The 288,358-nt window shown below is 37.6% G+C and overlaps 2 protein-coding genes and 1 pseudogene across 12 annotated transcripts; 1 reads left to right on the forward strand and 2 right to left on the reverse strand.

Moving 5' to 3' along the window:
* Positions 1-24,379: 24,379 nt before the first annotated feature.
* On the forward strand, positions 24,380-126,892 carry FANCL (FA complementation group L). 6 transcript variants are annotated; one of them, XM_088841433.1, is made up of 15 exons: positions 24,409-24,544; positions 40,259-40,311; positions 42,608-42,666; positions 44,986-45,046; positions 52,295-52,351; positions 61,399-61,499; positions 83,804-83,897; positions 88,829-88,897; positions 120,732-120,882; positions 123,322-123,405; positions 123,848-123,893; positions 123,974-124,055; positions 124,916-125,032; positions 126,328-126,399; positions 126,756-126,892. In XM_088841433.1, the coding sequence occupies exons 5-15, from the start codon at positions 52,298-52,300 to the stop codon at positions 126,789-126,791; spliced, it is 906 nt and encodes a 301-aa protein (XP_088697559.1). In that variant the 5' UTR covers positions 24,409-24,544; positions 40,259-40,311; positions 42,608-42,666; positions 44,986-45,046; positions 52,295-52,297; the 3' UTR covers positions 126,792-126,892. The 6 variants fall into 6 exon arrangements, with proteins under 6 accessions (XP_088697555.1, XP_088697558.1, XP_088697557.1 ...); XM_088841430.1 differs by lacking the exon at positions 40,259-40,311 and having other exon boundaries at positions 24,384-24,544; XM_088841429.1 differs by lacking the exons at positions 40,259-40,311; positions 126,756-126,892 and having other exon boundaries at positions 24,380-24,544; positions 126,328-126,633.
* Positions 62,656-235,067, reverse strand: VRK2 (VRK serine/threonine kinase 2). Of its 6 annotated transcripts, XM_055400029.2 has the most exons (14): positions 234,148-235,067; positions 232,517-232,558; positions 219,911-220,051; positions 191,548-191,597; positions 190,800-190,869; positions 188,444-188,531; positions 187,106-187,211; positions 185,785-185,877; positions 155,700-155,832; positions 146,690-146,810; positions 144,028-144,086; positions 139,702-139,868; positions 133,723-133,884; positions 126,860-127,204 (listed from the first exon to the last, which is right to left on the reverse strand). In XM_055400029.2, the coding sequence occupies exons 3-14, from the start codon at positions 220,044-220,046 to the stop codon at positions 126,860-126,862; spliced, it is 1,530 nt and encodes a 509-aa protein (XP_055256004.2). In that variant the 5' UTR covers positions 220,047-220,051; positions 232,517-232,558; positions 234,148-235,067. The 6 variants fall into 6 exon arrangements, with proteins under 6 accessions (XP_088697553.1, XP_055256004.2, XP_055256003.2 ...); XM_088841427.1 differs by lacking the exons at positions 126,860-127,204; positions 232,517-232,558; positions 234,148-235,067 and adding exons at positions 62,656-62,840; positions 222,067-222,279; XM_055400028.2 differs by lacking the exons at positions 232,517-232,558; positions 234,148-235,067 and adding an exon at positions 222,067-222,267 and having other exon boundaries at positions 219,911-220,072.
* A 48,290-nt stretch (positions 235,068-283,357) lies between these two features.
* On the reverse strand, positions 283,358-283,991 carry LOC129539428 (large ribosomal subunit protein uL11 pseudogene; annotated as a pseudogene).
* Positions 283,992-288,358: the final 4,367 nt, after the last annotated feature.

The following is a 288,358-nucleotide window of genomic DNA, read 5'->3' on the forward strand; positions in this document are numbered from 1 at the left end:
CGGGGTCCTTGGCTAAGAGGAGACTCTGCCTTGGGCCCGCTGGTGTAATAAACTGCACTCCACTATCTGCATTGTCCTTCTGAGTGAGTTTGTTTCCCGGAATGCATGGCGACAACATTTCCTCTGGCTCTGAGTTGCAGAGGCTATATTCTGGCAAGTGTAGCCAAGAAGTCACAAGCTCCCTTCTTCCACCCAGCCCCAACTCATAGGGTGGAGGTTGTACCCTAGGCTCAGCATGGCCCAGAATACTGGGGCTTCCGATCACCTTCACCCCAACTTGCTTCTGGTATGGCAGTCCCATGCTGGGAACCAGAAAATGGGGGGAAAAATGATATACAAATGGTGAATTAAGCACATGAAAAGATGCTCAATATCATTCAGTTCAGTTCAGTTCAGTCGCTCAGTTGTGTCCAACTCTCCGCGACCCAATGAATCACAGCACGCCAGGCCTCCCTGTCCATCACCAACTCCCGGAGTACACTCAAACTCATGTCCACAGAGTCGGTGATGCCATCCAGCCATCTCATTCTCCGTCGTCCCCTTCTCCTCCCGCCCCCAACCTTTCCCAGCATCAGAGTCTTTTCCAGTGAGTCAACTCGTCGCATGAGGTGGCCAAAGTATTGCAGTTTCAGCTTTAGCATCAGTCCTTCCAATGAACACCCAGGATCGATCTCCTTTAGAATGGACTGGTTGGATCTCCTTGCAGTACAAGGGATTCTCAAGAGTCTTCTCCAGCACCACAGTTCAAAAGCATCGATTCTTCGGCAATCAGCTTTCTTCACAGTCCAACTCTCACATCCATACATGACCACGGGAAAAACCATAGCCTTGACTAGATGGACCTTGGTTGGCAAAGTAATGTCTCTGCTTCTTAATATACTATCAAGGTTCATCATGGCTGCAATCACTATCTGCAGTGATTTTGGAGCCCCCCAAAATAAAGTCTGACACTGTTTCCACTGTTTTTCCATCTATTTCCCACGAAGTGATGGGACCAGATGCCACGATCTTTGTTTTCTGAATGTTGAGCTTCAAGCCAACCTTTTCACTCTCCTCTTTCACTTTCATCAAGAGGCTTTTGAGTTCCTCTTCACTTTCTGCCATAAGGGTAGTGTCATCTGCATATCTGAGGTGATTGCTATTTCTCCCAGCAATCTTGATTCCAGCTTGTGCTTCTTCCAGCCCAGCGTTCCTCATGATGTACTCTGCATATAAGTTAAATAAGCAAGGTGACAATATACAACCTTGACGTACACCTTTTCCTATTTGGAACCAGTCTGTTGTTCACTATCATTAGCCATAGGGAAAATGAAAATAAACCATAATGAGATATCATTTCACACCCACTAGGAGGACTATAGTGAAATAGGAATATAATAACACGTGTTGGACAGAATGTGGAGAAACTGGAACTCATACACTGCTAGTGAGAATGTAAAATGGTGTATTTTACAAAAGAGGCTGGTAATTTTTTCAAAGGCTGAGAATCTCTAGAGGCTGGTAATTTTTTCAAAGGCTGAGAATCTCTAGAATTATCATATGACTCAGCAATTCCACTTGTCTATACACCAACTCGATGTACATGAGTTTGAGTGAGCTCTGGGAGTTGGTGATGGACAGGGAGGCCTGGCGTGCTGTGATTCATGGGGTCGCGAAGAGTCGGACATGACTGAGCGACTGAACTGAACTGATACACCTGAGAGCAATGAGAACATATATCTATATATAATGTGATACATGAATCAGTCCCTCCAATGAACACCCAGGATTGATCTCCTCTAGAATGGACTGGTTGGATCTCCTTGCAGTCCAAGGGACTCTCAAGAGTCTTCTCCAGCACCACAGTTCAAAAGCATTAATTCTTTTTCTTACTACGTATAGGCTCACTGAAATCATTCTTTTGATATGCACCTCAGCTATCCGGGGCTGATTTCCTGTTTTTCACTTTCTGAATTTCCTCAGGGCTCACCAGCTCACCATCTGTGGGTGGCTGCAATTGCTGATGACTGTGACATTATTTGTTTACTGATATGTCAGGAGAGACCTAGGTTTGATCCCTGGGTTTGGAAGATCCCCTGGAGGAGGGTATGGCAACCCACCCTAGTATTCTTGCCTGGAGAATCCCCATGGACAGAGGAGCCTTGCTGGCTACAGCCCATAGGCTTGCGGAGTCGGACATGACTGAGCAGCTAAGCACAACACACAGCATTCCATTTCTCATGTTATGAATTATAATCGGTATTATAGCCTCTTCCCATACTAGATAGTAAATCCTTGAGAGGTGGAGTCATGTCTCATTCATTATCTTCTTCATTTATCAGAAAGGCCTAGTTTGAGTGTGAAGAGTATACTTTTGGTATTAGGACAACCTCAGTTTTGTAGGCTTGAGAAAATTATTTCAGCTCCCAGAGTATCAGTTTCCTCAGCGGCATAATGGAAATGATAGAACTAACATTGTAAAGTTTTCACAGGGGTCCACCGAGATAACACATAAAAAGCATTTACTTCAGTGCCTGGCACATAGTGGGTTCTTAATAAATGTTATGTTTCATTTATAGCAGATGCTTGAGACACATATTTTGAAAGTTTTGACAAAAGAAGGTAAAATAATGTATGCATAGGCAATGGGATTTTGGGGATAAGAGCTTGGGAAAATCTGAATATGTTGATGGTGTTGAATTTTACACTGCCAGGAAGGCAAGTTGGGAAATATAACAAAAAAATTCTGAGAAGCAGTTTTATAGCAATTATGAATAAGAATGTTTTAGAGAAGTGGTAATATATGCAATGAAGCAAACTAGAAAACATGAATTATAACTGCTGTCTGGAATCAAGAAGTCATTTCTCTCCAGTTCTCAGTTTATAAAGTTATAATATGTGGATAGTAATCCTTGTCCCAGCTACCTCACAGAATTACGGGGAAGCCCCATTGAGAGAGCAGATATGAATAGGTTTTGAAAACAATGCAAATGAAAGCAGTCTCCTTTATTAAATTATTAGTTCTTTACAATAGTAGCAGCAATCCTGCATACATAATTATTTAGATATTAATTGATAATGGTCACAGGTTGGGTTCCCCACGAAGCAGATGCTGAAGGGAAAATTTCTTAGGAGGAAGTTTATTAGAGTTGGCAGGGGGTCAGCACTTACAGGGAATGGAAGGAAGGAGGTCTGGGTGGAGGGAAATAGGCTTGTGTGCTCAGTCATGTCCAACTCTTTGTGACCCCAGGGACAATAGTCCACCAGGCTCCTCTGCCCATGGGTTTCACCAGGCAATAATATTGGAGTGGGTTGCCATTTTCTCCTGCAGAGGAAACCAGAGACTGAACCCGCATTTCCCGTGTCTCCTGCATTGCAGGTGGATTCTTTATCACTTGAGTCACCTGGGAAATCAGCTGGAGGGAGAAGTGGGAATGTAATTCAGGCACAGAGTCCTCAGCTGATGACAGGAGGAGCTCTGAAGCTGACCTAGCTCTTCAGAGTGTCTCTCACTGTGGAAAAAGAGAGAAGCCTTCTGTACCCCTGCATTAGCAACATGGGAACAAGTTACGACCTTGGGCCAGTCAGCTCACTTTTCAGCAGAGGGCAATTTGCAGAAAGGGCTGACAGCTAAGAGCTGTCCAACCTTCTCAATTGGCTCAGGAACATCAGCTGGTCCTACAGGAAATTTTGACTAGCACGACACATCATCCACAATGACAAAGTAGGGAGTTTGTAGTCAGTGAATGCTATGCTGCACTGTTCTTAGTTCAGTTGTATATGACTCTTTGTGACCCCATAGACTGTAGCCCGCCAGGCTCCTCTGTCCATGGGGATTCTTCAGGCAAGAATACTGGAGTGGGTTGCCATGCCCTCTTCCAGGGGATCTTCCCAACCCAGGGATTGGACCCAGGTTTCCCACATTGCAGGCGGATTCTTTACCATCTTAGTCACCAGGGAAGCCCAAGAATACCGGAGTGGGTAGCCTATTCCTTCTCCAGCAGATTTTCCTGAGCCAGGAACTGAACTGCAGTCTCCTGCATTGCAGGCAGACTCTACCAGCTGAGCTACCAGGGAAGCCTAGTCAATGAATACAATCTACCAAAAGATTTCCAGTTTGGATAAATAATGCCAGTTATGTTATTTGTGCCTTGCCTATTTAAATTGAGAACACACACACACTTTTCTTTTTGCCTCAATGACAAAGAAAAATCAGCTCTGTCCATAATTGACAGTTTCTAATAGAAATAGTTTTGGTAATCAGGATTATTAAGAAGATAAGAATTCAAAATGTCTAAATATTATATCATTTTAGTTAGTAAAAAAAAAAGAATTTCTTTTTATGGAATAAGTTCATTAGGAAGGTTTGGGGACAAGGAAATTATTGATTACATCAAAGATATATTTTACTACCATTAAGTTACGTTGATGTTAAAACACTGTATACAAAATCATCTTTATAACCATTAGAACAGCAGAACAATTCTGATTTCAAAATGTTTTGATAAAGAACCAAATATATCAAGACACATGCAAAATTGTCTGACTACATCATGAGAAAAATTGTTACTTTTGACACAAAAGTCTTTTACCAGATTTCTTGAAGAGTGAGTGAAAATATGCTAACATTTTTGTTCATTGGAGTCACATTACAATTGCTATTTGAGAGATTTTAAAAGTTGGTTTAAAATTTATTTTTTCCTCAAAGCTTAGGAGCTTATTCTTGAAAAACTTTTCACTTTTTAATGACTTTTTCCCTTCTGATATTTTTAAATGTCTGGAACCATTGCCTTTAGAAGTAAGAAAAAAATGTAAGAACATATTAATGTACAATAAATTATTACTGAAATTTAGGATGAATTTGTTACTCATCTGTAGTGCTAGCTATTCTTAAAGATATTTTATTTTTCCTCAGTAAGAAGAAGCTGATAAAATGTTTTCAAACAGAAGTTTAGCAGAAAAAATATTTAATAAATAGATAAAATGGTTTATGGTTATTTATTCCAGGATAGGTATTTCAGATTTGTTAAATGTGTTTAGTGTAGATTCTTACTCTACATAATATCACCTGGACTTTATCATAGAAGTTCAGTGAAGAATAATAGTGGAGTCTCAGAGAAGTGGTCTTAATATTTTCAACTCCAGTATTACCCAGATTAAATTTTTTAATTGCACATATTTCTGACATCTAAAATTTTTCATTATAAGTTTAAATAGGTCCTAAGATATAATTTTGGTATGTTATAAATGTTGGACTTTTTACAATATAGCTCTTACTGCACTCTTTTAAATGATGAAATCTAAATACCATAGTGATTTGTTCTCTACTGTATTAGAATAACGTGTGCTACATGCTAGTGTAACAAATGAACCCCACAATTTCAGTGCCTTAACTATAACATGGTTTATTTCTCTGCCATATGAAGTCAGTTGGAAGACATTTCAGACACAGCTTCTTTCTACCTCATGCCTCCATCATTCCTGAGGGCTTCAGAATCCTTTGATTCAAGCCAGTGGACAGGAAAATAGAATGTTGAATCAAGCATAGAAGGTTCCATTGACTACAACTCAGTCACTTGGCCACATCAAATAGCAAAAGGAACTGGAAATGTTTAGTTACAGGCCCAGGAGAAAGAGGAAATGGGTTTGGAGAGTCCTCATTGTTCTCCAATATAGTTTGCTCTTCTGATCACCAAATATCCTTCCTCTTCTCAAGCAAAAGGCATATTCATCACCTCCCCCAAGGGGACACCCAACGTTTCATCTGTCACTGCATTCATCTCAAATTCCAGGATCTCTCAGTGGTATATGACTTCTCTATTAGAATCTGGATTTAGATTTCTCAGTCACTGCCACTACCCCTTGCCACTTTAAAACACGCACACAAACACACATACACAATACAGTGGTGAAGCAGGGATGGGGTAAATATATTAAGTTTACTCATTTGGCAAAGGGAATAGAAGATAATAGAAGATAACTGTGTTCATAGCATTTAGGAAATCTTCCAAGTTAGGTAGTGTAAGAAGCCCCTACTCTGGCAGCAGGAAAAATTTCTGGGTTTTGACTGGGTTTTGATTCTGCTCATCAAGTCCAGTGATTTCTGTGGCTTCTGCCTCTACACAGATTCATTTTTATCCATTTTTCATCCATAGTCACATTTGACATGGGCATAGCTTCATTTAGATGGCTGAAGGACTACAGGCTTTAGCTCAATATATTCTGTACAGCATATAAAGTTGTATTGACTGAAATGAGGTTAGTTGAAATTTAACTAACTAAAGATATTTAAGACTATTCTGGCAGAGGAGTTATCTGTGGGGCTTTACGATTGTTGGATGAATTTCTTTGCTTTCAATTTTTATATTCTTCTGAGTTTACATCTAGTTTTCAGAGTATCAGGACAGCTGAGGAAGAGAGAATGATTTCAGTTGTAATTTCCACCAAATCATGCACAGTAAGGTAACAGAAGATACTTTTCAAAATACTGAACAAATTTTAAATACAGAAAATACTTCTACACTATTACAATTTATAAGAAATGTACCAGTACAAAGCTGTAAGTGTACTTATGTTAATCTATAAGTCTAGTGAATAATAACCTAAAGAGTTCTACAAACTTGTATGATTTCATCTTTTGTCAGTCAGGTTTTCGTATGAAGTCCCAGCTTTAAAACTTCACCAACCTCAACATGTGACACCTTTTCCTTTGTGCCTTTTTGCTTTCACAATGTCCTTTCTTTTGTACCTTTTTAGGCTATAAAGAAAAATCACATTAAAATGAATCTTCTTCAGATGGACTGTTTGAAGATTTTAACTATTTTAGAAGAAACAATTTTATATACTTGAGAGGATTTTGAAGTTTATTTTTAAAGTTCTGCTAATTTTCTATAGTTACTTAAATTTTTTTGTCATTTTGAAATAGTGATATATATATATATATATAGTTATTATATATATAATTACCCTGAATTTTGGAATGATACTATATAATCATTTCTGAATGATAATGGGGAGATTATCTACATCTGCACTGATAAGGTTTATGTGCATAATTTGAACATGATCATCTTAAGGATTTGGGGAATTCTTAATTCATCAAACAAAATAATCATTATGTAAAGATGTTTTGCTATAACTCTTTGTTGCAGCTCAGTCTAGACTGAACATGAACTTCACCACCTGCTGCAATAATTGGTTCATAACTTTTCATCATTTCCTGAAAGCATTTATTGTCCACCTGAAAATATGCAAAATTATCTTCCTAACTGTTGACAAAATAGTAAAAACATCCAATTTCAGTATTCCACTTTAGATTTCAGAAACATATTCTTAATTAGGCAGATAATTCACAATATGAATAAGATTTTTAAAGTTTTTTTCAGGTTTATTATTCAGCTAATCTATATTTGACTGTGTGTGTAGGTTTTATTTTTGAACCCATTCATTTCTTACAAATCCACTTTCAGAATTGCAAAGGACCTTAGAGATAATTATGTGATTTATACAAAAGCAAGCTTTTGAAGTTTCTTGACTCTTTTTTTATTATACTATGTTTCCTTCAACTTGATAGATAACTATACCTGACAACATTTACATTTATAAAAATATTTGCTAATACCTTCTTTTAAAAAATTTATGGTACTGTTAAGTAACTAATTTCACAAAGAAAAATGAAAAATCTTTTATTTTTAAAATATCAACTAATTATGCAAGTTCCTTCTTTTTCTCTTGACACTGATTTGCTCTTTGATATACTGGGATTTCATATACACTTTTTATGTACCAATATTCTCTACACGGGTTTACCTGGTGGCTAGGTGGTAAAGAATCCGATTGTCAATGCAGGAGACATAGGTTTGATCCCTGGGTCAGGAATATCCCCTGCAAAAGGAAATGGCAATCCACGCCAGTATTCTTGTTGGGTAAATTCCACAGACAGAGGACAGAGCTACAGACCATGGGGTCACAAAAGAGACAGACATGACTTAGTGACTAAACAACAACAAACAATTGTATACACATACAAACATATCTATGCAATTTTAATGACTTTTAGACATTCTATTGTTTTATATAACTTAACCATTTCCAACTTACTGGACATTAGGTCATCTCCTAGTTCTATAAATTTTTAAAAGTTATTTTCTTAGGATATACTCCCATAAGTGGTACTTCTTCAAAAGAAAATAATTTTATGTTTCGTGCTGCTGCTGCTGCTGCTAAGTCACTTCAGTCGTGTCCGACTCTGTGTGACCCCATAGTCGGCAGCCAACCAGGCTCCCCCGTCCCTGGGATTCTCCAGGCAAGAACACTGGAGTGGGTTGCCATTTCCTTCTCCGATGTGGGAAAATGAAAAGTTAAAGGGAGGTCGCTCAGTCATGTCCGACCCTTAGCGACCCCACGGACTCTACATATAAGTAATTTCCTATTTAGAAACAGTTTGCAAATTATACCTACTATCAGAAATGTATCATTCTAGGTACTCTTGCCTAGAAAATCCCATGGATGGAGGAGTTTGGTAGGCTGCAGTCCTTGGGGTCGCTAAGGGTCGGACTTGACTGAGCAACTTCACTTTCACTTTTCACTTTCACACATTGGAGAAGGAAATGGCAACCCACTCCAGTGTTCTTGCCTGGAGAATCCCAGGGACGGGGGAGCCTGGTGGGCTTCCGTCTATGGGGTCACACAGAGTCGGACACAACTGAAGTGACTTAGCAGCAGCAGCAGCAGGCTTCCCCATAGATCTGCTAACATTGATGATTTTGAATATTAAGATTTTGAAGAATAAAGTATTACTATTTTTTTATTAAGACAGTTGAAATGATTTTATTTTGAAATGACTTGTGTGTAAAATCACTTCTGAATTTTAGAGATTTTAATTTAGTTTTGTTATTTCTCAGAATTATGTAAAATTAGCTATTTTCACATTACAGATAATTCAGTTTACATTATTTGCTTTATCTGCTAATAAAGCAAGCAACATTAAACAGAGACCAAATCACTATTTTAGTAAATCCTATTCTATCAACGAAGAGTCTTTAAAGGAATAGCATGAACCACGCCATATAATATACTTTCATAGTTTTTTATTCCACGTGTCAGTTCAGTTCAGTCGCTCAGTCGTGTCCGACTCTCCGCGACCCCATGAATCACAGCACGCCAGGCCTCCCTGTCTATCACCAACTCCCACAGTTCACTCAAACTCATGTCCACAGAGTCGGTGATGCCATCCAGCCATCTCATTCTCGGTCGTCCCCTTCTCCTCCCGCCCCCAACCTTTCCCAACATCAGACTCTTTTCCAGTGAGTCAACTCGTTGCATGAGGTGGCCAAAGTATTGCAGTTTCAGCTTTAGCATCAGTCCTTCCAATGAACACCCAGGATCGATCTCCTTTAGAATGGACTGGTTGGATCTCCTTGCAGTCCAAGGGACTCTCAAGAGTCTTCTCCAACACCACAGTTCAAAAGCATCAATTCGTCGGCGATCAGCTTTCTTCACAGTCCAACTCTCACATCCATACATGACCATGGGAAAAACCATAGCCTTGACTAGACGGACCTTGGTTGGCAAAGTAATGTCTCGGCTCTTTAATATACTATCAAGGTTGGTCATAACTTTCCTTCCAAGGAGAAGGCGTCTTTTAATTTCATGGCTGCAATCAGCATCTGCAGTGATTTTGGAGCCCCAAAAAATAAAGTCTGACACTGTTTCCATTGTTTCCCCATCTATTTCCCATGAAGTGATGGGATCAGATGCCATGATCTTAGTTTTCTGAATGTTGAGCTTCAAGCCAACCTTTTCACTCTCCTCTTTCACTTTCCTCAAGAGGCTTTTGAATTCCTCTTCACTTTCTGCCATAAGGGTAGTGTCATCTGCATATCTGAGGTGATTGCTATTTCTCCCAGCAATCTTGATTCCAGCTTGTGCTTCTTCCAGCCCAGCGATCCTCATGATGTACTCTGCATATAAGTTAATAAGCAAGGTGACAATAAACAGCCTTGACGTACTCCTTTTCCTATTTGGAACCAGTCTGTTGTTCCATGTACAGTTCTGACTGTTGCTTCCTGACCTGCATACAGGTTTCTCAAGAGGCAGGTCAGGTGGTCTGGTATTCTTATCTCTTTCAGAATTTTCCACAGTTTTCTGTGATCCACACAGTCAAAGGCTTTGGCATAGTCAATGAAGCAGAAATAGATATTTTTCTGGAACTCTCTTGCTTTCTCCATGATCCAGCGGATGTTGGCAATTTGATCTCTGGTGCCTCTGCCTTTTCTAAAACCTGCTTGAACATCTGGGAGTTCACGGTTCACATATTGCTGAAGCCTGGCTTGGAGGATTTTGAGCATGACTTTACTAGCGTGTGAGATGAGTGCAATTGTGCGGTAGTTTGAGCATTCTTTGGCATTGTCTTTCTTTGGGATTGGAATGAAGACTGACCTTTTCCAGTCCTGTGGCCACTGCTGAGTTTTCCAAATCTGCTGGCATATTGAGTGCAGCACTTTCACAGCATCATCTTTCAGGATTTGAAATAGCTCCACTGGAATTCCATCACCTACACTAGCTTTGTTCGTAGTGATGCTTTCTAAGGCCCACTTGACTTCACATTCCAAGATGTCTGGCTCTAGGTCAGGGATCACATTATTGTGACTATCTTGGTCGTGAAGATCTTTTTTGTACAGTTCTTCCGTGTATTCTTGCCACCTCTTCTTAATATCTTCTGCTTCTGTTAGGTCCATACCATTTCTGTCCTTTATCGAGCCCATCAAATCCCTTATGATTATACAGTGGAAGTGAGAAATAGATTAAAGTACTAGGTCTGATAGATAGAGTGCCTGATGAACTCTGGACGGAGGCTCGTGACATTGTACAGGAGACTGGAAAAGAAATGCAAAAAAGCAAAATGGCTGTCTGAGGAGGCCTTACAAATAGCTGTGAAAAGAAGAGAAGCGAAAAGCAAAGGAGAAAAGGAAAGATATAAGCATCTGAATGCAGAGTTCCAAAGAATAGCAAGGAGAGATAAGAAAGCCTTCCTCAGTGATCAATGCAAAGAAATAGAGGAAAACAACAGAATAGGAAAAACAAGAGATCTCTTCAAGAAAATTAGAGATTCCAAGGGAACATTCTATGTATAGCATATTTCATTACTGTATAGTTCACACATAAATTTACAAAATATGAACTTCTGTATTGCTTAACTGATATTCAGTTAGTAAATAAAATATAAATTAATTTTAGTATTCTTTTGAAAATTCAACTTGTAAAATTTTAAAAAATACAGGAAAACATACTATTAGATCTTTGGAAATGCACTTATTTATAATAGACCTTCAGGCTAAAAGTTTGTTGTATGAAGTATGCATTTCATTAAAAATTAGAAGCCAGTAAATTTCAAATCAGGCTTCCCAAGCAGTGGTAGTGGTAAAGAACCTGCCTGCCGATGCAGGAGAACTGAAAGATTCAGGTTTGATCCCTGGGTTGGGAAGATCCCCAGGAGAAGGGCATGGCAACATACTCCAGTGTTCTTGCTTGGAGAATCCCCATAGACAGAGGAGCCTACCGGGCTATAGTCCATAGGGTTGGAAAAAGTCGGACATGACTGAAAGCTTTTTAGCACACACAAACGCACACAAAGTTCAAATCATTTTTGTGTTGGAGGAAGAGGGTTCACAGTGTTGCAAAAATGGGAAATGGCTCATCTCAACTATTCTCTCTTTTATTCTAACAGAATTCTAGGCAATGTGTTAGCTGAAAAACTGTACTTCCCAGAGCTTTTGCATATGGGATGGCCAGTCTGACATAAGATTGTTCAAACAGGCCTCTGGGAAAGCTATCATGGCCCTTCCATCTAATGATGTCAAGAGTTCTAGCAGTGATTTTGGGGCCATGAGAGAAAAGCCAAGAAAATTTGAGCTCCCTCACATTGATATCAGACCCAACTTGGGACTAATCTTTCAGCTTTAAAATATATGTTTCTATACATTTCCCTTATTATAATTAAAATTATCTCTGTATTAAGCACGCAGCATGCCAGGCCTCCCTGTCCATCACCAACTCCCAGAGTCTACCCAAACACATGTCCATTGAGTCGGTGATGCCACACAACCATCTCATCCTCTGTCATCCCCTTCTCCTCCTGCCCTCAATATTTCCCAGCATCAAGGTCTTTTCAAATGAGTCAGCACTTCGCATCAGTAGCCAAAGTATTAGAGTTTCACCTTCAACATCAGTCCTTCCAATGAATATTCAGGACTGATTTCTTTTAGAGTGGACTGGTTGGATCTCCTTGCAGTCCAAGAGACTCTCAAGAGTCTTCTCCAACACCACAGTTCAAAAGCATCAATTCTTCGGCACTCAGCTTTCTTTATAGTCCAACTGTCACATCCTCACATGACCACTGGAAAAACCAAGCCTTGACTAGATGGACCTTTGTTGACAAAGTAATATCTCTGCTTTTTAATATGCTGTCTAGGTTGGTCATAACTTTCCTTCCAAGAAGTAAGCGTCTTTTAATTTCATGGCTGCAATCACCATCTGCAGTGATTTTGGAGCCCAGAAAAATAAACTAAGGCACTGTTTCCACTGTTTTCCCATCTATTTGCCATGAAGTGATGGGACCAGATGCCATGATCTTAGTTTTCTGAATGTTGAGCTTTAAGCCAGCTTTTTCACTCTCCTCTTTCACTTTCATCAAGAGGCTTTTTAGTTGCTCTTCACTTTCTGCCATAAGGGTGGTGTCATCTGCATATCTGAGGTTATTGATATTTCTCCCGGCAATCTTGATTCCAATTATGCTTCTTCCAGCCCAGCGTTTCTCATGATGTACTCAGCACAAAAGTTAAATAAGCAGACTGATAATATACAGCCTTGATGTACTCCTTTTTCTATTTGGAACCAGTCTGTTGTTCCATGTCCAGTTCTAACTGTTGCTTCCTGATCTGCATACAGGTTTCTCAAGAGGCAGGTCAGGTTGTCTGGGATTACCATCTCTTACAGAATTTTTCACAGTTTATTTTGGTCCACACAGTCAAAGGCTTTGGCATAATCAATAAAGCAGAAATAGATGTTCTTCTGGAACTCTCTTGCTTTTTCTATGATCCAGTGGATGTTGGCAATTTAATCTCTGGTTCCTCTGCCTTTTCTAAATTCAGCTTGAACATTTGGAAGTTCTCGGTTCATGTAGTCTTGAAGCTTAGCTTGGTGAATTTTGAGTATTACTTTGCTAGCGTGTGAGATGAGTACAATTGTGTAGTAGTCTGAACATTCTTTGTCATTGCCTTTCTTTGGTATTGGAATGAAAATTGACCTTTTCCAGTCCTGTGGCTACTGCTGAGTTTTCCAAATTTGCTGGTATTGAATGCAGCACTTTCGCAGCATCATCTTTTGGGATTTGAAATAGCTCAACTGGAATTTTATGACTTCCACTAGCTTTGTTCATAGTGATGCTTCCTAAGGTTCACTGACTTCGCCTTCTAGTATGTCTGGCTCTAGGTGAGTGATCACACCATCATGGTTTTCTGGGTCATGAAGACATTTTTTGAAGAGTTTTTTGTGTATTCTTGCCACCTCTTCTTAATTATATTCTGCTTCTGTTAGTTTCATACCATTTCTGTTCTTTATTGTGTCCATCTTCGCATGAAATATTCCATTGGTATCTCTAATTTTATCAAGAATATCTCTAGTCTGTCCCATTCTATTTTTCCCCTCTATTTCTTTGCACTGATCCCTTAGGAAGGCTTTCTTATCTCTCCTTGCTGTTCTTTGGAACTCTGCATTCAGATGGATATATGTTTCCTTTTCTCCTTTGCCTTTCTCTTCTTTTCTCAAAAACCGTAATTGAGAACTGCATCACCAAGAGTCAGACACAACTGAGTGACTGAACAACAATAAAAAGATCACAACTGTTCCCTCAAGTGCGTGTCTGCTAAGTCACTTCAGTTGTGTCTGAATCTGTGTGACTCCGTGGAGTATATCGTGCCAGGCTCCTCCATCCAAGGGGATTCTCAAGGGAAGAATATTGGAGAGCTTTGCCATTCTCCACGGGATCTTCCCAACCCAGGGATCAAATTCGAGGCGATGTTTCCTGCATTGGCAGAAGGATTCTTTACCACTCGCACCACCTGGGAAGCCCATCCCCTCTCACCTCCTTTTATTTCTCAGCTTCAGTTTTAGAGAATAAAAGGGAGGACTTTGTGGATCGTCTCTTTGTGTGCACTTTTCTCTTGCTTTCCTTTGGTTTTTCATTGAGTATATTTTCATAATCTGTTGGATATTTGTTTATTTTCTTTAGGAAAATGTCAGTTCAGGTCTCTGTCCATTTTCTAATTGGGTTGTTTGTTTTTGTTGTCTTGATGTTGAGTTGTATATGTTCTTTTTGTATTTTGGTTGTTAAACCTTAATTGACATATTGTTTGCAAATATCTCCTCCCATTGACTAGGTGGCCTAATAAGGTTGTTGATAGTTTCCCTCGCTGTGTAAAAGCTTTTTAGTTTGATGTAGTCCCATTTGTTTATTTTTGGTTTTGTTTCCCTTGCCTGAGGAGACATATAAAACAAATGTTGCTAAGACCAATGTCAAATAATTTACTGTCTACATTTCCTTCTAGTTTTATAGCTTTAGCTTTCACATGTAAGACTTTAATCCATTTTGAATTTATTTCTGTGCATGGTGTGAGAGAGTAGCACAGTTTGATACTTTCTCCTGAAGTCGTCTAGTTTTTCCAACAGCATTTTTGAAGAGGGCTGTCTTTTCTCCATTGCATTTTCTTGCCTCCTTTGTCATAGATTAATTGACCATATGTGTATGAGTTTATTTCAGGTTCTCTATTCTATTCCATTCATCTATGTGTCTGTTTTCGTGCTGGCACTATACTGTTTTGATTACTGTAGCCTTGTAGTATATTTAAAAATCAGGGTGCATTATACCTCCAGATTTGTTATTCTTCCTCAACATTGTTTTGGCTATTCAGGGTCTTTTATATTTCCATACAAATTTTAGAATTATTTGTTTCAGTTCTATGAGAAATGCCATTGGTATATTTGATAGAGATTGCATTGAATCTGTAGATTGCCACAATCCCAGAGGTCTCTTAAATTATCCTCATGTAAAAAAATTCTTTTTCCTTTTTTCTGTTCAGCTGGGGCAATTTCCACTACCCTATTTTCTAGTTCAGTGATTGTCAAATCCATTCCTTTGTATCATCCAATCTACTGTTGAGTCCTTCTAGTGTATTATTTATTTGTTATTGTGTTTCTCTGCTGTTTAGTTCTTCTTATATTTTTGAATTTTTTGCTAATCTTTTCTCTGAGTTCATCCATTCTTGATTTATGATTATAAAGATCAATGTTCATCCATTAAGCATATTTATAATGATTCCCTTGGTGTATTGCTTAGCCTCATTTAGTTCTTCTGAAGTATTATGTTTCTTTGTTTTAAACACATTCCTGTCTCTCCTCATTTTACCTGATTTTCTGTGTTTATTTCTCCTGGTCTTAGAGAAAAGGACTCATGTTGGAGAGTTTTTATGGGGCCCAAAAGCTCACTCCGTTCTGTTTACTAGAGGTATCCCCTATGCTCCAGAGGTGACCCTTTATATGGGCTATGTGGCCCCTTCTCTTGTGGTGGGACCAACTACTGTGGGCACAATGGTAAGCAGTGCCAACCTTAAGCCTATCTGGCTGCCAACACACTGCCTTATATGGTAGCTGCTTGCTTGCTGGTGGGCAGGGCTAGATCTCTACATAGCTGACATCTTGAACCAGGGGGTCTGAGGACTGACAGTGACTCACTGGTGGATGCATAAGCTTCTGGCACTAACAGGCTAGAGGAAGGACTCCAAAATGGTGCTTGCCAGCATCAGCATCCTTGTGGTAGAACATACTCCCCCAAATGCTCTCACCAGCATCACTGTCCCCAGGGCAAAACCAGTTGCCGCTTGCCTCTCTGAAAGCCTCTCCAAGATCAGCAAATGTGTCTGATAGGATCCTTTCAAATTACTGCCTTTGTGCAGAAACTTGGAGCCTGTGAGATTTTGTGTCCACCCTTTAAGAGCAGTCTCTATTTTTCTACAGTCCTCTGGCACTTCCCTATGCATGCCCTGTTGGCTTTCAATGGCAGATGTTTTGGGGTTTCATGTTTTCAGGTCAGGTCTCCTGGGCTGGGGAGCTCAATGTGAGGCTTGGACCACTTGTTCCTTGTAGAGAACTCTGCAGTTGTGATTATCTTCCCATCTATGAGTGATATCTATCTACCCAGGGTGTGTGTGTATTAACGCATAAGTATGTCCCTTTACCTGTCTCATTGTGGTTCCTTCTTTATATGTTTAGCTGTGGAAACTCTTTTCTGCTAGTTTTCAGGTTGTTCTTGTAGGAAATTGCTCTGTAAATACTTGTCATTTTTGTGTCCCCATGGCAGGATGTAAGCTCAGGGTCTTTCTACTTCATCATCTTCGCCACCAACCTAGAGGGCTCTTAATGGCTGTTCTACACCATTCTTCCTTAATGTTGGCATTTCCCAAAATTCTAACCATCCTTATTCAATACTCTCAAGCAAACTCTCCCATATGATTCTCACTAGCATCAATGGTTGGCAGTATACTTCTATATTGATAGGAACTGGGAGAAGAAACACGTGGGACAAAGCTGAAAATCTGGGCAATAAAATAGTGATAGACTCTACCTAGAATGGTAAAAGTACTTAAAGTTCAGTTCAGTTCAGTCGCTCAGTTGCGTCCGACTCTTTGTGACCCCACAAACTGCAGTATTCCAGGCCTCCCTGTCCATCACCAACTTCCGGAGTCCACCCAAACCCATGTCCGTTGTGTCGGTGATGCCATCCAACCATCTCATCCTCTGTCGTCCCCTTCTCCTCCTGCCTTCAATCTTTCCCAGCATCACAGTCAGAGTCAGCTCTCCGGATCAGGTGGCCAAAGTATTGGAGTTTCAGTTTCAACATCAGTCCCTCCAATGAACACCCCGGACTGATCTCCTTTAGGATGGACTGGTTGGATCTCCTTGCAGTCCAGGGGACTCTCAAGAGTCTTCTCCAGCACCTCAGTTCAAAAGCATCAATTCTTCAGCACTCAGCTTTCTTTATAGTCCAACTCTAACATCCATACATGACCACTGGAAAAACCATCGCCTTGAGTAGATGGACCTTTGTTGGCAAAGTAATGTCTCTGCTTTTTAATACGCTGTCTAGGTTGGTCATAACTTTCCTTCCAAGGAGTAAGCGTCTTTTAATTTGATGGCTGCAGTCAGCATCTGCAGTGATTTTGGAGCCCCCCAAAATGAAGTCAGCCACTATTTCCACTGTTTCCCCATCTATTTGCCACGAAGTGATGGGACCAGATGCCATGATCTTAGTTTTCTGAATGTTGAACTTTAAGCCAACTTTTTCACTCTCCTCTTTCACTTTCATCAAGAGGCTTTTGAGTTCTTCTTCACTTTCTGCCATAAGGGTGGTGTCACCTGCATATCTGAGGTTATTGATATTTCTCCCTGCAATCTTGATTCTAGCTTGAGCTTCCTCCAGCCCAGGGTTTCTCATGATGTACTCTGCTGCTGCTAAGTCACTTCAGTCGTGTCCGACTCTGTGTGATCCCATAGACGGAAGCCCGCCAGGCTCCCCCATCCCTGGGATTCTCCAGGCAAGAACACTGGAGTGGGTTGCCATTTCCTTTTCCAATGTGTGAAAGTGAAAAGTGAAAGTGAAGTCGCTCGGTCGTGTCTGACCCTTAGGGACCCCACGGACTGCAGCCTACCAGGCTCCTCCATCCATGGGATTTTCTAGGCAAGAGTACTGGAGTGGCTTGCCATTGCCTTCTCTGCATGATGTACTCTACATATAAGTTAAATAAGCAGGGTGACAATATACAGCCTTGATGTACTCCTTTACCTATTTGGAACCAGTCTGTTGTTCCATGTCCAGTTCTAACTATTGCTTTCTGACCTGCATACAGGTTTCTCTAGAGGCAGGTCAGGTCGTCTGGTATTCCCATCTCTTTCAGAAATTTCCAGAGTGTGTTGTGGTCCACACAGTCAAAGGCTTTGGCATAGTCAGTAAAGCAGAAATAGATGTTTTTCTGGAACTCTCTTGCTTTCTCCATGATCCGGCGGATGTTGGCAATTTGATCTCTGGTGCCTCTGCCTTTTCTAAAACCTGCTTGAACATCTGGGAGTTCACGGTTCACATATTGCTGAAGCCTGGCTTGGAGAATTTTGAGCATGACTTTACTAGCATGTGAGATGAGTGCAATTGTGCGGTAGTTTGAGCATTCTTTGGCATTGCCTTTCTTTGGGATTGGAATGAATACTGACATTTTCCAGTCCTGTGGCCACTGCTGAGTTTTCCAAATTTGCTGGCATATCGAGTGCAGCACTTTCACAGCATCATCTTTCAGGATTTGAAATAGCTCAACTGGAATTCCATCATCTCCACTAGCTTTGTTCGTAGTGATGCTTTCTAAGGCCCACTTGACTTTACATTCCAAGATGTCTGGCTCTAGGTCAGTGATCAAGTTATCGTGACTATCTTGGTTGTGAAGATCTTTTTGGTACAGTTCTTCTGTGTATTCTTGCCACCTCTTCTTAATATCTTCTGCTTCTAGAATGCTCAATTTGAGTACCATGAATGGGTAGTTGAAATTGGGAACCTTTTCCTTAAGGACTAAGATGATATCTCACAATAAATTTTGTGAAAATTTCTAAATCTGTGGTTGTTTATAAGGATTCAGAGGCAAGGAAGAAACAGTGTGGCTATTAACTGCACAGTTCACCAAATCGATGGTATAAGGAGTGAGCGTAATAAAGATGGCTTGTCTTGGACAAGGTATTTCTGTTCATGGAAGACACAACTGATATTTAGGAAGTTTCCAGAAGTTTATAAGTCCAGAAAGTCCTTTGTGATACGTGATAACAGGAAACCAAATATATTTAGGTATTAACAAATATATAATAATAAATAAATAAAATCAATGCAAAGAAACAGAGGAAAACAACAGAATGGGCAAGACTAGAGATCATTCCAAGAAAATTAGAGATACCAAGGGAACATTTCATGCAAAGATGGGCTCGATAAAGGACAGAAATGGTAGGGACCTAACAGAAGCAGAAGCTATTAAGAAGAGGTGGCAAGAATACACAGAAGAACTGTACAAAAAACATCTTCATGACCCAGATAATCACCATGGTGTGATCACTCACCTAGAGCCAGATATCCTGGAATGTGAAGTCAAGTGAGCTTTAGGAAGCATCACTACGAACAAAGCTAGTGGAGGTGATGGAATTCCAGTTGAGCTATTTCATATCCTGAAGGATGATGCTGTGAAAGTGCTGCACTCAATATGTCAGCAAATTTGGAAAACTCAGCAGTGGCTACAGGCCTGGAAAAGGTCCGTTTTCATTCCAATCACAAAGAAAGGTAATGCCAAAGAATGCTCAAACTACCGCACAATTGCACTCATCTCACATGTTAGTAAAGTAATGCTCAAAATTCTCCAAGCCAGGCTTCAGCAATACATGAACCGTGAACTTCCAGATGTTGAAGCTGGTTTTAGAAAAGGCAGAGGAACCAGAGATCAAATTACCAACATCCGCTGGGTCATGGTAAAAGCAAGAGAGTTCCAGAAAAATATCTATTTCTGCTTTATTGACTGTGCTAAAGCCTTTGACTGTGTAGATCACAAGAAACTGTGGAAATTTCTGAAAGAGATGGGAATACCAGACGACCTGACCTGCCTCTAGAGAAACCTGTACGCAGGTCAGGAAACAACATTTAGAACTGGACATGGAACAACAGACTGGTTCCAAATAGGAAAAGGAGTACATCAAGGCTGTATATGGTCACCCTGCTTATTTAACTTATATGCAGAGTACATCATGAGGAACGCTGGGCTGGAGGAAGCACAAGCTGGAATCAAGATTGCCTAGACAAATATCAATAACCTCAGATATGCAGATGACACCACCCTTATGACAGAAAGTGAAGAGGAACTAAAAAGCCTCTTGATCAAAGTGAAAGAGGAGAGTGAAAAAGTTGGCTTAAAGCTCAACATTCAGAAAACTAAGATCATGGCATCTGGTCCCATCACTTCATGGCAAATAGATGGGGAAACAGTGGAAATAGTGGCTGACTTCATTTTGGGGGGCTCCAAAATCACTGCAGATGGTGATTGCAGCCATGAAATTAAAAGACGTTTACTCCTTGGAAGGAAATTTATGACCAACCTAGACAGTATATTAAAAAGCAGAGATATTACTTTGCCAACAAAGGTCCGTCTAGTCAAGACTATGGTTTTTCTAGTGGTCATGTATGTATGTGAGAGTTGAACTGTGAAGAAAGCTGAGCACTGAAGAATTGATGCTTTTGAACTGTGGTATTGCAGAAGACTCTTGAGAGTCCCTTGGACTGCAAGGAGATCCAACCAGTCCATCCTAAAGGAGATCAATCCTGGTTGTTCACTGGAAGAACTGATGCTGAGCCTGAAACTCCAATACTTTGGCCACCTCATGCGAAGAGTTGACTCACTGGAAAAGACCCTGATGCTGGGAGGGATTGGGGGCAGTAAGAGAAGGGGACGACAGAGGATGAGATGGCTGGATGGCATCACCGACTCGATGCACATGAGTTTGGGTACCTCCGGGAATTGTTGATGGAAAGGGAGGCCTGGCGTGTTGCGATTCATGGGGTCGCAAAGATTCAGACACGACTGAACTAAACGAATAAATAAAATAATAACTTATGACAGTACATTTTCTGGACTTCATTTTTGTAATCTGTGAAATGAGGGTGCTGTAGTATGAACTCTCCAAGGCTGCTTTAGTGGAAAAACTTTAACTCCTAAGGAACCTGTTGGACAAAATGTTCTTAGGTATTTTTTCACATATGAGGATTGTAGATAGAAAATGTTATGATATTATTCAGAAGAAATTTAGAATGTTTGTAAATCCACTATCAAACTATCAAAATTAAATTCCTAAAACCCCACAGCTAGCATGAGTCATTAACAACTTTAGATAACTTCTTCTGAGTTTCATGATGGGCAGTGCATCTGTGCTGATTTAATGGAAATTTTATTGAATCTAAAATTTAGAACACTGGAATTTAATCTTCATTATACAAGTCACTAAGTTACTACATTAAGCAACTTATTTAATATCTCTGAATCTGTTGACTCACATACAAAACAGACATTGTGAAAAATACATATCTAAACAACACTACCATAAAATCTAAATAAAATATGAAAGTACTTTTACACATGCTTGTTTTAGTATAATTTATATAAATCAGATAAAGTCTGTAATAGTGCTATGTAGCACCATTATGATTATTATGATACAATAAATGGAAACCAAGTTAAATATCTTGTGCAAAGTTCTTTATTTTTCTGAATTCTCATAATAGTTATTCGTAATCTGCCTATAGGACTCCTGCTGCTGCTGCTAAGTTGCTTTAGTCATGTCCGACTGTGCGACCCCATAGATGGTAGCCCACCAGGCTTCCCCGTCCCTGGGATTCTCCAGGCAAGAACACTGGAGTGGGTTGCCATTTCCTGCTCCAATGCATGAAAGTGAAGTCGCTCAATCATGTCTGACTCCTAGCGACCCCATGGACTGCAGCCTACCAGGCTCCTCCATCCATGGGATTTTCCAGGCAAGAGTACTGGAGTGGGTTGCCATTTCCTTCTGCAGTCTATAGGAGTACTGGATATTAATTAACATTTTAGTAAATAGTTAATGAACACCAACAATGTACCAAGAAATATACCAAGTGGTTAGAGAAAGCAATAATTTTCATCAATTAAGGAAAGGTTTCCAAAAAAAGGTAGCAGTTGAGAAATCCTTAAAAGGAAGGGGAGAAGTTCCATGGGGAACGTGGTGGTGGGGGTGGTGAAATTTGAAATACTGGAAACAGCAAATTAAAAAAAAAATTATTTATTTACTTATTTGGCTGCTCTGGGTCTTAGTTGCAGCATGTGGGGTCTAGCTCCCTGACCAGAAATCCGGATCGACCTTAACCCTAACCTTGCATTGGGAGGGAGGAGTCTCAGCCACTGAACCACCAGGGAAATCCCTGGTAACAGCAAGTGTTTTAACTCATAAGTTATAAGTCCTTGAAGGCAGTGACTATATGTGCTAATAATCTTTGTGTTGGTCCTACTGTTTTCACGACCTTCACTTTATGCCCCTCACAAAACTTGTAGCCTGTCATCTTTAATAAATGAATTGCATAACTGAGTGGAGGCATGCCATGCCTCTGGGGAGATTCTCTAACTTTAGCCTGTGCAACATAGTACCTCGAGGGCTTGTTGTAACAGATGATTGGGCATCACTCTCAGAGTTTGGGATTCCCTAGGTCTGAGACAGAAGGGTGAGAATTTGCCTTTCTGTAAAGGTGAAGAGGAACTCAAAAGCCTCTTGATGAAAGTGAAAGAGAAGAGTGAAAAGGTTGGCTTGAAGCTCAACATTCAGAAAACAAAGATCATGGCATGGCTTTGAAGCTCAATATTCAGAAAACAAAGATCATGGCATCTGATCCCATCACTTCATAGGAAATAGATGGAAAAACAGTGGAAACAGTGTCAGACTTTATTTTTTTGGGCTCCAAAATCACAGCAGATGCTGATTGCAGCCATGAAATTAAAAGCTGCTTACTCCTTGGAAGGAAAGTTATGACTAACCTTGATAGTATATTAAAAAGCAGAGACATTACTTTGCCAACAAAGGTCCGTCTAGTCAAGGCTATGGCTTTTCCCGTGGTCATGTATGGATGTGAGAGTTGGACTGTGAAGAAAGCTGATCGCCGAAGAATTGATGCTTTTGAACTGTGGTGTTGGAGAAGACTCTTGAGAGTCCCTTGGACTGCAAGGAGATCCAACCAGTCCATTCTAAATGAGATCAATCCTGGGTGTTCATTGGAAGGACTGATGCTAAAGCTGAAACTGCAATACTTTGGCCACCTCATGCAACGAGTTGACTCACTGGAAAAGACTCTGACGCTGGGAAAGGTTGGGGGTGGGAGGAGAAGGGGATGACAGAGAATGAGATGGCTGGATGGCATCACCGACTCTGTGGACATGAGTTAGAGTGAACTCCGGGAGTTGGTGATGGACAGGGAGGCCTGGCATGCTGTGATTCATGGGGTTGCGGAGAGTCGGACACGACTGAGCAACTGAACTGAACTGAACTGAAAGGTGATATAAAATTTCCCAGGTTACGCTAATGGATCCAGGATCTTTGGAAAGCCACTGCTTTAGAGTAATTAATATTTACATTGGTAACATTCTTGTTTTCCTCTAAGCATCCAGAAAACTTATAATTCTTGTCAAACTAAGAATCTTTTAAAAGTCTCACCCAATTTTGAGGGCAATCAAAACGTTTGGGTGTGAATCTTACTCATTTGTGCACAACTTGTAGCCTATTACAGTGACGTTTAGCAAATACAAGAGTTCAAAAATACAATATTGAATAGTGAATTGACTGAATATTGATTGAATTGATTGCAATATTGAATACTGCATTGAATACTGATTGAAATGAAATAACTGTGCAGTAAATATTAAGTTCCTTATTTAATCACCCCTTAGTAAAAAAAAAAAAAAAAGGAATGGATAATTACGATTCCTGAGTTAGAAATATGTATACCAGTATCCTTGCTTGGAGAATCCCACGGATAGAGAAGTCTGGCTGGCCACAGTCCATTCAGTTCAGTTGCTCAGTCGTGTCCGACTTTTTGCGACCCCATGAATCACAGCACGCCAGGCCTCCCTGTCCATTACCAACTCCCGGAGTTCACCCAAACCCATGTCCATTGAGTCGGCGATGCCATCCAGCCATCTCATTCTCTGTCGTCCCCGTCTCCTCCCGCCCCCAATCCCTCCCAGCATCAGAGTCTTTTCCAGTGAGTAAACTCGTCGCATGAGGTGGCCAAAGTATTGCAGTTTCAGCTTTAGCATCAGTCCTCAGGGGCACATAATCTTTGTGATGGTCCTATTTAAGTGACATGACTTAAGTGACTTAGCACTGCACATAGAAAGGGTTGTTAAAGTTAAATTCGGTTCCTCAAGTCCATTAGCAATTTTCCCTCCTGCTTTGCCTTAGATATTCGCAAGTGCAACGCACCGGAAGCCTGGTGTTGACTTGAGTCTGGATTAATATAAACATCCAACACGGTTCTTGGGACAATCAAAGCTAGTATGATCAGGTTCGGTCAGGTTCAGATAACAATCTTCCCTCCTGCCTCGCGCTGGGGCCAATGCTACCTCCTGCTGAGTCGAATCTACTCTGGCTGGAGCTGAGCTCCAGGCATCCCGACTACCGCCGGACCTTCATTTTTGCCCACTGAACACTCGAGACTTCCCGCCAAACGCGCGGGCGTACGTGTCTCGGCGCCCCAGTGGCAGGCAGGACTGCGCATGCGCGGGACCAGCGGCCGCCAGTACCCCGACGTTGCCTCGGACCGCGAGCTATGGCGGAGACGGAAGCGACCCTGCTGCGCCAGTTTCCGCTCTTTCTGCCCCAGAACCAGGCGAAAACCGTGTATGAAGGCTTCATTTCGGCTCAGGTATTCGCCCGGCTTATGCTCTTTCGCTCTGAGAGCTTTCCTTTGGCGGCGCAGCCCGGGCCCTGGAAGTCTGTGACGTAAAGGGTTAGGAGAATTGGACTTGCGGTTTTTTAGAAGGGTGGCCCGCGAGGGCTCCTCGGAGAGGAGAAGTTTGAAAATTGTGGGATGTCGCTGGAAACCCGTTCCTCGCCGCCGTTTGCACGCCTGGGCCGGGGTGGCCGCCTCCAGGAGACGCCGGGAGGGCCGCGCGCGCGACGAGAGTGGGGCGGGGCGGCGGGGGAAGCCGGCTGCGGGCCCCGCCCCTCGGCCCCGCCCCTCTCGGCCTGGCCCCTGAGTTAGCGTCGGTCGCACGTTTCAAGTCTTGAGAAAATTGGTCAGTGTTTGCTTGCCGCGATTCTTAACGTTCCCCTAGCCCCGCAAAGGTTGGAGGCCATTCAGAGGGGTGTCTACGCTCGTTCATTACATTGGTATTTCCTGCAGAAAGAACATTTTTGAGGAGAACCTCATCTTGGCTCTCTTGCCAAATCCAGTGTACCAGAGCACATCCAGTTACGGTATTTTGTAGGAACTCATGACAACCGAAATTATCTTTGCCGATTCTAGGTGGCCTCTCTTGTGGAGTTTATTACACATAGTAAACGTGTAGGGCTTTGAAGTTTACAAAGCGCTTTCCAACTACAATATCTCGCCTAATCCTCAGCCTTTTGAAGCAGAAAAAAAATTTTTCGTTTTATTGTTGAGTAAATCACGGCATAGGGAACTGGGGGGGATTAAGTTACTTGTCCTTGATCGGAACAGACTCTCTTAAACTCAGTATATCTAATTCCACTCGTAGGTTTTCCTCTACCAAGGTGCCTTAGGTTAGAATGCTGAGTATAGACTTTGCTTTCTGGACAAATTCGCCCTCTCCGCAACTAGCGCACATATTTTTTGAGGATAGGGGCCATGTTCTAGCAATTACCACATGTTTTGAAGTTTCCTCGAAACACAAGAATATCGAGTGAATTATTGAAATTCACATGCTAAATGAAAATTTTACCTATTCCTAAGATTATTAGGTGTAGAATTAATCCTAACTACACGGATTAAGAAAAGATTATAGACCACACACTTGAACTTCATTTGTTTTGAAATTCATTGTGGCCATTACAGAAAGTAGATTTCATTCAGTTCAGTTCAGTTCAGTCGCTCAGTCGTGTCCGACTGTCCGCGACCCCATGGTTTCATTACAAAAGGTTAAATTTCGTTGTTACTTCTGGAATAAGGTTAATCCACCTTTTCCTTCCCCAGTTGAAAGTATTGGTCTTGAATTACCGAGTTGAAAACTTTCACGACATTTAGAAAAGTTGAAGAGATGTTGCTTGAATCTGCTGAAGCTTCTTAGAAAACATGTAGCCATCAGTAGTCAGATTAGATGAAATTTTATTAGGATCCTTGCTTATGGCTACAATTTTCATTTTACTTGGTTTTAAGCAGCTTGTTGGAATCCTAACCTGAAGATCTTATTTAACATTGTTTTGTTTTGGTGGAGCTCGTTTTTTCTAAAAATGTTTGTCTTGTATATAATTTCAAATTTACAGAAAAATAGCAAGGATGTAGGAAAAATTTGTGTATACATTTGAGGAGATTCAAAATTTTCTATTTGCCTCATTTGATTTATTCTGAGTCTCTGTATGTGGGTGGATGTGTACACACATTATTTCCCTAAACAGTTTGAGATTAAGTTGCAGACACAGTGCTCATTTATTCCTGAATACTTGGTGTGTTTTTCAGGATAACAAGGACACACCCATAACATAGCCTCTTCAGGAACTTTAATCATCATATAATACCATTATCTAATCTGAAGTCCAAATTCAGATTTTGTTACTGTTGCCAGTTAATGTTTTTATACCCCTTCCCAGCCCCTAACCATCTGATGTAAAATGTCGCGTTACATTTAGTTGTACTGTCTCTTTAATCTGGAGTAGTTCCTTAGTCTTCCTTTGTTTTTCATGAACTTGACATTTTTGGGGTACAGGCTGGTCATTAGGTAGAATGTCCCTCAATTTAGATTTGACTTTTTCCTCATCATTAAATTCAGGTTATGCAGTTCTGACACATATGCCACAGAAAGAATATCATGTCCTTTTTAGGGCATGGGATGTCAGCAGGTCTCATTATTGATGATGTTATCTCTGATCACAGGTTTAAGGTGGCATTGGCCAGATTTTCCTCTTGTAGTTATTAAGGACTTAGAGGAAGCTACTTTGAGACATCAAACTCTTTTCCCTCCCCGCCACCTCCATTGTAGCAGCCATTGACTCTTGTTCTAGTCAGTTAATTGATGTTTCCCAATGATGATTTTCTTTCTTCTGTATTTATTATTTGGCATTCTTTGATAGAGTGACTTTCCCTTTACCATTTATTTATATCAGGCTTATGGATTTTAAAAGTAACTTATCTAATGGATTATCCTTTCTTTCCTATTTGATGTTTAAATTATCCCAGATTTGGCCAGTGAGAGAATAGTTTTCTTGATGTGTTTTTAACGATTTGCATTTTCCCCTCATTACTGTTTTAAAGGTATCCTGTAGATGCTGACATGTATGTTTTATATTTTAGAACTTAATTTTAATTTGTGATTCCCATGCACCCGGGAGTAATTTAATAGATCTAAAATTTTTGTCATTGAATGTCTTTTTTCATTTTAATTTGCTATTTCTGGTTTTATTGCACTGTGAATAAACAGTGATGTTTGTAAAAATAAAATTTTATTTATTTGTGGGTGATCTGTTTGTGATTAAAAGGTGTTTTCTCTGTTATCAGATTCTTTATCTCCCCTTGAGTAAGCTTTGGTAGTTTGTTTCCTTTGAGGATTTTCATCTAGATTTTTGAATTTATTGATTTAAAAGTTTATGTTATTCTCTTATTATCCTTTTAATGGCTTTGGGATCTGTCATGATGCTCCCTATTTTGGTTGCCTTTTGCTGTATATGACTGTTCCACACCTTAGTGCCTTAAAACAACAGACATTAAATTATCTCATCTTTTCTGTGGATTAGGAATTTGGATGTGACTCAGCTGGATGATCTTGGATCAGTGTTTCCCCTGAGATTGCAGTGAAGATGTTGGCCAGGATGTCTGTTATCTAAAGACTTGACTAGAGCTAGAAAATTTTGCTGCCAAGGTTGCTTATTCACACAGCTATAGATTAGAGGCCTCAGTTCCTCACCATGTGGACCTCTCATGGTGGTTTGCTTGACTGTCATCACAGCAGGGCAGCTGTCTTCCCCCTGAGTGACTGATAAAACAGAGAAATTAAGCAGAAAGCTGCACCGTGCTTTTTCTCTCCTAGCCTCTAAAGTTACACATTTACTTCTATTTTATTCTGTTTGTTAGAAGCAAGGTCTCAAATCCGATCCATACTCAAAAGGAGATGAGGCATCAGTGCTTTAAGGTAGAAGTGGCAAGGAAATTATGAATAAATTGTATAGATAGCTCTCATGTCCATTCCGATTGGTATTTTCTATGTCTCTCTCTTCTTTTTCCTGTTGGATTTGGATATAGACCTACAAGTCTTACTGATCTCTACAGAGAACCTACTTGGATTTTTGATTTTTCTCTGGTATTTTCTGTTTCTGTTTCATTGATTCCTGATCTTAAATTTCCTAATTTGTTTAGGTGGAAGATTAGGTCTTTGATAATGAGACCTTTTTCTTTTATAGTGTAGATACAATATTATTTATATGATGTGAATTCTGTTAAATTTTTTGGATCTCACTTTATGATGTTGAATATGGTTTATTTTGGTAATGTTCTGTGTATACTTGAAAAAAGAATGTATATCATGCTGCTGTTGGGTAGCTGCTGCTGCTGCTGCATTGCTTCAGGTGTGTCCCACTCTGTGCAACCCCATGGACTGCAGCCTACCAGGCTCCTGCCCTTATGGGATTTTCCAGGCAAGAGGGCTGGAGTGGGTTTGCCATTGCCTTCTCCGGCTGTTGGGTAGAGTGTTCTATAAATGTCAGGTCAGATTTGTTCATAATGCTATTTAAGTTTTGTGTATTTTTACTGAGTTTCTGTAGTTGTTCAATTAAAGAAAGGGGGTATTGAAATTTCCAACTGCATTCAGTTTGTTCAGTTGCTCAGTCTTGTCCGACTCTTTGCAACCCCATGAAGCGCAGCACTCCAGGCCTCCCTGTCCATCAGCAACTCCTGGAGTTTACCCAAATTCATGTCCATTGAGTTGGTGATGCCATCCAACCATCTCATCCTCTGCCATCCCATTCTCCTCCTGCCCTCAACCTTTCCCAGCATCAGTCTTTTCAGATTACTCAGCTTTTCACATTAGGTGGCCAAAGGAGTTTCAGCTTCAACGTCAGTCCTTCCAATGAGCATCCAGGACTGATCTCCTTTAGGATGGACTGGTTGGATCTCCTTGCAGTACAAGGGACTCTCAAGAGTCTTCTCCAACACCGCAGTTCAAAAGCATCAATTCTTTGGCACTCAGCTTTCTTTATAGTGCAACTCTCAAATCCATACATGACAAGATGGACCTTTGTTGACAAAGTGATGGCTCTGCTTTTTAATATGCTGTCTAGGTTGGTCATGACTTTCCTTCCAAGGAGTAAGCGTCTTTTAATTTCATGGCTGCAATCACCATCTGCAGTGATTTTGGAGTGCCCAAAAATAAAGTCAGCCACTGTTTCCACTGTTTCCCCATATATTTGCCATGAAGTGTTGTGACTGGATGCCATGATCTCAGTTTTGTGAACTTTAAGCCAACTTTTTCACTCTCTCCTTAAGGGTGGTATCATCTGCATATCTGAGGTTATGGATTTCTCCTGGCAATCTTGATTCCAGCTTGTGCCTCCTCCAGCCCAGCATTTCTCAAGATGTACTCTGCATATAAGTTAAATAAGCAGAATGACAATATATGGCCTTGACTTACTCCTTTTCCTGTTTGGAAACAGTCCGTTGTTCCATGTCCAGTTCTAACTATTGCTACCTGACCTGCATACAGGTTTCTCAAGAGGCAGGTCGGGTGGTCTGGTCTTCCCATCTCTTGAAGAATTTTCCACAGTTTCTTGTGATCCACACAGTCTAAGGCTTTGGCACAGTCAATAAAGCAGAAATAGATGTTTTTTTGGAACTCTCTTGCTTTTTCGATGATCCAGTGGATGTTGGCAGTTTGATCTCTGGTTTTGCCTTTACTAAAACCAGCTTCAACATCTGGAAGTTCACGGATCACATAATGCTGAAGCCTGGCTTGAAATATTTTAAACATTACTTTACTAGTGTATGAGGTGAGTACTATTGGGCGGTAGTGTGAGCATTCTTTGGCACTGCCTGCTACATTAGTCCAGCTCTATCTGCAGGGGTACATTCCAAGGCCCTAGTGGATGCCTGAAACTGGATAGTACCAAACCCTATTTGTACTGTTTTTTACAATATATGCATACCTCTGATAAGGTGAAAAAAAGAGAAGCAAAAAGCAAAGGAGAAAAGGAAAGATATAAGCATCTGAATGCAGAGTTCCAAAGAATAGCAAGGAGAGAAAAGAAACCATTCCTCAGTGATCAATGCAAAGAAATAGAGGAAAACAACAGAACAGGAAAAACAAGAGATCTCTTCAAGAAAATTAGAGATTCCAAGGGAACATTTCATGCAAAGATGGGCTCGATAAAGGACAGAAATGGTATGGACCTAACAGAAGCAGAAGATATTAAGAAGAGGTGGCAAGAATACACAGAAGAACTGTACAAAAAAGATCTTCACGACCAAGATAGTCACGATAACGTGATCCCTGACCTAGAGCCAGACATCTTGGAATGTGAAGTCAAGTGGGCCTTAGAAAGCGTCACTACGAACAAAGCTAGTGGAGGTGATGGAATTCCAGTTGAGCTATTTCAAGTCTTGAAAGATGATGCTGTGAAAGTGCTACACTCAATATGCCAGCAAATTTGGAAAACTCGGCAGTGGCCACAGGACTGGAAAAGGTCAGTCTTCATTCCAATCCCAAAGAAAGGCAATGCCAAAGAATGCTCAAACTACCACACAATTGCACTCATCTCACACGCTAGTAAAGTCATGCTCAAAATCCTCCAAGCCAGGCTTCAGCAATATGTGAACCGTGAACTCCCAGATGTTCAAGCAGGTTTTAGAAAAGGCAGAGGAACCAGAGATCAAATTGCCAACATCCCCTGGATCATGGAGAAAGCAAGAGAGTTCCAGAAAAACATCTATTTCTGCTTCATTGACTATGCCAAAGCCTTTGACTGTGTGGATCACAATAAACTGTGGAAAATTCTGAAAGAGATGGGAAGACCAGACCACCTGACCTGCCTCTTGAGAAACTTGTATGCAGGTCAGGAAGCAACAGTCAGAACTGTACATGGAACAACAGACTGGTTCCAAATAGGAAAAGGAGTACGTCAAGGCTGTTTATTGTCACCTTGCTTATTTAACTTATATGCAGAGTACATCATGAGGAACGCTGGGCTGGAAGAAGCACAAGCTGGAATCAAGATTGCTGGGAGAAATATCAATCACCTCAGATATGCAGATGATACTACCCTTATGGCAGAAAGTGAAGAGGAACTCAAAAGCCTCTTGATGAAAGTGAAAGAGGAGAGTGAAAAGGTTGGCTTGAAGCTCAACATTTAGAAAACAAAGATCACGGCATCTGGTCCCATCACTTCATGGGAAATAGATGGAAAAACAGTGGAAACAGTGTCAGACTTTATTTTTTTGGGCTCCAAAATCACTGTGGATGCTGATTGCAATGAAATTAAAAGATGCTTACTCCTTGGAAGAAAAGTTATGACCAGCCTTGATAGTACATTAAAAAGCAGAGACATTACTTTGCCAACCAAGGTCCGTCTAGTCAAGGCTATGGTTTTTCCCATGGTCATGTATGGATGTGAGAGTTGGACTGTGAAGAAAGCTGATCGCCGAAGAATTGATGCTTTTGAACTGTGGTGTTGGAGAAGACTCTTGAGAGTCCCTTGGACTGCAAGGAGATCCAACCAGTCCATTCTAAAGGAGATCGATCCTGGGTGTTCATTGGAAGGACTGATGCTAAAGCTGAAACTGCAATACTTTGGCTACCTCATGCGATGAGTTGACTCACTGGAAAAGACTCTGATGCTGGGAAAGGTTGGGGGCGGGAGGAGAAGGGGACGACCGAGAATGAGATGGCTGGATGGCATCACCGACTCGATGGACATGAGTTTGAGTGAACTCCAGGAGTTGGTGATGGACAGGGAGGCCTGGCGTGCTGTGATTCATGGGGTCGCGGAGAGTCGGACACGACTGAGCAACTGAACTGAACTGAACTGATAGAGTTCAACTTATAAATTAGACACAGTTAGAGAATATAAAAATTACCATCTTCCTTACTCTTACATTTAAGGGTCAATGTTAAGTAAAATGTGGCTTCCCTGGTAGCTCAACTTGTAAACAATCTGCCTGAAACGCAGAAGACCCCAGTTTGATTCTTGAATGGGAATGATCCCTGGAGAAGGGATAGACTACTCACTCCTGTATTCTTGCTCTTCCCTAGTGGCTCAGATGGCAAAGAATCCATCTGCCATGCGGAAGACCTGGGTTCAGTCCCTGAGTTGGAAAGATCCCCTGGAGGAGGGCATGGCAACCCACTCCAGTGTTCTTGCCTGGAAAATCCCTACGTACAGAGGAGCCTGGCAGGCTACAGTCCATGGGATCACAACGGGTCAGACACAACTAAGCACAGCACAGCAGCATTAAGTAAAATAAGGATTATTTGAAAACAAAAACTGAGATATTAGGACAGTCGATCTTATAATTGAGACAGCTATTAAGTGACTAACAGGCTGATACCCTGGACAGAGTGTGATTCACATCCTGGATGGGATGCAGTGTGGCAGCACAAGATTCTGTCACACTACTCAGAATAGTACACAATTAAAAACTTATGTTTATTTCTGAAATTTTTTATTTAATATTTTCAGTGGGTCACAGGTAATTGAAACTAGAGAAAGTAAAACTGGATAAAGAGGGACTGCGTTATATTTGTTTTTTTCTATTGCTGCTTTCATTTTTGTCATTTTTTTCTTCATGTACTTTGAAGTTCTTTAGGTACATAAACTTTTAGGATTGTAAGTACTCTTTCTGAACTGACTCCTTTATGATTCTGAAATTATCCTTTTTATCCTTGGTATTAATGTTTGGAATCTTGGAATCTATATTTTTGGATTCTGATAGTATATTTTTTTGGGTTATTGTGGCATGGACTCTTTTTTCATTAGTGTGACATGGACTCTCATTTCATTCTTTTTTCATTTATTCTTATTTTTCTCTTTATGTTTAATTTAACGTGTATTTATTTTGGGCCATGCTTTTTTATCCAATCTGATAATCATTGTTTTTTATTTGGGGTTGTGTAACCCTTTTCATCTAATATGATTGTTGATATGGTTGTGTGTAAACCTAATATCTAGCTGTTTACTTTTTATTTGTTTTGTTATTTTTTTAATATTTTTCCTAATTTCTGCATTTTACTTTAGTTGAGTTCTTTTTCTATAATGTATCTCTTCTGTCAGCTTTTTCCGTGTTTTTTTTTTTCCCTTAAATAGTTGCTATATTACTTTTGTGTCTCCTTTTTAATGTTTGCTCTAGGGTTTACAATATGCATCTTTAACTTACCGTAGTCTACTTTCAAGTATATCTCTTCCCTTATAGTTTAAGAATCTTACAGTGGTTTACTTGTATCTTTCATCTCCTGGTTTTTGTGCTGTTGTGATATATTTTATTTCTGTTTATCTTATAACCTTGCCAATACACTGTTAATTTTCTTTTAAGCAACCAATTAGCTGTTTTAAATTAATAGACTTATTTTTTAAGAACAGTTTAGATTTATAGAAAAATTGAGCAAGTGGTAAAAGGAGTTCTTATGTACCATCTCCTTCCCCACACAGTTTGTCCAGTTATTAACATCTCCCATTAGTATGATATAATTGCTACAATTAATGAGCCGATATTGGTACATTATTATTAACTCATGAGAAGGAAATGGTAGCCCACTCTACTGTTCTTGCCTAGAGAATTCCATGGACAGAGGAACCTGGTGAGCTGCAGTCAGTGGGGTCTCAGAGAGTCAGACATGACTGAGCACGCATGCATTATTAACTTGGGTCCATTTGTTGTTGTTTAGGTCGCCAAGTCATGTCTGTCTCTTTGTGACCCCTTGCACTGCAGCATGTCAGGCTTTCCTGTCCTAACTCAGGTCCAGACTGTATTCATATTTTCTTTGTTTTTACTTAATATTTTTCTGTTCTGGATTTTGATCCAAGATGCCATGTTATTTTTTCTCTTTAGGCTTCTCTTCAGTTCAGTTCAGTTCATTCGCTCAGTCATGTCTGACTCTTTGCGACCCTATGGACTGCAGCAAGCCAGGCTTCCCTGTCCATCACCAACTCCCAGAGCTTGCTCAAACTCACGTCCAATGAGTCGGTGATGCCATCCCACCATCTCATCCTCTGTCATCCCCTTCTCCTCCTGCCTTCAATCTTTCCCAGCATCAGGGTCTCTTCCAGTGAGTCAGTTTTTCACATCAGGTGCCCGAAGGATTGGAGTTGCAGCTTCAACATCAGTCCTTCCAATGAATATTCAGGACTGATTTCCTTTGGGATGGACTGGTTGGATCTCCTTGCAGTCCAAGAGACTCTCAAGAGTCTTCTCCAACACCACAGTTCAAAAGCAGCGATTCTTCAGCACTCAGCTTTCTTTATAGTCCAACTCTCACATTCATACATGACTACTGGAAAAACCATAGCCTTGACTAGATTGACCTTTGTTGGCAAAGTAACGTCTCTTCTTTTTAAGATGCTGTCTAGGTTTGTCATAGCTTTTCTTCCAAGGAGCAAGTGTCTTTTAATTTCAGGGCTGTAGTCACCAAGTGCAGTGATTTTGGAGCCCCCCAAAATAAAGTCTCTCACTGTTTCCTTTGTTTCCCCATTTATTTGCCATGAAGGCTTCTGTGAGCTGTGATAATTTCTTAGACCTTCCTTGTCTTTGATGATTCTGACTCCTTTATGATTTTGAAATGACCGTTTTAATTGTGGAATTCTAGTCAAGCTCTAGTAGGATTTGCCTTGTTTTTTAGTGATTAGGCTTTATGGGTTTTTGAGAGAAACATCGCAAAGTTTAGATACCATTTCATCACATCATATTAAGGGTACCTATTATCAACATGATTTACGATTGTTGAAGTTGACCTTGATCACTTGGCTGAAGTTGTGTTTGTAGGCTTCCCTACTGGGAAGTCGCTTTTTTTCCCCACCCTTTTCCATACTGTATTCTTTGGAAGGAAGTCACTATGAGCAGCATTATTAAGAAGTGGGGAATTATCCTGCCTACCTTTTCAAGTGGAGTATCTATATACAGTTGACCCTTGAATAATGCAAGGCTTAAGGGTGCTAAACCTTGTGGACTTGAAAATCCATGTATAACTTTATAGTCTGCTTTTTCTGTCCATGGTTCTGCATCTGTGAAATCAGCCAAGTGCAAATTGTATAGTACTGCAGTGTGTAGTTATTGTAAAAAGAAAAATCTATGTATAAGTGGGCCTGAACAATTCAAACTCATGTTGTTCAAAAGTCAGTTGTAATTTATCTGGAATTCTTCTGTATGGGAGATTAATTTCTCCATTTCTTAATTCCAATTCTCCATTTCTTAATTTATATCAGTATGGACATACAGATATTTTATATTTTGAATTATATTCTAGCACTATATTATTTGTTGTTTAACTTATTCCAGCTTTGGCACAATTAATTATGCTCAGAAAACAAAGATCATGGCATCTGGTCCCATCACTTCATGGGAAATAGATGGGGAAACAGTGGAAACAGTGTCAGACTTTATTTTTTGGGGCTCAAAAATCACTCCAGATGCTGATTGCAGCCAGGAAATAAAAAGACGCTTACTCCTTGGAAGGAAAGTTATGACCAACCTAGATAGCATATTAAAAATCAGAGATATTACTTTGCCAACAAAGGTCGATCTAGTCAAGGCTGTGGTTTTTCCCGTGGTCATGTATGGATGTGAGAGTTGGACTGTGAAGAAAGCTGATCACCGAAGAATTGATGCTTTTGAACTGTGGTGTTGGAGAAGACTCTTGAGAGTCCCATGGACTACAAGGAAATCCAACCAGTCCATTCTAGAGGAGATCAATCCTGGGTGTTCGTTGGTAGGCCTGATGCTAAAGCTGAAACTGCAATACTTTGGCTACCTCATGCGATGAGTTGACTCACTGGAAAAGACTCTGATGCTGGGAGGGGTTGGGGGCAGGAGGAGAAGGGGACGACAGAGAATGAGATGGCTGGATGGCATCACTGACTCTGTGGACATGAGTTTGAGTGTACTCCGGGAGTTGGTGATGGACAGGGAGGCCTGGTGTGCTGTGATTCATGGGGTCGCAGAGAGTCGGACACGACTGAGCGACTGAACTGAAAGAGATTTTTAAAAATAAGAAAAAGGTCTTTTATATTTATCTGTATATTTACCATTCTAATACTCTTTGTTGTGTATCCAGGTTTCCATCTTGTTTACTTGGTCGTTATTGTTGTTTAGTCACTCAGTCACGTCCAAGTCTTTGCTACCCGTGGACTCATTTACTTTCTTTCTAAACTTCTTCCTTTAACATTTTTTGTAGTGCATGTCTGCTAGTGATGAATTCTTCAGCTATTTTATGTCTCAAAAGTTGTTTGGCCTTTTGAAAGTTACTTTCACTGGATATAAAGCTCTAGGTTGACTTTTTGTTTTAGTGCTTTAGCAGTTTTGTTTCATTGTCTTGTTTTATTATGTATGAGAAAGCTCTACTTTTTATCTTTGATTCTCTGTAAATATATTGTTTTTCTTTGGCTGTTAATATTTTTCTCATTTGTTTCTGTCAATTTGATTGTGATATTCCTTGGTACAGTTTTTTTCATGTTTTTCCTTCATAGGGTTTATTGTGCTTTTTGGATCTGTATTTTCCTTTACTTTGGAAAAGCTTCAGCCATTATTTCTTCAAAAAGTTTTTTGTTCCTTCCTGCTTCCTATGTTGGGGACTCCAAACACATGCGTATTAAGCCACTTTAAGTTGTTCCATAATTCACTGATTTTTTTTTTTCTTTTTTCCAGTCAATTTCTCTGCTTTCTTTGGATGTTCTACTTCTGTCTTTTCAGGTACACAAATATATTTTTTCCAGGGTTTAATCTGCTGTTAATAACTGCATTGTAGCATATTTTTCATCTCAGACATTTTATTTTTCATCTCTTCAACTTGGGTCTTTTTGTTTTTTTGTGTCTATTTAGCATACTGATGCTTTCCTCTACCTTCTTGAACATACATAATACAGTTATAACTGCTTAAGTATGGGAGGGGAAGCTCTATCATCTGCCATTTTTATATTTGTTTCTGTTGATTTTTCTCTTTTTAATCTTATTTGCTTGTTTCTTTGCATACCTGGTATATTTTGATTGGTTGACATACATTGTGCATTCCACTGGTTGTATGAAATTTTTGTTCTCTTGAATATATTTGATTTCAAAGAACCAGCTCATTTGAAAAGACCTTGATGCTGGGAAAGATTGAGAGCAGGAGGAGACAGGGGCAACAAGTAGAGATGGTTGGATGGCATCACCTACTCAATGGACATGAGTTTGAGCAAATTTTGGAAGATAGTGAAAAGCACGGAAGCCTGGCAGGGAAGTTCTTGGGGTGGCAAGGAGTTGGACACAACTTAGTGACTGAGTTACAACCAGTAAATTACTTGGAAACAGCAAATCTTTCCAAGGTTTGCTTTTAAGCTTTGTTAAGACTCTGATGCTGGGAAAGGTTGGGGACGGGAGGAGAAGGGGACGACGGAGAATGAGATGACTGGATGGCATCACCGACTCTGTGGACATGAGTTTGAGTGTACTCCGGGAGTTGGTGATGGACAGGGAGGCCTGGCGTGCTGTGATTCATGGGGTCGCGGAGAGTCGGACACGACTGAGCGACTGAACTGAACTGAACTAAGCTGAAACAGAAAAGACTTGAGCCTAGAGATTTGGTTGTACCACTGAGACAACACTCATGTGAGTACTGTTTAATAGCTCTTATAGTGCAAGGTTTTCCACTCTGGTTGGTTAGAACATGATTTCTTTTAGCCTTGTGTGAGTGCCTTGAGATATTGTCTTATCTCCCCATCTTTAGGTAGTCTTCTCACATCCTGTGGCAATCAGTACTCAGCTGAAGAAACCTTTTTAGGAATTCTCTGAAGTTCTGTAGAATTTTTCTCTGTGTATTTCTCTCCTCTTTTGTACTGTATCTTGTAAATTCTACATGCCTTGGCCTCCCCTTACTCATGCCTGTCTTCTCAAATAATAGAAAATGTTAGGCTCTATTTGGTTCTTCGTCCTTGCCCCGCGGCCTAAAAATTCTCCAGGCTGGCTAATTACAGAGACTTTTCTCCTTTGTTTCCCTTCTTTCAGGGGTCATTGTCCTGTGCTGCCTGTTGTTTGATGTCTTAAAATCATTGTTTGAAATATTTTGTCCAATCTTGTAGTTAACACGGGAAGGTAAATCCTTCCCTGTTGTTCCATTATATAAACTAAAGGACATTCCCTTTCAGCTTCCTAAAGGTATACTGAATTATATATTATTCAGTGAGCATTTTCACTCAGATTATTAAAAGTTTGTTCCACTGTGGCCTTTTAAAGTCTTGTTTTAAGATGTCTGGTACCAGTGTTATTCTATTTCCCATATGTTATTTGATCTTACTGGTTTTTTTTTTTTGCTTGTGTTCCACTTCAGTTGCTTATCTGAGATGGTCTTTAATTTTTTCTCATTTGGTCATTTCTTACCTTTTTGTCTTTTATGAAATTTTTATTCTTCTTTGAACAGCTCTTAATTTATCCTTCCATTTTAATATTATTTTGCCTTTTTTTCCCTTCAGTTTCTATTGTGAGGTTTTAAAATTTCTGAATCTGGGTGCAAATGCTCACCAAATAATGTTTAATTCAGTATTGTAATTTGTTTATGCCTTGTGATTTTTGTTTATGTTGAGGGACTGTCATCACCTGAAATGTCTCAGTTCTTATTTTTTTAAAATGTATTTATTTATTTTATTTGGAGGACAATTACTTTACAGTATTGTGGTGGTTTTTGCCATACATCAGTGTGAACCAGCCATAGGTATACATAATGTCCCCTCCATCCTGTATCCCCCTCCCACCTCTCTCTCCACATTTTGTTTTTGTCTCATAGTAGCTTAGCAGGTCATAGTAATATGCAGGTCAAGAAGCAACAGTTAGAACTGGACATGGAACAACAGACTGGTTCCAAATAGGAAAAGGAGTACGTCAAGGCTGTATATTGTCACCCTGCTTATTTAACTTATATGCATGCAGTGTACATCATGTGAAATGCTGGACTGGATGAGGCACAACCTGGAATCAAAGATTGCTGGGAGAAATATCAATAACCTCAGATATGCAGATGACACCACCCTTATGGCAGAAAGTGAAGAGGAACTAAAAAGCCTCTTGAGGAAAGTGAAAGAGAACAAAAAAGTTGGCTTCAAACTCAACATTCACAAAACTAAGACCATGGCATCCGGTCTCATCACCTCATGGCAAATAGATGGGGAAACAATGGAAACAGTGACTGACTTTATTTTTTGGGGCTCCAAAATCACTGCAGATGGTGACTGCATCCATGAAATTAAAAAACACTTGCTCCTTGGAAGAAAAGCTATGACAAACCTAGACAGCATCTTAAAAAGTAGAGGCATTACTTGCCAACAAAGGTCCATCTAGTCAAAGCTATGGTTTTTCTAGTAGTCATGTATGGATGTGAGAGTTGGACTGTAAACTTCGTCTGAGTGCCGAAGAATTGGTGCTTTGAAACTGTGGTGTTGGAGGACTCTTGAGAGTCTCTTGAACTACAAGGAGATCCAACCAGTCCAACCTAGAGGAAATCAGTCCTAAATTTTCATTGGAAGGCCTGTTGCTGAAGCTGAAACTCCAATCCTTTGGCTACCTGATGCAGAGAACTGACTCATTGGAAAAGACCCTGATGCTGGGAAAGATTGAAGGCAGAAGGGGATGACAGAGGATGAGATGTTTGGATGGCATCACCGAGTCAATGGACATGAGTTTGAGCAAGCTCCGGGAATTGGTGATGGGGTCGCAGAGTCGGATATGACTGAGCTACTGAACTGAACTGAGCTTAGCATTGATGGAGACATTATTTTTGTGTTTGTCAACCATTGGCTGTAGTAATTTGTTAAATTCCTCAAGAGTACCCTCTTTTGATCTATATAGCAAGGAAATCCTAAAAAGGAATCTATGTATATGTATGGCTGATTGATTTTTCTGTATAGCAGAAACTGATACAGCAGTGTAAAACAACTATACTATAATTTTAAAAAGTACTGTCTTCTGTCTGCAAAATGCAGTTTACTTTATGGATGTTTTTTTTTGGTAGTGTTGGAGGAAGAATCCAGCGTTTTTAATGTTATGTAAGAGCCTCAGTTTCCCATAGTTGGTACTTTTTCCTCCTAACACCATTTCCAAAGGATAGTCCTTTTACCATCTTCTACTTTTACAATTCTTATCCAAGATGAGATCCTTGACTTTTATGTTGCTAATTCTTTATTTTTCACATATAATCTAATCCCCTCTTCTGTTTTTTTTTTTATTTTTATTTACTGAATCCCCCAGCTCTCTCAAAGGACTTGATGTAGGAGACCCAGGATGGAAGGCACTGAAAAGTGGTTTGTATTTTTCTTCTTACAGGCAGTTTTGAACATTATGCTATTCTCTTTCTTCTGCCTCTGCCTAAGATTGGATTTTTGTGGTTCTATTTGCTCTTAATTTTGATGTACATATTTTTTGGGAATGGTATGTAGAGAGATTCAGATTTAGGCAACTATCGATACTTTTGTTTGCTGTAAATTTGAAAATTTTTCATGAGAGCAGTTAACATTTTTTTCCCTATGATTTAACTAAAACAAGATAATTTTAGACATTTTCTTAAATCAAAGTATTATGGCATGTGACATGGCATTTGACTTTTAAAATGGTTGGATTTTGCAAATAAGGGACTTTGGAATTTTATTATTTTACATAACAGATGAGTAGTTTTACTATTTTTCATGTAAATTTTGAGTTCCAGATTGTTCTTACACCTATGTGTGGGATGTCTATAAAGTTAGGTTAAGGTTACTACATAATACTTTTTAGTGGTTTAATGAAAGAGTGAATTATTGTTACTTGACCTTTTGAAAAGGTCAGTAGTACATTTTGTTTCATTTTTTTAAAGGACATTTAAATGTAATGAAAGTCAGAACTGCAATATTACCATGAAAGTAAAGGTTATGGGGTACATTTAATTGTGTTCCTCTATTTTTGAAACTGCTTTGAGGGAGATTCTGATAAAATTCTCGTGGTAATTGTTTTTCAAGAATTTTATTACTCTTTTTCATTTTATACTGTTGGAGTAAAAGATTATATTTCTGTTTGTCTTTTTCTGCTTACCTTTGCTTAGATTTCATGTGTATTATGCTATTTAAGGTACAAAGTTTAAGCTGCTTATCCATTCACTTTCTCAAGAAAGTAAAACAGTATATTTCTCAGAGAACTGTCCTTCTTTCCTTAGAAAGACTTTTGAGTAAACTTTAGTCTTTTCAGATTATAGTTAATGAATACTTAAAATAATAGTGTTTCAAGGATTTTATTTATTAAAGGTCTGCAAGTGTGGGGGGAACTATATATACTCTGATTTATGAAAATATTTCTCAGATGTATGTATATTAAGATTATTTAAATATATTTTCACTTTATTAAAATTTGGAAAACTACAAATATGGGGTATGTCATGATTTTTTCTTCTCTATTCAAATAAGTTGGAAGGAATTTCTTTTTTCTTGAATTTATTTCCTAAGAAATAACATTTAAATTTCTCCTTTGTGTCTGCATAACAATTTGTTAGTATTTCTTATATATGTGAATGACTTTTTCTTTAAAAACAAAATCCTGTCTCAGTGTTTTGATTATCTATTAATCACAAAAGTTTCTGACATATTTTTGAATTATTTTCCCTCAAATACACTATTTTGTTGCTTATATTTTAACAAGTATTTAATAAAGTTCATCAGTTCAGTTCAGTTCAGTTCAGTCGCTCAGTCGTGTCCGACTCTCCGCGACCCCATGAATCACAGCACGCCAGGCCTCCCTGTCCATCACCAACTCCCGGAGTACACTCAAACTCATGTCCACAGAGTCGGTGATGCCATCCAGCCATCTCATTCTCCGTCGTCCCCTTCTCCTCCCGCCCCCAACCTTTCCCAGCATCAGAGTCTTTTCCAGTGAGTCAACTCGTCTCATGAGGTGGCCAAAGTATTGGAGTTTCAGCTTTAGCATCAGTCCCTCCAATGAACATCCAGGATTGATCTCCTTTAGAATGGACTGGTTGGATCTCCTTGCAGTATAAGGGACTCTCAAGAGTCTTCTCCAACACCACAGTTCAAAAGCATCGATTCTTCGGCGATCAGCTTTCTTCACAGTCCAACTCTCACATCCATACATGACCACGGGAAAAACCATTGCCTTGACTACACGGACCTTGGTCGGCAAAGTAATGTCTCTGCTTTTTAATATACTATCAAGGTTGGTCATAACTTTCCTTCCAAGGAGCAAGCGTCTTTTAATTTCATGGCTGCAATCAGCATCTGCAGTGATTTTGGAGCCCAAAAAAACAAAGTCTGACACTGTTTCCACTGTTTTTCCATCTATTTCCCATGAAGTGATGGGACCAGATGCCATGATCTTTGTTTTCTGAATGTTGAGCTTCAAGCCAACCTTTTCACTCTCCTCTTTCACTTTCATCAAGAGGCTTTTGAGTTCCTCTTCACTTTCTGCCATAAGGGTAGTGTCATCTGCATATCTGAGGTTATTGATATTTCTCCCAGCAATCTTGATACCTTTTAGGAAATACAGGAAATTGTTGCCTTTTTTATGTGGTTCTGATTTTCTCTTAATTTGAGTGAACCTTTTTAATATTTTCCACAGGGAAGAGATTTTCACCTTAAACTTTTGCTGCCCCAAGACTTACAGCTGAGGAATGCAAGGTAATGTAGTGTTTTGTTATATATTCTACAGGTATCTTGGTGGGATGGGCAGTCACGTCTGTATAAGCTGATTCTGTTAGAGTTCTGCTTATTAATTAGTTGACCAGAAGCATTTCTGATTTTTGCAAATCAGTGTGCTTTTTAAATGATATTCTGTGGTGTTGAAGTGCTCTTCAACAGCAACACAGTCTAATTTACTTTTTATTTAAAGCAGTAAAGAACAAGTGAAAATATTTGGAGAATAGAAAATTATTAGAAAACTTTGTTTCCAGCTTTTGACTGATATTAATTATGTGTATGTTCAGGCATGGGGAGCCCCAAAACATCAGTTCTGCCCTGATAGAAATTAGGTGTCAGCATGGGCTATAAGTATTGACAGCCCGTCAAGGAATATCAAGAGATGAGAATAGAAATTTAGGTAGTGAGTAAAATCTAATTTTTGTTCCAAAATTTTTCTGAGGATAGAAAGGGAAGAAGAATCCAGTTACGAGTAGAACTGACAGGATTTTGTGACTGATCAGAAGTGGGAGACAAGAGGAGTGGGGGATTCTTTGCAAATTCCTAACTCAGATCACTAAGCTAGAGAAGAGGTCACTGATGGAAGAAGTTGAAGGGGAATTGTTTGAAGGCATATCGGATGTGAAGTATGAAGAGGAGATTTTAGTAGGTAGTATTGTTTTGGTGGGGAACTTAAGCATGAAGCTTGGAGTGGAGATGTGTGTAGAAGTCACAGTAGGCATGGGATTTGGGGCCATGAATGTGGATAGGTTTTCTTGCATGGATAAGAGTGAGAAGAGAAAGCCAGTGACATAATCTTGAGGGCATAACAACATTTAAAGGTGTGGTAAATAAAGAAGACCTTGAAAGAAGACAAAGGATTGACCAGATTTAACAGGAAAACCTGGACAGTAGTTTCTGAAACCAAAGAAAGAGCAGCTTAAAAGTCAGAGTGATTAACAGTGCTTAGTGTTGCAAAGGGGTCAGGTTAGATTGCACGTATCATGTAGTGGTTGAAGTCGGATTGTATTGGGGTTTTTGGAGTGGGTAGAAAGGAAATGTAAACAATATAAACTACTTTGAAGAACAGGAGTGGCTAGAGAAGGGTGTGCAATCAAGGAAGAGTTATAATTACTTGTTTTCTTAAAAATAAGATTTGCTTAAACAAGTTACAGAGGAAAAAACGCTAGCGGAAAGTAAGGATACCACAGTAAAGGAGTTATTAGTGAATTGATGTGACTGAGTTGGTGGCAGGAGGTGGAAAGTACATTTGAAGAGGGGGTTTCCCATGGGCAGTCGAATGAGCTACTTTGCCCCTGTGATAGGAGATAGCAGAGAGGATGCGGGTTAGCAGACCAGAAAAGGAGACTAAAGATGGTTTGAAAAAACCATGGTTGGGAAAACTCAGACTTTCTACTTCTAGGTAAGTAAAAGCATTTCTAGAAGTGTTACCTAATAGTGTTAAGAGTGCAGCTGAGGGTGAACCAGTAGATAGATGAACATTAATTTATCACTGCTGCTGCTGCTGCTGCTAAGTCACTTCAGTCGTGTTCAACTCTGTGTGACCCCATAGACGGAAGCCCACCAGGCTCCCCCGTCCCTGAGATTCTCCAGGCAAGAACAATGGAGTGGGTTGCCATTTCCTTCTCCAATGCATGAAAGTGAAAAGTGAAAGTGAAGTAGCTCAGTTGTGTCCGACTCTTAGCGACCCCATGGACCACAGCCTACCAGGCTCCTCCATCCGTGGGACTTTCCAGGCAAGAGTACTGGAGTGGGTTGCCATTGCCTTCTCCAAATTTATCACTTATTACACAGTTAAAAGTATGTATGTCCTTAATCTGGAATTTAAGGAAGACTAGATTGTTATAATGGACACAGGAGCCTAGTGGGCTATAGTCCACAAAGTCTCGAAAATTCAGACACAACTAAGCCAGCACAAACACAAATTGTTACAATGCATTTGGTTTCTCAAATACAAGTTCTGTATATTATGATCAAAACTGTTGGTTTTATTTAACCTACCTTGGAAAATAATCCAATTCAAGAAAACATTGCTTTGGATATGTTAAAATTTTTAAAAATGTACTGTTTGTTTGTGTGTCATTTACTGATTGCAGTCATTTATATTTTGAAATAAAGTTAGTACCAACAGTTTGAAGACATGATTTTCAACAGTATTAGTGGTAAGAATTTTATTAACTTGTCAGAATTATGTTTATGTCATTCTTTTCCATGTATGTACATATTAGAGTTGGCATACAAATGTTTTTTCCTTTTAATTCTAAACAATGAACGAACCATTTTGTTCCATTAAAATTTTAGATTACTGTGTAGTTGGCAGCTGAGAACAGTACTTAATGGATATCATCACGTAGTACAACAGGTAAGTCCTTGTTTTAAAAGATTTGTTTTAAGTGAGGGTAGTTAATCTGATCACATGGACCACAGCCTTGTCTAACCCAATGAAACTATGAGCCATGCTGTTTAGGGCCACCCAAGATGGATGGGTCATGGTGGAGAGTTCTGACAAAATGTGGTCCACTGGCGAAGGGAATGGCAAACCATTTCAGTATTCCTGCCTTGAGAACCCAATGAACAGTATGAAAAGGCAAAAAGATAGGACACTGAAAGACGAACTCCACAGGTCGGTAAGTGCCCAATATGCTTTTGGAGGTCAGTGGAGAAATAACTCCAGAAAGAATGAAGAGACGAAGTCAAAGCTAAAACACCACTCAGTTGTGGATGTGACTGGTGATGGAAGTAAAGTCTTATGCTGTAAAGAGCAATATCGATAGGAACCTGGAATGTTAGGTCCATGAATCAAGGCAAATTGGCAATGGTCAAACAGGAGATGGCAAGAGTGAATGTCGACACTTTAGGAATCAGTGAGCTAAAATGGACTGGAATGGGTGAATTTAACTCAGATCATTATATCTACTACTGTGAGCAAGAGTCCCTTAGAAGAAATGGAGTAGCCATCATAGTCAGCAAGAATCTGAAATGTAGTACTTGGATGCAATCTCAAAAAAGACAGAATGATCTCTGTTCGTTTCCAAGGCAAAGCGTTCAATGTGATAATCCAAGTCTATGCCCTGACCAGTAACGCTGAAGAAGCTGAAGTTGAGCAGTTCTATGAAGACCTGCAAGATCTTCTAGAACTAACACCCAAAAAAGATGTCCTTTTCATTATAGGGGACTGGAATGCAAAATTAGGAAGTCAAGAGATACCTGGAGGAACAGGCAAATTTGGTTTTGGAGTACAGAATAAAGCAGGGCAAAGGCTAGTAGAGTTTTGCCAAGAGAACACACTGGTCATAGCAAACACCTTCTTCCAACAACACAAGAGAAGACTCTACACATATATGTTACCAGATGGTCAATACCAAAAACAGACTGATTAAATACTTTGCAGCCAAAGATGGAGAAGCCTTATACAGTCAGCAAAAACAAGACCGGAAGCTGTGGCTCAGATTATGAATTCCTTATTGCCAAATTCAGGCTTAAATTCAAGAAAGTAGGGAAAGCTCAAATCCCCAACAGTTATACAGTGGAAGTGAGAAATAGATTGAAGGGTTTAGATCTGAAAGACAGAGTGGCTGAAAAGCTATGGTGAAGGTTCGGGACATTGTACAGGAGGCAGAGATCAAGACCATCCTCACGAGAAAGAATTGAAAAAAGGCAAAATGGTTGTTTGAGGAGGCCTTACAAATAGCTGTGAAAAGAAGAGAAGCAAAAAGCAAAGGAGAAAAGGAAAGATATAAGCATCTGAATGCAGAGTTCCAAAGAATAGCAAGGAGAGATAAGAAAGCCTTCTTCAGCAATCAATGCAAAGAAATAGAGGAAAACAATAAAATGGGGAAGATTTGAGATCTCTTCAAGAAAATTAGAGATACCAAGGGAACATTTCATGCAACGATGGGCATGATAAAGGACAGAAATGGTATGGACCTAACAAGTGGAAGATATTAACAAGAGGTGGCAAGAATACACAAAAGAACTATACAGAAAAGATCTTCATGACCCAGATAACCACGATGATGGGATCACTCATCTAGAGCCACACATCCTGGAATATGAAGTTAAGTAGGCCTTAGGAAGTATCACTATGAACAAAACTAGTGGAGGTGATGGAATTCCAGGTGAGCTATTTCAAATCCATCCAAATATGATGCTGTGAAAGGGCTGCACTCAGTACACCAGCAAATTTAGAAAATTCAGCAGTGCCCACAGGACTGGAAAAGGTCAGTTTTCATTCTAATCCCAAAGAAAGGCAATGCCAATGAATGTTCAAACTGCCTCACAGTTGGCCCTCATCTCAAGCACTAGCAAAGTAATGCTCAAAATTCTCCAAGCCAGCCTTTAGCAGAACATGAATTTCCAGATATTCAAGCTGGATTTAGAAAAGGCAGAGGGACCAGAGGTCAAATTGCCAACATCTGCTGGATCATCAAAAAAGCAAGAGAGTTCCTGAAAAACATCTACTTCTGCTTTTTGACTATGCCAAAGCCTTTGATTGTGTGGATCACTTTAATCAAGAGGGTCTTTAGTTCTTCTTTACTTTTTGCAATAAGGGTGGTGTCATCTGCATATGACACCAGGACTTCCCTGGTGGCTCAGAGGTTAAAGCGTCTGCATGGAATGCGGGAGACTGGGTTCGATCCCTGGGTCAGGAAGATCCCCTGCAGAAGGAAATGGCAACCCACTCCAGTACTCTTGCCTGGAGAATACCATGGAGGGAGGAGCCTGGTGGGCTACAGTCCATGGGGTTGCAAAGAGTCAGACGGGACTTCACTTTCACTTTCATCTGCATATCTGAGGTTATTGAAATTTCTCCTGGCAATCTTGATTCCAGCTTTTGCTTCATTTAGTCCAGCCTCTCTCATGATGTACTTTGCATATAAGTTAAATAAACAGGGTGACAGTATACAGCCTTGACATACTCTTTTCCCTATTTGTAACCAGTCTGTTGTTCCATGTCCAGTTCTAACTGTTGCTTCTTGACCTGCATACAGATTTCTCAAGAAGCAGGTAAGGCTGGTATTCCCATCCCTTTCAGAAGTTTCCACAGTTTGTTGCGATCCACACAGTCAAAAGCTTTGGCATAGTCAATAAAGCAGAAGTAGATGTTTTTCTGGAACTCTTTTTCTTTCTCTATGAACCAATGCATGTTGGCAATTTTGATTTCTGGTTCTTCTGCCTTTTCAAAATCCAGCTTGAACATCTGGATGTTCATGGTTCATGTACTGTTAAAGCCTGGCTTGGCAAATTTTCAACATTATTTTGCTAGCGTGTGAGATGAGGGCAATTGTGAGGTAGTTTGAACATTCTTTGGCATTGCCTTTCTTTGGGATTGGAATGAAGACTGACTTTTTCCAGTCCTGTGGCCACTGCTGGGTTTTTCAAATTTGCTTGTGTATTGAGTGCAGCATTTTCACAGCATCATCTTTTAGGATTTGAAATAGCTCACCTGGAATTCCATCACTTCCACTAGCTTTGTTCATAGTGATGCTTCTTAAGGCCCGCTTGACTTCGCATTCCAGGATGTCTGGCTCTAGGTGAGTGATCCCACCATCATGGTTATCTGGGTCATGAAGATCTTTTTTGTGTAGTTCTTCTGTGTATTTTTGCCACCTCTTCTTAATATCTTCTGCTTCTGTAAGGTCCATACCATTTCTGTCCTTTATTGTGCCCATCTTTGCATGAAATATTCCCTTGGTATCTCTAATTTTCTTTTTTTTTGAGATTTAAACAACATAATTTTCTCACAGTTCTGGAGTCTAGAATTCCAAGATCAAGGTATCAGAAGGGTTGGTTTCTTCTGAGGCCTCACTCCTTGCCTCACAGACAGCAGCCTTCTCTCTCCCTACCTTCACATGTCTGTCCTCTGTGCATGTCTGTGTCCAAACTCCTTAAAAGGACACCAGTCATATAAGATTAGGGCCTACACTAATGACCTCATTTTTTATTTTCTTATTTATAAAATTTGATGTATATTTTTATTTATTTTTTTAATATAAATTTATGTTAGTTGGAGGCTAATTACAATATTGTGTTGGTTTTGCCATACATTGACATGAATACGCCCTGGGTGTACATGTGTTCCCCATCCTGAACCCCACTCCCACCTCCCTCCCCATCCCATCCTTCTGGGTCATCCCAGTGCACCAGCCCTGAGCATCCTGTATTATGCATCGAACCTGGACTGGCGATTCATTTCACATATGATAATATACATGTTTCAATGCCATTCTCCCAAATCATCCCACTCTTACCCTCTCCCACAGAGTCCAAATGACTCTAATATTCTTGAAGAGATCTCAAGTCTTCCCCATTTTATTGTTTTCCTCTATTTCTTCTCATTGATCACTGAGGAAGGCTTTCTGATGTCTCATTGCTATTCTTTGGAACTCTGTATTCAAATGGGTATATATTTCCTTTTCTTCTTTGCCTTTCTCTTCTCTTCTTTTCTCGGCTATTTTTAAGGCCTTGTCAGACAACCATTTTGCCAAGTGATGTTAGGAAGTTACTAAATATGCTCTTTTTAAAACCTATTTTGCAAAGTGTTATAACACACTGGTTTAGTAGTTGCTGAATTTTGTAGGTTTTTCCTCTATCAAGCATTTTAAGGATCCATATTTTATGCAAGATATTTTCTGTCTAAAATCCTCAGCACATTTCCAGGTAGCATTTGTGTTGAAACTATTTCCATGCTTGGAACTTCAGGGCCTTCAAATGCATTCACTGTCTCCTCCTGAATAGTGGTGGTACCAAAAGTATCCCAGGACCCATTTAGGAGTTGTAGAATATCTGTGGCAAAAATGTGATTGTAGTTCAAGATTAACAACAGAAAAGGTGGGGTGGAAATCACTTAGGATAAGGCATGCGTATGTAATGAGAGTAGATGTAAAGGCAGCATAGGTGAAATATTGGCCAGATTTTAGTTACTTTTTATTTTTTAAAAAAATTTATAAGTTTATACTTTTGATACCCTTCACCCACTTTATCCATATCCCCACCCAAATTCAGTTGTTCGTAATGTTTAGGTTCCTCTACTTGAAAATTCTTTTAAAGATTAAAGAAACAAGCAAATCAATTACTGAAGCAACTGAAAATAATGAAATACCTCTTGTAGAAAAGTAGATGTAAGTACAGCTGCCTTTCTTTTAGTGGTTTATTAATTTGTGTGTTTTTCCTGATCTTCTGTTTTCTTTATATTAAAGCAGGTTATTATCTATGGTGAATGACAATGACAGTTACTCTCACTTAAAGCAGTATTGAACCACAAAGAAATATAGGAAATTGTTTGATTTGTAGAAAGTAGACTGTCATTGCTGGCAATATAATTACAGCATATTTTTAAGGGGATGTTTAAGTGATTTCTCTTTGTGTTTTCTCCACCATCCCCTCCCCTTTCACTGAGACTATATTGTATGCTAAAGTTTAAGAAATGAATCTAATGAGATAGCTAAATAGCTTGAAGAAAACCTCTTAATGAAGACTTAAGATTCATAAGTTTTTCTCCACCAATTCACCAAGAGAGTTCCTAGAAAAAGTCCCAATTATGTATCTCCCCACCTGCCCTCCAATACTGTAGAATCCAGTATTAGTTTTAGTCTTTGTTTTACTCCAAAGTCCAGGTGAACGTTATTGTTCTTTCCTGGTATCATTTTTATATGAGTCACCTGCATATCTGAGGTTATTGATATTTCTCCCGGCCGTCTTGATTCCAGCTTGTGCTTCTTCCAGCCCAGCGTTCCTATGATGTACTCTGCATATAAGTTAAATAAGCAGGGTGACAATATACAACCCTGACATACTCCTTTTCCTATTTATTTTTTTGGGCTCCAAAATCACTGTGGATGCTGATTGCAGCCATGAAATTGAAAGACGCTTACTCCTTGGAAGGAAAGTTATGACCAACCTAGATAGTATGTTGAAAAACAGAGACATTACTTTGCCAACCAAGGTCCGTCTAGTCAAGGCTATGGTTTTTCCAGTGGTCCTGTATGGATGTGAGAGTTGGACTGTGAAGAAAGCTGATCGCCGAACAATTGATGCTTTTGAACTGGGGTGCTGGAGAAAACTCTTGAGAGTCCCTTGGACTGCAAGGAGATCCAACCAGTCCATTCTAAAGGAGATCAATCCTGGGTGTTCATTGGAAGGACTGATGCTAAAGCTGAAACTGCAATACTTTGGCCACCTCATGCGACGAGCTGACTCACTGGAAAAGACTCTGATGCTGGGAAGGATTGGGGGCGGGAGGAGAAGGGGACAACAGAGAATGAGATGGCTGGATGGCATCACCGACTCGATGGACATGAGTTTGAGTGAACTCCGGGAGTTGGTGATGGACAGGGAGGCCTGGCGTGCTGTGATTCATGGGGTCACAAAGAGTCAGACACGACTGAGCGACTGAACTGAACTGAACCGAACTGAAATATGAGTCAGGGTGGGAGGTGTGGTCAGCATTCTTTTCTGTGAAGGGCCAGATAGTAAATTTTACAGGTTTTGTGGACCCTAAGATCCCAGTCATGACTACATAGCTCTGCCCTTGTAGCACAGAGCAGCTTTGATAAGAGGTAAATGAATAGGCGTGGCTGCATTTCATTACAACTCTAGAAAAACAGATATTGGGCTGTATGTAGCCTCTGAGCTGTAGTTTGCACACTTTTGGTATAATTTATTACTCGTCACTAATCAACTACAGGGGAAATATATAGAGGAAGGGAAAGTCAAAAATTTGTTCTGCAAACATGTGCCCTACAAAGCTACATTAAGGTATGAATCATATGCCTCATGTATTGTTGAATACTTTAGATTATTGTTTTTCTCTAAAAATATGAAATTTATATATCAGCTTCAGAACTGTGTGGTGGTAGTGCAGTGCATTAGAAAAAGTGGCAAAAATAACATTATTTTGATTTCAAGCAGAGAAATGATATAGAGACTTATCTAATAAAGGAATTTTAAATTAGAGTATTTTCACTTTTATTTTATAATAATTTTCTTTTAATAATCAAAGATTTCTAGGAAATGGAGCCCTGACACTTTAATGTTGTACTTCAGAAGTTATTTCCTTTTTGTTGTATTATTGTAACTGTTTTACCTTATTGAAAGATTGACTCCTTTTGAATTAATACAGGTTAGTTGTGAAAGGACAAAATTAACAATTATAGGCAGTCTTTAAGGTCAAAGAAAAAATTAAAATAGACAGTATTACTGATTAGTTAATTCATTGTTCTAACTAGATTTAATTGTATAGATTTGCCTGATTTTTATATATTATACTCCTTTTGACATTCCATTCATATTTTTAATAGTGCTGTGGTTTGCTAGATTTTTTAAACTTGACAGTATTCAGTGCTGAAGAAATAAAGTAATGTGTGAGACTTTAAGTGCCATGCTTACATAATTCAGCATGTCTCACCAAATTAGATTTGAGGGCTTTAATTACTCTTTCAGAATGAAATTGATAGAAATAATAGTGTTGATGACCAATAATTCAGTTCTTATACTTTTAAGATAGCTAATTTTTTTTTTATTTAGATGGACTTTTAAAAAAATTTCCATTTCCAGTGCATGGAGTATTCATTGTACACATGAAATTAATTAAAAATATGTTTTGGTCTAGAGAATGCAGCAGTCTCCTGATCTAGTGAGTTTTATGATGGAGTTGAAGATGGTTTTGGTAAGAATTTGTTTTCTAACAGTGTCGTTATACTCTGTAAATCTGGTGTGTTTTTGTAATTCCTTTAAAAACTAACATTAGAATTTAAAACTTCTCAACTCTCAGTCATTTAGTGTTTTATTTTACTAGTGCATAAATGTGGATACTTTTCTGGAACTGCAAGAGGAATAGAACTGTGTGTAAGAACCAGTTTGATGGGTACACTTGACACTAGACTTGGACAGGTGGTGAAGAAATAAAGTGTTCTTCTGGTCTGTTAGGGAATGTAACATCAAGAGAGATTAAAAAATCACTCTTAAAGCTACAGTAAAATGTATAAATAATTTCATATACAATTACAGATTTCTGAAAAATTTGTTAAGCTTCATTACATATATGCAGTTATATACAATTGATTTTTCAGTTAACTCTGCATAAATTGGCTTCCCAGGTGGCGCTAGTGGGAAAGAACCTGTCTGCCAATGCAGGAGACATAAGAGCCATTAGTTAGATCTCTGGGTTGGGAAAATCCCCTGGTGGAAGGCATGGCAACCCACTCCAGTGTTCTTGCCTGGAGAATTCCCATGGACAGAGGAACCTGGCAGGCTATAGTCCATGGGATCGCAAAGAGTTGGACATGATTGAAACGACTTAGCATGCATGGATACATAAGATACTTGATTAGCAAAAGAAGGAAGACTACAGTAAATACCCATGGACCCATGAACAAACTTCAAAGTTTTGCCTAAGATATTTCTTTGCCTATCTACTCTTTTAGGAGAAGGAGACTGGAGCATTTTAAAAGGTTTCCTACATTCTGAATTTGGTTTATTAGATATTCATACTGTCTTTTAACATATTCTACCTTTTTTTTTTTTGTAATCTGGCAGTTAAATCTAGAGGTCTGAATGGAGTTGCATTCATTTGTACTGATAAGAATACTTTATGCTCTGTACTTCTTACTCTGCATAGGAGGTACATCGTGTCTGGTAGTTCCTCATTTAATAGAGTTAAGATTAATCAATATGTTTAGATACATCCAATATAAAGTTTCTGATCAGCCTATCACCTGCTGATTTTAGCTTCCAATGATGGTCATTAACTACATCCACTGTTTTGTTCGCGGTCGCAAATGGTGATTTTTAAAAATCCATCGTCTACATTTATTAGCTGAAAATTTTACAGAAAAGAAGTTCCCCTCATCATTTATTTGGTAAATTTGAGATCTCACCCATACTGGAATGAGGGCAAGTGCTTGATTTTTTTCCTTTTAATCAATTTTAAGAATAATGAGTTGGTGCCTAGATATTCAAAGGGAACTAATGATTTTTTTAGCATTATGAACCCATGTATTTTGAAATATTTGATTAACTTTAGTCCATTGTGATTATTATTCTTTTTAATGCTTAAATTGTACCAGTTTTGGTCAATATAAGTCCTTTCATGTTGGCTCCTGAGTTCTTTTAACACAATCTAAGCTTTGCTTTGTGTCACCAGTTGCCCCAGTTTCATTCACTTATCCTGTTTTACCAAAGAGATATGGTTTCTTTGTAGAAAATGGTATTTGGATGCCGCAGTCTTGAAACTGGCATGTTCATTGCTATTTGTTGTTCAGGCGCTAAGTCATGTCAGACTCTTTGTGACCCCATGGACTGCAGCACTCCAGGCTTCCCTGTTCCTCACTATCTGCCAGAGTTTGTTCAAACTCAGGTCCATTGAGTCGGTGATGCCATCCAACCATCTTATACTCTGTCACCCTCTTCTCCCCCTGCCCGTAATCTTTCCCAACATCAGGGTATTCTCCAATGAGTCTGCTCCTTGCATCACCTGGCCAAAATATCAGCGCTTCAGCATCAGCCCTTCCAGTGAATATTCAGGGTTGATTTCCTTTAGGATTGACTGGTTTGATCTCCTTACTGTTTAAGGGACTCTCAAAAGTCTTCTCCAGCACCACAATTTGAAAGCATCAATTCTTCAGCACTCAGGACTTCCTTCTTTATAGTCCACCTCTTACATCCGTGCATGATTACTGGAGAAACCATAGCTTTGAGTATTCAGACCTTTGCTATTACCTGTGTTCATTTCAATATTTTCATTTCACTTCTGGCATAGGGGTTTTACTTCTTTGACTTGTATGCTTGTATCTCTTTTCTCTTAAATCTGAGTTTTCTAGTATTTCTTTTTTATTGAAGTACTGTTGATTTACAGTGTTGTGCCAGTTTGATGTACAGCAGAGTGACTCAGTTATGCACGTATATACATTCTTTTTATATTCTTTTCCATTATGGTTAATCACAGGATATTGTATATAGTTCCCTGTGCTGTATAGTAGGACCTTGTTTATCCATTCTAAATGTAATAGTTTGTATCTACCAAACCCAAACTCCCAGGCCATCTCTCTCCCTCCTCTCCTACTCCTTGGCAAGGACAAATCTGTTCCCTATGTCTATGAGTCTGTTTCTGTTTTGTAGATGGGTTTATTTTTGCCAGATTTTAGATTCCACGTACAAATGATATCATACAGTATTTGTCTGTCTCTTTCTTAGACTTCACTTACTGTGATAATCTCTATTTGCAGCCATGTTGCTGCAAATGGCATTATTTTATTTTTTTTAAATAGTTGAGTAGTACTCCTATTTTATACATGTACCACATCTTCTTTATCCATTCATCTGTTGATGGACATTTAGGTTGTTTCTATGTTTTGGCTGTTGTGAACAGTGCTGCTATGAAAATAGGGTGCTTGTGTCTTTTTGAGTTAATTTTGTTTGGTTAAATTCCCAGGAGTAGGATTGCTGGATCATGTGGTAATTCTATGTCTAGCTTTTGTTTTTCTTTTCGAGTATTAACATAGTTATAATTTTATGTTTACTTATGCATTTCTCAGATCTATAAAATATTTCTTGTATTTGTTTTATAAAATTACAGTGCCACTATATTTCTACTAACAACTGAAAGCATTTTGGTTTCTTTGTAGTTCTGTTTTCTCTTTATTGTTAGCAGCAGCTGCCACATATTGAGGACTTAATTTACTTGCTAGATTTGTTTTGAATCTTTTTGTTAATATTTATGACAAAGGCTTTGGTGAAAAGTTTGGGATCAAATGAAAGTATTTAAAAAGTCACTTTCTAAAGTTTAAATTTTGACTTATAAATTGTAAACTCTAATTAATAAGGTTTATCAAAGTTCATTATAAATTTTGTCAAAGGCTAAACATGATAACCTTAAAAAGGTAAGTTGAAGTAGTGAAACATTTTGGTTTACATCTCCTTGACACTGGGCAAAAGTTGAAAAAGTTTCTTTTGACTTTTTATCATAATTTCGATAAGCTATACGAATAGGACTAAGAGAACCAGAGTAAAACTATGTGGCCCATTAGGCTTTACTGTGAAGCTGACTTTAAGCTCTCATGGTCATTTAATTTTGAAGAAATACTCATTAGTTTAAAATAGTGTGATTGATCAGTAGTCTGTTTAGTACATTTGTTATTGCTTTCCTAAATGCGATCCTGTAACTCTCTAAAATTGTGGACAGGATTGGTAATACTATTGTACATTTATGGCAGTCTCCCTAAAGATGTAAGAATTATTAGTTTATTTATTGGGCTGTATTATTAGTAATAGGGTTAACTTAATATAATCCCTGGTGAAAATATTGAGAATGTTGCCCAAATGAAATCAGTAGCTGTTGAAGTTATTTCAGGACATTTTGTTAAAATTTCTCATGGAGTTTCCTAGTATTAACTAGGCGTGTAGTAGGAGTTTGATACAATATTTATTAAATGAACAATTACATTTTAAAAGAACTCAACAGGAGAAGGCAATGGCAAGCCACTCCAGTACTATTGCCTAGAAAATCCCATGGATGGAGGAACCTGGTAGGCTGCAGTCCGTGGGATCGCTAGGGGTCGGACACGACTGAGCGACTTCACTTTCACTTTCACACATTGGAGAAGGAAATGGCAACCCACTCCAGTGTTCTTGCCTGGAGAATCCCAGGGACGGGGGAGCCTGGTGGGCTTCTGTCTATGGGGTCACACAGAGTCGGACACGACTGAAGTGACTTAGCAGCAGCAGCAACAGGTGTATTATTTTATTCCGTTTTTAGAGCTGAGTCACTGAGTGCCTAAGGCCTCAAAACTTGGAATTGTTTAAAGTTAGGATCTAAACTCCTGGTTTGTAAAGCCTGTGTTCTTTCTTCGAAGTACCTTTGCTTCATTCTTGACAAAGAACACTTTGCTTCTCTGTCTATGCCCTTTTCTCTGTTATGGTTCTAGAATAGGAATAACTTGGCTGACCCAAAGTAGAAGGCAGAGTTAGCAAATGTCATAAATCTAGGATTAAAGTACTCTTTTATCCAAGTACATTATTATCCAAGTTTGTTTTTATCTTCAGTATATATGAATAACAGTAATTAATATTTTTGAATTGAAAAAAATTTCCAAAAAAATACTGTGTACTCTTAATGTTTGTAAGTACAGGAACTATACTGACTCCTGTTAGTAGCATTTGTAACAGGAGAATCTTAATGCTAATAATTTTTGTGGCCCATCAGGCTATTTATATACAGCACTAAGTAGTTTATGAAAAGGCAGTATATTTTTGTCTTCTAGGAGCTTCCTTTCTAATTCAAATTGACATTCTAGGCTTTACTAACCAGCTTTCAGGGTTTGGTTTGTTTGTTTTTATCCTAAAGCAGGTTTCAGTTCAGTTCAGTTCAGTCGCTCAGTCGTGTCCGACTCTCCGCGACCCATGAATCACAGCATACCAGGCCTCCCTGTCCATCACCAACTCCCACAGTTCACTCAAACTCATGTCCACAGAGTCAGTGATGCCATCCAGCCATCTCATTCTCGGTCGTCCCCTTCTCCTCCCGCCCCCAACCTTTCCCAGCATCAGAGTCTTTTCCAGTGAGTCAACTCGTCGCGTGAGGTGGCCAAAGTATTGCAGCTTCAGCTTCAGGATCAGTCCTTCCAATGAACACCCAGGATTGATCTCCTTTAGAATGGACTGGTTGGATCTCCTTGCAGTCCAAGGGAGTCTCAAGAGTCTTCTCCAGCACCCCAGTTCAAAAGCATCAATTCTTCGGCGATCAGCTTTCTTCACAGTCCAACTCTCACATCCATACATACCCACGGGAAAAACCATAGCCTTGACTAGATGGACCTTGGTTGGCAAAGTAATGTCTCTCCTTTTTAATATACTATCTAGGTTGGTCATAACTTTGCTTCCAAGGAGTAAGCGTCTTTTAATTTCATGGCTGCAGTCAGCATCTGCAGTGATTTTGGAGCCCAAAAAAATAAAGTCTGACACTGTTTCCACTGTTTTTCCATCTATTTCCCATGAAGTGATGGGACCAGATGCCATGATCTTTGTTTTCTGAATGTTGAGCTTCAAGCCAACCTTTTCACTCTCCTCTTTCACTTTCATCAAGAGGCTTTTGAGTTCCTCTTCACTTTCTGCCATAAGGGTAGTGTCATCTGCATATCTGAGGTTATTGATATTTCTCCCGGCAGTCTTGATTCCAGCTTGTGCTTCTTCCAGCCCAGCATTCCTCATGATGTACTCTGCATATAAGTTAAATAAGCAAGGTGACAATATACAACCTTGACGTACACCTTTTCCTATTTGGAACCAGTCTGTTGTTCCATGTCCAGTTCTGACTGTTGCTTCCTGACCTGCATACAGGTTTCTCAAGAGGCAGGTCAGGTGGTCTGGGATTCCCATCTCTTTCAGAATTTTCCACAGTTTATTGTGATCCACACAGTCAAAGGCTTTGGCATAGTCAATGAAGCAGAAATACATGTTTTTCTGGAACTCTCTTGCTTTCTCCATGATCCAGCGGATGTTGGCAATTTGATCTCTGGTGCTTCTGCCTTTTCTAAAACCTGCTTGAACATCTGGAAGTTCACGGTTCACATACTGCTGAAGCCTGGCTTGGAGAATTTTGAGCATGACTTTACTAGCGTGTGAGATGAGTGTAGTTGTGCGGTAGTTTGAGCATTCTTTGGCATTGTCTTTCTTTGGGATTGGAATGAAGACTGACCTCTTCCAGTCCTGTGGCCACTGCTGAGTTTTCCAAATCTGCTGGCATATTGAGTGCAGCACTTTCACAGCGTCATCTTTCAAGACTTGAAATAGCTCAACTGGAATTCCATCACCTCCACTAGCTTTGTTCGTAGTGATGCTTTCTAAGGCCCACTTGACTTCACATTCCAAGATTTCTGGCTCTAAAGCAGGTTTAGAAATGTATTTAAGTAGTTTCAGTTAGCAGTCCTGATTTTTGAAATGCTGCCATTATAACTACTACTGTGGGCAGGAATCCCTTAGAAGAAATAGAGTAGCCATCATGGTCAACAAAAGAGTCCGAAATGCAGTACTTGGATGCAATCTCAAAAATGACAGAATGATTTCTGTTCATTTCCAAGGCAAACCATTCAATATTACAGTAATCCAGGCCTATGCCCCAACCAGTAACGCTGAAGAAGCCGAAGTTGAACGGTTCTATGAAGACCTACAAGACCTTTTAGAACTAACACCCAAAAAAGATGTCCTTTTCATTATAGGGGACTGCTTCACTGACTATGCCAAAGCCTTTGACTGTGTGGATCACAATAAACTGTGGAAAATTCTGAAAGAGATGGGAATCCCAGACCACCTGACCTGCCTCTTGAGAAACCTGTATGCAGGTCAGGAAGCAACAGTCAGAACTGGACATGGAACAACAGACTGGTTCCAAATAGGAAAAGGAGTACGTCAAGGCTGTATATTGTCACCTTGCTTATTTAACTTATATGCAGAGTACATCATGAGGAATGCTGGGCTGGAAGAAGCACAAGCTGGAATCAAGACTGCCGGGAGAAATATCAATAACCTCAGATATGCAGATGACACTACCCTTATGGCAGAAAGTGAAGAGGAACTCAAAAGCCTCTTGATGAAAGTGAAAGAGGAGAGTGAAAAGTTTGGCTTGAAGCTCAACATTCAGAAAACAAAGATCGTGGCATCTGGTCCCATCACTTCATGGGAAATAGATGGAAAAACAGTGGAAACAGTGTCAGACTTTATTTTTTGGGGCTCCAAAATCACTGCAGATAGTGATTGCAGCCATGAAATTAAAAGACGCTTACTCCTTGGAAGGAAAGTTATGATGAACCTTGATAGTATATTAAGAAGCAGAGACATTACTTTGCCAACCAAGGTCCATCTAGTCAAGGCTATGGTTTTTCCCGTGGTCATGTATGGATGTGAGAGTTGGACTGTGAAGAAAGCTGATCGCCGAAGAATCGATGCTTTTGAACTGTGGTGCTGGAGAAGACTCTTGAGAATCCCTTGTACTGCAAGGAGATCCAACCAGTCCATTCTAAAGGAGATCGATCGTGGGTATTCATTGGAAGGACTGATGCTAAAGCTGAAACTGCAATACTTTGGCCACCTCATGCGACGAGTTGACTCACTGGAAAAGACTCTGATGCTGGGGAAGGTTGGGGGCGGGAGGAGAAGGGGACGACCGAGAATGAGATGGCTGGATGGCATCACCGACTCTGTGGACATGAGTTTGAGTGAACTGTGGGAGTTGGTGATAGACAGGGAGGCCTGGCGTGCTGTGATTCATGGGGTCGCAAAGAGTTGGACACGACTGAGCGACTGAACTGTTTTGTAAAAATCTGGTCTTTTCTAGTGTTAATTTAATAGCCTTCTATCCTAGTTAATAAACATATTTAAGTGAATAAAAATGTATAATTTTTATTAGGGTTACTAGAAATTTTTATAATTTTATACTTGTTCTTATGTTGTTTTGTTATTATCTCTTTTTTTTACAATTTTTATTTCTTTAATTTTTATAAAGTGCTTAGTCATGTCTAACTGTTTGCAACCCCATGTACTGTAGCCAGCCAGGCTTGTCTGTACATGGGATTTCCCAGGCAAAAATACTGGAGTGAGTTGTCATTTCCTTCTCCAGGGGATCTTCCAGACCCAGGGATTGAACTCTGGGTCTCCTGTGTCTCCTGCATTGGTAGGTGGATTCTTATCACTGAGCCATCTGGGAAGCCCACTTTTTATAATACCTGAGCTTTCCTGGTGGCTCAGATGGTAAAGCGTCTGCCTGCAATGTGGGAGACCCGGGTTCGATCCCTGGGTTGGGAAGATCTCCTGGAGAAGGAAACGTCAACCCACTCCAGTACTCTTGCCTGGAGAATCCCACGGATGGAGGAGCCTGGTAGGCTACAGTCTGTGGGGTCGCAAAGAGTCAGACATGACTAAGCAACTTCACTTTCACTTTCTTTGATAATCCAAACCGTATGAACCTCTGTGTAATTCATATGTACATTTATATTTTACTTTCCAAATAAGATATTGTCCAGGTTAACACCTTTGAAGTAATTGGTAGTTTTCAGCCTCAGCAACTCTAGTGATGCTTGTATTGCTTGTAAAAAAGGTAAATTTTAGTTTTCTTTGGGGGAACATAAATCATCTTAAAGATGTAATAGGTAGGTTTAGTGGGGAAAGAACCTGTGATCTAACCAGATAGATGGCAAAATGCTTCACTGGTCTGGGAGTAATACAGCATGGAAGTCAGTAAAGGAAATTAACAGGTTAACTATTTATTGTGATAAAGAAGGATTTTTGTTTGTAAGAATGTGATTCATAATTCTGTACAAATATATCAGTCTAGGCCATGTACATAGAATTCAGGCTTTTTTTTAAAGGTACATGTTTCTTTCTATCAAACATATCCACAGGGGTAGAAAAATAGTAAAGCCTTGAGGATGAGGATTTTGCTTTATTTTTTGGTGATCCTTTTTCATCTGTGATAGACATGATAGTCTAAGAATATTAGACTTGAATTTGTGTGGTATTATAATTGACATTTTTACAGGACCTTTGGTGCAGTTCTTTACCCCTTTCTTGGTCTTTTTTTTTTTTTAATAAAGAGGGAAATGAACTGGATTTTCTATAAAAATAATGGACATGTTAATGAGGTACAAGAGTTGTGTTTTGTAATCAGGTATTAATAATTCATTGTGTAGCATTCCACAGCTGATTCAAGTTTTTTCTTTTAAACAGGAAGTTGCTTTAAAGAATAAAAATGAACCATATGTACTACCTCCTCCTCCCACATTCTACTCAAGCCTTATTGGAGAGATAAGAACTCTTGGTTGGGATAAGTATGTCAATTTTAAAATACGCTTTAGAAATGCCTATTTCTTAACACATTTCAATTTGATATATTTGCAGCTTTAGCAGTTTATGTTTTTAATCAAAACATTTAATTGTAGTCAGAGTATCTGATCCTTTTTATGACTATGAATTAAAGGTGTGTCAGCATAAAAAATTGACTTACAAGGTAAAATAATAAATATAATTTGGAAAAAATAACCTCTTTATATACACAGTAAGTTAAGAAGTTATCAATGTTACTTTGTTACTTTAGTTGTAGTGAGGTATAATTGACAAATAAAATTTTAACATATATAAAGTGCACTGTGTGGTGATTTGATATACCTGTTCATTGTGAAAGGATTACCACAGTTGCACTAATTAGCATATCCCTCACCTCATATGGGCTTCCCTTGTGGCTCAGTAAAGAATCTGCCTGCATTGCTGGAGACCTGGGTTCCATCCCTGGGTTGAAAAGATCCCCTGGAGAAGGGAAAGGCTACCCCTTCCAGTATTCTGGGCTGGAGAATTCCATGGACAGAGGAGCCTGGTGGCATACAGTCTATGGAGTCACAAAGAGTCAGACACGACTGAGTGACTTTCACTCACTCACCTTGTATATTTACTTTTTTGCTGACATTTTTGGGTCAGTTTCTTGTTGCTATTGTATGGGAGGAGAATTTTAGGAACTTCTGACTGCCATTGACTGACATCACCCGATTTACGTAGTTTTATATCTACTGTCTTGCTGCATGTTTTCTGTTTGTCTCATATATGTTGTGTTTTTCTCTTCATCTGCCTTTATTTGAAGTAATCACAATTTTTATTATATTTTTCTATTAACTTGTTAGGTACATACTTTTTTATTCTTTTAGAGGTTACCTTAGAGATACAGTGGACACATAGCAAAATGTATATTGTTGTCTTTACCAGTTTTCTTATGTTGTGAGGATCTGAAACTCCATCGCAGTTTCTCCCCCTGTTGTTGTTATTGTTATAATGCATTTTAATTCTATAGTTAAATTTGACAAACATTATCATTGTTTTTAAAGTCAGTGTTTTTATACATACACACACAATTATTTCTCCCAGTGTTCTTTATTCCTTTCTTACTGCATTTTTATCCTGTCTGGAATAATTTTCCTCCTGACTAAAGAAATGCTTTTAATATTTTTTTATTGAGGTATACTTGACCATATACCAGTTTCAGGTGTACAACATAATGGACTTCTTGAAAGGTGGTTCAGTGGTAAAGAATCTGCCTACCAGTGCAGGGAGACATGAATTCAATCTCTAGGTCAGGAAGATCCCTTGTAGTAGGAAGTGGCAATCTCCTCCAGTATTCTTGCCTGGAAAATTGAATGGACAGAGGAAACTGGTGGGCTAGAGTCCATGTGGTTGTAAAAGGCAGACGTAACAGAGTGACTGAACTCATTCACATGTACAGCATGATGTTCAGTATGTGTATGTATTATGAAATGATTGCCACAAGAAGTCTAGGTAACATCTGTAAGCATACATGCATTTTTTTTTCTTATGATGATAACTTGGAAGATTTACTTTTAGCAGCTTTGAAATATACAATACAGTTGACCCTTGACCATCAGGGGTTCTTATATGCAGATTTTTTTTTAGTGAATGTTACTGCAGTACTATCTGATCTGCTATTGGTTTAATGCATGGATGTGGAACTGCAGCAATGGAGGGCCTACTGTAAAGTTATAGGTAGATTTTCAACTGTGTTGAAGGTTGGTGCATCTAACCCCCATGTTGTTCAAGGGTCATCTGTTTGATATAAGCTATAGTCACTATATAAGCTGTAATGTATATAAGCTATACAATTACACTCTGATTAATTATTTTGTAACTGGAAGTTTGTACCTGATGACCTCTTTTCACTCATTTCACTCACCTTCCACAGCCATCTCTGGCAACCCCCAGTCTTTTCTCTGTATCTATGAATTTAGTATTTTAGGATACTTTTTAAATGCCACATATAAGTGACATCATGTCTTTTTCTGTTTGTATTATTTTATTTAGTGTAATGCCCATTAGAGGTCATCCATATTGTTGCAAATGGTTCAGTTCAGTTCAGTCGCTCAGTCATGTCCGACTCTCCGCGACCCCATGAGTCACAGCACGCCAGGCCTCCCTGTCCATCACCAACTCCCGGAGTTCACTCAAACTCATGTCCACAGAGTCGGTGATGCCATCCAGCCATCTCATTCTCCGTCGTCCCCTTCTCCCGCCCCCAACCTTTCCCAGCATCAGACTCTTTTCCAGTGAGTCAACTCGTCGCATGAGGTGGCCAAAGTATTGCAGCTTCAGCTTTAGCATCAGTCCCTCCAATGAACATCCAGGATTGATCTCCTCTAGAATGGACTGGTTGGATCTCCTTGCAGTATAAGGGACTCTCAAGAGTCTTCTCCAACACCACAGTTCAAAAGCACCTATTCTTCGGCGATCAGCTTTCTTCACAGTCCAACTCTCACATCCATACATGACCACAGGAAAAACCATAGCCTTGACTAGATGGACGTTGGTTGGCAAAGTAATGTCTCTGCTTTTTAATATACTATCAAGGTTGGTCATAACTTTTCTTCCAAGGAGCAAGCGTCTTTTAATTTCATGGCTGCAATCAGCATCTGCAGTGATTTTGGAGCCCAAAAAAGTAAAGTCTGATACTGTTTCCACTGTTTTTCCATCTATTTCCCATGAAGTGATGGGACCAGATGCCATAATCTTTGTTTTCTGAATGTTGAGCTTCAAGCCAACCTTTTCACTCTCCTCTTTCACTTTCATCAAGAGGCTTTTGAGTTCTTCTTCACTTTCTGCCATAAGGGTAGTGTCATCTGCATATCTGAGGTTATTGATATTTCTCCCAGCAATCTTGATTCCAGCTTGTGCTTGCAGGATGTCCTTTTTTATGGTTGAAAAATATTCCATGGTGTGTGTATATATATACACACACAGACCACATTTTATTTATCCATTCATCTGTCAGTGGGCACTTGGGTTGTTTCCTTGTTGGCTGTTGTAAATAATGCTGCATTGATGGGTGTGCAGGTATCTCTTTGACATTGTGATTTGTTTCAGACATATACTCAGAAATGGAATTGCTGAATCATATTGAAGTTCTGTTTTTAATTTTAGAGTGCATATAAATTTATAATTGCTGCATCTTCCTTGTGATTTTCCCTCATCATTACATTTTTCTTTATGTATCTAGTAACGTTTCTTGCCTTAATGTCTACTTTGTTAGGTATTAGTATAACTCTACTAGATTTTAATGCTCTATTGAAATTCTCTTATTATTTCTCTATATTTTCATAGTTTAAAAATTTTTCTACCTACTCCCGTAATCTAGATCCCCTTGAGTCTGTTTTTAATTTATTTATTTTTTTGTGATTTTCTGTCAATATAGTCCTGGATCTTGGCATTCCTGGTACTGTTATTAATTTTTGTTAATAGACTTTTTTTTTTTTTAAGAGTAGTTTTAGGGTCATCACAAAATTAGGAGGGTATGGAGATTTTCCATATACTTTCTTCCCCCAAATAAACCCTTAGATTCCCCCATTATCAGCATCCCCTGTCAGAGTAGTCCGTTGGTTACAGTGGATGAACCCACACTGACTTATTGTTATCACCCCCAAACCATAGTTTATGTTAGCATATACTCTTAGTCATATACTTTCTCTCTTTTAGGACAAATGTATAAAAACATGTATCTGCTACTATTATATGGTACAGAGTAATTTCACTGCCTCGGAAATAAATACCTTATATTCTACCTACTCATCCCTTCTTCTGCTCTGACCTCTGGCAACTACTGCTCTGTTCACTCTCTCCAAAAATTTTGCCTTTTCCAAAATATCATGTGGTTGGAATCATACGTTATGAAGTCTTTTCATGTTGACTTATTTCACTGGTAATATGTATTTAAATTTCTTCTCAATCTTTTCATAGCTCATTTGTTTTTAGCACTGAATAATATTTCATTGTCTGGGTGAACCAGTTTATCCATTCACAAGCTGAAGGACATCTTGCTTGCTTCCACATTTTGGCAGTTATGAATAAAGCTGCTGACAGCTATGTGCAGGTTTTCCATGTGGATGTTATTTTTTAACTCTGTTAGGTAAATACCGAGGCCTAGACTTTTTTTTTAAGAGCAAAAAGTAAAGGTTTTTCTTTATTGTCACAATTGAATCAGTACAAAGTTGAATACTGTATAACAACAACAAAAAATGTAAAATGTTGTCTCCCTGTTTCTGCTTAGTTCAGTTCAGTTTAGTTCAGTCGCTCAGTCATGTCCGACTCTTTGCAACCCCATGAATCACAGCACGCCAGGCCTCCCTGTCCATCACCAACTCCCGGAGTTCACTCAAACTCATGTCCATCGAGTCGGTGATGCCATCCAGCCATCTCATTCTCGGTCGTCCCCTTCTCCTCCCGCCCCCAATCCTTCCCAGCATCAGAGTCTTTTCCAGTGAGTCAACTCGTTGCTTGAGGTAGCCAAAGTATTGGAGTTTAACATGATTGAAAAGTAAAAGTGTTAGTCGCTCAGTCGTGTCAACTCTTTGTGACCCCATGAACTGTAGACTGCCAGGCTCTTCTGTCCATGGGATTCTCCAGGCAAGAATACTGGAGTGGGTTGCCGTTTCCTTCTCCAGGGGATCTTTCCAACCCAGGGATCGAACCCAGATCTCTGGCATTGCAGGCACATTCTTTACCATCTGAGCCACCAGAGAAGCAGTAACATGATTGCTTTTTCTTAAAAAAAACAAAAGCAAGAAGGGGAGAAATGAGGAAGCTGTCTTAATTTCTGTGCAATCTAGCTAATGCCCCTTTTTCCTTTTTTCACTATCCTGCTGGCTGTTCTTCAGTGTTTTGCCCTTGGCCATTCAGGCTTCATTGCTATGCCTGATAATCTTTTGTTGAGTGTTGGAAATTGTGTATTAAAAAACTTAGAGGCTCTGGATGATATTTTCTTCTACAAAGGATTTATTCATTTATTTTTTGCTCGGAAAATAAAGTGGGGGCAAGTTGCCATAGAGACTGAAATGATTCAGGATGGGTTGTAGTTTTTGCAGGGTTCTCATTGTCCCCCCTCCACCCCCAGGCTATAACCCTCCAGAGCCTTCAAGCAAGAGCCAAGTGTGTTCATTTGAATTTCTCCCTTGGTAGATCCTAAACTCTAATCTTTGTAAGGCTAGTTTACCTCTCCATTAGAGTCTGGGCTCCATTTTGAGCAGTGCTTCATATGCATCTTGTTTACTTTGCTTTTATAGTTAGCCCTCCAGGGATTCCCACTGAGAGCATAGGTATGTTCACTGGGACTTTTTCCCACTGGTGGGTTCTAAATTGTAATTAATTTCTCTTCAGTATTATGAGATTTCTAAATATTACACTTGGTTTTTCATTGGCTTTCTGGTTGTCTTTTTATCCTCTTATACCTTGCAATTTACGAAAAGTTTTGATGAAAAATTATCAGAATATTAGGCTCCAGTGTCTGACCCTACCTTTTCATCAGATTCTGGACCTTTAAGTCTTTTATTTTTATTCCTCTATTCTCATGAGCTTGCCAGAAATGCTGCTGAGTTGGTTTTTGTTTTTTTGTTTCTGTTTGTTTGGCTACTTACTAATAACTCTCTGCTTGCCCCATTTCCTCAGATCCTCCTTTTCTTCCCCTGGGGGAATTGCTAGATACCCTGAGGGAAAAATGCCTGAAGCCTTGTCTTACTTCTTCTCTGTTCCCCCTTCTTCAGGACCTTGGTCTGTCAAGTCCTGGTTGCCTTAGCAATTTTTTGACACCTTGAAACTCTCTTTTTCTTTTCCTTGTCATGAGGCTGCTTTAGTTATTCTCATTGGACGTATTGGTCTAAGGTACTCCATTTTTTAGCCAGAAATGGATGTTATGTATAATTTTAAATGTACCATTATGGTGAGATTGAGAACTGGTTAGTGCATATTTGTGAAATTAACCTTATCTGATAAGGTGTCATTCCTGAATAGGATTTGGGATAGATGAAACCTTTTTTAGAGACAGAGAAGACAAGTAATGAATTGAGGTGTGCGTTTAATAGTCCTGCTGAAGTTACGAAGATTTTTCTTCAGGCATTGATGTCATGAAAGTGAAAGTTGCTCAGGCATGTCCTACTGTTCGCAGCCCTGTGGACTGTAGACCACCAGGCTTCTCTGTCCATGGAGTTCTCCTGGCAAAAATATTGGAGTGGGTAGCCATTCCCTTCTCCAGGGTATCTTTTTGACCCACGGATCGAACCCAGGTCTCCTGCATTGCCAGCAGATTCTTTAACATCTGAGCCATCGATGTCATGGACCTGATTATTCTTTGGATCTGAAGTGATAGAAGAGAAAACTTACTTTGACTTATTTTCTGATGCTTAAATATTAAGATTTTAGTGTTTAGAAGATAGGGATGTAGAAGGGCCTTGGAAAGGGAAGAAGCAATGTTCTTGTTTTATTTCTGTTATTTTGATAGTTTGAGGCAATTTCTAAGTAGATGTGACATTATTGGGAGAACTCCAATAATGAGGATTAGTTGAAGCATTGAGTATGCAAATACCAGATTTTTGAATAATTTATTTTCTTCCACCTATTATTTATTGAATGCCTGTAATATAAGGCAGTGAAGATACATCAGTTCAGTTCAGTTCAGTCGCTCAGTCGTGTCCGACTCTCCGCGACCCCATGAATCACAGCACGCCAGGCCTCCCTGTCCATCACCAACTCCCGGAGTACACTCAAACTCATGTCCACAGAGTCGGTGATGCCATCCAGCCATCTCATTCTCCGTCGTCCCCTTCTCCTCCCGCCCCCAACCTTTCCCAGCATCAGAGTCTTTTCCAGTGAGTCAACTCGTCTCATGAGGTGGCCAAAGTATTGGAGTTTCAGCTTTAGCATCAGTCCCTCCAATGAACATCCAGGATTGATCTCCTTTAGAATGGACTGGTTGGATCTCCTTGCAGTATAAGGGACTCTCAAGAGTCTTCTCCAACACCACAGTTCAAAAGCATCAATTCGTCGGCGATCAGCTTTCTTCACAGTCCAACTCTCACATCCATACATGACCACGGGAAAAACCATTGCCTTGACTAGACGGACCTTGGTCGGCAAAGTAATGTCTCTGCTTTTTAATATACTATCAAGGTTGGTCATAACTTTCCTTCCAAGGAGCAAGCGTCTTTTAATTTCATGGCTGCAATCAGCATCTGCAGTGATTTTGGAGCCCAAAAAAACAAAGTCTGACACTGTTTCCACTGTTTTTCCATCTATTTCCCATGAAGTGATGGGACCAGATGCCATGATCTTTGTTTTCTGAATGTTGTGCTTCAAGCCAACCTTTTCACTCTCCTCTTTCACTTTCATCAAGAGGCTTTTGAGTTCCTCTTCACTTTCTGCCATAAGGGTAGTGTCATCTGCATATCTGAGGTTATTGATATTTCTCCCAGCAATCTTGATTCCAGCTTGAAGATACATACGTAAGACTTAAGATTCCTCATGGAACTTACATCTACTAGAAGAATCAGATTTAAGTAGATGATTCCAGTAGTACTTAATTCTAACTCAGGTAGATATTATGGAATATACTTAAAGGATTTTTTGAGAGTTGTGAGCAACAAAGTTAGAAGTAGTGCAAGTATATAAAATATTTTATGGAATAAGTGTTTTTATAGATACATAGAAAGTACCGACTTTTGCTTTGCTTTATACACATTCCTCTGATATGGGAGAAAAAAAGAAACAGGTCTCTAACTCAGATAATAGATGAAAGCCAAGGTAAGGATATGAATGCTCTACTGTAGCATTCATCACAGTATTAATGTTTGTCTTCCCTTTAGACTAAGGTTATTATATATAGGAAATTCTAATTATAAATTCCTGCTAGCTACTTTATCAGTTCAGTTCAATCACTCAGTTGTGTCCCACTCTTTGTGACCCCATGAATCACAGCACGCCAGGCCTCCCTGTCCATCACCAACTCCCGGAGTTTATTCAGACTCATGTCCATCGAGTCGGTGATGCCATCCAGCCATCTCATTCTCTGTTGTCCCCTTCTCCTCCTGCCCCCAATCCTTCCCAGCATCAGAGTCTTTTCCAGTGAGTCAACTCTTCGCATGAGGTGGCCAAAGTATTGGAGTTTCAGCTTCAGCATCAGTCCTTCCAATGAACATCCAGGATTGATCTCCTTTAGAATGGACTGGTTGGATCTCCTTGCAGTCCAAGGGACTCTCAAGAGTCTTCTCCAGCACCACAGTTCAAAAGCGTCAATTCTTCGGCGATCAACTTTCTTCACAGTCCAACTCTCACATCCATACATGACTACTGGAAAAACCATAGCCTTGACTAGACGTACCTTGATTGGCAAAGTAATGTCTTTGCTTTTTAATATGCTATCTAGGTTAGTCATAACTTTCCTTCCAAGGAGTAAGCGTCTTTTAATTTCATGGCTGCAGTCACCATCTGCAGTGATTTTGGAGCCCAGAAAATAAAGTCTGACACTGTTTCCACTGTTTCCCCATCTATTTCCCATGAAGTGATGGGACCAGATGCCATGATCTTAGTTTTCTGAATGTTGAACTTCAAGCCAACTTTTTCACTCTCCTCTTTCACTTTCATCAAGAGGCTTTTTAGTTCCTCTTCACTTTCTGCCATGAGGGTGGTGTCATCTGCATATCTGAGGTTATTGATATTTCTCCTGGCAATCCTATTTAATTCTCTGAAAAAGTTTCAAGATGTGTATTTTTTCCTCAACTTTGCTTATAAGATGCGTGTACATGGCCAAGGCTGGCTACATAACGGTGCTCTGGTATTTGGCTTGACGATGCTTCTTGGAGTTGTACTCTGGAGATGGCTGTGGTATGGAGCCTTTAGTAAAGCTCCCTCAAGTAATTGGACATAGATTTTATTAGTTTCAGCCTCAAAGTGTGACTCTCCTTATGGAAAAAATTGGCCATGTGAAAAAATGATAGTTTTCAAATCTGTTGCTTAGATTTATGAAAAATCATAGTTTAATTATAGTAATTAGGATGCATGATTGAATTAGAATGTACCTGCTGCTACCTAATCATTTGTTTCATAGTCTTTACAAATAATGTGTTAGCAGAAGAGAAGTTGTCTGCATGGATTGTGAGAAGCCATATAGTAAGGTTTTGTCAGTATTTATCCACCACTGTCTGGCAAAGCAGGAACATCTTTCAATTATATTTTTGTGACTTAATTCTTAAATCAGGCCTAGTACACTTGAGACACTGATGCTACTGCATTTCAGGACCCATGGAGTTAAAAATGAGACCTGAACTACTGTCTTCATGCTAGATTTGTTACCTTTTGAGGCCCTGCCTGAGCAGCTGGCTAACTTCTTAATTTAAAATATTTGAAAAAAATAACATATATAGTGATTTGCATGACAAATGGATGTAAATGGATTTTCAGACTCTCATTATTCCTCGACCATGTCAATACAGTCTATATTTTACTTACACTGTAAATAATAATCTTGTAGATTTGTTAGTGGAATAGTGAAATCCAATCATAAAAAGAAGGATTTTTTTTAAGGTAAGGAAAACTTAGCTGTATTTTTAAATTACATACTTGACATATCAACTCTATAGGATCCGGTCTTGTGAAAACAAAAAAGTTAGAAAAAAGGAAATATTTAAAATATGATTGAAATCTTTCCTTTCTTCTCTATATTTGTATACCTTTTTAAAAAATAGAAACAGTGAGAATTAGTAGCTAGTCTTAAGTTTGATCGCCATTATAATTTATATGCTGCAGCTTTTGTAAGAACACACTAAAAACACAAGTTGTCCTAGGGTAAGATGAAGTTGTGTATAACTTTGGGTTTCATAACTGGCTCAAAAAAGTGAGTGATACAAAAATGTGTCTTGATAGCTTTCTGTTAACTTTTGCTTGTGTTGTGTTACAGAATAGCTCATTAAAACAGTAATAATTAAGCAGAACCCTTAGGGTTTAACAGGATTTTCTGCTTGGTATTAAGGATGTCCTGATGTTGAAAGCATTGTTTGCTTTTCATTATGTTGGTGCAAAAATAATTGCGGTTTTGCACTGTTGAAGTTTTACATTTGATATTAAAATACATTTAATGTGGTTATGTTATACATCATTTTAATTCACATTTCTCACTTTACGATTTTTTTGCTAATGACAACTTGCTGTTTGTTTTAGACTATGGAAATGATGTTAGACAAAAAGCAAATTCGAGCAATTTTCTTGAGTTCAAAATGGGTCATAAAGCAGAGGAAACAACTCACAACATCAAAAATGCATTTGGCCCAGAAAATGCCAACTGAACATATGGTGCAGTGGTGGTTCAAAAAGTTTTGCAGAGGAGACAAGAGCCTTGAAGATGAGTGTAGTGGCAGGCCATCTGAAGTTCACAGCAACCAGTTGAGAGCATCACTGAAGCTGATCCTCTTACAACTACGTGAGAAGTTGCTGAAGAACTCAACATCAACCATTCTACAGTCATTAAGCATTTGAAGAAAATTGGAAAGGTGAGAAAACTAGATAAGTGGGTGCATCATGAGCTGACCGCAGATTTAAAAAAATCGTCATTTTGAAGTGCAGTCTTCTCTTATTCTGGGCATCAACAATGAACCGTTTCTCCATCAGATTGTGACATGTGACAAAAAGTGGATTTTATATTATAACCAATAATATTACATTATATTATTTTATATTATAACCAGCAGCTCCACGGTTGGAGGGTTGGACTGAGAAGAAGCTCCAAAGCACTTCCCACGGCCAAACTTGCACCCAAAAAAGGTCATGGTCTGTGTTTGATGGTTGTTTGGTGGTCTGCTGACAGTCTGATTTAGTACAGGTTTCTGAATCCTAGTGAAACCATTGTATCTGAGAAGTATGCTCAGCAAATCAATGAGAACTATTGAAAACTTCAATGCTTGCACCTGGCGTTGATTAACAGAGAGGACCCAGTTTTTCAGCAAGTTGCACAACCAATGCTTCAAAAGTTGAATTAATTGGGTTACGAGGTTTTGCCTTATTCTCCATATTCACCAGAACTCTTGTGAACCAACCATTACTTCAAGCAACTTTTTGCAGGGAAAACGCTTCTACAACAAGCAGGAGGCAGAAAATGCTTTCCAAGAGTTGATTGAATTCTGGGGCATGGAATTTTGCACTACAGGAATAAACAAAGTTATTTCTCCTTGACAGAAATGTGTTGATTGTAATGATTCCCTATTTTGATTAATAACAATGTGTTTGAGCCTAGTTAAAATTATTTAAAATTCGCTGTCTAAAACTGCAGTTAAGTTTGCACCAACATAATAGAATGGTTGATCTATATCTCACTTTACTTAGGATAGTCCTAACTAATTCATTTTATCTTGGCCGATTTTAGTCTCAAATGTGTCCCATTACAGTTCAGTTCAGTTGCTCAGTTGTGTCCGATGCTACGAGCCTGTGGACTGCAGCATGACAGGCCTCCCTGTCCAAAACCAACTCCCAGAGTTTACTCAGACTCATTTTCGTTGAGTTGGTGATGTCATCCAACCATCTCATCCTCTGTCATCCCCTTCTCCTCCCGCCTTCAATCATTCCCAGTATCAGGGTCTTTTCCAGTGAGTCAGTTCTTCGCATCAGGTGGCCAAAGGATTGCAGTTTCAGCTTCAGTTTCAGTCCTTCCAAAGAATATTCAGGACTGATTCCTTTTAGGATGGACTGGTTGGATCTCCTTGAAGTCCAAGGGACTCTCAAGAGTCTTCTCCAACACCACATTTCAAAAGCATCAATTCTTCAGCGCTCAGCTTTCTTTATAGTGCAGCTGTCATATCCATATATGACTACTGGGAAAACCATGGCTTTGACTAGATGGAACTTTGTTGCAAAGTAATGTCTCTGCTTTTTAATATGCTGTCTAGGTTGGACATAACTTTTCTTCCAAGGAGCAAGTATCTTTTAATTTCATGGCTGCAATCACCATCTGCAGTGATTTTGGAGTCCAAAAAAATAAAGTCTGTCAGTGTTTCCACTGTTTCCCCATCTATTTGCCATGAGGTGATGGGATCAGATGCCATGATCTTAGTTTTCTAAATGTTGAGCTTTAAGCCAATTTTTTCACTCTCCTCTTTCACTTTCATCAAGATGCTCTTAGTTCTTCTTCATTTTCTGCCATGAGTGTGGTGTCATCTTCATTTCTGAGGTTATTGATATTTCTCCTGGCAATCTTGATTCCAGCTTATGCTTCATCCAGTGCAGCGTTTCTCATGATGTACTCTGCATATAAGTTAAATAAGCAGGGTGACAATATACAGCCTTGACTTACTCCTTTCCCTATTTGGAACCAGTCTGTTGTTTTGTGTCCAGTTCTAACTGTTGCTTCTTGATCTGCATACAGATTTCTCAAGAGGCAGGTAGGGTGGTCTGGTCTTCCCATCTCTTGAAGAGTTTTCCAGTTTATTGTGATCCACACAGTCAAAGGCTTTGGTATAGTCAATAAAGCAGAAATAGATGTTTTTCTGGAACTCTCTTGCTTTTTCAGTGATCCAGCAGATGTTGGCAATTTGATCTTCGGTTCCTCTGCGTTTTCTAAATCCACATTGAACATCTGGAAGTTCACGGTTCACGTACTGTTGAAGCCTGGTTTGGAGAATTTTGAGCATTACTTTGGTAGCTTGTGAGATGAGTGCAATTGTGCAGTAGTTGAATATTCTTTGGCATTGCCTTTCTTTGGGATTGGAATGAAAACTGACCTTTTCGAGTCCTGTGGCCACTGCTGAGTTTTTCAGATTTGCTGACATATTGAGTGCAGCCCTTTTACAATATCATCTTTTAGGATTTGAAATAGCTCAACTGGAATTCCATCACCTCCACTAGCTTCGTTCATAGTGATGCTTCCTATGGCTCACTTGACTTCACATTTCAGGATGCCTGGCTCTAGGTGAGTGATCACACCATCGTGGTTATCTGCATCATGAAGATCTTTTTATACAGTTCTGTGTATTCTTGCCACCTCTTCTTAATATCTTCTGCTTCTGTTAGGTCCATTCCATTTTTGTCCTTTATCATGCCCATCTTTGCATGAAATGTTTTCTTGATATCTCTGATTTTCTTGAAGAGATCTCTAATCTTCCCTATTCTATTGTTTCCTTCTATTTCTTTGCATTTTTCATTGAGGAAGGCTTTCTTACCTCTCCTTGATATTCTTTGGAAGTCTGCATTCAAATGGGTATATCTTTCCTTATCTCCTTTGCCTTTCACTTCTGTTCTTTTCACAGCTATTTTTAAGGCCTCCTCAGACAACCATTTTGACTTTTTGCATTTCTTTTTCTTAGGGATGGTGTTGATCTCTGCCTCCTGTATAGTGTCACAAACCTCCATTCATAGTTTTTCAGGTACTCTGTCTATCAGATCTAATCCCTTGAATCTGTTTCTTACTTCTGCTGTATAATCGTAAGGGATTTGATTTAGGTCATACCTGAATGGTCTAGTGGTTTTCCCTACTTTCTTCAATTTCAGTATGAATTTGGCAATAAGGAGTTCATGATCTGAGCCACCGTCAGCTTCAGGTCTTGTTTTTGCTGACTGTATAGGGCTTCTACATCTTTGGCTGCAAAAAAATATAATCAGTCTGTTTTTGGTATTGACCATCTGATGATGTCCATAAGTAGAGTCTTCTCTTGTGTTGTTGGAAGAAGGTATTTGCTATGACCAGTGTGTTCTCTTGGCAGAACTCTATTAGACTTTGCCCTGCTTCATTCTGTACTCCAAGGCCAAATTTGCCTGTTATTCCAGGTATCTCTTGACTTCCTACTTCTGCATTCCAGTCCCCTATAATGAAAGGGACATCTTTTTGGGGGTGTTAATTCTAGAAGGTCTTGTAGGTCTTCATAGAACTGCTCAACTTCAGCTTCTTTAGCATTACTGGTTGGGACATAGATTACTGTGATATTGAATGATTTGCCTTGGAAATGAACAGAGATCATTCTGTCTTTTTTGAGATTGAATCCAAGTACTGCATTTCAGACTCGTTTGTTCACTATGATGGCTACTCCATTTCCTCTAAGGGATTCTTGCCCACAGTAGATACAGTGGTCATCTGAGTTAAATTCACCCATTCCAGTCCATTTTAGTTCTCTTGATTCCTAAGATGTCGACGTTCACTCTTCTCCTGTTTGACCACTTCCAATTTGCCTTGATTCATGGACCTAACAGTCCAGATTCCTATGCAGTATTGCTCTTTATGGCATCGGACTTTACCTCACAGGACTTTTGAAACAGACTCTTGGAGGGCACAAACAGAACCTTGAGCCCACCAGGAGAAAGTAGCAGTGACCCCACAAGACTGACTCAGACTTGCTCGTGTGTGTTCAGGAGTCTCTGTTGGAGGTGTGGGTTGGCAGTGGCCTGCTGCAGGGTTGGGGTCAGTGAGTGTAGCAGTGTGTGCATGGGACTTTCTGAAGGAGGTTACCATTATTTTCATTACTTTCACCATAGTTTGCCCTCAGGTCAAATAACAGGGAGGGAACACAGCCCTGCGCATGGACAGAGAATTGAATTAAAGATTTACTGAGCATGGCTCCACCCATCAGAACAAGAGCCAGTTTCCCCCTCAGTCAGTCTCTCCCATCAGCTGCTTATCCTTCTCCATCAAAGGGCAGACAGACTGAAAACCATAATCACAGAAAACTAAGCAATCTGATCACAGGGACCACAGCCTTGTCTAACTCAATGAAACTATGAGCCATGCCATGTACGGCCATCTAAGATGGATGGGTCGTGGTGGAGAGTTCTAACAAAACATGGTCCACTGGAGAAGGGTATGGCAATCTACTTCGGTATTCTTGCCTTAAGAACCCCATGATCGGTATGAAAAGGCAAATGTGTCCCAGTTTGAAAAAAATGCAGTCATTTTGTTTATAGGTCACCTTATGTTTTAAGTGAAGTGAAGTGAAGACACTCAGTTGTGTCCGACTCTTTGCAACTCCATGAACTGTAGCCCACCAGGCTCCTCCACCCATGGGATTCTCCAGGTAAGAATACTGGAGTGGGTTGCCATTTCCTTTTCCAGGGGATCTTCCTGAGCCAGGGATCGAACCCAGGTCTCCTGCATTGCAGGCAGATGCTTTAACCTCTGAGCCACCAGGGAACCTTATGTTTAGCTATGGTTTTTCTGACAGGTTCCCTGATTGCTCAGTTGGTAAAGAAGCCGCCTGCAATTCAGGAAACCCCAGTTCTATTCCTGGGTGGGGAAGATCCTCTGGAAAAAGGATAGGCTACCCACTCCAGTATTCTTTTGCTTCCCTCGTGGCTCAGCTGGTAAAGAATCTGCCTGCAATGCCAGAGACTTGGGTTCAATCCCTGGGTTGGGAAGATCCCCTGAAGAAGGGAAAGGCTACCCACTCCAGTATTCTGGTCTTGAGTATTCCATGGACCGTTTAGTCCATGGGGTCACAAAGAGTTGGACATGACTGAGCGACTTTCACTTTCATGGTTTTCCTAGTAGTCATGTACTGGTGTGAGAATTGGGCCATAAAGAAGGCTGAATGGTGAAGAATTGATGCTTTTGAATTGTGGTGCTGGAGAAGACTCTTGAGAGTCCCTTTGACAGCAGGGTGATCAAACCAGTCAATCCTAAAGGAATTAAACCCTGAATATTCATTGGAATGACTTGATGCTAAAGCTGAAGCTCCAATACTTTGGCCAACTGTTGTGAGAAGCCTACTGATTGGAAAAGACGCTGATGCTGGGAATGATGGAAGGCAGGAGGAGAAGCGGGTGATAGAGGATGAGATGGTTGGATGGCATCATCAACATCACGGATATGAGTTTGACCAAGCCACAGGAGATAGTGAAGGACAGGGAATCCTGACATGCTACATTCCATGTGGTCGCAAAGAGGTGGACACGAGTTAGCAACTGAACAACAATGATGTTTGTTATAGTAATCACATGACTGTAGAAATTTAATGATTCAGACAGGAGGTATGATCTGATGTTTTTGTCCCTTCTGGACAATATTATTTATCATTTAGACTGGGTAGAATTAAAGTATTTGGCCTTTGAAATTTGTTTTGGTAAAGGGTTAAATTTTACTAAATTTGTTGTAATGCTGAAATATTGTCAATATATATTGAATTATATTTTTAGTTAATTCCAGTGTTTTTGCAGTAGACTTAATTCATTGATGGTGATATTTTCTGTAATTATCAGTGCATTTAAAACATTTTTATAACATATTGGAAGAAATGAACATACTTGTTAAGACTAAATTAATTACAGTAATTAGACAAGGACTTTAATTCTGGCTTATCAGCTGTGTGATCTTGGGCAAGTAACAACCTCTCAGAATCACAAAATTTTCATTTTTTAAATGAAACCAATGATATTTAAAAGGAATGTAAGTTATGTGACTCAAATAATTCCTTCTGTAAAGTAAGTTTAAATTTCTTGAGATTATAGTTCACCAAAAAGATCCAACTACATATGAGTTTTACAACATATATTAGTGTCATGATTTAATGATCACAATAATTTCGTTGCATAACGCAAAAGAATATAGATGTTAAAAGTATGACTTTCTGAATTACCTTTATAGAGTGCTTTTACCTCATACATATATCCAAATCACTGAGTGCAAATTATTTGATACTGAAAAATTGTCTTTCTAAATTGGTAATATGTTTAGTGTATCTAAACATAATTTGCTTTAATTGTGTAAGACTTACATGTGAATCAGTAAATATGAACCAGTCTGACAGCAACTTGTTTATGTTATTTGATACATAGAACATTGACAATCCATGGGTAAATATTAATAAAACATATATTCCTTGTTTTAAAAAGTTACTTGATTGGAAGGCAAAACTTCCATGAAAAGGAGCTGTATGATAGTTTTGAGAAAGGTGAAGTGTTTTTGCACTACAGATAATTTAGGAAGGTTCTTAGAGGAGGTGAACATTGGGAAAGTTTGGAAGTAATATTCAGTTCAGTTCAGTTCAGTTCAGTTCAGTCGCTCAGTCGTGTCCGACTCTCTGCGACCCCATGAATCACAGCACGCCAGGCCTCCCTGTCCATCACCAACTCCTGGAGTTCACTCAAACTCATGTCCACAGAGTCGGTGATGCCATCCAGCCATCTCATTCTCGGTCGTCCCCTTCTCCTCCCGCCCCCAACCTTTCCCAGCATCAGACTCTTTTCCAGTGAGTCAACTCGTCGCATGAGGTGGCCAAAGTATTGCAGTTTCAGCTTTAGCATCAGTCCTTCCAATGAACACCCAGGATCGATCTCCCTTAGTATGGACTGGTTGGATCTCCTTGTGGTACAAGGGACTCTCAAGAGTCTTCTCCAACACTACAGTTCAAAAGCATCAATTCTTCGGTGATCAGCTTTCTTCACAGTCCAACTCTCACATCCATACATGACCACGGGAAAAACCATAGCCTTGACTAGACGGACCTTTGTTGGCAAAGTAATGTCTCTGCTTTTTAATATACTAAAAGGGTGGGAATGGAGGAGAGAAGGTAGAGGTGATAGAAATGTGCAATTCATTTTTGGACTTCAAAGTGCATTGGTTGGTTTTGTAAGAGGATTAATATCAGGGTCAGACTGAAAGGTCTTAACTATTGAACTAAGGATTCTTTATGTGCCAGGCAATGGGAACTCACTGAATATTTTTGAGTAAATGGTTCATATGTTAATAAGATACTTGGAAAGATTATTTAGCAGAAGGCAGGATAGAGGTATGGGGCTTCCCAGGTGATGCAGTGGTAAAGAATCTGCCTGCCAATGCAGGAGATGTGGGTTTGATCCCTGGGTTGGGAAGATTCCCTGGAGAAGGCAATGGCAGCCCACTCCAGTATCCTTGTCTGGAAAATTCCATAGACAGAGAAGCCTGGCATGCTACAATCTGTGGGGGTCTCAAAGAGTCAGACGCAACTGAGTGAGCACACACACACAGAAAATATAGGAAGTTAAAATGTCAATTAGGGAAGTGATTTTTTGAAAAAGTTAAGATTAAGAATGGAAACAAACTGTGATGCTTTTATTAAAACATGCAAGTCTTCAGTCTCCCTTTTGGTGTTATTACTACATAAATGCACCTAGATATTTAAAGAAACTATAAAACTTAAGCTTTTGGTCAAAATAAATACCAAGTATTTCAAGAGATATAAAGCACATTCTTTTTGTTTTTCTGTATTAATAACATTGACCTATTAACCAGAACAACAAAAACCTCTCTAAAGTTTAAGTATCTCTTTCAAATGTTTAAAAAACTTAGCTCTTTAAGTTTAGTACCATTTACCTATTGTAAGCAGTAACTTATAAAGAAATGCAGCAAATGATAAATGGAAATTAAAGTGCAAAAAGTATAGTGTTTTATTTCTTCAGATTTTATGTTTTTGTTTTTATTTTTTCTTAGTCAATTTTAGAGTATGTCTAGCTAAGTAGTAGATACCTAGACTCCTTCTAAATATAAATTTTAAATATGATTTTATAGCTTCTTAAAAAAATGAGTTTTCCAATAAAGTTCCCCAAATGTATTATTTAAATGAGTAGAAATTATTTCATATTGTTTAAATTAAGCTATCTAATTTAACAGTAAAATAGAATATTTAAAATAACTTTTTTAAAGAAAAACTGATTTTAATTTTATTTGTAAGAGCTTATTACTGCTTTTTCCCCTTTAACATCTATTCTGTAGGCCAAACATTAAGATATTCTTTTCTGTTGTGAATAGAGATATATATTATGCTAGTTAAGGCACAGGCTGAGTTGCTGTTCACAAAGAACTCCAAATCCTCAGAGTTTGACACAAAACAAGTCTTATCCGACTCTGCAACCCCAGAGACTGCAACCGGGCCTCCCTCTTCCTCACCATCTCCCAGTTTGCCCAAGTTCATGTCCATCCAACCATCTCATCCTCTGTCACCCTCTTCTCCTTCTGCCTTCAATCTTTCCCAGCATCAGGGTCTTTTCCAATGAGTTGGCTAATATTGATATTTATATTAGCTATGTTTTAAGTGCTCCGTAGCTACAGGTGTTTAATGGCTAGTCTCTGGACAGTGCAGATACCGTCATCACAGAAAGTTCTGCTAGTTAAAGCTGCGTTAAGAGGTTGTTCTTAAAAAATTCCATTTTTTGTATGTTAGCAGAGAGAAGATATAAATACATACACTCTTCTCAGCATCTTGAATCTGGGGTGTTGATGTCTTCAGAGAGTCAAAATCTACATGGACTTTGATGGGTCATGTTAGCCTAAGTTCTACTCTATGGGAAGAGAGAATGGGAGGGGTGGTGGGAGGTACAGACACTATTTGGTTACAAATGATCTGAAAGGTGTACATACCACTTCTGCTTGTAGTACATTGGCCAAAATTTAATGATACGCTGATACCCAAGGGCAGCTGGAAAGGTTACTAGCTGGATGGCGTGTACCCAGCCAAAGCTTGGTTTAGCTGGAAGTGCTGTGGAGGCAGGGATCCTATTACCAAACGAAAGAAGCTGAGAACAAATACTAGAGGACACTTGGCAATCTAGGTCACATGTACTTAATATGATGATCACATTTAGTTTTCTCCATCTTCCTCAAAGTAGAATCAATGTGGGTAAAGTGTTTCATTTTAAATGACCTTGCTGAGATTAACCTGGAATTATTATTTTTTAAAGTTTGAATTAAGTTTTACAGTTCAATGGAATTAACCTTATAATCCTTTTGATTCAGGGCAATACTTTGAGCATGAACCTGTTTTTCTCTAATGTATTATTTCTACATCTTAAACTTTGTGGCAAGATAATCTTTTGTTCCTGTGATTGCAAACAAAAGACTAGAACTTTATTTCTGTCTTATTTAATAGATGTTCTATAATTTTGAACATGTTGATGCCAAGCAGCAATGAAGAATATGAAAAGTACTAGTTGGTGATTTCGTTTTTCCTTCTATCTCCATGTTCCTTCTTGCTTTCTCTATGTTATATATTCATCGTGCTTCTAAACGATTTAGGGTTTATAATGAAAAGCAACGGGCTTTTTCCACATCACTTCCCATCCCTGGTCTTATTCTTTGAGACAAACACTCTGAAATGTTCATAAGTAACTTCTGTATTTTTAAAAAATGTCTATATTCATCATTACTTGATTTATCAGAATTACATACTGATTAATTACTGTAATAAAAATAAACAGTTCATATACTACCTTCTCTCTCCTTTCATCACTATTCTTTTATTCTTCTATTAGCTTTACTATTTCTTAAACTTCTTACATGTCTGCTTAAAGATGGTATGTCTTACTCTCAAATTAGCAATTACAAACTTTAATGTTTCTAATCTTCCCTCCTATCTTTCCCCTTTCTACTTCTCAGTTTTTGTCGTCTCTCTTTTAAATTGCAATGATCAAATATATTTACATTCATTTCTGTAACTATAAATTAAGTCTGCTAGCTTTGTCTTTTGCTGAGTTCTAAAAATTGTAATTAGTAAGCAGTTTAATTTTTATGACTACATAAATATTTTTCACTGAAAAGCTAATGGTAGAGCAATTACCATTTTTAACATATTTTTATTGTTTATAATTTAGTTTAAAATTTCCTCTTCCCATTTTGGTTTCTTGTATTTTTAAAAAATTTCCTTAATTTTTTCCCACATATGAGCAATACCCTCTATTCTGTAGACGTTCTTTTTCAGCCAGCTAGGTCCCTTCTAGAGTATTATTTTTCTGTCTTCTGATCTATTTTGTCAGTCAGTGCACTTCTGACCACTTTACATTTTTATAAATTTTGTTGAAAATTTGCTTTGGTTGGTGCTATTTGTAACTGTGGGTTTATGTATGTCTCTTTGAAATGCCATTTTTTGTATATGAGTAGAGAAGATACAAATACATACGTTCTTCTCAACATCTTGAATCTGGAGTGTTGATGTCTTCAAAGAGTCAGATGCCCGTGTATCGAATCCTTACAGTCATATTTTAAAACATGCGATAAAGTCCTATGTTCTAAATTTTGGAGGGGAGGGGAATTTGTGATGTTTACAGATAAAGCTGAAAGAAAATAATGATTATCTATATAAATTCATTGATACTTTTATGTAAGTAGACATTTCTAGAATAATTTTAGCTTTATTTGTTTTCTAAGACCTAGAGTTTTCGTAGATTATGATAAATTTTTTTTCTGTTGATAAGGATTGTTCTGTTTTACTTTTTATTCTGTTATTCAAGATTTGTATTTTCAGTTTGAGATCTTTTCATTACAGATAGTATTCCACAGCTTTATTGCGCAGAATTTCTTGAAATTGACCTATTTTACTATTATATCTGGCCAGTGACTTAACAGCACAGAGTGTTTAAAAAAAAAATGATTCTTGGGTTAGGAGGCTAATGTTAGTGTTGAACTCTAATAGGTTTTGTTATCAGTCTGGGTGATAAGTTGTGCAATACTCTTAGGCTACTTTTTATCTTTACAAGAGAATGGTATTGTAAAAACGTCAAAAAAAAATCCACGTGCCCAGTTCAACAGTAAATATACTGCTAAATTTGATCCTTTTTGGCAGTAGCTTATGCTACTCAAGGGACTGTATTTTTACAGAATGACTTATTTCAAAGGGTATCGGTTTCCATTTGATAAAATTCATGCATTTAGAGCAACTTAAAGCCAAAACAATTGTGCTTGTGCTATATGTTTAAAATATTAGTCATCTTGAATACATGCCCAGGTTAAATGTCAGAAACTATATATTTCACAACAAGAAAATTTATTGTTGGGAGGCCAGGCGGTACCTGTGCTTATACAGCACTTTCCTGAGAGAATCAATTTGAGTATATGAACTAATATTAGCCAGGTGTTTGTACAGTAACATTATTGATAATAAAGGAGAAGTTCATCGAGGAGAAAAACAAATAAAAGAAGCATAAAAGTCTCATACTGTATAAAACTACAGAAATGGATCAAAGAGTTTGACAGGAAGTTTAATGTGTACATAAGTAGAGTCTGACAGGAACATGCTGTGTGTGCCAAAGGTTCCAGTGATGGAAAACCGAAACATAGTGCTCACTGACCACAGCATGAGCCTTGACACACGTTGTAAATAATCCGGAGATCTATGACTGCATTAGGCACCGGGCTGGTGTATTAACGGCTGTAAATCTATAGCAGCATAATGGGATGGCATGCAGAAATTCCTCTGATTAATTTTTGTAATGGATTAACAGGAATATAGCAAATATTTTCAATTCCTACCATCCCCCAACCTCTTCCTCCCCCCAGCCTCACCCTCCCCATTGTGATCTTTTTTTATTCCCTTCTACTCTCCAGGCTTGTGTATGTGGATCCTTGCTTTAGTACCATCAAGTTAAAAGCAGATGTTTCTGGTAGAGAGCATCTAATCACTGTCAAGTTGAAGGCGAAGGTATGTGCTTCGTTAGATTGTTATTCTGACCAGGAAATACCTTGTGAAGTGAATTCTGAAAATGTTTTCAATGTAAACAAGTGCTAGTTGCTTCTAAAATATATATATGTATATGACCCCTAAAGAAATTATTTTGGAATGCCTCTGATTTATCCATTAAGTTTCCCAAAGCCTAGATATAATTTCATGTCACTGTTTTAGTTCAGGTTTGATCCAATAAGGCTTGGCAGCTTAAACGTACCATAATGTTATATTTGTAACATCCTATGTAGAAAAGAGTTGGAAGTTTCTGCTATTCCAAGTTCTGCTGAAGAAGTCGTTTGTCTTCAACTTTTATTTTTTTATGAATTACCTTTGTTCTTATTTCTGACTTCCCACCACAGCCCAAACACAGACTCATATGTATGGATACTTCTTATTTTCTTGGCTGAAATTTTTTTACTTCTGGTTTTAAAAATTTTGCAGAGGTTATATACCTCTGTTTATAGAGCCCTTACAGGCTAGTGATCTATAACTACTAATTTTATTGGCATAATGCATAGCTATTTTGTCATTTTTAAATTATACACTGTGAATTTTGAGAAATAAGTAGAACAAGCAAGTTCAGGATATTAATCATATACTTAGTAATCACTGAGAAACATTAGAATTTGAGAAAACCAGGTCATCTAACTTTTTTTTTGTTCTTACAAGTCATCAATCAACTCTATTTCAGAAGATTATAGTGATGAAAAGATCAATTGTGTTTGTCCTTTTTAAAAATGTGTCTGGCATTTAAGCTTTTCATGAGAGAATTAATATATAAAGCTGTGCTGGGGTGACACAGAAAAGTTGATATCTTATAGTGCCTCTATATCAGACAGATTGAGAAATGACTCATTCTTTTTTTTACACAGTGAATGTTTATAGTTTTAAGATTCATATGTGATAGGTTTTGAGAAAATATTAGTGGGATATACATATTAATTGTAAAATAAGTTACATGAATATTTTTAGTAAGTGAAAGTAAAAACACTTATTTTCCTTTTTAATTAAAATAAAAAAAAATTTAAATCAAGGAGAAATCTGCCTTTATCCTTCCAAAGGTCACATACTGCCAGTGGCAAGGTTCTGTCAGTTTCTTCAGAGTTTTGTTTATATTTTGTTCATTGATAAAAGTTGCTGCTATGCAGACCAAAAATGAAGAATTTAAAATACATCCTATCCTGATTCTATTTTTTCTGATAGCCTCATTTCTTGCCATCTTTTCTACTAACTGAGAGATGATGGTTTAAATCTACATTGCCTGTAACTACATCTATAAGATTTTATTATTAATTCTAATTAATGATATTTTTGATAGTATTCAGAGGATGTGTAGCCACTAGACTGGTCCATCCTCTCTGCTTTTTCTTAAAATTTTTCAAAGTAGATAAAGGTGGCCCTTTTAATATTCCTCTGGAGAATATTTTCAGGTGTGAATTTTTGCAGCACCAAAAGCTATAAAGCACTGTTATGGATGCCCTGGCGAGAAAGAAGAGAAAGCTTTGAGTTTTTAAGAAATTAGGAAGAAAAAATCTGCATTAAAAAAAATACAGAAACTGAATCTTATGTTGGTATGACTTATTAGTCTTAAATTGTCCATTTAGTTCAGTTTACATAGAGACCAAAGTTGTCTTTCAGGTGTGGTAATTTCTTTCTTAAGAATATTTGAGATTGTCAGTTAAAAACAGTGAAAACTAAAACTTACATGTTTAAGGGTCCTTAATACAATGCAAAATCTTAATCCAAACTGAATTTTATAGGGTCAGGCTTTTTTTTTTTTTGACAAACCTTGCAACATAATTATTTTTGTAAATACACAAACCTGTTTCTTTTATCTGATACTTTTTGATATCTAGTAATGTGTTTGTTTTTATTCTTGAATACAACTCTATCAGTTCTGCCCCTCTGCCTCACCGTCTCCAAAAACCCACAAAGAAAATAATATGAATTCTGTCCAGACTTCCTCTATGAAAAGTGGACATATAATCAAAAAGGAATACCATAAGGAAATCAGTTGAATTTTGGCATTTTTATAAGTGTATTTTTAATGCAGTATTAACAGTTCATCCTAAACCATAAGATGAAATATTTGTCTTTTCTTTAAAAAAGAGGTAGCCCAGAGCTTCCTTAGCTTTGGTCAAGATCAGAACTACTTGAAAAACAAATCATAGATGTTTCTGAAACTGGGCACTCTGATGACTATTTTTATAATCTGCTGCAATTTGTATGCATTATTCTGCCAAGGAGTCCAGTCATGAATTGAGTTGGGTTAAATTTTTCCGTAGGAATATATGCTATAGAGTCTAATAAATATTGTTTGTTATGAAAGTATACACTCAATATAATTATATTCCCTTACAGTTATTAATTTGATTGAATTGTTTCAAGTGAGACTTGAAAAACTATATTAATTACCATACCTATTTTTCAGTTTATTTCTTTATGTGGCGCTTTAGTTATTATTGTCAACTAGATTTCTAATGTAAAACTTTGACAATCTCTAGTGGCTTGAAAAACACTGAATTTGATAGTCATTTTACAGTATTGTACTTAGTTATATATATAATAGTTAGTATTACTCAATGGACATGAGTTTGAGTAAGCTCTGGGAGATGGTGAAGGACAGGGAATCCTGGTGTGTTGTGGTCCATGGGGTTGGAAAGAGTCACACATGACTGAGCGACTGGTAACAACAATACAGACAACTCCAAAAATGAGTGTCTAGGGATTCCCTTTAATCATCCAGAATTATATAAACTGTGCCTTTTAGGTTTGATACAGTTATATAATATTTATTATATAAACAGAATTGATCTTGAATGTGAATATAATACAGTATTTATACATTGACTCAGTAAAGCCAGCTATTTATAGATCAGTCTAATTTATTGTATACATATTTGTATGATTGCATGCTGCTGCTGCTAAGTCGCTTCAGTCATGTCCGACTCTGTGTGATCCCACAGACGGCAATCTACCAGGCTCTTCCGTCCTTGGGATTCTCCAGGCAAGAATGCTGGAGTGGGTTGCCATTTCCTTCTTCAAATGTACCTAAATATATATCTGAATGTTATCTCAGATATGTGGAATCATATTTATTTTAACCTGCTTTTTGTTTAACTCCTTGTGGATCCCTTTTTTGTTTAATTCCTTGTGGCTGTCTTTATCAGTACATACGTGCCATTTAGTACCCTGAGCCCTGTTCAAATGTAGGATCATAATTCTCTTTTAACATAATGTGCCATTTATACTTAATGATTTCCAAAGTTACAGGTACTTTACTGGGTTTATCTACTCTGTATACAGTAAACATTAAATTCTTAACCTTGATTGATGATTATTTAGAGAGTTGATATTGTTCATTGTCAGCCAAATAGACAAAAAGCAGCAACTCAAGGTAAACTAAATGTTCCATTTTTGACCCAAGGAGGTTTAAAGTTTGCACTTTTTTTTTTTTTTTTTGCAGAAAATTCACATTTTAGAGGGAAAAGAGATTTTACAATGCTTTTGGTTGTGTTCTATCATTTTTACATATAAAACAGCCAGAGAAGTTAAATGACTTGTCCAAGGTCAGGAGTTAATTAGCAGAACCATAAACCAAAGAAAGCTAAGATCTCTGCCTGCATTTACTTTGAGATGATCACATGACTGGTAAAAACTGCATGCAAATTGTTTTTCTAGTGATTGCAGCAGTTATAATCGGAAGAACATCATCTAATAGTTTGAATTGTCTGAAGTTGGGCTTCTTCTGTAATCTCAGCCAGATCTTCCTTTCTTCCATACAAACAAGCATGGTTATGTTTGTACGGTTTCCTTGTATTTACTGTGATATCAGTTGTACATAGCCAGATTCCATTAGTCAGAGTGTACAATGACAAGTTTATTTTTAGCCAGCGTGTCATAATTAAATGTTAATTCTTTTTGAAGCATTGATTTCAAATGGGCTGATGTTTGTAACAAATACTGTTGTGATAATTTTTTGTGCCCTTTTGCTATGCAGAGAAGTAGTTAAAAATAAAAGGTTGAAAAAAGTGAAAATCTAAAACTTAGGTTATTTTGTCAAATGAGAGAAAGGAGTTTTCCTGAAATGAGTTTTCTTTTTAGTAAATTTAGCTTTTTAAAGAAAAGAATTGAGCATTTTAAAAATTACATGTGACTTTTAAGAATCCAAACTGAATCTTAGAGAAATCATGTAATAGAATTCTCTAATAACAAAACTGATTTTAAGGAAGCTATCTTTTGTCTTTGTTAACTTAGAATTGTGATTAGTCCTTTGGCTGTCACTGCTTGTATAAAACTATTGAGGGATTAAGTTTCTGTTTATCAACCATGAAAAAATTTTTCTTAAAACTAATATTTTGTTTTTCCTTAATACACTAGAAGACATTTCATTGTTTCTTTTTATTTGTCTTCTCGCTAAAATTAAATGCTTTGTTGTGGAAAATAGTTTAATTGATAACTATATTTGTTCATTTTGTGCATTTCTTGATTCTTTTAACAAGTATTGCCTCTTTAAATAGTGACTGAGGCTGTTTGAGGTTAAATTTTAGACTGAAAGGAAATGAAATATCAACCATTTTGATTTGTCATATAAAGATAAAGAAACTGAGATTCAGTGTGGTTTGCCCCTCAGATCACATTAGCTGCTGCCCAGAAACTGACTTAATTCATTACTCTGTATTCAAAACTGATTGGTTTGGCATCCCCAAATCACTACACTTTGTACCTCTTGAGCTTGTTGACTGTTTATCAGCTCTTAACACCTTTATAATAGTAGAAGCAAAATATATATAATACCTTTGCATTTATAGAAATACTTTTCCTAATATATTCAGTTTTTCTAAAATATTTTATGTGAAATTGTCACAGTGAAACAAAAATGACCCTAATTTTATGCTTTTTTATAGTACCCTGCAGAAGCACCAGATTGTGTTGTGGATTTTCCTGTTCCATTTTCTGTTTCCTGGACACCACAGGTAAATTCTTAAATTTATTTTAAGTAGCTAAAAAGCATTTTAAGTGGCCATTATAAAGTGGTTTTTTCAGTTTTCTTTAAACGTTTATTTATAAACAGGATTTTGAGACTGTTGCTTTCATATTTCCTAGCAGTTGATGTCCATTCTCCCTGCCTTCTGACTCTCTCCCCGCCTCCTTCCCCATCCTCCAAATAGACACACACAGACACCCCATTCAGCCTTTAGATCTTTATGCTTCATTTTAAATAAACATGAAAAAGCTCTGTTGACAGAAATTGTCCTTTAATTTTAAATCCTGCGGAGCTCTTTTATAAAGCAGTGAGCAGTAGGTTAAAAATTGGGTGAAATTTTTCAGACATAATATCAGAGAATCTTTTTCAGAGGAGAATGAGTTATGGCTGAAAATACAAATCCTGCCATTTCTATTCAGTTTTTATTGTTTTAAAGTGTTTGTCCTTAGTTTGTCCTTGAACTTATACTATATTCTTTTTGCATATGCTTTGGGATATTCTTACTTTGATTCTTTCTCCTGCTCCTGTCAGTTTAATTTCTCAATACATTGGTGATATCTAACAAGTTAATGTATTTAGGAGTGTAGTTGTACCATTATGTAGATAAAATATGGTATGATTATCAATAGTTCTGTCATCAACATTGACATGTGTGACTTTTAAAGATCTGGCAGGATGGTAGTTAGGTTCAAAGAGAAATCTAATGACAGGTAATCTAATGTCTCACCAAGTAAATCGATACCAAAATGAAGAGAATCTTTGTATTCTTATGCAAAATGAAAAAAATTCCTAGTGATATTTAACAAATACTCTCTGAGTAGAGGCTACCCTTATTTTTGTTATGAAATTTTGGTAGGTTCAAGTGAAAATTTATGCTTACATTTAAATTCTAATATATAAAGTAATTGTCTTGTTAGTTTTTAAAAAAAAAAGCCTAATAGCATTTACATTGTTTTATGAGGTTTCAAATATTAAATTATACCATCTACATTTAAAATATATTTTTGTCATTTTCTTCTTTAAAAACAAAACAGCCTCCCTCTTTCCAATGGAAATCAAGAAAATACAGCAAAATATAGGTGATGAAAAACACTGATTTGCTTTTGGTATTGTGATATGTGTTATAAATGCATAAGAAATACTATCTGTGTTTTTTTTTAAAGAATTGGAATTGTACATAAATTGCATAGTTTTTGAAAAATATGACTATCCATTTTCAGCTTGCCTTTATAAATGTTATGTATTATGTGAGATCATGAGATAACATTGTACCTAGATTGTATTACTCTTTCCATTTGTTATCTCTAGATTATAATTTGATATTTATCAAAATCCCAAGGTTGTGAAGAATATGTTTTTGATGAATTTCCTAGTTTTTTTTTTAACATGTTTAATCATGCAAGTTTTCCCCAGACTTTAATCTGTGAAGAAGTTTGCATCTCCACAAAAGGACTGTTTAGCAGTTACCTTATCCTGCCATTTAAAAAATTAGTTTGTGACTCTAACACTACAAAATCTTAAGAGCAATTTCTTCTAAATTTTGTTTATAATATTAATTCAAGTCCAGATTTAGATTTAATTATGTCGTATCTCAGGTTTTATATTTTGTATTAGTTCTAAGAACACAGAATTAATTAGTAGTAACTGGAATTGCATCTTTTTTTAAATTAAAAGAACATATTAAAATTCTTAGTATAGTACAGATAAAAATTTAGACATCATTTTAACCACAACTCAAATTTGACATGTTTAATATTGTTATCACATTTGTTTCAGATATCTTTTTGTCTCTCTTTTAGGAATAAAATGTTCTGGGACTTAAAATTTTACTTCTCTTTTTCTTCTCTACTTTCCTTTCTTTCCTTCTGTCCCTTTCTAGAGGAAAATCTTTTGCCTGGAATTCATGTGTATGCTATCCATGCATACTCTTTTGCTACATTTGTTTATGCCATATTCTCTAGTATTTTCAGTCTTTTTTAAACAACATTGTTTCTGAGATTTACCTGTGATCTTGTGCCTGTATAGTACATTTTAAATGCTTTATATCATTTCATTATATGAATCCACCAGTTAGTTTATTCAGTGTCCTAATGATGTGATTGGTCACAATTTCTTGCTAAACAGTGCTGCTATAAACATCTTTCTACGTTTCCTTTTATACATGGGAGACTTTAGTATGGTTTATGCTTTGAAGTGAAAATGCTGGATTGTAAGGAGTGTACCTCTTTGAGATTACTAAGCATTGCCAAGTTATCTTCCCAAATTGGTTGTATAGCTTTATACTCCTACCCAGCAATGCATAGTAATTTCTACTTTCCCACATCCTTTCTAAGCCAGTCTGATTTTATTCTCATCTTAATTGCTATCAAGAACTGATACTCTTTATTGTTGTGTTTATAATCTTTGCCTACTTAAATTTTTGTCTTTTATTATAAGCATTTCTTACATACTTTGGATACTAATTATGTATTCGTTATATGGGATATGTGTGTTATCCTTGTGGCATGCTTTTTAACTTTGATATATATTGTCAATCAGAAGTTTAATATTCAGTGTGGTTACATTTATCAATCTCTTCATTGTGATTTCTGCTTTATGTGTCTTGAATGAGAAAAATTTTTGTATCTTGTTTTAAAAAGATATTCCTTGAAAGTTTATTGTAAAAGTTATATTTTTTTCATATTTAAATATGAGAGGAATTATATTTACACTTGCCTTTTTTATATATGCTTATAGAATTTGGATGCATCTTCATTTGTGAAGGTCTGGGGTGATTTTATTTTTCTTTTCCATATACTACTAAAATTATGCATTGTTAGAGTTTAGCTGTACATTGTTAAGCATTTTGCTGCTATTTCCAGATGAACTGGAGTGTTTTAGACATGATAAAAGTGTTGGCAATGTTAGTTTATGTTTTGAAAGTATGAAACAATATCAAACTTCTTTGCTGTGTGTGATTCTTTTTCATTGACCTATTGGAAACAATTCTGCTTGTGAAAGTTACTATCTTTTTACTTTTTTAAAACAATTTTAAACAGTTGTGGTTCTTAAAGAATTGTAGTATTGTAGTCTAACAGCAAACTTACATTTAAAAGATTGTAAACAGGTGCCAGATAATTGATTTTTTAAAATTCCCTGTCTCCTTTTTGTACATTTCCTGTTTGGATTCAGTGTTTCTGGACTTTAAACTTAGAAGATCTTTATTTTCCTTTCTTTCTGTAAAATAATAGGCATGACTTTGTGGCATCCATATTAAAAATGGGTAATTTTCCTTATGGTCCCTGTCTTCCTGCTGGGTTGATAATGTTTTGATGTATTTTTCTTTTGCTCTGATGAGAGGTCTGCTGCTGCTGCTCTGACATATTCATTTGGATGAATAATTATAACTTGCACAATGTCAAGCTGAAGATGGTAGGGTTTTGTGCGTCATGACAAGCCTAGTAGCCAGTGCAGGTGTCTCACAGCATGATCAGCAACAGCCAGTGTATTCTGGCTCCGAGGAGGCATTTAGAGTGGTAAGAAATGAGCACCAAGGGCAAGGCTGCTGCTTCTACTGCTGCCGTGCTATGTGCCAAAGAAACACAAAGTGCTGCTCAAAGACCAGTGACTGCACACCTCTTTTCACATGTTTACTTTGTTTACCCAGTCAGTTTTCTTTTATAGATGTCAGTGGAGGAATGTAAGAGCATGTCATGATTTTTATCTTTTTCTACTTCCCAACATCACAAACGCTCTAAAATGTATCTAATCTGCTGCCCTTTGGACTTGTATGTCTAGATCCTATATATGAATAATGTTGACTGATGCGACCATAGGATGCTCTAATGTAAGATTTTACATGCACTGACATTATTGATTCTGTGAAAACAAAATTACCTTTCTCCAGGTCGCTGATCAACCCAAAATAGATGCTAAAGTTGTACCTTTACCTGTAAATATGCCATTAAGTGTAGGCTTCAGTGGAGTAGCCTCGTCATGCTGACTGGAATTTTCAGAGATTGGATATGATATAGTAAACAGTGGTCATTATATTTTTTTATCATGTAAATATCATATTCTTGGGAGTAATGCCGTGAATGTAAGAAGAGCAAAACTAGTGATAAAGCCTGTGGCTGATAATCTGATGGTGAATGAAGAAATTGTAATTCAAGGAAAACAGTCCTATTTTATAGCAGGGAGCATGATCCATTAGTTAGAGCAACAGACTAGCAGTTGGGTATCCTTGGTTCTGTTTACAGTTCAGCCATTGACTTAATTGTATAATCTCAAACAAATCACAAGGCTGTTCTTTGCCTCAGTTCGTATGTATATGGAAATAGTGAACTTTTTCTCTAAGAGATCTTAAGAAAATAAATTTGGTTTAAAACAAATAGAATAGTAGATGGAGAAAATGCTCAGTATCATACTGTATGGATCCTAAGGATATTCTGCTTTTTTGATCTACTGGGTTATCTTTATTTCCATTTTTTCTCTGCTGTCCTTGTTGGAGAACTCATAGAACTGGATTTTTGTTCAATCTTTAATTGGTTAATTAAATATACTTTTGCTTTCTTGGACATCTTGTTGTTGCTACAGTGGTATGGATAAAAAGACATCAGAGGAATCAAAACAAAGAAACTTAGTTCATTATTGAGACTATGTGATATGATTGACCTGTGTGATATGGTATCGTATTGAACTCAGTAACTTACTAACTGCTTCTCTTTCTTTTTTTAAAATAACATGTATTTTAAAAGTACCCCTGCATTGATTCTTAAAAAAAAGAAAATACAAGCAAGCAAAATTTTAAAAATGTGAAATCACCTTTAATGCCTTCATTTATAGAGTTGGGATGTCACTGGTTACTCTGAACCTGTGCTTATCACTTAACAAAATATTTCATTTTTTTTGAAATATTATTGATAATGCTATGCATTTATTATTCCAGATAATCTTTAGGATAATTTAGTTTTTAGTTATAATTGGGTTTACATTTATTCATCCAATTAAGAACTAATATATTCACAGTCTAGGAACTGGTTATCTCTACATTTATTCAGGTCCCCCAGTTAAGTAGCTATAGTTTCTTAATCCACATCTTGTACATTTTTGTTGAGTTTATTCCTAATTATAATATAGCTTTTGTTGCTATTGTCGTTTTGGTCTTTTTTTTTAAATCGTGTTTTCTAGTTTATAATGTGGGCAAGCTACTGATTTTTTTTTAAAGTGTATACTCTGATAAAAGTTGTATATGAACATAGTTTAAAGCGTTAAGATTTACAAGGGTTTTTTGTTGTTGTTGCTGTTGTTTGTTTTCTTTTCAGACAAAACAGCATGACCTAGCGTCCTTCCCACCTTTTTCTCCCTCTCCAGGGTCAGCACTTTTAACTGTTAGCTGATCCTTTTGGTGTTATAATGTAATTTATATTATTACATGCTCTTGTAATTGTACTACCTTTTGTTTGTTGGTTTGGTTTGGCCATTACCTGTTAACTTCCCACTGTAGATAATGAGGAATTTGCTATTTCATTTTGCTACTTCTGCCTTTCCCCCACTCCAAACACATATGAATACTTCCTGTGTTCTTTTTCTTCTCAGATAATTATCTTGTAATTTTGATTATCAATATTCTGTTTACATTGTTATGGTGAGCATATACGTATACTTTGCAGAGATAAACCATGCAGTTAATTAGTATTCAATATTATTTTTCCTTTGTTTCCTCAGTTTTTGTTACCACCTAGAGTTAGCAATTGTCTATTTCATTTTCTTAGTTTTCTGTGTATTTAAAACTCATTCAATCCACAATTTTCCATCAGTTGTTTAAATCTACTCTTAATAATCTACATGGGGCTTCCTATTAGCTTTACTTTCTGGTAAATTTCATCAATGTTTTCTGGTAACCTTCCTGTTGAGTTTTTTTTTTTTTTAATACTGTCATGTTAATTTCTAAGAGTTTACTTCATTGATACATCTTCTTTGTCCCCAGAGATACTAATAATATATATCTTTTTTCCCATCTGAATAGTTTCTGTTTCCTTCAGATGCTTTTTCTTATCATCTTTGGTTATCTGCTCATGATTAAAAGTCAGCTATTATAAACTATTTGAAGGCTCTGAGTACATGACTGGGGGCTTGTCAATTGTGAACCTCACTGTAGAGTCACCTGAGTAGATCTCAGAATAGATTACTCCAGATGTCAATATTTTAGGTCTTTTTGATCGATTGGTCAGATTTGTTGAAGACTCTTTTATTTAGCCTTCTGCCTGCAAATTACTGAGCAAACTGAAAATGCTGCCTTATGGCAAGAGTGGACCAACACTGCTGGGCAAGAAACAGCAGTCTGGATTAGTATCAGTTAACCCTCTTTCAACATACATTTATATTATGTTGTATAATTGTATATATAAATACACCCACATCCATATATGACAAGTAATGGTATCTCTTTGTATGTTGAACTACATATATTCTAAAGACAATATTTCCATTTATATGCAACAGTCAGGAAGTATTCTGGTGTTCAAAAATGAAATAGAGATGATTAATGCGAAACAACCATCAGTCTCACCAGGCTCTCTGGTTGTGGTAGATGACTATAGATACACTGTAACATAAGAAATGTTGAGAAATACTGTTTGGTCTTACAGTTTGCTGGTTAATGCATTACTAATACTTGGACTGTAGTTTGGAGGAAACCAATAAAATATTCTTAAATAGCAAGTGTCTTAAGTAAAAGAAAATATATAAGTATCAGTCTCCAAATGGCTTCTTAATATTGTGATTTATATTTTAAAATGCTTTTGGATAAAAAGGATTGTCTTAGCTTATCAGCAAAGCAATTTTATTTCAACACAAACACAATTTATTAACATTCTCTACCTCATGTTTTGTCACTGTCAGGGACTCTAGCAAATAAATATACTATGTCTATTTTTACTTTGCTTTTTTTAATCCAAGGGCTATTTTAAAATATGTGAATATTGGTATATATGTGTGCGTGTGTGTTTTAAGCCATCCATTTGGAAAAACAGATACCTGTATTGAAAATAAAGTTCCAGTAGACAGAAGACAGAAATGATAATTCAAATATGAAAGATGCTAATTCAGGTATGATCTGCTGGAATCATTGATTAATACTCTCAGCTATATATACTTACTTTCATCCTCTTTTTGTGCTAAAAAAAATAAGTTGAATATGAGAAGCCAAACGTAACTCAGCAGATGGATATAATAAGCAAACCAGAATTTTGGAGTTGGTAGATAGCAGAGGCAATGGAACAGTACTTTTTTTTTTTAAGTGATGTTCCTGCTAGCATGTCGTTCCCTGGCTCTGGCTGTGAAGGTACCATTGATAGCCAGCAACACACACATTTTATTAGTCTTGACCTTCTCTGAAAGCAAAGACTTTTGAGAACATTTATTTTATTTTGTTGTTTTTAGTGTGAATAATAACAATTAGATATAGTCAACGTTTTGATGAGGGTAGAGTAGAACCCTTTTGTGGTATGTCCTACCTAGAACAAAAAGCTAGACTAGTTTGCTTTTTTTCTAGTTGGCTTAATTTTTTATTATGTAGAACTTTATTTTAATACAAAGTAAAGGAAGTTAAAAACAGTTAACATGGAATATTAGAAATGTATTTGAACCAAATACTAAGGGTCTTAAGTAGCATTGTACAAGATGTGGTTTTTCTCAGAGTTAACAATCTGAGAGATACAAATGGATAAACAGCCACAGGGGTTTGTTCGTCAGTCAGGCTTAGGCTGCCATGGTATCTTAGGCCTATCCTGGCATTCTTAGCATCTTTATTACTTTTTAACATTGTGATAAAATACACACAATTTACCATCTTAACCATTTTTAAAGGTGCAGTTCAGTGGTATTAAATACATTCATCAAGTTGTTGGTTACCTTTACTGCCATTCATCTCCAGAACTCTTTTCAAATCTTGTAAAACTGAAACACTATTCACATTAAACAGTAACTCCCCTTCTCGCCTTCGTCTAGCAGCCATTCTAGTTTCTGACTCTATAGTTTGACTATGCTAAGTACCTTAACATAAGTGGAATCATGCAGCATTTGTCTTTTTTGTATGTTCAAGGTTCATACAAGTTGTAGCATACGTCAGAATTTCCTTCCTTTTTAAGATTGAAAATATGCCATTACATGTATATACCACATTTTGTTTATCCTTTCCTCCATTGATGGACTTAAATTGCTTTCACATTTTAGTTCATGGGAATAATGCTGCAAGTGAACATGGATGTGCATATGTAGCTCTATGAGTTCCCACTTTATTATTAATTGGTAATTTTGTCTTTAATTTTTTGAGAAACTGCTATACTTCTTTCCAGAGCTCCTGTACCATACATTCCTACAACAGTGTACAAGAGTTTCAGTTTCTCCACGTTCTCCCAAACACTTATTTTTTCTTAATGAGTGTGAGTGAAGTGATCTTACTACAGTTTTGACTTGCATTTCCCTAAGAGATATTGAGTGTCTTTTCATGTACTTATTGGCCATTTCTATATCTTCTTTGGATAAATGTCTTAGTCAGTCCTTTGCCCAATTTTAAAATAGGTTGTTTTTGTTGTTGAGTTTTAAGAGTTCTCTATATATTGTAGATAGTTATCCTTTATCACATACATGATTTGCAAATGTTTTCTACCATTCTGTGGGTTGCCTTTTTACTCTGTTGCTGTTGTCTTCTGATGCACAACATTTTAAAATTTTCACCAAGTCTAACTTTTCCTGTTGTTGCCAGTGCCCTTGGTGCTATATTGAAGAAATCATTGCCTGATCCAGTGTCATAGAGCTTCAGGCCTGTGTTTTTTCTGAGAGTTTTCTACTTAAATAGCTCTTATATCTATGTCTTTGATCCATTTTAAGTTACTTTTTGTATATGGTACTAGATAAGGGGCCAACTTAATTATTTTGCGTATTGATATCCAGTTTTCCTAGCTCCATTAGTTGAAAAGATTGTTCTTTTCTCATTGAATGGTCTTGACACTTTGTCAGAAATGATTTGATCATGTGTATATTTTTAGGCTCTCTATTCTGTTCCATTTGTATTTTATCTGTCTGTAATTTGATTCCTATAGCTTTATAGGAAGTTTTGAAATCAGAAAATGTGATTTCCACTTTGTCCTTTCCACTTTTTTCCTCCATGTTTGTTATTCTTTTTCAAGATTGTATGGCTATACAGGGTCTCTTAAGATTCTATGAGTTTTAAGATGGGGTTCTCTCTTTGTGCCCCCCAAAAAATGTCATTGGGATTTTGATAAGGATTGCATTGTCTTCCAGTTCATGAATGTGGGTTGAGATTCCTTTTATTGATGTCTTCTGTTAATTTTTTTCAGGAGTGATATAACTATTTGTGTTTTCATTTTATGTCCTTAACCTTCTTGGTAAAGTTAATTACTAAGGTTTTTTGTTTTGTTTTGTTTTTTGATGATATTGTAAATGGAATTGTTTTCTTAATTTCTTTTTTGGGTTGTTTATTGTTGCTGTTTAGAAATGTAACTAGTGGTCAAAGAGGTATCCTGGTCCTTTGCTGAATTAATTTCTTAGTTCTAACAATTTTGGGGGGGGGTATTTAGGATTTTTTACCTGTAAGTTTATATCATCTACAAGCAGGGATAATTTTCTTCTTCCTTTCTTATTTGGATGCTTTAATTTCTTTTTCTTGCCTAATTGATCTAGCTAGAACTTCCAGTACTGTGTTGAATAGAATTGATGAAAGTAGGTATCCTTGCTTTGTTCTTGATCTCAGAGGAAAAGTTTTCAGTCTTTGAGCATTGAGTATGATGTTTGCTGTTCTTTTTTACAATATGGCTTTTATTTTGTTGCAGTAATTTTCTTTGATCTTTGTTGAGTTTTTATCATGAGAAGGTGTTAAATATTGTCAAATGTTTTTTCTGGGTCAGTTCAGATGATTAAATGGATTTTTTTCCATTCCATTAGTATAGTGTTTTACATTTTATTGATTTGCATATTTTGAGCCATTTTTGTATTCCAGGAGTAGATCCCACCTGATCTCTGTAATATTTTTATAATGCTGCTACATTTGGTATTTTGTTGAGGATTTTTCTTTTATCAGTATTCAGAAGGGATCATGGTTTTTGGTTTTCTGGGGGCTTTAGTATCAGAGTAAAGATAGCCTCTTTATACTTACCTAAAAATTAGGTAGGAAGTATTTTACCCTTATCAGTGTTTTGGAGAAGTCTGAGAAGTATTAGTGGTTGTGGTTGTTCAGTCAATAAGTCATGTCCAACTCTTTGCGACCCCAGGGACTGCAGCACTCAAGGCTTCCCAGTCTTTCACTATCTTCCAGAGTTTGCTCAAATTATGTCCATTGAGTCGGCGATGCCACCTAACCATCTCATCCTCTGTCACCCTATTCTCCCCCTGCTCTCAATCTTTCCCAGGACCATGGTCTTTTCCAGTGAGTCAGTTCTTTGCATCAGGTGGCCAAAAGTATTGGAGCTTCAGCTTCAGCATCAGTCCTTCCAATGAATATTCAGGGTTGATTTCCTTTAGGATTGACTGGTTAGATCTCCTTACTGTTCAAGGGAGTCTCAAGAGTCTTCTCTAGCATATTTTGAAAGCATAAGTTCTCTGGCACTCAGCCTTATGGTCCAACTCTCACATCTGTACACGACTACTAGGAAAACTGTAGATTTGACTATATGAACCTTTGTCAGACAAGTGATGTCTTTGCTTTTTAATATGCAGTCTAGGTTTGTCATACCTTTCCTTCCAGAGAGCACACGTCTTCTGTAGTCACTGTCCACAGTGATTTTGGAGCCCAAGAAAATGAAATTTGTCATTGAGTCCACTTTTTCCCCCTTCTATCTGCCATGAAGTGATAGGACTGGATGCCATGATCTTAGTTTTTTGAATGTTGAGTTTTAAGCCAGCTTTTTCACTCTCCTCTTTTCACCCTCATCAAGAGAAGAGGCTCTTTAGTTCCTCTTTGCTTTCTGCCATTAGAGTGGTATCATCTGCATATCTGAGGTTGATGATATTTTGTTAAGTTCTTTAAAATGTTTGGTATAATTAATCAATGACAATATCAAGTCCGGGACTTCTCTGTTGATATCTTTTGAATACTGATTCAATCTCCTTACTCCTCATTATTCTATTCAGATTCTCTATTTATTTGTGGTTTAGTCTTGGAAAGTTTTGGGTTTCTAGGAATTCATTCATCAAGGCTATGCAATTTGTTGGTATATAATTTTTCATGAAATTTTTTCATAAAATTTCATGAAATTTTTCTGTCTTATAATTCTTGTTTTTGTAGAATGGCAGTAATATCCCCACTCATATTTGATTCTAATAATTTGAATTCTCTTTTTTATTAGTCAATTTATCGAAAAATTTGTCCACTTGTTGAACTTTTAAAAGAATCAACCTTTGGTTTCATTGATTTTTTTTATGTTGTCTTTTTGTGCTCTATTTTACTTTTCTCTAATCCTTCTTTCTTTCTGTTAGCTTTGAGTTTAGTTTGTTTGTTTAGTTGCAAAGTTAGGTTGTTGATGGTGAACTTTTTCTTGTTTTTCAGTGTATCAGTTCAGTTCAGTTCAGTCGCGTCCAACTCTTTGCGACCCTATGAATCACAGTATGCCAGGCCTCCCTGTCCATCACCAACTCCCGGAGTCCACTCAAACTCATGTCCATCGAGTCGATGATGCCATCCAGCCATCTCATTCTCTGTCGTCCCCTTCTCCTCCCGCCCCCAATCCCTCCCAGCATCAGAGTCTTTTCCAGTGAGTCAACTCATCGCATGAGGTGGCCAAGTATTGGAGTTTCAGCTTTAGCATCAGTCCTTCCAATGAACACCCAGGATTGATCTCCTTTAGAATGGACTGGTTGGATCTCCTTGCAGTCCAAGGGACTCTCAAGAGTCTTCTCCAATATCATAGTTCAAAAGTATCAATTCTTCAGCGATCAGCTTTCTTCACAGTCCATTAACTATAAATATCCTCTTTACTAGTACTTTTGCTACATTCTGTAAGTTTCAAATGCTGTGATTTTTTTTCTAATCGGCTTCCCTTGGTGGCTCAGTGGTAAAGAATCTGCCAGCCAATTCAGGAGACGTGGGTTCGATCCCTGGGTTGGGACAGTCTCCTCCAGAAGTAAATAGCAACCCACTCCAGTATTCTTGCCTGGGAAATTCCACAGACAGAGAAGCCTGGTGGGCTACAGTCCATAGGTCTAAACAACAGCAACAATCAATTTTCTGATTACACTGTGATTTCTTATTTGATCCATTGATTAAGAGTATGTTAATTTCCATAAATTTGTGGGTTTTCCAGTTTTCTGATTTATAACTACATTCAGTTGTGTTTGGAAAAAATACTTTATATGGTGTCTGTCTTTTCATATGTATTTATATGTATTTTGTAGCCTGGAACATGATATGTTCTGGAAAATATTCCATGTGCATTTGGGATATATGTACTTTTGTTACTGTGTGGAGTATTCAATATATGTCTGTTAGATCTTTTTGGTTGGTTGTGTTGTTCAAGTACTCTGTTTCCTTATTTATCTTTCTGGTTGTTCTGTTATTGAGAGTAGATATGGATGTCTCCCAAATATTATTGTACAACTATTACTCTTCAGTTCTGTTAATTTTTGTTTCATGTTTTGATGGCTGTTATGAGCTGCATGAAAATTTGTAATTCTTATAAATTTGTGCTGTATAGAACCTTTTATTAATACATAATGTTCTTCTTTGTTTCTTATAATCTATTTTGATTTTGATTTAAAGTCTGTTTTGTCTTATATTAGTATAGCTACTCCTGTTCTCTTTTAGTGATTGTTTACATGGAATATCTTTTTTCATTCTTTCAGTTTCAGCTCATTTGTGTCTGTGGATCTAAAGTGAGAATGTTATCGATAGCATGTAGTTGTGTACCCACCGTGCCAATATGTCTTTTGATTAGAGAGTTCAGTCCATTTACATTTATAGTTTAATAATGATAAGGAGACACTTAAATCTGTCATTTTGCTTTAGAGTTCAATTGATGTTTTTGGAGGTTACACATTTAAATTCCTTTTGTCATATATTGTCCTGGATATTCTATAGTTATTTCCTCTATGGTTACTGTTAGGATTACATTTAACATCCTGAAGTTATAATCCTCTGATTTATACCAGCTTAACTCCAGTACTCTTGCCTAGAAAATCCCATGACGGAGAAGCCTGGTAGGCTGCAGTCCATGGGGTCGCCAAGAGTCAGACACGACTGAAGTGACTTAGCAGCAGCAGCAGCAGCAACTTCAATAATACACAAACTTTAGTCCTTCACAGCTCTATACCAACCCTTATCAGTTGTCAAAAATTACATATTTACATAATGTGTGTTGAAAACCATAAACTAATCTTTTAAATGCATTTGTCTCTTAAATTATGTAGGAAATGAAATGTGAATTTACAAACCAAAGTTCCTGTTACATTAGCTTTGAGTAGAATAATTCTTAGTTTTAAAACATATGTTAAACTCTTAAATCATGTACCAAAAAGGAGTGGAGTTAAAAATCATTTTTATAATAATACTAGCTTTTATTATTTGCCTCATGTATTTACCTTTACTGAGATCTTTAAATCTTCATAGGGCTTCATGTTACTGTCTAGTGTCCTTTCATTTCAACTTAAAATACTTTTTTTTTTTTAACATTTCTTGAAGGACAGGTCTAATGGTAGCAGGCTCCTTTTGTGTATCTGGGAATGACTTCATTTCTCACTTCATTGATGGATAATTTTGCCAGCTTTAGGAGTTTTGATCATCAAATTTCTGATGAGAAATCTGATAGTTTTTGAGAATCCCTTGTATGTGATGAGTCACATCTCAATCTCTTTGAAGACTCTCTGTCTTTTGAAAGCTTGATTTTAATGTGTCTTTTGTGGATCTCTTGGAGTTCATTGAGCTTCTTTGATGTATATATTTATGTATTTCACCAAATTTGGAGATTTTTTAGTCATTATTTCTTCAAATATTCTTTCTGCCATTTTCTCTTCTGGGATCCCACAATCCATATATTGGCTAACTCAGTAGTGTCGTACAGTTTCCTTAAACTCTGTGCACTTTTCTTCAATTTTTTTTCTTCCTACTTCTCAGACATAGTAACTTCTGTTGTCCTGTCTTTATGCTCACAGATTTTTTTTTCCTGTTCAAACTCATCTTTGGAGTCTCTTAGTGAACTTTTCATTTTAGTTATTGTTATTTTATGTTTTTTGAAGGTTTTCTTTTACTGTATTTTTTATACATTGTTATCTTGACTTTCTCTACATCTTACTTTAAAGTGTATGTATCGGTTGTTTCAAATTTTTTGTCCTAGTAGAGCTACTCTCAGGTCTATTTTTGGAACCTGTTTTTTTTTTTTTTTTCTGTTAATTTATGTTTTTCCTTTGAGTCAGGGCTACACTTTGTTACACTTTGTTTTGTTTTTGATGCCCTGTGGTTTTGTTGTTGTTGAAAACTGGAAATTTTAATCATATAATGTGGTAACTATAGAAATTGGATTGTCCCCTCTCCCAACAGAGGAAAGATCAAATTCTCTCCTGTTTTTTGTCAATTTTTTTTTTTTTTGTGCGTGTGTGTTCTTGATTGTTGTAGGCCATCTTCTTGTCCAGGATCAGCCTGAGGTGTAAACTTTGGGTCTTTCTGGGTTTTTTTGAGCCTGTATCTTTCCCTGGGCATGCAGAGTGACTTCCTAAATTTTCCTGTAATGGGAGTTCTTGTCCAGAATCAGCCTGAGGTGTAAACTTTGTGTCTTTCTGTTTTTTTTTCGAGCCTGTATCTTTCCCTGGGCATGCAGAGTGACTTCCTAAATTTTCCTGTAATGGGAGTTGCCTTTTTTTTCTTTCAATTGTGTTGCAATACCGTTGACATATTGACTGGGTAAATGTGAGCTGAACAGCATATTGATTTGACATATATGCATCATGAAATGAAGAGCAGAATAAGTTTAGTGACTGTCCATCTCATATAGATTAAAAAAAAGGCAAAAATTATTTTTTCTTATGATGAGAACTTTTAGGATTTACTTTTAACAAGTTTCATATACAAGTGTTAATTATATCAATCATGTATATTACATCTCTAGTATTTACTATAACTGAAATTGAAAGTTTGTACCTTTTGACCACTTTCATCTGATTCTTGTACCCTCCACCCCCTCCTCTCTAGTAACCACAAATATGATCTCTTTTTCTGAGTTTGTTGTTTGAAGTATAATTGACCTACAACACTTTTTTAATTTCTAGTGCACAATATACAGTGATTCAGTATTTCTATACATTTCAAAAACATCACCATTGTAAATCTGGTTTGTCATCTGTCAACATACAAAGATACTACAATATTATTGACTATATTCCCCACATTGTACATTTCACCCCCATGACTCATTTATTTTGTAACTGGAAGTTTATAGGTCTTAATTTTCCTCACCTATTTCACTCATCCCAGTTAAGTTGCTTTTGAATGTTATAGTCTCTAATACCTGACACTCAGAAGGGGAAAAAGAATAATGAAGAAGGGGGAAGGGGCAGTGGCTCATAGTACTCTGCAAGTCACTTTTGCAGGAGATGGAGGGATTTATAACAGTTGAAGAAGTGCAACAGTGATATCCAACTGCTTCTTTGTCTTTTCCTCTGAGATGAGAAGTGGCAGTCAGTCATCAGAGCACAGACACGTGATATTTGAAAGACACATCCTATTCTCTTACCCTGACTCATATAAACTGTGTGCAAGGTGCTTATGTAGTGTGTGCTGAGCTTCCTGTCAGGGAGCAGGGTGATGGGTAGCCCCTGTGAAGCTGAGCTGAAATTGACCAGAGTTGCAAGCCTTCAATGGACTTACGAGTTCCAGAATAGTTTCTGTCAGTGCATTTGTTGTCTAGGTGGGGAGACAGACTCCTATTTTGCTTTCTACTTTGTAATCTACCCAGAATCCTCATCTAATTAGCTTTATTATTATTATTTTTTTGATGTTCTACAATATAGGATAGCTTCGGACCACATTGGAAGTGCCTATATATTTTCAACATACCCCTGAGAGAATTTATTTGCTTCTCCTTCCCTGTCTCCCTTATCTTTTTTATAAGCAGAGTTGCTACATTCTGTAATGGCTACACATGGAATGAGTATGTTTCATTTGATTTTGGGCATATATACTCTCCACATGTCTTAAGAATAGTAGCAAATCTTTTAAATCATCGTGGTCAGTTACAGAAAAAGTAAACTATAAGAAGCGTTGATGTATACCTTATGGATTGTATGCCAGAGAACAGTATTTGATTAAATAGATTTAGTTATACCTACAGAAAGAGTTGAGAACATCAGTGAAGCTTGCAAATAAGAGCAAATGAACTGATATTTAAGAGATTTATCATCTCTTTAAAGATATCTGATTGGGAATATTGCAATTAATATTAAAATTAAATTTCTCTAAAAGTTTAATCTCCTGATATTTCCTTATTCTGTTGAAGCTTTTTGAATCCCTCAGAGATAAAGACAAAAATGATTATTAGAGGATTTATCTGCATGTATTATAGGAAAGTATAAAAAAATCAGAATGGAAAGCAACTGTTGGAAGTACCAGAAAATTATGCTATTAATTTAAGTGTCATCAGAGCACAAAAGATCACATTCCGGGACTGTGAGAAAATTATTAAAATACTGGAAATAATAGTACTTAAGATGAAGATATTACACTCTAAGATCTGGTTAAGTGACTGACATTATTATATCACTTCAGGTATTATAAAAGTAACAAAATGCTTTTAAAGATAATAAGCGTTACATTTTGAGATTGGCAGTGTTCACACTTTTCTGCTTAAGTGCTTTCCTAGTTTAACATAATTTAATAACAGTTATGGGGGAATAGCTAACATCTTAGTTCCCATATATATCCTTTCTCCTTCCTTGTTCAATCTATACATATACAAGTGATAAAACTTTATTCTCTAAATGGTGGGTTAACGAACAGTTACTCTTCTGCCTTTGTCCTTGGTGTTAGAAATTTGGCTATTTTGTAAATTATTTAGCTCCTAAATGTTGAGAAATACACTACAAATCTGTTGCAAACAAGGTACTGCTATATAGAGCCATTACTGTCCAGAAATCAGATGAGTGTTTTTTTAAAACAGCCTGGTGTGTGCATGCTGAATCAAATAGTCACGTCTAACTCTTTGAGACCCTATGGACTGGGTCCGTCAGGTTCCTCTGTCCATGAGATTTTCCAGGCAAGAATACTGGAGTGGATTGCCATTTCCTTCTCCATTTAAAGTTTTTTTGAGGTATAATTGATATACAATAAGCTGAATGTATTTAAAGTGTATGATCTGGTGAGCATTGAGAAATGTTTCCACGGATGAAGTCAACCCCACAATAAAGATAATAAACATTTCCACAGCAACCAAGTTTCCCCTTCCCCTTTTTAATCTCTCCGTTTTGTCCCTCTTGTCCCTCCTCCTGATCCTGAGGCAACTACTGCTCTCTTCTCTGGAGTTTTATGTAATTCTATGTACTTTTCTATGTTAGGTTTCTTTCCTCAGCATAATTAGAGATTTATCAGTGTCATAGCATGTACTAATAATTCATTCTTTTTATGCTGAGTAGTACTCCTTTGTATGAATGTAATCACATATTGTTTGTTTACCTGTGATGGACCTGTGGGTTGTTTGCAAGATGTGGCTGTTATGAATAAGGTCCTCTGAACATTATATGAATATCATTATATGAATATATGCTTTCATTTCCTTTCAGAAAATAGCTAGAGTTAGAATGGCTAGATCATATAGGAGATGTACAAGTTTTTTTTCCTTCTTGAAAAATACTGTTAAGAGAGCAAAAAGACAAGCTATAGACTAGGAGAAAATATTTGCAAGATATATAGATAATGCACATGTGCTTAGAATATACAAAGATCTCTGAAAGCCCAGTAATAAGACAACAGCCCCAAATAGGCAGGATACACACACACACACACACATATACATGTTATTTCAAATGATCTCTTTTATGACTATTAAAGCTTTATATAAATCAATTTTAAGAGGAAAATTTATTCAAAATAGGCTCTTGGAGAATTGACCATATGTCACTTCCCTTTTTGGCACATGGCTAAGACTTAGATACTCCATGCTCCCTACTTCACTTCCTTTGCATCCACTTTTTACTTAACCTCATTGGTTCAGTTCATTTCATGATTGTGTATGAAATGATTGACAAAGCACCTCACTTCAGCTCTACCAATGCTCTTTGCCCAGAGCTCTTGTAATGCTGGGACCAGTGATGCTTGTGTATGTATGCAGATCTGGAATGTGAGAGAATTTGTAACCCCAATTAGAGCAACACAACCAGTCAGGAATGGAAGCCAGTGAATAAATGCTCCTGAATTGTTTCTTGGGTGGCACTTCTGAGGAACTTTCTCCATAACTTCTCACAGAGCCACCACTGACTGCAGTGACCATCTTGAAAGCACGTCCTTACTTTAGCTTTCTCTCTTCTCTCATACTCTTTCCAGTCCCTACTCCCGCAGTCCCTAATACTACTTCTAATAACCTATCTGTACTGCCAGCCCTTGCTACAGGCCTTGCTTCTTGGGGGAGATCCAAGGTAAAATTATCATTGCATATATCACTTAATGTTATATGTACAAATAAAGATGATGTAGGACAGTGGTCCCAGTATACCAGGTAAACTTATGGCCCACAAATTTACCTTCCTGAACAAACCCTGATGTTTGCCTTTTGTGTATTTGATTTGTTCTTCAAGGTTGAACAAAACCTTTGCAACTCTGTGACCTTCTAAGCAATATAACTTGACAGTTCTTTTTATTAAAAACTCAATTTATTTTAATTCAAAGATTATACTAATCTCTCAAATGATTTCCTTACCCCTACAGAACTTTTTCTTTACAATTGTTATCAGCTTCCTTTGACTTGTCACCAGCTTCCTTTGACTTGTCACCACTATTTGAAAAATTGTATACACCTTCTGTAGAATAATGGGTCACAGCCACTAACTTCTTAGCTTATACTTGTTAACCAGTTTCTTTGTCAGACATAAAAAAGAGATCATTAATGTTTCAGTAATCAGGACTAGCATGTTTTGAAGAGTTTAGACTTTAGCATATAAGCGACTCATTAGTAAGTGGTGCCAGTGGAAACCAGAGCACCAATTCCTTTCACTGAATATGTTTTCATCTCCTTCCTTATTTGTTGGCTGTATGTCATGAGAAAAGGTGATACCCTTTAGGATTTCCTATGTAATCTAGTTTTCTGATGGTTTATTTACTAAACATAAAACAAGAATAACCAGTTTTACCTTCCTCTGCTTAATTGTTGGGGCACTTGATTCATCACACTTCCCTGTGATGAAAATTGGCAAGCATTTCCAAAATTGACTGTTTCAGTAATATAAATAACTAGTCAGGAAATAGAATATGCCTTTTAATTTTTTTAGTAAGGCCATAATTTGGTGACATTTGCCCAGAATGGTTCATGATCTAAAGGTTTAAATGCCAAATCTGTCATACCCAAGAAACTGTTCAGAATTGTGTTTATTCAGAAATTTTCAATGCATCAACACAGGGATCTCGCATACAGATCTTCTCATTGAGAGGCCTGTATATACAATGGTCCAGGTATCCTGATTTCAGTGCAGAGGATTTCATTAAATGCCTTAGGTGAACCCAATGTGAAATTGATCTCTTAATATCTTTATGCCTGCTCTTTTCAAATCATGTCAAGATGTCTTTTTTCTTTGAGATTAATACATTCTTTTTAATATTCTGATCTTTGCTTTTCACACAAGAAGATTGGTCTCCATTTCAGAGACTCTCTTCCCTGTTAAACCTAGCTCTTGAGCTCCCAATGCATAGAATGTTACAGATGTAGTTTTCCAATGTCTGGTGGTTAGTCTGTGTCTTTTTTTTTTTTTTGCCTGTCACTGCCCTACCCCACGTAAAAATAGAATGAAAAATACATAGATAAAATAATATGGTTGGTGTGCCATTGAAATGGTGTGCTACAAATTTTTGGAGTAGGTAGAGAATATATAATGTGCTCTTGTCATCTTGTTTGATATTTTTAAAATTTCTCAGGACTTCTATTTTAATTTGAAAAATGCTTTAAGAACAAGAGGTTGTTTAGCATAACATCCTCTCCCCACCACAGCACAGCTTACGTGAGAAGCTTCTACATTGTAATCTTGGTTACTGGGGTACTTTTCTCCTCTGTAACAGTTTATTGCTTTTGGGACACTAAGCCTTTTCTGTTTAATTGTTTATTTTGCTAATTTCTTTTGTCTTCCGCCTACAGCTTTTCCCCTCTATTTATTTTAATCATGTGTATGTGCAAAAACAATTGACATTTTCCTTTAATTAATGAAACTAATCAGCTGCAGTGTTCCACATGTAATTTTTGGTTGTTCATGATATTTATTACTTTTATATTTCTTCTAGAAATTTATGATTTTATAAGTTATTTCAAAATTCAAAAGTTTTAGAAGACTGAAATCTTGTTCCTGTATTTTAGAAAATAATAGCAATTGTATAATGCATCTTTGACTTCTCTCCTTAAATATGTGAGGACAGAAAACGTAATCCAAATATTTTCATCCTGGTATAACAGTTCTTTTGATTAAAGAGGAAATATTTGTTTTATACTGAATCATAAATTATAATGTACATAATTTGGAAATAAATGGGAATATTTATAGTAACTGGCATCTTGAAAGAAAATATATGTACTTTTGAGTGGACAGAATCACCTACTTTATGAATTTTCAAAGTTATATTTGAATTCTTGACTTTAGATCTGAAAGTCACCTTCAGTTCAGTTCAGTTGCTCAGTAGTGTCCGACTCTTTGCGACCCCATGAATCACAGCACGCCAGGCTTCCCTGTCCATCACCAACTCCTGGAGTTCACTCAAACTCATGTCCATCGAGTCGATGATGCCATCCAGCCATCTCATTCTCTGTCATCCCCGTCTCCTCCCACCCCCTGTCCCTCCCAGCATCAGACCTTAGAAGTTATCTATGCTGTAGATTCTATGGCATATTCACATTTATAGATGTAATATTAAGGCTTCAAGAGGCTGAGTATGTCTTGATCAGATACTTTGTTACCCTACAAGATTAGAATGGTGATATCTTTGTGAACTGGGTTATTTTATCTTTGTATTGGAGATCCTAGCATAGTCCTGATGCATGGTTGAAATATTAGTTTCATTAAATTTAGTATATTTTTCACTATACACATCATGAAATGAAAGAATAGCTGACAGACCTTTTATTTCTGTTTCTACCTGTGCTCTTTTGTGATTATACAAATAATATATATTATTGTGGGAAGTCTGGACAAGTACAAAGAAAATAAAAATTGTTGTTAAAAGGGTCATTTTAAAAACCATACTACTTAGTGACAAATGAAGCCTTGAATCAAAGTCATTGGTGTTGAATCATAACAAAGCCACTCTTGATTATTCTAGAATGGATTAAGGGCATATACCATGGTCCCATAGAACCTTCAGAATGCTCACATCTTCAGTGGCGTTCTGTAACAAAGCAGTGACTAGTAATGGGAGGACTGTAAGAAAGAAGCCATACCATGGAATTGAGCTACCTAGTTATTGAAAGAAAAGCTACTTTGGGAAGCAAACCCACCCCCATCCCTCAATCCAGTATACCTGGTTTTTTGCACCATCTCTTAAATCTGAGGCTTTGCTCATCTCTGAAACTTTGCACTTCATCATACCTGAAACTTTGCACTTGGAAATAATGTCTAAACTTATGAGGTGAAGTATTTTTTAAATGATTATGTGAAGTTTTTCTCTGGGAAATTTTATCCCCTATTCTTTAATATGTATGTATGTATTTTGAAAGTTGATTTTCAGTAAGTAACCTTTTATATTAAGGGTGTTAATCCTTTGTCTAATGTGGTGCATATCTTTCTGATTTGATAGGTTGTGAATTTCTCTAGGTCAGGGACCATGTGTACAAGACAGTTTACAATGCAAGTAGTATGCATTTTACAATTTACCCTCTACATGAGGGTAGATCTCATGTTTTTTGTTAAGAAAACCCCAAAAGGACCTAAGAAAACTTTGGAAAGTGTTGGCTGGATCTATTATCTTGATTGTGGTGATGGTATTATGGATATATGCATATGCCCAAACTCATCAACTTGCACACACTGAATATGTGCAGTTCTTTGTATGACAAGTATACCTTAGTAAAACTATTAAAAATCCCAACATACTGTCTAGCAAATGGTTTATTATATTTGCATCTAATGGTTAATGACTTTTATTGTAAGCAAAGAAATTACAGTATTAGATTTACGGGTACGAAAGTCAATTACGGTAGGAGGGCTATGTCTAAAGGAAGAAAATTAAGTTAGAAGGTTGTTTTAGTAATCTACTTAAAACTATGCTTAGAGAGAAGGAACAAGATGGCGGAGGAATAGGATGGCGAGACCACTCTCTCCCCCACAAATTCATCAAAAGAACATTTGAATGCGGAGTAAAGTCCACAAAACAACTTCTGGATGCTGGCAGAGGACATCAGGCACCCAGAAAAGCAGCCCATTGTCTTAGAAAGGAGGTAGGAAAAAATATAAAAGATAAAAAGAGAGACAAAAGAGGTAAGGACGGAGCTCCATCCCGGGAAGGGAGGCATTAAAAAGAGAGACGTTTCCAAACACCAGGAAACACTCTCACTGGCTAGTCTGTGGCGAGCCTTGGAATCTGAGGGCCACATAACTGGGAGGAAAAAGAAAGAAATAATTAAAACACACAGATTACCCGCCAAACGGTAACTCCCAGTGGAGAAGCAGCACAGAGGACTGCATACGCCATTAACAAGCGGGGGCTGGGCAGGGAGGAGCCAGCTGAACTGCTTAGAGAGAGGACTGGGCTTGAATGCCATGAGAACAATCTGAGAGAACTGGGGATAGCAAAGCAGACTGGGATAGCTTCCCCAAGAAAATGCGGAAAGCTGTAACCTAAGACTCCGCCAGCCCCGCTCACAGAACAAAGGGCTGTTCCATCCCCCATCCCCCACCGAGACAGGCAGGGAGGTCAGCCAGAGCCGGAGAGGGCAACCACGGCCTAAGAAAGGCATCCAATACAAACTGCAGGCAGGCTTGTTGCTGATCAAGACTTCTTGGGCACGGGCTGGTTGATATCTGCCTGAGAAGGTGCGCCGGTTGTACACCTAGAAAACCGAGTGGCAGGGACTGGGGAGGCGATAGTTGCAGCGACCACGCTCGCCAAACACCTGGTCACCTGAGCTGCTTGGACTGGGGAAGGCACAAAACGCAGGCCCAACCAAGTCTGTGCCTTTGTGGAGTACCCGAGAAAATGAACTTGAGCCGCTCAGACCAGGGAAGTGCATAAAACCCAGCACCAGCCTCGGACAGTTTCCGGCAGAGCAACCTAGAGCCTGTGCAGTGTAGACTGGGACAGCACACGCGCTCTGAGCGGGGGCAAACCCAGTGTGGCCAAGACACAGCGAGCACTCCCAAAAGATGCCAGAGATATTTGTCTGCAGTGTTCCTCACTTCCGCGAACAGGACTGAACAACTGAGCCTTAAAAAGTGTCCACCCGCCCCCTAGTATCAGGGCGGAAATTAGACACTGAAGAGACCAGCAAACAGAAGGTAAAACAGAGGGAACCACCTTGGAAATGACAGATAGAGACGTCTAGAGACTACTCCAAGAATAAGACCAAACACCAGAGGTAAGAGGCTTAAGCCCGAATCCTGAGAACACCAGAGAACTCCTGACTTCAGGGAACATTAATCGATAGGAGCTCATGAAACGCCTCCATACCTACACTAAAACCAAGCACTACCCAAGGGTCAACAAGTTCCAGAGCAAGACGTACCACGCAAATTCTCCAGCAACACAGGAAAATAGCCCTGAGCTTCAATATACAGGCTGCCCAAAGTCACTCCAAACCCACTGACATCTCATAACTCATTACTGGACACTTCATTGCTCTCCAGAGAGGAGAAATCCAGCTCCACCCACCAGAACACTGACACAAGCTTCCCTAACCAGGGAACCTTGACAAGTCACCCGTCCAACCCCACACACAGCGAGGAAACTACATAATAAAGAGAACTCCACAAACTGCCAGAAGAGGGAAAGACCACCCCAAGCAAAGCAATATAAGCAAGATGAAGAGGCAGAGAAATACCCAGCAAGTAAAGGAACAAGATAAATGCCCACCAACACAAACAAAAGAAGAAGATATAGGGAATCTACCTGATAAAGAATTTTGAATTTTGATGGTGAAAATGATTCAAAATCTTGAAAGCAAAATGGAGTTACAGATAAATAACCTGGAGAAAAGGATTGAGAAGATGGAAGAAAAGTTTAATAAGGACTTAGAGGAAATAAAAAAGAGTCAATATACAATGAATAATGCAATAGATGAGATCAGAAACACTCTGGAGGGAACAAACAGTAGAATAACAGAGGCAGAAGACAGGATAAGCGAGCTAGAAGATAGAATTGTAGAAATAAATGAAACAGGAAAAAAGAAAAATTAATTAAAAGAAATGAGGACAATATTAGAGACCTCTGGGACAATGTTAAACGCTCCAACATTTGAATCATAGGAGTCCTAGAAGAAGAAGACAGAAAGACCATGAGAGAATACTTGAGGAGATAATAGTTGAAAATTTCCCTAAAATGAGGAAAGAAATAATCACCCAAGTCCAAGAAACCCAGAGAGTCCCCAACAGGATAAACCCAAGGCGAAATACTCCAAGACACATATTAATCAAATTAACAAAGATCAAACACAAAGAACAAATAAAAGCAGCAAGGGAAAAACAGCAAATAACACACAAGGGGATTCCCATAAGGATAACAGCTGATCTTTCAACAGAAACTTCAGGCCAGGAGGGAATGGCAAGACATACTTAAAGTGATGAAAGAAAATAACCTACAGCCCAGATTACTGTACCCAGCAAGGATCTCATTCAGATATCAAGGAGAAATCAAAAGCTTTACAGACAAGCAAAAGCTGAGAGAATTCAGCATCACCAAACCAGCTCTCCAACAAATGCTAAAGGATCTTCTCTAGACAGGAAATACAGAAAGGGTGTATAAACTCGAACCCAAAGCAATAAAGAAAATGGCAATGGGATCATACTTATCAATAATTACCTTAAACGTAAATGGGTTGAATGCCCCAACCAAAAGACAAAGGCTGGCTGAATGGATACAAAAACAAGACCCCCATATATGTTGTCTACAAGAGACCCACCTCAAAACGAGGGACACATACAGACTAAAAGTGAAGGGCTGGAAAAGATACTCCATGCAAATAGAGACCAAAAGCAAGCAGGAGTAGCAATACTCATATCAGATAAAATAGACTTGAAAACAAAGGCTGTGAAAAGAGACAAAGAAGGAAACTACATAATGATCAAAGGATCAATCCAAGAAGAAGATATAACAATTATAAATATTTACGCACCCAACACAGGAGCACCGCAATATGTAAGACAGTTACTAACAAGTATGAAAGGGGAAATTAACAACAATGCAGTAATAGTGAGAGATTTTAATACCCCGCTTACATCTATGGATAGATCAACTAAACAGAAAATTAACAAGGAAACACAAACTTTAAATGATACAATAGACCAGTTAGACCTAATAGATATCTATAGGACATTTCACCCCAAAACAATGAATTTCATCTTTTTCTCAAGCACACACAAAACCTTTTCCAGGATAGATCACATCCTGGGCCATAAATCTAGCCTTGGTAAATTCAAAAAAGTTGAAATCAGCATCTTTTCTGACCACAATGCAGTAAGATTAGATCTCAATTACGGGAGAAAAATCATTAAAAATGCCAACCTATGGAGACTGAACAACACGCTGCTGAATAATGAACAAATCATAGAAGAAATCAAAAGAGAAATCAAAATATGCATAGAAATGAATGAAAGTGAAAACACAACAACCCAAAACCTCTGGGACACTGTTAAAGCAGTGCTAAGTGGGAAGTTCATAGCAATACAGGCACACCTCAAGAAACAAGAAAAAAGTCAACTAAATAACCTAACTCTACATCTAAAGAAACTAGAAAAGGAAGAAATGAAAAACCCCAGGGTCAGTAGAAGGAAAGAAATCGTAAAAATTAGGGCAGAGATAAATGCAAAAGAAACAAAAGAGACCATAGCAAAAATCAATAAAGCCAAAAGCTGGTTCTTTGAGAAGGTAAATAAAATTGACAAACCACTAGCCAGACTCATCAAGAAACAAAGGGAGAAGACCCAAATCAATAAAATTCGAAATGAAAATGGAGAGATCACAACCGAAAACACAGAAATACAAACGATTATTAGAGAATACTACCAGCAAGTATATCACAATAAAATGAATAACATGGAAGAAATGGACCAATTCCTAGAAAACTACAACTTTCCAAAACAACCAGGAAGAAATAGAAAATCTGAACAGACCCATCACAAGCACGGAACTAGAGGCTGTAATCAGAAATCTTCCAGCAAACAAAAGCCCTGGTCCAGACGGCTTCACAGCTGAATTCTACCAAAAATTAAGAGAAGAGCTAACACCTATTCTACTCAAACTCTTCCAGAAAATTGCTGAGGAAGGGAAACTTCCAAACTCATTCTGTGAGGCCACCATCACCCTAATCCCAAAACCTGGTAAAGATCCCACAAAAAAAGAAAACTACAGGCCAATATCACTGATGAACATAGATGCAAAAATCCTTAACAAAACTCTAGCAATCAGAATCCAACAACACATTAAGAAGATCATATATCATGACCAAGTGGGCTTTATCCCAGGAATGCAAGGATTCTTCAAATATCCGCAAATCAGTCAACGTAATACACCACATTCAGTTCAGTCGCTCAGTTGTGTCCGACTCTCCGCGACCCCATGAATCACAGCACGCCAGTCCTCCCTGTCCATCACCAACTCCCAGAGTTCACTCAAACTCATGTCCACAGAGTCAGTGATGCCATCCAGCCATCTCATTCTCGGTCATCCCCTTCTCCTCCCGCCCCCAACCTTTCCTAGCATCAAAGTCTTTTCCAGTGAGTCAACTTGTCGCATGAGGTGGCCAAAGTATTGGAGTTTCAGCTTTAGCATCAGTCCTTCCAATGAACACCCACACCACATTAACAAACTGAAAAATAAAAATCATATGATTATCTCAATAGATGCAGAGAAAGCCTTTGACAAAATTCAACTTTCATTTATGATAAAAACCCTCAAGAAACTGGGAATAGAAGGGACATATCTCAACATAATAAAACCTATATATGACAAACCCACAGCAAACATTATCCTCAACGCTGAAAAACTGAAAGCATTTCCCCTAAAGTCAGGAACAAGACAAGGGTGCCCACTCTCACCACTACTATTCAACCTAGTTCTGGAAGTTTTGGCTACAGCAATCAGAGCAGAAAAAGACATAAAAGGAATCCAAGTTCGAAAAGAAGAAGTAAAACTTTCACTGTTCGCTGATGACATGATCCTCTACACAGAAAACCCTAAAGACTCTACCAGAAAACTGCTAGAGCTAATCAATGAATACAGTAAAGTTGCAGGATATAAAATCAACACACAGAAATCACTCGCATTCCTATACACTAATAATGAGAAAATAGAAAGAGAAATTAAAGAAACTATTCCATTCACTCTTGCAACGAAAAGAATTAAATACCTAGGAATATATCTACCTAAGGAAACAAAAGACTTGTACACAGAAAACTATAAAACACTAGTGAAAGTAATCAAAGAGGACACTAATAGATGGAGAAATATACCGTGTTCATGGATTGGAAGAATAAATATTGTAAAAATGAGTATACTACCCAAAGTAATTTATACATTCAATGCAATCCCTATCAAGCTACCAATGATATTTTTCAGAGAACTAGAACAAATAATCTCACAATTTGTATGGAAATACAAAAAACCTCGAATAGCCAAAGCAATCTTGAGGAAGAAAAATGGAACTGGGGGAATTAACCTGCTGGACTTCAGGCTCTACTACAAAGCCACAGTCATCAAGACAGTATGGTACTGGCATAAAGACAGAAATATAGGTCAATGGAACAAAATAGAAAGCCCAGAGATAAATCCACGCACCTATGCACACCTTATCTTTGAGAAAGGAGGCAAGAATATAAAATGGAGAAAAGACAGTCTCTTTAACAAGTGGTGCTGGGAAAACTGGTCAGCCACTTGTAAAAGAATGAAACTAGAACACTTCCTAACACCATACACCAAAATAAACTCAAAATGGATTAGAGAGCTAAATGTAAGACCAGAAACTATAAAGCTCCTAGAGGAGAACGTAGGCAAAACATTCTCTGACATAAATCACAGCAGAATCCTCTAAGACCCACCTCCCAGAATATTGGAAATAAAAGCAAAAATAAACAAATGGGACCTAATTAAAATCAAAAGCTTCTGCACAGCAAAGGAAACTATAAGCAAGGTGAAAAGACATCCTTCAGAATGGGAGAAAATAATAGCAAATGAAGCAACTGATAAAGGATTAATCTCCAAAATATACAAGTAGCTCCTGCAGCTCAATGCCAGAAAAATAAATGACCCAATTAAAAAATGGGCCTAAGAACTAAACAGACATTTCTCCAAAGAAGACATACAGATGGCTAACAAACACATGAAAAAATGCTCAACATCCCTCATAATCAGAGAAATGCAAATCAAAACCACAATGAGATACCATTTCACACCAGTCAGAATGGCTGCTATCCAAAAGTCTACATGCAATAAATGCTGGAGAGGGTGTGGAGAGAAGGGAACCCTCTTATACTGTTGGTGGGAATGCAAACTAGTACAGCCACTATGGAGAACAGTGTGGAGATTCCTCAAAAAACTGGAAATAGAAGTGCCATATGATCCAGCAATCGCACTCCTGGGCATACACACCAAGGAAACCAGAATTGAAAGATACACATGTACTCCAGTGTTCATCGCAGCACTGTTTATAATAGCCAGGACATGGAAGCAACCTAGATGTCCATCTGCAGACGAATGGATAAGAAAGCTTTGGTACATATACACGATGGAGTATTACTCAGCCATTAAAAAGAATGCATTTGAACCAGTTCTAATGAGGTGGATGAAACTAGAGCCTATTATACAGAGTGAAGTAAGCCAGAAAGAAAAACACCAATACAGTATACTAACGCATATATATGGAATTTAGAAAGATGGAAATGATAACCCTGTATACGAGACAGCAAAAGAGACACAGATGTATAGAACAGTCTTTGGGACTCTGTGGGAGAGGGTGAGAGTGGGATGGTTTGGGAGAATGGCATTGAAACATGTATATTATCATATGTGAAACGAATCGCCAGTTCAGGGTCGATGCATGTTACAGGAATATCGGGGCTGGTATGCGTGGATGACCCAGAGGGAGGATAAGGGGAGGAGGGAGGTGGGAAGGGGGTTCGGGAGGGGGAACTCATGTACACCCGGGGCGGATTCATGTCTATATATGGCAAAACCAACCAATATAATATTGTAAAATAATTAACCTCCACTAAAATAAAAAACTTAAAAAAAAACCCCAAAACTATGCTTAGATTCCTGGCTTAGGCAGTAGGACAAGTAGTAGTCCCTTCACTAAGAAAAAAAAGGAAAAAAAAAAACAAGAAGGGAATTCTTCTTTGAGAAGATGATGACCATCTGAGTATGGTGTGCGAGTTAGACAGCCATATAGATATCATCAATATAGAAATGGCTAAACAGTTTTGGATTCTCTATCTGGGCTAAACAAGTTTGTGAAGGATCATAGAGAATGTGGTTATTGAAGCTTGGAGTAGTAAATATACCCACAGAAAATATTTCAATTTATTTTATATAAACGTATCTATTTATGCATATTGAACAATATTATTAACTGTAAGTCATGATAAAGAACTGTGGTTTTAGTCACTGATAACATAAAACATAATTTCAAGCTACTTGTAAATAATGGTGATCCTAATAAATAGAATGACAAAGGTCATCAGTAGTTATATTTTAATGTCAAATAGTTTAGTTCAGTTTAAACAAATATTTCTTGAATAGTTCTTAGAATTTGTGTTGCTTTTATTCCATGGTAGTATCATAAGGACAAAAACATCACTTAGAGAAGAACTGACTTAAACTGTTTTTTGTAAATCAGGAAATCATAGTACCAGGTTTGTAGAATACAAAAATCAATTGCAATGTAAACAGTGGGCTTTAGGGAAATATAACTAGAGAGGAAAAAATCCAGTTGGAATGTTGACTTACATGGTTTTAAGAGAGGGACTAATATGTTCAGGGATATATTTTAAATAAGGTACCCTGCAGGAAGGTAGATGAAGTCAAGGATGGCAAATGTAGATATGGAAATAAGAATAATGGATTATTTTGATAGTATATAATACTAGGATAATTACCAAGAAATGTTAAATATGGACTTAGGTCTCATGTTAGCTTTTGAATTTATTAGCTGATAAGACCGGAAATCTACAAGGGTCAAAACTGGTTTCTTAGTTGGGTATATAAAGAATGATGGTGTATTCAGTGAAAGATGAAATAAAGGACATCTCATAGTTTAAAAAACAAAAAAACTTGGGAGTCTAGTTTCTGATTTCTGGATTCTGGCATCTAAACTTGTAGATAAGTATGGTATACTAGAAGAGAATAGACATCCTACCCTCAAATTCCTAAAAGGTTAGTTTTGGACATTAAGTTCTAGTTCCTACTTTTTCTGTATATAGAAGTTTAGAAGCGTTGAAACTACTTGTGTGAATCTGAGCTGTGAATCCATCTACATGTAAAACCCTGCTGAAGTGAAATGAAATGGATTTTTCTTAAGTACATAAGTACAAAATACATTTTTAAAGAAGTGAGTTATTTCTTTTCATCTTACTCAGGGTATATCATATTCTTAAATTATTGGCTTGTATCAGTTATTTTGGATGAGTACATTTGCAGTATTTTTGGTGACTTTTTTTTTTCCTTACTTGAAACAATAAATAAAATCCCTAATTCTTTTTTAATGGTTTTAGTTTTGATTGCTTTTTATATAAAATATTGAGTAAATAGTTGTATCTTTTAATCATACATTATTTTATGAGAAACTCTTGACTTTGAATCAGGTAATTATGAATTGATTTTTAAAGTCAGTGACAGCTTTAATTCTTGTCATGTAGTGAAAATGTATTTAATTCCCATAATGGATTAATGCCTGAAATACTGAATTCAGAGACTGGCTAAAAATTTAACATCAAAAGAAATCTTGTAATTTCTGTTTGAATTCTTTAAAAATGAGGAAAGCCTTTTCATAATCTATGTCTAATTAAAGTCTGCAAAGTTACTTATTAATAGTGTATAAAAGTAATACAATCAGGTTACAAATAGCACTGTAAATACAGGGCTTGATAACTAGGTAAAATTTTTCATATTAAAAATTGTATAGACTGCTGAATATATTATACATTAATAGTTTAAATATACCTTATATTAATAATTACTTTTCCATATAGTACAAAATTAATCCTACTAAAAATAAATATGGTTTTAAAAAAGTTCACTTGGTAAGTGCACAGTTCAGTGACAGTAAAAGAAGAATTCTGTTAATACTAATAGTGGTGAAGAGATACGAAGCAGGGAGAGTTAACTATTGTTTACTAGAGCCTAGTTTTAGCTGAAATGAAACAGAGCTTAAAACTTGTATATTGAGTTGTAAGTGGAAGATTATCTGCTATTGATAGTCATGCAACTTATTCAGCTTTCACTTGTCTTTTCACAGAGCTCCTTAATAAGCATTTATAGTCAGTTTTTGGCAGCACTGGAATCATTGAAGACATTCTGGGATGTTATGGATGAAATTGATGAGAAGACTTGGGTACTTGAGCCAGAAAAACCTACACGGAGTGCTACAGCACGCAGAATTGTATTAGGTAGGGTAAAAGAGGATTAAGGAGGTGTTGTTTTTTTTTTTTAATTTTTTTAAAGGTGTTTGAGTGTATTTTGTATTACTTTGGAAAAGGAATCTAAGATGACATTGGATTTTAGATGAGACTTTTTTGTGTGAGGGATGAACTGTGATTTATTAGTACATATTTAAATGTAAATATTTTAAGTAGAAAGGACAAGTACTGAGGTGTTTCATTATAAAAGGTGATGATCTAATCCATGGATGTAGCATTCAGAGATAGTGTTTAATTAGCTTTTAATTAGCATGGAAATTGTGGAGTAGATTTTTAAAAAAATTTTTCCCATTACTTGGGAAAAAGCTGTTAGAAATAATGAAGTCTTCATTTGTGAAACTAGACAAGATTAGTATGAACAAGTCTGGGAGTATTTTCTAACAGAAATATAGAGAAGGATAAAAGAACCTGAAGTGGGCCATGCATGCCATTGAAGAGTAAAAAGAAAGCTTTACAAAATAATAATTTAATATATTTTAAGTATTATAGTACTTAGTTTTAAGTACTATGTATTATTATATTAATTATATTAACATTAAATTATAATATTAAGTATTACAGTAAATTTTCTTTACTATAAACATATGAAATTAATAAGATAAGGAATAACCATAAATATCATCCTGGCAATATTACCATATTCTATTTACTATGACATTAGTTTTCTATATTATCATTATGAGCAAGCAATACACGAAATCAGTTTTAAAGTTCAACCTTTCAAGATTTTAGATGTTTTAAAACTATATTTGAGATCACAGTAAATAAACTATAGTTTCATGAAGGATATTTTGATGTGAATCATATCCAAATTGCTGAGCAGTTTGCATAGTTTCTACCCAGGCATAATAGATTATCTAGGTGGGGAAAGGGACACGTTACTACGAGAAGGAAAAGAAGTGCAGCAGTTCTACAAATAGTACTGTTATTTACTGAGTTTGAAAAAGTCTTAACAGTATTTAATTTAGAATAATTAAGCAAGTTACAGTATATTTGTGAACAAGTTGATATTAAAGTGAAAATATTTACTCCAAAGAAGTATAGGATTAATGGCCCCATTATATAACTATTTCTCCAGGTTATGATTAAATACACTTTTTACTTTATTTCTCATGGTTCAGCATAAACAACCTTAGTTTTATTCACTTTCTGTATATATTTACGTTTTAGCGCCTTTTTTTATCCTTCAGGCATTGGTTTGCCTTTCTAGGACCAAGTTTTCAGCAAATTAATCAAAAGATTTGATAGTATGACCATTGTTGTTAAGTGAAAATAGTTTCTGCAGCCATTAGCAGATGATATAGATAAAGGCTAATGTGAGATTTGTGTTCGTGGTAAAAAATGCATTATGATAAGTTAACTTTGTTATTTTGTTTTTCTTATTGAATTACTGTACTCATTTTTTGTTTTACTTGATTATCTCTTTTTGCCAGATCTGTAATAATTGTATTTATATTGTTGCCAACCTTAGCCAAAGGATTATGCTATAGTGTATAGAATTTATCAAGACATTTTTACCGTAAAAATGAAATCCAAATTAACCTTAAACAATTGCACTATATGTATCTTCAATAAAAGCAATAAAATTTCTGAAATTTGTATTACAGTATAGTTAAAATTTATCAAAGAATGTAGTATCAAGTAGAAGTTGCGTACTTCTTAGTTTTCATGAACTGTTAGTTGTTTTTGATATTAAATGAACAGTTTCCAAACATTTAATATGAATTGAACCCTTTGTTAGCCTACATAGGAAATCTTCACATGGAGAAACAATGTTTGTATAAAATTCAAATCTTAAATATTTATTTTTACCATTTATTGTATTTTTAGTCTTTTATGTTCTTCTTTTCAAGAAAGTTATAGAAGTCATTTAGAGTATTTTTCAGTTTGTAACTTGTAATTTTTTATACTAAAGATCTTTATCACTCCATAGGAAACTTTAATGGAATTCTGACCAGAATTCAGATGACTCAGTGGTAAAGAATCTGCCTGCCAATGCAGGAGATGTGGGTTCATTCCCTGGGTTGGAAAGATCCACTGGAGGAGGAAATGGCAACCACCCCACTGTTCTTGCCTGGAAAATCCCATGGAGAGAGGAACCTGGCAAGACTTCCAGGGAGGGTTGCAAAAAGTCAGACACAACTGAGCGACTAGGCGCGCACACACAGCTTACGAATTGGCACTGTCTTTTGAAACTTAAGATCCCAAATCTTTAGTCATGATCAAAGTTTTAAAATTACTTCACTTCTTTTAAATTATGAATTAGTAATGTATTTACTTTTGTAAAAAACTATATAAAACAATCTTTCCTTGGATATACAATGAATTAAATACCCAGACAAATTACTCCTTTATATTTTTTTAATGAACCGTTATACTTCTAAAAGCTTTAATATTCTTTGATTCTAGGGAATAACGTTTCAATAAATATAGAGGTAGACCCTAGGCATCCCACTATGCTTCCTGAGTGCTGTTTTCTTGGAGCTGACCATGGTATGAGATTTCAGGTTTAAATATTTTTAACAGAATCATAAAATCCTTGTCCACTACTGTAATTAAATATTCTAATGTATTAATATACTAATGGTAAATATCTTAAATGAAAATGTCTCATCGTGAACTCTGTACTTCTGTTTCTTTAATATATATATGATTTAGATTTTCTAATCAGATAGGAAATGAAATCCTGTAATTAACAAATACTATGTATATTTCAAATTTTGTAACTGCATGATGGTAGGTGTTAACTAAACTTTGGTAATCATTTTGCAAAATGCACATACCAAATCATTATGCTGTATACCTCAATATATAATACAGTGTTACCAGTTATAGCCCAATAAAGAGACAAATTCTGTGCCAAATGTGACTTTAAAAATGAAAGCAGCAAACCATAAATTGACATTTTCTTTTTCTTTTTTAAAAATATGTGAAGTGGTAAAACCCCTGGGAATTAGGCTGAGCAGAAACATACATTTGTGGTAGGTATCTCTGCAATACAATTTTTAATTTTTTCTATGATTAAACAAATTTAATAACAATTTTTTTTTCATACTTTCAGGAATCCAGAAAACAGTCTGTTACAAAATTTGAAAGATGTTTTAGAAATTGACTTTCCAGCTCGTGCTATCCTGGAAAAATCTGTAAGTTTTATCAGTGCTTTGATATTCCAAATGGTATTGCATAATGAAAATTCAATGCTCTTTTAGGCACCAGAGAAAAATGAGGCTGAGAGGGAAGGAACTGGAAGAATATTACAACAGATTTCTGAACTGCAAGCAACAGTTGCATCAAAGAACTTATTAACCTTTGATTGGTGTTATAAGTGTACTTTTTTCATGGTCTTCAAGCAGTGAAATGATTAATGACATCTTTATGATTAAAAATAGGGGGAAAGTTCCAGTATAGCTAATGAGATGTTTGGATTTTCTATACTGTCTACTTATGGATTACTGAAATAAAGTTCTCATTAGTTTGAAAGAAGTCTTTGTGAAAGATGGCAGTAAAGTTTTTCAAAACTGAATAGATACTACTACACTGCAAAAATAATAGAATTGATTTATGACGAATGTGGACTACTAAATTGGTGGGATGTTTTTGTCTTTTTCCTTTAGTTACAGACTTTTGAAGTTTAGTATAATCACAAACTGATGTCAATTCCTGTTTTTGCATTCTATCGTGGCATTATATTGATATACAAACCAGAAAAATTACTTAAGCCCAAACATCTAGTGAGCCAGAAGTAGAACCTGTTTTTTAGTATATCTGTGTTTATTATTTACTGGATGAAAAAGGAAGCCTTCTCTTGCAAATAGCTTTTCTAAGATGTTAAACAGTGATGTGACTGTTTTCTATAACATAGCAATATAGTTACCTTTATAAAAATGTTATAAAAATTTAACATTATCTAACACCGTATTCATTCTTTTTTTTACTTCACCTTGTGTATTCTTATTTCTTTTTTTCCTCCCACCCATCCCCAAATATATCTTTTCTTTTGAAGGATTTTTCTATGGATTGTGGGATTTGTTATGCCTATCAACTTGATGGTGCCATTCCTGATCAAGTGTGTGATAATTCACAGTGTGGCCAGTCTTTCCATTATAAATGCTTATATGAGGTAAAAATAAAAATATCAGCAAGACTTAACAGCACAGGAAATACACACGTGAAATCTAAAATAAAATCTGTTTAGTCAATAGTGATCACCTTTTTTGCCATTAGCTCCTTTACCATTCATTCCAAATGCCCTGTTTCATTTCTTCATGGTTACTGATGAACTTAGAAATGTTCTAAAGTATCCAAGAAGGGGGGACATGTATCTAGATTATATTCATGGGCTTTTTACTGATGTATAACAAATTAAAGATTCTGATGGAACATTGGAATCTTTGTGTAAATATCTCATGTAACCACAATGTAGACTCAACCAATTAGGACTAATGGTGGCAATAAAGTGAAAGGGAGCTAGTACTACAGAGTACCTGTTACTTTTCAGGCTATGTTTAAGTATAGAATAAATGTAATAATCCTGCTTTTGATATTAAGAATGCATTTTGTGATCTGAATATCTCACAACACTTAGTGACACTTTACTTACTATTTATTAAATGTGAAGTCTGCTTTCATTCCTGTCTGCAGTCACTTGCTCTCTAGCACTTATCTTAGGACACAGCGGACATATAATTAACTATGTGTGCATCTGTCTACAAAAACAACCTGTCATTGTATAGTGCTTCCACTGTTCAAAGACTTCCTTAAAATCACCTCATGATTTTTGTGATTAGTTTAGTGGCTGGTGCTATCTGCAGTTTAACAGTGGAGAATTTAGGTAGGGATGTCAATTTACCTTATATAAAATCATAAAATATGAGGTCTAATTATAGAGATGTTCTTAACGGAACATATGCTTTCTTTTGTAATAATGAAAATTCATTTAATTTTTAAAAATGGGTTGCCTCCTGCTTGTAATTAATGGGTTGAGAATTAACCCCACTACTGGTGATTAAGATCAGAATTAATACCTAAATTTTAAAAGCCTATGGTATCTTTTATAGCAGGAGTTCTTAATTTGTGATTCATAGATTTAGGTTAGGTCTGTGAACTCCATGGATTTGAACACACTATTTTTGTGTACAGCTGCTAGGGTAGAGAACGTGCATACATTTTATCAGATTCTTAAAGGGGCCTGTAATTTGATTATAAATCAGTGGTACAGACGTTAAAATTCCCCTTCCATTTTAGTAGTTTGGTACTGACTCAGAAAATGTTCCTCTCACTCTTGCAAAAGAAAATTAAGAAGGCAAATCTTCTGACATAAAAATATAATGTACTCAAAAGGAATGAAATGATATTTGGAGTACGTGTAATCATGTTGACATTCCTCCTCTTTTCTTCTCTGTTCAAAATTTTCAGTGGTTGAGAGGACTGCTGACTAGTAGACAGAGTTTTAACATCATATTTGGTGAATGTCCATACTGTAGTAAGGTAAGCAAATTGTTTGTCACATTTCCTAAAACTGCACCTAGCTTTCAGTGATGTGTTTTAGAAGATTTATTTATGTAGTCTAGTATAGAAGACTTATATATATAGTACATATAGTATATAATTTTATAGTATATCAGTATATATAAAACTTTTAGAAACATTTGTCAATTTAAAAAAATTTTCTAAAGATAAATTTGCCTCTATTAATATTTTAATTTACAGATTTCTCTTTTGATCAAAAATACAACCCCTTTTCTAGTTTTCCTAGATGATCTGAATCTTAAGTATTTTATCTTATTTATTCCTACCTATCATTATACCATTTCTAATATAAAGCATTCCTCTCTTTCTATAAGCCAATTACCTTGAAAATGTCTGGGAGAAAAGCCTGAAATAAGAATACAGCATTCCTGTGAAGAGCTAGAAACTTAAATTATCAAAAGGATTTTATTTGATAACTTCAGAGAAAATATAAAGCAAGACATACTAATATCAAAAGAAAAATAATGGTGAAGCCATAATAACATAGATCTGCTTTTATCTCTTCACTGAATGTAAACTGGGACACTGTAAACCAAAATCCTGTAGGACTGTCTAATTCGGTGACCTCCATACCAGTTGTAGAAGTGTTTGTGTACCAAGATGGAGAGCTTGACTTGCTGAACATATCTGGATTGGTAAAATCTTGATGGGGTTCATAAAATGAATTTGGGAATTGTATACAGCTGGGTTCGTGTGGAGAACTTTTTACATCATTTTGAAATTCTTGAGACTCACAATATTTTTGTCTTCTTCTTGTGCTTTCCTATGAGAAAATACATATTTATTATGTGTTAGGTTTGAGTTATCAAAGTATTTTAGTGTACTCTTTAAGAATGCTAAATAAAATGTGTTACTACATAAGATCAAGCTTTTGTGTGCTTTTTTATTTTTCCTGAGAAGTTATTTTTAGGTTCTGGATTTTAAGTATTTATAAAGCATCAAACAATCAATCTGGTTAATTTGATTGGATCTTTTAAACCAAGAAGTATGCTATTTCTTAAATAATATATAATCTAAAAATAGGATAGATAGCGTATGAAAATAATGATTTTTTTGGGCAAGAAAAAAACCAGGCTTAATCTTACGGGGATAAGAACAGTCATAATTAGAAGGCTTTCCGGTCAGTAATAATGAAAGATGCTAGAAGCACTGGAGCAAGATGGTATATTGTGCACCCACATAGAGTGCTATCAGCCAGTGGCCTGTCCACTGTAGCTTTTCCTGCCCAAGCCCAATATCTTCCCATAACAGACCTCAAGAAGACAGCTGGTAAAAATTTATTTGTTCAGAAATTGACCTGAGAAAAGATGCTCACCCTAATCTCCTATGCAAAAAGGAATCAGTCTATATAAGTTAGTTTTACCATGCCCAAAGAGATGTCTTGAAGGCTCTTTGGTTTTTCCATTAAGAAATTACTGAGATAACTATAAACTACTGCCTGAGAGCGAAGAAAGTCACATGGATGAAAGTTTCCTAAAGTTTTGTCAGCTTAATTCACTAAAAAGGCAAAATGAGTTAATAGTTACTCCAGTAGGCCAATAAAGCATAGTTCTTTCACAAAGAAATATACTATCAAATCATATTTCTAAAGGTAAGAGCCACAGGTAAGCTAACTTAAACTGTATTTACATACAAGTTAACTTCCATGTAGAAATGAATGATCTAGTTAGTCCCCATCTAGGTAAAAACAGAAGTTGACTGTTGAAATTTCAAGACAGTCCTCTCCTGTGTGACCTATATACCTTGTCTCTCCTTAAGCAACAACAGATGATGTCAAATGGGAAAGCATTCATACAAGGATTTAACCCTCAGCTGTCTTCCCGAGAGCTCTGATTGGGAAAGACAGTCTATGGTAGGACTGGAAAAGTGGCTCACTGACTGCCTGTTTATGAGTAAAGTTTTATTGGTACATAGCCCTACTGACTACCCCTACCTTGCATTAAGCAAGGGATAGCAAACAGGCAGCATCTCACATCCTCCTTACTAGAAAACATTGCTTTTAGTAATTAACTGAGAACAACTAGACATAAATGGCAAAAGGCAAAAAAACTGGAAGAAACTCACATGTTCTTCAACACTACATCCATACCTCAGAATACCACCTAGCAATAAAAAAAGAGTGAACTATCAATAGATGGAAAATTTGGATGGATCTCACAGACGTTATGGGGAAAGAAATAAAGCCAATCTGAAGTTACATGGTGTATAATTTGGTTTATACTGACATACGCAAAATGACAGCATTACAGTGATGCAGAACAGACCAGTCCTTTTCAGGGTTTCGGACTGGGGAGACCACATCACTGTAAAGCAACATGAATTCAGTTATCATTACCACAATACTGAAGATGTTAAAAGTATAAAAGAATATTATGAACTACACAGTGCTGACAGATTTGACAAGTTAAATGAAAAGGACAAATTCCTTGAAAGATCAGTTACCAAAACTGACATAAGAAAAAGAAAGTCTAATAATCACTATATTTGTGACAGAAAGTAAATTCATAATTTAAAATTTTACAACAAAACTATAGACCTAGATAGTTTTCTGGCTAAACTCTCATTTATGAAAGACAAATCTTATTGAAACATTTTCTGAAAATAGATACTTCCCTCTAATGTAACTTGCACAGTGACTGGAAAACAAAACCACACAAGGATACTGAAACAAAAAATTATAGACCACTATCTCTCATCAATGGAAATATAAAAATCTATAATGGAAAAACAGCAAATTGAATTCAGTATGACAACACATCATAACTAAGTGGAGTTTATTATACTAGTAAAGATGAAAAATTATATGATCTGAACACATCCCAGAAAACAATACCCATTCCTGACTAAAATTTATTCTTCAGTAAACTATAAATACAATGAAATCTCCTCAGCCTGATGATAAAAGGCATTTAGGAAAAATCTACAGCTAACATGATACTTACTGGTGAAAGAATGAATGCTTTCCCCCTAAAATGAATATAAAATGGATGACCATCATTACTACATTGAATAGTCAATATAGTATTATAAGTCCCAGCAGGTGTAATAAGACATGAAAGAAATGAAAGACATGTACATTAGGAAGAAAACTTTCAGAAAACATGATTGACTATGTAAAAAATCCTAAGGATACAAAATAACTACTAGAACTAATGAAGTGAATTGCAGGAAGATCTCAAGACACAAGGGCATTAAAATTTTATTTCTCTATACCAGCAACAAATAACTGGAATGTGAAGTTTTTGAAAAAATGACATTGACAATAGGATTAAAAACCAAAATACTGAGACATCATTTTAACGGAAGCAGTGTAGGCTATCTACACTAAAAAATATCGTTTAAATAAACAAATGGAGAGAAGTGTCAAGTTCTTGCATTGGGAGAATTCAATGTTGTTGGGATTTCAGTTTCCCTTAGACTGATCTTTAGATTCAGTGTAGTCCCAATTAAAATCCCACTGTGCTGTTTAGTGTAAATTGACAAGATGATTCTTACGGAGAGAACCCAGATCTAAAATGGCCATGGCATCTTTGAAGAAAAGAGAGGGGTTGAAGGACTACCTGATTTCAGAACTAAGGATAAACAAATAAATTGATGGAAAAGAGAGTCTAGAAATAGACCCATGTTTATATAGTCAACTGACTTCTGAAAAGGGCTCCAAAGAAATTTAATTAGAAAAATCTTCTTAAGTATGGTACTCTGGGACTTCCCTGGTGGCCCACTTGCTAAGATTCTGTGCTTCCAAAGCAGGAAGCCTGGGTTCGATCCTTGGTCAGGGAACTAGATCCCACACGCCACAGCTAAGACCCCGTGCAGTCAAATAAATAAATATTAAAGAAACGGTGCTGGGACAACTGGCTTACAACATTGAAAAAATGAACGTCAACCTCTATATCACACCATACCCAATTGATCTGAGATGGCTCATAGACCCAAATATGAAAACTAAAACTATAGGCCTTCTAAAAGATATCAAAATAACTTTGTGATCTTCAAGTAGGCAAATTGATACACTGAATTTCAAATAAAAACAAATAGTTTCTGTTCATAAAAGACTAAATAGGCAGGATGCACACACGGAGAACATTTCTGCAATACAGATATTGAACAGGGGACGTGGAATATGTAGAGAATTCCTACAACTTGATGGGGCGGGAAGTGGGAGGGGGGGTTCAAGATGGGGAACACATGTACACCCGGGGCAGATTCATGTCAATGTATGGCAAAACCAATACAATAATGTAATTAGCCTCCAATTAAAATAATTTAAAAAAAATACCAAAAAATTAAAAATTAAAAAAAAAAACAATTATCCAAATAAAAGATAAAAACACTTGAAAGGGCTCTTCACAAAAGAAGATATATGAGTGGATAGTCAGCACAGGAAAAGGTGCTCACCATGATTAGTTATCAGGTAAATGATAATTGGAATCACTATGAAATACTAATACACACAATGCTATAATGGCTAGAAAGACAAACACCAAATAGTGGGGAGGGAGGGTGTGGAATGGCTGGAATTTGCATACATTATTGTTGGGAGTATAAAATGGCAAGTATCTGTTAGCTTTTTATAATGTTGAACATACATCTCCTGTTACCCAGCAATTCTACTTCTCAGGACAAACAGAACATATCCATAGAAGGACTTGTGTCATAACTGCAGACAGTGACTGTGGCCATGAAATTAAGATGCTCCTTGGAAAGAAAACTATGATAAACTCAGACAGCATATTAAAAAGCAGAGACATCACTTTGCTGACAAAAGTCCATATAGTTAAGCTGTGGTTCTCTCAGTAGTCATGTATGGATGTGAGAGTTGGACCATAAAGAAGGCTGAGTGCCAAAGAATTGATGGTTTTGAACTGTGGTGCTGGAGAAGACTTGAGAATCCCTCAGACAGCAAGGAGATCAAAGCAGTTAGTCCTAAAAGAAATCAATCCTGAATATTCTTTGGAAGGACTAATGCTGAAGCTGAAACTCTAGTACTTTGGCCACCTGACGTGAAGAGCTGACTCACTGGAAAAGACCCTGATGCTGGGAAAGATCAGGAAGAGGGCAGGAGAAAGGGGCCACAGAGGATGCGATGGTTAGATAGCATCGCTGACTCAATAACATGAATTTGAGCAAACTCCGGGAGATAGTGAAGGACAGAGGAGCCTGGGGTGCTGCAGTCCATGGAGTCAGTGTCTGATACTACTTAGCAACCGAACAACAACAAGGGTCAGGGGAAGCCCAGGTGTCCACTAATAGGAGAATGTATATACAAATTATGATGTATTATAATAGGAGAATGTATATACAAATTATGATGTATTATAATGATGTATTATAATAGGAGAATGTATATACAAATTATGATGCAGTAATACTGCACTGTATACAATGCAGTATTACTCAACACGAAAAAATTACTGGTGGGTACAATAATATGGAGAAATTTCAAGAAAGCATGCTGAGTGAACGAAGCTAGAAAAGAGGGCATGCCATATGACTACATGTATGTGAGGGGCTTCCCTGGTTGCTCAGATGGTAAAGAATCTGCCTGCAATGCAGGAGACCAAGATTTAAACTAAATTTAGTGACAAAAATCAGAATATAAGAAGTTGTCTCTGAGGGAAGGGGACTGACAGAAAAGGAACAAAGAACTTTCAGGAGTGATAAAATGTATACACACCTATTGTATTACCACCCCCAATTAAATCCATTTCTCTTCTTGGAATGTGGGCATCAGTACTTTTATATCCCTCTCTACTACATACTGAAGTGATACCAGTGCCCATTAAGGGTTGAAAAAGAGCATTCAAGAATCTCTTAAGTTTTTTCACTGAGTAATATTTGTCTTTAATTTTATAAATGGGAACTATAAAACTATAAAATTTTATAGATAGTAACTTCTGTTCATTTGAAGTAGATTATTATCAGTTTAAAAAGAAAACAGAAAACAAATGATGCTACCAGTGTTTTATAACAGAATAAATGCAAAAGACTCCTATTAGTACTAACACCCTGATGCAGGGAGGGATTGGGGCAGGAGGAGAAGGGGACGACAAAGGATGAGATAGTTGGATAGCATCACCAACTCGATGGACATGAGTTTGAGTGAACTCCAGGAGTTGGTGATAGACAGGGAGGCCTGGCGTGCTGCGATTCACGGGGTCGCAAAGAGTCAGACATGGCTGAGTGACTGAACTGAGTACTAAAAATGCATCTCTGTCTCTCTCTAGATAAACTTGTATGCTTGCTGGTTACATGAGAAATGCCTACCTAGTATGCTTCTAATTTTTGCCTTGGCTGCCAAGAAGTTCAGAGGCAAATTCAGTGCTCACTTTAGCAATTAACATCCCAGTTGGCTGATTAACCAATTCGTTTTTCTTTCTTTGGGTGGGGGAGAATCAGAAGGAGGGGGCATTAAATTATTTTGTTTCATATGGTAAACTACCTTAAGTCATTTGGAGAAAATGATGTTATTTAAATAATAAAATGTTGGCTGTTCTGAAAAAATGTTTTGACTGCAGATATAAATACCTTGTATGCCTCCTGTCAAAAAAGGTTAAATTAGGAAAGATTTGCTGTTGCTTGAATGAGTCATCTGCTAGAGGTGAGTCACTAGCCAAAGAAATGATTGGATGATATAAAAAATATGTCATTTAAAAATACAGCTGGACTTCTCTGGTGGTCCAGTGGTTAAGAATCTGCCTGCCAGTGCAGGGGTTCAATCCCTGGTCCAGTAAGATTCCACATGCCGTGAGGAAACTGAGCCTGTGAACAACAATGAGAGAAGCCACCACAATGAGAAGCCCATAGCTCATCAGAGCTAGAGAGCACTCCCTACTCACTGCACTAGAAAAAGCCTGCACACAGCAAGGACGGCCCAGTGCAGCCAAAAATAAGTAAAGAAAGAATAGTAAACCAACCACAGTGACAGGGACACTCTCACATCTGCTGATGAGCTGGACATTGGAGGGGTCTATGTAAAAGTGTGGAATACGGTGAGCCCCTGGGGGATCACAGACAGCATAACAAATTCCAGTGCATTTCATTACATTCTCAGGCTGAAGAAAGAATCAGGTGTGCAGGCAAAGGTGCTCACTGTCATTCTGCTTCTGTGGTAACTGGTGTTGGCTGCTTTGGTTTTATCTGCCGGATAGGATATTTTCTGTCCTTTCTTATTTAGCGTAACTGTACAACCTTGGTCCTCAGGAGAAAATAGAAGTCTTTATTCCCAAAGGGCATATTCTAATGTAACCTTAAGGAAGACAACAAGAAAACACCTCTTACCCGCACTGTTTCACTGTTAAACAATCCAACCAGCTTCTCCTCCTCTTGCACTTTTCTCCTTGGTGTATGGGACTCAGCACTTCTCTCACTGTGGCCTTTTTTTTCTATTAACGTATTCTGCACCTGATACACTTGTTTTGCTGCAGCCTTTCGTGAATCAACCTGTTGACACACAGGAAGTGAATACACATACACAGTGAAAACTTTTGACATTTGTAAAGAAAACTGCATTCATGTCCAGATTCTTGAAAACTCTATACTTGCCAATCTTTGAAAAAAGGAAGAAATAAAGAGGAAACCAACAAATGGAAGTTACAGAAAAACAGAGTAGTTGGCAAGATCCAGGCCTATTCCCATCAATAGGACAAGACCAATTAAAATTAGTGTCACTGTTGTGCACTCTTTAGAAATTATCTCTACAGATAACTTGCTTATTGAAAATGGCATTTTTTACAGAAAACTGTCATATTTTAAAACTGCACATGAATTCATTATTAACCTTTGCTGGGAGTGGATCCAGTACATCTTTTCAGTTTAAATTCTTATTAATTAGAATCTTAGTTTCCTATCATTGAAGAGAGCCTAATTAATGTGAACATATAAAAGGAGCTTATGATATTGCTTACTTTTTTATACAGGTAATTTAGCCTTTGAACAGATGAAGAACAGTCCATGTCATCTAATTCTGTGTACCAGTATCAGAGGTTAAATTCTATAACAAGCTTGCTGTCTCTAAGGTTTCTTTTTCACACCATGCTGTTATCTGGGGGGATGACTGACTCTCAATAACCTTGAAGGAGACACGGAAATAGAAGGGCAGCTCCCACAATACAGTTGGAAGATTGAAAGCCACAGTGAAGATCCTTATGTGAAGTATTTGTTCAGCAGCTTTATGTTTACAGCAGCTGAAAGTGCCATCACCTTTTTTTCATGGGTTAAATAGGGGGCAGAAGATAGGAACAGTACAAGGGGAAATAATGGAGTAGCCAGTGCCAAACTAGAGAATGAATTACATTGGCTGGGCAAGCAGAGCCTTAATTTGTAGTCTCTCAATTTTTACCTTCTATTGCCAAATGTGTTCACTCTTTCCCTTTAAAATATGCTGGTGTTTTGTGGCTAGGTTTACGCTGTCACAGCACCATTCTTCATTCACCCCTCCTCTAGGATCCCAGGTTCTCAAAGGGTAGCAAAGCCACTGCTTCTCAGTAACCTGAAAACTGGAATTGCTGTCTGATCACTCAGGGGTTCTTTATTTCTATCACTCAACTCTCTCCAACTCCTAGGAAAATTCATATGTAACCACCTTCTGAGGCAGTTTCCCATTGAAGTCTTGGTAATAAACGCCCATCATACCACGAGAGTGAAACAAAGGGTTTCCTGAGGCCGCTCTACACAGTTCTATCCTAATAAAATGCTGACTTGCCAATCATCATGAAATGTGTTCTGTGACATAAAGGATTAGTTGAGATATTAATTGATTTCGGTGCCTCTTGTATGCCAGGCACTTTAGATATGACAGTTTTGGGCCCAGGAGCCTCTGATGCAAAAACAAAATTTGTTCTAATATATTCAGTCCTCCGTGAGGCCTCCTGGAAGAGACAGTGCCTTCCTGGATCTGCTGTCAGTTGGCTGGATGGTTAAGTTGTGCTGCTGTGAGCACTTCTAGCTGATAAACAAAATGATACCCAGTTTATGGAAAATTTCTATTTCCAGGGAAACTTTTAAAATCGTAAGAGCAAAGTGGGATCACGAAGTTAAATCCTTAATTGTGAACACAGTAAAACTTTTTCTCAAAGATATAAAACTAAGTATAGAAAACACTCTGGATATCACACATAATCAAATAGAAGGACACTATTCAAATGAGTGTCACTTTCCAGAAGTGGCTATTCAAATAAGGTAATTTTTATTTAATTTTCCACTGACACTTCACTTTGTTTTACAAAATAAGGAATACTTTTATACTCCCAAAATTCAATAAGCAAAAATATGCTTATAATTAAGAATTTATATGCTACTTTTTTTCACACAGAAAATAAATATGAAGACAAGTTTAACAGAATTATTTTGGGACATAAAGTTCAACAAAGAAATCTGTAGACTTTTAAGGTCAATACAAAGATTACTACTACCCATAATAATTTATTCACCCCTGCATTTGCTATGCAAACCTCAGATTTAGAGTGAAAGAAGGAACAAACTTTTTCTTGCCTGAAATGTAGGATAGCTTGAATATTTTAAACTATGACCTACAGCTACTCCCTGCCTCCATAAGCATTCTTACTGAATATGGTTTTCTTTAGTGAATTCTGGACATGACATCCCAATGGATGGCATAAACAGACTGAGGTGGCCCTGATGATAGATTCTTCTAATTCAACTCTAGTCTCTTCACAACTACCAGAAAGTAATTTCAGCTATGCCTACTGTCACTTTGAGGCAAATACCCCCAAAGATTTGCTTTTCAGGACAAAATATCAATATGTCCACCACCTTAACAAAAGTTTATTTCCAGTTATTTCCACTAATAGTATTTGAGGATTTCAAGAAGGCAGCTCAATTTACAGGGAACAGTTTATGATGCCTAGTATTAGAAAAATCCTTTCCTCCCTCTTTTTTTTTTTCCAAAAAGATGCTATAAGTTTCTAAGATTCTAATGGTGATATGCTATTTTCCAATACCTAACCAAAACAATTTTGTTACTACTACTAAATTTAAAGGTACAACTGGGACCTCCCTGATTGTCCATTGGTTAAGAGTTCCCCCTTCCAATGCAGGGAATGTGGGTCTGATCCTTGGTCAGGGAACAAAGATCCCACGTGCCTTCAGGGGAACTAAGCCCGCATGCTGCAACTACTGAGCCTGTGCACCTCAACTAGAGAGCCTGCGTGCCGCAGAGTCCACACACTGTGGAGCCCACACAACACAGCTTGAGAGCAACCCCGCAGCCCTACTGAAGAGCCCGCAAAGATTCCTCGTGCCACAAACAAGAACTGACAACGCCAAAAAGAAATCTTAAAAAAAAAAAAGGCACAAAACAAGCTGAGGGAAATAACACTTAAAAAATATTCATAACTTTCGTTTGAAGACTGAATTAGAAACATTTTATCTAATTATATATGTTTCCTGGTCTACTGACTTCTTTTTTTCAAGAACCTTTGTCCAAAAAGCACAAGTCTGGAGTTCATTATATACTCTGTTAAATAATTAGGTCCATATATAGAGTAACCAGAAATGTTATTAGTTGCTAATAAGGGAATTCTGTCTAAAGAGAGAGAAATTCTGGGTCATGTGATTGATATTCATTCTGGACTTAAAAATGATTTTTGTTATGGAAGCAATGAACTGTGGAAACTATCCTGTACTTGATCATTCAGGAGAACTGAGTTCAGGACAGCTTATATTATCATACTGTGTTTTTGATCATCTTCAAGTCTGGGTTTTGCAGCATTTCAAAATCTGAAAACTTAATTTAAAAATAAGATACTTAAGGGGCGGTCACATAAGGTGAATCTATTTACTATAATTATTAAATATATTCAGTTCACTTCAGTTGCTCAGTCGTGTCCGACTCTTCGAACCGCAGCACGCCAGGCCTCCCTGTCCATCACCAACTCACCAACTCCCGGAATCCAACCAAACCCATGTCCATAGTGATGCCATCTAACCATCTCACCCTCTGTTGTCCCCTTCTCCTCCTGCCCTCAGTCTTTCCCAGCATCAGGGTCTTTTCAATTAAGTCAGCTCTTCACATAAGGTGGTCAAAGTATTGGAGTTTCAGCTTCAACATTAGCCCTTCCAATGAACGCCCAGGAATGATCTCCTTAAGGATGGACTGGTTGGATCTCCTTGCAGTCCAAGGGACTCTCAAGAGTCTTCCCCAGCACTACAGTTCAAAAGCATCAATTCTTTGGTGCTCAGCTTTCTTTATAGTCCAACTCTCACATCCATACATGACCACTGGAAAAACCATAGCCTTGACTAGACGACCTTTGTGGACAAAGTAATGTCTCTGCTTTTTAATATGCTGTCTAGGTTGGTCATAACTTTCCTTCCAAGGAGCAAGCGTCTTTTAATTTCATGGCTGCAATCAGCATCCGCAGTGACTCTGGAGCTCAGAAAAATAAAGTCAGCCACTGTTTCCACTGTTCTCAAAATACTAGAGAAATAAAGTCAATGTTCAATAAATATTGATCTGCTATGAAGTATATCCCGATTCATCTCAATGTCTATATACTGAGGCTGATCCAACAGAAATTAACTGAAGTCTTAAGTATGCATATTATTCTTAATGTTTTCTTTTTACTCATAATCAAAGTGCTCTAATCAAAAGGGAAATACAATATTTTTGATTGAGGCTCATTGGAAAAAAATGTTTTATGTTCTATCTCTGCATATAAAAAATGGTTTCACAGCAAACCATTGAGTTTGATGAAACTGAAAATTCTGGTGGATAATAATTAGAATTTTATATCAGAGGGTATAGCTATCAGTTTTTTAAATGGCTTCTTTTATATTTCAATTAAGTTTATGAAACTAAAAAACTACAAAAAAGGAAAAAGTCTACTTAAATTAGTGTAGATTAAGTGGTGACCATTATTGCAAGGGAAATGCTATGTCAAGGAAATGGCTCTTTGTTTTGTTGCAAAAGTGATAAAAACACAGAAGTCAATAAAACTGTTAAAATAAGTCTCAGTAATTACCAAGATCAAAATCCAGTGGCTTTTTATTAAACATGAACTTTTGTTCTGCCTTCTGCAATACGTAAATAGTGCTGACAATTGGTTTGTGAGGCACTTGCTACAATAAAATGTAATTGTATCATGAGAGAAAGGTGACAATCAGGAGATCATGAAAAAATTACATATTCTCACTGGTAGTTAATTAGCCATGCAAAACCTCCTCAAACAGATATTCTCTTCTATTAGGAATGATTACTATGCAGGCCTACAGATGTCAATACCACAGTCATTCAAATACTTCTTTCCCTACTAATTGAAGGTTGTAAAGCTCTGGTGCCAAGGTTTTGCTTCCAAAGAGCTAATTTATGACTAGAAGGATATTTTATGTCTTCAGTTGCAGCAGCTACAAAATTCAGCAAATCAGAACCATCTGTGCACTGATACTTGACTCACCATTCATCGAGCAGCCTATCAGTCACATTAGTTTGCATCTTGCATTCTTGGCTTGTGAACACTTATGATGATCCAAAGTTCAGAAGAAATATTAAAAATGAATGGCATCCTGACCCTACCCCAATGTACATGCATCAGGAAACAAAGCCCTCCCCATTTTTTTTTTTGCACATAAGCAGTGTCACGGCAGGGCTGAACACCTAGCTGCCTGTCCAGTAATGTTGATAGCAGTCTCAGGTTTCCCTCATCCTCTTAAAAAATGTTTCAAGTTTTAATTGTTTTGTGTTCTTTCCAGTTCTAATTCTTTTTTTAATTTTTAGTGTTGCTGTGAGGGAGTCAGTTGGAAGATAAAGTGGAAGGCAAAACTTTAAAAAATAACTTCTTTCAAAAATTGTTTTTACAGATTGAAATGTCAGCACATAAATAACCTGGTAAAATCTAAGAATATTATTACCACCAAATTATGGCCGAACAAGTAAGCAAAAGCAGAGGGATGACTAAAGAAAATCTGGAGGAAAATAGGAAAAAAAAAAAAAAAGATTTTTCATGAATAAAGTTGGATTAGCCTTTAATATCTTACTCTAGTCCTATCTCTATGATATTAGTGACTGCTTTATTTATTTAATAATACACAACAGGGCACACAGGTTCTACTATTTTTCTCTAAAAGACAAGTCAAAGGGACCTTCAACAAAATTTCTTGGAGCTCAGTTAGGGGATACAGGAATTAGAAATTGTAAGTAAGAAATAGGACTGTCAGATTCATTCTGACACCTAAAACAACTTCATTTGGTAGGTAAGCTTCACAGAAGGTCATCATTGGATTGCAGGAACTGTTACTTACCTTTTGATTGTTTGGAGCATGCATATTCAAGCCCTCTCCTTTAGTGCAAAACTCCAGTGGTCCCAAAGGTATTCCATTTGGGTTCAGAATTTTCTTGAGCTTTTCATAGTCTGGCTTTTCATCATATGCTAAGTTATGAGCACATACCAAATACTGGGCTATTTCACCTGTGAAGTATTAAGTTTTTTTAATGTCATTCATAATAGGCAAAAGTTATCAAGACTTCAAATCTCAACTGTTTTTCTCTTACACAAGAATGTGCATGTGCATACATACATCCTCCATGAAGAAACTAAGAATGAACAACTGAATGTAAAGTACTTTTTAAATGATATCCAAACGTGACTGACATATAGTGACCTATAGATTTGACAAGATGGAGAAACAGGTGGGCTTTTATTTACATGTCTTTGTTGATAAAGCCTGTAATTCACTCATCAAAGGAAGCCATTTAAAAATTATAGTTAGTGATTTGAATTTATGGGGTGCAACTACTAAGAATTATATGAATAATAGACTAGCCATGCTTCACACTTTTTTCTAAAGTTTTCAAAATTCAGTTAAAAATAAGTTGTTTTGAAGTTTTAAAAAATTCAGTTACAAATACTATACACCTCCTTAAAGGAAAAAAAAAATCACTGAAAATTTTAATTCAGGATTTAATTTTGAGATTACAACAGTATATTTAGAAATGACCTTGAATTCTATGGTTTTAGCCATGACTGACTTTAGAATTTGCTGATATCAGGTCTCCTATACCAATCTAGACCAGTGCAATCACAGCATAATCTTTCTGATTTAGAGCACAAGGATGAGAAGTTGCCATCTTTTATTTCTTCTCTTCCCCAGAATGGTGTAGTAATCTCCCCACAAGAAAAAAAGTTGCAAACTACAAACTTTTAAATACATTCAGCATGAACAGAATCTATAACCAAAATGATGAATACAGCCACTGTAAAACAAATGTAGTTTGCATTTTTGCTTCAGGTGGAGGTTCAATCTGAGATACAAGTAAGTGATAATACCATACACTATTTAAAAACTGGCATGTTTTCATTCATTCAAAGATGTTTATACGTCATAAACTAGTTTTTACAAGTCTTTCCTCTTCAAAAACTTATTACTAACCCAGACACAAGGAGCTCTTACTTTCTCACTAAGTTGTTTATATCCTATGGTGGGGAAGTCGGGGAAGCTTCGTGAGTTGGAAGAAGTAACTTCCTAAAATTTTGCTCCCCTCCAGGTCTACCTCCTTTCAAGTAGGAAACTACAGAGACACTGGGTATCACTCCCTACAGGGAAAAATTCGAAAAGGAACAGTCATCATCTCTCCCCGCAAGGAATGTCAGAGAGTGACCATTTTACACTGTATCGTCCACAGCTATTTTCTAGGAGCATAAGGCTACCATGGCTAAACTGAAAACTCTTGACTCCACAGTTTGGTTTTTTTGGCAGTCTGGAAACTGTGGCAATTCTGCAACCTCCTTTTCTCCTCTTGAATGTATAAAATGTCAAAATTCTGTTACCTACCATTTGCTCAACCAGGTATCTCTAACTAGCAAGTGCTACAGCTTCATCAGTTATATCTCATGTTTCCAGAAGCCCTTTAGGGGCGTCCGATTCTCGAAGAGATGAACAAAACAAAAAAAGATTAAATTATATTCACTACCATTTTAATATAAATATTAATGTAAATATTCTGCTGTTCTTTGTTCAAGTTTGGTAAGCCTGGTTTGGTATGCTGTGCTTAGTCACTCAGTTGTGTCTGACTCTTTGAGACCCCATGGACTATAGATCCCATGGCCAGGCTCCTCTGACCATGGGGATTCTTCAGGAAAGAATACTGGTGTGGGCTGCCATGCCCTCCTCCAGGGAATCTTCCTGACACAGGAATTGAACCAGGGTTTCCTGCATTGCAGGCGGATTCTTTACCAGCTGAGCTACCAGGGAAGCCCTACAATTCTATTACCCAGAATATCCCAAATGGATAAGAGAGCTGAATATGTGAATATGCTGGGCATAGTTTTCACAAATCACTGTTAGAAGACAACGGAAGACTCCTGGTGCTCTACCAGTTGACTGCAGCTGTGCTGGAAAGCCTTCGTGGGCCTGGGCTTTAAAAAAATGAGGTACCATGAGGGAGGAGTGGAAGAAAAAGAGAAGAGCCACCTCTGTTACGAATTTATTATGATAAGCCTGATGCTCAGACAATTGTGATATAGTACTGGTTTTAAATGTTAGCCTTTCAAGATCTAGATTTATTATATTAAGTACACCTTTTAATTTACTAGCGTATTTCCAGAGCTATAAAACAAAATGCTTTGAGTAGTAGGAAATTATGATATTCTTGAATCATCTGCTTTTTAAGCTAGTGAAATATTAAGTATCATTACTGACTATCATTTCAAGAGACAGAAACTTTTGAAACTATTATTATTACACTGAGTGGGACATGCATGCTGCAAACTTCTCAGCTGTTTTATATCATAAAATGTCTTAGCAACAAACCTTTTGTAAATCAGATTAATTCTCATGCTAGTAATACCCACTCTCCTAAGCACAAACAACTTGAGACTTTGAGTTAATCATAAAGTTTCAACATTTTGTGCTTTAAAAATAGAAATCTGCATTTTATAAAATAACAGTATACACTCAAACAAATGGTTTGTACTGAAAAAGAGGAGCCTGGCACTCCTCCTACCATTTCTCATCACTCAAATCTCATTTCTAGCAACAGCAGTGTCCCAGGATACACACTGGTCCATAGGCATTTACTGTGTATTATCCAGGGCACCTGGGCTTTCTTTTCTAATCCTAAACTCAACAGTTTACTTTTTAGGCAGGAGGGACAATAAAAGACAGATACAGAATTTAAATGTTTGTGTTGTTTCTTAACATTTCATCTCTCATTTTGCTGTCTTATTGAGTAAAGTGAAAGCTGTATGATTTGGTAAAAATGCCAATAAGAATATTAGCCAAAAATAACTCAGTTATTAAGTGCAGTTACATAAACAAAAAGCTTTCATCTTGCAGCCCATCCCCACCAATGAGAATACTACTGTCCCATTTGCCTTGCTCCAACAGAAGGAAAAGGACTACAGAGAGTGAAGCAGCAGCAAGACTCACATGGGACAGACTTACGGGACTTGGGAAATGGAAGTGGGAAAGCACGACTGGTTTGTTTGTTTCCTATGGAAATGAAAATTCTGGTTTCTGGTCAAAGAAGGGCTGTAAGTATAAGTTTAAAATGATTTAACTGTACTTTCAAACTCTCATGTGGAAACTGATACTATTTGACCTTCTCTAGACAGTCAGTGTACATATTTGCTTTCATAAGTCAGCTAAAAGCTAACTGAAATTGCCCGATACAAATAGAGATCAAGATTCACTCTGCTTATCGTCTCGGAAAGAAAGCAAACCGGACGGCAGAAGCAGGCTCTGTTCTGTGAGGCAATCTAACTCGGCTGTTAAATTGGGGCTGAACAATGTGTCATGCAGCACTTGGGTAATTCTGAATCGCCTTGCTATTTTTACTGACAGTGCTACCAATTAAAGAATTCCAAAACGGTCTATACCAACATGAAAGAGAAACCCGTTTGATGAAATATACTCTGAATCCCCAGGTCATATGCCTTACCAAACCAAAAAAAAATTTTTTTCAGGTTGCTGGCTCAGACCATGCTGCTGCTGCTAAGTCGCTTCAGTCGTGTCCAACTCTCTGCGACCCCATAGACGGCAGCCCACTAAGCTCCCCCGTCCCTGAGATTCTCCAGGCAAGAACACTGGAGTGGGTTGCCATTTCCTTCTCCAATGCATGAAAGTGAAAAGTGAAAGTGAAGTCGCTCAGCTGTGTCCGACTCTTAGCGACCCCATGGACTGCAGCCTACCAGGCTCCTCCGTCCATGGGATTTTCCAGGCAAGAGTACTGGAGTGGGTTGGCTCAGACTATAATCCAGGTCTAAACAGCATTCAAATGTTTAATGGTTTGCTTTTTTAAATTATTAATTGAAAGCAGTCTTTCCTTAGATCAACTTTATCTTCAGACAAACAAAACCAGAAAGTCTACTCTAGAAATACCAGATATAGTAGACCATTGAACTTGTGCACAATTCCCCAAACATACATCTGAAAGAAAGCAGTGCCATTAGCAAAGGTGAGAACACTCCCTGAGCAAGTTCTTGCAGCATTCTTGTGTCCTAATGAAAAGAGGATCTAAAAGTTCTCTTCTCTAGCAACCTATTTGGAACCCTGGGGGGTTTCTTCCCACCACTGTGGGAAGGGGATTGGGTGCAGAAAAAGTGATGAGCGACACATGCAGTAACTTACGGCAGCTGCTTCTGGAAGGAGCCCATTGAAGCACCGACTCAGGGAGCTCATCCAACAGACTGAAACAAAGGAGAGTGAGGCACAGTGAATTTGTTTGCAATCCTGTGACATGTTGTTTTGATCAGAAAACAAAACCTGTTGATGGGTCACTAAAAGTGTGACTTTCCATACTTTTTTTTCCTACCCACATGTAAAGGATAAGAGGGTAAGAGGACAAGGGAGATCCTTCAAATCTCACTGATCAATTTTATATCAATCACCTAGAAACTAAACATAGAAATACAGTATAAAGGCTTTAATACAAGGTCTGTATATGCAAATGTAGAAGTAGGGATATATGGTTTTTCTGTAAAAAACCTCAAGAAAAAGATATGTGGAAAAATTTTACCTGGATTTTCAAGATATTTTTCCTCAGGTATTTACCACTGGGAAAGGGTAAATTATTTCCTTTTTATGTACATTGTTCTTCACTGGGCAGTTGTTCTATGCTATGCTATCCCTGGTGGCTCAGACAGTAAAGAATCCATCCGCAATGCAGGAGACCTGGGTTCAATCTCTGGGTTGGGAAGACCCCCTGGAGGAGGGCACAGCAACCCACTCCAGTATTCTTGCTGGGAGAATCCCCATGGACAGAGAAGCCTGGCAGGCTACAATCTTTGCGGGGTCACAAAGAGTTGAACACAGAACTGAGCAATGAAGCACAAGATTAAACAGATTAACAAGAAATAGCCCCCCCCAAATCCATTATTCCAAGACTTTTCAGTGTTTTAGACTGAACAAGCACAAATCTCTTAAGTTGCTTCAGCCACAAATATATAAACACTCAACTAAAATTACTGATATGAATGATTCACAAACTCAGGCACAGGCACAATTACAACAGTAAATGTACTGATCTAATATCACCTGATGTCAGGAACATAAAGGATGTAAGGGAGATACAGTAATATGGTTGAATATGCAAGCCTGCCCTTATTGGGAAATTCAGTGGTATGCCTTCTCAGCAAGTTGAATAAATTATGATTATGTACTATATAAGAAGTTTGAACATATTTATATCGTAATTGAATATGTATCTTATTAGCCATCCATGGGGTCGCAAAGAATCGGACACTTCTGAGCGACTTCACTTTCACTTTTCACTTTCATGCACTGGAGAAGGAAATGGCAACCCACTCCAGTGTTCTTGCCTGGAGAATCCCAGAGATGGGGGAGCCTGGTGGGCTGCCGTCTCTGGGGTCACACAGAGTCGGACACAACTGACGCGACTTAGCAGCAGCAGCATTATGTTTTATTATTTATATGATACCCTATTACCTTCAAATATATATATGCAGGCATATTCATTAAAGAGATCTACAATGAACACATCTATACATGCGTATTGATTATGACCAAAACAAATATCTGTAAGTCTGTGAATATCTGTAAGTCTCGTGAAAAGAAAAACATATATATCATCACTAGAATTAATATGCTTTTTAAATAAAGCATTTTATTTAAATTAGATAAACTGAGGTGGGAAATTGGAAACCAAGACTGCTCACATGTGCCCATTACTGTGCTTTGACCTGACTCATATACTGAAGAGCATTAGTTACCTGAGGGTTAGATGGACACATCAGTCACTGCAGTAAATAACTCATGAGATCGTTCTAATGCTGACATACAAATGTGTTAGTTGGTGTAAGGGACTAGAATGATCAAGACTGAAGTGGAGAGATATATCTTACAATATATGTCAGTATTTACAAATGTAATCTGTACTACTCTCTATCTGCAGGTTAGCTTCCCTCTCTGTTAAGAACTGATGTCACACTGAATTTGAAAGACTTATTTCTATGGATTAGTTACCCCTTCTGTAAACTTCTGTTGTGACTTATTTAAAATACAGCAGCTTTTTCCAATTGTGATATTATATCTGTATATAACTACTGTTGAGAATATCTTGGTACATAATGAAAAATTGACTATGCTGTGTTATAAGCAATTGACTTTTTCTTAGGCCTGATCAGTGAGAAAAACAGTAAAATAGTAACCCACTCTGCTCTTAGTCTAACCTAATTCTCATGCTAATAGAGTTCAGGTGATACAAATTGAATGTGGAATATTAAAAATGTTTATGTGGCAAAATGATCTCTTGGATAAACATCCCATATACAAATTTTGTTTGTTTCTTCCTTAAGAAACAGAACATCCTCCCTCCCAAAACACAGGATTAAAAAGAAGTATGTTCCTCTCACTTGAAAAAATAAGTCTTGTTTATCCCACTTCACACTGTTGCTTTGCACAGTTAATATCAATCACACCAAGCTACCAAGCTCACACTAACTCCATGTACTTGTACAATGATAATTTAAAAATACTCTTCCTTGAAAATACCACCACCTAGAATCTAAGCTTTGGAAAACACCCTGTGAAGTAATAAATATTTCACTTTATATTTTGCATTACAACTCAATACATGTGATTTCATAGGTGTTAGCTTAACGGAGTGTATGTCTGTAAGCTGTTTGGTTTTTTAAAAATATTTTTCAAATTTAAGAAATTTGCTTTGGCTATCATGTTAGTTGAATGGCAGTCTTTTCTGGGATATTAACTTGCTTTAGTGTATCCTTTCAGCCCTGGTGCTGTATATGATGGAATACTTGAAAATATGTACTTTGTTTTCGCAGCCTGGACAGCTACAGGGTCCTGCAGGCTCCATTCCCAGGGCAGTCTCCCACACAACCACCGCAGCAGGCAGTAGCCGAGGATCTCAAGGTCACTTCGTCTGGACAGGGCTACAGGAATAAGCATTAAGAGAGAAAGATGAGGGATAAGCAAGTTTTGAGAAACAGGGAAATCACTGGATGAACTACCACTGATGAAATATGAAAAAGCCAAATGGGCGCGGTGTTCTGTTTGCTCAGCTGGAGAAAAGCTTAACCGCCCAGGCACTTGGCCCGGCCACAGACAGGCAGTGACTTGTTGCTGTTGAAAGTAAGGGTCAGTTTCCTCACCTCCTCCAACTTCATCCTTCCTTAGTCTGGCCTGTCACATGAACTTGATCTCCATGGCCTCTGACATGATCCAGACAACCCATAACCTGGCACCAACACTTTCTCAAAGAGCCAAGCAGTAAAACAAAGAAATAAATGTCTGCAGCTAAATTGCTAACATATGTTCCAGCAAGTCCATGGGGTCTGCATTGGTCATGCAGAGACCCTTCGAGTGCAGACTAAACATTGATGGCCTTTCCTGTTCCACTCATACTAGTAGCCTTTGAAATTGGAAGAATATGACAAAACTGCCATCTAGTGTGCAGTATTAAAACACAGGTCTTAAGACTTTTCAATTAAATGACAGTACAGGAAAAATATGCCTTCTGTTTTGTGGGTACATGGATCTAGAATTTTACGAAAATTATTTTAGATATAAGCAGTGCTATGGTGAAATTCTGATCAAACATCCTGAAAAAAAAAAAGGTAAAGCAATAGAGTGCATGAAGGGTGAAGGTGGAGGTAGTGGGAAGTAGATTTTAAAGCAAAATAGAGGCTTTCAGAATTTAACATAAGATGGCTTTTCATTAAAAAATACAGTAAAAGAATACTCTGAGGTCACTATAAATATCATTTATGTAAAATTACTAAATGACAGACTAATTTCATGATAATTTTATGTATTTTTTTAAGTAGCTGATTTCAAAAGGACAATGAAATCTAGTAAAGTATCAAAATGTAAAAACTATTACTGAAATAATAATCAAAAAATTAACAAAGTCCCACAAAATAAACTCATTTTTATAACCATTCCAAATTGTTATAAAACAATAGGTTGGCTTAGATTTCTACCATGACTTGAATGTTCACCTGTGTAGTGATATAAAATCTCCTAAGTGTAATTCATGGCTGCTAAACCTGCTGTAAACAGGTATCCTGTTTTATTATCTTTCATTAAATATACTCTGAAAAGTCACTCAGTAAACTCAGTTTTTAATTTTAAACGTCGTCTACTAAGAACAATGATGCTAGCACACCATAACTACTTTTGGTCACCATACATAAGTTATTATAAAAGCAGAAGACAAGATTAGCTCTCACACATACTCTATCTTAACTGCTATTAGAGTACTGGATTATTAAAGGCCCTTCAATCGAGTAGAATGCGGCAGTCCCATGGGTATCATTTCCTTTCTGCACAGCTTCAACAATGTCCTAATGCAAGACTTGGCTCCCCTATTAAAATAAAAACACAATCTCTACCATGCTGTTTTGTAGTGATTTCTTCAGTAATAAATCTCCCATTAATAATGGAATGGTTCCATTTGTACAGATGTGTTCACAAGTCCCTTTTCCATTATGGCAATTCCTGATTACTACCACTTAAAAAAATTCACATCCTCTAATTTTCAAAAAATTATATTCTGGCACCTGTTTGGACAATATAGGCTACACACAAGAGACCCTCTGAAGAAAAACAACCAGAATTAAAATAGAATGAACATTTCCAGCCACTTCCCCCAACCCTCCAACTGAGGGATTAATTGATATGAAGCTGTAAGTAATGACAAGTCATTTAGATTCCTGAAGCCAATCTTTCATAAACTGGTCTTCATTTAAAATAGCCCTTTGAGAATTAACTTTTCTAGTATAGTTCAGTCTTACCTAATTAAACTATGGCATCACATTTTTCAAACTTTTATTTACTTTTACTACATATATACATTAATAACTATGGTTAGGTAAATGTTTCACCACTGTTTCCACTAAGTTCTACAGACATACATGTAATGTTAAAGAAAAAATTCTACAGTAACTCTTTCCCACCATTGAACCGTGAGATGAAAGGATTAAAAATGTTTCCAAGCACACACCTCTCCCTGAAACTCCCTCTCAGGGAAACAAACTGCAAAGTGTGATGTGTTCATTTGAGAATCTAAACTCCAAGACTGTACCAACGCCTATGTCATCTCTCCATCTACTACATACAGAAGAGCAATTTTAACACTGGTTAAATTAATTAAAATATTTTGGTTGACAATATTAGCATCTATGAGTGGGTATGTAATTAACACAGTAAATTAATCATATATCTAAATTTAATGTAGATGTACTTTAAACAAAAGATAGATAAAATATAATATCTGTTGAATCTAGGAATCGAACATTTGGACATTTACTGTATTATTCTGTTATTTCCTGTATATCTGACAATAAAATGCTGAACATTAAAAAATAAGAGTTGATCACAGCTGAAGAAGACAATATCTAACTATGAAAATATTTTTTAATTTGAAAGCTGAAACATATGTTATGGATTATTTTATTTCTGTATAATTTGTATTTCTGTATAATTTATTATAATACATAAAGTTTATCAGGTGCATTTGATAGTTAATATAATCATTAATAGCATATTTTCATATATATTTCCTATATGTAAAGTCATACTTTTACTTATGGTATTGCTGCTTGGAAATATAGGAAAATTTAGTTATTAATATTTTTCTTCTACATTCTCATGTCACTTTCTAAATATAATTTAGCATCCAATTTTTACTTTGCTTTTGAATATGGTGGTGTTCTCAGTTGCTCAACATTTCTAAATGATTATTGCCAAGAGAAACCCCCCCAAAAAAATGCACAGGTGGAGTGGGACTTGAATTCTATTTCCCTAGAAAGCAGATACCAGAAACAGCTGACACTAGAATACATAATTAAAATAAAAACAATCCATGTGATTTATGAAGCTGCTCCTGTGCCAGACACTCTAACTGCTTTTATCTTATTTAATCATCATAGCAATAACATGAGGTAAGTATCACTAACCCTGTTGACATATAAGAAAATAGAGTCTCAGAGAGGTTAAACAACTTGCTCAGTATCACAGAGCAAAAATTCACAGAGCTCTACACTGAAATCCAAAGCGTTCAGAATCCAAAGCCAACACTCAAATCTGCCAGTTATTTTGCCTCCCTTGTTAGTTTTAACACCATTTAGACAACATTATATATACTGCTTCTACAGTTAGGGAAGTATTTGAAGCAGGCATTTTAACTTAAAACACCAAAAGATATACTGACCAAAGACAGGTGTACTGGCAAGGAAGAAATAAGCAGCAGATCCTGAGGTCTAAGCTGCAGTACTAACAAAATTTTTCATGCAACCAACCTTTCATGAAACTATTTGTTTAAAACTACTTCATTCTGATGAAAAAGACTATCTAATTAAAACATTAATTTATAAAGTGTTAAATGGTTCTTCCAAGCTGGAACAGAAACAACAAAGAAATCACACTGGAGAACTGGTCCTTACTATAAAGATAAACTGCAGTAAAATTATCTGGGTGAGATTCACCAAATGGAATGAAAGAATTGAGAGAAAAAGAAAAATATCAGTGTTAATCCCCAAATAGATCTGATTATTTGCCTAACATGTTTTCTGTATAGAAAAGTTTCTTTCTTATATAGAGTAACATTATAAAGTGGGAGGAAAACCAAGTTTTTGTAGGAAATAATAAAATGAACTTGAAAACATCTGCCTTAAGCAAACAGGGTTTAATTGCTCAAAATACTAGTTTATATATTCAGAAATGACAATAGGAAAGCAGAAAACATCTGAGTAAGATGCTCACCTGAGAAGTGAATCGTGACTAACTGCAGAACAAATTTAAAGGTTACTCTTGTTTTTCTAACTAGTAACCTATGTTATTTTTTATTTATTTTTTAACCTATGTTATTTAGTAGTTTTTCCAATTCAGATATATAAAGAGCTAGGGAACTTTAAGGTGGCTCTAATTTACTGCAATTAGGATATTAGGAAAGTAGAATGCAATGTGTCACATTTCAAATAAATAAAATCAGGTCTCTCATTTCTTCAGTACCTTGTAAATCCTAAGCCTTATTAGTTTTTGATGAAACACTACTATGTGATCTTAGGAGAAGTTATTCAACAGAGCAAAGGTATCTTACATTTGGCCAATGTGTATTCTTAACCCAACCAAACAGTTTAAGATCTATGCCAAGACTTTGAAAGTCTTGTCTAAATGTTAAAATTGGGTTATGTCACATAGAGGGAATAGTGCCTTCATTAAAATCTATTTATACATCAACCAAGGACTATTTATAGCAGTGAAATTTACTTAAAAATCAACAGTATGTTTTTCTGACTACTAGTAGATTCAATAGTAACTTGAAGGTTTACCTTAATATCTTATAATTGAAAAATGGGTTCCCTTTTTTGAATTATTGTTTAGAAAGTTAAATATTGTGTAAACCATGTCATTTCCCCAAGTCTGGTAGCATAAAAACACATTCGCAGTTTATCTCACATATATTTTGTAAGTTGGAGTGCTATATTAGAGTGAAATGCAGCCATGCAGGAAATAACACAAGACTTGGATTTCATAAACTGTAGCAATTGGCAAAAAAATTTAAAAGTATGCAATATAGTTCTTTCCTTGATACTGAATATATCATATAAATAAATGGACATTTAAAATGCAATTTAGATATCACACTGTATGGTCATCAATGATGTCAAATTAAAACAGGTATTATACACTCAATGCACAGGTCTGAAGTATTTAAAAAAGCTCAATATGTTAAATGCAGTATATCTCTAGAGAAATTAGGTATTGACTGCATGCCTCAGTGAGCAGAAAAATCTACAAAAATCCATACCACACATTGATCCCAATATTGCTTTTTAACATTACTAAGAATGTAACAAATTTTAAAATAGTGTATTTGACACAGATATAATTCTCTGTAATTATTAGGCAACAAGCCCAAAAATACGTCTATGTTTATACATGTAGGTTTTTATGAATAAAAGATTAATAATAGATGAGATAAGCCCAACATGTATTACTCTAATTTTACACTAAATGAAGCACTTCAGCCACTCACAAAACACTTCTAGGTCATATAAGAGAATTGAGTTTGGAAGAATAATTGCAATTTGAAAAAATACAGATATATACACGTACAATAGCTCAAGAATAGTTATCTATCCATTCACCCATCTGTTCATTCACCTTTATATATCTCTATTCATATTTTTACTTATAATAATACAAGCTACCCTCCTTTTACACAATTGAACTAAAAATGCTTATGGAAAACTGATGACTGGCACCTTATACAAATTCCTTCATTATGAAAACCCAACTATTAATAATCCACAGAAACATGAGAGTTAGCTTCAGTTTCTGAATAACCACTACAAAGGTTAACAGACCAGACAGTCTGACCAGGTTAGCAATATATCTGTTAAGTGTCTAATCCATAAGTCAGTCTTACATTGAAGGCTGGGTATTTCCCAGGGCCTGATCAAGCCAAGATAAACCTAAAACATAACAAATGCTCTGACAACTAGAGATTCTATTTCCTAGTGATAACTTGTTTTCCTCTTTATGTTTTCCCTTGCATTATCTGTCTCAGTATTTATTTGATCTCATAGCTGCACTGGTATAGAGAAGATTTTTCTGAGATTAAACTACATAATGTATACTGAAAGTAAACACATTAATATTTATGAATCTGACCTTCTGCATTTACCTACAGGATTTATGGCCTTGTTTATACTAGTTTCTAGATAGGACTAAATGATTACTTCATTTCTAATAAAATCTTAAAGTGAAATGCTTTATTTTGGAAAATTAAATCTAAAACATCAGGAATGAATAGTATTCAAATATTTGAGGATACCAAACCTTTCAGTTTTCATACTAAACTGAATGTTAAAATTCCAGCAAATGTGTGTACATGCACATCTATGCATCTATGTGTGGAAGTATATATATATGTATACATATATGTGAAGGCATATGCACATATATGTATATCTATATGTAAATACAGATATGGTGAGAACTTTACTGTACACTCTATTTTTAATGCATTAAGGGAATCTAATTTTTATAGAAATCTTTTTAAACCTGTGGTAAAAATGAATATTCACTCTAGCTTATAACTTTTCAGCAAATACCAAAAATATGTAGTGGAGGCTCCAACCTGAGTAGCCTTCCCAAAGAGATGATATCTTTCTATTACTACTCTCAGTTCATTCTTCTCTCCAAAGACCCAGCATGGTGAAATCTACCCAGCTCATCAACATGTATTATTATTTAGGGAGCAAAAAACTTAAATACACTACAGAATAAAATATTGTTAAAATCTTTCACGAAGGTAGCATAATGAAAATATTTACCTAAACTATGGAATAACTGAGGACTTTCAGAATTACCACAGTCCAAACAGTGATCAGACCAACATCAATCAACTCTACTTTCCCATTCCACAATCACAGTTATATTAATAATGGTCAAAATCTAATAAAAACAGTATTAGAACTACTGGTTGAACTTAGTGGCCCAATCATAAGTTAACATCATCAATAATGTAATTGGACCAATGCTTAAGAGTCTGTACGATGAATTTCCAGTTATACTACTATCAAAAAGTACTTTCAGATTTCTAAATATTCTTTCATACTAATACATCTTGCAACAGTGAAGAACAAAATTCACTGAGAACTTTAAATTAAAAAAACAAAACAAAACTATCAGTGAACACTTGACTTTTATATTCCTTGTGATTAATTGGTCAGTCTTGTCTGAATCATTGCGACCCCATGAACTGTAGCCCACCAGGCTCCTCTGTCCATGGAGTTCTCCAGGCAGGAACACTAGAGAAGGTTGCCACTCCCTTCTCCAGAGGTTCTTCCCAACCCAGGGATCGAACCCAGGTCTCCTGCACTGCAGGTGGATTCTTTACCGTCTGAGTCACCAGCTGCTGCTGCTGCTGCTGCTGCTGCTGCTAAGTCACTTCAGTCGTGTCCAACACCCCATAGATGGCAGCCTACCAGGCTCCCCTGTCCCTGGGATTCTCCAGGCAAGAACACTGGAGTGGGTTGCCATTTCCTTCTCCAATGTGTGAAAGTGAAAAGTGAAAGTGAAGTCGCTCGGTCATGTCTGACTCATAGAGATCCCATGGACTGCAGCCTACCAGGCTCCTCCATCCATGGGATTTTCTAGGCAAGAGTCCTGGAGTGGCTTGCCATTGCCTTCTCCGTGAGTCACCAGGGAAACCCTTAATTAAAGCCAATGTCCCATTTATATCTTTTAAAAATGCCCATTGATTCATTAACAATGTTAATAGTGAAAAGTAATACAATATTATTAAATTTCTGAGTGAAATCATTACTTTTTGAACCAAACTATCTTTGAAAAAAATGCGGTGATTTCTCTTACTCTGATCAGGAGTTATATGAGCTAATTTCCACCCCAAAATATTTAACCTATGATTCTTCCTGAAAGGAAGAAGGTATACAACTGACACACTTGTTTCACTTTTTTAGTGGCCTACCTTAAACTGCTACTGCTGCTGCTAAGTCGCTTCAGTCACGTCCGACTCTGTGCAACCCCATAAACGGCAGCCCACCAGGCTCCCCCGTCCCTGGGATTCTCCAGGCAAGAACACTGGAGTGGGTTGCCATTTGCTTCTCCAACCTTAAACTAGAGTGGGTTTTAATTGCCCTCGAAAATTATCAAGACCCTCTACATTACATGGTCAATGGTCCTTTTAATAGAAAAGGCAATAATATAAAGTTGTTTGCACCAACAAAAACTCGTTAGAAAGTATCAGTTTAGGGTAACAGTTCAACAGCCATTAACAAGTGCAAATGTCTAACTGCCTTTTAGTGAAAATGTGGTCCATTCGAAGCTGTTTAAAAATTATTTGTGTGGCTTAGTGTATTTGAAAATACTTTTGTAAACAAAGTTTATGAATAACATAATTTTGAAAGCCAAAGTTTTTCAATAGTCACCATTTTTTTTTTACTAGCATAACATTAGAATTGACTTTTTGTCTTGCTGACAGAGCAACTAAGAAAGTACAGTTGCATTGACCATATTGATTGTGAACAAAGCAACCATCAGTGGGGACTCCGCACCATATATTTTCAATATTGACCTCCTACTTCCTTTTCCATGGCTTTCTGGGTCGGCTATTGGATTTGGACTGCAGTGTAATAAACAGCTAAGGTTTAATTAATGGTAAATGAATACAAGACATAGGTTATGACTTTAACTAATTAGGGAATTGTTGAATTAAGTCTGCCTTGGAATGCAAGGCAGTACAATCAATATCCAATAAAAGGACTATGTATGTAATTTACCTGCAAATGTGTTTCCAATACCATCAAAGTGAGTTTAAATAAGTAAGATATATGAAAGGTGACTAGGAGAGATTTCCACAAGTTAACACTTCATAGTTTCAGAAAAGACTTCCTTATTGTTGAGATAGTATCTTCTAAAGTTCTGATAAGAGCACAATGAAAAACAGGAATCATTCTTCACACATGTACCTGCACCAAATCCGAAAGTTTCTAAAGAATAAAAATTCAGTTCTTGACTTTCAAGTTTAACGTAAACAAACTAGTACTTGAGGTTGCTCCAAATGAGCATCAGATTTTGCTTACTTGACCTCTTTTATTCTTTTTTCACTTGTTAAAAGTCTGTATCTCTTCTCTCAGTTAGAAGAATATTTGTTGACATATGGGAATTCACTACTTTTGATCAAAATCTCACCAGTGTTCTCATTCTTCAAACTGACCAGGCAAAAAGGTCATTTCATGGAGCCTTAAGACTTTGTTCTAATTATTCTGAAATAAAAAAAAGACACCTACCTACTCCCTTATGGGCATCCAAGCTGGTAAACTCTATTGTCCCATTATGGCCTTTTTTAGGATTTTCCTGATACTGTTTGTGGTTCCCATTGGGACAATATCTGTAGGAAAGTCCATAATCTGCAAGATAAACCTGGAAGATATGAACAGACAAATGAATAATGTTTTTGTCCTTTGAAAATTTAACCTTTGTAATTAAGTCTTAAGAAACTGATAGGTTAAGAGAACCTCAGATCTGTATTTTATTAAACCAAATGGTGCCTTTGGATAAAATATATACAACTGGGGGCCATAACAATGAACTTTCTAACTTAAATCCTTACTTCAACATAGGCATATCTTGTTTCTGAGTTGACTTAGATTTTCATTCTTTTTATTCTGCTATTAAATTCCCTTCCCTCCAGGTGGGCATGGAGATGTCATAAACCACAATATGTCTTTTTATCTATATTTATACAGCTTATGAGGATCAGCCTTTTTTTCTTAGTAACCCCTCCCTGTAACATAAAACTATTTCAACAGGGAGGGAAGAGGAGAACAATCTAAAAATAGTAAGCTAATATTACAGGAATCTCCATTAATAGGAAGCATAAAAACAGTGAACAGACTATAAGAGATAATGACTGTCAAAATTAAAAAAGAAAAAAAACAACCCAGCATCATGTTGTCTGTATTTAAGAATGGAACTTCAATGCAGTACTTCTGGTCTTTCAGACCGATCCATATCATCACTGTTAACTTAGTAAGTCAGTCAGAATCTAAGCAGGCTATCCAAACAGAATATAGATTGTTGAAAAGTCAGATAGCAATTCAAGTGAATTTTCCTAAGGTTACTTTTGAAGAGAGAAAGAAGCGAGGGGAGAAGTAATTTTACAGATAGAGCATACACTGAATAGGGAAGTGTTATGATTAGATGTTTATTCTAACATATATCAGATGGTAAAGAGTCACTCTGCAATGCAGAAGACCTGGGTTCAATCCCTGGGTTGGGAAGATCCCCTGGAGAAGGGAATGACAACCCACTCCAGTGTTCTTTCCTGGAAAATCTCACAGACAGAGATGCTTGGTAGGCTATAGTCCATAGTGGTGCTAAGAGTTATACACAACTGAAGTGACAGCACGCACACACAGTCAGAATATTAAACTTTCCACCTACACGTTACCATGATCCTCTCCCCTCTAAACCACTGGAAAAGAAAGCAGCTTCAACTTTTAAAATGGGTTGTTTCACATGTATTTCTTTAAAATTTAGGGAATAAGGCAACACTTCACAATGTTCAGCTTTAAGACAATAGAGTATTAATATTATAATACAACTGGAATTTTAAAAGATACCTATTAAAAGAAAATTAAATTTTAATTGAAGTTGTTGGTTTCAGGACAGCCTAAGTAGAAGATATTCTGAACTTCAAAATATAAACAACACAGTTTCCTTCATTTGCTGGAGAACATAGCTTGCTAGATTGTATGAAAACATGGTATTTCAGTTTTGTCTCTCACTCACAGATGCCATTTCTCAACATGGCTTCAGGAGTAACTGCCCAAAGTAACTGCACTTCAGAATCAGATGTAAAACTGGCTGCTTGCTTGCACTATTTATGATGCATTTTTATCTTTATTTGAGAACTAAATAGACTTCACTTTGCACAGTAGACATCCTGAGAATGTAGATATTGATAGCAAATGGAAAGGATCTCATTCAGTTCAACAACATATCAAAAGCTTTACAGATGAGAAAAAAGTAAGAAAATTCAGCACCAGCTAACCAGCTTTACAACAAATGCTAAAGGATCCTCTCTAGGTGGGAAATACAGAGAAGAAAAAGATCCTCAAAAACAAACCTAAAACAATTAAGAAAATGACTACAGAAACATAGACATCTAATTACCTTAAATGTAAATGAACTAAATGCTCCAACCAAAACACACAGACTGGCTGAATGGATACAAAAACAAGTCCTATATATATACCAGAGACCCACTTCAGATCTAGGGACACATACAACCTGAAAGTGAGGGGAGAGAAATAGATATGCCATGCAAATGGAAATCAGAAGAAAGCTGGAGTAGCATACTTGTACCAGAAAAAAAAGACTTTACAAAGTAAAGACTGATACTAGAGATAAGGAAGGACACCACATAATGATCAAGGGATCAATCCAAGAAGATACAACAATTATAAATATTTATGCACCAAACATAGGAGCACCTTAATACATAAGGCAAATGCTAACAGCTATAAAAGGGGAAATTGACAATAACACATTAATAGTGGGAGACTTTAACACCCCACTTACATTACTGGACAGAAAATACATAAACAGATCATCCAGAAAGCAAAAACAAAAAAGAAAACACAAGCTTTAAATGACACAACAGACCAGATAGATTTAACCGATATTTACAGGACATTCCACCCAAAAGCAGCAGAATACACTTTTTTCTCCAGTGCACACAGAACATTCTCCAGCATAAATCACATGCTGGGTTACAAATCAAGCCTTAGAGAGTTTAAGAAAATTGAAATCGCATCAAGTATTTTTTCCATAATGCTATGAGATTAGAAATCAATTACAGGGGGAAAAAAAAAACCTGTTAAAAAAAAACACAAACACATGGCAAAAAAACATGCACCATTAAATAACCAAGAGATCACTGAAGAAATTAAAGAGGAAATAAAAAAAACTACATAGAAAAAAATGACAACAAAAACACAATGACCCAAACCTATGGGGTGCAGCAAAAGCAGTTATAAAAGGGAATTTTATAGCAATTCAATCTCATTTCAAGAAACATCTCAAATAAGCAATCTAGCCTTACACCTAAAGCAATCAGAAAAAGATGAACAGACAAAACCCAAAGTCAGTAGAAGAAATCATAATGATCAGAGCAGAAATAAACAGAAATGAAGAAAACAAGAGCAAAGATCAATAAAACTCAAAGTTGGTCCTTAGAGAAGATAAACAAAATTGATAAACTTTTAGCCAAACTATCAAGAAAAAAAGGGAGAGGACTCAAATCAATAAAATTACATATGAAAAAGAAATTACACCTGACACTGCAGAAATACAAAGGATCATAAGAGACTACTACAAGCAACTATATGCCAATAAAATGGACAACCTGGAAGAAACAGACAAATTAATGGAAAGGTACAACTTTTCAAGACTAAACCAGGAAGAATTAGAAAATGTGAAGAGACCAATAACAAGTAATGAAATTGAAACTATAATTAAAAATCTTCTAAGAAACAACAGTCCAGGACCAGATGGCTTCACAGGTAAATTCTATCAAACATTTTAAGAGCTAACACCAATCCTTTGCAAACTCTTCCCAAAATTTACAGAGGAGGAACACTCTCAAATTCTGTGAGGCCACCATTAGAAAGACACCCAAACCAGACAAAGATATCATGAAAAAAGAAAATTACAGACCAGTATCACCGATGAACATAAGACACAAAAATCCTCAACAAAATATTAGCAGACAGAATCCAAGAGCACATTAAAAGGATCATACACCATGATCAAGTGGAATCTATCCCAGGAATGCAAGGATTCTTCAGTATACACAAAGCAATCAATGTTAACACCATATTAACAAATGAGACAGTAAAAAAAACGATCTTCTCAACAGGTGCAGGAAAAACTTTTAACAAAATTCAACACACATTTATGATAAAAACTCTCCAGAAAGTGGGCTCAGAGGGAATCTACCTCAACATAATAAAGGCCATATATGACAAACCCACAGTAAACATCATTCTCAATGGTGAAAAACTGAAAGCATTTCCACTAGGATCAGGAATAAGACAAGGATGTCCACTCTTGCCACTCATATTCAACATAGTTTTAGGAGTCCTAGTCTTGGCAATCAGAGAAGAAACAGAAATAAAAGGAATATAAATTGGAAAATTAGAAATAAAACTGTTACTATTTGCAGATGACATGATATTGTACAGAGACAATCCTAAAGATGCCACTAGAAAACTACTAGAATTAATCAATGAATTTAGTAAAGTTGCAGGATACAAAATTAATGCACAGAAATGTCTTGCATTCCTATACAATAATAATGGAAGATCATAAGGAGAAATTAAGGAAAAAATTCCATTTACCACTGCAACAAAAAGAATAAAATATTTAGGAATAAATGTACCTAAGGAAGCAAAAGAACTGTACTCAAGAAAACTATAAAACACTGATGAAAGAAATCAAAGATGACACAAACAGATGGACAAATATACCATGTTCTTGGACTGGAAGAATCAACACTGTCAAAATGAATGTACTACTCAAAGCAATCTATAGATTCAATGCAATCCCTACTAAATTACTAAAGGCATTCTTCACAGAATTAGAAGAAATATCTTTACAATTTTTATGGAAACACAAAAGAAACCAAATAGCCAAAGCAATCTTAAAAAAGAAGAACAGAGGTAGAGGAATCAGGCTCCCCAATTTTGAACTATCGTGCAAAGCTACAGTAACCAAGACAGTATGGTATTGGCACAAAAACAGAAATGTAGACTAACGGCATAGGATATAAAGTCCAGAGATTAAACGCAGGCACCTATGGTCACCTAATCTATGACAAAGGAGGCAAAAATGTACAATAGAGAAAACACCGCCTCTTCAGTAAGTGGTTCTGTGAAAACTGGACAGTTATATGTATGAAAAAATGCTCAACATCCCTCATCATCAGAGAAATGCAAATCAAAACCACAATGAGATACCATTTCACACCAGTCAGAATGGCTGCTATCCAAAAGTCTACATGCAATAAGTGCTGGAGAGGGTGTGGAGAGAAGGGAACCCTCTTACACTGTTGGTGGGAATGCAAACTAGTACAGCCACTATGGAGAACAGTGTGGAGATTCCTCAGAAAACTGGAAATAGAACTGCCATATGATCCAGCAATCGCACTCCTGGGCATACACACCAAGGAAACCAGAACTGAAAGAGACACATGTACTCCAATGTTCATTGCAGCACTGTTTATAATAGCCAGGACATGGAAGCAACCTAGATGTCCATCTGCAGATGAATGGATAAGAAAGCTTTGGTACATATACACAATGGAGTATTTCTCAGCCATCAAAAAGAATGCATTTGAATCAGTTTTAATGAGGTGGATGAAATTGGAGCCAATTATACAGAGTGAAGTAAGCCAGAAAGAAGAACATCAATACCGTATATTAACGCATATATATGGAATTTAGAAAAATGGTAACCTGAACCCTGTATAAGAGACTGCAAAAGAGACATAGGCATTTAGAACAGTCTTTGGGACTCTGTGGGAGAGGGTGAAGGTGGAATGATTGGAGAGAATGGAATTGTAGCATGTATATTATCATAAGTGACCAGTCCAGGTTCGACGCATAAATTTTCCTCTGTTCATTTCTTTGCATTTGTGCTTTTTTAATAAAATTCTTTTTTAGAAATAAAAAAAATAAAAATAAAAATAAAACTTTGTTGGCAAAAAAAAAAAAAAAAAGAAAGAAAAAATGAATTAGAACATCACCAAACACCATACACAAAACTAAACTGAAAATGCATTAATGACCTAAGCGTTAAGACCAGACATCATACAACTCTTAGAGGAAAACATAGGAAAAACACTCTGACATCAACTACAGCAAGGTCTTTTTTGACTCACCTCCTAATAAAAACAAAAATAAACAAATGAGACCTAATAAAACTTAGAATGTTTTGCACAGCAAAGGAAACCATAAACAAGAGGAAAACACAACCCTTAGAATGGGAGAAAATATTTGCAAATGAAGCAATGGACAAAGGATTAATCTCAAAAATGTACAAGCAACTCATGGAGCTCAATACAAAAAAGCCTCCCAGGTGGCACAAGTGGTAAAGAAGCCACCTGCCAATGCAGGAGACTTTTAAGAGACATGGGCTTGAACCCTGGGTTGGGAAGATCCCTTGGAGGAGGGCATGGAAACCCACTCCAGTATTCTTGCCTGGAGAATCCCATGGACAGAGGAGCCTGGCGGGCTACAGTCCATGGGGTTGCAAAGAGTTGGGGACAACTATGCTGGATCATGGAGAAAGCAAGAGAGTTCCAGAAAACTTCTATTTCTGCTTCATTGACTATGCCAAAGCCTTTGACTGTGTGGATCACAATAAACTGTGGAAAATTCTGAAAGAGATGGGAATACCAGACCACCAACCTGCCTCTTGAGAAACCTGTATGCAGGTCAGGAAGCAGCAGTCAGAACTGTACATGGAACAACAGACTGGTTCCAAATAGGAAAAGGAGTACCTCAAGGTTGTATATTGTCACCCTACTTATTTAACTTCTATGCAGAGTACATCATGAGGAACGCTAGGCTGGAAGAATCACAGCTGGAATCAAGATTGCCGGGAGAAATATCAATAACCTCAGATATGCAGATGACACCACCCTTATGGCAGAAAGTGATGAGGAACTCAAAAGCCTCCTGATGAAAGTGAAAGAGGAGAGTGAAAAGGTTGGCTTGAAGCTCAACATTCAGAAAACAAAGACCATGGCATCTGGTCCCATCACTTCATGGGAAATAGATGGGGAAACAGTGGAAACAGTGTCAGACTTTATTTTTTGGGGCTCCAAAATCACTGCAGATGCTGACTGCAGCCATGAAATTAAAAGACGCTTACTCCTTGGAAGGAAAGTTATGACCAACCTAGATAGCATATTAAAAAGCAGAGACATTACTTTGCCAACCAAGGTCCGTCTAGTGGTCGGACGTCTAGTGACCTTTTCCAGTGGTCATGTATCGATGTGAGAGTCTAGTGGTCGGACGTCTAGTGACCTTTTCCAGTGGTCATGTATCGATGTGAGAGTAGTGGTCGGACGTCTAGTGACCTTTTCCAGTGGTCATGGATCGATGTGAGAGTCTAGTGGTCGGACATCTAGTGACCTTTTCCAGTGGTCATGTGAGAGTCTAGTGACCTTTTCCAGTGGTCATGCGAGAGTCTAGTGACCTTTTCCAGTGGTCATGTATCAATGTGAAAGTCTAGTGTTCGGACGTCTAGTGACCTTTTCCAGTGGTCATGTATCGATGTGAGAGTTGGACTGTGAAGAAAGCTGATTGTCGAAGAATTGATCCTTTTGAACTGTGGTGCTGGAGAAGACTCTTGAGAGTCCCTTGGACTGCAAGGAGATCCAACCAGTCCATTCTAAAGGAGATCAGTCCTGGGTGTTCATTGGAAGGACTGATGCTAAAGCTGAAACTCCTAAACTTTGGCCACCTCATGCGACGAGTTGACTCACTGGAAAAGACTCTGATGCTGGGAGGGATTGGGGGCAGGAGGAGATGGGGATGACAGAGAATGAGATGGCTGGATGGCATCACCGACTCGATGGACATGAGTTTGAGTGAACTCCGGGAGTTGGTGTTGGACAGGGAGGCCTGGCGTGCTGTGATTCATGGGGTCGCAAAGAGTCGGACATGACTGAGTGACTGAGCTGAACTGAAAGCAACTAAAGCAACTCAGCATACAGCACACACATAGAAATCAACACAAAAAACAAACAACCCAAGCAAAAAATGGGCCTAAAATCTAAATAGGCATCTCTTGAAAGAAGACATACAGATGGCAGAGGCATATGAAAAGATGTTCAACATCATTAATTATTAGAAAAATACAAATAAAAACTACAAAGAAGCATCACTTCAAACTGGTCAGAATGGCCATCATCAAAAAATCTACAAACAGTCCATGGAATTTACAAATTCTGTACAAAATGTACAAAATCTATACAGTCCATGGAATTCTCCAGGCCAGAATACTGGAGTAGGAAGCTTTTCCCTCTCCAGGGGATCTTCCCAACCCAGGGATCGAACCCAGGTCACCCGCATTGTAGGCAGATTCTTTACCAGCTGAGCCACAAGGGAAGCCCAATGAATAGAAAAATACCAGTCAAAACTACAATGAGGTATCACCTCATACTGGTCAGAATGGCCATCATCAAAAAAATCTACAAACAATAAAATGCTGGACAGGGTGTGGAGAAAAGGGAACCCTCGTGCACTGCTGGTGGAAATGTAGATTGATACAGTCACTGTAAAGAACAGTATGGAGGTTCCTTAAAAAAGTAAAAATAGAACTACCACATGACCCAGCAATCCCACTACTGGGCATATACCTCGAGAAAACCATTAATTCAAAAGGACACATGTACCCCAATGTTCATAGCAGCACTATTTACAATAGCTAGGACATGGAAACAATTTAAATATCCATCTAAAGATTAATGGATAAAGATGTGGTACATATATACAATGGAGTATTACTCAGCCACCAAAAGAAACAATAAAGGGTCACATGTAGAGACGTGAATGGACCTAGAGTTTGTCATACAGAGTGATGTTAAGTCGGAAAGAGATAAACAAGTATCTCATATTAACACATACACGTGGAATCTACCAAAACAGTGCTGATGAAACTATTTCCAGGGTAGGAATAGAGACAGAGATGTAGAGAACAGACATGTGAGCGCATGGCAGACAGGGAAGGGGATAGTGGGATGAGCTGAGAAATTAGGACTGACATGTGTAAAACAGATAGCTAGTGGGAACCTTTAAAAAACCCAAGACACTCAGCTTGGTGCTCGGTGGTGACCTAGATGGGTGTGATGGAGAAAGTGTGGGATGGAGGTCCAAGAGGGAGGAGATACATTTATACATAGAGCTGATTCACTTCATTGTACAGCAGAAGATAATATAACATTTTTAAAGCAATTATATTCCTACGAGATTCTTGCTAGGTAGAGTAATCTTGGTTGTTGATTCTTCCCTTTCATCACTTTTAATACATCCTGCCATTCCCTTCTGGCCTACAGAGTTTTCGCTAAAAAATCAGCTAATAGCCTTAATGGGGATTGCCCTGTATGGTATTCAGTTTTGTTTTGTTCTCTTATAACTTTGTAAGACAGGTAGTGAAGATGTATCACTGTACACATGTAACAGATGAAAAAGAATATGATATACCCAAATAATGCAAGTCATCCAACACTCATTAAATTCAGCTTCTACAAAACATTTTATTGTTTTAGTGAATTTTTCAGCTGTCCCCTCCCCCTCAAAAAACATCTAATCTACACTAATGCTTTCAAGGACTTTCAATTTTAATATTTTATCATTAAAAAGGTAGTGTAGTAGCTATGGAGACACAACCTCATTAAGAAAGAAATGGCCTTTCACCTGTGAGGAGTGCAATAATCTGACAACCTCCAGAGGCAGCGCCACTAGGAACTAGCACAGCATGTGAGCCAAAGCCACACTCTCCCCTGGCAGCTCCTACTAAAGAATGATCATGGCAGGAAAGCTGTGTGGCCATTTTTACCCAACTGGAGACTCTTCAAAGGGGACCTCTTAGCTCTGGTGCTCCCTAATTGGCTGAGATTTTGTTGGAACTGTATCACAGTCTGAGCTCTCCCTGCCCAATCTTCCTGTCTCCTTTTCTTTCATAGGTGTCATTGCAACAGCACACTCTGAAAGCTTTCCTTGTCCAAACCCACTTCCTCTCCTTTTATTTTTCCATTGTGCTGTGCTAAGTCGCTTCAGTTGTGTCTGACTCTTTGCGATCCTATGGAAGGCAGCCCACCAGGCTCCTCTGTCCATCTGATTCTCCAGGCAAGAATACTGGAGTGGATTGCCACGCCTTCCTCCAGGGGATCTTTCAGATCCAGGGATTGAACCTGTGTCTCTTATGTCTCCTGCATTGGCAGGCAGGTTCTTTACTGCTAGTGCCTTTCTCTTATACAGGTACTATACTCCCTCCCCTCAATAAAGAGCTTGTACTCCTAATGCTGTCTCCACATCTGTGTCTCTGAAAAATGAATTTGACACAGACAGTAAATTACAGCCCTGATTAAAAGCACTAAACTAATAAAGATGAAAAACAAATTGCCCTTTGATGACCATGAAAATCATAACTTTTCTTATACTAAATAGATCTGCCTCAAAAATCAACTTCCTATTTTACCTAGACAAATTTACACCCATAGAACTAGGTTCAGGTTTCCCTGATAGCTCAGCTGGTAAAGAATACACCTGCAATGCAGGAAAACCCAATTTGATTCCTTGGTCGGGAAGATCCCCTGGAAAAGGGATAGGCTACCCACTCCAGTATTCTTGGGCTTCCCTGGTGGCTCAGATAGTAAAGTATCCGCCTGCATTGTGGGAGACCTGGGTTTGATTCCTGTGTTGGGAAGATCCCTTGGAGAAGGGAAAGGTTACCCACTCCAGTATTCTGGCCTGGAGAATTCCATGGACTGTATAGTTGAGGCTAGGTTCTCAAGTTCTACATTTAACTAAATCTTTCCTTCCCTCTTCTTGCTTTCTTATGCTTACGGGATCTTATATAGAACACTTTGTTTTTCCAAATGGACCAGAGAAAGGGATGATTAAAGAGCAGCATATGATAACTCTTCCTCGCAGTGACTCACACAGGAAGGGCCTCTGTCTTCAGTTCAGCACCCCTCCAGGGACACTCCAAGGGCTCTTCTCCACTTACTACCATACCTCCTGGATTGACACCTCACACTTCCTAGATCCATCACTCATACCTGAATCCTATTCTGGTAAGTAGACCCTTTTAAACACAAGACAACTCACTGGGTTTTCATTTGTGTTCAGATGGATTTACTATTTAAAAATGTACAAAGTTATTTAGCTTTTATTTATGCCTTGGTTCCACATGTATAGGCTATAAACTCCTACAGGACAATGATAGTGATATATACATTTTTATATCCATGACAGCACCTACTCTGAGATGTTCTGCACAGGAAGCTTAAATGAAATTTTATTGATCTGACTTGATAGTAATAATTGGACAAATAGAAGTAAATCCCTTTCAACAGCTACCTGAGTGCCAAGCATGATCAAATATGAAGAATCATACATTTTTAAAAGGAAAGAAAAACAAAATGAATGCATATGATTGAATACTTGCTATGCAAAGGCAATATGCACTTTACAGAAGTCAAATTATTTAACCCTCATGACCCTAGAGCAAGCTATTTTAAGATACCATGAGGATGAGAAAAGACGATGAGTGAGTTTAGGTTCTCTGTGCAAAACAAATAACCTACAGTAACTGGCAAAGCTGAGATCAGAATCTAAATCAGCCTAACCAGAAGCCTGAGATTTTTCCAGTGTCCCACACAGGAAGGAGGGATGACACCAGTACATCTAGAAGTAACATCTACACTGAAAAAAAGTCTAACAGATTTTAAAATAATAATATCTTAAGAGTAGGGGTGCAGACAGGTTATTTCCTAATTGGGGAACTCAAAAAACAAAGTGACATTGAGTTGGGCCTTGAAAAATAGCTAAGATTTTCACGAACGGAGATAGGGAAGAGGAGATAAAACAAGGAAAACCAGGGCTGGATTAGTGCCTGCAGGGAGTATAGAGGTTATGAGAAACACATTACAAGCCAGGAAAAAAAAAAAAGAAAAACAGTTATAATGGGTTTATAGGAAGCTTTGAAAACCATGCTAAGAAGCTGGGACACAATTTCTGCATGCAGAAAGAAGTCACCAAAGTTTTTTGGCAAGGAATAATATTATCAGCGCTGGCAGCATCATAATGGGGAAACGAAAGCAGAGAATCCATTTAGGAAAATATGATAATAGTCCAGGCAAGAGACAAAGAGAGACTGGAGTAGGGCACTAGTGAAAAAAGAAAGACAAAGAACAGAACAGTAAGAGGATTGAGAGTCAAAAGTAACTCTAAAAACAGTGTGGCTAGATGAGTGAGGATTCAACGACCTGGCAAAAAGAAAAAAGGAGGAAGAAGAGAAGATTCAGAAAGAAAACGATTTACTCATCTTTCTATCAAAAGCAAACTGGTTGACTGATGGCTAACACACTAATTCCACCAGTTTCTGCTTCTCTCTGTTTATGCAGAACTGAGCGACAGATTCACAGATGATGGAAAACATAAAGGACCTCCTTCCCATCAAGAGTCACATCTGCTGCCTTCCTGCTCCTCAAGCAACCAGGAAACCTAAGTACCAGGCAGCCAGAACAGCTCATACGGAAGCATTTCTCAACATCTGCATGACAAACAGCAAAGTGTGAGGTGGAGAAGTGGGTGCAAGAGATAACAGAGCTGGAACAGAAAAAAGACATTAATGTGGACAAATGCCATTGCCCACTGAGATGTGACCATTCACTAAATCATATTACGACTTAACCTCCACTTTGCAGATTCACATTAAAGAGATGTGGATAAGCCCCAAAATGGGATTCACTTTTCAAGAACTTAAATCTCTCTTGTTTTAAAATCTAATCACCTTATCGTAATTTAGACTACTTTATACACATGGACATCACCAGATGGTCAACACTGAAATCAGACTGATTATATTCTTTGCAGCCAAAGATGGAGAAGCTCTATACAGTTAGCAAAAACAAGACCAGGAGCTGACTGTGGCTCAGATCATGAACTCCTATTGCCAAATTCAGACTTAAATTGAAGAAAGTAGGGAAAACCAATAGACCATTCAGATATGACCTAAATTAAATCCCTTATTATACAGTGGAAGTGAGAAATAGATTTGAGGGACTAGATCTGATAGATAGAGTACCTGATGAACTATGGACGGAGGTTTGTGACATTGTACAGGAGACAGGGAGCAAGACCATCCCCATGGAAAAGAAATGCCAAAAAGCAAAATGGCTGTCTGAGGAGGCCTTACAAATAGCTGTGAAAAGAAGAGAAGCGAAAAGCAAAGGAGAAAAGGAAAGATATAAGCATCTGAATGCAGAGTTCCAAAGAATAGCAAGGAGAGATAAGAAAGCCTTCCTCAGCGATCAATGCAAAGGAATAGAGGAAAACAACAGAATGGGAAAGACTAGAGATCTCTTCAAGAAAATCAGAGATACCAAGGGAACATTTCATGCAAAGATGGGCTCGATAAAGGACAGAAATGATATGGACCTAACAGAAGCAGAAGATATTAAGAAGAAGTGGCAAGAATACACAGAACTGTACAAAAAATATCTTCATGACCAAGATAATCACGATGGCGTGATAACTGACCTAGAGCCAGACATCTTGGAATGTGAAGTCAAGTGGGCCTTAGAAAGCATCACTACGAACAAAGTTAGTGGAGGTGATGGAATTCCAGTTGAGCTATTTCAAATCTTGAAAGCTGATGCTGTGAAAGTGCTGCACTCGATATGCCAGCAAATTTGGAAAACTCAGCAGTGGCCACAGGACTGGAAAAGGTCAGTCTTCATCCCGATCCCAAAGAAAGGGAATGCCAAAGAATGCTCAAACTACCGCACAATTGCACTCATCTCACACGCTAGTAAAGTCATGCTCAAAATTCTCCAAGCCAGGCTTCAGCAATATGTGAACCGTGAACTCCCAGATGTTCAAGCAGGTTTTAGAAAAGGCAGAGGCACCAGAGATCAAATTGCCAACATCCGCTGGATCACGGAGAAAGCAAGAGAGTTCCAGAAAAACATCTATTTCTGCTTCATTGACTATGCCAAAGCCTTTGACTGTGTGGATCACAATAAACTGTGGAAAATTCTAAAAGAGATGGGAATCCCAGACCACCTGACCTGCCTCTTGAGAAACCTGTATGCAGGTCAGGAAGCAACAGTCAGAACTGGACATGGAACAACAGACTGGCTCCAAATAGGAAAAGGAGTACCTCAAGGCTGTATATGGTCACCCTGCTTATTTAACTTCTATGCAGAGTATATCATGAGGAATGCTGGGCTGGAAGAAGCACAAGCAGGAATCAAGATTGCCGGGAAAAATATCAATAACCTCAGACATGCAGATGACACCACCTTTATGGCAGAAAGTGAAGAGGAACTAAGAAGCCTCTTGATGAAAGTGAAAGAGGAGAGTGAAAAGGATGGCTTGAAGCTCAACATTCAGAAAACAAAGATCATGGCATCTGGTCCCATCATTTCATGGGAAATAGATGGGGAAACAGTGGAAACAGTGTCAGTCTTTATTTTTTTGGGCTCCAAAATCACTGTGGATGCTGATTGCAGCCATGAAATTAAGAGACGCTTGCTCCTTGGAAAGTTACGACCAACCTAGATAGCATATTAAAAAGCAGAGATATTACTTTGTCAACCAAGGTCCGTCTAGTCAAGGCTATGGTTTTTCCCGTGGTCATGTATGGATGTGAGAGTTGGACTGTGAAGAAAGCTGATCGCCGAAGAATTGATGTTTTTGAACCGTGGTGCTGGAAAAGACTCTTGAGAGTCCCTTGGACTGCAAGGAGATCCAACCAGTCCATTCTAAAGGAGATCAATCCTGGGTGTTCATTGGAAGGACTGATGCTACAGCGGAAACTCCTAAACTTTGGCCACCTCATGCGACGAGTTGACTCACTGGAAAAGACTCTGATGCTGGGAGGGATTGGGGGCAGGAGGAGATGGGGACGACAGAGAATGAGATGGCTGGATGGCATCACCGACTTGATGGATATGAGTTTGAGTGAACTCCGGGAGTTGGTGATGGACAGGGAGGCCTGGCGTGCTGTGATTCATCTGGTCGCAAAGAGTCGGACACGACTGAGTGACTGAACTGAACTGAACTGATACAATTAAAGTCTTTTAAGTAGCATTTCCTGTTGTAATAAGAAATGTGTCTTAAACTCTCATCAGAGACTGATGGAAATTATACTATGGAGGGAGATAGTCACTATTCATGACTTTGTTTAATGGCAATTTAGAAAACACTTTCAAAACTGTAGGAAAATATATAGACTTATTCAGCAACTTTAGAGGCTCTTATAAAAAAAAAAGACAGCATTTATCTTATTTGAGTAGCACATAATATTTTCCTATTCTCTCAACAAGATACCATAATGTGAAAATCTTCACAATAAACTAAATGCTTACTGACTAATAGAAACCACCACATGCTAAAAGGGGAATGAAGCACGGAATGAATGAGCAGCATACGTCATTCGTATCTACCAGAAACCTATATGCAGCCTCACAGATGCTACTACATTTGATGTAAATCTGCTCTTTTTATTCTTTTATTCCACGGTACTTTTTTGTTTTTCCTCAACTTCCCTATCTTCCTTTTGCCGTTAACGCAACACTGAAGATGACACTGTGTCCTATTAATAACAGCCTAGACAACAGAATATGACTTTTAAAAGTTGCCAGGTTACTTTTCAAACGTGGGATTTATTAGAATATATATTAAGGTATATTTATACAGTTTGATCTTACATACTGTTTACATGTACTTCATATGTTGGGTTTTTCTTTTCTCCTATATCTCACAACTACTTACTGGAATTTTATCTTTTTTTTCCTTTATATTTAATATTCACTGTGATTAGGAAACTTAAAGACACATCCATGAAGTTATGATGTGAAGAAAAAGCAGAAAGCTGTGCCTTTTCACTATCTCTTCACTTCATCGACTGTTCCATGATACCCAAGTCTATGACTCCTTGAAAGGGTGCCATAAATTCAAGTATCATAACAAAACACTGAATTATATTTAGCGATTTTCCTAATGATACTAACATTTTGACCCTATAACCTATTATATTCCAACCTGCTCTCCTATTCCAACCTGGTTCTTCAAGCAATATCTGGAAGCCTATTTGATCCAAGATGGTTGGGCTATAACTTAACATGTTTTCCAGACTTTGGGGGTAAATTCCCTCAATAATACATAGGTTAACAATTCCCTCTTTACTAAAAACGCCACATTTACAAAACGAAAATTTTTAAATTAGTCAATTTCTAATTTGTTCTTCTGACACAAGTTCTCAATTATATGAAAGAACCTAGGATATCTTCTCTTTCTGATTTCCAATTGATATGAAGGTGCTTGTGTTTGTACTTAAACAAAATAAAGAAAGAGGATAATCTGAATTTACAATTTACAATCCTCCTCTTTGTCTAAATCAAACAAAAGCTTAAGACTTTGCAATATGTTGGTGAGCAGGTAAACATTATTAGCGGGCTGGTGGGATCTGATTTCAGAACTTTCACAAGACAAGGGGAAACAGACTTCTGGAAGGCACAAAATCTTGTGTGCACCAGGACCCAGGGGAAAGGAGCAGTGATCCCACAGGAGACTGAGCCAGACCAGCTGGTGAGTGTTTGAGGGTCTCCTGTGTAGGTGTGGGTCAGCAGTGTTCTACTGTAGGGACAGGGCCACTGGCAGCAGCAGTCCTGGGCGGCATAAGTCCTCTGAGGTTGCCATTAGCCCTACCGCAGAGCTTAAAGACTCCAGGACTAGGTTGCCTCACGCCAAACAACTAACAGGGAGGGAGCACAGCCTCACCCATCAGACAACTGTATTAAAGATTTACTGAGCATGGGTCTGCCCACCAGAGCAAGACCCAGTTTTTCCCCAGCCAGTCCCTCCCATCAGGAAGCTTGCATAAACCCACAGCCTACAGAATGAAAACCACAATTACGGGAGTTGGTGATGGACAGGGAGGCCTGGTGTGCTGTGATTCATGGGGTCGCAAAGAGTCGGACACGACTGAGTGACTGAACTGAACTGAACCAAAATGATCATGTGGACCACAGCCTTGTGTAACTCGATGAACCTATGGGCCATGCCATGCAGAGCTACCTAAAATGGACAGGTCATGGTAGAGAGTTCTGACAAAACATTCACTGGAGAAGGGAATGGCAAACCACTCCAGTATTCTTGCCTCGAGAATCCCATGAACAGTATGAAAAGGCAAAAAGACATGACAACAGAAGATGAGACCCTAGGTCAGTAGGTGTCCAAAATGCACTGGGGAAGAGTGAAAAATAGCTCCAGAAAGAAGGGGAGGCTGGGCCAAAGCAGAAATGATGCTCAGAAAGAAAAGTCTGATGCTGTAAAGAACAATATTGCACAGAAACCTGGAATATTAGGTCCACCAGTGCAGTTCAGTCGCTCAGTCGTGTCCGACTCTTTGTGACCCATGCATTGCAGCATGCCGGGCTTCCCTGTCCATCACCAACTCCCAGAGCTTGCTCAAACTCATGTTCATTGAGTCAGTGATGCCATCCAACTATCTCATCCTCTGCCGTCCCCTTCTCCTTCTGTCTTCAATCTTTCCCAGCATAAGGGTCTTTTCCAATGAGTCAGTTCTTTGCATCAGGGGGCCAAAGTACTGTAGCTTCAGCTTCAGCATCAGTCCTCGCAATGAATATTCAGGACTGATTTCCTTTAGAATTGACTAGTTTGATCTCCTTGCAGTCCAAGGAACTCTCAAGAGTCTTCTCCAACACCACAGTTCAAAAGCATCAATTCTTCAGCTTTAAGTACATGGTTCAGGTTAGGTCCATGAATCAAGGTAAATTGGATGTGCTTAGGCAGATGGCAAGAGTGAACACCAACAGTTTAAGAATCAGTGAACTAAAGTAGAAGGGAATGGGTGAATTTGATACAGATGACCATTATATTTACTACTGTTGGGCAAGAATCCCTTAGAAGAAATGGAGTAGCCCTCACAGTCAAAAAAATAAGAGCCTGAAATACAGTACTTGGGTAGAGTTTCAAAAATAACAGAATCTCAGTTTGCTTCCAAGGCAAACCACTCAACATCACAGTAATCCAAGTATATGCCCAACCACTAATACTGAAGAAGTTGAACAGTTGTTCGATGAAGAGCTATAAGACCTTCCAGAATTAACACACACACACACACAAGATGTCCTTTTTATCATAGGGGATTGGACTGCAGAAGTAGGAAGTCAAGAAATACCTGGAGTAACACACAAGTTTGGCCTTGGAGTACAAGATGAAGCAGGGCAAAGGCTAACAGGATTTTGCCAAGAGAATACACTGGTCATAGCAAACACCCTCTTTCAACAACACAAGAGACAACTCTACATATGGACATCATCAGATGGCAAATACCGAAATCAGATTGATTATATTCTTTGCAGCCAAAGATGAAGAAGCTCCATACAGTCAGCAAAAACAAGACCTGGGGCTGTGGCTCAGATCATCAGCTCCTTATGGCAAAATTCAGGCTTAAATTGAAAAAAATAGGGAAAAGCACTAAGCCATTCAGGTATGCCCTATATTAAATCCCTTATGACTACAGAATAGAGATGACAAATAGATTCAAGAGATTAGGTCTGGTAGACAAAGTGCCTGAAGAACTATGGATGCAAGTTCATAACAATGAACAGGAGACAGTGACCAAAACCGTCCCAAAGAAAAAGAAATGCAAGAAGGCAAAGTTGTTGTCTGAAGAGGCCTAACAAGTAGCTGAGAAAAGAAGAGTAACAAAAGGTAAAGGAGAAAGGGAGGGATATACCCAACTGAATGCAGAGTTCCAGAGAATAGCAGAGAGATAAGAAACCCTTACTAAATGAACAGTGCAAAGAAACAGAAGAAAACAACTAGAGATATAAAGGGGATATTTCATGGAAAATGGGCACAATAAAGGACAGAAATGGCAAGGACCTAACAGAAGCAGAAGAGATTAAGAAGAGGTAGCAAGAATATATAGAAGAACTATACAAAAAAGGTCTTAATGACCTCGATAACCACAACGGTGTGGGCACTATCTAGAGCCAGGCATCATGGAGTGTGAAGTCAAGGAGGTATCACTTAAGCATTACTATGAACAAAGCTAGTGGAGGTAATGGAATACTTGCTGAGCTATTCCAAATTCTAAAAAGATGATGCTGTTAAAGTGCTGCACTCAAATGCCACTAAATCTGGAAAACTCAGCAGTGGCCACAGAACTGGAAAAGGTCAGTTTTCATTCCAATCCCAAAGAAAGGCAATGCCAAAAAATGAAAGTCGCTCAGTCATGTCCAACTCTGCGACCCCATGACTATAGCCTGCAGGCTTCTCTGTCCATGGTATTCTCCAGGCCAGTATACTGGAGTGGGTAGCTATTCCCTTCTCCAGGGGTTCTTCCCAACCCAAGGATCAAACCCAGGTCTCCCATATTGCAAATGTATTCTTACCATCTGAGCTAGTAGGGAAGTCAAAGAATACTGAGTGGGTAGTCTATCCCTTCTCCAGCATATCTCTCAACCCAGGAATCGAACCGAGGTCTCCTTCATTGCAGGCAGATTCTTTACCAGCTGAGCTACCAGGGAAGCCCGAAGAATGTTCTAACTACTGTACAACTGCACTCATTTCACATGCTCAGAAGGTAATAAAATCATTCAAGCTAGGCTTCAGAAATATGTGAACCAAAAACTTCCAGATGTACAAGTTAGACTTAGAAAAGGCAGAGGAAATCATCAATATCACTGGATCATAGAAAAAGCAAGGGGATTCCCCCAAAACATCTACTTTTGCTTCATCAACTACACTAAAGACTTTTACTATGTGGATCACAACAAACTGTGGAAAATTCTGAAACAGATGGGAATACCAGACCACCTTACTTGCCTCCTGAGAAACCTGGATACTGATCAAGAAGCAACAGTTAGAACCAGACATGGAACAACAGACTGGTTCAAAATTGAGAGAGGAGTATGACAAGGCTGTATATTGTTTCCCTGCTTACTTAATGCATATGTAGAGTACATCATGGAAAAGGCTGGAGTGGATGAATCACATATTGGAATTAAGATTGCCAGGAGAAATATCAACAACCTCAGATATGCAGGTGATACCACTCTAGTGACAGAAAGTGAAAGGGAACTGAAGAGCCTCTTGATGAACATGAAAGAGGAGAGTAAAAATGTTGACTAAAAACTCAACAGTCAAAAAATGAAGATCATGGCATCTGATCCCATTACTTCACGGCAAATAGACAGTGAAAAGGTGGGAACAGTGGCAGATTTTATTTGCTTGGTTTCCAAAATCACTGTGGACAGTGACTGCAGCCACAGAATTAAAAGACACCTGCTCCTTGGAAGAAAAGCTATGACAAACCTAGACAGTGTATTAAAAAGCAGAGACATTACTTTGCCAACAAAGGTCTGTCTAGTCAAAGCTACAGTTTTTCCATCAGTCATGTATGGATGTGAGAGTTGGATCATAAAGAAGGCTGCACACTGAAGAATTGCTGCTTTCGAACCGTGGAGCTGGAGAAGACTGTTGAGAATCCCTTGGACAGCAAGGAGATCAAGTCATTCCTAAAGAAAATCAATCCTGACTACTCACTGGAAGGACTGCTGCTGAAGCTGAAGCTCCAATACTCTGACCACCTGATGCGAACAGCCAACTCATTGGAAAAGTCTCTGATGCTGGGAAAGACTGAGAGCAGGAGGACAAAAGGGTGACAGAGGATGAGATGGGTGGCATTCAAGGTACATGAATCTGAGCAAACTCCAGGAGATGGCGAAGAACAGGGAAGCCTGAAGTGCTGTAGTCCAGGGGTCACAAAGAGTTGGACATGACTTAGTGACTGAACAACAAAGCATTATCAGAGCTTGTATCTTTAACAGAAGATACAAAATAATAGCTGATATAATTTGACTGTGATTACTATATTATAACAACTTTCACTTTATAAAGTAAGTTGTGTCTACATAAAACACAGTTACCTAAACATTCAAAAGCATCCCCTTGCTCTACATTAACTACAAATTCTTTTCATTTCCAAGACAGTGTTGAAATTGTCAGCAATCATGCCATTCTTCCATGTATTTCCCCTTGGGGGTCCACAATTGTTGTTTCAGTGATGCCATGAAGCATACTGTTGTTATTGTTTAGTCACTCAGTCATGTTCAACTCTTTGTGACCCCATGGACTGCAGCAAGCCAGGCCTCCCTGTCCCATGTCCCAGTTTGCCCAAATTCATGTTCACTGCATCGTTAGATGCCATCCAATCGTCTCATCCTCTGTCGCCCTCCTCTGCCTTCAATCTTTCCCAGCATCAAGGACTTTTCCAATGAGTCGGAGGTTCCCATTAGGTGATCAAAGAGAGTTTCAGCTTCAGCATCAGTCCTTTCAAGGAGTATGCAGGGTTGATTTCCTTTAAGAATGACTGGTGTGATCTCCGTGCTGTCCAAGGGACTCTTAAGAGTCTTCACCAACACCACAGTTCAAAAGCATCAAATCTTTAATGCTCTGCCGTTACGGTTCATCTCTCACAACCGCACATAACTACTGGAAAGACCATAGCCTTGACTATATGGAGCTTTGGTGGCAAAGTAATGTCTTTGCTTTTTAACACACTGTCTATGGCCCTTGTAACTCAGCTGGTAAAGAATCTTCCTGCAGTGCAGGAGACCTGGGTTCAATCCCTGGGTTGAGAAAATCCCCTGGAGAAGGGAAAGGCTACCCACTCCAGTATTCTGGCCTGGAGAATTCCATGGACTGTATAGTCCAGGCGGTTGCAAAGAGCAGGACACAACTGAGCGACTGTCACTCACTAGGTTTGTCACAGCATTCCAGCCAAGAAGTAATCATCTAATTTCATGGTCGTGCAGCACATGGCGTTTTAGTTCCCCAACCAGTGATTGAACTAGGGCTCTTACAGTGAAAGTGCCAAGTCCTAACCAGTGGACCACCAGGAAATTCCCAGTCCACAGTTTTTTAACAGCCCCTAAACCCTGGTGGCTCAGTCAGTAAAGAATTCACCTGCAGTGTGGGAGACCTGGGTTCAATCCCTGGGTTGGGAAGATCCCCTGGAGGAGGACATGGCAACCCACTCCAGTATTCTTGCCTGGAGAATCTCCATGGACAGAGGAGCCTGGGGGGCTACAATCCATGGCGTCTCAAAGAGTCAGACACGAGTGAGCATAGCACAGCAGAAACAGGCATACCTCTTAATCCATCCAGTTTATACAGTTCAATGAGTTAACTCAGAATTCAGAAATGCCACTTTTCCATATTAGCTAGTAAATGAAACCATATACAGTCCTTAACAGGTTCTCAGAGTCTCAGTACTGGGAAATAAGCTTTATAAAAGATTAATTTTAAATATGGATACCATGGTTTTCAAATTATATTATGATATTTTTCTTCAATATTTTCCCACCCATCATCACCCTCCAATAATGACTCCAGTAGTCTATATTCATATAGCTGTCATTTGGAAAGTATTTTGAAATAAGAATTTTTATATGGAGCTAATCTGATTCAAACCAGACATCTTATTATAATATACATATATATAATATAATATACACATGTATAGAAATTTTAATTATAGGAACACTATTAAATACCAGATAAGAAAGCTAGAAATACATTTGACTACTTAAATAATTTTAAAGTAATAAATTGGAATATAGTAAAACTTGGTAGTATTAACACATTACAGAATGTTAGATGGAAATAAAATTTGGAGCTGATTTTATTTGACAAATCATTCTGAAAGGATTCCAAAATGGAAAGTTTGTAGAAATGATCTATGAATAGCAGATACATGCAACCTGTTAAATCTTTAAAACAATACATCCATATGACAAATAATTATACTGAGGTAAAATGCCAATGACAGTGTATATTTTTAAAATAATTCCATTAATATAAAACTCATATAAAATATTAACTTTCTAAGTTCAAATACCTAAAATCATAGCAACAATTTTCAAAGTCTTATTGCTCCACTGAAGAAATATAGCAGAAACTCACTAGGAAGAAAGAAAATAGCATGCACATTACTGTACGCTTTAAGTGACTATAAACACTACCATGTTATTTAATCTGCAGTATAACCCTATACATTCAATATCAAAATATTTTAAAGTAGCCTTGCCAGCTGTACCATCTAGCAATATTATGGTATCATCAAGCTAAGATCATATAATGCTACTCTGGAAATAATAAAATGCAGAGGTATGTTATCAGGGCTATATGCATTCAACAAAGGAAATGCTCTCTCTAAATGGTAACCAGATTAGGTTCACATACCATGCAAAATTCTTATAAACACAAAATCACACTCCATCTTATAAGTAACTGTGATTGATAAATGGATTATGTTAGAATCCCCTCTAGCAAACAGTGGACAAGCAGCTTTAATGAGGTTTATGACCCTATCCTATGGATATCCTAGAGAATCTCAAAGCGAGCATTTTGCCAGCAGACACAGGTCAGGTGCTACAATTTCTGCTCCCAGATCATTAAATTATTTTTCTAAATTTGAACTTTTTAACTTCTTTAACTACACAACAGCAAGCAACACATGTTGAAAACAGTTTAAGAAATATCTCCTTTGGCAATAAGTATTAAGCACCTGGAAAACACATTTTCTGAGAATCACAGCCTTTTACAGCAAGAAGAAACTTTTGAGTTCACTTAGCCAGAGCTCCATGTTTTACAGAGGAAAAAAGCCAAAATCGACACAGGTGAAATAATTTTCTGAAAGCGGCAATTCTGCTCAAGTGTCACAGCTGGGACCAGAACCTGGTCTCCTGACTTGCACTCCACACATCTCCCAGTAATCAAACAAGTGTTTATAAAAACCACAAGTTTCCTATGGTATATTTATCACTCCAGATGTTGACATGAAGAACTGTTCCCCTCTACCAATGAGGGCCATCCCCTTCGATTCAGTAGGAGCTCTGGGGCAGAAACACATGGGGCGTGGTGAGGTCAAGGAGCTGAATAATCAAGTACCACTTAGTCCTGGTACTAAGTGACAGGTATCAGCCTCCTGGCCTAAGAAGTCAATGAAGTATTTCTTGAAAGGTTATTAATAAAGGAACACTAACCTAGGTGCTGTAAGAAATTCAAAAGAAGGAAGAGAAGTATACCTTCCTAAATATAAACCTCAAGCCTCCTCATCATTCTTGTTCGGAATATAAGACAAAACAAGACAAGTGAGATTTTACTTAAACACTTGCTCATTTAAAATACACATTAGAAGATAAAGGAAATTAGAAATGGAGATCAGAGCAGAAGAATCATTAAGAAAGTCTTCAGGTGAGAGCTGGGTTGTAAGCTTTGCCTGAAAAGAATAATGTGCTTCTGTGGCCTTCACACATGAGGAGTGCATGAGCATCAATGAAATAAAAAGATGGTCACAAGCCATCATTTAAGATAAAATGCTTCAACTTCCTTTGCTAGTGATGCTGGGAGATGCAGCCAAATGAATAGTATTCATTGGCAAAACCACCACTCAGTATAATTTCTGGTAATACTATTTTAAAGAATTTTTTAATCAAACCAGTACACTTGATTTCCATTTCTTCTACAAAGTACAATATTAGCACTAAAGAATGAAAAAAAAAGATTCTTTCATATTTTGTCTAAAATATTTTAAAACATCTTATTAAAACAGAGATGATGTAAAGAAGCACCTAAAAATCTTTGATTTTTTAAAAATGAGAGCTTTGCACAGATAGTCTTTTTTTGTTTTCAATAAAAACGCTGAAAAATCATGAAAGAAGGTTAAGGGTGTACACTTCGAGAATCTTAAAACTTCTAAATCTGGACAGTGTCAGATGAATTATCAAGAAATGGATGCTATTAAAATGAAGGGAAAATAATGAGAAGAATCAAAATAATTTACAATAGGCATTTGGACTCTCAATGGGACTATTTTTTAAAGAAAAACATTGTTTAATCCCACTTTGAATATTTTTGGGAAACTTTTCCCAAAAAACCAAACAAAATAAAAACATCCCAGAACATCAACTGTGCCCCCAACTGGCTATCCGGGACATGACTTTTGATTATTATCCTTGTCAGAATTTTACCATTTCACCTTAATTAAGAAGGCTGCTATTTTTATGCAAAACTTCTTTGACTCTACTTTCCAGTTTTACCTCAATCCTTATAACCCATTTGCTTTGACAAAGGCTGTATAAATGTCAACTTTTCTTGCCTTTTCCTCGTGTCAAATCATTCAACGTCTTCCGTCTCTAATTTTGAATTTTTTTCTCAATTATTTTTTTCCCATTAAATAGCTTACTGCTTAAGTTCCTTTCTCCATTGTTTTAATTTAAAACATACACAAACAGAGAACTAATATTTAAAACTATAAACCAAGAAAACTTTCTGGAAACAAAAAGTTTAATTAATATATCAAAAAGGCCCATAAAAGTATCTGGGAAAACCAATACACAGCGATCTACTCTAAAACATATCCTGGTAAAATGATTCAGTTCAGTCGCTCAGTCGTGTCCAACTCTTTGCGACCCCATGAACAGCAGCATGCCAGGCTTCCCTGTCCATCACCAACTCCCGGGTTCCACCCAAACCCATGTCCATTGTATCAGTGATACCATCCAACCATCTCATCCTCTGTTATCCCCTTCTTCTCCTGCCCTCAATCTTTCCCAGCCTCAGAAAGTGAAATTGAAAGAGAAGTTGCTCAGTCATGTACAACTCTTTGCAACCCCATGGACTGCAGCCCACCAGGCTCCTCAGTCCATGGGATTTTCCAGGCATGAATACTGGAATGGGTTGCCATTTCCTTCTCCAGGGGATCTTCTTGACCCAGGGATTAAACCCAGGTCTCCCGCATTGTAGGCAGACGCTTTACTGTCTAAGCTACCAGGGAAGTACCTGCATCCCAGAATCAGGGTCTTTTCAAATGAGTCAGCTCTCCACATGAGATGGCCAAAGTATTGGAGTTGAAGCTTCAATATCAGTCCCTCCAATGAACACCCAGGACCGACTGCTTTTAGGATGGACTGGTTAGAACTCCTTGTAGTTCAAGGGACTCTAAAGAGTCTTTTCCAACACCACAGTTCAAAAGCATCAATTCTTCAGTGCTCAGCTTTCTTTATAGTCCAACTTTCACATCCATACATGACCACTGGAAAAACCACAGCCTTGACTAGACAGACCTTTTTTGGCAAAGTAAAGTCTCTGCTTTTTAATATGCTGTCTAGGTTGGTCATAACTTTCCTTCCAAGGAGTAAGCGTCTTTTAATTTCATGGCTGCAATCACCATCTGCAGTGATTTTGGAGCCCAGAAAAATAAAGTCAGCCACTGTTTCCCCATCTATTTGCCATGAAGTGACAGGACTGGATGCCATGATCTTAGTTTTCTGAATGTTGAGCTTTAAGCCAGCTTTTTCGCTCTCCTCTTTCACTTTCATCAAGAGGCTCTTTAGTTTTTCTTCACTTTCTGCCATAAGGGTGGGGTCACCTGCATCTCTGAGGTTACTGATATTTCTCCCAGCCATCTTGATTCCAGCTTGTGCTTCCTCCAGCCCAACATTTCTCATGATGTACTCTGCATATAAGTTAAATAAGCAGGGTGACAATATACAACCTTGACGTACTCCTTTTCCTATTTGGAACCAGTCTGTTGTTCCATGTCCAGTTCTAACTGTTGCTTCCTGACCTGCATACAGGTTTCTCAAGAGGCAGGTCAGGTGGTCTGGTATTCCCACCTCTTTCAGAATTTTTCACAGTTTACTGTGATCCACACAGTCAAAGGCTTTGGCATAGTCAATAAAGCAGAAACAGACGTTTTTCTGGAACTCTCTTGCTTTTTTGATGATTCAGCGGATGTTGGCAATTTGATCTCTGGTTCCTCTTGCCTTTTCTAAAACCAGCTTGAACATTTGGAAGTTCACGGTTCACGTATTGCTGAAGCCTGGCTTGGAGAATTTTGAGCATGACTTTATTAGCGTGTGAGATGAGTGCAATTGTGCAGTAGTTTGAGCATTCTTTGGTGTTGTCTTTTTGGGGACTGGAATGAAAACGGACCTTTTCCAGGTCTGTGGCCACTGCTGAGTTTTCCAAAGTTGCTGGCATATTGAGTGCAGCACTTTCACAGCATCATCTTTCAGGATTTGAAATAGCTCAACTGGAATTCCATCACCTCCACCAGCTTTGTTCATAGTGATGCTTCCTAATGCCCACCTGACTTCACATTCCAGGATGTCTGGCTCTAGGGGAGTGTGAGAGATCACACCATCATGATTATCTGGGTCGTGAAGATGTTTTTTGTACAGTTCTTCTGTGTATTCTTGCCACCTCTTCTGCTTCTGTTAGGTCCATACCATTTCTGTCCTTTATCATGCCCATCATTGCATGAAATGGTCCCTTGGTGTCTCTAATTTTCTGAAGAGACCTCTACTCTTTTCCATTCTATTGTTTTCCTCTACTTTATGCACTGATCACTGAGGAAGGCTGATCTCTCCTTGCTATTCTTTGGAACTCTGCATTCAGATACTTATATCTTTCCTTTTCTCCTTTGCTTTTCGCTTCTCTTCTTTTCACAGCTTTTTGTAAGATCTTCTCAGACAGCCATTTTGCTTTTTTGCATTTTTTTTTCTTGGGGATGGTCTTGCTCCCTGTCTCCTGTACAATGTCACAAACCTCCGTCCATAGTTCATCAGGCACTCTATCTGTCAGATCTAGTCCCTTAAATCTATTTCTCACTTCCACTGTATAGTCATAAGGGATTTGATTCAGGTCATACCTGAATGATTAGATGTTATTAATAAAGGAAAAAGTCCTAAAGACAGGATGGTAAAAAGAACAAATAACATACAATAGTAAGAATTAAACTGGCAGCAGACTTATTAAAAGCAAATGCTAACAAGGCAAAAATAGATCAGTATTTTCAAGAAATTCAAGGGAAAAAGTGTGAACTATATATTTTAAGTCCACCCAAGCTATCCTTTAGGCATTAATACTATTGAAAAACATTTTATACATGCAAGGGAACGCTATATCCATTAGCACTTCTTGAACAATCTACTAGAAGATTAGCTTCAATCAATCAAAAGGTTTAGAGTAACTCTGGTAAAAAGATAGAAGGTTGTCCATTTAATATGCTATCACTAAGACTAAAAAACAAGGGAGGGATAAATGAAGAATATACAAATAACATATGTTGTGACAAAGTAGTATGACTTCAAGACAACAGTAAGGAAAGGAAAAAAGTAAAATAAGCTCACTGATAGTGAACTTACCTAAGTTGTTAAAAAAAAAATGCCACCAAAGACTATCAGAGGAGTACTAAAAAGTTAAATAGAGATGAGTGACTCAAAGCATCTTTAAAAGGTATAAACACCAAGATTATAATAATAACAAAAATACAAAGCTTCATAAACAGACTCCTCCCTGCAAAAAAACTTAAATGGATAGTTCTGTTCAGTTCAGTCGCTCAGTCACGTCCGACTCTTTGCGACTCCATGGAATACAGCACGCCAGGCCTCCCTGTCCATCACCAACTCCCAGAGTTTAAGACCAAAGAAAACACATACGAAACATAGAAAACGTAATTAAGATTATTCACCAAATAGTGAAGCAATGATCTTGATAAAACAGAATTTACAAGAGAATCAAGGAGACACACACACACTGAAGGCTTAACTACCACTCTCAGTGCTAAACAGACCAAATGGACAAAACTAAGCTACAGATCACATGAATAATATAGTCAGTAGGGAGATCTTTTGGATAGTTATTAAACTTTACACTATAAAAATAGAGACTATTTCTTTTTCAAGAAAACAGGGAAGACTGACAAAAATTGATCCTGTTCCAAGTTGTGATAAAAGCTTCAGAGCACTTCAAAGAATAAAATTACTAAAAATAATACTCTGACCATCTTGTTAAAAGTCTAGATTTTAATAACCAAAAAATTTTAAGAGGTTTTTCTATATGAAAATTTAAAATTCTTCTACTGAACTGCTTTTTGGTGAAGGAGAAATATAAACCTTCTAAAAAATAAAGACAATAAAAACACTACATATTAAAATCCATGAGGTACAATACAAAGCAGGAACCAGAGGAAAAAGTATGGCCTTAAACCCCTACAGTAGTAAAAAAAAAAAAAGTAAAAATGAAAATAAATGAATTAGATCCCAAATTGAAGGACAAGAAAAAGAACAGAAAGGTCAAATTAAAAGAGCATGAGATACAACAGAGGCAAAGTCAGAAATTAATGAGACAGAAAACAACAATATATCTCATTAATAAATCGAAATCCAATTTTGTTGAAAAATTACTATAGTGGACAAACTAGCTACTTTCATCAAGGAAAAAAAAAGAGAAAGCAAGAATTAAAAAAAAAAAAACTGAAGGAAACAACCACTGAAGTAGAAATTTAAAAGCCATAAGTAATGACAATGCAGACCATCACAGAAATTAATTTGAAAAACTAGACAAAACTGAAAACTACTAAATTGATCCAAGTAGAGATAAAGCACTTAACAACCAATTTCCATAGGAAAAAAATCGAGAGTAATAAGCAATATCCTCAGTAGAACCAGACAATTTCACATTAAAAAAGCAAATGGTATCAATGTAATACAAATAGTCCCAGAACACAGAAAATGAAGGGAAATCGCAAATTCTTTTTATGAAGTCAGTCGAATGTTGATACCTGAATATGATAAAACAGATAATTATAGGCCAGTATCACTAACAATTAGCAATATAAATAAAAACTACATAAAATATTAGTGAACAAACTTCATTTCCATATTTATAAATAACATACAATAACAAATGAGATTTATTCCTGGAAAGTAAGGTTGGTTCACTATTAGAAGCAAGGCAATATATTATGCCATATTAACTGACCTGAGAAAACCATGATCATTTCAATACATGATAAACAATCATTTGACAAAATTTAATACTCATTCCATAAAAACAAAACACCCATTCAAGAACAGAGGAACTGGTGATTATTTCCTTCAATTCAGTTCATTGAACTGAACTGGGAATTGGTGATGGACAGGGAAGCCTGGCGTGCTGCAGTCCATTAGGTCACAAAGAGCTGGAGAGGACTGAGTGACTGAACTGAACTGAACCAAGTCTCAGTTTCCCCATATTAGTTCAAAAAGTGAAAGTTGCTCATTCGAGTCTGACTCTCTGCAACCCCACTGACTGTAGCCTGCCAGGCTCCTCTGTCAATGGAAATCTCCAGGCAAGAATACTGGAGTGGGTTGCCATTTCTTTCTCCAGGGGATCTTCCCAACTCAGGGATTGAAGCTTAATCTTCTGTGCTGCAGGCAAATTCTTTACCATTTGAGCCACCAGGGAAGCCCTACTTATTAGTTTAAGGTAAGGTGAAGCTGCTCAGTCATGTCCGACTCTTTGTGACTTATTAGTTTAGTGCATTCAATTAGATAAGCAAGATAAGATAAATTATAACACTCATCATGTTAAGTCCTCATTTGAAAACTCTTCCCAGGTAGGAGTTTGTTTTCTGAATGTCTGTCTCAGTATGGTACTTGGAGGATCCTTACTGAAGGTAACAGTTTAATACTGTATTTACCCGATCTGGATTTCTGTAACCCAAGAGTAGATTCGCTGCTTTTATATCACCGTGAACATATTCATTTTCATGTATATATTCCAGTACATCCAACTGTGAAAGGAAATATATACAGTTATATTGATGTCAATTTAGAACTCATGATCAACATGAACATTTTGAATAGAAAATAACACATTTTTTTTTTCATATTATCAATGACAAAGTGATGTATTTCCCAACTGTGCATTTATCTATTCTAAAATTATCACATGTTCTGGTCGAGCACCCTGGGGAAAAGTTGCATAAAGGATCCTCGAACACCAAATGTTTTAATGTTTTAAGGGCACCTCTGATGGAAATGAAGCCAAGACTCAGCAATACCTGTGCTACACTCCCGAAAGTCTGATGCCCAAATCTTCTGTCCAAAGAGGAGAAACATGGCAAAATTGGAGAACTGAAATGAAATAATCATGATGCCCACTCAGCAACTCCTCACCCAAGCAATAATTATTAAGTAAGTTTTGAGGCCCCCAAGAACAAAACACCATGTCCATTACCACAGAGAAAGCCATTCCCCCTCTGTAGAGCAACAGAAAACATCTATGCTTCCTCTCTGAAGCCCTTGAGTCTTGCACGTTCCCTACACCTAGTGCTCAAAAAACATTTGTTGGCTGGCTAGAGGATGAGTGGGAAAATTAATGAATTCTATTTGCCACATCCAACCTGGCAGGAGCAGTCGCATTCTATCTAAAATGGAAAAAATAAAATGAAGCTTAGGCAAACCAAACACCAACAAGATAAGACAAATATGTGGTATAAACAAAATGTGTGCATGGGTGCTAGTAAGATTTCATTGCTTCTTATTTGGCAAAGTATATATTGATATTATTCACTGCCACACTAATGACTGCTACCATCCCAAACTCATAATAAAAACTTTATAGCACCCCCTTATCACCCCTTATCACATGTGTATATGGAAAATAATATATTTTGCCATACTTTGAATTGTCATAAAAATAACTGACAAAAGAGAGGTTATTCTTATAGCAATGCAAGCTTGTTCTGGTATGTAAAACAAAGCTGTGAGGGAAAAAAAAAAAATCAGACAGTAGAATCAAAGCCTAATTGAGTTTGTAGTGCCAAACACAGCACATTCTGTCACTTACAGAGCCCACTGTTATCAATTTCACCAAAATAGCATCTACTCTCAATAACTGACATTTCTAGGGCAATAATCCTTCATTCTCTGATAATTCCACAAAGGGCAACAATTTGCATGTTGTAACAAGTAAATAATCTGAAAACGGAGCATGGGAAATAAGTCATTCTTTCTTACCATTCGGATACCTAGCTGCAAGACAGTTGACTTTTTAAAAGTACCATTCTGGCCTGAGATCTTCTGCAGATCTATTCCCAGTCTTTCCATTACCATAAATCTGTAACTATAAGAAGAAGAAGTCAAAGGAGATGTTAAAACGGCAATGCTGAAACTGTCCATTTACGAATTTGAAACAATGGAAAAATGCCCCCAACCTAACAGTGAAGAATGATCCAATCTGAACTGAGAATGAATGTATATTAATAATCTTGGCCTTTTGTAGAAATACATTACTAAGTATTTACTTTGCAGATAGTTTCTGAGTAGAAGAGCAAGCTGTGCTGAGCCACTTACATGGTCTTAGATCATGAAAAGAGGAGTCTTTCCAAATTAGTCTTGAACTTAATTTATTTTGATTCCACTACCTTCTTTACATATGGCCTTGAGCAAATTATTTTTCCATACAGAATATTTTATTTATATTTGTTTCTTATTTATATTTGATTCTTATACAATCATATTTACTTTCTCTATACATTTATAAACTTGTTTTTTATTTTAAATGCACTTCTTTCTTTTCTTTTCTGTTTGAGACTTCCTCCTCTTCTTCACTTCCCTTCACTTACACACTCACATCAGCCCCTGTTCTGTATCTATGTAGCCACACAAAAAGGCATATAGAAATTTTTACATCTGTTTTACAAAAATGTGATCTTCTTATAAAAACTTTTTTGCATCACACTTTTTTCAATAATACCTCATTGAAATCCTTCCAAATCAACTGGTAGTGCTCTAATTGATTTCTTTAATGGGCTGCATAGTATCACATGGTATGGTATGGATGTACCATTAAGAAAGGGGAAATGATGGGATATCACTTCTAAAATAAGATTACATAAGGACTGAGACTTTCTTCTTGGAGGCATACTCTTGTGTGTGCTCTTTGTCCTCTCTTTCAATTACTGGAAGCTAGCTGCCACATCTTTTTGACACTCAAGCAGCCAACAGAGAAACCTACACAGTGAGGAAGTGAGGCCTGCCAACAATCATGAGTGAATTTAGAATCAGATTCTTCTTAGGCCTGCCAATAGCCACATGAGTGAGCTTCCTCAGTCAAGCCTTGAGATGACTATAGCCAGAAGACATCTGACTACATCCTCATGAGAAGTCCTGAGCCAGAACTATCTAGGGAAGCCATTTTTACATAGATAACTGACCCACAGAAACTAAGATAATATTAGTTTGTCATTATAAGCCACTACATTTTAGGTAACTAGCTATATAGCTGCAAATAACTAACAGACCACATAAGAAATAGTTATAGGACAATATCTGATTATAGTAATTCCATTTTACCTTTTTCCCTTGAATTCAGTAATGCCAGATCCATAAAACAGAGGAATTCCCAAATAATCAAGCTTTTTGAGTTCTATCCATTTTTTGACTGTAAAGACAAATTTAACAGGAAAAAAGTATACATTTTAAGAAACGTATTTCTTACATTTGTGTAGATGCTTACATTTATTTAGCTAACAAATAGAAATTCAGTTCAGTTCAGTCGCTCAGTCGTGTCCAACTCTCCGCAGACCCTCCTAAAAATATTTTTTTAAAAATCAAATATATCTAGCTAACAGTTTCAAATTCCATTTATTGCAATAATTAACAGATAATATTAAATACATAATACAGATTTCTAACATTTAAAAAGTCATAATCACTATATCAATGCTCTAATAATCTATATGGAAAAAGAATTTAAAGAAAGTACAGAAAAAACTAATACAATATTGTATATTAACTAAACTCCAAAAAAAATAGTAAATAAATAGAATATGCAACAAAAACAAAAACAGTCATAGTCATAAAATTCACCAATATCATTTATTGCTTCTCACCCTTTTAGCTAAGATCAAGTGTAGTATGGGGGCTTCTCAGGTGGGACAGTGGTAAAGAATCTGTCTGCAATGCAGGAGACATGAGAGACACAGGTTTGATCCCTGAGTCAGGAAGATCTCCTGGAGCAGAAAATGGCAACCCACTACAGTATTCACACCTGAAAAATTCCATGGACAGAGGAGCCCGGTGGGCTAGTCCATGGGGTTCTCAGTCGGAGACGACTGAGCAACTGAGGACACATTTTTTATCCAAATGTTTCTATCCATTAATAAAATTCATTCCCTTATATGCTTGTTAAATTTTTAAATAAAAAAAATATGATAACTACCAAAGGAGCAGTAGAAAGACAGCTTTTTCTTTCTTATTACTAAAAACCTAAAACCAGAGTAGCCAAAAAAAAAAAAACACAAAACACAGGGGCTTCACTGGTCATTCAGTGGTAAAGAATCCACCTGCCAATGCAGCAGACACAGGTTCAATCCCTGGTCTGGGAAGACTGCACATTATCGCAGAGCAACTGAACCCCTGCCTCACAACTACTGAGCCCACGCGCCCCAGAGCTTATGTTCAGCAACAGGAGAAACCACCGCAACGAGAAGCCTGTGCTGTGCACTGCATCTGGAGAGCAGCCCTGCTCATGACTCCCAGAGAAAAGCCCAAGCAGCAGCAAAGACCTGGCAGAGCCAAAATAGTAATAAGGTTTTTTTAAAAAATAGAAATTGGTCAAGAGAATCATCTTACTCTGAAACTATATTGTACAGAAACTGTTTTGATTAAATTTTGTTTAAAAAAAAAACAAATCCACTTAAATAATCAGGCAGCTTATTTAATTTTTCACTTTTCTACCAAATATGCTTAATGTTGAAGACAGCTCTACTGATAAACAATGAAGTTTAATGGATCCTATTTGTCACTCTGACATAGTTTAAGCGGTTAGTAAAGACTACAGTCTTGATGTTCAGAAGGTTTTATTAAAGAAAACAAAGTTAATTATTGAGGTGAGACTCATCATTCTTTTTCCTAAACATAATGTAAATGACCTTGATTATACAGGCATTACTCATATCAGTTTCCTTCAAGCTTTACAAACCCATCTGTATCATATGTGAATGTGAAGTCGCTCAGTCGTGTCCGACCCTTAGCGACCCTGCGGACTGCAGCCTACCAGGCTCCTCCATCCATGGGATTTTCTAGGCAAGAGTACTGGAGTGGCTTGCCATTGCCTTCTCTGTATCATATAGTTTTTACAAAATGCTTTTATTCTTCTTAGCCTTGCTCAAATTTATTTCATAGACTAATCCTCTAACTGGTAGTTCTTACATCTGTATTCAGCTCCAATTAATTTCCCAACATACAAATTTTCAATATTTTTAACTTATTTTCTAAATCATCTTAATGTTTATAATCATTTTCATATGCTTTGGCCTAATCTATTCTATGGTCATTCCTTTAATTTATAATCTACTGCCCATTTTAATGTTTTTTCTTTATATCCTTTCTATCCAAATGGTTTTTAGCAAAAGAAATAATTTCATTCTATCTTTTATACCTGAAGAACTCTCAGTGGCTTTGATCAACAATCCAACATTTTATGTAAGGTAACAAATAACTTCCGATTTGAAATATATAACCCATTATGTATATAATATCACTATTTATATACCTCTGCCATTTTTACATAACAATTAACTATCATTTTACAATAAAAATTTCTAATTGAAAAAAATTTTCCATAAGGCCAGAAAAAGACAAAAATATTAACTCCCACCTAGCAAACATATATATGGAAATAGCTTACTTTACTTATTTTACTTACTACAGTCTTTTTTTGCTGCTCTTTGATAAAATTTAAGTTCTGAAAATAATGGGCCATTTTCTTGATATTCCTATAAAAGAAAAGAACAATTGATTTTATTAGAAAAAAATTTTAAAGATGGAATTGGTATTTCAAATGTGAAAATATGAACATACATATATAATAAATAATAGTACCTGAATCACAAAAATCTCAAGATTTTCTCACTAAATAAAGAATCTCATTTTTAACATTTTGTAATGCTATCACTATACCGTCTTACACATGAAAGCAGTCTTCTTATGGAAAGAACTTACTAAAAACACTGAGAACTGTATACATACACAGACACTCATGTATACTAACATGCGTAACAGGGTGGATACACTGCAAACTACCTTAGTGGTTCATTCATACATGATACTTTTACTGAGTTTCTCCTATATTTCATTAATCATACTAGGCACAGGGGATGCAATCACAAATAAAACCTCATTCCTGCCATTATGGACTTCACCATCTAGAACAGAGAGGAAAAGAGAAGGAGAAGATAGATATCCAGATAAGATACAAGGATGATAAATGTCAATGAAGAACAAAATTCTCGTCTTTAAATTTTTATAATGTAGAAATATATAATAATGTTTGTTGTGTTGATCATAAGAAGATCATGAAGACTAAGATGAGAAACATTTTTACAAAAATGAAATAAAGAAGAAAATAAAAAAGTCAAATGTATGTGAAACATAAATTTAAGAGCAATACTTACCACTTTTACTACATGTCTTGCATCTTTATCTGGTTTATTTGTGGGGAAAGCTGCAGAACAGAGACAGTGAGGGAAAAAAATGGTTGTTTCCAATTCCTTATTGCTTACTATGTCCCAGACACTGTGCTAAGAACCTCTTATGGTACCACCTCTGTTTTATACAAGATCCTTCTTAAGGTTTAGCAAATTGAATAATCTGCTCACTAAGTAGCAGACTGGGGACTGCGATTCAAATCTGACACCACAGCCTACATTCTTTACCATAAACCATATTCAAATATTCAAACACGGAAACCAGTAGATTATATTAATCATGTAGATCCAAATGTAGGGGAAACTATTTTCTAGACATACAACATTAAACCCCAAAATGATATACGCTCCATTTTGCTAAATTAAAATCTATGATAATTCAGAAGTGAAAACTGATTCATTTTAAGTAGAAACTTCAAAACAACTTTTACTTGGCAAAATTCTAAAGTAAATCAAGTTTGAAAGAGAATAAAGCCTTTAAAAAGAATCATCTCCTGAACCGAGCAATCAACTACTCCTAAATTAAAGAGTATGTATCTCATTATATAAGCTCATTTCAATTTCAAGTTATCTTACTTCATTTTATTACCATTTGCATTTTAGATATAGTAATCCAACTTATGAAAAGTTCACTGTTGAAATTCTTAAACCAAATCAATCATCTCATCTACATTATCTAAATTAAAAGATTATTTTGTTTTCAAATCTTGATAAGAGAAGTTGATGTGTATATTTATTTGTACTGTCATTCATCTATTTACTCTTCATTGATTCCTTTATTCATTCAACTAACAAATATTTATTTATCAAGAGGCTAGTATATTAGGAAAGTAAAGGAAAAAAGGTCAAACTAGTATTAAAAACTAAGATTGAGAATAAGATTAAACTTTTCAGGTGAATTTTCAGTGTATTTACTAAAATGCTATGTCCTCTCATTACTACTAACATTTTTCCCTTTCTCCTATCACCTTGTATTTTCTCTACTGTATTACTTAATAGATGCAAAAAATGTTATGAATTTACTAAAATATATAAATTCTTTCACAATTAAGCCAATTCATGCACAATTTTCTTAATCAATCTCCAAAAACTTTGATGTTAGCAATGCTATTAGTCAGTTGAAGAAATTACTTCAATTTTAGTTAAACTGTGAACCCAGACCTCTTCACAGTAACAAAGAAACTAAACTTATTTACATCTTTATTCACATATAAGTCATTTCATTTTCACCTATGCAGTAGTCCCAAGGGAACCACAGGAAGAATGAATTATCCATACCTAGGAAACAAAATCGGAGAAGGCAATGGCAACCCACTCCAGTACTCTTGCCTGGAAAATCCCATGGACGGAGGAGCCTGGTGGGCTGCAGTCCATGGGGTCGCTAAGAGTTGGACACGACTGAGTGACTTCACTTTCACTTTTCACTTTCATGCATTGGAGAAGGAAATGGCAACCCACTCCTGTGTTCTTGCCTGGAAAATCCCAGGGATGGGGGAGCCTGTTGGGCTAATGTCTATGGGGGTCTCACAGAGTTGGACACGACTGAAGCGACTTAGCAGCAGCAGCAGGAAACAAAATACTGAAAAAGTCTATAAAGGGGTCCAGTCCTGGTACAGAAGAAAAGATGAGGAAACCCCTTCCTCCTCCCACCCTATGGCAAACTATTTTTACCAGTATGGCACTCAAGCCTGGAGAGAAGTAATGCTGCCCTAACCCTGGTCCACTCAATACAGTAACTGACACTAGGCAATGGTCTTTGCTTCCTAAGGAAGAAGCTGGTAGAAACTCCCTGCTTCTATTCTGAAAGCAAGTGGCCAGAACAGCAGAACATAAGAAACATAAAAGCCCAAAAGGAATGAGAGTTTCAATTCGATATGTAACTTATTACATTGCAAGTGGGGGAAAAGATACCCAACCACTCCAATGTCTTACTCTTTGCTGATTTCAATCCGTATATCTTTACCACTCTATAATCTGAATCTTCTCTTTCACATGATTTCACATGAACATAATCATGTGTTGACATACACTTGAAGCATCCCCACACTTGTCATTTGATAGCTATACAATATTCTCTATAAATTTCCAAGTCAGATTATATCGGAGGGCCTAAATCCAAAATCAATTGACCAGAAATCTCATGGAGATGGACAGTGAACAAATAAATTGTCCTAGTGATTAAGGGGGTCTTGTTATAATAATCAGTTAATTAATTAAATAATTCTATTGTAAACCAAATTTCTAGGTAGTGAAATTAAATAATGACAGAAAACAGACAAAGTCTCTGCTTTCATAGTTTGATTTCATAGTTTAATGGAGAAATCAGACATTCATCAAATACTCATACAAAAGTGTAAAACTAATTAACGTAAGTGTTACAGGGAAAGGGAGATGGCACAATGAGGTAGATGGTGTAATTTAACTTATACAAAAGGGAACGCTGGTTCAAGCATAGTTGGAGAGGTAGTAAAGGGCCAGATGAAAATCTAGCTAAGAATTTCTGTCCATAAAATGTTTTAAAAGCTTGAGGTGTCATTTAGGACAGGAAACACATAATTAGATTTGCATCCTGAACAGATCAATACAGTATAGTGTGGAGAACAGACTGAAGGGGAACCAGAGTAGATACACACAGATCAGTAAGGATTTAATTTTGATACATTAGAAAAGAGAGGACTGTAGACTGGATTCAAGTATCATTGGCAGATAAAGAAAAGTAAGCAGATTCCAGAGATTTCACAAAGTGAAACTGATAGGACTTGATCATGGAGGGAAAGATACATAGTTTGGTAGGGTACAGGGGACAGATCTATTGGAAGTTGAGAAGAATGATCAAGCATGGACAGTGATAGTACTGAAAGCAGTCACCTAACAACAAAGAAACAAAGATATATAAAGCAAAAATCAGAATAAATACAAGGGAAATTTAAAAAAATATAATCACTGGGAGACATATTAATGTTTCTCTGAGAAAATTTTATCAAGTGCAGAAAATATAAGAATAGGAGCATGTTGAATGATGTCATTAATAATTTAAATATAGATTTCTATTTATATTAATTTAATCTTTATCTTCTTTGTGAATTGTAAGTTTTATCGTTAAAAATATTCATCTTTGTTTCATTTAAAAATAAATAAAATTTAATTTAAAAAAAAGTGGTTTCACATCCTCATTTAAATTTCTGAAGAGGTGTCTGATGACCTGAAAAGGGATGCATTGTACACATACATGGTATTTGCCTTCCTAGCATCTCTCTTCTATCCATTGGGAACTTTCTCTGATTTTTCCTTTGAGGAACCCAACCTCAAACTATCTATGTAGATCTAGTAGGGCTGCGATCATAGTGTATCCTCCCTTCCATTCTAGAGTTGGGCACATGACCAAGCCTGGCGATCTGGAATGTACAAGCCCACTGGCCACCATAAATAGTTCAGAAAGAGCAAAGTGCTCAACTAGGTAGAAAAGTCTTCCCTAGCAGTTGATGTAACTAAGTAACACAACACAGATGATAAACTTTAACGATACCAAAATCTTAGAAATATCAGTGATCACTCTTCTCCAGTAAATGGAAAATAAAGCCTGAAAATAAAATCCAGAACTGAGAAAAACAGGGTTAAGGCAGGGAGAGAGAAAGAGCCCTAGTAACATTGCATAAGCCCTGGAGTCACTCATACCTAAAGCCAAAAAAGTCCTGTACTTCTCACTCACAAGAGTTAATAAATCTCCCTTTTGATTAAATTCATTTGAGATTCTGAAACTGGCAACCAGAGACTTACACAGACTGCAACAATTGAGTGTTCCATATGTAAGATTATTTTAAAGGTGAAGAGGAACTCAAAAGCCTCTTGATGAAAGTGAAAGAGGAGAGTGAAAAGGTTGGCTTGAAGCTCAACATTCAGAAAACGAAGATCATGGCATCTGGTCCCATCACTTCATGGGAAATAGATGGGGAAACAGTGGAAACAGTGTCAGACTTTATATTTTTGGGCTCCAAAATCACTGCAGATGCTGATTGCAGCCATGAAATTAAGAGACGCTTGCTCCTTGGAAGGAAAGTTATGACCAACCTTGATAGTATATTAAAACGCAGAGACATTACTTTGCCAACCAAGGTCCGTCTAGTCAAGGCAATGGTTTTTCCCGTGGTCATGTATGGATGTGAGAGTTGGACTGTGAGGAAGGCTGATCGCCGAAGAATCGATGCTTTTGAACTGTGGTGTTGGAGAAGACTCTTGAGAGTCCCTTATACTGCAAGGAGATCCAACCAGTCCATTCTAAAGGAGATCAATCCTGGATGTTCATTGGAGGGACTGATGCTAAAGCTGAAACTGCAATACTTTGGCCACCTCATGCGACGAGTTGACTCACTGGAAAAGAGTCTGATGCTGGGAAAAGTTGGGGGCGGGAGGAGAAGGGGACGACGGAGAATGAGATGGCTGGATGGCATCACCGACTCTGTGGACATGAGTTTGAGTGTACTCCAGGAGTTGGTGATGGACAGGGAGGCCTGGCGTGCTGTGATTCATGGGGTCGCGGAGAGTCGGACACAACTGAACTGAACTGAACTGACTGTGTCATAGTTTAACGGGAAGTGTCAGGCATTACAATATAAAGTAGATCTTACATAAACAAAAATAACAATTCATGAGGAAGATAATTATGAACATTCAAGCATCTAAAAAAGAGACTTAGGGTTTCCCAGGTGGCACTAATGGTAAAAAAAGCTGCTTGCCAATGCGGGAGACATAAGAGACACGAGTTCAATTCCTGGGTCAGAAAGATTTCCTGGAGGCAGGCACAGCCACTCGCTCCAGTTATCTTGTCTGGAGAATTCCATGGACAGAGGAGGCTGGTGAGCCACAGTCCATAGAGGCACAAAGTATCGGACATGACTGAAGCAACTTAGCAGCACACACACAGTGGAGACTTAATATACATACATAAAATGATGAAATACATTATAATCAATAACATCTTTGATTTTTAAAAAATGCCAATAATAATAATAATAAATTTGAGTAGATTAAGCTCACCAGCTAAAGAAAGAAACCTTAAGGTTGTTAAAAAATAAACATATACTATTTATGAGACAACTAAAACCTAGTGATGCAGAGAAACAAAATAAAAAGAAACTAATTAGCCAAAATTAGCTGAAAGAAAGCTGGAAAAATCATGGATGATTTTAATACAATTTCATAATGTATAGGTAACGAACAAAAATAAACTGAAACAAACAAAAAAAATAATAAAAATAAACTGAAACAATACAATTAACAGTTTTTATCTAAAGGCCACATTTAAAAAAAAAAGAATATATTTTCTTTTCACCCTGACATAAAACATTTTTTTAACTGCCCATACTTTTACCAAGAAAGCAGGCTTCATCACAATCAAAAGACAGGGTGATTGAATGGATAAAAAAATAAAAAGGACCCAAGACATCTACAAGAGATTTGTTTCTGATTTAAACACACACAAGACTGAAAGTGAAGGGGTGGAAAAAGATGTTCTATGTAAATGGAAACCAAAAGAAAGCAAGGGAAACTACACTTATGTCAAACAAACTATATTTTAAACTAAAAACTGTAACAAGAAACAAGTAATACATAAGGACAAAGGGACCACTGCATCAAGAGGATATCACAATTGTAAATATTTATGTACCCAAGATAGGTGACCCTAAATATGTAAAGCAAATATTAACAGATCTGAAGGAGGGAATAGCAATAAAATAGTACAGGGCTTCAATACCCTACCTTCAACAATGGATAGATCATCCAGATAGGAAATCAATGGGGAAATAATGGATGTAAACTAAACATTATATAAGAGAAATCTAATAGACATACACAGAAGAGTCCAACAACAGCAGCAGAATACATTCTTCTTAAGTACACAGGGAAGATATTTTCAGGCTAGACCATGTTAGGTGATGAAGCAAATTGTAACAAATTTAAGAAAAATGAAATCATATCAAGTATTACCAAGTGCCTTTTTGGACCACAATGATACAAAACTAGATAGCAATTACAAGAGAAAAACTGGCAAATTCACAAAGATACGGAAATTGGAACAATATACTCTTGAACAATTGGCTCAAAGAAGAATTTTTCAAAAATCAAGAAATAACTTGAGACAAATGAAAATGGAAACAAAACATATCACTACTTGTGGGTTACAGTAAAAATAGTTCTAAGAAGGAATTTTGTAACAATAAAGTTTTATACTATGAAAAATGAAAAATCCAATATATATTCTAACTTTACATATCAAAGAACTAGAAAAAGGAAGCTCAACATTAGTAGAAAAAGGAAATAAAGATCAGAATGGAAATAAATGAAACAGAACTAGAAAGACAATGGAAAAGATCAATTCAGACAAACACTACAAGAAAATTACAGACCAGTATCTCTGATGAACATACATGCAAAAATACTCAACAAATCATTAGAGAAATTGAATTCAACAGTACATTAAAGAATCATACACCATGATCAAGTGGGATTTATTTTGGGGATCCAAGGATGGTTCAATATGCAAATCAATTAACATGATAAACTACATTAACAAAATGAAGGGTAAAAACCTTAAGATCATTTTAATAGATGCAGCAAAAGCACTTGACAAATTCAAAATCCTTTCACGATCAAAAATTCTCAAAAACTGAGTAATGAAAGAACATACCCAAACCTAACAAAGGCTAATTATGAGAAACCCACATCCAACATCATACCCAAGTAAAAAGCTGAAAGCTTTTCCCTTAAGATCAGGAACAAGACAAGGAACCCCACTCTTGCAACTTTTATTCAACATAGTACTGAAAGTCCTAGCCAGAGAAGTCAGGCAATAAAAAGAAATAAAAGACATCCAAATTGGGAAGAAAGAAAGTAAAATTAATCTGTTTGTAGATGACACCTATGGAGAAAATCCTTATGACTCCTGCATACAAACAATAGTATCAAAAATAATCCATTACTTAGGAATAAATTTAACCAAGGGTATGAAAACTATGTACATGGAGGACTTTAAAACATTGACAAAAGAAAACACAATGAATGGAACGATATTATGTGCTTATGGATCAAAAGAATTAATAGTGTTAAAATATGCAAACTAGTCAAACAATATACAGATTCAATGTAATCTCTACCAAAATTCTAGTGGCATTTTTCATAGAAATTGTTTTAAAATCTACATGATACCATAAAACATCCTAAATAGCCAAAGTATACCGAGCAAGAAAAACAAAGCTGAAAGCATCACATTCCCTGATTTCAAACCAGATTCAGTTCAGTTCAGTTCAGTTCAGTCGCTCAGTCGTGTCCGACTCTCTGCGACCCCATGAATCACAGCACGCCAGGCCTCCCTGTCCATCACCAACTTCCGGAGTTCACTCAAACTCATGTCCACAGAGTCGGTGATGCCATCCAGCCATCTCATTCTCTGTCGTCCCCGTCTCCTCCCACCCCCAATCCTTCCTAGCATCAGACTCTTTTCCAGTGAGTCAACTCATCCAGATTACAAAGCTGTAATAATCAAAACAAGATGGTACTGGTATAAAAGCAGAAATGAATCAATGGTACAGAACAGACAGCCCAGAAATAAACCTATAAATTTATGATCATTGACAATGAAGTCAAGAATATACAATGGGGAAAGGACAGGTTCTTCAGTAAATGGTGCTAGGAACACTAGATAGCCACATGCAAAACAATTACACTGGACCCCTATGTTATCCTGTATATAAAAATCAACTCAGAATGGATTTAAAGACTTGTGAGGAAGCCCTAAATTCATAAAAGATCTAGAAGAAAACATAGGAGGTAGGTTCCTCCATATTTGTCTTGGTAATGACTCTTTTGGATCTAACACCAAAAACAAAGGCGATAAAAGCAAAAATATTTACACAGGTGGGACTAACTAAAAAACTAAAAACTTCTGCATAGCAAAGGAAACCATCAACAAAATGAGAAGGCAACCTATGGAATAAGAAAATATTTGCAAATCACATATCCAATATCAAAATATACAAAAATGATACAACTCAATAGCAAAAAAAGATAAATAACCCAATTTTTAAATGGATAAAGGCTATTTTTAATAGATTTTTCCAAAGAAAACATTCAAATGACAATAGGTGCATGAAATAGTACTCACCATAACTATTACCAGCGAAATGCAAATTAAACCATGAGATATTACATCACACCTGTTAGCATGGCTATTATCAAAACAAGTAGTAACAAATGCTCGGAAGGATGTAGAGAAAATGAAACCCTTTGAAGGAATATAAACTTGTATAATCACTATGGAAAACAGTGTGGAGGTTCTGCAGAAAATTAAAAATAGAACTACCATGTGATCTAGCAATTTCACTTCTGGATATATTCAAAGGAAACAAAAGCTGGTTTGAAACAGTTATATAATGTATGATTTCAACTATATGCCATTCTGAAACAGGGAGCAGAGGGATAAATAAGCAGAATACAGGAGAAACTTCAGGCAGAGAAACTACTCTGCATGATACTATAACGGTTGATACATGACATCATGCATTTGTCAAAACCCATAAAACTGTACTATACAAGTGAACACTAATGTAAATGATGGACTTTAGTTAATCAATTGTAAGAAAACCACCACACTAATTTAAGACATCAATGCCAAAATTACATAAAACTGGGGACTATCTGATAAAGACTTCAAAGAAACTATAATAATGTTCCAGAAAGTAACAGGAAACACTTTTGGAATAAATGAAAAAGACAGAGTAGTGTAGCAAAGACATAGAATACACAAAGAAAAAAGTAAATAACACTTTTAGAACTGAAAACTACCATGACCAAAACATATTTTTTAAACTCATGATTGGGTTCAATATGATCACGGAGATGACATGTGAGTTACTGAACTTGCTGATGGATCAATAAAAATATACCAACCCGAAAAACAGCAAAATAGAACATGAAAAAATTAAACAGAATCTCAGGCAACAACAGAACATTTAACAAATCTTCATGATACTGCAGTTCCTGAAGAAGAAAAGTAAAGAGTGTGGTGCAGAAAAATATTTGATAAACAATGGCTGAAATGTCCCAAATTTTATAGATACATAAACCTACAGTTCAATGAATTCTCCACTGGAATAAACCCAAATAAATCGATGCCCAGACACACACACACAAACTGCTGAAAACTAAAAGAAAAGTCTTGAAAGGAGCTAGAGTAAAACAGTAAATTAGTTACAAGGTAAAATGACTCATATTACTATGAATTTCTCATCAGAAACCCTCAAGACCAGAGGGAAGAGTCACAACCTATTTGAAGTACTGAAAATAACAGTCAATCCAATATCCAGCAAAAATATCTTTCTGGAATTAAAGTTAAATAAAGACAACCTCAAGTGAGGAGTACTAAGAGTAGCCATAGCCAGCAAATCTGCTATATAAGAATTGCTAAACAAAGATATTCAAAGAAGAAAAGAAAATCATACAAGGAAATGTGGACTACCAGGAATAAAAGAGAAAAAATAGTAAATATTGGGAAAATGCAATGAATTATTTCTTTCTTCAGTTAAAATGTATTTCACAGTTGAAGCAAAAATTATAATATGGTCTGGAAGAATTTAAATTAGTCTAGATGTAATATATAAGACAACTACAATATATCAAAATGTGTGTGGTTCTGCCAAAGAAGGACTTAGAAACAAATTTAGCACTGAATACTTTTACTACAAAAGAAAGATTCAAATAAGTAAGTTTCATCTGACAGAACCAAGGAAAGAACAAACCAAACCCAAAGCAAATGGAAGGAGATAAAAACAGAAATCAGTGAAATTCAAAACAGAAAAATACAGTAAAGCCACAAAACCAAGAGCTGTTTCTTTGAAATGACCAATAAAATGATATCAAGACTAACAAAAGAGAAAACAAAGAGAGAAAAATGATCCTATACTAGGAATGAAAACGGAATGTCACTATAGAAACTAGTATTAAAAGTATAATAAATATTATGAACAACTCTATAGACAGAAATTTGACAACTTAGATGAAATGAAGCAACTGCTTAAAAATCACAAACTACTAAAAGTTACTTGAAATGAAACAAATAACCAGACAAGTCCCAGATGAAATCAAGTTCTAAAACAAACATTGTTCAGAAAAAAAGGTATCTCTTTTATATAAGATATAGCTATATATCTATAGATATAGATATATATTCTACAGGCTTCACTATAGAATTCTACAAAACACATGGAAAAGAAGTAACATCAATTCTGTATACTCTTTTCCAAAAAGCAAAAATGGAGGGAATAATTCACAACTCATTTTATGAAGCCAGCATACCCATAAAACCAAAACCAGACAGAGATAGTAGAGGGGAAAAAAAAGTAAGAAAGAAAAAAAAAGAAAACTACTCAGACCAATAGCCTCCTCTCATGTTGATGCAAAAGAAAAAATAAAATAAATCAGAAATTAATGTCACCTACCATATTAAGAATGTAAAAAACCCCAAATGATCACATTAATTGATGCAGAAAAAGTATTTGACAAAATCTGATATCCATTCAAGATAAAAACTCTCGGTATAGTAAAGGACAGCTTCCTCAACTTGAAAAATATCTAGAAACAACATATAGCTAGTATTATTCTAAATGATAAGAGGCTGAATGTTTTCTCCTTTAAACTGGGAACAGTCAAAGATGTCCACTCTCACCATTCCTACTCAATAAAGTGCTGGAAATCCTAGCTAGTGCAAAGCATGAGGAACAATACGTACACAGACTGGAAAGGAAGAAATAAAGTGGTCCCTACTCCCAGATGATATGATTTACTATATAGAAAATGCCAAAGAATCTGAAAAAAAAAATCCTAGAACTAATAAGCAAGTTTACCACGATGAGGTCAACAAGCCAGAGTCAATTGTATTTTTGTACACTAATAATGCAGAACTGGAAAACAAAATTACAAAAGCAGTATCATTTCAATAGCATTAAACATTTCAAAAGAAAAGAGAAAAACATATACACCTAACGTTTCATGTACAGGAATCATATGCTAGAAGCCAAAATGGTGATGAAAGAAATCAAAGACCAACAGAAATGGAGAAAGATACTGTATTTGTGAATTTTAGACTCAACATATTTTCAATGTCAACTCTCCAAAATTTTGTCTCTGACAAAAGAGGCAAAAATATTATTGAAAACAAATACACAATATACACCTCTGGCAGAAAATGTAAAAAAGGAAAACAATAGACTTCAAGGGGGAAGTGAACTTCAAATAAACACAATTTGAATACATAGAAACTGTGGAGACAGAATGCAGGTTATAAGAGAATAACAAAGCTAGCAAGATGATACTGGTATTTATTTTCACCGTTGTGTCCAAGACTATGGCACATAAAAATTCTCATTTTTTAAAATTTACTAAATCACCACACACAAAATGAGTTCTCATACAATTAGGGGGAAAATTTTTATTCTGGATAATGCTGTTAAATCCCCTCCAAATATAAATTCTTGTTAATTACAATTTCAACTTTCAGTTCCATTCAGTTGCTCAAGTCCTGTCTGACTCTTTGCAACCCCAAGAACTGCAGCACCGCCAGGCTTCCCTGTCCATCACCAACTCCTAGAGTTTACCGAAATTCATGTCCATTGAGTCAGTGATGCCATCCATCCATCTCATCCTCGGTCGTCCCCTTCTCCTCCTGCCCTCAATCTTTCCCAGCATCAGGGTCTTTTCAAATGAGTCAGCTCTTCGCATCAGGTGCCAAAGTATTGGAGTTTCAGCTTCAACATCAGTCCTATCAATGAACACCCAGGATTGATCTCCTTTAGGATGGACTGGTTGGATCTCCTTGCAGTCCAAGGGACTCTCAAGAGTCTTCTCCGACACCACAGTTCAAAAGCATCAATTCTTCGGCGCTCAGCTTTCTTTATAGTCAAACTCTCACATCCACACATGACCACTGAAAAACCATAGCCTTGACTAGATGGACCTTGGTTGACAAAGTAATGTCTCTGCTTTTTAATATGCTGTCTAGGTTGGTCATCAGTCATATCCACAACTAGGTATTTGTTTCGCTTTGGCTCCATCCCTACATTCTTTCTGGAGTTATTTCTCCACTGATCTCCAGTAGCATACTGGGCACCTACCGACCTAGGGAATTCCTCATTCACTATCCTATCATTTTGCCTTTTGATACTGTTTATGGGGTTCTCAAGGCAAGTATACTGAAGTGGTTTGCCATTCCCTTCTGCAGTGATTTTGGAGCCCCCAAAATAAAGTCAGCCACTGTTTCCACTGTTTCCCCATCTATTTGCTATGAAGTGATGGGACCGGATGCCATGATCTTAGTTTTCTGAATGTTGAGCTTTAAGCCAACTTTTTTACTCTCCTCTTTCACTTTCATCAAGAAGCTCTTTAGTTCTTCTTCACTTTCTGTCATAAGAGTGGTGTCATCTGCATACCTGAGGTTATTGATATTTCTCTCGGCAATCTTGATTCCAGCTTGTGCTTCTTCCAGCCCAGCGTTTCTCATGATGTACTCTGTATATAAGTTAAATAAGTAGGGTGACAATATACAGCCCTGATATACTCCTTTTCCTATTTGGAACCAGTCTGTTGTTCCATGTCCAGTTTTAACTGTTGCTTCCTGACCTGCATACAAGTTTCTCAAGAGGCAGGTCAGGTGGTCTGGTATTCCCATCTCTTTCAGAATTTTCTACAATTTATTGTGATCCACACAGTCAAAGGCTTTGGCGTAGTCAATAAAGCAGAAATAGATGTTTTTTCTGGAACTCTCTTGCTTTTTTGATGATCCAGCGGATGCTGGCAATTTGATCTCTTTTTCCTCTGCCTTTTTTAAAACCAGCTTGAACATCTGGAAGTTCACAGTTCATGTACTGCTGAAGCCTGGCGTGGAGAATTTTGAGCATTACTTTACTAGCATGTGCTGCTGCTGCTATGTCACTTCAGTTGTGTGTGAGATGAGTGCAATTGTGCAGTAGTTTGAGCATTCTTTGGCACTGACTTTCTTTGGGAGCTTTACTATTCAACTTTGGAGCTTACTAATTATTATAGTATAATCGGTTATCTTCAAACTCTTTTAGTAATGAAATGTTTCTTTTCAGCCTGATAAAAAGTTTAGAACAAAGCAGAATGCTCACGTTGAAACATGGGTGGAGGAACCAGAGCGCCTACTCCTTTTACCTGTATATTTGGGTTCCATAGAGACCAGTATGAAGACGGAACAGGTGACTGTAGTCATTTCCTGACTTTGTTTATAATACCTCTAGTTATATTTGTAACATGTTTTTCTTGAATATCTGAGAGATTTTCTCTTTTTTCTCTTTTCTCTAAGGAAAAAAAAACAACACTAGCAATCTGGCCATATCAAATTCTATCGCTTTATTTTCACTTGGTTTTATTAACCTTTTGCCATTATATAATGTCCTTCTCTAGTTCTCGTAATGATATTTTACTGTAGAACATAAGATAATTTTTTAAAATGCTCATCTTACTCTTTGTTTACACGTGCATGAAAAAAACTTGATTCTTTAATATCTTAATATTTTATTGTTTTCAGGTATTTCTCTTCTGGCAAGTAGTTACAGGGTTTTGGTCAATGACATTCTTTAATAGATTTCAGACAGTTTTTTATCTAGCGCGGTAACTGGCAATTGTGCTGCAGTCCATGGGGTCACAAAGAGTTGGACACAACTGAGTGACTGAACTGTACTGAACTGATTAGAATACAATTATGATATGAGGACAAGATGGTTGGAGAGCATCACCAACTCAATGGACATGAGTTTAAGCAACCTCTGCTAGATGGGAAAGGACAGGGAAGCCTGGCATGCTGCAGTCCATGGAGTCTGCAAAGAGTTGGACACGACTGATCAACAAATAACAAGTTATAATACAACACTCTGTAAATTTATATTATTGTTATTCTTTTTGGCTCCCCTCACTAATTATTTACTGGTTGTAGTATATATTACACATTTTATTTTATCTTATAATAGACTATCTTTCAATCCATTTATTTCTCACTCCACACTGATATACTCTAATTCAGATGTTTTCATTATTATTAACTAAATACATTTTGAGTTTGACTGACGAGCTGATATATAACAACTTTTCTGTTTAACTCTTAATCCTTTAAGTCCTAACCACAGTTCTTGAATCTATTTTAGAAATGCAAAATGTATTATAAGACTATGTCCATAACCCCAGTTTTCACTCAACTTTTTACTTTGTATCATCAATCTTTTCTCCATATTGTAATTCATTTATCTCTTGGAAGTCTTATTCACTTACAACTTTCAAGTCTACTTTATCTTTGTGGTAATGTGTTATAAAATCATTTCAGATTTCCTAAATCCTCAAATGTTTCCTTCTCTCTTAAGAGGAATTCAATTTGGCCAAATAGTCTACTGGAATGATAGCCATATTTCTCTTAGCTCTCTTTCTACTGTCAGTCTATGAATTAAGGGCTGAAGTAGTTATTGAACTCCCTTCCTGAAATTATATATTTTAAGTTTAAAAAGCTACTATGTAAGCTCTCACTTTTTGAAACACTAATATTCATGATGAAATTAGGTTTCAAATAAGGGAAATCTTCCTTATATCATTCCACATGGTCTCTATTTTGCAAGTCTTTACATTTTCATATAATATTCTTATTATCCAAAAACATACCGCATAAACAGATAATAGAACCACTACGTTTTTCTTCTTGATGATCCCTTTACATCATTTTTCTGTGGCTTAGATATATTTTGCTTGCTTATTAAGCAGAACTAACTCTTTGTTCAGCTGGGTCAATTCTTTCCTTAAAGCCTTTATCCGTATTTTAGTATCTCTCACCATCTTTCAGGATCTCACAGATTCTCAGGGTCAGAAGGAACTTAAAGGTCCCTCCCCAACCAAAAACCTCTTATTTTTAACATAGATTCCATAATGCATTAAATTTACATTAAACTAGTTAATTTCAGAACATCTGTACTTGCTCAAATGTTTTCTGCTAGAATGAAAATTCTGGTATCATGGGAGTCTTATAGCTTTTTTTCTTCCCCTTTTCATCACACAACAACTGTCTTTTAGATATGCAACTCTGTTTGGCTTTTTTTTTCCCCTTGAACCTTTTATTTTTTCAATTTTATTTATTTATTTTACTTTTACAATATTGCTTTGGTTCTGCCATACATTGACATGAATCTGCCCCGGGTGTACATGTGTTCCCCATCCTGAATCCCCCTCCCACCTCCCTCCCCATCCCATGAGCACCCTGTATCATGCATCGAACCTGGACTGGCGATTAGTTTCACATGTGATAATTTACATATTTCAATGCCATTCTCCCATATCATCCCACCCTCACCCTCTCCCACAGAGTCCAAGGGACTGTTCTATACATCTGTGTCTCTTTTGCTGTCTCACATACAGGGTTGTCATTACCATCTTTCTAAATTCCATATATATGCATTAGTATACTGTATTGGTGTTTTTCTTTCTGGCTTACTTCACTCTGTATAATAGGCTCCAGTTTCATCCACCTCATTAGAACTGATTCAAATGTATTCTTTTTAATGGCTGAGTAATATTCCATTGTGTATATGTACTGCAGCTTTCTTATCCATTCGTCTGCTGATGGACATCTAGGTTGCTTCCATGTCCTGGCTATTATATGGCTTTCTTTCATTTGTCTTGAAGTGTATTGCGTGGGGATTGTTCAGTGGGTTTTACTACTTTTCTTCTACCATCCTCCTAACACTTTGTAAGACAGAAGGTTTACATAACTAATATTCCATCCTCAACTGTAATATAGTACTCACATTTGATACTGGAAATCTATGTCAGAAGTGTAACACGTAATCTTTTAATAGAAACATGATGAAGTGTAATGAAGAGCATTTTTCTTCACATTCTCCAGAAATTGAAATTAATAACTCTCTATCGCCAAAAGTGCTCAATAACATGCCCTCTGTTAGCATAAGACATATCTCAGGGGCTTGCAGGATTTGTGTTCCTGATTTTTCCATCTAATACTGAAAAAGAGTCTGATGCTGGGAAGGATTGGGGGTAGGAGGAGACGGGGACGACAGAGAATGAGATGGCTGGATGGCATCACCGACTCTTTGGACATGAGTTTGAGTGAACTCCAGGCGTTGGTGATGGACAGGGAGGCCTGGCATGCTGTGGTTCATGGGGTCGCAAAGAGTTGGACACGACTAAGCGACTGAACTGAACTAAACTGAACTGAATGTAATATTATATTTTGTTCATTCTTTTCCTTTCTATGTATATACTGGCAAGAAAAAAGTATCAAAACATGAAACTAGCATTGCAATATCTAATAAATATCACGTCTCCATTAAAAATTTAGATTTGCCTGTACATGAAATGTTATAGCTTTTTCATAAAATCATCTATGGGTACATGATAAATATTGTATAATAATATCTTGACTGAATAACTTTTTTAAAACTATACTTATAAATATTTTGGTATATGAACAAATTCTATAAAGAAACATATTCTTTATCAACATTTCACTTACCCAAGTATTTGTTTTTTTTTATTTTCTTAGAAGACTTAGTTTTCTAAATAGTATATCTCTAAATTATTACCCAATGGAAAAAAGACATGTCAAAAACAATTCAATATTTGTAAAAATATCTATTTTCACATGATGCTTATTAAAGTCTGTCATAGGGATTTAAAGAGGCTTCTTTTGATCTCCTTGTCGCCTATTACTCTCAAAACAAATGCATAATATCCCCATAAACTTGACATACTTATTTTTTAAAAAGCAGAAAAATCTAATCTTTCCCATCAGTTTGTATGCACTACTGACTGATTATTCTCACTTTTTTTTTCATAAAAATATTGTTTGTTCTAGGTTCATTTTTAGTACAAGTATTTTTTCCAGTTCTTAACATTAGATTTGCTATAAATATCAGATGTACTTTCACAGATTTTGTGAAAATATTAAAAACATATCATGAATGCGCTATACCTCAAGTTGTCAATCTGAATGAAAATGACACTATTATCAGCATCAGCGCTAACATATTTCTTAAATTAGCTGCCAATACTATCAATTAAATATTTCAGTTATTTTAGAAATGAGCATGTCACAGGCATGTCATTTGTCACTATTTTCTCTGGCTGGTAATAAATTCAGAGTGTTCTTTGACAAAAGACACCAACCAGGAGAGCAGAGAGACCCAAGTTCAAATGGAGATGGAAGACAATAAATAAGACAAATTACTTAACATTCCTAGGCCTCAAAACTGCCTTGTCAAGCTGCTGGGAAAATTAAATGAAATAATCCATATGAAGCATTTAACACAGAGCTTGGCACACACTGAGTAAAAGATTCTATTAGTAGTGGATGAGGATGAAGATTTCCTAAAAAAGGTTTCAGAAACTATGCCTGGCAGCATGCCCCAGACACATATGACTCATCTGCTAGTCTTTACCAGGGATTCTTGCTTTCATTCCTTTTCACTGCTCTGTGTCCTGTGTTCACGGCCTCCACAGTGAGGCTTTGGTTAACATCACCTCTGTGAATTTCATTAGATGGCCTTCAGAACAGCTACAATGGATGCTAAGCCTTCCATGAGCCTCTTTCACACATGTTGTAGCTTCCGATTGCTCTTACTTGATATAAATTTGCGGGAAGCTGCCTTTACTCCACACTAAGCATAGAAGAGAAAAATGGCCAGTGTCTCTGGGGAATAATTAACAAAAGACAGTTTGTTTCATCTTCATGATAAAATACAGCATTCCTATTAAAAGGCAAATTCATCATTCCCAAAAGTTAAATAGAACGGCACTTTAAAAGTAATTCCAGCTGATTAAATTTAGGGTTCTGAAAAAAAATTAATTCATGAATATACTCTGAATCTTTCATTTGATTTTAAAATGTATAAATGTTCATTTAACTTTGAGCCCTTGCCTCTCAGTGTTCTATTCTGAGCTAGTCAAACAAGTGGTAGCAGGCATGCTGGGCTCAATAATACTGCCTCTCATATTTAAATACTCTTTTTCACTTGGATTGCAAATTAAAGACAGTCTCCTGAACACTGACACATTTTCAATGATTGATTTTGCAAAACGTGTTGATTTTTCCTACACTGTTTTGCCTCTATGTGTGTCAACTTTGGCCTTCTTTTCTTGCTCCTTTGCAGCGCTGCTGTCTCTTTGAAGCCATTGTCTGTCTGATATTAAAAATGTACATTAAACCTCATGACTAATTACACAGAAAATTCCTGATCTCTGCCCAGAAACTATAACAAAAGCTTCTGACTATGTACAAAACTCTTAATCAAATCTTTCATTCACTTGGATTAAAAGAAATACCAACAATTTATTTTCCATTAAAGTTGTGTTTATATTCTTTGAAAAGTAGATTTTTAAAATATATTTACATGCCTGTAAGTCAATCCATTTAACATTAAACCCCATCTATTTTCTCCACAAAAGTTTATACTTGCTGTTAAGTCTACTTCAATTAAGTGCTACTCTGTAGAATTTTTTCATTCTAAACACAAAACTGTTTAATCTTAATATAATGTCCATTTTTTAAACTCTCTCTGCACTGTGCATTAGCAAAGTAGACTCCCTCAATAAATCCTATAATTTATTGAGTATATGGCTTCTTGTATTTAAAAAACATACTTGGAAAGAGAATGAACAGAAACTTATATCCCCTCAAGCTCCCCAAGATAAATAAAATAAGGCCTCTAACTCTAAAAAGACAGAAACTTACACACGTGCCACATGTTACAGTACCAACAAAACAAAATTTCATCTCAGATAAGCCGACTGTTGGGAAAATTATTTTTCCCCAACAGACTAGTTTTAATTTAACCAATCATTTTTTAAGCTGTTATATATCGGGCCTTGTCGAAGCACTCTGAGAGAAGGCCTACAAGGAGTTTATAATCTAGTATTGGTGGAGGGTAAACAGTATACAAATGACAATCATAGGAAACAAGATAAGCACTGCGAAAGAACATATTACAGGAAGGAACAAAGAGTAAGAAAAGTTGTGGCTACTCCCCTGCTTGCCTCGTTAGCATGTTAGAATTTTCATAAGGCCTACCAGCCACCATTTGTTTCCACCAGTGATCCTAGTAACAGACTCCCCTAGCTCTCAGTCTGCTGAATCTATGGACTCTGCTCAATCCGGCTGCTGCTCGCCTTTTTGTAAGACCAACTCGCCTGTCCCTCGTTGTTCATCTCACGCAGTTACCAACCGCAGTAAATGCATCACATGCCACCACACGACTATTTTAGGAAACCCTGCAGTGTACCAACTGGCTAGGGCAACCCTGGGCATGAAATTTTAGTTGCCTGAAAACGATGTTTCCGAATGGAAAGATGAGAGGAGGAGGAGAAGGGAAGTAGCCATACTCCTCTTAAATGGCCACGATACCTAAGCAGAGCAAGTTGGAGTAAGGTCTGCACATGAGCCAAAGCTTAGAATTTCATTGCTTTTGTTGGCTCATGCCACTTCTTTAATTAATGTCACTTTCTCTGGTTTAATATCAGAGCAAGTGACAAGAGTGCTTCTGGATGAATTGTGTTTTCTGAGGACTGTATGGCATACTCTCCCGCAGTCTGACGGAGGGACGTGCCAGCTTTACTTGGCAGTTACAATGCACCAGCTTTAGTTTTAGTAGTTTAATTTGTGGCAGTTATATGTTTTGAATACGTTGAAGTATTCACAATGGTCTCATGGAATCTGCTCCATAGATAAAGTTTACACAGTGGAAAAGAAAAAGCAATGGCTATAAGGCGATTACAAAAAGCTTCTCTTGGCCACAGCTGGTCTTATAGGCATTCTTGTAAATTTAAGAGCATTTAGAGAATACAATTAAAGTGATCACAAGGAATGATGCCCTTTTTTTTTTTAATTTTTGCCCAGTTCTGTAGCTGGTGTGAGACGATCATAAGGAATATGATATTTAGAACTCAATTTTATGCAAAATCCATTATTCAAGAAGTGAAGTTTATATACATGATAGACATGCAATGAAATAAATGTTAGAATAGGAAGCTTTGTTACTTACGCATTAAGTTGGTTCTAACGTTTTGGTAAACTAACTTTTTATTGATATAAAATTCAAAAAAATTTCTGCATTTAGAGAAAGGACTAAACTTTTCCCTTTATTAAAGATCTTTCTGTTTCAGACTGAAGTAATCAGAAGGTTTTTAATTTGGAGTTTTTCCTTCATCTCCTTTATACACTTTTGTGAAGCCTCATCAGCTCATGGTGAGAGCTGCCACCAAGGAGTTCTTCCAAACTTTACCTGCCCTTTCTAAATTTAGGGTTCTTTACTGCAGCAGGTTGAAGATCTGGCTTTGAATGCACCTGGCTCTGCTGGAGAACAGAAATATTCATCTCCACTGAATGCATGCTGCTTAAGTGCTGGAGGCACTTGCAGGAGAGTAACTCTCATTGGAAACTTCATTACAATACTTTTCTCTCCCTACATGAAGTAGTAATTCTCATTCACCAAAGATAGAATTTTGCTTGACACTGCCACAGGAGCTCCTGTTTGACTTTCAAAATTAATCAACCTCTAAGCTGGAGTAGAAATGGCATGTCCTTTAACCTTAAACACAAAAAGCTCTCAACAGACTGCAGTTTTTATATCCCTGGATGGGAGTTTGGGCCCCTGATACTTAAAACTTGATGCACATACTGGGTTTCTGGCATGCTTTTGCCCATACCCATCTGCTTGGCTGGCACTATGCCCATTCAGAAGGTGTGATGCCAGTTTCAATAGGGCATAGGTGCCAATCAAAGATGGGCTTGGAGGGGCAGCATGCAGAACGCAGCAAAAGTCAGCTCTTCTGCCAGAAGATCCTCCTGTTATCATATAATGCCAATGAAGGGCCACATGCCTCATTGCCTAGGATCACACTGCATCTGTAGATGTTCCTGGCCTTCAATGGATATCTTTCTACGGAATCTTTTCCCTCAAGTATTACTTGATTGGAGATGTTAAAGGAAAGTCTTCCTGACTAAATGAAGTCAGGATGACTTTCTTTTTCCCTTTTAAAAGAAACAATGGAAACCTTCAAAAATTTTCTTGAAATAATTGCTGAGTTTTATGTCCTTCCTCTTAAAATGTCCTTTCATGTAGAAAACTGCATAATGTACTCAGTTCATGTAATGGAGTTATAAGGGACAAACATTCTGAAGATGCACGAATTGCAAAACCAAGTATGTAAGCAGTATAAGATCCATGAACATTTTTGAATCAGTGTTAAGCGAGGAGGGTGAACAAATTTTCACCATCCAAATAGCTAATTTCCAGTGAATACTCCTACTTAGAGCTTTAGAGTTTCTTAATTTTCTTCTCACTTATTTTATAAACATAGATATTCCTGTTTCTTAAAAGAAGACTACTTTCTACTCTTCTTCCATACCTAAAGAAAAAAGCCTAAAACACTTCAGAAGCTAAATTCCATTCATATATCATAAGGAAGCCAGAAGCTCCCGAAAGTTGAGTTTTTTTTTTTTTTAATTGTGTGGCAATAGAATTTCTCCTTCATTTCATGAAGAAGAAACTTCCCTATAGTGATAGGCTTCAAATTTAAAAACCTTGACCACTGAAACCATTGTAAGATAGTAACAGGTGCAGTGGAAGAGACATAATGCATAAATTATTAAAGAACAGAGCAGTTTGTGAATCTTCCCTTAAGGCAAAAGAGTTTGACAGTAGAATGCTGATAATGAAGACCCATAACATAAAATATGTTAAAAAGATCGGACACTTACAAAAATGAAAATGACAAGCAAAGACTAAGTAAACCTTAGGAGAATGCTTCCTTTTTATACAAAGAATCCAAACTTTTGCAGGTATTTAGATTTTTTAGCTGATAAGTAAATGAACACTGTGCTTTTAAAATTCAAAATTAACAGCCAATGATCAGCACATACAAAATTAAAATACAACTTCTAGGAATTTTAAATTCTTATGAAAGGTACAACATGTTTATTAAATTCACAAAATCCAAAGCAATCTCTTCATCTGTTGAGATTATACCAACTGCTGCTGCTGCTGCTAAGTCACTTCAGTCATGTCCGACTCTGTGCAACCCCACAGAAGGGCAGACTACCAGGCTCCTCTGTCCCTGGGAGTCTCCAGGCAAGAACACTGGAGTGGGTTGCCATTTCCTTCTCCAATGCATGAAAGTGAAAAGTGAAAGTGAGGTCGCTCAGTCATGTCCAACTCTTCACGACCCCATGGACTGCAGCCTACCAGGCTACTCTGTCCATGGGATTTTCCAGGCAAGAGTACCGGTGTGGGTCGCCATTGCCATATCCAGATTATACCAACTATTACCTCTTAAACCTTCAGCTGGGAACTAATTTATATACGACAGTTTCTAGTACAAATTATCCTTATTTCATATTTATTTCCTTCTTCTCACCTCCAGGGTATCATCTGCAAAATTTCCTAGTAACTATTGTTGTAGGGGGAGAAAGCAACAGCAACCCACTCCAGTACTCTTTTGCCTGGAAACTCCCATGGATGGAGGAGCCTGGTAGGCTCCAGTCGATGGGGTGATGAAGAGTCAGATATGACTGAGCGACTTCACTTTCACTTTCATGCATTGGAGCAGGAAATGGCAACCCACTCCAGTATTCTTGCCTTGAGAATCCCAAGGACAGGGGAGCCTGGTGGGCTGCCATCTATGGGGTTGCATAGAGTCGGAGCATTGTGGTGGGGCCACAGTGTTGCACTGTGTTAGGTCAGATTAACTGCTTATCTCAAAGTTTTCTCTGTAAAACACTACCAAAATAACATTTAACACAGCAATATATTATGAAGCAATACATGGTTTAGTAACTTTATTTTGTTGCTAGCATTATCATTAGACTCTTCAGAACATCACTCTGCATACCTTAAAAATCAATCCATTCTAGCTGACTAGAAAGTTATCTTTTAGTCACTAAGTCGTGTCTGACTCTTTGTGATCCCATGGACTATAGCCCGCTAGGCTCCTCTGTCCATGGGATTTCCTAGGCAAGAATACTGGAGTAAGCTGCCATTTCCCTGTCCAGGGGATCTTCCCGACCCAGGGATCAAACCAGTATCTCCCACACTGGAAAGCAGATTCTTTACCACTGAGCCACCAAACAAGAAAATACAATAAATAAAAACCACACATAAAAATTTTTTTCTATTTAGATAGAAGTCTATTTCTTCATCGATAAGTGAGTTAAACTTTGACAATATCTACAACTCTCAATTACTCTATTTTCTCTCTGCCCCACCCCACAAAGATTTCTTCTGTTTCTAAAGAACAAAAATGAGCTAATCTGAGAGGATTACCCAAGAATCCTTGGCAGTCACTTGAACTCTAAACATTTATCCATGAATAATAAATGATTGACCTTAATGCTTCAAGAATTAATTTCAGTTATAATAACATTATTTATAAAATATAATGCTCTTGATTTACTGTCAATAAAGCATACACAGATTTTATAGTTAATTTGTCTCAAGTTTTTATGACTAGAGTGTTATGTTTAAGATTACAGGCTGGAGTTAACGGTGACATCTATAATTATGGGAAAAAAAAAAAGCAAACTGGCTTGTGTGGGTTTAGTAGTCCAATTTCAGTCTTCAATCTCTGAGGCAAATAACTGTTAAACATATAGCCTATGCTTAATATTCCAAAGATGCTAAATGGTCATGGCTCTGCTCAAATTCTAAAAAATAAAACTTCTACAGATAAATCATTCTATCACTTGTTACTTCCTCCTCCAGGGGATCTTCCCAACCCAGGGGTCAAACCCACCTCTCCTGCATTGGCAGGCAGATTCTTTACCACTGAGCCACCTGGGAAAGCCGTATAAGAAGACTTTAAAGGAATTTGGCTAAAGTTTATTATCTATAGTTCTGTTTTTCTAGATTTTTGACTAATTCTGAAACATAATACCATTCATATCTGAAACATAAGATACAGCTTATGTGAGGACTTTTCACTACGTCATCATGGCTACTATTGTAAATTGAAATGGGAAAAACATACACTTTGGCAAGTAAATTGTCATAGACTTCCACTGACATTCTCTGTTTCTCAGTTTTACCACATTTAGTAGCTAAGCCCATCACAGTCCTCGGGAGAACAAATGGAAAAACCCTCCCATACATGTCTTAGTCACCGTGCTAATCTGAGCACCAAACACCGAACTAAGAGTTCAGCTATCACGGAGAATGGGATGTTCGAAATAAATAAATCAATCCCAGTGAACTGCTTGTTATGTTCCAAGTTCTTTAAAAATATTACCTTAATCATTGCAAGTATTATTACCTCAAACCTAGAGGACAGAAACAAAGATTCCTGAATAGATGAAAGTCACTCAGTTTGCAAAAGGCTCAGGTCAAAATCTTAAGCTGTGATTTATGAAATTCCCCAGTTTGCTTGGTTCTGTGTTATACCTAACACTAAAGTAAAATTCAAACTCTCAGTTCTGTCTCCTGAAGTTTTAGAATTTTTTTTTCACTTATTTGATCCTGAGGTTACTGTAAGCTTTCCCATTCCCTGAAACAGTTTCCTGTCTTCCTTTTCCCCTCCTCTCTTTTCAAATGCAAAGGAAGAACTTTGTTTTATGTTCAGACTTTCTTTTCCCTCTTATTACTATTTCTGTTACTGCTACAGGAACATTATTTCTCCAAGTTGAGAGTAAATACAAAACACCTCTGCCCCTTCCCCTTTACTTCTTGCTGACTACTGAAAGGCTTTGGCTATTGATCTCAAAACTACAGGACAGCTGCACATGCACATATGAGTCAGTCAGGGCTGTTAGTCTCTTCTCAGCCTTAGGTGACAAATGCTGATGAAGTGTCTGCTGAAAGTGTATCTGGAAAATATAATGCTTAACAATGAGGCTGGACACAAAGGTATTAGGGAAACCTGAACTAGCCGGCTACTTCATCCTTTATACAGGAAATGATGAGAACCATGCTAAAATGCAAGAACATGATATAATTTCATATGGATTTTCTCAGCTTGAAAATAATACGTAAAAACTAATTTTAACAAAGTTATTGCTGACAGCATCTCACTGAAGAGCTGAGATTATAATTTATGAGTGCCACTTTTGATAGAACAGCATTTGCAACACACAACTTTTCCTCAAAATAGCTAAACATTTCTTTAAAGTCTTACCCCAGTCACATGCATTTGCTCATATATCCAGGATCCAGGTTCTAAAATTCAGATAGTAGAGGGTACTTCATAACTATGAAATCTTGAAAATTGTTGCAAACTAAATATTATTGAGAAAAATTAAGTAAAAAATATGTGCAGTACTTAGATTGAAAGAAACAAGGTTTTTTCTATATTTGAATGGGGTAAATAAATCACATGACTAAGCCTAAATTCCTTTTTCACAAGAGGAACCACACAAGTAGCATGTATACACATATATGGTACGCTGCTGCTGCTGCTAAGTCACTTCAGTCGTGTCCGACTCTGTGCGACCCCATAGACGGCAGCCCACCAGGCTCCCCCGTCCCTGGGATTCTCCAGGCAAGAACACTGGAGTGGGTTGCCATTTCCTTCTCCAGTGTGTGAAAGTGAAAAGGGAAAGTAAAGTCGCTCAGTCATGTCTGACTCATAGCGACCCCATGGACTGCAGCCTACCAGGCTCCTCCGTCCATGAGATTTTCTAGGCAAGAGTACTGGAGTGGCTTGCCATTGCCTTCTCCGTATATGGCATGCACACACACATAATTCAACTTTAAACATGCTCTTAAATTTCAATACATATTAACACATATAATATTTACATTTAAAAAGAGAAAAGAAATAAGACTAGCACAATCAATACTTTTCTGTAGTTCTTTGAAATTACTCAAAATAATTCAAACATTAGAATAACTGATAAGCTGTGCAATCCAAGGCTACCTTTCAGCCACATCAGAAATAACTTATTCAACTCCACTTCTCTGACCTTGAGTCAAGACAATATACCAGAGATCTTAACACTCATCTATAGAGAATTCATGAATTCAGAGTTTCAACCAACAATTATTCTTCAAAGAATATACTCTCTGTAGACTCCAAGTCCTCTCAGGGTCTCTATCTGCAACATTCAACATGGTAGCCACTACCTATAGGTAGTTATTGAGCCCCTGAAATGGGACTAGACATATCCTGGTCTAGTCCCATTTAACTAAAGAAGTGAAATATTTCCCTTTTTTAATATTAATAATGTGTTGGAATTATACTTTAGATATATCACATTAAATAATACATATTATTTAAATAAATTTCACCTGCTTTTTTTTTTTTTTAATGTGGCTCCTAGACAATTTTACATTCCATATGTGCTTGCATTACATTTCTGTTAAACAGTGCTGCCTGTGTCACTAAATCTAGTACTTAACATTTTTCAAGCAAGTTCAAACCTTTTAAATAGGGAAGTTGTTCTTTATCTAACCCACACTATACTTTTGTGTTGGTCTTATCTTCCCAACTAGATTAGACACTCAGGCGATTAATAAGATGTTACTTATTCACTGTATTTCACCCATTTATTCGATACTACAAAATCAACTTCATTAGAAGAGGAGCTTAATCCTTCAAGATCCATGAAACACGTTTGCGTGAGAAGAGTGGCAGAATACGCCACCCTAAAATATGCCTGTTTGGCAAAAGGATTATTTTGAACTGAAGGCACTTGAAAAATAGCAAATGCGGGGAATGGCTTTCTCTGAACTCCCTTTATTTGGCTAAAGACAGAACCACCCCCCCAAAAAAAAAAACACAACTCAACTGTTTTAAATTACATCAGAGAGCTTCATTAACCAGGAAAGACTGACTCATTACAGAAGAGATTAGAAATTGACATCACTCCCAAACTTTATTACAGCCTATCACAGCCCCCATCTACTCTTCTCCAGGCCTAGGAATCGCTCTTAAAATTCATGTACTGTCCCTTATTAAGATGGCATGTAAGCTCTCTAATCTTACCATGCTTTAGGATATTTATTCAACTATTTTTCCACCTGTAATATTACTGTGCACATAACATCAAAAAATTAATATATTTGTATACCTTTTCTCCTGTTAATCTTCCTTCTATCAGTTTATTTCATAAATCCAGCTATTAAACTTAGGAGAGCAGAGGGAATGTCTTTCCTCCCCTGTACTCTAAAATGTTTAATAAGGAACCCAAGATTCTTCCAATGAAAGCTTTTTTACCAACTTCTTAAACGCCTCCAGACACAGATATATTCAGAATTTCTCCTTGAGAGGATTTTTTTTAATCACTAATATTTATCTTATTCATTAAATCTCATCTTGTAATGGATATCCCTTGATCCTTAAAACTATAGATAAAAGGAAGCCCTGAACAATCCTTTTAAAGTCAACTGATTTAAAAAATTTTTAATGTAGTATAAAAACACACTCAACTTAGGTTCCTTACTTGTACCAAAAAACACAGAAACTATATGTCAGTTCAGTTCAGCTCAGTTGCTCAGTCGTGTCCAACTCTTTGCGACCCCATGAATCACAGCATGCCAGGCCTCCCTGTCCATCACCAACTCCCGGAGTTCACTCAGACTCATGTCCATCGAGTCGGTGATGCCATCCAGCCATCTCATCCTCTGTCGTCCCCTTCTCCTCCTGCCCACAATCCCTCACAGCATCAGAATCTTTTCCAATGAGTCAACACTTCGCATCAGGTGGCCAAAGTATTGGAGTTTCAGCTTTAGCATCAGTCCTTCCAATGAACACCCAGGACTGATCTCCTTTAGAATGGACTGGTTGGATCTCCATCCTAAAGATAGCACATAACTAGTACCAATCTAGGTGTACAAGAGAGAAGTTAATTCATTCCACACAATAGATGGCCTTGGAGTATTAAGGCCCAGTTCTCTAGTTAGACCTAGTGAAGAAATGACCAAAACCTTACACTACTTCAACATTAATGATTAAGATTCACAAATGGGAAATGTTCATAATCACAGAGTTGTGTTCTCTTGAGTCATGAAAACCGATGTTTCCAAGAAAACACACTCTCAAAACAGAACATTAACCATTTGTCTGGCAGACTGTGTAACTGTGCTCTGAAAAAGACTTTCTCAGAGTCATTTAGAAAGACATAGACAAGAAGGGGCTAGGGTCAGTCATATCTTGAACCTAGCACAGACATTCTACTAAACACTATCTTCATATAACTTACATTTATGAATTCTATTTTATCTCAATTTTCAAAATATTAAGAAGTCACAGTCACATACATAAGAGTATCTGGTGATTTATACTTTACCTAAATATATCAAACCAAATCCTCCAGAGCCAATCAGTTTGCCCAGCACCCATTGTTTTCCTTCCATGTCCTTCAGGACTGTGCCTTCCGGAAGTGGAACAGGAAGCTTGTATTTCTCTTTTCTTCTTGGTGGCATCACTTCTGTTGACAGAAGGGGTGAGGCTGTGATTAAAAATGAAAAAAACAACAAAGAAAACTCCACTTAAATACGTTTTTCAAAATGTCTTCTATGGGGCACCTTCCCAGAAATTAGGATTCTGAAGTCAACTGGGATTGGGAAAGCCCACATATTATATTCAAACTGGAGATTCACCAACATTACAATTCTGAAATCGAAGTGAACCTCACTTAACATTTCCAAAACTCAGTTAGGGGGTCAAAATACCTATTTATGGTTCAGAATACACCTTAAATGAGTTAATTTCCAACTACAAAGAGAAAATAAATTTCATATATATGAAACTACTCCTTTCATTGAGAATGCTAAATGTCAAAGATGAAAAGCTCTTCAGTCACTAGAAAAAAAAAATACAGCTCTTGGCTGAGATAACAAGGGACAATGGCAATGTACGTCATTACCAAACCCAGCAACTGACACAACTCAAATAAATATTGGTTAAATAACCCCAGGATTTTCATGGATGTGTAACTAAGCAGAGCACCAGGCCACTGCGCAGTTAGTTGTAAGGCTACCACACTACTGTTTCAACCTCTTTCTGCTTCTCTCTACCCTGTCCCTTCCCCATTATCACCAAAGTGAAAACTGCCCTGCCTTAGAAATTTATGCAGCATTACCAAAAACAGTGTACAGACGCCATAGGATAGCCACACAACTTTAACCAATTAACTATAATTGTACATAGGTTAGTGAATCTTACTAGAGATATTTGAGTAGGACTAGAAAATTTCTTAGGGAAAAACAAAACACACACACAGCATGTAAGCTTGAAACCAAGTGTGAAGGTAACCGCAGTCCTCTAAGTAGTTTCAAAGAAGTTTTTTTTAAACCTGGTGAGTGCCTTCGAAATGAAAGTAGTCTTCATTGTATAATCTATCCATCTTCTGAAGGAGGTTTCTGTTCCTTCCAGTAGGCTTTCCCTGCTTCACTTATACTAACCCAATGCCCTATCTTACTCAGCAGCAACACCCGGATAAAGCAATATTCACTTGTCCTCCTAACTCGAACACAAAGGAAGCTGGGAATTCATATAAACAGTGCCCAAAAGAAGGAAAAGTTCTGACCAGTACTTTATACTGGAGGCTTCTCTGGGAGCTCAGACAATAAAGAATCTGCCTCCAATGCAGAAACCTGGGTCGGATCCCAGGGTCAGGCAGATCCCCTGGAGAAGGAAATGGAAACCCACTCCAATATTCTTGCCCCATGGACATGGTAGCCTGGTAGGCAACAGACCATGGGGTTGCAGAGAGTCACACTATGACTGACACTCATATATACTGACCAGTATCTTGACTTTAAATACTAGTACCCAACACTTATTTACTGATTTAAAACCTTAAGTCTTCAGATAACAACTTTTCAGCAGGGCATACATTCTCCATCAGTATGAAGAAGATAAAAACCGTTTGGGGCAAGTCCGTGGCACCAGAATGTGAGGCCGGAAAGGTGACTGCCTATACAATGAACACCCGCAGCATGGATCCAGAGTTCAAGGCACAGGAGGAAGCGCCAACCTCCTCTCAAGGCAAGTCCCAGACAAGCTTGTCCCTGCTGTTTCAGGGCCCTTCCCGCTAGGATGAAAAGTGCTTAACCCGAGTTTCTGGAGACAAACCGGTACCCAGAGGCCTGAACCCGAGCCGGCACTGGGCTTGGGGCGGCCTCGGAGACGGACTGTGACGGCGGGGCCGGGGCGGGGCGGCGCGGCCCACCGCCCGCCTGACCCCTCGGCCGGCCAGGACACCCCCTTTACCTTCCCACCCACCCAACGCCCCACTTCTTGCCACGCCCCGCGCCGGCCGGAACCACCGGAAACCCGCCGGCGTCCGGACTCGCACGTCCTACCTCTAGCCCCTCTAGGCGGGTGGAGAAAGAAACCCAATCCCCTTTCCCGCCTAACTCCCCCGCCCCGCGTTTTGGGCAAACGCGTGGGGAAGGGGCGCCAGGATTTCGCGCAAAGTTTTAAAAAGTCAGAACCCACCGCGGAAGCAGGGAACCCGCCCGGGCCCGGCGTCTCACTCCGACGGCAGCTCCTTCCCGGCCTGGGGCGCCGCGCGGCGGGGCAGGCGGGACGCGGAAGTGCGGGGTCTCGCAGGACCCGGGGACGAGGGAAGGCCTGCCCGGCGCCCGGCGTGCCCGGCGCCTCCCTTGGGCCTCGCGAGGCCGGGCGGGGCGGCGGGCCTCCAATCCCGCGGGGAGGCGGGCCCGGAGCCGGCGCGGCCCTCGGTAGAGGCAGAGCTAACTTTCTGCCTCTGGGCCCGCATCGCTCGCCCAGGGCGGAGACGCCGGCCCGGGTTCCGCGGAGCCTAGCTCGGGCCCAGGCCCGGGGGCGACCGTAATTACTTTAAAACTTCAAAAACATTTTCTAATCTTTTTTTGTCTGTGAAGTGGAAATAACCCTATTTAGGTTAATAAAATTTGTTAAATTAAAAAAATTATTCTGGCATTTCTTAAAACGATAAGGAAAACTCTTGCAATAGAATGTAACCATTCTACCTCCCCACCGCCCCCGGCTGGCAGAGAGCGTTGTAACATTGAGAATGGATACATGTGTATATATCGCTGGGTCCTTTCGTTGTTCTCCTGAAACTACCACAACTTTGTTAATTGCCTATGCTGCTGCTAAGTCGCTTCAGTCGTGTCCGACTCTGTGCAACCCCATAGATGGCAGCCCACCAGGCTCCCCTGTCCCTGGGATTCTCCAGGCAAGAACACTGGAGTGGGTTGCCATTTTCTTCTCCAATGCATGAAGGTGAAAAGTGAAAGTGAAGTCCCTCAGTCGTGTCCGACTCTTTGTGACCCCATGGTCTGCAGCCTACTAGGCTCCTCCGCCCATGGGATTTTCCAGGCAAGAGTACTGGAGTGGGGTGCCATCGCCTTCTCTGTTAATTGGCTATACCCCCATACAAAATAAAAAGTTTAAAAGTTTGAAGAAAGAACTCTTGAAATAGGAGAAAGAGCTATACTCAGTTCCAATTATGGATAAAACAAAAGTGGGAATTTATGGCCAAGGAACAGGTTGGGGTTAGTGAATAGAAAATTACTAACAGGAAATATAGGGGCAAAGAGTTGTTCAGTCGCCCAGTTCAGTCCCACTCTTTGCGACCCCATGGACTGCAGCATGCCAGGCCTCACTGTCCCTCACCATCTCCTGGCGTTTGCCCAAGTTCATGTTCATTGCATTGGTGATACCCTCTAGCCATCTCCTCTGTCACCCTCTTCGCCTTCTGCCCTCAATCTTTCTTAGCATCAGGGACTTTTCCAATAAGTCTGTTCACATCAGATGACCAAAATACTGGAGCTTCAGCTTCGGTGTCAGTCCTTCCAATGAATATTCAGGGTTAATCTCCCTTAAGACTGACTAGTTTGATCTCCTTGCTGTCCAAGGGATTTTCAGGAGTCTTCTCCAGCACCACAGTTGGAAGGCATCAGTTCTTTGGAATTTTGTCCTTTTTATGCTGTCCAGCTCTCACAACTATACGTGACCACTGGGAGGACCACAGTCTTGACTGTATGGACCTCTGTCTGCAGACTAATGTCTCTGCTTTACAACACACTGTGTTTGTCATCGCTTTCCTGCCAAGAAGCAATCTTATTTCATGGCTGCAGCCACTGTCCACAGTAAGTTTGGAACCCAAGAAGAGGGACTCTGTCACTACTTCCACCTTTTCCCCTTCTATTTGCCATGTAGTAATGGGGCTGGACATGAGTTTGAGTGAACTCCGGGAGTTGGTGATGGACAGGGAGGCCTGGCGTGCTGTGATTCATGGGGTCGCAAAGAGTTGAACACGACTGAGCGACTGAACTGAACTGAACTGAATGGGGCTGGATGCCTTGATATTTACTAAGAGGAAATATCAGGGGGTAAAGAGAGTACTTGCTAAATAGTGCTAACAGAATTCTTGCAGAAGGCAGGTCAGGGTAATCAGACATCACCTGTGGGATGTTAGAAGCTGAGGAACTAAATCCTCCAACGGAGGATTGGGAGATGCCAGCTAAACTTAGCATTGGGAGATGCTTACTGATATTGGACAATATGGAGAAATATAAGTCCAAAAGTGAATGCCTATTTGGGAAAGAGTTCAGGTGAAACTAAGTAGAGTTTGGTCAAGGAAAGGATCTTTGTCAGGTTATTGGTTATAAGATTATGGTGATAATTAAGTTAGAAGGAAAAATAAGCTGTTTTCTAATATATAATAAGGACTCATAGCTTTGGGCTTCCTTGGTGGCTCAGAGGTTAAAGCATCTGCCTGGAATGCGGGAAACCTGGGTTCGATCCCTGGGTCGGGAAGATCCCCTGGAGAAGGAAATGGCAACCCACTCCAGTACTCTTGCCTGGAGAATCCCATGGAGGGAGGAGCCTTGTAGGCTGCAGTTCATGGACTCGCAAAGAGTCAGACACGACTAAGCGACTTCACTTTTATTTTCAGCTTATAACATTTTCAGTTGGTTCAGTTCAGTCTCTCAGTCACATGACTCTGCGACCCCATGGACTGCAGCAGGCCAGGCTTCCCTGTCCATCACCAACACCTGGAGCTTGCTCAAACTCATGTTCATCAAGTCGGTGATGCCATCCAAACATCTCATCCTCTGTCATCCTCTTCTCCTCCTAAAATATAATATTTTAGGGTAGGCAAAACAAATGCTCAGAAAGCAATTATTAAACAATACATCAGCATCTTCTGTAGGAAGTCAGTAATTGCTTGGGATGCAAATACTGAAAGGAAAGTCAAGATCCTTTAATAACTTTGATGGAATAGAGTTTTAGGACCCCCTACACCTGTCAAAATGTCACCAAATTAAAAATGGCATGAGAAGACACTTCTTAAAAAAAAAACTTCATGTTGTGGATATAAAAGCATTTTTAAAGAAACTCAATAGTCTGTATGCAGAATAATTGTACCCTTTAAGATACTCATTCATTAATGTAATATCCATTCTTATTTCCATAAGATACATTGTAATATGCTATTTGTTTCCTGTCCAAACATTTATTTGGGCATTAAATCTCCCATTCTAAATTTGTTCAGCTTTCTATCCACTCCCCAGGCTCCAGCACCAGGCACAACAGATTATTCTTAAGGGGTCATACATGGCTCCTCTCTTCCATACCTATATATGCCTGCTTGTGTTGGTGTCATAGCCCTTTCCTGCTGCTGTAATAGAATACCATAGACTAAGTGGTTTTAAACAACAAAATGCATTTCCCACAGTTCTGAGACTGAGAAGCTCATGACTCAGTCACCTCCTAAAAGCCTCCACCTCCAAATACCATCACGTTGGGAATTACATTTCAATATGCAGATTTTAGGAGGGCACAAACATTTAGCCATGACAGTTAGTAAATCCTGGTAGCTCAACCTTCAAAATATACCCACAATCCATCACTTACTACTGCCCCTACTTCTGGTCTAAACCACATGTCTTTGCTGGAGACTGATAGTACCATCCTACAAGCAATCCTATTTCTCATCCTTCCACCCCTTTAGTCTCTTCACAACAAACAGCCACATGGTCTTTTTTAAAAAGCTTAGATCACTCCTCTGCTCAAAACACTTCAGTTCAGTCGCTCAGTCGTGTCCTACTCTTTTCGACCCCATGAATCACAGCACGCCAGGCCTCCCTGTCCATCACCAACTCCTGGAGTTCACTCAAACTCATGTCCATCGAGTCGGTCATCAGTCCTTCCAACGAGTCATAACTTTCCTTCCAAGGAGTAAGCATCTTTTAATTTCATGGCTGCAATCACCATCTGCAGTGATTTTGGAGCCCAAAAAAATAAGGCCTGAAACTGTTTCCACTGTTTCCCTTTCCATTTCCCATGAAGTGATGGGACCAGATGCCATGATCTTAGTTTCTGAATGTCGAGTTTCAAGCCAACTTTTTCACTCTATTCTTTCACTTTCCTCAAGAGGCTTTTTAGTTCCTCTTCACTTTCTGCCATAAGGGTGGTGTCATCTGCATATCTGTTATTGATATTTCTCCTGGCAGTCTTGATTCCAGCATGTGCTTTTTCTAGTCCAGCGTTTCTCATGATGTACTCTGCATATAAGTTAAATAAACAGGTGCCATTCTAATTCAGTCATTGTTAGCCAGTCCTCACTATGACCTAAAACAGTGTTTTTCAACCTTGGTGCTATTGACACTTGGGCCAGACAACTCCTTATTAACAAAAAAAAGAACCTCAACACTTAACTTACATGCCACAGAAAAATTTACTTGAAATTGATCATAAACCTAAATCGAAACACAAGAATTAAAGCTATAAAACTTTTGGAAGAAAACCTGGGAGAAAGATTTTATCTTGGAACAGGTAAATCTTTGTAATCTTTGAATTTGTGTAACGAGAATATACGTGGGGGTAGGGGGAAAGCTGAAAACCTAAATAAAGATACTTATAAATTAACTTCATAATTATTAAAAACTTTTGCTCTTCAGAAAGCACTAAGACACCAAGTTTTAGTGTGCACGTGGAGTAACTGGAACTCTCTTATACTCCTGGTAGGGATCGAAAATAGCACAGCTACTTTGGAAAACAGTTTGTCAGTTTTTTATAATGTTAAACATATAATTAGCATATGACCCAGTATTCATGTTCCTAAATATTTACCCAAGAGAAATGTGAACCTATATCTACACAGTGACTTGTATGTGAATGTTTATAACAACTTTCTAGCCAACAACTGGAAACGATTCAAATTCCCATCATCTAGTGAATGGGTATACAAATTATGGTATGCAATACATCTACACAATGGACCATCACTCAGCATAAAAAGGAACAAATTATTGATCTAAGCAACAACCTGGATGGATCTCAAAAGCATGATGCTTTGTTAAGGTAAGAAGACACACAAAGACTACAATACTGTATAATTCCATTGAAATTGCCAGGGGTTAGGTTGGGGGGATGGGATTGATTACAAAGGGGCTAGTGGAACTTTTTGGAATTCTGGATTGTGGCAGTGATTACATGATAATACGTTTGTCAAAATTCGTTTAATTGTACACTTAAAATTCATGAATTGTATTGTTTGTAAATTATGCTTCAACAAAGCTGTTAAAAAGGAAAGAAGGACTGAAGAGAAAAAAGGGAGGAACCTGAGTCCTTGAGACCATTATTCCTCACTTACCTAACCTTGAGGCCACCATACTTTTCATATTCAGGCATGAAGTATCAACAGAAGTATCCTTACTGTTAAAGCCACTTAGCACTGGTTCTATGTTTCTCGCAGTCAAAATCTTCTTAACAGATAAAGTTTCAAGTGCTAACAAAATTAAAGTGCTAATAAATTTGTATTAACTAAAAATGAGAACAGAAGTGCAGGTAAACCTGTGTTGAGAATACGTGGGATGTTTGTGTCAGTATTTACTGCAGAATTTTATAATTCAGAGCATATTGCTGTGTGTAAGTTTCAAGATGAAAACTGACAGAATATAGAAATACAAATTTTGAAACTAGTGAAAGAACATCTTCTGAATGAACATGATGAGAAATAAGAAAGAAAAGAGAATCTAGACATGAAAGCAATGAAGTATGAATCATCAGAAGAAAAAAAGTAGGGAAAGCAAGGTTTTCAAACAACACTATTTTGATAGATCTCATAGACTATGAATGATTTACCACAAACACACACAAACAAAAGGACTTTCTTGGCGGTGTGCCAGCCTGTAGGTATGGCATGGGTTCTGCTTTTCAAAGAACCAGGTGCTATAGAAATACTTGCATTGGTTCAAAGAAAAAAATGAAAAACCCTCAGCATTTAGCTAGCATACTTTACAAGGCCAAGATCATTTCAAATCAATTAAAGTGTTAAAGATGTTGCATAGACAAGACATTTACAAAAGTCCAATCTTTGTTATTTAATGTGAGAAAAGGAGATCACTTCACTGGAAACATTTTGCCTGCCAGACAAGCTAGTTCTGTTTTATAAAAATCAGGAGGCCATTTGCACTCATAAATGCACAATCCCTGGAGCACTAAGCAGTTACTGACATAGAAATTTTGAAAATAATAGTATTCAGATAAATGGAATCTCAAAGCTATCAGATAAACAGTTGGACCAAATGCTATGCTGTTAGCATTCTTCACATACAAGACCATTACAAAATACAAACTTGTTTGTCCAAATAATTCTTGATTGTCCGTATAAATGAAAGACAAGGACACAATAAAATGTCTTTATGTCATTTGTCAGTGTGTCAGTTCAGTTCAGTTCAGTCACTCAGTCGTGTCCAACTCTTTGTGACTCTATGGACTGCAGCATGCCAGGCCTCCCTGTCCACCACCAACTCCTGGAGCTTGCTCAAACTCATGTCCATTGTGTCAGTGATGCCATAGAACCATCTCATCCTCTGTCGTCCCCTTCTCCTCCTGCCTTTAATCTTTCCCAGCATCAGGGTCTTTTCTAATGAGTCAGTTCTTCACATCAGGTGGCCAAAGTATTTAAGTTTCAGCTTCAGCATCAGTCCTTCCAATCAACATTTAGGACTGATTTTCTTTAGGATGGACTGGTTTGATCTCCTTGTAGTCCAAGGGACTCTCAAGAGTCTTCTCCAACACCACAGTTCAAAAGCATCAATTCTTCACCATTCAGCTTTCTTTATAGTCCAACTCTTACATCCATACATGACTACTGAAAAAGCCATAGCTTTGACTAGATGGGTCTTTGTCGGCAAAGTAATGTCTCTGCTTTTTAATATGCTGTCTAGGTTGGTCATAGCTTTTCTTCCAAGGAGAAAGTGTCTTTTAGTTTCATGGCTGCAGTCACCATCTGCAGTGATTTTGGAACCCAAGAAAATAAAGTCAGCCACTGTTTCCATTGTTTCCCCATCTATTTGCCATGAAGTGATGGGACCGGATGCCATGATCTTAATTTTCTCAATGTTGAGCTTAAGCCAACTTTTTCACTCTCCTCTTACACTTGCATCAAGAGGCTCTTTAGTTCTTCTTCGCTTTCTGCCATAAGGGTGGTGTCATCTACATATCTGAGGTTACTGATATTTCTCCGGGCAATCTTGATTCCAGCCTGCGCTTCACCCAGCCCAGCATTTTGCATATACTCTGTATATAAGTTAAATAAGCAGGGTGACAATATACAACCTTGAAGTACTCCTTTCCCTATTTGGAACCAGTTTGTTGTTCCATGTCTAGTTCTAACTGTTGCTTCTTGAACTGCATACAGATTTCTCAGGAGGCAGGTCAGGTGGTCTGGTATTCCCATCTATTTCAGAATTTTCCAGTTTATTGTGATCCACACAGTCAAAGGCTTTGGGGTAGTCAATTAAACAGAAATAGATGTTTTTCTTGAACTTTCTTGCTTTTTCTATGATTCAGTGGATGTTGGCAATTTGATCTCTGGTTTCTCTGCCTTTTCTAAATCGCGCCTGAACATCTGGAAGTTCACGGTTCATGTACTGGTGAAGCCTGGCTTGGAGAATTTTGAGCATTACTTTGCTAGTATGTCAATGACTCCGTAAAATATTTTCCAGAGATATTAATCAGTAGAGCCCTGGTGCTAAACAACTGGAAGGAAGTACGTTTTGAATTATCTCTCAAATAACTGAATGTAATAACACCTAATATTGACTAGTCAAAAGTGTGCTTCTTAGTTCTACTGTATCCATTCCCCAATACAAGCATCATAAAAGGTTAAGTAAGTGTTAATCGCCCAGTCATGCCTGACTCTTTGCGACCCCATAGACTGTAGCCCACCAGGCTCTTCTGTCCACGAGATTTTCCAGGCAAGGATACTGGAGTGGGTTGCCATTTCCTTCTCCAAGGGATCTTTCTGACCCAGGGATCGAACCCAGGTCTCCTGCACTGCAGGCAGATTCTTTACCGACTGAGCTACAAGGGAAGAACCATAAAAGGCTAATTAATCATAAAACTGCATTCACTCTTTACATCCTGTTTCTCTCCACTAATATGCCTGCAATAATAAAAAACATAAACTGGAAAAGGAGGAAGGGGAACTTGCTGAATGATTTTTAAGTGGAAGCTGTGCTTTCAGTAAGAATTAAGCTGATGATATATTCAAAGCAGAGGGAAGAGCAGTTTTCCCATGTGTCCTGCAGTCCACACTTTTAGACTTTCTTTTCCCGTATTTGCAGCACCGCTGTCTTTCTGTTTTTAATTCTAAGGTCCCATAGGTCTTGATCTAAGGTTGTCTGAGATAAAATGATGGAGGATCTTAAATGCTTGATAAGAAATCTGGGTTTGACATTACAGATCTGTGCTGTCCAGTACACTAGTTATAAAACACTTGTGACCATTTACATTTCAATTAATTGAAACTCAGCACAATTTAAAATTCAATACCTTAGTTTCACAAGCCATGTCTCAAATGCCCAATAGCCACATGTAGCTTGTAGCTACCTCATTGGATAGAACAGGTTATGGAATATTTCTGTGATCTAGAAAGTTTTGTTGGACAGAACTACTACAGACAATGGAGAATCAATGGAAACTTGAGCAGGAGGCTGACACTAACTGCTCATGTGTGATAGCCCCACAGAATATAGAGTGGTGTGTATGTATGTGACAGGTCTGTTTCTCAGCCAATATCATATTCTTTTGATTATAGTAATTTAATAATAGATTTAATTTCTTTTTATATTGTCTTGGATATTTTCATATTATGTGTACATATTTTATTTGTATAAACACAGAAAATAATTTGGAAGACAGACATTATCCTGATACTGATTACATTGGGTTCTGTCAGCATGTGGAACAGGAAAGCTGGGATTGGATTAATATTTTATTTTAGATCTCTGAAATGTTTTACTTACTATGACAAAGGAAAACACATGAGTGTTATTTCTATAAAATGAAATAAATGATATACTCATTGCCTCACCACATTTGTTCTTTTAAAAAAGTTCTCAAGGAAGATAATTAGGTACCCAGTTGAATGTAGATACTTTATAGTTTAAAGGGATATATATTATTTTTTTCACTGTAAAGGATCCAAAATAATATTATTATATCAAATAAACTCCCTTTCTTAGTGGACAATGAAATACAATGTTGCTTATATTCCACTTTCTGTGAATGAACTATATTAGATGAAAAAAATCAGGTAATTGGGGCCACTTCAGGAAACAATTGGATAAAATTAATGATCTATTGTGTTGGTCTCAGTTCTGGAAGGACCATGCTTTATTTAGCCACCTCAAGCACACAAGAGAAAAATTCTTCTTATTAAAGTATATTTAAGAGGATATTTATAAGCCATTCTTAGGAAATCATTCTAATGGATTACAGCCATAACTAGTGTTAGAAGTTCTTCTTTCCAAGATTCTTTTCCAATAATGCAGTTCAAAAGAACAACTTTATTTGCGGATAGTGGTCTCATTTTCTGTCTGAATGTTATCCACACCTTAGTGTTTCATATCTTCACACATATGTGACTGAGTTTCATCTGATGCCACTTGAATTCACTTCTAAACGAGAGGAATTCTAGCACTCTTTCATACCTCATGGAGCTTTCTCTTTTCTCTTCTACCAGGTTATGGAGAAGAAGGCTACAAAAATCCATTCCCTAGAAGTGAAGTTAGTAATGCTGAATTGATTTGATAGGGGTGATGAACATTCAAATGCCAGTATATTGGAGTGAATCAACAGAGTGAAGTATTCTTGACAGTGCTCATTCATTTCACAAGGTACTCAATCAACTATGAAATGCAAATGTTACTAGAGTCATGAATTTTTCCTCTGAAGCAATCGGAACAATCTATTACAGGATATTTCACGCTATATGGATACTCCTGAGTTTTTAATATACATAGTAATTTCCTAGAGTGCAGTACCTACCCATAACAAAAATAAACTGATAAATAGACAACCGAAAGATAGAGGGTAAGGAAACCAGAGTTTGGTAAAGAAATCATTGCCAGCTTCTGGGCAAGAAAATGACAAGGACAGACTTCTATCTTCCAGCTTTCAAATTCTGATTGTGATGCCCAATACCATATTTGTTTTAAATGGGAAAGAAGAAAAAATTCCACATTAGCAATAAAAAGTAAAGATGCATACTGGCCATATGTGAGATACTTTTTGATGCATTTCTGTTAAAAGTAATACAGATAGAATGGCAGTCATGGAGTGCCAATGTCAAATATCCTCTTTTAAAAGAGCAATGTATTCACAATGCAGTAAAGAAAACAGTGATCAATTAGTAATAGCATCCTGGTAAAATTCAGAAATATTAGAGTTAAACTTGAAGTCCAGGCATTGTATCATTAGGAGCATAACCTCATGTATATGGACCAAAACATTCGGACCATATCAAGGGCGCAACATATTATAGAACTATGAGTAGCCAACACTGCATCTTGCTCCCTACACCAAGAAAGAAAAACATTTAGAATAGTGCCCAGTGCAAATAGTTTGAATGAACCCATGAAATTTAAAAACAGAAACAAACCTGCAACCTGGCATCAGCCTTCCTTTAGCACTGACTTGGTAACTGAAAAACAAAGATGAGAGGTGATGTTCACGCTCTGTGGCTAAGAAAGATTAACAAAATAGAGCAGAGGGTGAAATGCAATGGCCAGAAATCATCATGGAGAGGCCAGAAACAGCAATTCAGATTCAGTCACTTACTCAAATATTACTTATACTTGGCTCTGGAGGTAGACTGTAACAAAAGACACAGTCTTTGCCTTCTTAAAACTTATAGCCTTTTAGAGGGGACAGGCATTAAATAATCACTGAGAGAATTTATAGGATTCTATTAGCAGTTGTAACAGGAGGAGCTAATTTTAACTGGCAGGCAAGGTCATGGGAAACCTTTGAGAGACTGACACTTAAAATGAGACCTGAAGGATGAAGAGTTGTAGGAGGCAGACCAAGTGGGGAGAAAACATTTCATGGAGGAAAGGATTTATGCAAATTCCTGAGGTAGGAAGAAACTTGATGTATTTAAGACCCCAAAAGGATGACAGTGAGAGATGACAGAGGCAGCTGATCCTGGAGAGGTGGGCGCAGGACAGTGAATGTTGAGGTCTGTGAGTTTAAAGATTTTTTTTTTTTTCTTTTTCCAAAGTGAAATGAGGAGCCACTGAAGAATTTAAACAAGGGAGTGACATGATACTATCTACATTTTAGGATTACTCTGAGTAATCATTGTCTCAATAATTCATAGTGGGAAATGGCAAATGGTTATCAAAATTTGTAAGCGCTTACTGAGACCTCAGAAATTATTTGGGACACAACTACACCATCTTCACTCACATTGAATGGGAGCCTGAATTACTTCATTTCTATGACAGAGGAGTTATTTCAAAAACCTTGAGATTTGGGAAGACATCAGAGTTACACTATTATATTTTAACTTTTTCCATTTATTACTTGATCTATATAGGAGATAGTAGTGAGAAAATCATATCTATTTTGATTTAGCCATGACACCACCCTTATGGCAGAAAGTGAAGAGGAACTCAAAGGCCTCTTGATGAAAGTGAAAGAGGAGAGTGAAAAGGCTGGCTCGAAGCTCAACATTCAGAAAACAAAGATCATGGCATCTGGTCCCATCACTTCATGGGAAATAGATGGGGAAACAGTGGAAACAGTGTCAGACTTTATTTTTTTGGGCTCCAAAATCACTGCAGATGCTGATTGCAGCCAGGAAATTAAAAGACGTTTACTCCTTGGAAGGAAAGTTATGACCAGCCTAGATAGCATATTAAAAAGCAGAGACACTACTTTGCCAACCAAGGTCCGTCTAGTCAAGGCTATGGTTTTTCCCATGGTCACGTATGGATGTGAGAGTTGGACTGTGAAGAAAGCTGATCCCCGAAGAATTGATGCTTTTGAACTGTGGTGTCGGAGAAGACTCTTGAGAGTCCCTTGGACTGCAAGGAAATCCAACCAGTCCATTCTAAAGGAGATCAATCCTGGGTGTTCATTGGAAGGACTGATGCTAAAGCCAAAACTGCAATACTTTGGCCACTTCATGCGACAAGTTGACTCACTAGTAAAGAGTCTGATGCTGGGAGGGAATGGGGGTGGGAGGAGACAGGGACGACAGAGAATGAGATGGCTGGATGGCCTCACCGACTCGATGGACAAGAGTTTGAGTGTACTCCGGGAGTTGGTGATGGACAGGGAGGCCTGGCGTGCTGTGGTTCATGGGGTCGCAAAGAGTCAGACACGACTGAGCGACTGAACCGAACTGAACTGAAGACTAAGAAAGTACAGACAGTCCTCTGTGGATGACCAAACAGAAAAATTACCACACTCAAGGAAAGAAGCTCTAATTTACACTATATTCCTTTTTTGAAAAATCAAAGCTGCCTATTTCAAATAATAAATTTCCTACAATAAACAGAAAACCATTCTAAAATTTTCTTGAGTCATGTGCAAAATAAAAGAAGCCATTTTTACTATGAAACTAACAGCAGTATGTATTAAAATCTTATTACTGTTTAATAAATTAGCACAAAATTATGACTTAAGCAATACAAATTTATCCTCTTATAGAGCTGGAGGTTAGAAATCCTACAATCAAGATGAGAGTAGGTTGTGTTCCTCTGGACACTGTAGGGGAGGGTCAATTTCCTTGAATTTTCTAGCTTCTACAGGCTGCCTGCACTCTTTGGCCTGTGGTTCCATGTTCTGCTTTTAGAGCCCAACAGTGTAGCATCTTCCAGTATTCCTCTCTAGTTCTGAATTTCCTAATCTCTCTTATTCGGACCTTTGATAATACATTGTGCTGACCCAGATAATCCAGAATGATGTTTTCTTCCTAAGATCCTTAACATAATCACATCTACAAGGTCTTTTGCCATGTAAAGTAACATTTACAGTTTCCAGGAATCAGAATATGGACATCTTTAGTGGGTGTGTAGCAGTGGTGTGGTGGTTATTCTAACTACCACAAAGCATTCTAGAAAAAAATTCTCATGGATCAAAGATAAAACAACAACAACACATAACATAATTCTAAATTACAAAGCAAAGTTGAAAGTAACCCAACTTGTTACATCTGAAAAGGCAACATTAGTAATGTAGAAGATAAACTTACAAAAATATTTTAGAATTCAAAAGAAAGGATAACAAGCTTCAGAGATAACGGAAAATATCCATAATATAGCAGGACAAAAATCTATTTACCAGCAATTAAATGGGCCTCAAAAATTACTCTCTAAGGCTCTAAATAAAAGAAGAAAAAGAATTGACCACAAAACTATAAATAAAATGATTGTGACTTAAGAATGCTAAACACAGTCAAGTTATTCTTATGCATGATGACGCAATGGAAATATCATCAAATAAGTAAAAGTCAGAATATACACTAGCAAATCGACTTGAATAGAGTATCTACAGGCAAGGAGGAAAAAAAAATACTAAAATAAGTCAAAAGTAAGAACAAAGTTTTTTTCTATCTATTCATAACTGTACCACCACCAATGGAAGAAAATTTCATTGGCTGGACAACTTGAAGGGAAAACTGCTCTCTAGAATTAAGAAAAATATGAAGTTCTTGGAGATTTACAGGAGTAAGATAGAGATGGTATGAAGCTGGATGTTGAATGAAAAGATCGTTATGGAGACGTTGGTTGTAGGAGAGGCCAAAGATCATTCAAGGATGATAATGTCTACTGTTTCACTTAAAGTTGTTTGAGTTGCTGTGCTTTCAACTTCTCTTTTACCTTCCTCCCATTTGTTTCCCAGTTTGTGTGAGTGTGTAAAGTGAAGAATTCATGTCTACATCTGAGCAAATGTGAATCAAATCAGAAATGGCACATGAAGAAGCAACATACCAGAAGTAGCCATGAGAATGCAAGCCCCTAAAAATCCATAGACATTTTAAAGGGACTTGAGTTCATTTTGCTTTTGCTCCAACCCTTCATTCCTTCTAGAGTTATTTCTCCACTGAGCTCCAGTAGCATACTGGGCACCTACCGACCTGGGGAATTCCTCATTCAGTATCCTATCATTTTGCCCTTTGATACTGTTCATGGGGTTCTCAAGGCAAGTATACTGAAGTGGTTTGCCATTCCCTTCTCCAGTGGACCACATTCGGCTGTGGTCCATGTGATCAGATCAACTAGTTTCCCATGATTATGATTTCAGTGTGTCTGCCCTCTGATGCCCCCTCGCAATACCTACCGTCTTATTTGGGTTTCTCTTACCTTGGGCGTGGAATATCTCTTCACAGCCGCTCCAAGAAAGCGCAGCCACTGCACCTTACCTTAGATGAGGGGTATCTCCTCAAGTCCACCCCTCCTGACCTTGAACGTGGAGTAGCTCCTCTCGGCCCTCCTGCGTCCGCGCAGCCACCGCCTATTGGACGTGGGGTAGCTCCTCTTGGCCGCCGGCCCTGGCCTCAGGCGTTGGGTAGCTCCTCACAGCTGCACCTCTTTGCGTGGTTCGTTGCGCCGGGGCCGGTGTTTCTCGCGTCTGCGCCTGCGCCGGGCCGGCGTCCCTTGCGTCTGAAAGCAAAACCAATAACCAGTTGTGGATGTGACCAGTGATAAAAGCAAGGTCCGGGGCTGTAAAGAGCAATATTGAAAAGGAACCTGGAATGTTAGGTCCAGGAATCAAGGCAAATTGAAAGTGGTCAAACAGGAGATGGCAAGAGTGAACATACACATTCTAGGAATCAGTGAATTAAAATGGACTGGAATGGGTGAATTTAACTCAGATGACCATTATATCTACTACTGTGGGCAGGAATCCTTTAGAAGAAATGGAGTAGCCATCATGGTCAACAAAAGAGTCCGAAATGCAGTACTTGGATGCAATCTTAAAAAGGACAGAATGATTTCTGTTCGCTTCCAAGCAAACCATTCAATATTACAGTAATCCAGGCCTATGCCCCAACCAGTAACGCTGAAGAAGCCAAAGTTGAACGGTTCTATGAAGACCTTCAAGACCTTTTAGAACTAACACCCAAAAAAGATGTCCTTTTCATTATAGGGGACTGGAATGCAAAAGTAGGAAGTCAAGAAACACTTGGAGTAACAGGCAAATTTGGCCTTGGAGCACGGAATGAAGCAGGGCAAAGGCTAATAGAGTTTTGTCAAGAGAACGCACTGGTCATAGCAAACACCCTCTTCCAACAACACAAGAGAAGACTCTACACATGGACATCACCAGATGGTCAACACCGAAATCAGATTGATTATATTCTTTGCAGCCAAAGATGGAGAAGCTCTATACAGTAACAAAAACAAGACCAGGAGCTGACTGTGGCTCAGATCATGAACTCCTTATTGCCAAATTCAGACTGAAATTGAAGAAAGTAGGGAAAACCATTAGACCATTCAGATATGACCTAAATCAAATCCCTTACGATTAAACAGTGGAAGTGAGAAATAGATTTAAGGGACTAGATCTGATAGATAGAGTGCCTGATGAACTCTGGATGGATGTTCGTGACATTGTACAGGAGACAGGGACCAAGACCATCCCCATGGAAAAGAAAAGCAAAAAAGCAAAATGGCTGTCTGAGGAGGCCTTCAAATAGCTGTGAAAAGAAGAGAAGTGAAAAGCAAAGGAGAAAAGGAAAGATATAAGCATCTGAATGCAGAGTTCCAAAGAATAGCAAGGAGAGATAAGAAAGCCTTCCTCAGTGATCAATGCAAAGAAATAGAGGAAAACAACAGAATAGGAAAAACAAGAGATCTCTTCAAAAATATTAGAGATTCCAAGGGACCATTTCATGCAAAGATGGGCTCGATAAAGGACAGAAATGGTATGGACCTAACAGAAGCAGAAGATATTAAGAAGAGGTGGCAAGAATACACAGAAGAACTGTACAAAAAAGATCTTCACGACCAGGATAGTCACGATAACATGATCACTGACCTAGAGCCAGACATCTTGAAATGTGAAGTCAAGTGGGCCGTAGAAAGCATCACTATGAACAAAGCTAGTGGAGGTGATGGATTTCCAGTTGAGCTATTTCAAATCTTGAAAGATGATGCTGTGAAAGTGCTGCACTCAATATGCCAGCAAATTTGGAAAACTCAGCAGTGGCCACAGGACTGGAAAAGGTCAGTCTTCATTCCAATCCCGAAGAAAGGCAATGCCAAAGAATGCTCAAACTACCGCACAATTGCACTCATCTCAAACGCTAGTAATGTCATGCTCAAAATTCTCCAAGCCAGGCTTCAGCAATATGTGAACCGTGAACTCCCAGATGTTCAAGCAGGTTTTAGAAAAGGCAGAGGCACCAGAGATCAAATTGCCAACATCCGCTGGATCATGGAGAAAGCAAGAGAGTTCCAGAAAAACATCTATTTCTGCTTCATTGACTATGCCAAAGCCTTTGACTGTGTGGATCACAATAAACTGTGGAACATTCTGAAAGAGATGGGAATCCCAGACCACCTGACCTGCCTCTTGAGAAACCTGTATGCAGGTCAGGAAGCAACAGTCAGAACTGGACATGGAACAACAGACTGGTTCCAAATTGGAAAAGAGTACGTCAAGGCTGTATACTGTCACCTTGCTTATTTATCTTATATGCAGACTACATCATGAGGAATGATGGGCTGGAAGAAGCACAAATTGGAATCAAGATTGCTGGGAGAAATATCAATAACCTCAGATATGCAGATGACACTACCCTTATGGTAGAAAGTGAAGAGGAACTCAAAAGCCTCTTGATGAAAGTGAAAGAGGAGAGTGAAAAGGTTGGCTTGAAGCTCAACATTCAGAAAACAAAGATCATGGCATCTGGTCCCATCACTTCATGGGAAATAGATAGGGAAACAGTGGAAACAGTGTCAGACTTTATTTTTTGGGGCTCCAAAATCACTGCAGATACTGATTGCAGCCATGAAATTAAAAGACGCTTACTCCTTGGAAGGAAAGTTATGACCAATATAGATAGTATATTAAAAAGCAGAGACATTACTTTGCCAACAAAGGTCCATCTAGTCAAGGCTATGGTTTTTCCTGTGGTCATGTATGGATGTGAGAGTTGGACTGTGAAGAAAGCTGATCGACGAAGAATTGATGCTTTTGAACTGTGGTGTTGGAGAAGACTCTTGAGAGTCCCTTGTACTGCAAGGAGATCCAACCAGTCCATTCTAAAGGAGATCAATCCTGGGTATTCACTGGAAGGACTGATGCTAAAGCTGAAACTTCAATACTTTGGCCACCTCATGGGACGAGTTGACTCACTGGAAAAGACTCTGATGCTAGGAAAGGTTGAGGGCTGGAGGAGAAGGGGATGACAGAGAATGAGATGGCTGGATGGCCTCATCGACTCTGTGGACATGATTTTGAGTGAACTCTGGGAGTTGATGATGGACAGGGAGGCCTGGCGTGCTGTGATTCATGAGGTCGCAGAGAGTCGGACACGACTGAGTGACTGAACTGAACTGAACTGAGTTCATTTTGTCTAGATCTGGAAAGACTGGAAAGCACCTGGTTATCATTTCAATTGCATGTAAATTACAAAAATTACAGTTGGAATATAATGGTAGTAGCCATTGATGATTTGAAGTCCAAAGAAGTATTTTAAATATCATTTTAAATGTATTTAAAAGATTTATTTATTTGACCTCTCAACTTTAGCAATTTTTTCCTTCACTCCTATTGAAGTCAAATCAACTGAAGTCAGTTACTCTGAAGGGAGGTAGGAAGTTGGCAATCATACCTTTGGTCCCATCACCAAAAAATGCATCCTTTCCAATCTCAGGTCTCTGCCTTTGGCTTCCATGATAACAATATTCTCCTGGTGCTTCTTCTAGTCTACTGGCTATTCATTCTAAATGTACTTTTCTTAATCTGTCTTAACTCAGCCTCTATTCAGGGCTCAGACACTGATCATCTTTCATTCTATCTAGTACCAAAGCTTTAAATGCAATGTATATGTTGCAGACTCCAAAATTTATATCCTCAGCTGTTTCAGTTACCATTTGGAGTGATAAACAATCCAAACTTAGTGGCATAAAACAAGTGCTATCTTACTAAGCTCACATATTCTGTGTGTCAGAAACTTAGAGAGGATGGCATGCCCTTGTTGGGTGATTTGCAGGCTAGGGGTGACTCACAGCCTGAGGGCTAGCACCATCTGAAGGTCTTATCACTCAGGTGTTTGGACTAGAAGACCTGACTGATGACTCTAGAGCTCAAATAATATTCTAAAAGGACAAATACAATGATTAAGTGTCTTGTGAGACGTTTGTCTTGGAACATCAGAAAGCATTGTTAGCAGCCGGAAGAATGTGCCTTCTTCATCCAAATACTCAAGAAAAGTTGGATGACTATAAAAGGTAACAATCAACAGTCAAAGATAACTGTAGACAAGGAGCTAAACACATCTCAGAGCCAAAGTGTCCATTCTGACACAAAATCAAAAGTGAAAACTCCTAAGGACCTCAATATGACAAGGAAAGCAGCCTATGTCTCCCTTAGCCTAGCAACTTGAATAATCAAGTCATGAGAAAAGACTGTGGCTAAGAAAAGAATATAGGGGAAGATCTTGCAAACCAGCCATACTACTAGTTCCTGGTTAAGTCTACATTTGGTTAGTATAGAATTACTTAACTTTCTTCCTAAATGTTAGTAAAACTTTCTTTCGTAACATTGGTTTCTACTTGAATTGATGCAAAGCACAAAGTTCCCATCTGAACAACATTAGAAAGGGAAATCAGAGACTTTGAGAGTTGAAGTCCATAGTGCCTGTGAGGAAACCAGTCTAAGACAAAATAATGGTGGACGCTGGCCAAATAGGTGAAGGATTTGGAAGGTGGAGAAAAATTGGAGATGAAGTTACATAGATCACTTCATGCCCAGAGGTTTCTCTTTTATTTTTTCCCCTCTACCTGCTTTGTAATAGAAATAGAAAGCAGTTCATCAGCTTCCATAGAGCTCCTTAGGTTTCTGAAGGAACTCCCTCAGATAAGCAGATGACTTATATGCAGAGTACTTCATGAGAAATGCCAGACTGGATGAAGTACAAGCTGGAATCACGATTGCCAGGAGAATTATCAATAACCTCCGATATGCAGATGACACCACCCTATGGCAGAAAGTGAAGAAGAACTAAAGAGCCTCTTGATGAAAGTGAAAGAGGAGAGTGAAAACGTTGGCTTAAAACTCAACGTTCACAAAATTAAGATCATGGCATCAGGTCCCATCACTTCATGGCAAATAGATGGGGAAACAATGGAAACAGTGACAGACTTTATTTTTTGGGCTCCAAAATCACTGCAGATGGTGACTGCAGCCATGAAACTAAAAGACGCTTTCTCCTTGGAAGAAAAGCTATGACCAACTTAGACAACATATTAAGAAACAGAGATATTACTTTGTGAACAAAGGTCCGTCTAGTCAAGGCTATGGTTTTTCCAGTAATCGTGTATGGATGACTTCGACTATAAAGAAAGCTGAGTGCCGAAGAACTGATGCTTTTGAACTTGGTGTTGGAGAAGACTCTTGAGAGTCCCTTGGACCACAAGGAGATCCAACCAGTGCATCCTAAAGGAGATCAGTCCTGAAGGATTGATGCTGAAGCTGAAGCTCCAATACTTTGGCCACCTGATGAGACTCATTAGAAAAGACCTTGATGCTGGCAAAGATTGAGGGCAGGGGGAGAAGAGGACGACAGAGGACAAGATGGTTGTATGGCATCACTGACTCAATGGATATGAGTTTGAGCAAATTCCGGGAGATGGTGAAGGACAAGGAAGCCGGGAGTGCTGCAATCCATGGGGTCACAAAGAGTCAGATATGACTGAGGGACTGAACAAATACTGAACAGACTTCTCAGCTAGCTTTTTTGGAGTTATTGGTTGACTAAACTGGGGGCTTCCCTGATAGCTCAGTTAGTAAAGAATCCGCCTGCTATGCAGGAGACCCCAGTTCAATTCCTCAGTTCAATTCCTGGGTTGGGAAGACCCCTTGGAGAAGGGATAGGCTACACACTCCAGTATTCTGGCCTGGAGAATTCCAGGGACTGTATAGTCCATGGGGTCACAAAGAGTCAGACACAACTCTGCGACTTTCACTTCACAAACTGCAATTAGATCATTTATCTTCCAGAAGGTCTACAGGTATTTTTCAAGAAAGATCAAATTGGTGAGTGTTTTAGTGTAACTGTCAAGAGTTTCAAGAATCACAGAAATTATTCTATCAGATTACTCTTTGGAAGTAACTGCTTCCTTTTTTTGTATATTCCTACAGAGACATTACTTTGCCAACCAAGGTCCGTCTAATGAAGGCTATGGTTTTTCCAGTGGTCACGTATGGATGTGAGAGCTGGACTGTGAAGAAAGCTGATCGCCAAAGAATTGATGCTTTTGAACTGTGGTGCTGGAGAAGACTCGAGAGCCCCTTGGACTGCAAGGAGATACAACCAGTCCTAAAAAGCAGAGACATTCAGGTATGACCTAAATCAAATTCCTTATGATTATACAGTGGAAGTGAGAAATAGACCTAAGGACTAGATATGATAGAGTACCTGATGAACTATGGACAGAGGTTCGTGACATTGCACAGGAGACAGGGATCAAGACAATCCCCAAGAAAAATAAATGCAAAAAGGCAAAATGGCTGTCTGAGGAGGCCTTACTAATAGCTGTGAAAAGAAGGGAAGTGAAAAGCAAAGGAGAAAAGGAAAGATATAAGCATCTGAATGCAGAGTTCCTTCGGAATAGCGAGGAGAGATAAGAATGACTTCCTCAGTGATCAATGCAAAGAAATAGAGGAAAACAATAGAATGGGAAAGACTAGAGATCTCTTTAAGAAAATCAGAGCTACCAAGGGAACATTTCATGCAAAGATGGGCTCAATATAGGACAGGAATGGTATGGATCTAACAGAAGCAGAAGATATTAAGAAGAGGCGGCAAGAATACACAGAAGAACTGTACAAAAAAGATCATGACCCAGATAATCATGATGGTGTGATCACTCACCTAGAGTCAGACATCCTGGAATGTGAAGTCAAGTGGGCCTTATGAAGCATCACTATGAACAAAGCTAGTGGAGGTGATGGAATTCCAGTTGAGCTATTTTAAATCCTAGAAGATGATGCTGTGAAAGTGCTGTACTCAATATGTCAGCAAATTTGGAAAACTCAGCAGTGGCCACAGGACTGGAAAAGGTCTTTTCATTCCAATCCCAAAGAATGGCAATGCCAAAGAATGACCAAACTACCACACAATTGCACTCATCTCACACAGTAGTAAAATAATGCTCAAAATTCTCCAAGCCAGGCTTCAGCAATACATGAACTGTGAAATTCCAGATGTTCATGCTGCTTTTAGAAAAGGCAGAGGCACCAGAGATCAAATTGCCAACATCCTCTGGATCATCAAAAAAGCAAGAGAGTTCCAGAAAAACATCTATTTCTGCTTTATTGACTATGTCAAAGTCTTTGACTATGTGGATCACAAGAAACTGTGGAAAATTCTGAAAAAGATGGGATTACCAGACCACCTGACCTGCCTCTTGAGAAACCTGTATGCAGGTCAGTTAGAACTGGACACGGAACAACAGACTGGTTCCAAATAGGAAAAGGAGTATGTCAAGACTGTATATTGTCACCCTGCTTATTTAACTTATATGCATCATGAAAAATGCTGGGCTGGAAGAAGCACAAGCTGGAATCAAGATGGCCAGAAGAAATGTCAATAACCTCAGAGATGTCACCCTTATTGCAGAAAGTGAAGAAGAACTAAAGAGCCTCTTGATGAAAGTGAAAGAGGAGAGTGAAAAAGTTGGCTTAAGCTCACTGTTCAGTAAACTAAGATCATGGCATATGGTCCCATCACTTCATGGCATATAGATGGGGAAACAGTGGAAACAGTGTCAAACTTTATTTTTTGGGCTCCAAAATCATTGCAGATGGTGACTGCAGCCATGAAATTAAAAGATGCTTACTCCTTGGAAGGAAAGTTATCATCAACCTAGACAGTGTTTAAAAAGCAGAGACATTACTTTGTCAACAAAGGTCCATCGAGTCAAGGCTGTGGTTTTTTGTAGTCACGTATGGACGTGAGAGTTTGACTATAAAGAAAGCTGGGCACTGAAGAATTGATGCTTTTGAACTGTGTTGTTGGAGAAGACTCTTGAGAGTCCCTTGGACTGTAAGGAGATCCAACCAGTCCATCCTAAAAGAGATCAGTCCTGGGTGTTTATTGGAAGGACTGATGTTGAAGCTGAAACTCCAATACTTTGGGCACCTGATGTGAAGAGCTAACTCATTCGAAAAGACCTTGATGCTGGGAAAGATTGAGGGCAGGAGGAGAAGGGGACGACAGAGGATGAAATGGTTGGATAGCATCACCGACTCAATGGACATTAGTTTGGGTAAACTCTGGGAGCTGGTGAATGGACAGGGAGGCCTGGTGTACTGCTGTTCATGAAGTCGCAAAGAGTCAGACACAACTGAGTGACTCAGCTGAACTGAATCTTCATTATAGAGCGATGGCAAACAGGAACTATAGCCAAGACCAGGAAATGATGTTACTAGCTGTATCTCTCTCTCTGGGAACGCTGGAGTAGGAAACACTAGATCAGAATTTGTAGACATCCCAAGGTTAAAATTTCCTCTGTTCTGAATCCTAAGAGTAGCTGGTGAATCCAGAGGTAGCAGTGAGATATTTCCCATTAGATTAAAGACCTCAATTATGAGACTGTTTGAGCTCTATTTAACTGCAGTCACTGTCTTTCTTACCAGGCCATTCTTCCTTTGAATCTAGCCCCAGCCATGGTATTTCACTCCTCCACTAGATTGACATATACTGTAGCCATACCACATTTTATTAGAACTATGTCATTCAGCCACATCAAATTCTTCTTAAGACTTCTGTTTTTAAATATTGGCCTTTTTCAGTTTTTTAAAAATAAAAGTAGACTGGAAAACTGATCTAAGCATCACTAGATCAACAAGATTATTTAAAAAATTTTTAATTTTAACAAAAAGTTTAACAAATTTTTCCTACTAACAGTTTAATTCACATTTGCTTTGATTATCTTTGAACAAAATTCACTAGATGATTTTGCCCATTTGGACATTTGGAAATGACAAGAGTTTTAATGCCTAATTCTTAAAAAAAATATAGGCTGTGGTTTACTTTTCTGCTCTAACCTAAGGGAAGGTTCTATCCCCATGAGCTGTTTGGTGGTGACACCAGTCACATGTGGCCACTTGGTGTACTCCCCACGTGTTAGGTTTACTTCCTTCACACACTTCCTGTGCATCCACCATCTCCAGTGATGTTGCACTGCCAATATGCCCATTTCCCACATCCCTGAAAGCACCAAATGCTATGTGATTTCACAACCATACAGCTGTACTTAATGAAAGCATGTCAAAGTTCCAGTTGAAATCTGATTTGAAAATTTTATGAAATTTACAGAAGACTAATCCAGACTATTTGTGAAAACAGCTTATCTCAAATACTTTTTATAAAAATTTGATATTTCAATGGTAAAATAAAAAATAAAATACTGGCCAGATTTATGGAAATACAAGCACATCTGTTCAGAGAGCAGTGTGTTTTTCTCTTTATTTATGCAGCCATTCCTATTACCCTCTGTCATATCCCATGTTGGATACTTATACATCTATATATTTTGTAGATGGAGCCAGTACTGTTTTCCTAGTCTGAAAAGCTTATGAGAATATTCTATCAATAATTTTATCTGTCTTAGAATCAATATTTATTTATATACCTTGATTGAGATGTACAAAAAGTTATTTTTATTTATACAGTTGACAAACTATAATTGACTTTTTTCTTTATCTCTCAGCCCCCATTTCCACAGATCGCTTCCAAATCCAGCAATCTCTTTTATACCCTTCCCACCACTCCCTCCTTCACTATTACTAACATGTGACCCAAACAGAAATCATAGTTTTGTTATTAATAAGTAGGGGAAACCATGTCTCTTGTTGTTTAAAAGACTCCTTATGATGTATATTCTGTCATCTTAGATGCTGTGTTATCCATCATAGCTGTTGTTCTCACTCTATAGAAATTGTCTCACCACTGCTCATTCCTGTTGTTTTCGCTAGTTGTAATTTGAATACTGTGGGATTTTATTTGTGTTCACAGAGTTCATATGAGAGGTGTTCTGACTTCACGTATAACCCTGAATTCTCACTGGCCTCCACTGAGGTTTTTCTCATTCTGCTGCCTCATTGGGCATCCTGAATTTTAGATCTGGAATATAAGGGGATGGAGGTTCTAGACAATTACTAAGGGAAAAGATATAAAAGGGAAGGACACTCTTAATTTGCATTAGATGGTACTATTTTTTAACTTATTATTATTTTTTTATATAGAAGGTTAAGACTATATAGCCATATGGTAGCTAAAACTCACTAACATTTGCAGACTCATACGTCTTCAGCAGTTAACAAAGATTTCCCTTTAGCCATTAGCCTATAAGAAAAATTAAATGGTTCTTTCATTCCATTAACGTCAATATAGCTTACAAATTAAATGGAACTATATTTACTTTCCAAAACACTGCACACGCCAATACTGACAAGCTTAATTCATGACCTGCAAATTATTTGAAAACCTATTTTTCACTGTTTCATATTTATAGGAAGAGTGCTATGGATCTGTTGTCTTCAGGAGTCATATCAATGTTCCTTAGCTAAATATATAAAATGTTTTCATGTTACAGAAATTAATTATATAAATTACATATTAAACTGTCCCCCTCCCTCTTTATCTTTTTCTCTTTCACACACTTGTTTTTGGTCTCGTTGGCAACACCCACTTTTAGGTAATAGACATTTCAATAATCTCAGCAATGGAAAGATTTTCTGTTATTCTCTCAGAAGGCAAAATGTGCTAGGTACATCTCTATGGCATAATAGAAGACGTGAAACAGAGAAAGCTGAAGGAGGGAAGACTTGCAGTAGTTGAAGTCATAGAAGAGTCACATTTTATTTCATTTACACATAGTTTTATAGAACACTAATACATGAAGGGTAGTCATCGATGCTGAAATCACAGAGAGCATTGCAAACTGATGAATGCTTACTTCACATTATAAATTAGATGAAAAGGGCCTAGAAATATGGGAACAAATGTTAGGTAAAGGAGGCACTACTTGGAAAGGCTAATAGAGGAACCAGTGATCTGCAAAGGTCAGGCAAAAGGTTTTTGAGTGTCTCTAAGCAGAACATTCTGAAAGAGATGGGAATACCAGACCACCTGACCTGCCTCTTGAGAAACCTGTACGCAGGTCAGGAAGCAACAGTTAGAACTGGACATGGAACAACAGACTTGTTCCAAATAGGAAAAGGAGTACCTCAAGGCTGTATATTGTCACCCTGCTTATTTAACTTCTATGCAGAGTACATCATGAGGAACGCTGGGCTGGAAGAAGCACAAGCTGGAATCAAGATTGCTGGAAGAAATATCAATAACCTCAGATATGCAGATGACACCACCCTTATGGCAGAAAGTGAAGAGGAACTCAAAGACCTCTTGAGGAAAGTGAAAGAGGAGAGTGAAAAGTTTGGCTTGAAGCTCAACATTCAGAAAACGAAGATCATGGCATCTGGTCCGATCACTTCATGGGAAATAGATGGGGAAACAGTGGAAACAGTGTCAGACTTTATTTTTTTGGGCTCCAAAATCACTGAAGATGTTGATTGCAGCCATGAAATTAAAAGACGCTTACTCCTTGGAAGGAAAGTTATGACCAACCTAGATAGCATATTAAAAAACAGAGACATTACTTTGCCAACAAAGGTCCATCTAGTCAAGGCTATGGTTTTTCCTGTGGTCATGTATGGATGTGAGAGTTGGACTGTGAAGAAAGCTGATCGCTGAAGAATTGATGCTTTTGAACTGTGGTGCTGGAGAAGACTCTTGAGAGTCCCTTGGACTGCAAGGAGATCCAACCAGTCCATTCTAAAGGAGATCAATCCTGGGTGTTCACTGGAAGGACTGATGCTAAAGCTGAAACTGCAATACTTTGGCCACCTCATGCGACGAGTTGCTGGGAGGGATTGGGGGTGGGAGGAGAAGGGGACGACAGAGAATGAGATGGCTGAATGGCATCACTGACTCGATGGACATGAGTTTGAGTGAGCTCCGGGAGTTGGTGATGGACAGGGAGGCCTGGCGTGCTGTGATTCATGGGGTTGCAAAGAGTCGGACATGACTGAGCGACTGAACTCAACTGAACTGAAGCAGAAGCTTGCTGCTGCTGCTAAGTCGCTTCAGTCGTGTCCAACTCTGTGAGACCCCATAGATGACAGCCTACCAGGCTCCCCTGTCCCTGGGATTCTCCAGGCAAGAACACTGGAGTGGGTTGCCATTTCCTTCTCCAATGCATGAAAGTGAAAAGTGAAAGTGAAGTCGCTCAGTCGTGTCCCACTCTTAGCGACCCCATGGACTGCAGCCCACCAGGCTCCTCCGCCCATGGGATTTTCCAGGCAAGAGTACTGGAGTAGGCTGCTGTTGCCTTCTCCGAAGCAGAAGCTTACCTTTCCATAAAAGCCACCCAACTGTCACCCTTTCTCTGGTAAGCTGAACCAACCTTGAAAAACACTAGGAAAAAGCCTTCCAAGATATAAGAGCATCTTTAATCCAGCTAGGGGATTCATTCTATCCCTGAAAACGTTCATGCCTCTGTTCCCAGCTGCCCTCAGCTCTGAGACAGGTAAGAAGATAAACCATGCCTTACGCATGATCATAATTGACCTAAAAGCCCTAAGCAATGAACATAAAGGCAGATGAAAGATTTAGAAATAATTAAGATATGGCAAATATTTTAATTTAAAAAATTAGCCTATAATTTTCTCTTTTTGTGTGATTCTTCAGTTTGGGCTTTCTCTAGAATTGACCTTTTTATACATAGAGACATAATTTTATTTTTAATGAATTTATTTATTTTAATTGGAGGCCAATTACTTTACAATATTGTGGTGGTTTTTGCCATACATTGACATGAATCAGCCACAGGTGTACACATGTCCCCCTGTCCTGAACCCGTCTCATCTCCTTCCCCATCCTATCCCTCTGGGTTGTCCCAGTGCACCGGCTTTTAGTGCCCTATTTCATGCATTGAACTTGGACTGGTCATCTGTTTCACACATAGTAATACACATGTTTCAATGCTATTGTCTCAAATTATCCCACCTTCACCTTCTACAGAGTCCAAAAAGTCTGTTCTGTACATCTGTGTCTTTTTTGCTGTCTTATATAGGGTGGTCGTTACCATGTTTCTAAATTTCATATATATGTGTTAATACACTGTAGAATTGGTTTTTCAACGCTTGTTAGAAAGTCAAATGAAAGGAGGAAACCACAGTGAGAGCAACAGTAATAGTTTACCACATATTGAGCTATTAATATGTTCCAGGCCCTGTTCTAATTGCTTTCTAGATATTAATTCATTTAATAGTCCAAAAGAGGAAAAATGAAGTTTACATATATATATATTATTGTCTCTATTTTACAGGAGATGAACCTAAGGATCTGAGTAGTTTAGTTAATTGCCTAAGATCACACAGCAGGCAAGCAACGGAGACAGAATTTGAATCCAGGCAGTTCAGCTGCAGAATCTGTACTCTTAACCACTCTGCTACACTTTGTACAAAATTCGGTGTTAAATGGGATTAAGGACAGGATGGCTCAATTAAACAGTGGTCATATGGTGTCCTTTGCCCAGAAGAGAAGCCTTACCACCTCGTCCTTCTGCTTTTATTCTACAAAGTAACCCTCAGGCAGATAAAACAAGGTCTATCACCCACATTTACATTTAGTTCTAGTGAAGGTTTTTTTCCTTTATATTTGAGGCTTTTCAGAAAATCTTTATTTCCAAAAATTATTAATCTTTTTCACAAAGTTGCTGTCACATTAAGCAACTAAATTCAGCACCCTCATGCACAGTTACTCAAAAATATTATGTTACACTTTAAGAGCTTAGTATTTTATGAGTCAGGTCTTGATGAGAGTATCAAAACCTTGAAATAAAATGTCTTCAAGGTATTCAGCCCTTACTTAGGTAACATATTTGCTCAGTGGGTCAGGAGATAGGCTATCTAGGAATAAATTTGGACAGGTTCAATTTTAGAACAAACACTTCCAAAATAAAATATCAAGAAAGCCATGATTCTCTTTCTGACCAAAAATAATTTAGAATTGTTAAAGTCAATGAGAGTGTCTTCTCCATGGGTTGAACATCATAAATCCACCGAATTTAGATTCCCACTAACAAATAATGTCACACTCTATCAAGTGCTTTAATACTTCTAACAGAATGAAACACACAAACACACACACAGACACAAACTACTACTAATTCCTGATTTATTCTGATTTCTAAGCCTGTTATTTCAGCCTCTAAATTGGAAATATCTGTCCAGAACTCTCGAACTATTCACAAGTGTGAACAGTGCTTGTCAATCTGAGACCTACTCACACTGACCACATTTCCAGCCTAAATGTATATTTATCTCAGAATCTGTTCTTGTGTCTCCCTATCTCTAGATATTAAATATTTAAAATGTTTCTCCCTATCTAGCTATTTGCTCATAACTCAGCTGTGGAATTACAGACTTCTTTCCTTTACCCAGTGCGTGCAAGCATGCTAAGTCACTTTAGTCGTGTCCAACTCTTTGCAACCCTATGGACTGTAGCTTGCCAGGCTCCTCTGTCTATGGGATTCTCCAGGCAAGAATACTGGAGTGGTTTGCCATGCCCTCCTCCAGGGGATCTTCCTGACCCAGGGATCAAACCCACATCTCCTGTGGCTACTGCATTGCAGGAGGATTCCTTACTGCTGAGCCACCAGGGAAACCCCACCTTTCCCAGAAAACCTCTGAATTCAACAGTTCCGTTGTTTACATCCGTCTGAGCATGACCACTCCCCTCCAAAGCTTCCATATTGATTTTGTAATAGTGCTTAGATGTTGTCTCCATATGACCCACTTCAGCAGCTCTGATTGTGCTAATCCTTTCACACGTATCTTAGAGTCATAGGAACAGAAATTTTTGATTGCTAATATTTATCTTTGGCTGTTAGGTAAAGAAGCCAGAAAAATAAAAGGAAGTGTTAAGTTTTGGGGATTTCCTCTGTTTCATTTTCAGTAGCTAAAAGGTGAAAGTAGCTCAAATGTCCACCAACAGATGAATGGATAAACAATGTGATATGTATACAAATACATAGGTACATTCAGAAACATTATTCATCCTTACAAAAGGAGGAAAATTATGACACGTGCCATAACATAGATGAGCCTTAAAGATATGCTAAGTGACATAGAGACAGTCACAAAAGAATAAATATTGTATGATGACACTTACATGAGGTACCCAGAGTAGACAAATTCAGAGACAGAAAGCAGATTGGTCATTACCAGGGACCAGGAGGAGAAGAGAATGAAGACTTAAACTGCATTAGGGTAGAATTTCAGTTTTGCAGGATGAAAATTTTTGAAGATAGTTGTGATGGTTGCAGAACAATGAGAATGCACTTAATGCCACAAAACTGTACACTTTAAATGATAACTTTCATCATACTTTACAGTAAAAAAACTTTGTTATTAAAAAAAAAACAACAACTCTCACTCCCCTCCATCACTTCTAGTATGTGAACTTCTAATCTCCCACATTTGTTTTCTGTAGTATCTTTACAGAATTTCTCACAGATGACATATTTTTTACATTTACTCTTTTCTCATTCCCTTTTTAAAAAAAATCTGCTTGTTGCTTAAAATACTATTTGAGATTTATATTAGAAACATAATGTCTAAACAGCATCACTATTAAATATTCAAGTTTTCCCACTTTCAGCTCTGGCCCATCTATTCATGGCTGTCAAGCACTGCAACATTCCATGCTTACTTGATTCTCAAGACTGTTTCTGGCATTTTCTCAGAACTTTTCAAGTAATTACTTTTTGGGTATCAAGGGACTTATAACAACCAAAGAGCATGTTGCTCATCTCAGTCATTGTCTGGGTGCGCTGACACTCATTCTAAAGGCACCGACACTATTTTGTGAGCCTGGCCTCATGATTGAGATCACATAATTGCAATAATTAGGAAACTCACCTCAGGATATTATCCAAATGACCCACCCAAACCCAAGTCCATATGGTTTGAAATAGCTAATGAGTCAGTTAATGTGCTATGTCCAGGAGTAATGGGTACTCAATATGGATAGCATGAAGGTATAATTTACCAACTTTCTGACTGATTAAGGTTTTCAAGTGGACATTCTGCAGCTTAAAGAGGGTTCAAAGTATTAACAGCTTTGATGGTTGAGACAAAATGAAGAAGCGACGATTGTTTAAAAGGCAAGGGCATTGGACTTTGAGCAGTTTCGTTCAATCACATATCCCAGGCTAGAAAAATGCACTGCTATATAAAACGAAATGAAGATGTAGGTTTTAGTAGCCACCTGTCCTGGTATGGAGACGTATGGGAGCTGTAACTAGCTGAGCCTTGTGCAAAAAGTAAAGAAAATGAAAACAGCTGTAATTAACTGATTTTAGGGTGGGCTGGAGAAAAAAGAAGTTTAATTACCAAAAAAAAAAAACAAACAACAAAAACCTAGAATCAATAATAACAGATGTCTGCATGGAAACGATCCACTGGGTAACTGATTGATGTATTTTTCATTTCATAGATTAGTATAAACTCAAAATTGTCACAATATCTCTGACTGACTTGTTGACTGTGGTATCTAGAAAAAATTAATATCCCAAACATATTCGAACATATTTATAAGTAGGAATTAAGAAAAATTCTATAGTTAACACATTAGTTACTCATCTGAAACCCTTATGACAAAGATATGTACTAATATTTTTGAATCTGAAAGAATTTACTACCAGAGAATTCTTATAAAGAAAAGGTTCTTAATTTGGAGTTCACAGACACTCAGTAAATTCCTGGATAGACAGAGAAGTCTGAATGTGAATGTGAAAGTGAGGGGAAAAATATATATATATAATATTTATTTTCACTAATTTTAACTGGGATTTAACCTATGTAGCAAACAATGTAGCATTAGTATTACTTATGATTTTTCCACCAAAAGAAATTGAAGATATTTTCATATCATAACAGAGCTGTTCTGCATATCTCAAAATATCATTTATGTTCATCACTATTACAAAGATCTAACACAACGTCAGATCTAGGTATTAAAAAAATTTTATAAATAATTTCATAATTTTATTTCTTTTATGATCCTATGTCTATTATTTTATTTTATCCAGTGAAAAAAGTCAAAATTTTAAGAGGAATGAGTCCAAAAGCTCTCCTGGTCTGGCAAGGAGTCCATGGCACAGAACCATGTTAAGAACATGGTTAAGAACTGCTACTCAGTGACTTTATTAAGGTCTAAATGATCATACTAGACCAGTGGCTTTTAACTTTAAGTATCAGAATTACTTCAGAGATTTTATCTTATTATGTAAAAACACTTAAAAGATAATTCATGCACATTAAAACATATTCAGTCGTATAACACAACAAATTATATAATGAAAAGCAAATTTCTTTCTTACCCCAAATGCTACTCACCAGAAGCAACCATTATTTCCTATGAGCCTTTTGATTAAAATCTAAGCATATATGTAATATATTTTCTATTATATTGTATATACATATATTTATATAGGACATTAATTTTTTCTGCTTTACACAATAATTTATACCTTAGCTTTGTCACTTTACAGTATATTTTGGCAACTGCTCCATGTCATTATAAAAAAAACAGTTCATCTTTAAGTTTTAGTGGCTAGGTTGTATTTGATTATACGAAGTATCCCTACTTTATCTGATCTTTGGTGACTGCATTCAGTATTTTACTATTTCAAACAATGTCCCTAAGTACTGATTAATATTTTCTGTGTATAGATATCTACATGTTTTGATGTGTTTACTCTTGGTTATGTCACCTTGCTTTATGCTTTTTTTTGGTTTGTTTTTAATGCTTCTTTTTAATCCATCCCTAATTGCCTGTGTTTCTTTGTTTTGCAAGTAGATTTGTATTTTCCCTCTAAAAGTTCAAATTGTTTGAAAAGTTGAAAGTGCATAGTTTTTCCAGTTTCTCTAGTTATTTCTCTGTAACTGTGTGTGTCAGTCGCTCAGTCGTGTCTGACTCTTTGTGACCCACTGGACTGTAGCCCACCAGGCTCCTCTGACCACGGGATTCTCCAGGCAAGAATACTAGAGTGGGTAGTCATTCTCTTCTTCAGGGGATCTTCCCGACCCAGGGATTGAACCCAGGTGTCCCACATTGCAGGCAGATTCTTTACTGTCTAAGCCACCAGGAAAGCCCTCTATAACTGTAATTTTGTATAAATACTCAATTTTTTTTTCTTGGAATAAAATCTATTTACTCTTTAAGCATTAAGAGAATTAGTATACTTCTGAGTAGTTGTTAGATGCCATGGTTCTCCTCAGAAGTATAGCTTTATGAACAGAATCCCACAGGTTATGTTGATGAAAAGCATTTGTTTAGAATGAAAGTCTGCACCAGACCAGGAGGTTAGGAAGCCTGAAGGATCCTGAAATAAGTAGAGTGCTACTCTTTTTTCTGTCATAATTGAAAATCAAAGCTGAATTAAATTCTACACTCACTGTCATTTAGGTCAAGGCTTTCTATTCCCACCACACACCCTGATTTCCTGGATAATTGCCTTATTTCTCTGTCACATTTGCCATGAAAACCTGATATGAATATGAGTCATGGCTAAATTCTAACTCCTGTCAACATTACATAATGCTGTCATTTACATGATGACTGCAAAATTTTTACAAAATAACTCAGAGATACTTATTCGTTAGTCATAAAGCATAGATTACCCCCACACTTAAAGTACGAGTAGTTACTGATGTTCTTAGTGTTGCCAACTCTCTGATAGCAGTTTCCAAATTTTCTCTTTATCATCTGAATGTTTAGTATGGTAACATCATGTAGTAATTAACTCACAAATATTTCTGAGAGCAGATATTATGCTTGGTACTTTAAATAGAAATTTGAGGAAGGAATAGTTCTTGCCTGCTGAGCTTTTCATTAAGTAGGAAAGGCATTTAAAGAGGTATTTTTCAATTCTGTGTGAGAAGAACTGTATTAGTGATGAGTGTATGAGGGTAGTATAAGCCAAGTTTGGTTCAGGAAAACTCCCAGAGAAGGGGGCACATAGTTACAGTTATGTGGAGGTCATTTGAATGAGATTAGGATGTACTCTAGGTAACTCTGAAGGCCTGGGACTAGAGAGGCATTTTAAGTGAATGGAATAAAACCTGTAGGATGGACAGAACCTGTTATTTGCACCCTCAGACCTGGAAGTGGTCAGCTCGGCCTTGACCATATAGAGAAGCGTTAAAAAGAAAAGGACTTCCCTCGTGGCTCAGATGGTAAAGCATCTGCCTACAATGCGGGAGACCCGGGTTCAATCCCTGGGTCAGGAAGATTTCCTGGAGAAGGAAATGGCAATCCACTCCAGTGTTCTTGCTTGGAAAATCCCATTGACTCAGGAGCCTGATAAGATACAGTCCATGGGGAAGAAAAGAGTAGGACACGACTGAGTGACTTCACTCACTTAAAAGGAAAAAAATTAGAGTTTGGTTCTTAGCCAGACAATATCTCTACTATAAAAATAAATAAGCAAAACAAAGATTTTGATGTACTTTCTCCATATAAACCAGTGTTTTTCTCTTTGACCAGCATTTTTATTCGGAGGAATTAGGGAGAAGTCAGATGTATACTTAAATAGCCTGCAGAGCATATCAGAATTTCTGCAGAAGTGTTATAATTTGAAAAAAGTATACTTCAACATTACAATATCATGCTACATTTATAAATGAAAAAATACCTTTTGAAACAAATTTTAGGAACATAAGACCTTAACAAATATTTGTTGCAAATGAACATGAATTTTAGAAAGGGGAAAAACACTCACGTACATGAGTCATAAAATAAGATCTTTTAGAATTAACAAGGTAGGATGTACCAAGTAAAACTTTTCTCTCATTGAAGAACTGGACTTAATTTAGTGGATTCAAAGCTTTTGTTTTTGAAAATATATTTTCTATTTTCTAATATTCAAGAGAGATTATTTTCTACACATTTGTTGTCTCTATTACATTGCAACATATTCTATGAATATTTTCATGTAATTATCAGGTAGCAGATTAAAAATTCATGGTATCTTGCATATTTATTTGTTTAACAGAAATTCAACAACAAATCCTTACTATAATTAACAAGAAATAAGGTAACTTACTTTTTCAAGGAGATGTATTACATATTTAATCACATATTTCAAATTTGAGTCCATAATACACTAATGTCAGTGCTTTGGAAAAGTAAGGATCTCCCTTTAAAAAAAAAAGAAAATAGGAGATTTACATTTCAGGATAGTAATGTGACCACATATATTTAACACTGTTCCAAGAAATTGATCAAAGAAATATAAATAATGGAAGAAATTTTTAAAAAATCATTAACATGTTGCATAACAGAAAAGAAGGCCATTAAGAGGCCCATATTAGAGGACCGTCCCTACAAAATCTATTCCAGATGGGAGCAGATGAAAAGTCGTAAAAAAATACTATCACAAAAAAAGTTTGTGATAAGGCACTTACAACAAAAAAAGTTCACGTGGGAAATAAGAAAACAAGATTGCCTAATGTCACTGACAAAGTCCAATCTCTGAAGAGAAGCTGAGGATTTAGTCCCCTCCAGTAGTGAGTGAAGTGAAGTGAAGTCACTCAGTCGTGTCTGACTCTTTGTGACCCCATGGACTGTAGCCTACCAGGCTTTTCCATCCATGGGATTTTCCAGGCAAGAATCCTGGGGTGGGTTGCCATGGAGGGCAAATAACACAGGGCACCAACAGAAAAACTGGCTGAGGTGACTGGTGTCATGACACCCGTGAGATTAGTACCGTTAGGTGGAAGATGCAGGGCCAGGTGCTCACCTATAATTTGGGATTCAACAATTGTGGAAAAGAAACCCTCTTTCCACAGCAGAAATGTTTGTCATGTGGGTCCTTCTCCCAGACAAGTCCTGAAGGCACTTGGGACTCTCAGATACAGCAAGCCTCAGAAAATGAAGATGTTTCCTTTTACCTTTTGACTGTAACTAAAACAGAAATGAAACCTACCTAACTGCTGACTGATCCCACATCAACTTCCCCAAACGAACAAGTAGTCTCACTCTGTAAAGTTGAACCAACAGAAAAATCATCAGGCCAATGGAAATATTTAGTAGTTCTGGGGAGGAAAACCACTGTGAGGAGATAAAGCAAATGTCTTTTGGAGGCAATAAAACAGATTTATTTCAAGAAACAGGAGCAATTTTCAAAACTCTCTAGTTCATGTTCCCCGCAAGAGTCTAGAAAACACGGCATCCATGCACATGTAGCAATTTAGAAATTTTAAAAGATTAGATTTAAATGCAAACCCTATTCAAAATTTAAACACAATAAAGAGTCTATAAAGTAGAAGTTCTATAGGAATATGGTGATAAGACTATCAATAATAATTCGTGTTTGTTAACCTTTTATTATGTGCTAGAGTCTTTTTTTTATCCTTTACATGCAATGAGATGTTATCCTCACAATGGCATTATTCAGTTCAGTTCAGTTCAGTCGCTCAGTCGTGTCCGACTCTCCGCGACCCCATGAATCACAGCACGCCAGGCCTCCCTGTCCATCACCAACTCCCGGAGGACACTCAAACTCATGTCCACAGAGTCGGTGATGCCATCCAGCCATCTCATTCTCCGTCGTCCCCTTCTCCTCCCGCCCCCAACCTTTCCCAGCATCAGAGTCTTTTCCAGTGAGTCAACTCGTCGCATGAGGTGGCCAAAGTATTGCAGTTTCAGCTTTAGCATCAGTCCCTCCAATGAACATCCAGGATTGATCTCCTTTAGAATGGACTGGTTGGATCTCCTTGCAGTATAAGGGACTCTCAAGAGTCTTCTCCAACACCACAGTTCAAAAGCATCGATTCTTCGGCGATCAGCCTTCTTCACAGTCCAACTCTCACATCCATACATGACCACGGGAAAAACCATTGCCTTGACTAGACGGACCTTGGTTGGCAAAGTAATGTCTCTGCTTTTTAATATACTATCAAGGTTGGTCATAACTTTCCTTCCAAGGAGCAAGCGTCTTTTAATTTCATGGCTGCAATCAGCATCTGCAGTGATTTTGGAGCCCAAAAAAACAAAGTCTGACACTGTTTCCACTGTTTTTCCATCTATTTCCCATGAAGTGATGGGACCAGATGCCATGATCTTTGTTTTCTGAATGTTGAGCTGTGAATGCTAATAGGTTCGCCATTTTACAGATGAAGAAACCAAGGCACAGAACAGTTAAATAACTTGTTCAAAGATTGAAGATAAGTGGTAGAGTTAGGCAGTATAACTCAAGAGCCTAGAGACTTAATTCTAGAAAAAGAAAAAGGAGTGAACTGAAAATTAATAATCAAAGAAAACCTCATAATACAAATTAAGATAGGTATTTAAATATAACAAAGGACATTGTATTAATTGGAATTATACTTGCTCAAATAGTAGTGATAATTTACACTGCTATTGTCCAATGTACACTGTATAGATTCAGTGGTTTATCTTTTTAGGAAGATAGAAAAGGGCATGAGCTAGAGCAAATTACAACATAGTATGTTCCCAAGTTTGTGCATGACTTTTTAGTACATGTATCAATTTTAAATAACTGATAATATGAACTAATTAGCAAAGAATTATCTCAGCTAAGAATAGCTGCTATTAAATCCTTGCTATAAGAAAGTAGAAACACTGCAATATCGTTATTGTCTAAGTGATATTTCTTCTGAAAGTATTATTAAAGGATTAACCTATAACATGTGCAAAATTTGAGTAAATTGAGAACATATTGCAGTTCAATATAAAAATAACATGGAAAATTTAATCAGTTTGTATTGAACAAGCTATTATATCTGTCTCTTTTCCCAAAACTCTTTAGCAAGTATTACTTATTTTAAAAATATAGGGAGGGAACTACATATTCAAAATTGTTTTTAGATAATTGAAATTAAATTCTTTACAAGGCTAGCACTGGAAGACATTTAAACTTACTTAATTTTTTCAACATTACATAGGGTATTAGCAATCAGAATATGTAAATATATTATCTAGATCAACTATTCTGCCACTGCTCTCTCATTATGCATTTTTGATGGCCTTAGTAAATGTGCAAGGAACAGATACAAATAAACGTAGCTGGAAGTTACAAAAATGCCTTCTGTAAGTCCACTTATACAGCTTATCTTGTGATAAAAATCAAACGTTGGTTATAATATTAATATATCTTTTTATATTTCTATTTTCATATTTCACCATTAAAATGTGTTGGCATTTAAAAAACAGAGACCCTAATTTTTTTTCTTCTTGATTATTTTTGGTTTAATTTTGTTCATCTAAAACAGAAATTAAGGGACTTCCTTGGTGGTCCAGTGGCTAAGATTGTGCTCCTGATGCAGGGGACCTGGGTTTGATCTGTGGTCAGGGAATTAGATCCCACATGTTGCAACTAAAGACTCCCCATGCTGCAACAAAGACTGAAGCTCATGCAAGCTGCAACTAAGACACAGCACAGCCAAATAAATAAATAAGTAAAACTTGGAATTAAAATATTTTTAAAAGTAGAATACATCTAAAGTTAAAATTTCACTTTTTTGGAAATATTATTATTCTCCATAAACATATTTCCTCCTTGGTATGATTTGAAACCCTGCATAATTTGAATTTTTTTAGATACTGGAATGTTTAACAAAGTTTTTGCCACATTAAAACACACTGGAAGATTTAAATCTTATTTTTTTCATTGAATAATTCAAAGTATCTGGCTGCTGCTGCTGCTAAGTCACTTCAGTCGTGTCCGACTCTGTGTGACCCCATAGACGGAAGCCCACTGGCTACAGAATAGTAAAAAAAAATAGTATTATTTAAGATATAATATGCAAAATATCTGTCAGTAAATATGATTTACCCAGGCTTGTATAAAAAAAATTGGTTTTTATTCGTGGTTCCTGTCACAGAGCTCCTAAAAAACCTTGGAATTTCCTGAGTGATGGAGTGTCTTCTGTTTTTCATAGAAATGAACTTTTTTCACTATGAGTTTATGCTCAAGAGGTGACTCAAGGTGGCCCTTTAGATAATTTCAAGGGAGAAACTGGCCACACTTATAGGGGAAAGTGCCTGGGAATAGAGTTTAATCACCTGTGATCAATGGTTTAATCAAGCAGGTCTAAGGAATAAGACCTTGAAAACCAGTGAGATTCAGGGAGCTTTGTGCTAGTAAATGCCTCAACGTGCTGGGAGGGTGGCTCTCCTGGAGAAGGCCTGAAAGCTCTGCCCCTTCCTCCTAATACCATGCCCCACGCACCTTAACCAGTTGGCTGAGTTGTAACTTTTACAATAAACCAGTAATCCAGGTACAGTGATTTTTCTGAGTGCTATGAATCATTCTATTAATAATTACTGAAACTGAGGGTAGGGGTAGGTTGTGGGAGCTCCTGAATTTTAGACGAGTCTGACAGAAGTGTAGGACCCAGGAATCATGACTGGTGTCTGAAGTGAATGCAGTCTTACGTGATTAAGCCCTTATATCTATGGAATCAGATGCTAACTCTGGGTAGTTAGTGTCAGAATATGAATGAATTGTAGAACACCCAGCTGGTATCAGAGATTTAGAGAATTGTTGTTGGAAAATGACATATGCGGATATTGCTTTCCATATAGTAAGTGATAAATTTTCCTCTGTTCATTTCTTTGCATTTGTGCTTTTTTAATAAAATTCTTTTTTAGAAATAAAAAAAAAAAAAGATAATAGCATTTATGTAATAACAAATGATTTTATGAATTTGAATTTGTGGCATAACAGTGAGAACCCCTGGATGTCAACTGTTAACAGTTTCATTTTGTGGAACTGGTTTTAATCTCCCAGTATATTAACAAGACCCAAAAATGAAATGTCAAGAGGAGTAAATGCCATGAACAGATCTCTCTTGGGCTTCCCTGGTGGCTCAGATGGTAAAGAGTCTGCCTACAATGTGGGAGACCTGGGTCCAGTCCCTGGGTTGGGAAATCACCTGGAGAAGGAAACGGCAATCCACCCCAATATTCTTGCTTGGAAAATCCCATAGACAGAGGAGCCTCGTAGGCTACAGTCTATGGGGTCACAAAGAGTCGGACACAACTGAACTACTTCACTTTCGCACATCTCTTACCATCTTAACAATTTAAGGACTATTATTAGGCAGGGAAAAAATCCATCAGGAGGAAAAACACACAAGACACATCTTGTGTATTTCTTCCATGATTTAATATAACTTATTAGATGAATGACACTAAGTCATTGTTTACAATACTTATTAACAGAAATTCCAATTCAAGTATCTTCTCAGCTAGCAGTTTTGGATAGAAGCTTTTTGATTGGCAGTTGAAATCATCATAAATAGAGTAAGAACTTTAGAACTGATAAGAATTGGAAAAAACCCCTAAAGGAATGACATGAATATTAGTAACCAAAACCAATTTCATTGGATGGTATATCTAGAGCAGGGTCTATGACCAATCCAGTTTTCAACCCAGTCTAGCCAGCATTGTTGAAGGTTTGCCCTTGCCCTAAGCCAGCTACTGTTTGAGGGAAAGTTGCTGCTCCTAATGCAAATTCAGTGACTTCAATTGTCTTCGCTGACATTACCAAAGAAAAGATGCTCTGGGCTGTTAAATACATATTTTTAAAAAACCTGATATGTATTACATAAAGTCCAAATGATTGGCTCTTAAAATAATGCACTTGACTTCCAAGCTACGGTGGGCAGCTAAGCTTTGTCTGATAAAGCTCCCCATTGAAAAGCCTCTGAGAACACAGGAACACTTGTAGAGTTGCAACTTTGCTATAAAGTGAATAATGTGTTAAATATTTATTTGAGGGCCTATTCTAGGCCAGCCACTGCTTTAGTTAAACATATAGATAAAATTCCCTATCTTTTTAGAGATATCATTCTGGGCAGGGTAGAGGCAGATAAGACACAATTAACCTGGAAGGATTCAGGTAATCAAGGGAAGTCAGAGAAAGCTTCCCCAAGAATGGGATGCTTAAACTGAGAGGTAGTAGGAAAGGATGTGAGTCAGTGTTGGGAAGGGTAGGAAATGGCCAGACTGTGTCTGAGAGCTTTCAACAATCAGAAAAACTACACTGACAGCATCCTGGAGGATAGATAGGGGAGCATAGGAGTGAATGTGGGTGAGCCCAAGGAAGGGGTCCCAGGAAAGATGATGTCTACATGCACTGATATTGTGGAGGTAGAAAGGAAGAGAATTGGTGGTTTTAGTTCTATTTCAGAAGTGAAATAAACAGGAGTGGAAAATGAATAGGACATGAACGATGATGAGAGACCAGGAAGTGTTAAGGCAAACTCAGAAATTCAGTCCACAAAACTAAGGAATAGTGGTGTCATTAATGATGTAGGGAACAACAAAAGTTGACCCGGTTTGAGGGTAGAGAGAGTGGTATGATGGAGTGAAAAATAAGTCTAGCTCATCCATTTACTAGCTTTGTGATGCTGTTTCTCTGAACCTCAGTTCTTTCAGCTTTATAAAGTGATGCTGTAAAATAAAGTGTTCTATGAGGGGGAGGGATACATAGAGTTGCCAAACTTAAAGTATTAATTTTGCAAAAGTATCAGACTGAGAAGGATGTTGCATGGACAGGCGGATAGTAGATGGGAATGAGTCCCTATTCCCCATTCCTATATCAGAAATGGAGACCTGTGTTCAACCACAAAGAGCAGTGATTATTCCCCTGGCTGAGGCAAACAAAACTGACCAACATTAAATTTCCTATCAATTGAGTTTCTGAAAGTCATAGTATGTAAACTAGACAGAGGGGAATAAAGACAGGTGAAGCCTATAATGCCTGGATATTAAATCAGCTGTAAGTGAGAGTAGAAATAGAAAAACATAGGGAATTTAGGGAATTAGTACTGTGTAGAGATTTTTATTTTCAACTGGTAAGCAGGAGAAGGAGAGGGTGGGATGAATTGAGTAGTATTGACATATATACACTGCCATGTGTAAAATAGTGGGAAGTTGCTGTACAACACAGGGAGCTTAGCCCGGTGCTCTATGATGATCTAGAGGGATGGGATGGGGAGGTGGGAGGGAAGATAAAGAGATAGGGGATATAAATATACTTATGGATGATTCATGCTACTGTACAGCAAAAATCCACACAACATTGTAAAGCAATTATCCTTCAATTAAAAATAAATTTAAAAAAATATTAAAGAAAGACCCAAACATAAATTAATAAGCAGTCACACTCATTTGCCACAGGATTATAGCATCACTGTGAGGTAAGGATTATCATCTCTATTTTAGAGATATGCTAATTAAAGCACAGACAAGCTAAGTGATTTGCCCAAGGTCACACCTCCAATAGGTCGCAGAGCTGGGTTTGAACCTGAGTGATATGTTTCGAGATACTATGCTTTTAAACAATACAGCAGACTGACCTCTCATTGTAAACGAACCAGATAGTGGAGATAAGAGGAACCAGAGGAAATGCAGAGGAACCAGAGATCAAATTCCCAACATCCACTGGATCATAGAAAAAGCAAGAGAATTGCAGAAAAACATCTACTTCTGCTTTATTGACTACGCTAAAGCCTTTGACTGTGTGGATCACAAAAAACTGTGGGAAATTCTTAAAGAGATGGGAATACAAGACTACTTTTGCTTCCCATGAAACCTGTATGCTGATCAAGAAGCAACAGTTATGCTTGGATATGGAATAATGGATTGTTTCAAAATTGGGAAAGAGTACATCAAAGCTGTATATTGTCACCCTGCTTATTTAACTTATATGCATCATGTGAAATTTTGGGCTGGATAAAGTTCAAGTTGGAATCAAGATTGCCTGGAGAAATATCAATAACCTCAGATATGCAGATGACACTACTCTAATGGCATAAAGCAAAGAGGAACTAAAGAGCCTCTTGATGAAGGTGAAAGAAGAGTGTGAAAAAGTTGGCTTAAAACTCAACATTCAAAAAATTAAGATCATGACGTCTGGTCCCATCACTTCATGGCAAATAGATGGGGAAACAATGGAAATTGGTGACAGATTTTATTCTCTTGGCCTCCAAAATCACTGTGGATGGTGACTGCTGCCATGAAATTAAAAGACACTTGCTCCTTGGAAGAAACACTATGACAAACCTAGATAGCATATTAAAAAGCAGAGACATCACTTTGCTGACCAGTGTCCATACAGTCAAAACTATGGTTTTTCCAGTAGTCATATATGGATGTGAGAGTTGGACCATACAGAAGGCTGAATGAATGCCAAAGAATTGATGCTTTTGAACTGTGATGCTGGAGAAGACCCTTAAGAGTCCCTTGGACTGCAAGGACATCAAATCAGTCAATCATAAAGGAAATATTCATTGAAAGGACTGATGCTGAAGCTGAAGCTCCTATAGTTTGGCCACCTGATGTGAAGAGCCAACTCACTGACAAAGACTGATGCTGGGAAAGATTGAAAGCAGGAGAAGAAGTGGGCAACAGAGGATGAGATGGTTGGATGGCATCGACTCAATGGACATGAATTTGAGCAAACTCCAGGAGATAGTGTAGGACAGGGAAGCCTGGCGTGCTGCAGTCCATGGGGTTGCAAGAGTCAGACACAACTGAGCGAGTCAACAGTAACAACAGTGGGGATAGAACAATTCTGTCTCAGTTGCACCAAATAAGCATTAACCAGAAACCATAAATTTGAGAGTACACATGTATTGTTCTCCAGATTAATATAAGAGAGGAGAATTTTGTCAGCATCCCAGTGGACACTGAGTAGAAGAAAATTTGGAATGCATATTCACATTGTCAATTTACAACATGTAGGCCTGGTTATACTGGTTGCTCCTCATTAAAGAATGAGATATCCAGAAAAAAAAATCAACATGAGGTATCAACGAAACATAATCTCATTAGTCAATGCATATCTAAACCCTACTGACCGTAGGAAAAAAATTCGCAACTATGTTATACTCTTTACAATTTCAATAAAATATGGGCTTTAGGAGTAAAATGAAACTGGAATAGACTGAAATAGTAGACGACAGGCAAAGAGCAGAATGATCAAAACTGACACAGCAGAACATCAAAATAGAAATTAAGTAAAATATGCATATAATTCAAAGTGTGAACATCACAGGTAGTATGAAAGCAAAGTGATCAGGTATGAGAAGACATAATAGATCTATTAATTGTGTTATTTTTAAACTACTGGATTGGCAAAAAATTTCCTTTGGTTTTAAAGTAAAAACAAAAGATACTTTTTTTTTTTTAAATTGATCGACACATTCACCATTTTGTTTCACTACCATTTGCCATTTTTTCAGACAACTTTATAATTCCATCATCCCAAAGCGTTAGTTCTTTTTGAACAAAGAACTGTACCAACTTCCTTTTACAGTCTTTCAGAAAATTGAAACTATTTTCATTAAGAGAATTTTGTAAAGGCTGAAATAGATGGATAGCTGAAGGTGCAATGTCTAGTGAATATGGCTGATGAATCAGAACTTCCCAGTCAAGCTGTAACAGTTTTCGCCTGGTCATCAAAGAAACATGTGGTCTCCCTGACGGAAGATTACGCATTTTCTGTTGACTAAATCTGTAATCTTTTATCCATGGCTGACTTCAGTTCATCTGAACTCGAAGCAGTACTTGTTGAAATTAATAGTCTAGTTTTCTGGAAGGAACTGATAATAGAGAACTCCCTTCCAATCCCACCATCTACAGACATCACCTTCTTTGCATGAAGACTGGCCTTTGGTGTGGTTGGTGGTGATTGATTTACCGGCCCCATGATTTCTTGCATTCCACATTATTGTGCTCTATCCACTGATCATTCCCCATCACAATTTGTTTTAAAAACAGGACATCTTCATTACATTTAAATAGAAAATTGCCTGTAGAAATACAGTCAAGAAGGTTTTTTCCCCTCTGCTTAACTTACATAAAATCCAAAACATTAAATTGATTAATATAATCAAGCTGGTGCAAATTATTTTCACCACCTGATTTGGATATTCTGAGTATGTTGGCTATCTCCTGTGTGGTATAACATTGATTGTTCTCAGTTAATGTCTCGATTTGATTACTATCAACTTCAACTAGTCTACCTGAACAAGGAGTATTGTCCGGTGAGAAATCTCAAGCATGAAACTTTGCAAACAACTTTTGACATATTCAGTTGTTCACAGCATTTTCTTCATATACTTCACAAATCAAAATCATTTTTTTGTGTGTCTTTCAGTAGTATTTTTACCTTTCTTGAAATTATTAAGCATATGTGGTTGTGCTCAGTCGCTCAATTGTGTCTGACTACTCTTTTTGACCCCATGAACTGTAGCCCACCAGGCTCCTCTGTCCATGGAATCTACCAGGCAAGAATACTGGAGTGGGTTGCCATTTCCTTCTCCAATGCATGTATGCATGCTAAGTCGCTTCAGTAATGTCTAACTCTGTGTGACCCCATGGACAGTAGCCCACCAGGCTCCTCTGTCCATGGAATTCTCTCGGCAAGAATACTGGAGTGGGTTGCCATTTCTTTCTCCACTGCATTGGCAGGCAGATTATTTACCACTGTGCCACCTGGGAAGCCCTAACAAAGCATCATATGCTAAAAGACTTGCTGGTTTTTTTTTTCCATCTTCAACATTAAAATGTCTACGCAAAAATTCACCAATTCTGGTAAGTTTTTTTTAAAATGCACGTTAAAATGACAGCTGTCACAATACAGTTTAATGAAGTTAAAAATGACTAAAGGCTAGAGCCATCTCTTGCAAAAAACCAAATAAACCTTTGGCCTACCCAATAAAAATAAGAAAGAAATCAACCTTTACTAATACTTAGTGCCTATTGGTTCTTTTAGTTTAGGTCACTTTATCCTTTTTTCCTTCTTATATATGCTTTTTATTGATTGAGTGACAGATATTAAGATACTTGAGATATAGGATGATGTTGCCGTCTTCCATAGATAGTTTATATTTGCTTCTGGTAGAAAGCAAGTAGAAACAATCAACAATTCCTGATTACCTTAAATCAATCAAATATTAGTTTTATTCAAAGCTAAGCTTCAGTCTCTACAAAGAAAGGTCTGTCTGGTTCACCCTTACTCCTTGTTTGTAGCCCAATAGAGTTTCCACGCCCTACCTCCCCCCAGATTCCATATTTTTGCAGACTACACATGATAATTTTTCTGTCTTCACAAGTCCAATTAAATCTTTGCTCAGTTTCTCAGGTGGATTAGATTTTCCAGAATCAGTATAAGTTTTTAAGGAGAAAGTGATCCAATGACTGGTTTTACATTCTGAGTTTCTTTTTCATTTTCTGTCTTTGATACATAAATTTTCAATGCCTGTTATCGTCTAATGATTTGAAACAATTTTTTTGTTGTTCAAATTTCCTAGTTCTCAGAGGAAGACTGGTCAAAATTTCCATGTTCCCAATTATTGGAAATAGGACTCTCTACTCAATTTTTTAAAAGTAGTACCATTGCCAGAAAATTTTGAAATCTTTTCTTTATATATGCTGTTCCTTTGTAGCTCAACTGGTAAAGAATCTTCCCACAATGTGGGAGACCTGGGTTTGATCCCTGGGTCAGGAAGATCCCCTGGAGAAGGGAAAGGCTACTCATTCCAGTATTCTTACCTGGAGAATTCCATGGACATACAGTCCATGGGATAGCAAAGAGTTGGACATGACTGAGCGACCTTCACATCACTCACTCACTTTATTTAACTAAGATGTATTAATATACAATTGTGTCTAAGAATTTTAAGTCTGTTTAAGATTGACTGGTATTCTTAATCTGAATTTGATGTTTAAAACAACTCTGGAAGAATGTTTACATTTTATGTTTTTGAATGTTGTTACTGACATTTTCAATTGTTCTCGCATGTTTTTAAATCCTCTTTTATGTCTTATACTTTTTTTTTCTTACTAGATCTTTATATCATTTCATCAGATTTATTTTGCATCTTAACTTTTATTCAGTTCAGTTCAGTTCAGTTGGTCAGTCGTGTCCAACTCTTTGCGACCCCATGAATCACAGCATGCCAGGCCTCCCTGTCCATCATCAACTCCCGGAGTTCACTCAAACTCATGTCCATCGAGTCAGTGATGCCATCCAACCATCTCATTCTCTGTCCCCTTCTCCTCCTGCCCCCAATCCCTCCCAGCATCAGAGTCTTTTCCAGTGAGTCAACTCGTCGCATGAGGTGGCCAAAGTATTGCAGTTTCAGCTTTAGCATCAGTCCCTCCAATGAACACCCAGGATTGATCTCCTTTAGAATGGACTGGTTGGATCTCCTTGCAGTCCAAGGGACTCTCAAGAGTCTTCTCCAGCACCACAGTTCAAAAGCATCAATTCTTTGGCGATCAGCTTTCTTCACAGTCCAACTCTTACATCCATACATGACCACTGGAAAAACCATAGCCTTGACTAGACGGACCTTTGTTGGCAAAGTAATGTCTCTGCTTTTAAATATACTATCAAGGTTGGTCATAACTTTCCTTCCAAGGGATAAGCGTCTTTTTATTTCATGGCTGCAATCAGCATCAAATTGCTCTTTACTTCACTTATTGACGTTTTACATTTAATTATCCTATTGTTAAAAACAGTACCCAATATAATCTCTATTTTGTAAGCCAAATTAATACTTGGAAGACTAGAAATAAGTGTATCAAAAAAAAGTGCAAATGCTTTCTAAATAGTATTTAGAATTTCCAGTATTTCATATTGGAATATGAAATTATTTTAATTTTAATCTGTGCCCTTTCTAAATTTTTCAAATTTTCTACCGTGAGCTTACATTGCTTTTGAATAAAAGAAATCAATAATTTTTAAAGAAAAGCAATCCATTTTGATGATTTTTTAAATGTATTAATGCCGGGAGCCAGCGAGGGAAATCCTACCCATGGCAAAGGTCAACTGAGGAAGAGGCCTGACGGGCAAAGGCTAATCAGGACTCGAGGAACCCCCTGGACTTACCTGAGCATCTACCCCAAAGAAAACTGGAGTCTGACTGCTTTACTATCTTACGCCTCTTACCATGTCCTCTGATACTTACAGGGGCTTCCCCCCAACCACCTTTCTCTGAAAACATTAATTCAGAGCTGTAGTTTAAAAGTTCTCCTCGGCTTAATAGGAGTGTTCCAATCCAAGCCCCTCTGATAGCTTTCTAACTTGCATGACAAGTTTGTCCGGGCTCTTACAACTATGAGTGTGACTGTTTATAGCCTCCCAGCCATGCAAGGACAGAAAGCCTAATATTCTAAAATACAGGAATCTGTTGAAGAAGTTAAAATCATTAGGGTAGTACTAAAAAAGATTTCATTGTTGAATCAATGCTTGCTGCAGTTTCCTCTATCTATTGTATCCTTGGAAATATATTAATCACATATAGAGAATATAAGTAGTAGCCTTTGATTTAACCACATCAGATCTTAAGTTAATAAATTCCTTTCTTGCAGCTCACTACACCAGTGCCTTATAGGAATGTAACTTTGTTATGTGTCTACCACCTAACTTTAGGAAAGTAACCTTAAAAGAAAAGTCTTTTACTTGCTAACTAACCTATTGTCAGGAGAGAGGGCCATAAAACTGTTAGCAGGCCCCCTGGCCAGAAGATGGTGTAAATCACCTAAAACTTTTATCACACAAAAATAAGCCCTGATCCTGATAAGGGTCAAGACTGCTGACCCCACACGATTTTGGCGTGACTCTATACCTCCCTTTCTCTGTTTCTTATGTGCATAACTTAGGGTATAAAAGCAACACTGGAAAATAAAGTTTTGGGCCTTGCTCACTGAAGCTTGGTCTCCCCGTGTCGTTCTTTCTCTTTTTCCATTCTTTTCTCTATTCTCCTTTTTCTGGTTGAGATCCTTGGAGCGCTGGGCCCTCTGAGTTTACTTATCTGCCTGGGCTTCTAAGACCCACTCGAGGGGGTGCCCTGGTGGGGTGCCTCCAGTGATTCGAGAGGGCGCCTGCGGCCTACGTAAACAGAGCAAGCCCCGTGCTGGGGTTTTATTGGTTTCCAGCGTAAACCAAGGAATCATCAGCCCCTGTCTCTCTCTCTCTCTCTCTAATGCCGACGCCGTTCATCCCGAGGATACCCTGGGCCTTATCGAGGCTGGACCCCGATATATTAATAGCTTTATCTTCTTAGATATTTTTTCTTTTAATAAATTAATCCCTATGTAAGCCTGGTTTCCTGGCAAAAGAGTTTTTGCATCTAAATCCCTACATACTGACCAAGCTAATTTATAAAGACATATCAAATAGAAGACAGTGTATTTGACAATTTTTTATGAATACTTTCTAGATGATCAGTAAAACTGCAAATCTTTATTGCATGAATGTTAATGTCTGAATATTTTGGCATTTCTTTGCTTTTCAACTGTGAAATTAGACTAAATGGTCAACTAACTGGCCTCTGGAATTAGAATAGTGGCTAGCTAGCTAGTCTTGAAGTCTTCACATTCACTGTGACTGCTGAGAATATGAAAGACTATTACTTATACATTTTTATAAATGGTCTTCTACTGGACTGGAAGAACTAGTTTATGTCTCATCACTCCCTGATCCACAACTGGGTATTGGTTTTGCTTTTGCTCCTGCTCCATCCCTTTATTCCTTCTATAGTTATTTCTCCACTGAGCTCCAGTAGCATACTGGGCACCTACCGACCTGGGGAATTCCTCATTCAGTATCCTATCATTTTGCCCTTTGTTACTGTTCATGGGGTTCTCAAGGCAAGTATACTGAAGTGGTTTGCCATTCCCTTCTCCAGTGGACCACATTCGGCTGTGGTCCATGTGATCAGATCAGCTAGTTTCCTGTGATTATGATTTCAGTGTGTCTGCCCTCTGATGCCCCCTAGCAATACCTACCGTCTTATTTGGGTTTCTCTTACCTTGGTCGTGGAAAATCTCTTCACAGCCGCTCCAGCAAAGTGCAGCCGCTGTACCTTACCTTGGATGAGGGGTATCTCCTCAAGGCCGCCCCTCCTGACCTTGAACGTGGAGTAGCTCCTCTCGGCCCTCCTGCGCCCGCGCAGCCACCGCCTGTTGGACGTGGGGTAGCTCCTCTCGGCCGCCGGCCCTGGCCTCAGGCGTGGGGTAGCTCCTCAGGGCCGCACCTCTTTGCGTGGTTCGTTGCGCCGGGGCCGGCGTCTCTCGCGTCGCGTCTGCGCCGCCGGGGCCGGCGTCTCTCGCCAAAGCCTTTGACTGTGTCGACCACAATAAACTGTGGAACATTCTGAAAGAGATGGGAATCCCAGGCCACCTGACCTGCCTCTTGAGAAACCTGTATGCAGGTCAGGAAGCAACAGTTAGAACTGGACATGGAACAACAGACTGGTTCCAAATAGGAAAAGGTGTACGTCAAGATTGTATATTGTCACCTTGCTTATTTAACTTAGATGCAGAGTACATCATGAGGAACGCTGGGCTGGAGGAAGCACAAGCTGGAATCAAGATTGCTGGGAGAAATACCAATAACCTCAGATATGCAGATGACACTACCCTTATGGCAGAAAGTGAAGAGGAACTCAAAAGCCTCTTGATGAAAGTGAAAGAGGAGAGTGAAAAGGTTGGCTTGAAACTCAACATTCAGAAAACAAAGATCATGGCATCTGGTCCCGTCACTTCATGGGAAATGGAAAAACAGTGGAAACAGTGTCAGACTTTATTTTTTTGGGCTCCAAAATCACTGAAGATGCTGATTGCAGCCATGAAATTAAAAGACGCTTGCTCCTTGGAAGGAAAGTTATGACCAACCTAGATAGTATATTAAAAAGCAGAGACATTACTTTGCCAACCAAGGTCCGTCTAGTCAAGGCTATGGTTTTTCCCGTGGTCATGTATGGATGTGAGAGTTGGACTGTGAAGAAAGCTGATCGCCGAAGAATCGATGCTTTTGAACTGTGGTGTTGGAGAAGACTCTTGAGAGTCCCTTATACTGCAAGGAGATCCAACCAGTCCATTCTAAAGGAGATCAATCCTGGATGTTCATTGGAGGGACTGATGCTAAAGCTGAAACTGCAATACTTTGGCCACCTCATGCGACGAATTGACTCACTGGAAAAGACTCTGATGCTGGGAAAGGTTGGGGGAGGGAGGAGAAGGGGACGACCGAGAATGAGATGGCTGGATGGCGTCACCGACTCTGTGGACATGAGTTTGAGTGTACTCCGGGAGTTGGTGATGGACAGGGAGGCCTGGCGTGCTGTGATTCATGGGGTCGCGGAGAGTCGGACACGACTGAGCGACTGAACTGAACTGAACTGAACTGAACTCCCTGATCAACTTCAAAATTTTTGATATTTCACAAAGCAAAATGTTTGGATTCTTTGTCTGATTCAGTGAAATCAGACAAACATTCAGGTAAATGTTTATCTAAGAGAAGTTTTATTTATGTAGCCTATTAAAACTTAACCAATACAACCACATATATAAAAGAGTTAGAAACATTTTTACTCTTTGCTTTGAGTATTAGTTTTTTGATAAAAGATAAAATTGAAGAAAATCAATCATTATTGAGGAATATTAAGGAATAAAATAACATTTTTGGACCGTTGTTGATAGCAAGTAATTAAAATTATGAAACACAAAACCCTGAATAAAGGGGACCACCATATTCTGATGTCTGACAAAAGGCAGTATATATGTGAAAATACCTTATTTAAAGACTTTAAATATTGGGTTGGACAGAAAGTTGGCCAATATTGAGATTCTTTGGAGTTTATAATGTGATAGAAATGGCAAAGTGTTGTTAAATTCTACTTGCAAAATGTATGAATACCATGGCCTCATAACCCCTGGAATAGTGTGAATACCTAAAAAAATGGTTGTGAAATGGAACAGAATAAGTTATGACTTTTTCATGACTCATGACACATATTTTAAGAATGTGACTTTTAAAAACTTTTTCTGATGTCTGAAAAGAGGCAGCATATATAGGAAAATATCTTATTTACAAGTTTTAAATATTTGGTTGGCCAAAAAGTTCTTTTGGGTTTTTTTTTTCTGTAACACCATATGAAAACTCAAATGAAGTTTTTGGTCAACCCAATATATTGTAAAATAGCTATTGTAGATATCATCAATATTTCCTATGCTCATCTCTACTTCTAAACTGAGGGCAGTTCTTTTCTCTTCTCGAAAATATTTGTTCCCCAGTTTCCACCTATCCAAATTCAGCTCCTCCTTCAGAGGAGAAAAGGGAAATGGAAATATAAAAAAGTTAACAATTGACTTTCTTACCTGAAGCAAAGCACTTTAGATTTCCCTAAAACATTTCTGGTGAGCAAGAGCAGTCATTCATTTTGAATTTCTGTGTTGCACTTAGGTGATTTAGAGGACATGAATCTAAACAAAAGAATACTATTTGAAATCCTCTTCTTTTATTACATTCAGTGACATGTAGCAATATTCACAAGAATTCAAGTATACAAACATAACTGAATATCAGAAGTAATGATTAGGTACATTTTGAAACCTGATTCCTTCCCATGAATTAGAGGATAAATATATGAAAAATATGAAGTGTATAAAAACAAATTTGGTCTATCTTGTGATTTAAAAAAATCTTAGGCTTGTTTTTTATTCAATATGGTTTCTAAAATAACATTTCATTTCATCTGTATAGTAGGACACTTTATTATTTTGGAAATTATGTCACTCATAAAAATATTACATTGTGTTACAGAACATTGTTGTAGACAAAAAAATTCGGTATTTGAAAACTTTGATTATCTGCTGTGCATATTTATCTTATTCTAGCCTAGATGATTTCAGAGGCCTTTTCCTGTACAGAGTCATCAGAGAGGCAAATAGAAGTCCAGCTCCTGAGTTTCTATTTATGTTATTACTATCTAATGAATTCTATTGTACAGCAGGTGTCAAATCATATTGGGTGTTTTGCAATCGAGTATGAATAGAAGATGTATTGCTACTGCAAATGAATCTAATATGAAACTAATGAGCAGTAATGAGCAACTGTTTTGTCATTATTGAGGCGACCACTGAGATGCTAATAAACTCTCATTTTTGCTCTTTAGAAAAAGCAGTGACCAGGATTTATAACATGGCCTTAATGTCCCCAAAGCCTGAGGCAAAAATAAATAAATAAATAAACAGTGAAACCCTAAACTGAGAATAATTTAGCCATTTTCTATATGATTGTCCTCTCTGTTATTAAAATGAACCTGTGATAATGCCTTTTAAGTATTTCTATAACTGAAGAGAAAAGATGAAGAATGAGCATCCATTAAATGAATATGAAGTTAAGAAGATAGGCATCTTGCCTAATTTTCCTTAATGTAAATATAATAATTCTAGAGTTTTTCACTCACCAGTTCTTTTACAGTATAATGAAGCCTAATGTAGGCAACTTTTTATTTTTAAACCCAGTTACTTTGGAAGTAACATTATTGAGGGACTTTTTGTAATTAACTTATTTGTTCTCATGAATGGCCTAACTTGGTAAATAACCCAGAGCACTTATCGCACGGTATTATGGCCATATACTTTATGCTTCTGCTTTCCCTACAGTAGTGTAGGAGCAGGGAGCTCAATAAATATTTATGAGATGAATGGTGAATAAGTAATTGAATGAATGGGGAAGAAGCTAGTGCATTAAATTTGCTTTCTTAGGTAGAAATAATGTGCTTTAAAACAGATTTTAATACACTCTCATTTGTTATGTCCTGAGATCCTAAGAACTCTGCTTCCAAATACTTTAACTATAGGACAAAAACAAATACTTTAGTAATATGACTAATGTAAACTTGTTGCTTCAGCTGATAAACCTATACTAAGTCTAAGACTAATTTTGATATCTTCCTACAGATGTTTGCTAGAACTCATGGCTTTAACAAATGACTCAAGACTTAATTGGTACTTTAAATAAATACAGGCCTCTAGCAATATTCTTTCAGACGTTTTATATATTTATGTACTTTACATATTTATGTATATATGACTTTTATAGCCTCAGAAGTCCACCTATTTGATTAAAGATAACCAAAGCTTTGAATTATTAACTTTCTATCTTTGCTTTTGATTAGGCTGTTGTAGACATATGTGTACAGACAGAAAGCTATTCGATTTGAATAATTTAATATGCTCACTAAAGGAAGATTTCGTTTCCATTTCTCATTGTTATATTAAGTGCCTACATGTAGAAATTCCACTTTTTTGATAGGTATGACTAAACTATGTAATAAACATTATATTTATATTGCATGAAATCTATAAAATTAAATAATAAACATAAGTAAACAAGGAACTATAAATTGAATGTTTGAAACATACAAAAGAATAGAGCCATGTGACCTGAAATGCTGTTTTATTTGACCCTGGAGACCCAAAATACTATACAAAGACACTGATATATAATGCATTGAGGAAGTTGACTCAAAATGGAGGTGTTGGTTAGATGGACTGTAACTTTCAATTTGTGTCAGGCCCTCCTCCAAGTGAACCCAAACCTTCTGGTATCCTGACTTGTTCACTTCCCATACTTCTATACCTTGTAACATAACAACCGTCCAATATTATAAACATTTTTTTCATATCTATAAATGTACACAAAAGTTTACAAAATTCTAGGTTTTGAAACGTATGGAAATGGCAAGTAAGTTTCATGTTTTGATAACTTTTACTACATAATTTCCTTTACTGACTTCATATACCTTCAAAATGAATTAGTCCAACATGCAAATAATTCTTAGCACAGGCATCTATGTTACTTGGGAGACTATTTTTCATGGACTTATTTCTTGTAGCCAACAATATCTGTGACTAATTGTGCTACTCATAAATTCAAGTAAAGCAATGTCCTCAAAATACATCTTCTAGTAATTATTGTAGGCCTCTTGTTCTCTGTGGTGATCTAAAGAACAGTAAGGATAGTTAATTGTGCCATAGAGATACAAGTTATGGGTCATTGGAGCCTATTCATTAAAAGTAAAATAAAATCTCCAACATCATCTTTAATTTTGGTAAGGAGATTCTCCTACTATTTAAAAGCATCGATAACTTTTAAAGGAATGTGCCCTAGAGACAAGCTATATGTTTTAGGATACTTGCCATTGCTTCCCTGTCATCATGAGAAAGAAATAAAAGTATGAATTATCTTTTAAATTAAAACTTGAAGTAATTCCATTATATATGCTTGAGAATATATATGAGGATACATTAAAAAGTCTGCTACTAAACCAAGGAAATGTTTACTAAGGAGATATTTTATTAAATTTATTTCTACTGAACATCAACTATGCTTACAGATGTTAAGGAGAAAGATGGCACAATATTTAAAGAGTTTTAACAACTAATAGGATGAAAAATCCTTTTTATACATTAATATTATTTCTCATCAAAGTAATACATGCATACAGTAAAAATTAAAATATCAGAGAAAGGCTTTTAATAAAAAGCAATAGTTTCCTACCTTAGCCCTGATTACTTTTTGGCGTGCTCCTGTCTTTATTTCTTATAGTTGTTATTTTCCTAATTCTGTTGATTTGTTTGTTTTTTCAAATGTAATTCAGCCTTCTTCTTTTTTTAAAAGAATTATTTATTTTTGGCCATATCACTGGCATGCAGCATCCTAGTTCCTTGAATAGTGTTTGTACTACTATCCCCTGCATTGCAACTCAGAGTCTTAACCACTGGACCACCAAGGAAGTCCCCCAATTCTGTTTTAAAAAGAGTTGATACAGAGCCAGTGTGTCCCAGGCAGTTTTCACTCTGAACATATAGACTGTTCTGGTCTGATCATCATGTGCCTATGCCACAATATTAATAGTTGTCAAATATTTTTAATATTAAGGCCATCTAAATAATAAAATTTGGGCTTCCCTGCTGGCTCAGTGGTAGAATTGCAGGAGAACACCTGCAATGCAGGAGATACAGGTTTGATCCCTCAGTCAGGAAGATCCCCTGGAGATGGAAATGGCAATCCACCCCAGTCTTCTTGCCTGGGAGATTCCATGAACAGAGGAGCCTGGTGGGCTACAGTCCATGGGTCACAGAGATGGATACAACTTAGCGACTAAACTACCAGCACAAATAATATAATTTATAGTCTCACTTTTGGATTTTTCATAATTAAACATATCTTGAGTCAGCACTATTAAAGAAAATTTAGCTCATTCACAAGACCTATCTCTTCCACTTTTCCCAATTTATGATAGTTGTATGATTTTCTAAATCTCTTAATTTTATAATGCTAAAGAATACTTAATACTTAAAGTTTCCCTGTATTTCTTTTTCTGTTAATTGTAAATTGCATTCCTTGACTCCCCATTACTGAGGAGATTCTTAGGGATTCCCATTCCCTCTACGTCTCTTCTGCCTGCCGTCTATAATATAGACATTAACACATTGTTCTGCAACCATATTAAAATCTTCATTTTGTCTTTTTTTTATATAGGTGATGCTAGTGGTAAAGAACCTGCCTGCCAAAGCAGGAGACGCAAGAGATGTGGATTCGATCTCTGGCTGGGGAAGATCCCCTGGAGTAGGAACTGGCAATCTGGTTCAGTATTGAAGCTACATGGCTACAGTCCATGGGGTTACAAAGAGTCAGACATGACTGACTGAGCACATACATATGTAATTACATATATGTAAATAACATGTATATTTAACTGAAATATGTATATAATTAACCTAAAGGTTGTATATAGTTATATACGTATATAGAGAGTAAATAGTATTTATATTATTATAAGACATGCAAATACTTTCTCCTCTACAAATTCAAAGTCAAAATCTCTTATTAACTCAAAAGAGAAATTTCCAGGTATCAATAAATGGATTCTCTCTTCTTTCCTTCCATCCATTGCTCAAATCATATCATACTTTGTTTGGATCTTATTTGGATCAGACTTTCTTGTATAGTTTTTGTTTTTCTTTTAGACCTGGAGCCATCCTTCTTTTCTTGTTGAGACAAGGAAAATGTTAACCATCTTTAGCTTGTTCCTCATTTTGTCTGTTGCTTAGAATTTCTTTTTTGGGGGAAGACATTTTTCCCGAGAGTTCAGAGATCTCCCGAGAGTTCAGAGATTCTAATTTGGACTGAAATTCTTCCAAGGCCTTGTGGATACAGTTATATCCAATCAGTTGTAGCTAGCTCTCCTTCTTTCCACTCAAGATACAGATTTTTTAAAAAGGTGACTGCAATGTTTGCCTTCTTTCAGTATATAATGAGCACCTATCATACCCCAAATTCTCTCCCTAAATGATCAGTATAAAAGTAAAAAGTCAGAAGCTTTTTCCTCTGCTCTTACTATCAGTTCAGTTCAGTCGTTCAGTCGTCTCCGACTCTTTGCGACCCCATGAATCGCAGCACGCCAGGCCTCCCTGTCCATCACCAACTCCCAGAGTTCACTCAAACTCATGTCCATCGAGTCGGTGATGCCATCCAGCCATCTCATTCTCTGTCGTCCCTGTTTCCTCCCACCCCCAATCCCTCCCAGCATCAGACTCTTTTCCAGTGAGTCAACTCGTCGCATGAGGTGGCCAAAGGATTGGAGTTTCAGCTTTAACATCAATCCTTCCAATGAACACCCAGGACTGATCTCCTTTAGAACAGACTGGTTGGATCTCCTTGCAGTCCAAGGGACTATAGTGTCTCATAATACTTGGTATTCTTTGAGCTTTATCCAACTTTTCTCTATTTTTATTAGTTTTCAAAGTATGACTTGAGGACCCTTGAGAGTCCACAAGACATTTTCGGTGGTTTATGAGGTAACAGCCAAAATATGGAAACAACCTAAGTGTCCACTGATACACACACACGTACTATTAAGTCACAAAAAGGAATGAAATCCTTCATTTGATACAACATGCATCAGTCCTAAAGGTTATTATACTACGTGAAACAAGTCAGCAGAGAATGACAAATACCTTATGATTTAACCCATACATGGAACCTAAAAAACCAACCAAACCAAGCAAACTCATAGATACAGAGCACAAGATTAATGGTGCCAGAGAGGCAGTGGGTTGGGGGTGGATGCTATGAGTGAAGGGGATCAGTAGTAAAGTGATGGATGGCAGCTAGACTTGTGCTGCTGATCATTTTATGTAGTATGTGGATGTTGAATTATAGTGCTCCATACCTGCAACTTTTATAATAAAAGAAAATATTTTATGATAACATTAAGACATTGTTTCTTTGTACTGGCATTTTTACGGATGATGAAAAAGCAAAGGTGGTAGGTAAAATGCAAGTGCCTTAGCATGAATCCAGTCAGTATTACCAAACTGGACTTAAGTTCTTTTCTTTTAACAATTTTACTGAGAGTGTTCTTGATGAAAAATAAAACTTATTATTGTATTAAATCTTCGCCTTTGAGCACATCTTTTTAATATTGAGAAGGCAGGAAAAAGCATAAAGCCTTTCTGTTGTACACTGGAACACAGTAACTGTCTCGGGCAAAAGAACTTAAGTGATCATTTGAAAAGTATGTTGAACTGCTGCTACTGCTGCTGCTAAGTCACTTCATTCGTGTCTGACTCTGTGTGACCCCACAGAAGGCAGCCCACCAGGCTCCCCCGTCCCTGGGATTCTCCAGGCAAGAACACTGGAGTGGGTTGCCATTGCCTTCTCCAATGTATGAAAGTGAAAAGTGAAAGTGAAGTCGCTCAGTCATGTCTGACTCGTAGCGACCCCATGGACTGCAGCCCACCAGGCTCCTCCATCCATGGGATTTTCTAGGCAAGAGTACTGGAGTGGCTTGCCATTGCCTTCTCCGATGTTGAACTAGACACATTTTTTTTCATGAAACATTATTTCTATTTCAAAGAATGATTGACAGAAAAACTAGGATAATGTAGGCAATAATATTTATTTGACAATGAATGGAGATAAACAGTCTCTTTAAGGAAACCATTAACAGTATTTAACACCAATAACACAATTTAAGCTTTCAGGCAAAAATTAAGTTTTTGTAAAACTCCTGTCCACTACTGTGAGTTTGACAGCTTCTCAATATTTAAAGTGTTTTTTTTTTTTCCCTGAGATTAGTGGTGATGTTAATGAATGTGACTGCAATAGAAGAGCTACATAACCCAACAAATTATTACTTTTTCCAAATGACAAATGTATGATGCTACAAATCATGCATAGATAAAAGATCCATTCAAAATACCCTACTGATGAATGCATTTCAACATAACAGAGTATGGAAGGCTATTGATGTGGTTTCAGATTCTACATTGCAAGTAACCTTTGAGATGCTATCACTTGTCAGATATTAGTGTAGTATCAGAGAAGAGTTCCCAGATTTATCTGTAAAGTCTGTTAAAATGCTTCTTCCTTTTCCTACTACATTTCTGTGTGAGACCAGATTTTCTTGATATTTTTAATTAAAATTAAGATATCACAACAGATGGAATACAGAAGCAGAGAGAATTCAGCTGTCTTTATTAAGCCAGATATTAAAAAAGATTTGCAAAAGTGTAAGATAATGTCACTCTTCTCAATAATTTTTTTTTGTTTGGGAAAATACAGAGATTTTTGGTAAAAATACATGCAATTTATGTTAATATAGAGCAAATTTATGGTTATTGTTTTTAAATGAATATATAAACACTTTTCAGTTTTAATTTTTAAAAGAGGAAATGTTGAAATATGTAATCCATATACAAATGGCCTTTGGGGATCTTCAAAAAGGGTCCTAAGGTCAAAGCCACTACGCCTGCAATGAACTGAAGTATTCACCATAGTCTTTCTGCTGAGTGTTTGTTTCTGAATCCTTCCGAATATTTTTGTCCTTCTATCACTCTGGTAGTAGAAAACTGGCTAGTTATGTTATTCCTAAAAGCCCTGTAGAAAACAGCCCCTCTTCTCCCATCCCAATCTGTACTTTGGGGAAATAATTACTTAGTTCACTTACAGATTATTAAATTTACCATATTATTGACGCTGACTTGTGTCCCCATATCTTTGAACTGATATGTTATGTTATGTCAGCTTCACTATTTCCTCTTCAGTTAGTAAAGGCTCTTCTCCTGAGAAAGTTAGATTTTATTTCCTTCCCAGAAAGCTAACCCCATGACCTTAATACCTTTCTGATTTTAAGAGGGGGGATCTCTTTAAGTGTCAATGCCTGTAAAGTTTTCTCTAAGAAGCTCAAATAGAATCATCTACCGACATTTCTGATAATTTTCTGAAGCAATAAGAAGAGGACAAAGATGGACCCATCCTTTAAAAAGGGGACCCTTTATCGTAGTAGCATTGGTTCATCTCTTTCTATAGAACTTGAAAGCCTGTGCTCAGTAATTTATGTTAATGCTTTATTTTCGAAGTTTTCTTTCTTCCATAAGCTCTTCATACTTTGACCAAGAACTGACCTTTCCCCTCTTTGAAATTTACCCTCCAATCTACCCCCACTCTCCAGGCTAGCTTTTCATTAGGGAACTGGGGAGACATACCCTCATGTTGCTATGCATTGCGCTCTGGTGGCAGGCCTTCCTGACAAAAATCAAAGAGCTGCTAGTGCCGAAAGGATGAACTCTGTGATCTCAGCCCCCGTAAAGAGAAGCATCCCCAGAGAGAGGTTCAACTCATGTCAGAGTTAAATCTTAACTCATCTGAGAGCTGAGAAACACTCAGACTTTTGAATATTTTTATTGAGAAACATTTTCCAAATCACAGATCAGATTAATATTTCAGTAACTCTGAATGAATCTGGTCCAGGGCAACAAACAGTACCAATGGCTCATGTGCAGTGTGATTTAGAAAGAAGTTTTTAGGGTCTTTACACAGTTTCTGCTATAATTTTTTCCAGGTTAGTGAAGTGAAAGTCGCGTAGTCGTGTCTGACTCTTTGTGGCCCCATGGACTATACAGTCCATGGAGTTCTCTAGGCCAGAATACTGGCGTGGGTAGCTTATCCCTTCTCTAGCAAATCTTCCCAACCCAGGAATCGAACTGGGCTCTCCTGCATTGCAAGAGGATTCTTTACCAACTGAGCTATCAGGGAAGCCCTTTTCTAGGTTGAATAGGAACAAAGTCTAAATTCTGTTTCCTCTTAATTTTCTTTTTCCTTTCCACCTTTCCCCCCCTTTCCTCCCACTCTTTCTCCCTTCCTTCCTTCTTTCTTTCCTCGCTTCCTTCTGATTTTTTCTAGGGATTTTTTGCTTTCAAGAATAACCCACTGGTTAGCATAATTTCATTCTAATGCACCTGTATTTGGGATTTTTGAATACCATCAATAAAAATGGAGTAATCTCACAGGAATTAGTCTTCCTTTGACTTTTATGATGTTAAGCTCCATGTTACCCTAAATAAGATAGTGTTGTTAGTACTGGAAACTGTCTTAAAAGTGCCAGTGAGTCACTATAATTCTAAGTTAGAAAAGACTTAGTTTAACTATGCTAAATGTTGAACGATATATACCTAACCTTCATGAGAAAGACTTGTGCTCTTAAGTAACAATATTGAGCATTTAAATGTGGTAGTCATTGTTCTAAGTGTCTTGTATGTATTAAGTTATTTAACCATTAGAACCACTTCATGAGGGCAGTGCTTTTATTGTACTCTTTTTATAGATGAGTAAATTGAGGCACTGATAGTCTTACAACTTTGTCCAAAGTGCTTATAAGTGTCAGAAGTGGAATCAGAAAGCAGGCCAACTAGCTTCAGAGAATATGAATTTAACTCTCACACTATGATTCTTCTCTGGGTTTTCAAAATAGAGAGTGATCAAAAATAAACAGTAGTGAATTCTTGTTAGCAGCTTATGGGATTTTCATTATTTCTTATATCTAACTTTAGGGATTCATTTCCTTTTCACTGTAAGACAACTGAAATATTCATGCTTTGGTACATGTTGTTCCCTAATCTGAATCCCCTTCCTCTTTTAGATAGTTAAATGCAACCCATTCTTTGTAGCTCATTTCAAATTTCATTTCCTCCATAAAATTATATCTTTTAAAAACCAGAGTCTCCTAAAATTTAAGAGTTGGAATAGAATACAGAGGATTTCTAGTAGAATTTCTACTCAAACCAAGAAATTACTGAACAAACCTGAGACCATTAGCTTCTGATTAAGAATAAGCTCTTACATGGCATCCAATATCTTCTTTTCATTAATTTCTATTTAGCTAGTAATTCTTACCATCTTAAGCTAGACTACTATCTTTATTGTTTCAACTGAAATTTAGCATTATTCAGCTATTATCATTAACCTCTTAATTTATTCACTTATTTGCACTTCCAATAGATATTTATTAGGGTTTTTTATTTTTTTTTATTTTTGGTTGTCAAATGATCCTTTATTTTTCTTTTTCCTTTGTAGTTCTTAACTAGCTGGGCACTCCACTGCACCACTGTTGATATCATCTATGATGTCATGAGGGTGGCGGCCATCAACATTGCAGCCCACAGACTGGGCGGTCCCCAGGATCTCTTTAATGGTTCCAGAAAGTTCTCTAGCTAGAGACCGATGCCGCATCTGCTGGGCAATGTTGATGATCTCATCAAAAGTGATGTTTCCACTGTGCTTAATGTTTTTCTGCTTCTTTCTGTCCCTTGGTGGTTCCTTAAGGGCTTTGATGATCAGGGCAGAAGCAGAAGGTACCACCTCAATCGGAGCTTGTCTGTTCTGAATGGTCAGTTTCACTGTAATGCTCAGAACCTTCCATTCACCAGTTGCCTTGGCTATGTCATCACCGACCTTTTTTGGAGACAGACCCAGAGGGCCGATCTTGGGTGCCAGGGCAGACGTGGCACCGACTTCCCCACCGGTGCACCTCAGGTACACGACTTTGATCTCGTTGGGGTTGAACTTAGGCGGCATGGTGGAGGCAGCTGGTATCGGATGAACCCGGATTCGGGAGGACCAAAGAAAGTTGCACCTTTGCCTCCTCCGAGCTGAAAGTCGAAAGCTATTAGGGTTTTTTAATGCACACTCTTCTAGATGCTTCCCTGATGGCTCAGATGATAAAGAATCTGCCTACAATGCAGGAGACACAGGTTTGATCCCCAGGTCAGGAAGATCCCTGGCGAAGGAAATGGCAACCCACTCCAGTATTCTTGCCTAGAGAATTCCATGGAGAGAAGAACCTGACAGGCTATAGTTCATGGGGGTTGCAAGAGCTGGACATGACTGAGCGACTAACTCTTTCATTTCTAGACGCTAGAAGATAAAATAATAAAGACACAGACCTTGTTTTAAAAACTTGAATATTTTTAAAATGTCTAACATAGACCAGAAGACCAGGGAATGACAGTAAACACTGAGATTTAAAGACAGAGTAGGATTTAGCTCTTTGGAAAAGAGGAAGAAAAACATTAAAAACTGAGGAATGATCCCCATTTTATAATTGGAGTACCTGACGTGCAGAAAGGTAATTTTTTCAGGATCATAAGGTTAGTCATTGGAAGAACTGAAATCTGAGTTGGCATTTCACTCCATAGTTGATGCTTTTAAATTAGGGTAATGAAAGAGTAGTATCATATTCAGGGAGTTGTACATAATTATTTAAGGCTAAAGTGTGGGCTGTGGTAAGTGAAGAGGTTGAGATGGTGGTAAAATGAAGAGTCAGGCAGAGGCCAGCTGGTAATGAACTTTGGAAGCTAGGCCAATTCATTTGGATTGTATTCTCATTATCCATTTCTTCTAACACTGGGAGAACCTTCTGAGTCTGCCCTCATTTTACTGATTTGGTTTTCTCTAATGATGACAATTTTGGGTTTTCCTGATGTAATTATTTTTTACTCTGTTGTTACTTTTAAAAGTTATTTGTTGCTTTGCCTATTTTGTTGCCAGCTTCATTTCTTTGTCCCATTCCATCTCAGAACATTGCCCTCTCATGACTCCTTGCTTCTTGCTTCATCACCATTTAGATTTTTTTGTTACATCAAATAAATGTTGAACATGGTATTCTTATGTTTTGCATAGGAAGCAATTTCAGCAACATGTTTTTATTCCAAAGTTTTTTCTTGTTTCATTATTTCTGCATATTTATATTGCAGATAAATATTTACATATTTTAATGTAACATATATATACATATTTGTTTAATTGTGAACTCAGGGGCATCTAAACAGGTGCTACATGCCTAACACACTGTTGTATCTTAGTCCTCTAACTGAGTATTTTCAGTTCAGTCCAGTTCAGTCCAGTCGCTCAGTCGTGTCCGACTCTTTGCGACCCCATGAATTACAGCACGCCAGGCCTCCCTGTCCATCACCAACTCCCGGAGTTCACTCAAACTCATGTCCATCGAGTCGGTGATGCCATCCAGCCATCTCATTCTCTGTCATCCCCTTCTCCTCCCACCCCCAATCCTTCCTAGCATCAGACTCTTTTCCAGTGAGTCAACTCGTCGCATGAGGTGGCCAAAGTATTGGAGTTTCAGCTTTAGCATCAGTCCTTCCAATGAACACCCAGGATTGATCTCCTTTAGAATGGACTGGTTGGATCTCCTTGCTTGAACTGTGGTGCTGGAGAAGACTCTTGAGAGTCCCTTGGACTGCAAGGAGATCCAACTGAGTATTTTAGCTCTGAGATAATTTGCACCTAGATCTGTCCATGATTTGAAAGTCAGCATTTCATGGTCTTTAGACCAGTCTGTTCTGCACAGCAGTTTTTCAGGACCTCTAACTATTCTGGAAGATAAAATTAGTCTCTGGTTGCTATTTGATTGCTGAGGGGTTTCATATGTGTGAGGAGAAAAACATTCAATGGTCAAATAAATTTGTGGGATACAACATGCTACTTCTCTGTCTTGGAAATGCATGATGAAGCACCTGGAGAAGTCCCATAACAAAGAAGCTTGTTAAAAGCAACAATGAAGCACCATTCCACACCAGGCAGAATGGCCACAATGAAAAACTACAACTAAGGAATGCTAGAGAGGGTGTGGAGAACAGGGAACCATCCTACACTGCTGGTGGCAATGTAAGCTGGTGCAGTCACTATGAAAGAGCACGGAGGTTCCTCAGAAAACTAAAAATAGAACCATCATATGATGCAACAATCCCACTCCTGGGCATATATGCAGACAAAACTCTAATTAAAAAAGACACATGTACCCCTATGTTCATAGGGTCACTATTGACAACAGCCAAGGCATGGGAACAACCTCAATGTCCACTGACAGATGAATAGGTAAAGAAGATGTGGTACATATCTACAATGGAGTATTATTCGGCCATAAAAAGAATGAAATAATGCCATCTGCAGCAACATGGATGCAATTAGAGATTCTCATACTAAGTAACTCAGAAAGACAGACAAATGCCATATGTTATTGCTTATATGTAGACTCTAAAATATGACACAAACGAACCTATCTGTGAAACAGAAACAGACTCACAGACATAGAGAAGAGATGTGATTCTCAAGGGGGAGAGTTGGGGGAGCAATGGAGTGGGAGGTCGGGGTTACGAGATGTAAGCTATTACACACAGAATGGATAAAAACAAGTTCCTACTGTACACCACAGAGAACTATATTCAATGTCCTATGGTAAACCATAATGGACAAGAATATTAAAAAAAAGAATGTATAAATTTATAACTGAATCACTTTGTTGTATAGCAGAAATTAACACAATGATGTAAATCAACTATATTTCAATTTAAAAAAAGAAGAATGTTGATCATTCTTTTTAAAATTAGTATTTGTGAAACATTTTCAAGGAAGATGTTATATTCATATGTCTCTTCACCCTCTCTGGACACTGCTTTGGTAAATGCTATGAGATAAATAAAATCTGCTTCCCGTAGACTTTGTTGGCCTGCAAACATCAATCTTTTTCAACACTTATTTGAAATGCTTTTTCTTATATAAATATATCCAAGTTCAGAACATCTCATGTGGCTCAGTAGTAAAGAATCTGTCTGCCAATCAGGAGACGTGGGTTCTCTCTCTCCATTAGGAAGATCCCCTGGAGAAGGAAATGGCAACCCACTCTAGTACTCTTGCCTGGGAAATCCCGTGGACAGAGGAGCCTGGTGAGCTACAGTTCCTGGGGTTGCGAAAGAGTTGGACAATGACATGGCAATGAAACAACAACAACATGTCCAAGTTTTACACAATAGGGCCCTTGCCTCCCATTACTTCTTATCATATTGTACATATTTTAACTTACTTTTTCTTTTTTGGTGAGATATCATTTACAGAGATTAAAACTCACCCTTTTTAAAAAGAGTAGTTCTATGTTTGGCAAATGCATATTGTCATGTAACTACCACTTCAATCAAAATATAGAACCATGGTGAATATTTAAAAACTTAATTGTCTAAATAGGTGTGTAAACAGAGGCACTGGTGAAGGGAAGGGTTACTGGTGAAATCTGTCAAACTCAGAACGCGTGCCTCTTGCAGCTGACAAATGCTCACCGGTTTACTGGTAAATACAGACTCTGGATCTACACATTAGAACAGGAGTAGATTAAAGTGTTTTTTTAAGTGATCTGTGCCATTTTGTTTCAGGGAGTGAATTTAGGGATATTCAAATACATATTCTTTTCCATCCATTCCTATGAAAAGGAAAGTCATAAAGTTCCTCTTTTCAACTCTTTTCTCTTCATGCATCTAATATATAGTTTGTATACTCAACTTCTCTTTTATTTAATTTGGTGTGTATGTGTGTGTATCTACTGTAATCAGAAATTGACAGTAATATAATAGATACTGTTACCTTTTGCTATGCTAACAGCAAAGTGTTTGATAAATAACAAAGTATTTTTGAAATGTAAGATATTTTTCTACATTTCTTATCTTTACAATAGTGCTCAGCAAAATATGGATACAAGTTTACATGTAATGAGTGTTTTTCTTTGAGCTGTTGGTTGATGTGTAAGCAACACTAGCCAGTGATATTGGAGTGAAGTTTAATTTTAGATTTAGAGCTGTTTTCTGATGAAGTTTTTGATGATAAGTATAAAAAATTGCTGTGCCATTTTAAAAGGTAAATCTTGATGCACTTCTGCCTGTGATCTGGTCCTACATCTGGACCATATTTACCCTGTCTAATTCTCTTCCTTCAGCTCAGTTAGACATACTCATTTTTAGTACAAGATAGGTCATGTTTATCTGTTGCACTGTCTATGGTCCAGTGATCTCTTTTGTAGTCTAAGGGGAACGGCACAAAAACTGAACTGTGTCAAGGAGTCTGAGAGTGTTAAAGTTCACCAAGAAATAAAGATGAGGCTTTGCAGAAACAAGAGGGAGTTAAAATTAGTATGAATTGATTTCCTACCCCCTTTTCAG

Source organism: Moschus berezovskii, chromosome 11 (genome assembly GCF_049115385.1).
Source record: "Moschus berezovskii isolate FMDL1 chromosome 11, NW_MosBer_1.0, whole genome shotgun sequence".
Taxonomy (NCBI): Eukaryota; Metazoa; Chordata; class Mammalia; order Artiodactyla; family Moschidae; genus Moschus; species Moschus berezovskii.

What these genes read in the sequence shown, in the direction of transcription:
- VRK2 (XM_055400029.2), bottom strand. Translation starts at nt 220,046, where the DNA reads ATGCCACCAAGAAGAAAAGAGAAATACAAGCTTCCTGTTCCACTTCCG. An exon ending in GTTACAGAAATCCAGATCGG is followed by an intron (nt 155,833 to 185,784) that starts GTAAATACAGTA and finishes CATATCTTCCAG; the next exon opens with GTTTATCTTGCAGATTATGG. An exon ending in TCCTTCCAGAAGCAGCTGCC is followed by an intron (nt 139,869 to 144,027) that starts GTAAGTTACTGC and finishes AATACTTCACAG; the next exon opens with GTGAAATAGCCCAGTATTTG.
- FANCL (XM_088841429.1), top strand. Translation starts at nt 24,449, where the DNA reads ATGGCGGAGACGGAAGCGACCCTGCTGCGCCAGTTTCCGCTCTTTCTG. An exon ending in ATCATCACGTAGTACAACAG is followed by an intron (nt 45,047 to 52,294) that starts GTAAGTCCTTGT and finishes GTTTTGGTCTAG; the next exon opens with AGAATGCAGCAGTCTCCTGA. An exon ending in ATTATAAATGCTTATATGAG is followed by an intron (nt 125,033 to 126,327) that starts GTAAAAATAAAA and finishes CAAAATTTTCAG; the next exon opens with TGGTTGAGAGGACTGCTGAC.